Here is a 288,358-nt window from a genome sequence, read left to right on the forward strand (position 1 = left end):
CCTAGCTTCCGCATCAGCATGGTTGTTGCCGATGGCCTCAGGTGTCTTCTTTGGTTGGTGGCCCGGTACATGTATAACTGCTACCGCCTTTGGTTTTTCGATAGCTTCTAGTAGTCTTTGGACTTCTTGTAGATTCCTCAGTTAATTTCCTTCCGCGGAACGGAATCCTCTTTCTCGGTAGATGGCACCGTGGACGTGGACAGTGCCAAAAGCATACCTTCTATCTGTGTAGATGTTGGCCTGCCTTCGGCTCTTTCCAAGGCCTCAGCGAGAGCAATAAGTTCCACCTTCTGTGCTGAGGTGCCAGGGGGCAGAGCTGCGCTCCAGACAACTTCCCCTTCGTGGGTCACTACCACTGCCCTTGTTCTCCTGACCCCTTCCTGCACAAAGCTTCTCCCATCTGTGTACCAATTTAGCTCACAGTTTGGTAATGGTGTGTCTTTCAGGTCTGCTCGCACCTGTATAATTTCAGAAAGGATGTCTCTACAGTCATGGATGTGGGTCAACAGATCTGGGTCCGGCAGAAGGGTGGCAGGAATTAGGGTCACCGAGTCAGAGAAGACAATTCGTGGAGAATCTAGTAGGAGCCCTTGGTAGTGGGTGAGTCTTGTATTCGTCATCCATTTTCTTGGAGGATGCCTGAGGATCCCCTCTACAGTATGTGGGGTTGTTACTCTCAGGTTCTGGCCAAAAGTCAGCTTGTCTGCCTCTTTTACTAGTAGAGCGATGGCTGCTAGGATACGCAGACAAGGTGGCCACCCAGGAGCCACTGGGTCCAGCCGCTTGGACAAATAGGCCACAGGTCTCTTCCATGGGCCCAGCTGCTGAGCCAGGACTCCTTTAGCCACTCCCTTCTTTTCATCTGCAAACAGGATGAAGGGTTTTTCTGGGTCTGGCAGAGACAGGGCGGGGGCCTGGAGGAGAGCTTCTTTCAGTCTGTCAAAAGCCTCTTGTTGTTCCTGATTCCATTGCCAGCCCGGCCCTTCTTTGTTGCCTCATATAGCAGTCGTGGTATTTCTGCGTATCCTGGAATCCAGAGCCTGCAGAACCCGGCTGAGCCAAGAAATTCCCTCACTCCCTGCGGTGAGGAAGGGATGGGGTAGTCAGGATAGTTTGTTTCATGGCCTGCATTAGCCATCTGTCTCCATTAGATATTTTATACACCAGGTAGACCACTGACCTCTGACAGATGTGGGCTTTCTTGGCACTGGCTCGATATCCCAGTGCGTCTAGTTCAGCCAGCAAGTTCCCCGTGGCTTCTTCGCACTCCTCACGGGTTTCTGTGGCCAGCGACAGGTCATCCACATACTGCAGCAGTGTCACGTGGGGGTGGCTCCTGCGAAAGGGCTCCAGGTCCTGGCTTAGGGCTTCATTGAATAAGGTGGGAGAGTTCTTGAAGCCCTGTGGCTTCCCCCACAGTAATTACCCATATCTTTATATAATGCTTTATACTCATATTTATAATCAACTTTAAAAGAAAAATATGCACAAAATCAGACATGAAAACCATGAGCATATATACTCTGCACCATGCAGGAAGAACGCTAGAAGGTGACTTTTTGGAAAGAAATGGAGAGGAGTCCAGGTAAGTTGCCCATTTCTTCCTTCCCCTGGCTCCTGCCACTCAAAGGCAAACAAAGGCTGACTAACTTAAGAGAGTGGGATACTGAAGAAGGCATCTTTCAGGTCCAGAGTAGTATACCACACATGTGAGAGTGGCAGGTGGCTGAGTAGGGTGGAAGGGTTGGGCACTGTAGGGTGGATGCCTTCTATTCTCTCATTGACCTTTCGCAAATCCTGCACCGTTCTGTAATCCCCACTGCCAGGCTTCCTTACTGGAAGCAGGGGCGTATTCCATGCGGATCGGCAGGGTTTAAGGATTCCTGTCTCCAACAGTCTGTGGATATGGGGTGCTATCCCTTTCCTAGCCTCTTCTGGTATTGGATACTGCCGGACCCGGACGGGTAGGGCCGTGGCTTTGAGTTGAACAACAACCGGGGGCAAATGTTTGGCGAGACCGATTCCTCCAGTTTCGGCCCATGTGGAAGGGAACCTCTGCAACCAAAAGTCAATTTCTCCCTGTTCTCTCTGGTCCCCCTCTTCTTGATCCGCCTGAAACAGGCGATGTTCATCGGCCAGGATACTGTCAACACATGTACCGGTTGTAAGGGCTGCCCTTCTTTGTCCATGATCTTTATCCCCACGGGTTCAAAATGGATGCGCTCGCCGACCTTGGTTAGTAAGTCTCTGCCCAGCAATGGTGCGGGTCTCTCGGGTACAACCAGAAATGAGTGAGCGACCTGATGCCTTCCTAGGTCCACTTTTCTGCTAGTAGTGCAGGCACATCTCTTGGACCCTGTCGCTCCTTGGACTATACTTGTGCGTCCCGGGTTTAGGGGACCATGGGCTTGGTTGAGAACTGAATACTGCGCCCCAGTATCTACCATGAACCCAATGGGAGTCCCCTCCATGCACAGGGTTACCCAGGACTCGGGGAGGGGTGCCGAGCCCCGTCCACGTCAATTCTCCTCTCCTACGTGTAGGGACTTAATGGGGTTCCCTCCGCCTTGTTCCCTCCTTTTGGGGCACTCCCTCTTCCAATGCCCATATCTCTTACACAGAGCACATTGATCTCGTCCTAGTCGGGATTGGTTTGGCCCTGTTCTTCGAGGTGATCTAGGGCTCTCCTTCACCCCGGCCAGGAATATCCTAGCCATCTCCTCCCTCTGCTTCTTATTGTCCCTCCTCTGAAATTCTCTGTCTTCTTTCCTATTTTTCTCCTGCATTACCCATTTCTCTTTCCTCAGCCTTGCCTCTCTGTCTTCTGGAGTTTCCCTAGCACTGAAGACCTTCTCTGCTTGCTGCAGCATTTCTCTAATAGATATTTCCCCCAGGTCATCCCGCTTGTGGAGTTTCCTCCGGATATCGGGGGCTGCCTGGTTGATGAATGAAAGGACTACAGCTGATCTATGTTCCTCTGCTTCTGGGTTTATGGGGGTATATTGCCTGTAAGCATTAAACAGCCTTTCCAGATACGCAGCCAGGCTTTCCGTTTCCCCCTGAACAATAGTTTTTACTTTAGCCAGGTTAATGTGCCGCCTGGGGGCCGCCTGGAGACCGGTCATCAGAGTCCGGCGGTAGACCCAGAGACGCTCCCTACCTTCTGCAGTTCCGAAGTCCAAATTCGTTCGTTCAAGTGGGAACGCCTCGTCGATGATGGGCTTTAGGGTAGTGGGTCTTCCATTTTCTCCGAGGACATTTTTCCTGGCCTCATTGAGGATACGCTCTCGCTCTTCCGTTGTGAAGAGGGTGCGGAGCAATTGCTGGCAGTCATCCCATGTGGGACAATGGGTAAACATAATGGACTCCACCAGACCTATAAGACACTTGGGTCCTCCGAGAAGGGAGGGTTCTGAGTCCTCCAATTATAGAGGTCACTAGATGAAAAAGGCCAGTACTGATATTGTTGAGCTCCGTCCGGACTGCCTGCACCGATGGCACGCACAGGCAGGACCGGCACTGCTCCTTCTGAGGTGGAGGAGGGAGCTTCCCCTTCTTGTTCCCTGGCCCCCGAGGCCTTAAATGCATTCCTCCTGCTATCCCTGGCCTCCTGTCCTTTCTTGCTGGAGAGCCTGGAAAAGCTGCGGTCATTCCTCCCGCTCTCCCTGGCCTCCTGTTTTCTTTTGCTGAAGAATCTGGAGAAGCTGTGGCTGCCTGGTCCCCGCTGGGCTCCCCAACCTCGTTTTCTACCCCCCCGGGTGGCTTCACCCCATTTCTCCCTCGGAGCCGCATACGGGGGTGGCCGTTCAATTGGCAGAGGGGGGTATAGGGGAGAACTGTCTGGGAGAATGGGCGGTGCACTTGGGGTTCTGGCCCTGCGATCAGAGGGCTTTAAATCTTCCCCGGCAACTAGGACGGACGTCTTTAGTGGGTCGGTGTGAGGTTTCCCCACCAAAAAGAGCCTCAGCCAGGAAGGGGGATTCTCGGCCAAATTTTCCCAGACAAGAATATAGGGAAGTTGGTCGGGGTGGTCCTCAGGGTCTGGCCGGGAGATAATGGCTTTGACTTTGCCTATAAGGTCCAAGGAAAGAGACCCCTGCATCGGCCAGCCTACTTCAAAAGAAGGCCACTCGGCCGAGCAAAGGGTGTCGAGCTTACCTTTCTTGATGCTAAGACCCATATTTAAGGCCTGTTCCTTGACCTTCAGTAAATGGGAAAGGATCAGACCTTTAGGAGTAGCCTGAGTCTGGCCCATAGTGAGGAAGACAAAGGTGAAGGATAGAGATGCCACTTAAAACAAGATGACTGGTGTATGTGCTTGTGAACGGGTGCCTGTCGTTGCACAGTTTTTTCTTCTGCGGGGGACACGAATTTATCTGGGATTCACGGCTGTGACCCCCTTATCCTGTCACGGGTGTCTTCTAGTGGCGGATGCCCTAATGGCTCTTAATTGCCTGACCCGTGCCCGCGGAGAATGATTTAGTGGCAGAAAGGAGGAACGGAAAGAACAGGAGAACCTCAGAATAGGGAAACTTAAAATTATAAGCGCAGAAAGGATAAACCAAAACACAATAAAACAAGCAGCAATAACACTAAACACACACACCACATTTGATCGCACTCGCTCGGACCAGTCCTTCTCTCACCCTGGTGCGCACCACACTCACCACTTTCAGGATCCTCAAATCTCTCGTGACTCTCCCGAAAGGCGTCCACTCAGACTGCCGCAGGGTGACGAGCTCGATCTTTTCCTCCTTGGGCACCAGGTTCCTGCCGATCGGACTTGCCTTCCCAAGGCCGAGTCACTCGGACCCCAGGGCCAGGATTGGTTACCTGGACTTCACCCAGGGTCACTAACCTGGGGGCCGGGACTACTAACCCGGACTTCCTCACTCGGGGTCACTAACCCGATACCATACACGGGATGGCGACTCCCGCTTTATAATGGGTTTATGCAGACACAAGGGGGCGACCCTCAAATTACACTGCCCCGTCCAGACAATTAGACCTTGCCTCCAGCCATCCTTTGTTCCCAGGGAAGCCGCTCGAATCCCGGACGAGCCCCCAAAATGTTAGGGTCCAGGACTCTGGGGCTTCTCCAGAGAACAAACCACACAGGCACGGAGATGCAAATCCAAGCAAAGTCTTTATTCAGCCAGCTAGCTGGGGCCGACAGCACCTCCCTTGACACGCAGGTCGAGTCCGAGCTGTCGACCCCTAGGCAACTTTAGGTATGGATTATATAGGGTTTTCACAGCCGTTGCACCGAAGCCCGCGCATTTCTACAACCAATAATTTTAAAACACATTCTATATATTCTATATTTTAACCAATGGAGTTGAAACTAGATCGCCCCAGTTACCTAACCGCTTCCCTTAATCTCTAGTTCACACAAGCGTGTCTACGTGACTTATCATGGGTTATGTCCCGAGGCTACTGCCCACCTCTGGTTATCTAACTTAGGGCAGGCATGTTAGCTTCAGGCAGTTTCTACGAAAACTGGGTGGCTCTTGCTCTAGGGTTTAGCTAGGTTTTATTAGTTCTTTTTCCTGATTTTTGCTGCTCTTTGCACTTCTTTACAATAGAAGGGCAGTTCTCAGCCTAGCACAGATTCCCTTACTATCTCCTGAAGCCTGGGTCACATGGCATTCTGTGTTTGCTTGGATCTGCACAGCCTGGGTACTAGCCCTTACCACTACACGATTTTGGGGACCCACAGAACACAGGATGGAGTGAGATTTTGTTCTGAGAACTTCCCAAAGAAAGGAGATTTTCAGGCAGGCTACTAAGAGCAGATCACACAGTGGCAGTTTTGTCCAGGTCACCCAGGTGATGGAACCATGCAGGTCCAAATCTGAGCTCTTAGCGGTCCCTTCCTACATATTAGGAGTAAAGTGGAGACAGAGTGAAAACTTGGAAATAAAATGAAATAGCAAAGAGACAAACTCCAATAATCTGAGCAGTGAGAAAGCTTTATTTGAAAGTATGCCCTTAAAGAAATGAAAGTGTGGACGTCCTCAAAGAGGCACACTGAAAGTTTGGGGATTCTGTCTTTTAAGGCTTTCAAGAATGGGGCAAAGGGCAGAGGGGAGTTTTTGGGCATAGGCTTGACTTGTGGTCCCAAGGTGCTTATCTCTACTGAGAAACACCATGTCTCCTTTCCTTTATTATCACTGCTCCAGCTAATTCTGCTAAATAAACCCAACACAAGGAATTTATTTATCCTGTTCTTTTCCAAGATAATGGTTACCCTTAAGCAGTGGAGACATCGGTTAAGACTGCCTTAAGGTAGGCTGTTGGGTTATTGCCTGATTACTAGAGAATATGTTAGGAATCTTCTCAGCTCTCTGCTTTTTAAAATGGAATCTTAGCCTTAAAAAAGGGTCCCTCCTGTTTTCTTACCATACTGTCCGTATCTCAGCATTTTTCATCATAGGCAGGAAAAGTTAATCATGGTGTTTGTCTCATGTCCCTGCCCTACCTCACTGTTATTTATTATTTTATGTAATATACTATTAAATATAATTAATGTATCATTTAAAATATTTAATACATTAATTAATATATATATATAGAGAGAGAGAGAGAAAATGAAAATGGAAGTTCCATGGCAAGGATCCTCATCTGATATCCATTGTATACATGCAATAATGTACTACTTATCCTACTTCACAGGTGCCTACTTGTATATCCATTGATGATAAGCCATTATTGCCTGTGTTGCTGTATAAATAGCTCTGCCCAGTGCTAGAGCAAAGCCTAAAGCAGAAGCACAGAGCCTGGAAAGCAGAGCACAGCCTGGAGCAGAACAGAGGGAAGCAGGAAAGTGGAGTCTAGACAGGAAAGCAGAGACTGGGAAGAAAAAGAGCAGCACCTGGGGCAGAGGCTGAGCCTGGAGCAGCAAGACTGAGAGTGCAGATGTAATTCTAGTTCTTTACCTGCCACTGTGAGAATAAAGGTAGGTTGATATGAGCCCCTTTTTAACCTCAATTTTCTGTTTTCATTTTTCGGTCTTTTCAAATCCATAGTGAACTTGCCCATGGCTCAAACCCTCAGGCAAGACTATATAACCAGAATCCATTCCAGATTCATTTGGAACACAAATACTAAACTAACTGCTATCTATTTTTACAGACGTAGTAGACTGATATTGTAAAGGATTCTTATATATGTATAATATACCTTAATTTCTGAGTAGAATTTGCAAACACTTCTCATTATAGTTTTGTATAATATGGAGCAATAATGACTAAGATGGTAAAGCAATTCTATTTGTCCCTGTCTGCTTGTAAAACCTCATTCAAAAGGTGGATAATTAATAAAGACTGTTGGGGAGGAAGAAACTTCCCCTACAACTGAGATTCTTCTAACTAGTCTAATAATCAATTTGACATTATATTATGATGCAAATGATGAAATAGCTTAACACTTCTGGCAATGTGGGAAAACAGAAATCTGTATAAAATAGAAACTGAATTAAATAATCTACCTGAGGCTTTTCTTCTTTCAATTCTGTTTCAGGAGTTTCTTACAGTTAAATCATAATTTGTCACAGTCATTTCTGTTAATGACAAAGGAACAAAAGCAGATCCAGAGAAAATGATCGATATAACCAAACATTTGGGAAAATGTCATGTAGAAGAATCTTGTAGTTGATGTGACTTTAAGGAGTGAGCTAGGTTGAAGGTACTCTAATTCAACATATAGAAGTCAACATTGGAATAAACAGAATGGCTTGAATGCATAAATAACTCAGTGGAGATACGATTTTCAAATACTGTAGGGAAGTTGGACTATGACTTGTAAATTCCCTTCTGACCCAGAAAGTCTATAGCTGTGTCAATAACAATATAAGAAGAATTTGGTTAAATATAAAAAATAACTTCTTGAAAATAAAATTTGTGACAGAATATTTAAATAAAGGATACAATAAAGTAGTCAACTGTATTCATTTCCTAGGGGTGCCATAACAAATTACCACATATTTGATTATTTAAAACAACAGAAATTTATTCTTTCAGTCATGGAGACCAGAAGTCTGAAATCAATGTGTCAGTGAGGTAATACTTTTTCTGGAGGCAGAGGAAGGAAGTCTATTCCATACCCTTTTTAAGTTTCTAGTGGCTGCTAGAACACCTTGGTATCCCTTGACTTGTGGTCACATCCTTGTCATCTCTGCCTCCATTTTCATATCTCCTCCTCTGTGTATGTCTCAGTCAAACCTTCCTCTGTCTTTTTCTAAGGATACATGTGATGGCATTGCTGGGGAGGAATAATTTTCCTCTATGCTTCAAGGTTCTTCTAGCTGATCTAGGCATCAAATTGAAATGAGATGATATAGCTACAGACCAAAGGGGGTTTCAGCTCCTGGCAAGTTCACTCTGGATTCAGTGAATCCAAAAAAATGACAATGGAACGTTGAGGGTAAAAAGGGGCTTATACCAAGGTTTATTCTCATGGTGGCAGGTCAAGTGCTAGAATCCCATCTGTCTCTGCTCCAGGCTCTTCTCTTCTCCTAGCACAAGGCAAAACTTTTTTACAGCAACATAGGCAATAAGGGCTTATCACTGAGGGGTATGCAAGCATGTGCCTGAGCAGTAGGCTTAGAATTACATCGTTGCTCATACACAGTAGGTGAGGAGGTTAGGATTAGGTGAGGATCCTGGCCATGGAACTTACATTTTTCTTACACTCCATCCCTCCAGAATTCTCACCTCACAATCTATGTGCCCTCAACTTTCCATGATGGTCTCTGTGCAAGAAAGCTAGAGCATGTTAACCCACATGCTCTACTTCCCACAATAACAAGAGAGGCTACAACAACACACAGATAACAACAAAAATTATAATAGTAATAGTTGTCCTCAAGCCTGAGGAGATCAGTTGGCACCAAGTGGTCATTCCAGCCATATACAAACCAGTTCTACTCAGATGAGTCCATGACTTGCACTTCCCATGAGAGGCCAGTAGTGGGACCAGTAGGGAACTCCATGCACACACAGCAAGCAGCCATTTTTGCTAGGGTGTATGTCTAGTCTACAAAGACCTTAGAAGAGATGAACCTTAAGGGTGATAAGATACATATTTTAATGACACTAACATAGGCAAATCTTGTCCATTAGGTAGGATGCATGCAAAAAGGGGGTCCCATCTGGATCTAGTATACCATACTTCTACCCCTCTCCCTGTGGGGGTTAGCAAGGGGTCTATGTATAGTGTTACCATAGGTGCATGCACTGACCATAAGATAAAATAAAACTCATTAGTAAGATGCTCTTACCTTTCAGCCTTTTAGGGTACACTACAATGATCTGTGAGGGCCACTCTGCTGTTACTCCAGGAATACACAGGAGGCCAGTCTCCAGGCCTTGTCCAAAAGGTGTCAGGAGGGCCAGCCATTGCTGGTCCACGTGTTGAAATGTCCTAGGCCATAGCCACTGAACAGAATCTCCAGGGTTTAGTGCAGTTGGTGCTGGCAGCCTGAAATAATTCTGGTGGCTGAACATTAGTTTCAACAATTCCTCCTTGGTTTGTACTTGGCAGTTGTATATGGGAGGCAACAATGTGTGTTAGCACATCTACGGGGCTCAATGCCCCTTTCCAGGGCTTCTCATTCAAACACCATAGCATTGTCCATAAAGCAGACTGATCATCCCCATAGATTATTGGCGTCTAACTTCAGGCCAGATTTTAACAAACCATTGCACCTCTCTATCATGCCTGCCACAGTAGGATTATATGGTATATGAAACTTCCACTTTATCCCTAATTGTTGCACCCATTCTTGTAGTGCACATCCAGTAAAATGGGTGCCCTGATCAATTTCAATTACCTTCAGTCAGCCACAGGCTGAAAATGTAGTAGGCCTCCTTTGGTCATTTGCTGGTCTGTACAACATACAGGAAAATCATTCAGAAGTCCAGTAACTGTCCACACCACTTATGCTATATCAATATCCTTAGGACACCAGCAGAGGTCCAATATAGACTGTCTGCCACCTGATGAGGGGTATCAGCCCCTTAGCTGTCATCCCAAGTCACTGTGAGACTTGGTGTAAGTCCCTTTCAGAGCATACAATGCACTCTTGTTGGGCTAGGCTGAATTCTTCAAAGGTTAATGGCAGTCCCCACCAATAGACTACAGCCTACATTGTCTTCTGCCCTACATGTAACAAACATTGATCATTGATGTAACCACTGGGACACATCAGAGGCAGGTTTTCCTTCTAGCCAACATATCTGGGACAATTCATCTGCTTCATCATTTCCTAGGGGTGCCATTGGCAAATGGCCTTTCACACGATATACTGTAACTGTTTTAGTCTGATCAGAGTTCCATAGGTCTTGCCAAAACTCTCGTCCCCAAAGATGTCAGTGACCAAACAACCTGTTGGCCTGGAACCATATCTGTAGCCACAGGGTCAAGCCTTGATAGATGGCTCAATTCTCCATACAAACAACAAGTAAGAGGACTCCTAGGTGATCATAAGCCATACTGTCCACAACTTTACCCATTGACTGCTCTTCCCTTCACCATCTTCCATCCATATTGTCTCAGTCTTAGGATGAAAAGTTATGGCCCTCCATTTCATGGGCTGCCCATGGCTGGAGCCATCTGTGTACCATGCATCTTCAGGTATAGGGGCCCTTTCTTCCTGAAAAGAGCTCTGCTACTAATGGCTCTAAAGCAAATTCTTCCTACCTTTCACTGGTATATCACTGGCTGCTATAAGCATTGGGGTTCTCCACTTAAGGGGCTAGTAGAGAGGGTACTATGCTGCTATAGTTATGTGCCCCATTTTGCCAGTGTAGGTATCTGTGCCATGCCACTCCATGGCTTTTGGGTCAGTCTCATACCCACCTCACAATGGGATAGGTGGCTTTTACCTTTGTTGGGGTCATTCCAGTGATGGGCTTTATAGCTAGCAAGGCATAGAACACAGCAGCCAATTGTTTCTCTTTCAAGGTATGCTATGCTCCTTTCCAGAGTTGTGACCAGAGTCCCATAGGTTGGCAAGTTCATTCAGGTTGCTACCAGAGACCAAGCCATAACCTTCTTCAGTCACATGAGATTCCAGCTCACAGGGCCTTGATGGGTTTATCACATTCAGTGATGCATGGCCTTGAGTACCTGATTTGCAGTGGCAAAGGCAAATACAAATGTATCATCCCAGTCCCCCCTGACACCCTTTCATACCAAAAGGTATAAAGGCTTCAGAATTTGGGCCATGTGAGTGATAAACACTCTCCAGTAGCCTAAGAGACCCAAAACCTCTTGCAATAGTATAACAGTCATGAGAGAAGAAAAAGCCTGAACTTTATCTGTCACTCCTTCTGGTATAACTTTAGTCTTACCCAGCAAATAATCCCCAAGAATTTGACTGAGAAACCATGTCCTTGAACCTTGGTGCTGTTCATGGCTCATCCTTTCTCCTATAGATATTGCAGCAGTCTAGGTACTGCACCTTCTAGATCTGAAAGAGAATCAGATGTGAGCATAATGTTATCAATATAATGCTGCCAAGTCCTGGGCTACAAGTATGTGACAGATGGTGAGAATGTGGAGGTATCTCTGTGGAAGGACAGTGAATGTCCACTGCCACCCTTCTCATGTAAAGGGAAAATGTTCCTGACTTTCCAGTTCTATTTCAATGGAAAAGAAGGCAATAACAAGATCTATAACATAATGATATGTACCTAGTTCATGACTGAGGGTGTACATAAGGGCTGCTATAGAGGGAACAGCAGCAGGCAGAGGCAGTATGACTTTTCTCAGTTCTCTGAAATCCATGGCCATACACCAGAAGCCATCTGGCTTTTTTACTGGCCACACCAGGGAATTAAAATGGCTATGAGTGGGCTTTATAATACCCACCTTCTTCATCTCCTGGAGGGTTTCTCCAATTTCTTTATGCCTTCCAGGTAATATGCATTGCTTAGTATTAGTCACCCACTGAGGCACAGATAATTTACTGGCAGGTGCTTAGCATATCCCCTCAAAGCTGCCTTCACCACACATATCTTCAGTCTGGGCTCACCTGCAGTGGTCTGCAACCATAGACCCTGCAGGATATCTATCCCCAAAATATGTTCAGGGATGGGAGATATATACACAGTATACTATTTGGGGGATAGATGCCCTATTCCTGGGGGATTCAGGCTTGTTTTACTCTGCTAGCCTTACCCCAGAATCCAACTATAATGGTAGGGTCCTGGGAAACTGTTGGGTTGCCATAAATCAGTGAGCCTTCAGCTTCTGTGTCTACCAGAGCCAGGACACTTTGTACATTCACTGGGGACCAATGAATTGATATTGCAACCTGTGGCTTCTGGTCCCCACCTGGTCCTCCAAGTTGGGAGAATTGACCCTCCTCACAGTCAAGTTGCATAGTCGAACCATCTTCCTTTGAGAGTCCAGGCAAGGTGGTCTCACTCCCTAGCAGAAAGTTCTGCAGGCACATGTTCTGGACCTGTGGCTTTGTCCATTTCTTGGTCCTTGTTTTAGCCAATGGCCAAAACTGCTGGTCCAGCTTCAAATGTTGCCACAGCTCCAGTAAGATTTTATTGACTTCTCATCCAATTTCTCTTTGTCTGCTCCTGCCTTTGTCAAATCAGCCTATATCTGGGCCCTTGTGACCTTCACAGGGTCCTTTAAACTCTTCTCAGTAGCAGACCACACTCCCTTCCATGTCTGCATCACTTCAGCTTCTCCCAAATATGCCACAATATACATAACCTCATTTATGGGCTGCCCTAAGTGAGGGGTAAGAATGGCCACTAGTGCCCCAAAGAGGGGAGGCGGAGCCATTTGCAGCACCATATCCTTCTTTCCCATGTAAACAGCTACTCATCAGGGCCATGATACACTGGGTTATAAATGGCTTTTTTCATGCCCCACTCCCATAACATCTGTTATAGCTCAACATGCATGTGTCATCTAGTGGGGGAAGCTGGTAAGTCACTCTGATTGGGCCATGCATTGTGAAGGGCAGCACCGAGCCATTTAAAAAGTGCATGATTCCCTGGGGTCTGATGTGCATTCTACAGTCACTGTCCCAAGACAGGATGAGTAGTCAGGAAAGCAAGCTTTCCTATCTCTGATCCAGACAGGAGGGTACTTCCCATCCCAAAGGCACAAAAGCCAGATTATATGGACTCCAGCAGTTTCTTCCAAAACCAGTAGCTCAAATCTTCCAGCTCTGCCTGTGTATAGGGGAGGAACATGGAGTGCTCCATGAACTGGCTTCCCATCTCCCAGTGTCTTTTATTTTCTTAACTACTACCTGGCAGGATTTCAATAGAGGAAGGGCTGGTGCCTCCAGCACTACCCCTACATCCTTGTCTCTCTTTGATGTATCCTCTAACCTTCTGGAGCTGATGGCAGCTCACTCACTGCTCTACCAAGTGCCTCTTCTGCTACACCTTTTACCTTTTCCACAGTGCCTCACAGCAATGCTATCTCAGTCTTCAACAGCTCTCTTATATTCTCCTCAATACCTTGCTGCTGGCATTCTCATCCTTCTCTGTAGGGGCATGTCCTCCACCTTCATGGCCTTTACATTTTCCTCAGGACTTTGTAGTGATGACTTCTCATTCTCCAACAAATCTTTTTCCTCTTCCACAGAACCTCACAGCTTGCATTCTCATGCTGCCTCTTCTCATGCTACTCACAGGAGTTCATTCTTCTCCCTTATGGCTTTTTTTAATACTGTGAGAAATAGCCAGTCCATAGTTCTTACTGCCTTGCAGACACTCAGTTCCTCTAAGGATTTCCCAATATCAAGGAGGCATGCTCAGGTGTCACCTCCACTTCCCCCCACTCCAGAGGAGGGACCTACTCCCTTAGGAAGAAAGCCACCTTGGTCCACATGCCCACTGGGAGACACCTAAATTCCTCTTTATCCATAAGGGGTTCCTGCAGTATTTCCCATCATAAGAGGAGCCCGTAGAAGTACCCCCTTGTTCTTTTCATTTTTTGGTCTGCAGTGAATACTGCTGAATTTGCCAAAATGTAACTCCAGGCTGAAGGGGTTTCAGCTTCATGCAAGTTCACTATGGATTTGGTGTGACTGAAAAATGACAACAGAACATTGGGGGTAAAAAGGCCCTTATACCAAGCTTTATTCTCATGTTGTTAGGTCAGGCTCTAGAATCCCATCTACCTCTATTCCAGGTGCTGTCTCTGCTCCAGGCTTTGCTTTCCTCCTAGCACTGGAAAGAACTCTTTTTATAGCAACACAGGAAATAAGGGCTTATTGCCAACTGATATGCACCTATGTGCCTGTGCAGTAGGCTAAGTATTACATCACTTCACCTACACAGTGGGCAAGTAGATTAGATTCAGATGAGGATCCTGGCCATGGAACTTCTATTTTCCCTACAGATGGGTTAACAGGAGGAAAATAAACCAAAACTTAATTATGTACATATGGGAAATCCATAGATATGAGATTCCAAAGACAGGCAGGGACAATGAGGTATATATATCATCCTGTGAAGGGGCATGGAAGGAAGGCAATTAACATAAATATGAAAGAGTACATGATTGGTAGACAAATGTTTGCTGGTCAATGCAGAAACAATGGGACACAGACAGGAAATGTAATACTTTGCCACATTTCCTTCCTGTCTACCACCCCTAATTCATATTATAAAGTAGTTACCTATGGTGACAGTGCTCCTCCTGGAGCAGTTCCTCTATCTAAATCCTTTTCATGAAATTAGGAAGGGGGAGGTCATCTTCTGAGTCTTTTGACCTTGATTATTTTTAGCTATGATATAACCTACATACATAAATAGCACATCTTGGAGTGGCCTGCTCTTGGTCCCTGTGTGTATAACTACATGTATTTCTGGATGTGTGTAAAATTGAAATATTTCCAGAATATCTTGCCTTGCTTTGGCACATATGCATATCAACAGGCACTGAAAAGTGGAGAGAAGTATGGCTTTAGTGCATTTGCATCATTCCTCAGGGGTGGAGAGAAGTTCATCTCCACATCAGTGGGTAATTTCCTGGGCAACGGAGGGCTTACCTATACCTGAGAGGTGAGAGGGAGGGCTGGTTTTGCTGCTGCTGGAGCAGGAAAGAGAGAAGGCACCAGACTGCAGTTTGTAAGCAATAAACGGATTTTAAACTTTATTTCTCCTTTTGACTGATTTCGGTTTTTAGAGGTATTCTGCCCCAGGGTTTCCCTTCCTGGACTTACACTGGAGAAAGCATTAATTTTCATCAGATGGCACCAAAATACTCATTCGTTCATTTACTTAGGGCCAATCCCTTATAACTACTCTTTAGGATGAGGTTGGATTTTTCTGATTTTTAAGTTACCACTTTTGTCAGAGCCAGCTTCAACCATCTTTGATAACTGACATTGAAATATACTATCTCTTTCTATCTATGTCCTTCACAGATATGTCCAATCACTCATACATTTACATATCAATTTAGGAGTATGCACTCTCACAGATCTGAAACTTGAGTGCCATAACTGGAAATTGGACTGGTCAAGAAGTTGTCTGAGATGCTTCATTATGCAGAAGAGTTGGTGATCAAGTTAAAAAATGTCAGCTGAAATATACGGAGAAAAAATAATATATAACATATACAGTATAAAAAAAATTCAACCAAGTAAACTTGAAAATTCAGTTGGTTTTATTAAGTGACTAATGAATGGGTGTTGGTAAAATTGTACCATTTCCAGAGTATCTCGCTTGGCTGTAGTGCATTTGCATAACCTCAGGGGTGGAGAGTTCATTTCCATGTCAGTGGATAATTACCTGGGCAATGGAGGGTGTGTCTGAACCTGCGAGTTTAAGGGGAGGGGCTGGCCTGCTGACTTGCTTCCTTCCAGAGCAGGGTCGAGAGAGAAGGCACTGGATTGCAGTTTGTAAGCAATAAATGTGTTTTAAACTTTATCTTTCCCTTTGACTGATTTCAGTTTTTAGAGGTATTTTGCCCTGGGATAACCTTTTTCTGGGCTTACACCTGGCGGCATTTGGCAGGGTGCCTCTCATCCCGAAATCTGTCATAATGGGTGCGACCTTTGTGAGGGCTGCTCCTGTGGATGGCGGGGAGACCCCACTGGATGCAGCAGCAGAGGGTGCCACTTCACCTGTTATTATCCCCCCAGTTGTGGGGCTTCTAAACTGGGAACCCCTAGTGGGGAATTGGTCTAGGTTAAAGAACATCTTAGAGCGGTAGGACCTTCTCCAGAACTGGGGAAGGGTGGAAACACCGGAAGCTTCAGAATTAGCCCCCCTGTGAGTTGGAATACTGCTTAGAGACTTAAGGGAGTCGTGCAGCAGCTGGCATTGTAGGTTCTCTTTTCATTCAGATAGTGGAAAATGTTATACAGGAGAAAGAGAGGATTATCGAGAGGGTTAGAGAGTAGAGAGCGACTTAGGCAGGAGAGAGACACACTTCAGCTTTGCTTGGAGGAGGTGGGTGATAACCTATGGGATGCTGTTAAAGAAGAGACACAGTTACTGAAAAGAAAGGTCATGCTACTACAAGATTCCTGAGCAGCAGCAAGGGGGGATACAGGAGGAAAAGCAGCATTGCAGAAGGCCGTGGGGGAGGGGGAGAAAGAGTAGTGCCTTCAGTACCAGAAATGGTGGAGGAGGAGCAGATGGTGCAGAAGACCTAGGGAGAAGGGGAGGAGGTAGGGCCACAGTCTGATCTGCTACCCAGGCCACCACTGGAGGTACCATCTTCTGTTTTAAAGGCCCACCCAGCTGTAATTAAGGAAATAAAAATGAAACAACTGCTCTTTTCTCAGGGAGGAGCAGCCCCCTCCCCAGGTTGTGAAGCACTTGTTCATCCACCTCTATACCCAGGATGAGCTGGTTGGACATGAGCATCCAGTATAGGCAGAAGCCACTGGACTCTCTGCCTACATGGCTTTTACATCTCTGGGATATGAGGGTGGAAAGTATTGTTCTTTTGGGTACTGAGATGAGTAGAATGACTTCCTTGACTACTCACCCTTCCCTGTGTCAGTGGCTACAACAGGCCCACCACACCTCAGGAAATCAGACACTCTTAGAATGGCTGACAGCTGCCATCAGTATAGTTTGGCCTAATCAGGGTGATTTACCATATTTTCCAAGTAGTTGCAAAACATATGTAGAGCTCCAACAGGTATTGCAGGAATTGAGCATGAAGAAAAATATCATCTATAGTATGGAACCCCAGGGCACTGATGAGGAGGTGTTCACTATAGGAATGAGAAATCTGGTGCTGCATATAGCTCCCACATCTCTCTTTGGGTCCCTAGTGAATACTCTTGAACTGCACCTAGGGCAACCCATAAGTGAGGCTACTCATACTTTCACAGTTCTGGAGGAGGTTGAAACAATAAGTGTAGGGGACGGCCTTTGTCTTCTTCTCACATGTCTGAAGGCAGAATGGGAAAGCACCTTCCCCCAGGTCTGAACACAGCACGGGAAAGCACCAGCTTGAGAACAACCGGTGCCGTCCTTGGAAGTTATCTGCCCACAAAAACATATCCTGTCCTCAAAGACGAGCCAAGATGCCTCAGTCTGAAAATAGGGAAACCTTGAGGATGTGTGAAAACACCGCCCCTGCTTACCAGGCAGCTTCTAAGAAAATCAACAAGGTGCTCTGGCCTGCCCCCACGGAGAAGGGAAAGATGAGTATAGCACTTGGCTGAGGTCCGAGAGAGGCAGTATAAAAATAAAGGTGCTGCACCACATCAGGGCTGTAGCCATTGTCTGTCTGTGTTGTCTGTGTTTTTGTTCCCTCATTTCACCCAAAGAAAACGTGCAGCATGCTACAATAAGGGCATGGAAAGAAGTATGGGCCAGGACTGAAAGAAGTGCAGTAGGCCTCATGAAGGTTTCGAGGACCCAGATGCAGGTTGATTTGATAAATGCCAGGGTAGTGATAGAAAAACTCAATGGGCAGCCCAATGTAATCTTCTTAGAAGTGTGACACCAATTAAAGCCAGAGCAGCAGTTCCAGCCACTGAGGTCCAGGACATGGAAACCAGAGTCAAGGCCTCATGCCCAGCCTGTGTCCCTGCAAAACTTCATGGGAGACAGTACTCAGGATTCGCCTGAGCCCTCACCCCCACAGGAGGATGACTGCGCATCATGGTTTGACTAAGGGAGGGTCAAGGTCCCCATCTTGGGTGACATGGTGGACACCAGAGGCCACATGTAGATTAGCAATTCATTTGTCTCCTGTGAATGTACAACATGTTCTGGCACTGGTGGACCAGGAGCTGAGTGTTCTCTGAATCATGGCAACCCTGAGCATTTTCCCAGGACCCCTGCTGTGATAGACGGCTGTGGGGGTAAGGCAATTAGAGTGAAGAAAACCCAAATCTCATTGGGTATAGGGCGTTTACACCCAAAGGAATATACTGTGTACATTTATCCCATCCCTGAATATATTTTGGGGGTAGATATCCTGCAGTAACTGTGGTTACAGACAACTGCAGGTGAGTTCAGATTGAGGGTATGTGTGGTAAAGGCAATTCTGAGAGAACATGCTAAGCACCCACCTGTAGCTCTGCCTGTACCTCAGCGGGTGACAAATACTAAGCAGTATAAATTGCTTTATACAAGGAAATTGGAGAAACTCTACAGGACTTGGAGATGGTGGGCATCATAAAGCCCACTCCTAGTTCTTTTAATTCCCCAGTGTGGCCAGTGAGAAAGCCAGATGGCTCCTGGCGTATGACTGTAGAATACAGGGAATTTAATAAAGTCACACCCCGTTTGAATGCTGCTTCCCCTCTATAGCAAACATTCTGGACACCCTCAGCCATGAACTGGGAAAGTATCATTATGTAGTAGGCCTGCTAATGCTTTTTTCTCTACTGACATAGCACAGGAAAACCAGGAACACTTTACCTTCACATGGCAAGGCCAGCAGTGTATATTCACTGTTCTTCCACAGGGATACCTCCACAGTCTGATCATCTGTCATGGGCTTGTAGCCCAGGACTTGGCCACATGCAAGAAACCACAAACAGTGTAGTTGTATCACTACATTGATGGTATTATGCTCACATCTGATTCTCTTTCATAATTAGAAAGGGCAGTTCCTAGACTGTTGCAACATCTAGAGGATAAAGGATGGGCTGTGAACAGCACCAAGGTTCAGGGACCCGGTTTGTCCGTGAAATACTTGGGGCTTCTCTGTTGGGTTAAATGTAAGTTGTTCCTCAAGCAGTTATAGACAAGGTCCAGGCTATCACCACCCCTACCACTGTGGCAGCATTAGATGCACTTTTGGGTCCTTGGGGCTACTGGAAAGTGTTTCTCCTGCACTTGGCACAAATTCCAAAGATGTTACACTGGTTGGTATGAAAGGGTATCAGGTGGGACTTGGATGAGACATGTGCAGATGCTTTTGATGCTGCCAAGCAGGCAGTCAAGGCCATCGAGGCCTTGAATGTAATGGACTCATCAAGGCCCTATGAACTAGATGTTCATGTAACTGAAGATGATTATGGATGGGGTCTTTGGCAGTGGCTTGAAATGACAAGCCAACCGATTGGATTCTGGTCACAACAATGGAAAGGAGCAGAGGTCTGGTTACACCTTGATAGAGAAGCAACTGGTTGCTGTGTACAATGCCTTGCTGGCTACTGAACCCATTCCCAGAACAGCTACAACCAAGAAAATAACCACCTATCCCATTGCAGAGTGGGTGCAAAACTGGAACCAAAGGCCACGGAGTGGTATGGCACAGATACCTACACTGGCCAAATGGGTGCATATTTACAGCAGTACAGTGCCCTCTCTCCTAGTCCCTTAAGTGGAGAACTCCAGCACTTATTGGGGCCAGTGACTTATACCAGTGGAAAGCATGAAGAACTTGCTTTTGAGCCATTGGTAGCTGAGAGTCTTTATAAGGAAGGAAAAGCCCCTATAACTAAAGATGCTTATTACATAGATGGCTCTAGCCATTGGCAGTCCCCAAAGTGCAGGGCTGTGGCTTTCCATTCTAAAACATATGGATGGAGGATGGAGAGGTGAAAAGCAGTCAATGGGCTGCAGTGTGGGCAGTATGGCTCATGATCACCCACGAGCCTTCCCATATAGTATGGCTACTGACATAATATTGTGCATGCCAACTGGATGGTTGGTAACCAGCCCTTTTGGGGGCAAAAGTTGTGGCAAGACCTGTGGGACTCTGGTCTAAGACTGTTACTGTATATCATGTGACTGGCCATTTGTCTTTGGCATCCCCATGGAATGATGAAGCAGGCACATTGGCCCAGGGGCACTGGCTAGAAGGAAAGCCTGCCTCTGGTGTGACCCAATGGCTATACCAGCATTTGCTGCATGCAAGGCAAAAGACAATGTGGGCTCTAGCCTATTGGTGGGGCTTGCCATTGACCTCTGAAGAAGTTAGCAGAGCCTGGAAGGAGGGCTTTGTGTGCTCTGAGAGACTTATACTGAGTCCCACAGCAACATGGACAATAGTAAGGGGGACAATACCCCTTGTCAGGTGGCAAATAGACTATATTGGGCCTCTGCCCATATCAGAAAGATATTGGTATGCCATGACTTGTGTGGACACAGCTACTGGACTATTGGTTGCTTTTCCTGCACATTGTGCAGATCAACAAACCACCAAAAGGGTTCTGGAGCATCTCTTTGCAGCCTAAAGCTGGCCACAGGTGACTGAGAGTGATTAAGGCACCCACTTTACTAGACATGCATTACAAGGATGGATGCAGCAATTAGGAATAAAGTGGAAATTTCATGTACCATATAACCCTACCAAGCAGGCATGATAGAGGGGTACAATGGTTTGTTGAAATGTGGCCTGAATTCAGACACCAATAGTCTATGGGGCAGGTTAGTTTGCTTATGGATAATGCTATCGCGTTTGAATGAGAAGCCCTAAAAAAGGAGACTTAAGCCATGTGGGCATGCTACCACATACTGCTGCCTCTCCTATTCAACTGAATGTGCAAAACGAAGAGGAGTTATTGAAGCCAGGATATGGCCAGCAGAGCAATATCCTGCTGCCAACCCCAACTGTGTTAAACCCTGGAGACTCTGTTGAGTGGCCCCAGACATTTTGACACATAGACCAGTGATGGCTGGACCTTCCTGCACCTTGGGGGAAAGGCCTAGAGGCTGGACACAGCAGAGTGACCCCAAAGATCACAGTAGTATACCCAAAATGTCCAGGAGATAAGAGCATCTTACAGGGAAGTTTTGTTTTATCTTTATGGCCAGTGCATGTACCTCCCATAGCCATATATATTGACACTTCTGTAACTTCCACAGGGAGGGCAGTGAAAGTCAGGTATACTAGACCAGGACAAGATCCCATTCCTGCCATTGTGCTATCACAAGACCACTCTCTTGCATGTATCCTACCTGATGGACAAGATTTGCCTAGGCTGTTGTCACTAAAACATGTATCTTATTGCCCATACAGTTATTTTCTTCTATAGTCCCTGTGGCCTGGATGTGCCCCCTGGCTGCAGCTGCCATGTGATGACTGCTCTGAACTCCCTATCCTTTCAGCTACTGACTGCCTGTGGAATGGGTGAGCTATAGACTTAGTCTGTATTGGACATTGAATTTAGCTTAATCCTCCAGCTTGAGGATCATCGTGATTTTATTGCTGTTGTTATTGCATGTTAATAGTCTGGTTACAGTGCTCCAGTTTTGTTGCACAGGGGCCATTGCAGAAGATGGGGAGTGAGTATATTGTGAAGTGAGATTTCTGGAGGGGTGGTCTGTTGGTAAAATTGCAACATTTCCAGAATCTCTTGCCTGGCCTTAGTGTTTCTCCATATCATTAGGTGTTTCCATGAGGTGGAGAGAAGTAGTCAATCTCCACATCAATAGGTAATTACAAGGGGGAACAAGGGCATATCTGGGCCAAAGAGGTTGGGTGGGTCCCTTTTTATAGCCAGATCATGAGAGACATGGGTGAGCAGAAGTGGACAACTGCTTGTAAGCCATAAATGGTTTTCTACCACTTAATTTCTCCCTTTGACTGATTTCAGTTTCAAAGGTAGTTTGCCCCAGGATTTTCCCCCCCAGGGTTACAAACAGACTTTGCTAAATTTCTTCCTGTCTACCACAGCTAGGTCACATTATTCTGTAAATGTCTGTGTTTGTCCTTCCTGGAGCAAATCCTCCATCTAAATTCTTTTAGGCAGTTAGGGGTTAAGTCAAAGTTTTTTCTGAGCTTCTGTTTCTTAAAAATAATCAGCCTAAAATAATTGCATGCCAAGGAGGCACATTTTGCAGTGGGAAATGTTGCTCCCCTACATGGCCATGAGAATCCAAGCCAACATCCATGTACTTACGGAGGTAAAATCTGTGTGTGTGTTCTGAAGAGGGGAGAATGACAAAAATAAACAAACAAAAATGATAAATAAGTGGAAAGTAAATAAAACCAGGAGAAAGTATAAGGATATAGTGCCAATTTTTTCAGGCATTCCTCAGAGTATGACACTTCATCTATAACCTAAGGCCATGGGGCAGTGAGCCATGTAGATTTGGTGGGGAGAGGGATTGGTCTAGGCAAAGGGTAAGTGCCCAGAGGCTGGAGTATGTTTGGTGTGAAGAGGAGCAGTTTGCCACCTCAGAATTTGCCTCTTTGGCATAAGGATTATCTTGAACTAGTTATTTTTAAGAAACTGCAGACACAGGATGTGGGGACAAGTACTGTCCACTTGTAACCTTTTGTACCAGAGTAAACATGTGTGCAAATAGCCCCATTCTTTGGCCATTGTGCTAAGTATATAGTATGTTGATGGCCTGAGACTGGCCAAATCCAGGCCTACATTATCTATGGAAACATTTTATTGGAAAGGAGACCAATGTTTTGTTCCTTCAGGTGCTGGTCACACAAGAATGATCCCTTCTTGCAAAGCAAGTTGACTCTATTTTATTTTATTTTATTTATTTTATTTTATTTTTGAGAGGGCATCTCTCATATTTATTGATCAAATGGTTGTTAACAGTTAACAACAATAAAATTCTGTACAGGGGACTCAATGCACAATCATTAATCCACCCCAAGCCTAATTCTCATCAGTCTCCGATCTTCTGAAGCACAACGAACAAGTTCTTACATGGTGAACAAATTCTTACATAGTGAATAAGTTCTTACATGGTGAACAGTACAAGGGCAGTCATCACAGAAACTTTCGGTTTTGATCAAAGCAAGTTATCTTTGTCCCCTCGCCCCTGGCACACATGTAGTCTTTGTCTCCTCATCCAATATAAGCAGTTTCCTCTCTGTCCATCTTACCGTAGTGCAACCTCATCCAGCCAGCTGTGCCTGGACTCCCTGTAGGTAAGTCCTAATAAACTGTCATGTCTCATACACTATCTTTGAGTGTTTTCTTCAGTCTCTCAGTTTTTCCATTTCAACTTTTCCACTTGGGCATGCAATCAATAGTAGAACTTGTGATCTGAAAAACAAGTAAATGTTATGCTTTTGTAAGAGACACTTACTTTTATAAGGGAAATCGCCATTTATAAGTATGTCCCCCTTTCGGTGCCTAGAAGTGAAGGGTAACTCTAAATGTCTAAAAACTCTTATCAGTGGAGAAGGCAGAGACTTGAATCTGTGCAATACCATACCTTTGTTTACTGTGCTTTGCTTGAAAAACTTCCATAACTGGCTCTCCAACCCCCCAAAATTTTTCTTTTGTCTTTGTTGTAGAGGGTATTTAAGGTTGTGACTTGAGCCATTTGGGGGAGTTACTCAGTTTTCTTGTTCTTTTCTACAAATACAGGAGTTATACATGTTATTAAACTTATTGTTTTTCTTTTGTTAATCTCTTTTATTACAAGGGGGTCTCAGCCAAGAACAATGAACAATAGAGGGAAAATAATTTTTTCCCTCTACAGAGTCTTTCTCAGTAGGGATAGAGACAAAATCAAAGCAATAACAATGCAGTATGTTTTCCATCATCTGTTCATTCATACCTGAGAAGGAAAGTTCCATCATCATTCAGCAATTCCATGGATGGTCCCTAAATCTTCCATGCTTTTATGGTTTAGAGAACCTCTAACTAGACATTTACTGTACAAGGAGTAACTCAGATTTTTCTTCCCCAACTTGCCAAAATTTAATTTTCATTAAACATTAGATATTTTATGGAATTTTCCTATTGTTTGAGAATTCACTTCTGAAAATATAGGTGGTTCTGCCAGGTGATGATATAAAAGAGATGTTGTTGGGAACCTAAGAATCTTTGGCATGTAGTAGTTCATTCAGTTTTAGCTAATTTCCATTCTTTTGATACTTGAGATATACTAGACTTCCAATTAGTCATTTTAGTTTCATCAATACCATAACTTAAGCACTGTGTGTTAGTGTTGTGTGTGTTTGCTTGTTTTTGGCTGCTTGTAGCAGAAACCCTAACTTTATAAAACAGAGTTTAGGGATGAGTGTGGCTTATTCTTTGGTTTTGCAGCTCATGCTTGTCATCATTCCAGTTTTTCCCTCTGTGATTTTCGACTATGGACATTCCAGGAACCATCAAAGTTACCTGTGATGGTGTGATATAATGAGTTATAAGAAATACACATGTGGTCATTCATATGACCAAATACATATTTCCCAGGTATATTTCATCTTCATCCACAGTTCCTGAAAACACTGCAGAATCTTAAAGGTGAAATGGGTGTTTTGTCATGTTAATGAGAGATTCTTGGAACCCCACCCAAGGGCAGGGTAAGACATCGGATCAGCCAGTGGCCAATAATTTAGTCAATCATGACTATGCACTGAAGCCTTCACCAAACCCTAGAGAGCTAACTCACTCTGCTCTGCTCAGTGGCATCCTGCTTCTCAGTCAGAGACAGCTTCTATGCTTTGGGGAACCAGAACACCCCCTCATGCCACCGAGCCAGGCCCCAAGCTCCACAAGGATAGAAGCTCCTTTACTTGGGACCTTGCTCTATGTCTCTCTTCATCTGGCTGTTAACTTATATCCGTTATGGTATCCTTTATTAAATTGGTAAACAAAAGTGTTTTTCTGAGTTCAGTGAGCCTCTCTAGCAAATTAATCTAACCTAAGGGGGAGGTAGTGGGAACATCCCATCTGTAGCTGGTAGGTCAGAAGCACAGGGAATTTCCTGGGGCTTGTGACTGGGGTCTGGAGTAGGGGATGGAGGGCAGTCTGTTATGCCCAAATCACAGAGTCCCTAGAACCACCTGAGTACTCAGACAGCATGTAAAAACAAAGAGCCTTTATTAAAGCAGAACAAGCTCGAGCTTGGGCACCCAACCAGCCCCAAGCAGACGGACTTAGTTCGGGAGCCTCTGTGAATGTTGTTAGGCTGAAGAAAGGAAAAACAAGGACATGCAAACAGAACAGACAGATGCCATAGGGGGAGAACAGACCAGACCCCAAAGTCTGTGCCGTATATGGAAAGGGGACAGCTCTCCCTGAATTCCATCCTGATGTGCCAACTGGGTCCCGGATGTCAGACTCCTCCCTCTTGGAAGGAAAAAAATTTTCTAGTTGACTATTATGTCACCTTTAGCCAATCATACCTCTCAACGCCCCTTAGGATAGTTTCCCCACTCCTCCCCCTCCTAATCCCTTATAAGCTCCCCACCTCCCTAACTGGGCGTGACTTCTCTGGCCTCCGGCAAGAAGGCCATAGAACCTCACGGGGGGGGGGGGGGGGGGGGTATTTAAATAAAGTACCTGGCCCTTTGTTGCCTCTCTTTGCCTGCTTATTTTGACTAGAATTTATCTTACAAATGTTACAACAGGATTTTTATGCATTCAAGAAAGGCAGTTAGGGGGTTTCCTCTCAGGCAGAACTGGGATTGGTTGACCTTTAACTTGTTCTAAGCTGATTGGATTGTTAAGGTAAGTTCTCTTTTTCTGTTTTTGTAATGCTCCTAGGGTTCTTTCCAGCCTGAGTCTGATTGGTTGAAGTGGGACGTGGTTTTTCTTAGTAGCTGATTCTTGGTACAGTTATGGGGTAAGAGTATAGTCATGGGGTAAGAGTACAGTCATAGGGCAAGGGTACAGTCATGGGGTAAGAGTTCAGTCATGGGTTAAGAGTATTTTAACTTCTCTAAGATGGAGTCTCCTTGATCAATCTTAAATTTTGCTTGGTTCTCTCAAGTCTTGTTGGACAGAGCCCTTAACCTGGGAAGATTGGTGCTGTCTCTGGGCAGATAGCATCAGAATTGAGTTGAGTTCTCCAACACCCTGCTGGTGTTTGAAAATTGGTATATGTGTGGTAAGACACCTTCCCACATATTTACACACATTGGAATCAGTCCAGGAACCTGAAAGGAGTTATAGTACTATTACTGCTGTGTATAATATTGTTACTGTTTGTAAGTCCAGGGAGAGGAAATCCAGGGGCAAAATACCTTTAAAAAACCAAAATCAGTCAAAGGGAAAATTAAAGTTTAAAATAAATTTATTGCTTACAGACTGCAGTCCAGGTCCTTCTCTCTTTCCTGCTCCAGCAGAGACACCAGTCCTCCCCCTCACCTCTCAGGTATAGATAAGCCCTCCATTGCCCAGGTAATTACCCATTGTTATGGAGATGAACTTCTCTCCACCCCTGAGGAATGATGCAAATTCACTAAAGCCATACTTATTTCCACCTCTGAACACCTATTGATAAACAGATGCACTTAAGCCAGGCGAGATTTTCTGGAACTATTACAGTTTTACCCACACTGTCATACATGTTAGGCTGGAAGAAGGAAAAACAAGGACATGCAAACAGAACAGAGAGATACCATAAAAGGAGAACAGACCAGACCTCAAGGTCCATGCCTTATATGGAAAGGAGACAGCTCTTCCTGAATTCCATCCTTCTGATGTGCCAACTAGGACCTGGATGTCAGCCTCCTCCCTCTTGGAAGGAAAAAAGTTTCTAGTTGTCTATTATGTCACCTTTAGCCAATCATACCTCTCCACAACCCCTAGGATAGCTTGCCCAGCCCTCCCCCTCCTAACCCCTTATAAGCCCCCACCTCCCTGACTGGGTGTGACTTCCCCTGCCTGTGATAGCCAGACTGCAGAACATCACCCCGGAATTTGCATTCAAATAAACTACCTGGCCCTTTGTTGCCTCTTTTCGCCTGCTTATTTCAGCTAGAATTTATCTTACAATACATATATTAGGGAAAAAATACCCCATTGCATTTGGTGTTGGAAGAGTGGGAATTACAGATGGGAAGCAGAATAGGCCACCCCCAAACATGTTATTTTGGCATATTGATTATGAAGGGGTTTAGAACAAGCTTCTCCAATATGTGCCACTTGGCATGTGGATTATTTTGAGCTGAAGGCAATCAAGACCCAGACGATTCTGGAAAAACTTTTACCTCTCCCTTAACTACTTAAAGGAATGTAGAAAGGGGCCCTGTACCAGAAAAAGAGCTATTATCAGAGATAACTTTGGAATCCAAAATCTCTACCTGCATGGTGGGGCAAACATCTAATTACCAAACGTCTGCTCTTCTTATCTCATGGGTCACCTTCCTCCCTTTGGAAGCACCCCTACTCCATTTCTTAGCTTAAGGTGACATATAAGCCTCAACTACCTGACATGCCCTTGAGTCTCATCTCTTTGTGGGCTAAAATGTTGGGAGCCCAATCTAAATTATCTGTGCACTAGGTGAGACCTAATCCAGGGAGAGTTCTTGACTCTAATCAAGAAAGAATTCAGGAGCAGGTCAAGCAAGTACAAGCAAAGAGTAGTTTAAGAAAACAAAAGTACACAGTCCAGGGAGGAGTGTGTATATGCTTGATAGTTGAACAGCAGAATAGTTTAGTAAAGCCTAGTATACACTCAAAGAGGGAGTGTGGACATGCTCCAGATGTAAGCATCACCATGAGGGTCAGGTTGGGTGGTCTTATAGCTGGAATTTAAACAGAGGGTAAAATATTCATCAGGATAGGTGCGTTTTCTTGGAATAGGGAAAGGATTTCTGAGAAATAGGATGATGCCCTCTTTTTGTCTTGATATGGTCAGCCTCAGAACTGTCATGGCACCAAGGGATGTGATTTTTAGTATACTAAAAAGCATATTATAAACCTTGGGGAAAGTGTAGGTGTAAGTCTGGGGAAAGGAAATCCCAGGACAAAATACCTCTAAAAGCCAAAATCAGTCAAAGGGAGAAATAAAGTTTAAAATCCATTTATTACTCACAAACTGCAGTCCTGGGCAGTCTCTCTATGCTGCTCCAGCAGCAGCAAAACTGGCCCTACCCCTCACCTCTCAGGTACAGATAAGCCCTTCTTGCCCGGATAAATTACCTGTTGATAAGGAGATGAACTTCTCTCCACCCCTGGAGGAATGATGCAAATGCACTAAAGCCATATTTCTTTCCACCTCTGAACGCCTATTGATATGTAGATATACTAAAGCCAGGTGAGATTTTCTGGAAATATTACAGTTTTACTCACAGTAGGTTACCTTTGTTCCCCATCCTGATTCCAGTTGGCTTGAACTGGCTAGAAACCACACATTTTCCTAGAATCTAGCTAGTTTGTTTTCGCTTTTCTGCCAGCTGGCTACACTAACTGGCCTCAAGCTTTTCTTGTCTCACCCAGGGCCTGGCTCTTTTCCTGAACTATACTGCCTATTTCACATATGTAATTATATGTTATTTTCCTGTTAATCTGTCTTATGTCATTTTTATTGCTAGACCAGTCACAGGACATAGTGTAAGAATGAGAATAAGTTAGCATAAGAGTAGCCATCTTAAGGGCCTAGAAGCAGTTTTCTGAAGTTGTGACTTAAAAGAGAAAAAAAACTGGAACTGAGTAAGGCCTTGGAAAACAAGTTAATCATGAACACTGGGATGGGGGCAGCTGTGGCCTTCGGTCAGCTAACCTTGGTCAGTTAATCCTACATACCAAGCTTATCGTGCAGAACCTCCCTAACAATTGAAGAGTGGTCTTATCTTGCTCTCGCTTAACCCCAGGATGTATGTCTTGCAAAGATAATGTGCAGCTGTGGAAAATTACTAAGAGTTAAGTGTTTTGAAAATGCCATATAAACCCTTGGTTTAGAGTGCTCGGGGTCCTTGTTGAGACCTGCTGCGTCGAGCTAACTTGGACCCCAGCTAGCTGGTTCCTAAATAAATTCCTCTTGCTTGTTGCATCAAGAGACGCCTTTCGTGAGTGATTTGGGGCGGCGTCCTCCTCTGGGAGAATCCAACATTTGGGGGCTCGTCCGGGATCTGCGCTCACCCCGCTTCACTCCCGAAGTCGCTCTTGGAGGAAGAGGTGAGATTAGTGGCGCCTTGGGTTGTCTGTGTTCTGTTTTCTGTTTTTCAGTGAGACCAGTCAGAATTCTGAAAGGGTACCCATGGTCTGGCAGCTGTCTCAATCCCGTAAAGGGGTCGAGACTGCGGTCGGTAGACGTAGTAGGAGCACCGCAGGCTGCAACCCTGGGGGACGCCTCGGGGAGGTTGGGGGGCCAGGGACGCCTGGTAGCCTCCCGTCTGTTTTTCCGGCAAAGTGAACCCGATGAAATAGGATTGATTTTTGGGCGCCGAGAGTATCAACCCTCTGATTCCTTTTGGTTTCTGTTTGAGACTCTGAGGAGAACTAAACGCGGCCACTGTGTGTCTAATTTGTGTGTGTCTTTGTTTTTTGTGTCTTTTACGTGTCTAATTATTGTTATACTGACAATGGGACAGGCAGTGACGACCCCCCTTAGCCTGACGTTAGATCATTGGACGGAAGTCAGGGCGAGGGCACCTAACTTGTCAGTAGAAGTGAAAAAGGGACTTTTGATCTCCCCACTTTATTAGCAGTAAAAGCTGTTATCTTCCAGGATTCGTCTCAAGGACACCCGGATCAGCAACCCTACATTGTAGTCTGGCAAGAGTTGGTGGAGAACCCCTCACCCTGGGTAAAGCCCTGGGTACAAAAGAAAATGGGCCCTCGAGTTTTAACTGCCCAGACTCAACCTCAGAAAAAGGAAAAAGAAACTACCAAAGTTTACCCCGATACTCAAGATTTGCTTATGGTTGATGATCCCCCTCCCCCTCCTTACCCTCCCGCCCCTACAGCAGCCCCGGCACTCCCAGCACCACCAGCCCTGGCACCCTCAGTCCCTGATGCTGAGGCAGTGGGGCCGGCTCCAGGACCTGCCCAGGGAACTCGGCGCCGCCGAGGGGCCACCTTGGACCCACCGGGTATTTTTCCTCTCCGGTCTTATGGAGTTCCCATCCTTGGGGAAGAAGGGGACCCGCCTTTCCAACCTCTGCAATATTGTCCCTTCTCCTCTGCTGATTTGTATAATTGGAAAGCTAACCACCCGCCCTTTTCAGATGAACCGCAGAAACTAACTAGTCTGGTAGAGTCCCTGATGTTTTCCCACCAGCCCACCTGGGATAACTGTCAGCAGCCTTTGCAGGTGCTCTTCACCACGGAAGAGAGAGAGAGGATTCTCCTGGAGGCACGAAGGAATGTGCCTGGAACCGACGGGCGACCTTCGCAACTCCCTCACGACATAGAGAGGGGGTTCCCGTTGACTAGACCCAACTGGGACTTTAATTCTCCAGAAGGTAGGGAGCGACTAACCATCTATCGTCAGGCTCTGGTGGCAGGACTCCGTGGGGCTGCAAGATGCCCCACCAATTTGGCCAAGGTACGAGAGGTCAGCCAGGGAGCCACTGAAGCACCCACAGTATTCTTAGAGCGCCTGATAGAAGCCTTCAGGTGGTATACTCCCTTTGATCCCACTTCTGAGGGGCATAGTGCTTCAGTGGCCCTTGCTTTTATCGGACAGTCGGCACCCGACATTAGAAAAAAACTTCAGAGATTGGAAGGCTTACAGGATTTGTCGCTGAGAGATTTAGTTAAAGAAGCAGAGAAAGTTTATCATAAGAGAGAGACTGAGGAAGAGAAGGAGTTAAGGAAAGAAAAGGAAAGGGAAAGTAAAGAAGAAAAGAGGGATAAGAAGTATGAGAGAAATTTAACAAAGATCTTGGCCGCAGTAGTAGAAAGTAAGGGACGCCCGCCCTCTAGTGGTAGAACTAGTAAGGCAGGGTCCCTGGGTAACCGACCTCCTTTGGATAAAGATCAGTGTGCGTACTGCAAGGAGAAGGGGCATTGGGTGAAAGAATGCCCTAAGAAACCACCGCGGGGACCTCCGAAGAAAGTGTTGTCTCTGCTAGAAGATGAGGATTAGGGAAGATGGGGCTCGGAGCCCCTCCCCGAGACTAGGGTAACTCTGAAGGTGGAGGGGCAACCCGTTGAGTTTCTGGTAGATACCGGTGCTCAACATTCAGTACTGACCCAAGCTAGAGGCCCCCTTTCTAGCAAAAAGTCTTGGGTGTTCGGGGCCACGGGTCAGAGACAATATGCATGGACTACCCAAAGAACAGTGGACTTAAGAGTGAGACAAGTAAACCACTCATTCCTTGTTATACCGGAATGCCCTACACCCTTGTTAAGAAGAGACATCTTGACCAAAGTCGGGGCCCAAATATCCTTTCAGGTTGAAGATACCCGAGTGACTGATAGAGAGAAGAAACCTTTGGGCCTAAGTATTCTGTCCATAAAATTAGAAGACGAGTACCGCCTTTTTAAAGAACCAGAACCCTCCCGAGTTAATCAAAGGTGGCTCAACCAGTTTTCAGGGGCCTGGGCGGAAACGGCAGGTATGGGGCTTGCTGTAAATCAGCCCCCGGTAGTCATAGAATTGAAAGCCTCAGCCTCACCAGTAACTGTGAGACAATATCCAATGAGTAAAGAAGCCAGAGATGGAATTAGGCCCCATATCCAGAGGCTCATAGAGCAGGGGATATTAGTAAAATGTAAATCCCCATGGAACACTCCCTTGCTGCCTGTAAAGAAAGCGGGAACAGGAGATTATCGACCAGTGCAAGATTTAAGAGAAGTTAATAAGAGAACACAGGACATTCATCCCACTGTGCCGAATCCTTATAACCTGCTAAGCTCTCTGGCCCCAGAAAACACTTAGTATACAGTCTTAGATTTAAAAGACGCCTTCTTTTGTTTGCGCCTGCTCCAGAGTAGCCAACCGCTGTTTGCTTTTGAGTGGAAGGACCCGTCCACAGGAACTACTGGACAATTGACCTGGACTCGCTTGCCACAAGGATTCAAGAATTCACCTACCCTCTTCGACAAGGCTTTACACCAGGACTTGGCCTTTTACCAAGCCTCCAACCCACAGGTAACCTTGTTACAATATGTTGATGACTTGCTGATAGCCACCCCTACACAAGAAGTCTGCCAAGAGGCCACTGAAGACCTTTTGACTGAACTTGCTAAGCTGGGGTATAGAGCATCTGCCAAAAAGGCACAGATCTGCCAACAACAAGTGACTTATTTAGGGTATTCCCTGAGAGAAGAGAAAAGGTGGCTACTGAAGCCCGGAAGCAGACTGTGATGCAGATCCCGGTCCCTACTACTCCACGCCAAGTCCGTGAATTTCTGAGAACAGCAAAGTTCTGTAGATTATAGATACCCGGATATGCCACCTTAGCTGCCCCCCTGTACCCCCTAACCAAAGGGGCAGCCCCGTTTGTTTGGGGACCTGAACAGCAACAGGCCTTTGATGAGATCAAGAAGGCCCTCCTGTCGGCACCCGCTCTGGCCTTGCCAGACGTGACTAAGCCGTTCATCCTTTTTGTAGATGAACGGAGTGGAGTGGCTCGGGGAGTGTTGACCCAGCAATGGGGACCTTGGAAGAGACCTGTCCCCTATTTGTCAAAAAAATTAGACCCAGTAAGTAGCGGATGGCCTGCCTGTTTGAGAGTAGTGGCGGCCATGGCCCTCCTAGTTAAAGATTCTGACAAACTGACACTGGGACAGAAACCTACTGTAGTTGCTCCGCATGCATTGGAGAGTGTAATTCGGCAGCCACCCGAGAGATGGATGTCGAATGCCAGAATGACTCACTACCAAACCTTACTCCTGAATCGTAATCGTGTAGAATTTGTCCCCCCTGCCATTCTAAACCCGGCCACTCTGCTTCCAGATTCGGGGAAGGAAGTGCTTCATACCTGCCAGGAAATCCTGGCTGAGGAGACAGGCACCCGCCAGGACTTGCAAGATCAGCCCTTAAGAGGACCGGGACTCCTGACTTGGTATACGGATGGGAGCAGTTACATCATGGATGGTAAGAGAATAGCTGGAGCTGCAGTAGTAGATGATGACCAGATTATATGGGCCAGTGGACTCCCAACGGGCACCTCTGCACAGCGAGCAGAACTCATCGCCCTGACTCAGGCCCTAAGGATGGCAGAAAGTAAGAGACTTAACGTCTACACTGACAGCAGATACGCCTTTGCCACTGCTCATATACACGGGGCTATTTATAGACAGAGAGAGCTGTTAACTTCTGCCGGGAAAGATGTTAAAAACAAACAAGAGATTTTAGATTTGCTAGAAGCCATCCATAGGCCTAAAGAAGTAGCAATAATACATTGCCCTGGACATCAGAAAGATGACTCTCCAATAGCTCGAGGAAACCGGAGGGCAGACCAAGCCGCAAAGCAAGCGGCTCAGGGAATGAACATTTTGCCCCTCCAAGTGTGTCCGGAAGCCACCCACATTAAGAGCTTCCAGTATACACCTGAAGATCTCGTTTGTATAAACAAATTAGAGTTCAAAAATTTCTCGCCCCAAGAGATATACAAGTCTGAAGAAGGGAAAGTTGTCCTGCCCCAGAGAGAAGCAGAAGAATACTTAAGGCAATTACGTCAATTGACACATCTGAGAGCAAAAAATCTAAAAACCTTAGTTCGAGACTCCCCTTATCATGTTATTAGATTAGGAAAATTGGCTGACGAGGTTGTAAAAAATTGTGTACCCTGTCAATTAGTAAACGTGAGCAAAAATCAAGCAATATCTGGAAAAAGACTTCGAGGAGATCACCCAAGAGCTTATTGGGAAGTTGACTTCACTGAAATTAAGCCTGCTAAGTATAGATATAAGTACCTTCTAGTTTTCCTAGACAAATTTTCAGGATAGACAGAGGCGTTCCCCACAAAAACTGAGACAGCCCAGACGGTGTCTAAAAAAATCCTTGAAGAGATATTTCCCAGATTTGGGATCCCAAAGGTAATCGGCTCCGACAACGGCCCTGCCTTTGTTGCCCAGGTAAGTCAGGGATTGGCCAAGATCCTGGGGACGGATTAGAAATTGCATTGTGCATACAGGCCCCAGAGCTCAGGACAGGTAGAAAAGATGAACAGAACTCTAAAAGAGACCTTGACTAAATTGTCCATAGAGACTGGCTTATGTGATTGGTTGGTCCTCCTTCCCTTTGCCCTGTTTAGAGTCAGGAACACTCCTGGCTGCTTTAGACTAACGCCTTTTGAAATAATGTTTGGGGCCCCGGCCCCGCTTCAGTCAGCACATCTTCATACATTCCCTGAGTGTGCAACTAATAAGTTTTTGCTTGAAAGGTTACGAGCCTTGGAGGCTGTGCAGAAAGAGGTGTGGGCCTCCATCAAGGAAGCCTATCGGCCAGAAGACCTCTCAGTGCCTCACCAGTTCCAGGTGGGAGACCCCGTCTACGTGAGAAAGCACCGGACAGGAAACCTCGAGCCACGGTGGAAGGGACCTTTCATCGTCCTCCTGACTACTCCCACAGCTGTGAAAGTAGACGGCCTCTCTTCCTGGATACACGCTTCACATCTAAAGAAGGCACCCCTGTCTTACTCAGACTGGCGAGTAACTCGGACTGATAATCCTCTTAAGCTTCGCTTGTGTAAAAAGAACTATGTTGTTAGTAATTCTAATGCTCCTGCTGTTTCCAACCCCTCAGAGCCTTAATCCTCATGTCCCTTATCTGCTTACCTGGAAAGTAAGAAATGGGCAGACCCAAGAAGAATCTCTGATTTCCCTTTCTGAAGTCGTCTTGCAGAATAGACGGGGGCTGAATCTGCTGTTCCTAAAAGAAAGAGGACTGTGTGCAGCTTTAAGAGAAGAATGCTGCTTTTATGCAGACCACTCCGGAATAGTAAGATATTCAATGTCAAAGCTTAGGGAAAGGCTAGACCAGAGAAAGAGAGAGCGAGAGGCTGGCCAGGGTCTATTTGAGTCCTGGTTCACTAAGTCCCCATGGCTGACAACTCTGATATCCACTTTAGCTGGACCCTTGCTCATTCTTGTTCTGCTTCTTACTTTTAGTCCCTGTGTTTTGAACCGGCTAATATCTTTTGTTAGAGAGAGAGGAAGTGCTGTTCAAGTACTAATGCTAAGACAACAGTATCACTCGCTCACACATCGAGAAGAAACAAACATTCCATGATTGGAATGCCCCAAAAAGAGAAGTGGGGAATGTAAGAATGAGAATAAGTTAGCATAAGAGTAGCCATCTTAAGGGCCTAGAAGCAGTTTTCTGAAGTTGTGACTTAGAAAAAAAAACTGGAACTGAGTAAGGCCTTGGAAAACAAGTTAATCATGAACACTGGGATGGGGGCAGCTGTGGCCTTCGGTCAGCTAACCTTGGTCAGTTAATCCTACATACCAAGCTTATCGTGCAGAACCTCCCTAACAATTGAAGAGTGGTCTTATCTTGCTCTCGCTTAACCCCAGGATGTATGTCTTGCAAAGATAATGTGCAGCTGTGGAAAATTACTAAGAGTTAAGTGTTTTGAAAATGCCATATAAACCCTTGGTTTTGAGTGCTCGGGGTCCTTGTTGAGACCTGCTGCGTCGGGCTAACTTGGACCCCAGCTAGCTGGTTCCTAAATAAATTCCTCTTGCTTGTTGAATCAAGAGACACCTTTCGTGAGTGATTTGGGGCAGCGTCCTCCTCTAGGAGAATCCAACACTAGAAGGATAGAAGGACAAATTTTCCTCTCTTACAATAATTTAGAACTGGTTACTTAAGAAACACCTGGTGCAAAAAGGATACATTGACCTTCCTTTGTCCCATTGAAAGCTGGAGATAAATCTCCCATGTGAAGGGTAACACCTGTATAAAGAGGGTAGAAGGCATCCTTATCAACAGAGACAGGGAGTTTAGGGCCCAGAAGCCTATATAAACAAACCTTGTTACCTCTTCACTAATTACTACCTCAATCTCAAACTCCTTTATTTTGTCAATTCTTTACAAATGTATTGTTCCTTTGTCTAAAAGGTATAAAAGCCACCTGTCTTAGTCTTATATTTTTATGGGGCTCCTGTAAATATGAAATTAAATTTGCTCTTCTGTTAATTTGTTGTAGATGCCAATGGGTAGGCCACTCCAAGATGTGCCACTTTAGCCTGCAGATTATGCTTGAAAAGTTTAAGCCTGAATTTCTAACCCAATCACTGCTAAGAGGTAAGAGAGTGCCCCAGATGTGGTTTTCTAAGTGACGCCTCTCCTGAGAATTTGTTACAAATGCAAACTCTTGCGCCCCAGAGTTTGTGGCCTAGAAGTCTGTGTGTAATAAGCCCTCTAGGTGATTCTGACACATGCTGAAGTTTGAGAACCACTAGTTTGAGCTAACTGGAAGATCCTGAGATTGGAGAAGTTGTCAACTCGAAGAGGCAAAAGATGAATGCTTAGGAGTCAACCAACAGTGTGCCCCCTCAAGGGTGTACCATGTTGACAACACCACACTAAGGGGTACAAACTTTCACTCTACTGATATATAATGAGCATCTAGTAGTGGCCTACATGGTTTCAAAAGTTGTAGAAATAGCAGAAAACAAAACACACCAAAATCTCTTTCTGTATAGATCATTGTGGGTAAAATTGCAATATTTCCAGAATCTCTCACTTGGCCTTAGTGCATCTCCATATCAATAGGTGTTTCCAAGGGGTGGAGAGAAGTAGTCTGAAGGCAAATTCTGGGGTGCTAAGACCCCCACCCCTTAAGATCCAATCACCACCAACCAGATGGTCACCCCCCCTTAAGATCCAATCACCAATGCAGAACACACCCTACCCCTACTCCTTAAAAATGCACTTCCTCACTCACAAGCTGCTGCTCCCTCTCTCTGGGGGCAGCCATTTTCTCTTTCAGATAATAATAACTCTTGTGTGGGCCTGTGTCTCCTGAGTCGTTCTGGGGTAAGGAGGGTCATGGTGAGATACCCTTTCATTGGTGCCGGGACTTCGGATGAGGTTCTCTCATTGAGTTTGCTCTTCCTCCGGGAACCTGAGCTGCTTTGGGAACCCTCACTGCCTGATCCTCCTCCACGGGCTCACCATCCATTTCCCTGGTCGCTCAATCTCTCACCCAACACCGGCCTCTGATTTGGTAAGTTTCCCTTTGGGGTTGACTTAAACACCCCTGTGGAACCTGGGAAATGACCATTGAGTGTCCGGCACCCTTGTGGTCTCCTCTGGGGCAGGGGAACTCCCAGCCACAGCCTTCATGGCCATGGTTGATCCACATAGTCGACTCTTTTCTGTCTCCCCATGGTGAGAATCTTCATTCACTGAGGCCTGGTCTCCATTTATCTACTCGCAAACTCCTGGTACTAGGTACCAAGCCTCCTCAGGGTTTTTCACCTTGACCACCAGGTTAGAGGTAGTGACGACCCCCTAGCTGTGTTCGATCTTCTCCTCAACCTTTCTTTATCACTCTCGGATGCCTTTGTGATCTGTGAACACTCTCATTATCACCATGGGTGCTGGCCTTCCACCCCTGTGGACTCACCATTGGGATGTTTACTTGGTAATCTCAAACCCCTCCGCCTTACTCCCGACCTCACACCTTTCAAACTTATTCATTACTGTAATGAGGTCTGGCCACAATATTCTCTAGATAATCAGTCCAAGTGGCCACCCAATGGCTCTTTAGGTCCTAAAAGTCTCCATGACTTATACAACTACTGAGAGTGCATGGGCAAATGGAAAGAGATCCCATATATCCAGGCTTTCTCCTACCTCTGAACCAAGACCATTCTCTGTCTCCCTTGCAATCCTAAACATCTTCTTCTTGCTCTAAAAAACTTCATCCCACCACCCACCAATTCCCACCATGTCCTCTGACTTTGACCCTGCTGATGAATCTCTCCCTACTGATCTCAAAACCCTACAGCTCCCCCTGAACCACCAGTTTCTCTCCCCCCACAACCTCCTTATTTGCAAGATCAAAATCCCAACCCTCCCAGCTCCTTGGGTACTGTTGCAGGAGCCACAGCACCTCCTCCTCCTCCACAACCAGTTCCCCTTCCCTCACCCAGTCCTGCACCAAGCCCCCCAGTCACTCACTCTCGAACCCAGATCCTAGCCCCACTACAGGAAGTAGCCAGTACAGAGGGCATCGTCCAGGTCCATGTCCTTTTCTCTCTCTCCGACCTATCTCTAACTGAGAAAAGATTAGGCTCTTTCACCTCCAACCTACCTACTTACATAAAAGAGTTCCAGTACTTAACTCAGTCATATGATCTTACCTTTCATGGTATTCACATGATACTATTCAACACACTTTTGCCTGAGGAGCATAGGCAATTCTGGGAACAGGCTAGAACTCATGCCAATGAGATTCACCAAACTACTCCAGCTCATCCAATTGGTGCTGAGGCAGTTCCTGACCGAGACCCTAATTGGTACTATAATACGGCAGGGGGAGTCAATAGTTGAGATCACTTCACCACTTGCCTCATGACGGGCCTCAGTATGTCAGCCAATAAAGCCATTAACTATGAAAATCTCCAAGAGGTTATTCAGGATAAAAATGAGAATCCCTCTATGTTCCTAGACCACCTCACCAAAGCTCTTTTACAATATACAAACCTAGACCCTGAGACCTCAGATGGGAGACAATTATTAGTGACCTACTTCTTCATCCAGAGTTTCCCCAACATTATAAAACTTAGATGTCCAGAGAAGAGATCCTTAACTCCTCAGACAGAAGTCCTGGCAGTGGCCTTCAAAGTATATAATGAAGAGATGAAAAGTCCTGTAAACAAAAATATCAAATGCTGGCTAAGGCCTTTCAACCTATCCCAACCACTGGTGCTCAGGTATCCTCACTTCCTAAGAAGCAGCCAGGAGGACCTCCTGGTCCATGCTTCAAATGTGGTCCAATGCGTCATTGGGCTAGAGCCTACCCAAATCCCCAGAAGTCCCCCAGTCCATGCCCTAAGTGCCATCAGGAGGAACACTGGGCTGTTGACTGTCCTCGCACACCAAGAGGTGCCAGGTCTTCCAGCTCTAACACTCCACTCATAGACCTTCTGGGTCTGGCAACTGATGATTGAGGTGGACCAGGACTCCTCCACCCGGCCACTACCATCACTGTACAGGAGCCCAGGGTAACCATTGTGGTAGCTGGTAGGCCCATCTCTTTCCTTTTGGACACTGGGGCCACCTACTCAGTCCTGAAGGAGATTTGGGGACCTACCTCTCTCTCACAGTCCTCTATAGTTGGGGTTGAAGGCACACCTTATCAACCTTTACAAACTCCCATGCTTCACTGACTCTCTCTCATTCCTTTTTAGTGATTCCCCGTTGTCTGGTTCCCCTTATGGGAAGATACATTTTAACCAAGCTAGGGTCTTTTATCTCCTTTACCTTTGGCCCATGCCTCAAACCTGACTCACCTTCTATCCCTTTTCTACTTGCTCTCCAAACCATTCCAGACCCACCTCCCTCCCCTTTTCCCTTATCCCTTTGCCAAGTAAACCCCGCAGTCTGGGACACCTCTACCTCCTCTATCGCCACCTGCCCATCCGTAACCATCAAACTCAAATACCCTACCTCCTTCCCCTCACAATCTCAATACCCCTTCTACAAAAAGGCCTTTTGAGACCAGCCAATTCCCCTTACAACACCCTGGTACTGGCTATCAAAAAACCTAATGGCTCTTATAGGCTAGTTCAAGATTTAAGAATTATCAGTGCAGCTGTTATTCTAATCCACCCAGTAGTCCTTAACCCCTATACTTTATTATCCACTATTCCCACCTCCTCTACTTACTTCTCTGTCCTTGACCTCAAAAATGCATTATTCATGATTCTCCTCCAACCCAATGGGACCACTTAACACCTTCAACTCCACAGACTACAAATCCTCCAGTCATCTACTCTACAACCCAAATAGTACCTCCTTACAGCTGCATAAGGCGGCATATGTGCCCTACTCCAAGAACAATGCTGCTTCTACACCAACAAATCCGGTCTCATCCGGGATGGCGCAAAACACCTCCATGAACAAGCCTCCAAACTCCTAGAAAACTCCCCTAACAATCTGTTCCCTTACCCCTTCAATTGGCTCCTGCCCCTCATAGCCCCTATTATCTTTATTCTTCTTCTTCTCCTTTTCCTTCCCTGCTTAATTAACCTATTCCAAAAATTCATTCAAAATCAAATTTTGAAAATTTCTAACCATACTGTCAACCAGTTACTCCTCCACGGCTATCAAGGCCTTCTCATGAAGAAAAACAAAACCAGCTAGATGACATCATGAATCATCTCAAGATGCCCACCCTTCCCCAACTCTACAGCAATAGCCTCACTAACCCCAGAATCTGCACCCCCTTCCAACAGGAAGTAGCTAGAGAATGAGATTCTATGCCCAGTTCCCCAGAGGCCCAATTATGAAAAGAAAAAATGGGAATGAAGGCAAATTCTGGCATGCTAAGACCCCCACCCCTTAAGATTCAATCACCAACACAGAACACACCCTACCCCTACTCCTTAAAAATGTGCTTCCTCACCCATGAGCTGCTGCTCCCTCTCTCTGGGGGCAGCCATTTTTTCTTTAAGATAATAAAATCTCTTGTGTGGTCCCATGTCTCCTGAGTCGTTCTGGGGTAAGGAGGGTCTCAGCGAGATACCCTTTCATTGTCCATCTCCAAATCACTTACGTGGTTGAGGGGGGTGAGTAGCAAGGACATATCTGGATTAGAGAGGTTTGTTGGAGTCCCTTTTTTCAGGCAGGTCACAAGAGACATAGGTGAGCAGAAGTGGATGACTGCTTGTAAGCAATAAATAGGTTTCTCACACTTTATGTCTCCTTTTGACTGATTTCAGCTTAAAAGGTTATTTGCCTTCAGGCTCAGAACATATTCTCCCCCTGGAGTTACAAACATATAATCTGGTAAGTGTACAGAAAACAAAGGAAAATTTACAGCATGTCAGAAGGAACTAACTGCTGTGAAGAAAAAGCAAAAAAGAGGGGCAGGCTGTGTATGTTTTTCTGAGGTAGGGTGTTGCTTTATTAACTAAAGTATTCAGAAAAGACCTCAGTGATAAGATAATATATAATTGATGAATGAAGGACACTCAAAAGGAGAGAGACTGAAGGAAATGAGAAATCTTAGTGATTACCAGGGGGAAGAGCTTTATGGGCACAGGGAAAAGGCAACATTAAAGCTTGCTCTGGCCTTATGCTTGCAAGGTTCTGAAGAAGTGCATGGCTCATTATAGTTGGACTGCGTGAAAAAGCCTGGAGTATTGGGAGATCGGGTGTGTGTGAGGGGAGGCAGGCATGCAGGGCCTTGCTCATGGCTTCAAGGAATGCAGGTTGATCTATACCTAGTTACACATTATCTGTCCATCCCCTGATCCCCCAGTCTAAACTGAGCTCCCAAGTGGGGCCTTCACAAAGGGTAGGGGTGGAAATGAATAAATGAGCAATCTAGGAGGATGGTATCTAATGAAGATGACGTTCCAGGGTAAAAAAGGGAGAGCACAGACCCCAGAACTACTAGAGAAGGGACTCATACTAGGCCCCACAGAATGTGAATGAGACAGGGACCATGGGCTTAGACAGAATAGGGTGAAGACCTCCGGAAAAAGCAAGGCAGAGTATTTGTAGTCAGAGCAATGTAACTACATGCAAGTAAACCCCGCTACTAAACTCTATGTTAAACTTTAAGCTCTAGAGTCATTCTTTAGTGAGATCAGTTAATTTTCCCCAGATAAAGAAGAGTAGCACGTTTTTATTATGCTAATCATTTGTAATCATGTGTAAGATTCACTTTAGCATGCTAAAAGGCCCAGGTCTATGTGCTGTCTTTTCTCCTTCAGACCTGATGAGGTGATTTTGCAAACTGGGCAACTAATTAAGCATGCAGACCCAGCTGTAAACAACATAGTAAAAGGCAGGAAGGATTCCTCCTTAAAGATAAGATTGCATTTTAACACCCGGGAAGTTTAAGAAGATTCTTAACTTACTCTTTAGCAAACAGACAATACCTCAGCCCACCTTGGGGGCTGGTCAGGTGGCCTTTTGATATGCTCCTAGACCAAGATACCAGTATCCCAGGGAGATATCAGAGTACTAAATTTCTTGTGTTAATTTTTAATATCCAGGGACCACTTAACAAGCCTTTTATCTGTTTCCCCAAAGTCCTCACCTGCCTATAAAATCCCTAGAAAACACACCTCTATGGGCTCTTTTGTCCCCTCCTGGCATGAGCCAGGAGCTCTGTCCTCTCACTGTATCTCTCAATAACAGTCTCCCTGGCTCTCCTACCTTGGGTGTTTACTAAGTTCATTCTTCAACTCTGCAAACAAGAACCCCCGCACCATGAATACATGTGTGTATGCGCAGCCTTCTAGGGAGTGTCTGGATCTTTCATCCCATTCTTAACAGGCATCTGTGAACCCACATGTTAAGAACCCCCAACCCTAGACTTTAGGGGAAGATGGTTAGGAACAGCAGACCAGTGTCCTTGGCTTTCAGCAACAGCAAGCTTTTAAAGGTGTGTTTAAGTTCTGAGTTTGGCCCTTTGTACTCAGAGTTGGCAGTATCTCCCTGAAAAAGAAAAGGATTGTAAGGAAAATTTGTGCTTCAATGGAAAATTACAGCACACCCTTCTGTGTCATCTGATTCTGAATCTTTGCGAGCTTTTTTCGAACTCTGTAATTTGTAGATACTGATAGCAATAGAAAATAATCGTATCTATAGACATACAAGTTAATTCTGTCTGGTGGCGGGACATTTTCTCCCTCTCCAGCCACTCCCCCACCATCCCACTGCAGGAAAGCCAGTTTTGACCTTGTTAACACATTCATTTCAATATTCCTGATCTATAAAAAGCACCTATTCTTTGAGTTCTCCTTTGGACTGGTAGTAATACCTCACCAACTTCATTACTGAGTTAACTTAAATCTTTTAAAAGGGTTTCTTTTTATATTTGTTTGAGAATTATGACTGCACCGTTAAAAAAAATTACCCTTTAATGAGACCGCGCTCGTTTGATTGGAAGGATTTTTTTGTGCCACCTCCCCATAACCATGGCAACTAAAGCCTAAAGCAAACCTTAAAATTCCTAAATCCCTCACTGCTTTGCTCTTCTTTGGGGTGACCACTAAAGAGCGTCACTAGGCTCGTTTCCCTTCCCCTTCGCTTTTGTTCCTCTCCTCCCTTGCTTTTGCTTACCCTCCTCCTTCCTCTTCCCGGCTTCTCTTTGTTCTCGAACCTCTCCTCCTTTCCTTCTCTGTTCCCGCTCCATCCTCCTTCTCTTCTACTCCCCTTCTTTTCACGGCCTGCCGGGACACAAAATATCCCCCTCTTCCCAAGCAGGTTAGGAATTAGGCACACAAGGCTTCCGGGGCCTTGGAGCACTGCGTTTAGATACCCAGGGCCGCGCAGCAGTGGCGGGAAAGATGCCGAAGCAAGCATGCACTGGCGAGGCGCTAGCACCCGCCCGGTGGCCTAACGGCGCCGCAGAGTCGCACTCGCGCCAGCCTCCATCGTGGGCTGGGGCGCTCTGAAGTTGCAGAGGGAGGGTTCCTGAAAAGAAAGGAGGAAGGAACATGGCGAGGTTCTAGTCAGTTAGAGCAAAGAACAATCTAAGCATCTTTTTGAAAATGAAATATAAGTTAGGAATGAGGTAAAAATAATACGTAAAAATCATTTCTAGAGTTAGCATTGCACCCACTCCACCCTCCTCCACGGAAGCATTGGTGGTTCAGTGGTCGAATTGACTTCTGCCAAGCGGGTAAACCTGAGTTCGATCTCCGGCTAGTGCAACCCCATATATTTTTGTTTTCATTTTGAAAACTCTCGAGTGGAAATGGGTATCTTCCACATTCGAAACCAACATATTTGTATATTCTGCGACTATGAAACCTGGAGTCGTTACTGCTAGGTGAAAAGGGCAGGCTGGCGACGAGCTGTTTTCCTGCCTGCAAGGTCGGATATTTTCAGGATGTTGGGAATCAAGGTACTTTTGGATTTATTATTTTATTTGAAGCCTGGGTAGGACCTATGACTGACCCTTAGAGAAAAAAGGAAAAATTTCGACATACAAAAGTAACGGCAAGGGAATTTAATAGAATATTACATAAAAGCCTTGTTTCATCCGCGTAGCAGAGTGGCGCAGCGGAAGCGTGCTGGGCCCATAACCCAGAGGTCGATGGATCGAAACCATCCTCTGCTATTCTTATTTTCCGAAAGCCTTAATGGAGGCGTCTGGAATATGATTTTAGTAATCTTCATTTCTGTATCTATCGGAAGCTTGGGCAACCTCAGGGAAAGTATTTCTATCCCAGGAAAACTTGGAAATGAAAATAATTCACAAAACAAAAATGGTCTGATGAAGAAGTGTCAGATGTCTCCTGTTGTAAAGCAGAGAGTTAATACTAATCCCACAAGTATAGAAGGTCTCCATCTTTAACCTACTGACATATTATTTTTTAACATCAATTTACTTTACAGATTCAGTAGAAGAGACTTGAGAGTATTTAAAATAACTCTTTCAACAATCTTTCCCCCCGGCCTGTTTTCCTCATTAGCACTTACTATTATATAACATATATTTTATTTATTCATTTAGTTAATTCACAATAACAGTTTTTTCTGTTTTGTCACTATGGTTGCTGCAGTATCTAGAACACAGACTGACACATCTTAGTCACTGGTGATTTGGTAAATATGTGAAGGGCCACAATTTTTAATATACCAAACACGAGTATATGACATTTTTCTTCACCTTCTAAAAAGTGACAGAAGAGTACAAAAAAATAACCACACAGAACTGATCTACTATTTAACATCATGACATATTTGTGACAAATCTCTCTTATATTTAAAAGAAAAAAACTCACATAAAATGAAAGCACTTCAACTGCATTCCTAATACTAATATTCCTCTTTCCAGGGCAACTTTATCATGAACTTGATGTACATATCTCCCATTCCATTTTTTATTTTATTTTATTGATTGATTGATTGAGGAATAATTTTTATTTGTGAAGAGCCTGGGAACAGCTCACATTAAAGCTTTCATATAAATAACACAACACTTTATTTTATAAGCATTTACCTTATTAATATCCTCGTGAAAGGCTTTCTGTGCATTAATCTGTGACCAAGCAGAGCTAATGTTTACACAGATGTTTGGAATAGGAGGCTGAAGGGCTCTATTTGATGTTCAGTTGGTTCCTAAGTAGAGGCAACATTTTATAAACCTGGCCAATAGAGGTTTTAGAAATCCTGTCTTAACAGTTCTTTTATTGACTCTATTTAATATTTTTTCCACATGGAATTCCCATCATAATAAAGAACCACAGTATTCAGTTGAGGTGCCAGGTGAGATCCAATCCATGTTCACTCTTGCCTATATGTATGTGCATGTGTACGTGTATATATATATATATATATATATATATCCATGATAAATACAATTTCCATCTGAGTTGAATTTTAAAACACTTCCAGACCACCAGAGGCACATGTGATTAATCTGAAAGAAAAAAAATGCCAAAAAAAAAAAACTTTATTGGATATTTTCTCCTGGATCCTAATTAAGAAACAGATTTTTTGTTTGTTCTTGGATATTGTAACCATAGGTTGGGCACCTTCTCAAAGTGGTAAATTCAGTTCACCTAATCTTTGTCAATGCACTAGTTCTGCTCTCTGTTTGGAGAGTTTCTTATCAATGAGCAAAAAAATGAAAAGTGAGCAGCTATAGTAGAATAGTCATGTTGAAAAGAACCTGAGATTGTGGGGCCTGAAAGCACATTCTCATTGTATATAGTACTCCTTTTTACAAAATTAAAACATAGCTTTTCATATGTTACATTTGTTAGCAAAGGCTTCAAGTGACTTGCCTGAAGGAGATTTATTTTTAGAAACAGATTATTTGTGCTGGGAGCAACATCAGAGATCACTTTTAGTTGAGGAACAGGAAACCAGGAAGTTGAGAAAATCCATTAAATTACCACTCAGTGGCAATCGGGTGGGAGATGGATAGAACTCAAGCCTTCTGATTCCTCAAAGTATTTGTCTTCACTTACAGCACTCACTTTATAGCTTTAGATACTGACTATACTGGAGATTTCCAAACCTCCGAATTTCCTAGAGTGGCCTAGAAACTCCTTGTATGGGACAATATTCCTGTGGCAGAGAGCAGAGTGTCTATCTGATGAGGTTTGGAGTAGGAAAATAAGACTGAGACCAGTTTACCTCTGACCCCCCATCTTCCTTTCCACACTCATTACCTAGAATCCTTTGCATTTTATTAATATCTACAATTTACATTCTACCTCTATTTGAACTGTAAAATAGCCTGATTATTCAAAGGCAATAAAAGAGGTGCACTCCCATGATCAGATAATCCTGGAGGTTCTGCCACAGGACACCACAGTGCACCACTGAATAGACATCCTTGAATGCCTTCATCCACTTCCAAGTCCTTGGTAATTTATTCTGACAGCTTACTCACCTTTTGTTAATAACCTTCTTTTGCCTTTTTACTTTTCCATGCCAAGTTTTCATTATCAGGCCTGCTTTTATCACTAGGTACTCACTAGTGGAATTCCAGCACTAGCCTTGTAAATACAGACTGTTTTCAGTGCTGGAGATAGAAATCCCCTTCTTCGGAGCTCCAGAGTATAAGGTAAAATAGAGCCAAAATGACCAGGTGAGGAGGCAACAAAGGAGCCAAAAGTTTCATAGGGCGCAATCCCGGGTGATGTTCACTGGTCTGGTTAGTCACAGGCTGGAGAAGTCATGCCCAGCAGGGCAGGCAGTGAGTTTACAAAGAAGTTAGGGGGAGGGAGAGCATAGGTCTACAGTGGCACAAGTATTGGCTAGCCTAAGGCACGTGTCATTGGCCTTTACAGTAGACAAAGGACTGGAAAGTTACTACTCCTTTTCCAGGTTGGGAGGGGGCAGCACCTGGGGATTTTGGCACGTCATCAGGCTGGAATCTGTTGGTCTCTTTCCCTTACTAGGCTGTGGTTGGGGGCTTTGCTGTCCCCTTTCCTTATTTGGTGAGGGCTGAGCTCTTCTGACATGCTTACCCCTCCCTCTGGTGCCTCCAGCCTTATATTCCAGCCTTTTGGTTATAATGAGCGCCGACTCAATCTGGCTACTTCCGGCTGAGGAGGGGCAGCGTGGGCAGGGTTAAGGCTGCTGGGAGGTTGGAGGAGGCTTGGAAGGAAGGGGCAAGTACTGATGTACCAGCATTTGGTTTACTACGACACGAGATAGTTCAGCCAGGCATTGTTGTAGGAACTTAAAAATACAAGGAGCTGCTGACAGAAGAATAAATATAAATTAGTGGGGTTATAACAGGAAGGAGCCAAGGTAGGAGTTGAGACTGCCACCATCCCGAGAAAGGGTTTTTACTTAGGTCTTCTCTGCGTTTTTCAAGGTTTTCTTGTAGTTGTTTGATGCTGTCTTTGACTATGCTTGACCTCTTGGCATAAAAGCAACACTCTTCTTTTAGGAACAGGCATATCCCCCTTCTCCAGCTGTTAGTAAATCTAGGCCTCTCTGACTTTGGAGGACCATGTTGGCAAGGGAGTCTAGTTGTGTCTGTAAATCTAAGACCATGTCTGCCACTTGTTGTATGTCCTCTATTAGTTGTGATGATAGTTGTTTATAAAAATGAAGCGAGGACCCTAGTCCCGCTGCCCCATCCCTACTGCCACAGTGATGCCTAGGCCAACCATTAACAGTATGACTTCGATTGCCCTCTTTGCCCCTGTAATAGAGGAAACAATCAGGAGGATGGGCAGGCTCTGATTTCTGGGTGCTATTGAGATGGAAGGAAGTAGAATCAACAGGGTACAGGATCCAGACCATCCCGGGGGCAATGATGGGGAAATGGTGGCTCCACACTGTAAGGCCATCCCATTCAATGGAGGGCAGAGGGTCTGAGTACTGGAAATCACCAGAGTCCTGGAACAGGCCTGTGGAGGGACCCAACCTACCCCTAGGGAGTCATTTCGTGTGATGCATTGGGCTGCAGGTGAGTCAGAGGGTAAAGAAATGGCAGGATGGGGGGACAGTAAGCATTGTGTAGGCTGTGTAGGAGGCATCCAATTCCCGGTAATGGGAACTGCTGAGATCCAAGTGGGACCGGATCTCAAACACAGCCAGCAGTCTTTGGCTAGACTGGGGTTTGTGGAATTAAGTAGAGAGTGGGTTTTATTGAGGACTGAGAGAAGCCCTGGGTCTGCCTGGTAAGGGCCTTGAGGTTTGGGAAGATGGGGTCTTACTACTACTGGCCTACTAAATTGTTGGATTAGTTTTTCTATGACCTATTGAGTATTTTGTTTTTCTGCATAGTCTTTTGCGCCTCCAATGTCCGACCTCCCTATCAGTGGCTGGAGGTTCCAGCAAATTTGTTGTGCTCATCTCCCAGGACAGACATATCCAGCATGATCACCCAGGCTTTCCCCCATCCAGTACTGTTGTCCAGAAGATGAGAGAGGCAGACCGAGGTTCATTCACAGCAGGCAGCATGGATGAAGGAATGGAAAGATGAGCATCAGGCTGGACAAGGCGGTATCTTTCCTTGGGGATTTGGTGGAGGGTCTTGTACCCAGAAAATGGCCTTGCCAACTCCTCCTGGGCAGCCAGTTTGGAAATCTCTTAACATTATAGCGGCCCAGTACAATTTGTCTCCCTACTGACAAGGTATCTTTTGAAAGTAGCATGTCCGGGGGACCAGTTGGTGTAGTTGGAGCATACCTGATATGACATACTGGTTACCGACCCAGTTTGCCAGAGCCGGATGGGTCGTTGTGGCCAGCACCAGTGTGAGTAAGGCACAAACGGAGGGGCCCTGTCTCTCTAGACCTCCACATATCATGACTGGGTGCTCGTTTGAGCCTGGAGATGTGGTACCACGGGGAGTGTCCGAATAGCTTGGCAGCCATGGTAGTGGTAAGGATCACCGTGTAAGGCCCTGTCCACCATGGTTGGAGTGAGCGAGGTTGGAGTTCTTTAAGGACTTTGTCTCCCTGCTGTAGAACCTCCGTGATTCCTGGATCTGTGAGGGAGGTGGGTTGAGGCAGGAACTGGTCTGCGTATTCCCTGAGGAGATGTCTTAGGAGTGAGAAGTAAGGTAGGTAGGAGGCTAGAGGGTGTGGAGTTGTAGGCAGGCCTGTGTTTAGAAGAAAGGGTCTATCATACATTAACTCAAAGGCACTTAGTCTGGTGGTTCCCCTAGGGGCTGCTCACAATCAGGTGAGAGCAATTGGGAGTAGGTCTGGCCAGGAGATCTTTACGTCTAAGGAGAGTTTAGTAAGTTGATCTTGGAGAAGGCCATTGGCCCTATCCACCTTACCTGAGGATTGAGGGTGATAGAGTATGTGTAGTTTCCAGGAGATATTTAGAGAGTCAGCCACCGGCTGTTTGACCTTTGAGGTGAAAGCTAGTCTGTTGTCAGACTGGAGCAATGTTGGGAGGCCAAAACGAGGGATGATGTGTTCCACCAACGTCTTTGCCACCACCAATGCAGTCTCTTGGCAGGTAGGAAAGGCCTTGATCTAACCTGAAAATGTATCAATTATGACCAGTAAATATCTGAGCTTTTTGTGTCTAGGTATGTGGGTAAAATCAATCTGCCAATCTTGTCCAGGTAGCACTCCTTGCAGCTGGTGGAGGGACACACAGCATTTGAGGGCGCCTTGAGAAGAAACATGATGACAGGTGGTGCAAACCATATGTACCTGGTTAATGGTCTTTCGAAGCCCAGGTGGGGCAAATATAGGGAAGAGAAACCTGTATGTAGCCTCTGGACCAATATGGAGGAATTGGTGAACTGTAGATACAATTTCTCTGTCCTGGGCCTGGGGAAGGGCTATCCTGTCCTTAAGATGTATCCATTCCTGTTGTCCAGCCATCCCACCCTGGTCTAAAAGTTGTTGTTTTTCCTCTTTGGAATAATTAAGAGTTATAGAAGGGGAGAGAAACAATACTGGCGAATAATCAGGACCTGAGGCTAGTTGTCGGGCAGTAGCATCGGCTAGAGCCCTCCCTTTAGTGACCAGGTCGGTACCTGTCTGGTGTCCTAGCAATGAACAATAGCCACTTCCTTGGGTTCCTGTAAGGCCTGGAGTAGGTGATGAATTGTTTTACCATTTATAATCAGGGTCCCTCAGGTAGTAAGGAATTCCCTTTCTTTCCAGATCGCTACATGGCTGTGTGCAGTTAGGAAAGCATACTTTGAGTCGGTGTAAATGGTTACCCTAAGACCCGCCACCAACTGTAAGGCTTGGGTGAGGGCTACTAGTTCTGCCTTTTGAGAGGTGGTTCCCATTGGAAGGGGAACCGCTCCACTATTTCTGATGAGGAGGAAACTACCATGTAGGCCACCTGCCTGCACCCATTTGAATCCCTGACTGAGCTTCCATCCACGAGTAGAGTTAAGTCTGGGTCAGTGAGAGGTGTGTCCTGGAGACCTTCGAGTGGGAGTTGAAGGGTTTCCACCAGCTCCATGCAGGAGTCGCTGGGCATGGCAGATGAACCGGCAGGAAGAAAGAGGGTGGTTGGGTGTAATGACGGTGACACCTGTAAAGTTAACTGGGGGTGTTCAATAAATAGGAGGTGATATTCCTGCACTCATGGAGGATTTGTGGCCCAGAAGGTCCTGTAAATGATGAGAAGAGTATATGGTTATCACCTGTAGGAGGGTTAGTTTCAGAGCTTCTTTGGTGAGGCACGCTGCCACTGCCAGGGTTCTAAGGCAGGGTTGCCACCCCTTAGCAGTGGGATCTAGTGGTTTTGACAGGAAAGCGACTGGTCAGTGTCTGGGTCCTACTGGCTGGACCAGCACCCCAGTTGCTATTCCCGTCTTTTCTGTAGTATATAAGAGAAAAGATTTGTTAGGGTGAGGCAGCATAAGCGGGGGTGAGGAGAGAAGGGCATTTTGCAGTTCTTCAAAAGCATGGGCCACTGCTGTAAGAGAGGTGAGTAGCCCAGAGGGTGTTTCTTTGGCAGCAGCATACAGCGGCTTAGCTAATAAAGCAAAGATAGGGACCCAGTGTCGGAAAAACCCTACCGGTCTGAGAAATGACAAGATCTCAGCTCATGAGGTGGGTGGTAGAAGAGCTCTAATGGAGGCTGTTTGGTTCACCGTGAGTGCCCTGGAAGAGGGAGTTAGGGCCACTCTGAGGTATGTAACTTGTGGGGTGGATAACTGAGCTTTTGATGGAGACTCTATATCTCCACTGAGCCAGGAAGTTTAGGAGGGAAGCCATGTCTTGAACAGAGGCCTCTTTTCTGGGGCTACATAGAAGGAGATCATTGATATACTGGAGGACAGTGCTGACTCCCATGTCATGATGGGACAGATCTTCCATCAGCGCCTCTCCAAAAAGGTGAGGACCATCCCAGAAGCCTTGAGGGAGGACTGTCCAAATTAGTTGTCTAGTTCAGCGGGTGTCTGGGTCCTCCCAGGTAAAGGCAAACAGTAACTGGGAATTGGGGTGTAGAGGGATGGTGAAGAATGCATCCTTAAGGTCTAAAACTGTAAAGTGGGAGGTGTTTGGGGGAACCTGAGACAAGAGAGTATAAGGGTTAGGGAAGACCGGGTGAAGAGGGACTACAGCCTCGTTGATTACCCAGGGGTCTTGAACAAGCTGGTAGGCCCCCGATGGCTTCTTGACTGGAAGGATGTGCGTGTTTACAGGGAGAATTAGTTGGTACTAGAAGCCCTTGGGAAAGAAGATCGTTGATGATAGGTTGGATGCCCTTGTGATGGGCTTGGGAAATAGGAAATTGGGGCCTAGAAGGAAAGGAGGACTGGCCCTTGAGGCAGATGAGGACCAGAGCATGATGGCTCACCACTACAGGAGTAGAGATGTCCCAGACCATCAGGTTAATGTCAGTTGATGGTTCAGGAGGGTCCATGGAGGCCTCAGGGTCACAGCTTATAATGGCTAGGGTGATGAGTGAACTCAGTTGGGGATGACTAAGTGGCAGGGAGATCAAGTCACCAAGCTTGGATAGATCCTTCCCTAACAAAGGGATGAGATAGGATGGGATGACTAGAAATGAGTGGGTAAGAGGATGGCCCTCAAATGTGCAGGTTACCAGACCTGTCTCCAGAGGCTTAGAGTGGATTCCTGTGACACCCACGACCAAGACCTGGGAAGGATGTAAACACCCATGAAAGGAAGGTAAAACAGAGTAGGTAGCCCCCATGTCCACCAAAAAGGAGACAGACTTACCTGCTACCCACAGAGTGGCCCTGGGCTCGGCAAGGGTGATAAGAGTGTTCAAGTCCAGGCATCTTCAGTCTTCAAGTAGGCCCAGCAGGTCTGGAGGGGAGTGCCTCAGGCGGTCCTGCCTCTTATGAGACTCTGTCACGGGGTAGCGACCTTCCCCAGCCAGGCACTCTACCTTCCAATGACCTCTTTTACCGCAAAGAGGGCAGGGTTTAGTCAGCTTATTGGTTGGGTTTGGGCACCTCTTTGCCCAGTGGCATTCCTGGCCACACTGGAAGCAAGATCCCAGAGACTCACAAGCTCCAGACCAGTCTTTGGTGTGATGAGACCCCTGTTCTGCTGGTTGTAGGGCTGCCGTGAAGGCTCAGGTCTGGGATGCTGTTCTCCTCTCATGTACCTCTCATGGGTATTAAAGATTTTAAAGGCCATGGTTACCAGGTCATAGAGTGGAGTCTGGGGCCCCTCCTCTGCCTTTTTTAACTTACCTCTTATGTCTGGGGCTGACTGGGTAATAAAATGAGTAGCTAACACTGTGGACCCCAATGATGAGTTGGGTCAAGGTGTCAAGGTGGGTATGTATGGAAAGAGCCTCGGTAAGCTGGTTAAGAAAACAGGCTGGGTTCTCATCAGGTCTCTGAGTAATCTCTCTCAGCTTATCATATTTAGTAGCCTTTTGAGCCATCTTATTCATACCTGCCAGTAAATACTGGAGCATTCGGTCCCGCTGAGTTCCCCCGTCTTGGATATTATAGTCCCATAGGGGGACTGTGAGAGGAACCACCTCCATCCCAATTGGCTTGGCCTGATCCATGTTATGTGCCTTGTTTGTGCAATGTCAGGTGGCAGAGGAAACACAGTCATATTCCTCAGAGTTAAGAGTGGAAGTTAGGATAACATGCATATCATGCCAGGTAAGTTTGTAGGCCCGAGTTAGGTAGTCAAACTCTTTGGTATAAACTGTGGGGTTAGAGGAAAAAGTGCCTAGGCAGTTCTCAATCTGGGATAAGTCCCCTAGGGAAAAAGGGGCGTGAACCCAGACAACCCCTTCTGCCCCCACAACCTCTCAGAGAGGGGCTACTAATTGGGCCTTTGTTTGGGGTGGCCACTGGGCCTTGGATATGGTGACCGGAGGACTAGACCAACTGGGTGCTAAGGGCGGCATGGGCATGGGCAGGGATGGGAACAGGAAGTGAAGGACAAGATGGTGGTGCCACCAGAAGAGGAGGATACAAATGAGGAATGGGGGGTGTGGGGAGGGGTGTAGGGTTGGGAGAAAAAGGAGGCGGGTCTGAGCTGGGAGGAGTCTTGTCTGTGGCTTCCAGAACCAGAGGGTGGTAGGAGCCTGTTCTGGTGGGGAAAGAGGGTGGTGAAGGCAGAAGGGAAAGGGGGAGGGGGTGGCATGGACACTGGAAGAGGAGAGGAGCAGGGAGATGGTGTGGCTGAGAATGAAGGACCTAAAGATGGTGGCGACGCATGTGAGCACAAAGGACCAAAAATGGCAGCGATGCGTGTGAGGACAAAGGACCTAAAGATGGTGGCAACTGTGGGGGAGGTGATTGCAGGCTGAGGGAGGTGGGCAACTGAGGTCATCTGGCATATCTGAAAAGGAGGAAGGACTAGGCAGAGTAAGAGGCTGGCATTCCTTAACTGGAGATCAGTCCAGGAGAACCTGGGTCGTTGAACACTTAAAGTAAAGGTCAGGGCAGGAGTGCAATGTCCAAAAGGCGTGGACATACAGGACTTCAGACCACTTCCCAGTTTGGTGACAGAAGTTAGGTTGGTGAGGAGGCTAAAATCAAAAGTTCCCTCTGGCAGCCAGTGAAACTGATTGTCCAGCGGATACTGGGGCCAAGTCTGAGAACAGAGTTGGACCAGTTTCCATTTACGGATCTCCTCCACTATATCTAGGGTCGCCAGATTGGATATGAGACACCACAGAGGGATCTGAGACTTCAATTTAGAGGACTGGTTCCCCCTGTCTGTTACCCGTTTCCTGGAGCACCTAAACTGGCAAGCCCAGTGTCCCAAACTCACTCAGGTTAGGAGGAGACAGGTAAGTATTGTACTCTTCCCTGGAGATCTGGGAGCCCAGATGAGGACATCTCCTCTATCTCGGTACCAGGACAGGTGTAATGCCCGGAGAACCTGGATGTAGCTATGATTTTAAAATTAACCGAACCAGGTGGAGACAGGTCTGGAAAACAGACCAGGGGAAAGGAGGGACTCACCAAATCGCAGTCCTAGGGGCTGGGAGTAGGCGGAGATCCCAGATCAGGGAAGGAGGGGTGGGAGCTACCAGTGGCTGGCAGGAGCCATGCACACTATCTCCTTCCCAGGTTTCGGCACCAGATGCAAGGTAAAATTGAGCAGAAATGACCAGGCAAGGAGGCAACAAAGGAGCCAAAAGTTTCATAGGGCGCAATCCCGGCTGATGTTCACTGTCTGGTTAGTCACAGGCCGGAGAAGTTGCACCCAGCAGGGCAGGCAGTGAGTTTATAAAGAAGTTAGGGGGAGGGAGAGCATAGGTCTACAGTGGCACAAGGATTGGCTAGCCTAAGGCACATGTCATTGGCCTTTACAGTAGACAAAGGACTAGAAAGTTACAACTCCTTTTCCAGATTGGGTGGGGGCAGCAGCCAGGGATTTTGGCACATCGTCAGGCTGAAACCTGTTGGTGTCTTTCCCTTACTAGGCTGCGGTTGGGGGCTTTGCTGCCCCCTTTCCTTATTTGGTGAAGGTTGAGCTTGTCTGTCATGCTCACCTCTCCCTATGGTGCCTCCAGCCTTACACAGCGGAACAAATCCTCTAGGACCTCATAAAACGGACCTAGCATTTCTAATGAAGGCACTGGTATTTCTGGTGAAATATTGTCAGACATAAATCTCAGAGATTGTTACTATGACCTATCAAAGTAACATTTAACTTCCAAGTCTGTAAATTATTGTCTTTCTCTTTAAAAATGTGTCATGCTGATGCCGGGGTTCTTGTTTTGCAGAATTGAAGAATGAATTTTACAGACACGCAAGGTAGGAGAGCCAGGGAGAGGCTTTTATTGAGAGATACAGTGGTAGGACAGAGCTCCTGGCTCACACCAGGCCAGGGGGGCATAAGAGAGCCCGTAGTGGTGTGCTGTTTAGGGGCTTTCAAGACAGTTGAGGATTTTTAGAAACCAGATAAAGGCTTAGGGGTGTGGACTTGTTAAGTGGTCCCTGAATTAATTTAACAGAAGCAACTTCCTTCTCTGATGATTTCTCCCTGTGATACCATTGTCTTGGTCTGGGAGCAAATCAAACAAGGCTGCCTGCCCCACCCTCATGGTGGGCTGAGGTATTGTTTGCTAAAGCGTAAGTAAAGAATTTCTAACTTCTTAACTTCCTGGGTATTAAAAGGCAATCTTATCTTTAAGGTGGAATCCTTCTGGCCTTTTACTATGTTGCTTACAGCTGGGTCTTCATGTTAAATTAGTTGCTTAGTTTGCAAATCACCTCATCAGGTCTGAAGGAGGAAAGACAGCACATAGGCCTGGGCCTTTTAGCATGCTAAAGTGAATCTTACACATGATTGCAAATGATTAGCATAGTAAAAGCATGTGGTACTCTTCTTTATCTGGAGAATATTAACTGATCTCACTGAAGAATGACTCTAGAGATTAATGTTTAACAGAGTTTTGGTAGGGGGTTTCCTTTCATGTAGTTACACTGCTCTGACTGTAATTATCATTATCCTGCCTTGCTTTTTCCGGAGGCCCTCACCATATTCTGCCTAAGCTCATGGTCTCTGTCTCAATGCTAGTAATAAGACGTTAACTGGCATCTCCTCTTTGCCTCGAGATCTTTATTTTTGGTGATATTTCTTTGTTGAAATAGAGGACAATTAGTTCTTCTTCTCCCTTATGCATGGAAGTACAGTAAAAACTAAAATCGGTGATTTACCAGAAAGCTGATTTAAACAGAATTTGAGAGTCTGTGTCTCATTTAAATAGACAATTGGAAATAATGGACTTGAAGAGAGAGAAAGAGACAAGATGGGTTCAGAGAACAAGTGTGGGTCATTCGCAGAAGGGAGTCACACTAGGAAGGGAAGAGGCAGAGCTTCAGTTTAAGACCCTGGTAGCCTCTATCTTCCTCTTTCTTTTTATTCATTGCAAGACAGGAGAGATGAGAACCATCATCAGTAAAGAAAAGGGAGGAAATTTTGAGACAGGACCAAAGAAAACTAGGTAGAGAAGAATATATGAGAATAAGAAAAATGTACCACAATTACAAACAATGGGTTTACTTATCCTGGTAAATATTAAATCCACAATAAAGAACTCCAAACTCCTTTCACCACTTTTACCTCATTGCTGGTAGTGAGCCTAAATAAATAAAATTGTTTCTTGTTGTGGGTAAAATTGTAACATTTCCAGAATATCTCGCCTGGCTTTAGTGCATCTGCATATCAATAGGTGTTCAGTGGTGGAAAGAAATATGGCTTTAGTGCATTTGCGTCATTCCTCAGGGGTGGAGAGATGTTCATTTCCATATCAATGGGTAATTACCTGGGCAACCGAAGGCTTATCTGCACCTGAGAGGAGAGGGGGAGGGCTGGTTTTTGGCTTCGGCTGGGAGCAAGTAAGAGAAAGGGCCCCAGACTGCAGTTTGTGAGCAATAAATGGATTTTAAACTTTATTTCTCCCTTTGACTGATTTCGGTTTTTAGAAATATTTTGCCTGGGATTTCCTCTACCCGGACTTACACTTGTAGTTTTTTCTTTATTCATTTACTTAAATGGCAAAAAATAGTTCTTGAATGTCTGCTGTGTGCAAGACTCTTGTGGTCTGGCCAGAGCTGCCAAGTGAGAGATTCTTTTCAGTTGAGAATTTAGAAAGCTGGGAATATCTGGGCATTTCATCTGTTCTTTGGGGGCAGGAATAGTATACTAGACAGCTTGTCATGGGGACAGAAATCTTTGTTAATGTCCAGAGAACTTCAGTTATGACATGAAGGATTTGATGGAGCTTTCAGACCTGTTTCGTTTAATCTGTGCCATGCTATAAATTTTTTAATAGTTGTCCATATTGAAAGTATTGAGCATTCCATGTTAAATGCTTATTTCATATTAAAATGCACACTGTCCCTGGGCCTGTAACCCCAAAGAGCAATAATTAAGCGAAACCCCATGTAAGTCCCAGAAGAGGAAATCCCAGGGCAAAATACCTCAAAACTGAAATCCACAGGCCACCCCTCCAGAAATCTCACCTTACAATCTACTCATTCCCCCTCTTCCAACCAATTTAATAACATACAATAGCAACAGCAATAAAATCTTGATAATCCTTAAACCAGAGGATTCAGCCTCTGCAGATTAAATAAATGTACTTAACAGCACAATCTAAGCACAAAATATGTTTCTACACTTGTTTACTCATTCCTGACAACCATGCTAGATGGCTCACAAAACTTTTACCAAACATTAGACAAAGTCAAGCCTCTCTTTAAGCAGTTTTTTCTTGACAACAGCAACACAATCATGATAAATCTCAAGCCAGAGGGTTCAGCTGGATTCAAAGTTCCATGCAGATTAAGTCCAAACCTCATCCATTCCAGCCATGGCAGCTGCAGCCAGAGGGTGCATCCAGGACACAAGGACTATAGAAACAACCGTGATTGTGGGGGATCACTTTGCTGTTATTCCAGGAATACACAGGAGGCCAGCTTCAAGGCCTTTTCCCCAAGGTACCAGAAGAACGAGCCATTGCCAATCAATGTGTTGAAATGTCCAGGGCCATGTCCATTTTACTCCTAATTGCTGCACCCATCCTTGCAACGCTTGTCCAGTAAAGTGGGCTTGATCGCTCTCAATCACCAGTGAATGGCCATAGGCTGCAAAGAGACACTCTAGGTCCCTCTTGGTGATTTGCTGATCTGCACAGCATGCAGGGCACTCCTTCAGGGCTCGGCTGACTTCTTCAAAGGTCAATGGCAAGCCCCACCGAAGGGCCCACATTGTCTTTTACCCTGCATGCAATAAAAGCTGATGTAGCCATTGGGACACATCAGAGGCAGGCTTTCCTTCTAGTCAGCAAACTTGGGCCAATGTGTCTGCTTCACCGTTCCCTGGGGATGCCAAAGGCAAATGACCAGTCACATGATATACGGTTGGTATCTGTGCCACACAACTCTATGGCCTTTGGGTCCTGTCTCTCACCCACCCCACGATAGGATAATGGTTATTATCTTGGTTGGAGCTTTTCCAGCGATGGGCTCTGTAGCCAACAAGGTGTGGTACACAGCAACCAGTCGCTTCTCTATTAAGATGTACTGGACCTCTGCTCCTTTCTATAGTTGTGACCGGGCTTCAGCCAGCAGCAGCAGCAGCAGCGGCAGAAACAGTAGCCTCAGGCTCTGGCTACAGGCCAGGTTTGGCGTGGCCGGCAGCGGTGGTGGTTGCCTCCATAACCACATGAATGTAGACACACGTCCCTCAGCGGGAGTGCCACTTCTCCCCATCATTTCTTGGGGTGGCCCTCACAAAGGTCACACCCATTATGACAGATTTCGGGTTCAGAGGACTCCTACCAACTGTGCCAGATGCAAAATACCTATAAAAACCAAAATCAAAGGAGAAATAAAGTTTAAAATCCGTTTATTGCTCACAAACTGCAGTCTGGGGTGGTTTCTCTCCTTTCTGCTCCAGCAGAAGCCAAAACTGGCCCTCCCCTCACTTCTCAGGTACAGATAAGCCCTCCTTGCCCAGGTAACTATCCAATGATATGGAGATGAACTTCTCTCCACCCCTGAGGAATGATGCAAATGCACTAAAATCATACTTCTTTCCACCTCTGAACACCTATTGATATGCAGATGTACTAAAGCCAGGCGAGATATTCTGGAAACGTTACAATTTTACCCACACCCCACCATACAGGCTTTGTATGCTTCCCATTAGTCCCCTTAGTGTCCACATGTTAGACAGCAGATATTAACATTCTTGTGATGTGGTTGTTATAGCAGTGTTAAGAGAACAGTGAACATGCATGTTATTAAACCTTGGAACATGAAATTTAGTGTCAGAAGTCTGTTTGCTTTAAGGAAAATAGCACAGAGCCAAAGTGTGAAGGTGAAACATAGTTTCTAATGCCCAGCCAGGTTTGCTGTTACCTGCTGGGCCCTTGTGAGCAGTTGATTTTTAACCCCTGGCTTAGGAAATGTCACAATTGCCTCTTTTGCTGAAGTTTAAGCTAAATGTAGATGCTTTATGAAAGACAATTTAGAATAGAAGGTTCGGGTCAAAGCACGGAAATGGCTGTTATGGACTAAACTGTGTCCCCTCAAAATTCATGTTTGAGTCATCAGCCTAATGTGACTGTATTTGGTGAGAGGGCCTTTGAGTTAAACAAGGTCATAAGGGTGGAGCCCTAATCCAACAGGACTACTTGAACTTTTGTTGTGGGGAAATCCAGTCTGGGGAGGCCTCCCTGTGTGCTAGGTGACATCTCAACTTGGGAAAGGATTCTTGACTCTGATGGAGAAAGAATTCACCAGCAGGTTGTGCAGGTACAAGCAAAGAGTAGTTTAATAAAGAAAAGGTACACACACTCAAGAAGGGGCTGCTCAATAGGTGAGCAGTGTGATTAAAATGGGTTGGGTGGAATATTCATTGGAATAGGTAGGTTTTTCTTGGAAGAGAGTATGCCCTCTTTTTGTCCTGATGTGGTCAGCCTCAGAACTGTGAAGGTGCCAAGAGGTGTGATTTTTAGTATGCTAATGAGCTTTAGGGTAACTGAGTTATTTTTGTTCCCATCTTGAACCTAGTTGGTTTGAACTGGTTAGAAATCACATTCTATTCTGCCATTAATTATTTTCCTAGAATCTAGCTGGTTTGTTTTTGCTTAATCAGTTCTGCCAACTAGCCACATGAAGTGGCCTTCAAGCTTTTCTTGGTTTGCTCAGTGCCTGGCTCTTTTCCTGAACTACACTTACTATGTCATTTATAAGATGAAGAGACACAAGAGGTGTGCACACGCAGTAAAAAGTCCACGTGAGAACAGAGCAAGACAGCTAGCTGCAAGCCAAGGGGGAGAACCAATCTTGCCAACACCTTAATCTTGGACTTCTCTGACTTGTGCCCCAGTATTCCTTCCTAACTGTGAACTCTCAAATCCCAGCCTGAGAACTCTCTCCCTACCCGAGTCTGAGCATTCCTCTCTCCCAAGGCTTCCTTTTTTAAAACATTGTAAGAACGCGGCTTTCCCAAGTTGCTGGGTTCCTTGTTCAACATTTATTCTTAAGAAGCTTTCCTGACTTTAATGTCCCCATTGCTCTTTGACATTTATCATTTAACTCACCCTAGGATCTCCGTAGGGTAGGCAGGGCTGGTATTACAGTGACTATTTGGTGGTGTCTGGGAAATGGACAAGAAAGCTAACCTCGCCCAGGACTCTTTGGTTCCAGAGCACGGAGCTTTCAGGCAGATAAGGAAGAAATGATAATTTTACTATCAAGATAGTCTAACGGAAAAGCACAACCCGTCAAAATACTAGCTGGCAAATTGCAGCCTATGGCGGGCTTCTTATGTACAACCGCTGCCCAATCAGAATTGGGGTGTTATTTGCTTTGATACAGTATAACCAAAAGCCAAACTGTGGCTATTGTAGGAGGGTGAAACAAAGCCTTTTTTCCTACTGGTGTCAAAAAACTCACAGTAAAACTCATGAAACTCTGCCTTCTAAATGATTACCCAAGAACGACTGCTCGGGGGAATTTTTTAGTATTTTACCCTTTGCATATTATCTTCCATTACCAAGTCAGCCCCGAACACTTTTAAGAGAAACTAGAGTACAAGAAAAATGCTCCAGCTATTTCTCTGAAAGGATGGGTGGCTCTGAAAAGAGCCATTGGATTAACACAATTACGGGACCAAGTTTACTTGGAGCTGGTGTACTTGGTGACGGCTTTGGTGCCCTCGGACACAGCGTGCTTGGCCAGCTCCCCGGGCAGCAGCAGGCGCACGGCCGTCTGGATCTCCCTGGAGGTGATGGTCGAGCGCTTGTTATAATGCGCCAGGCGCGACGCCTCGCCCGCGATGCGCTCGAAGATGTCGTTGACGAACGAGTTCATGATGCCCATGGCCTTGGACGAGATGCCGGTGTCGGGGTGGACCTGCTTGAGCACCTTGTACACGTACACCGAGTAGCTCTCCTTGCGGCTGCGCTTGCGCTTCTTACCGTCCTTTTTCTGCGCTTTGGTCACCGCCTTCTTGGAACCCTTCTTGGGTGCCGGAGCGGATTTAGTAGGTTCGGGCATAGTAGAAAGAGATCATAAAGTCCTTGAGAAAGAAAACAACGCTGGAGGAGTACTGCGTCTCCTTTCTAAAATTTATAAGTATATGCAAATTAGATACAGTGAAGTCTTATGTCTGATTGGTGGTTATTCGGATGACGTTAATGTCAATATTGTCCAATCAGAAGAGGCATTTTAAGGTACTGTGTTTGTATTGTTTAAAATGGAACTACAAGTATAGCCAATGACAAAGCTTCCTTTTCGCGCCCAGTTGACGCTATGAGAAGTACAAGTTTGTACTTTCTACCATTCTTTGCGTCGGTCGCAGATCATTGTCATGTCTGGACGCGGCAAGGCTCGCGCCAAGGCCAAGATCCAGTCGTCGTGAGCCGGTCTGCAGTTCCCCGTGGGCCGCGTGCACCGCCTGCTCCGCAAGGGCAACTACGCCGAGCGGGTTGGGGCCGGCGAGCCCGTGTACCTGACGGCGGTGCTGGCTGACGGCCGAGATCCTAGAGCTGGCGGGCAACGCGACAAGACGCGCATCATTCCCTGCCATCTACAGCTGGCCATCCGCAACGACGAGGAGCTTAATAAGCTGCTGGGCAAAGTTACCGTCGCGCAGGGCGGTGTCCTACCCAACATCTAGGCGTGCTGCTGCCCAAGAAGACCGAGAGCCACCACAAGGCCAAGGGCAAATAAGGTCTGAATTCATACTTAAGTCTTTAAGACTAAAGGTTCTTTTCAGAGCCACCCATGGTCTCTGTGGAAGGACTGAACACTACGTCAAACCTATCACACTGGCTAACCTTAAAGAGCATGAAACATAGTCTCCCTATTGATTTCACTAAGTTAACACATCCGGTAAAACTCAGATAGTTTGGTCAACTAAAAGACCATGAAGCAAGTCTTGCCTTACTGATCCCTCCCCACCATTCTGGGTACTTAAGCAATTTTCTGGTCATTATTTGCGTCATCAAGTAGATAAGTCGTTTTGTTTGAGTCTTAATAGAATCTTTGTTCACTGGTCCACTAAAACAGTCCTAGCCCAAACTCTTCAGAGTTAGTACTCTTTCCAGGAAAAACTAATTACTGATCAATGTAAACATCGTCACTCCGCACTGTTGATTAAGGCCACAATTTACATATTAAATGGTCCGATACGCCATTTGATTGTATCAACATCAGTTAATTAAGGTGTCAGATAACCACTGACCGGTATTTAGTCAACCCCTTATCAAGGCCCCCTTCCCAACCCAAACTGGGCCAACTAAAGTCCTTGCAGGGACTGTGTGCCAATAAGTCTTTCTGAAAACTTTTCTAGGTCTTCGTACAGTCATAAAAAAGCAGGTCGGTTTTAAGGATGCAGTTTTGAAACGGAACCACTTTTTTGAGATCCTAACCTGCTATATTCTTCAGTAATTTCCATATTATCTGAAGAGGGAAAAGGTCTCCAATAAAAATTCAATTCTTTAAGAACAATGTAGGGGCTGACTTCACAATTACAGATCAGATTCCCTTTTCATCGATGGAATCTTAATGTTTCGGTCGAAAACAGTAAGCTCAGATATGACAGAGTACAGTAATAATTCTACATGTTAAAATAGAAAATAAAAGCAATAGCAAGGAAAACAAAACCGTTTCAGAGGAACCAAATGAAGATAGGATTAAAAACCAATCAGGTTACTCCTGCAACAGTTCTGGCCAATCAGGGTCGGATCATCAGTATAAAGTCTGGTCCCAGCCCCACTTTCCTAGTTTTTGCAGCAGAGGTGACCCAGCAATGGCCCGAACGAAGCAGACAGCTCGCAAGTCTACTGGCGGTAAGGCCCCGCGTAAGCAGTTGGCCACCAAGGCGGCGTTAAAAAACCCCACCGCTACCGGCCGGGCACGGTGGCGCTGCGCGAGATCCGCCGCTACCAAAAGTCCGCTGAGCTGCTGATCCGCAAGCTGCCGTTCCAGCGTTTAGTGCGCGAGATTGCGCAGGATTTCAAGACCGACCTGCGCTTCCAGAGCTCGGCCGTGATGGCGCTGCAGGAGACTTGCGAGGCGTACCTGGTGGGGCTCTTCGAGGACACCAACCTGTGTGCCATCCACGCCAAGCGTGTCACCATCATGCCCAAAGATATCCAGCTCGCTCGCCACATCCGTGGAGAGCGGGCATAGACTAGCCCAGTTTGAGCGTCTTATCCTCGCAAAGGCTCTTTTCAGAGCCACTTTTGCTTTCACTGAGAGTAACTTATACTACGTTGCACACTGAATCTGGGGGCACAGTTGGAAAAAGGGAAGGGACATTGGGGTTTAACCCAAACTGATTTTTCTCACGTAAAATAAGCATACTTTATACAGCCACACGTGATCTCATTACACATTAGATAATTACAGAGGTGAAGTTACTAGACAGCTAGCTTAAAAGAACAGTATCTGAAACCAGTTGGACTTGAGAAACTTTGCCAATGCCAAGCTAAAACCAGGTTCAGAGCATAGATACTGGCACTTCCCTCTTCCCCTTGGGATATTTAAACAGGCTGATCAGAGTTCTGGTTCACTTTGCCTTCAAGGTATCCAGAGTGCATGGTAGAGCACCTTGCAGGCTGCTATTCTCACGAGCTGGCTGGTTTGAACTGCAGGTCCCCAGAGGGTGGGAGCTCTAGGTTAAGTAAGCTGACAAATGTTGGTGTCCTGCCTAGAACCTGGCAATAGCAGGCTGACTTCAAGTTTTCTGAACTGATCTTCAGTTTCTTCTCTACAACTCCAAAAAGAACAAAAAATGAATTTTGTTGAAACTAGCTCTGTTTACCCAAGAAAGCACTAGTGTTCACACAGCATTTTCATTCTTATGATGAATGGGTTTCTGTTTACCAGTAAAACCTGCTGTCTAGGATAAAGCTCTGAAATGTTCACTCATATCAATTCCAAGATTTGATATAAACTTTGCAAATTAGCTCTGGTTTTTATTTGCCAGCTTCTTCCAAAAGCCTGGTAATGCAAACATGTGCATGAGAAGTAATATACAGGTACTATGCCATCTGATTGCCAAGCCCAGAAGGCCAAGCACCTGACATATTGGTGACTTCACTGAGGTACAGAGGCCACAGTGAGACCCTTTGGAGCAGTAATACCCTCCATCCCACCTGAGGGATTCCCTGTGACTCATCCCTTACATGATAATCCCTCATTGACACTCACATGTATGAAACTAGTTCCAGGAGAGTGTTCCTCTCAACCCTGTGAGCCTGTTTTAAAAGTCAAATTTTGCCCCATTTTCCTACCCATAAATGTGTCATAAAGCCAAAGATCTTTTCACTCTGTTCCCTGTTGCATCCCTAGAATAGAAAAAGCCTGGCACATCACATTAAATTTTAGTTGAATGAATGTATTGCTATTTTGCTATCTTTTAGACACAAGATACCTCAACCTCACCGAGTCACTGAGTGCTTCCCACCACCTGCATTACACATTTCATCCCAGATGGTTTGCCACCATTTTGATTCCCATGATGAGTAGCTATAATACCGACAACAATTATAAAGCTTTAGTTTCCAAAGTATGTTCATGTATCTTTTTGTGTGTGAACTTGACAATAGTTTTCATGGTTTAAAGAGGACATCTCAGATTAGAAGGATTCTTTCAACAAACCCTAGAAAGGATGGAGATCTGGGTTAGCCTGCAATGGCACAGTAAATAGTTAAAAAAAAATTAAGAGGCATAAATGCCTGTTTTCTTTAAAGTGGAAAGGCAGCAGTTAGATTGTTCCAATGTCTTCCAACTTCTCAGCAAGGACATTTGCTGGGATTTGGGAGTTTATAGATCAGTGAGGACATATTCTATTTGAAGCCTAAATTTGGGCATAGAAAAGTTAGTTTTAGGAAATGTTCAAATTCTCTCCTCTTCAGTAAGTGCTAGATTTAGAGACTGGCTTCCAGGGAATAGAATAAAGCAAGTGGCATGAAATCAAAGTGATGGTGAGCTACTCTGGAGACAGGTCATAGAATGTACTCTGCTTCCTGCTTGCTCTCTCTCAGGTCACTTGCTCTGGGGGACCCGGACTGCCATGTTGAGAGGGCTCTTAGGCAGCCCTAAGGAGAGGCCTTCATGATGAGAAACTGGTGTCTTCTCTAATAGCCATGTGAGTAAGCCATTTCCAGTCCTAATCAAGCCTCAGGTGACTTGACCCATCACTTCTTGAGAGACCCTGAACACCCAGCTAAACCATTCTCTGATTCCTGACCTTCAGAAACTGTATGAGATAATAAATTTGGTGTTTTAAGCTGCTAAGATTTTGTGTAATTCATTACACAACAATATATAACTGGGGCAATAGGGCAATAGGGGAAGAAAATGGTTAGAAGTCATCCAGTAAGACTCCACTAGTCTAGATGAGAGGCTCACATTTCCCAGCTCTGCACTTCCTCACAGGGAAGCCTGAGCTCACAGAAACTTGACTTGGTCATTTCCCAGTAATCAGAAGGATTTTCTTTTGCTCCTATCCGGAGAGGTTGGAGATCAGAGTTTAATGCTGCTAAGGATTTAGAAAGAGGAAATCTATTGTCTGCTCAGGTAGGCCTGGTTTGCAGGTATGCACCTGATGTGGCCATCTCTAGTTGTCAACTTCAGAGTGGAAAAAATCCTCACTAGCAATGAGTAAGACCCTAAGGAGTCCCTTTCCCTGTGATCAGACATTGACTTACAAATCATTACTCCATTAAAAAATAGTATATTTTTTTACCATTTCCCAGAAGAATAGTTAACAAATAACACATGTCCTTCACTTTATTTATAAAGTTTTAAAATAATTATTGTCAAATTTGATTGTTAAAAGAAAATTGTGAGGTACCTTGGAAGTGGGAAACCTAATTAGGGCCCAGCTATTTCACAAACAGGAATTCTTGGCATGGGAAGTTTGGTATTAATGCAGGCTGGGCTAGAAATTGGAGCTGAAATCTTCTTGCTCTCAATAGCCCTCTCTTTTTTTTGGAAAACTTGTCAAAGGTATCATTCCTAATGGTCAGATATATTTGTTCAAAAAGCCATTGCAAATCGTTTTTTCTGTGGCTCCTTATTTCAGAGCCCACACAGATAGAAACTAGCAAACAATTTATTTATAGGTTATTTTAGATGCGATTTTCCTTAACTATGAAATGAGTTCTTTATTTCCTCAAGAGATTGTTTTAAAGGTTAAGTGCAGAAATATATGAAATTGTATAGGACAGTGCCTCAGAGAACACTGGGTGCACAATAAGTACTCACTGAAGTTAATTTCTTCTCAGAATCTTAGTTTGGTGTACCTCTCATAAATTGGGGAAATATACCCAAATCCTCTGATAAGATTAGGTTGAGGAGTCACTCTCATCATTGACTGAGATTTTGGAAACAATCCAATTTGATCAATAATATATAAGCAAGTCATTTTAATGATGTCACTTCTGCTAAAAGCCAATCTTTGAAGATTTTTGTTAATTTCTATCTAACAAGGTAAAATTTCCCAAACTTATATTCCAGTTTGGGACACTGATGCTTTCAGAACTGCTTCCTCCATTCCCTCTAAAAGGGTTGAAGGTTCTAAGAAGGTATCAAACAGGACAGCAAGCAAAAGCACCAAGAATTCATTGTAAGTGAAGCTTAGGAGGATATTCACTCTTCAATCAGATATGCTGTCAAAAGTCTTTCCCACTGATGTGGTTCTCATTATGAAAGAGGTTCTTAAATGTAAAACATGGTTTAAAAAATATATATCTCTGAAAAACTGGTAGAAGGTGTATTTAAATTTTTTCAACTATGTAAATCCTGAATGTGGGTTTACAAGAATGATAGTTCTGTGTAAGAAAATATGCCTTGAGTGTATTAGTTGATTATCTATCTTGAAGAAAATAAATCTCAGATTTTACATGGAGACAACTGAAAGACTAGCAATTATATGAAGAATTTAAAAAATTTCACTTGCAATCAGGTAAATGCAAATTCAAACAATGAAATAGTGCCTAACAGATTGGCAGATTGGCAAACTCAGAAAGCTGGGTATAACCAAGTGTTGCATAGATGGTTAGAGAAACTTACTTTCAACTGGTGGTTTACTGATGGTCATTTTAGACAAGATATTTTGAAGAACTGTTTAGTTTACTTAGTAGAACTGTGTGTGCCCAGGCCTATGCCCCAAGGAAATTCTCCTACAGACCCATAAGAGGACATATTAAGAATATTCATCAAAGAGCTATTTGTGATATCAAACAGGTAGACATGATTTAAGGGAATTAATAAATAAAATATAATGGATACAGTGTAAGAAATGGTTTCTCTCTTTTAAGGTCAAGAAAAAAGTAAATGGCAATAAAAGAGCCAAACCCAAGTCTCAGTGAACCTTACTATGGTTATTCAGTTCATACCTGGACATCTGCCAGGATTTCAACAGAATTTTCTAGCTTTACCTTCAAATAACCTAGAGTAACCACCAAAACCAAAGACACCAAATCTGAGTACTTTTCAGGCATGATTAGCAGAACACCAGTGCTAGTCTGCTCAGGCTGCTATAACAGAATACCATAGATAAGGTAGCTTATAAATAACAGAAGCTTATTTCTCACAGTTCTGGAGGCCGGGAAGCCCAAAGAGATCAAGTCTCTGTCAGATTCAGCGTCTAATGAGAGCCTGCTTTCTGGTTCACAGACAGCCATCTCCTACTGTGTCCTCGTAGGCTGTAAGAGATGATGCATTGATGGATCTGTTACAGAGGCACTGATCCCATTCATGAAGGCTCCGAGGTTACGACCTAAACACCACCCAAAAGCCCCACCTCCAAATACCACATTAGGGATTAGGTTTCAACATGTGAATTTCAGTAAGACACAACATTTAGTCTACAGCAACCAGTCCATTTTCAAAGAATAGAAGCTTAGGAACTGTGTTCTTAGCCTCTCTCTTGTTCTGAAGCCAGGAGGGAAAGGCAGCAGGGAATCAAACATCAGGGACCCTCTCCTTCACCTTCATTCTTATTCTTTCAATATGCAGCCTTGGAGGTATTGGTAGGGTAAGGTGAATAAAAGAGAATCAGTTTCTTGTAACTATAGTTAATGTATTTCAGGCATGAAACTGAGCTAAATTGAGACATTTTGAAGGGTCACATGATAGTAAGAAATTGCAGAAACAAGGTAAGACATCAGTAAAACAAGGAGGGAGAACCAGGCATAAAAGGTTTTGCGTATTAGAGAATACATTTAGGTCTTGAGAGAGTTTTAGAAGGTAAGGGATTCCTCTGATAGAAGTTTTGCAGATCATTTTCAAGTTACAGTGAACCTCAGAAAAGAGGGTATGGTTAAAAAGAAGAGAGGAAGAGGCCAGTGAGGGCAGTGGATTCTGAATGTTCAGATTTATTTATGTGGTTTTAATAGTACATTAAGGCATTAGAAGTTTAAGGAGGCTCTAAGGATGAGAGCAAGGATGGTGATTGCTTAAGGTTGGGCCACGGATGAAGGGAACTCCATGCTTCCATGTCTCATATTTAAAGTTCTGATCTGGTAAAAGGCCAATATATGTGGAAGGGCAAGACACTGTGGAATGGAGGGAAAGATTTGGAAGGATAAGTTCATAGAGTAGGAGAGACTCCAAAGGGCTAGAGGTATTTTGGATTAGTGTATATGGGTATGTTTATGTGTGAGTGTGCATGTGTTTTGAGGACAGGAGAAATAAAAATTAGATGCCGATTATCAGTAAGTAAACTGATTTTCATTTGAAGGACAATGAAAGAAAAGTAAAAAAAAACAATCTACCAGCCAATTTCAAAGCCTTAACCAAAACAAATGAAACAAAATCAGGTGTTAAGGAAATAAATACATAGACATCAAATTGAAAATGTAACAATATTGAAAAGAATTGAGCTTGACACTTCGAACTAAGAAGATCAACAAATTGTCATCTACACAAATATGGATCACTAAGCAGCCCTCAAAGACTTGGACAGGCAACTATAATTCATTTATTCATCTAACTTGGGGTGAGGAGGGAATTATATGGAATTTAAAACACTCCCAACATTTATCTTGGAAAAGAATATCTCTCCTAAAGTGAGAGAAAAAAACAAGTATTTATCTCAATTTGAACTCGTATTTATTGGGCAACTCTTGTCAATTGGCATCATTTCCTGAGAAAGACAAAAAGGAAGCATTTTAATAGTACTTAATTTAAATGAAATGAGATTCTGAAATTCTTTTTAAGCTAAGAAATCTGCAGAGCCAATTTATTTCCTCCATGCTGGTGGTAGAAGAGAATTAACAAACTATCTAATTTAACAAAAAGAATTACACATTTGGGAAACAATGTAAATATCATTTCCAGGGCAAATTATTGTCAATACAAAACAAATTACAGATTTTTCAGTCTGTTACCTTCAGATAAAGGAGCACTCATATTTCAAGACTTTGTCTTACAAACATGAGCTTTAAAATAACATAGTCAAGAACAGCTGCTGTATAATAGAATGCTCCTCTGTTTTCTATAGGTGCAAGGGAAGGATTGCTGAGATTATCCCTCCAGCCAATACAGGGTTTACACCTTCAAGATTAAGTGCTCAGAGTCTATTATTAAACAGGGATAGAAAAAAAGGCCTGTCTAGCTCAGTAAGAAATTGATTAATTAATAGAACATGTAATGTTTTACACTTAGAGTCATTATAGAAGAGTTTATAATAAACTTGTGACTAACTCCTAGAATAAAATATTTCTTCACACACATCTGAAATAGAAAGAGTAAACATTACTGATGCTTGAGGAAAGAGAAGGGACTGTGGGTAGGTGGGAGAAGGCAGTTTCCTGGGGGAAATGGAATCTGATACCTGGAAGGCAAGCCATGGCCAGAGGGAGGTCATTCCTAACAGTCAGAGTCCTGGCCACCCACTACTCTGCCTTTGAAAGAGTTACATTTTCCTGGAATAAAGTCGTTCCTGGTCTCTACATTCTGCACATCATTTGTAAATTAAAGGCACAAAGTTTCTGGGTCATAGTTGATTTCCTGGTTCAACAAAGGAGAGGAGGGAGCTCTGAGAGCTATTTTCATCTGCTCAGGGGCCCTCCAAGGAAATGGCAGGATAAGCTGACCTTTCCCAACTTTGGAAACAATATGGTTCTAACATAGATGAAGAAAATACGGCAGCAAGGGAGGGATGGGAAAGGAAGGTGATAGGGTGAGTAAAAAGTAAGATAAGGAGCAGGAAATCAAAGTTGAGAATAATGAGAAAGTCCACCTTGAAGCTATCTTATACTCGGGTGTCATTAGTTTCAGTGTAACTCCGGGAAAGGAAATCCTGGAGCAAATTACCTAGCTGAAACCAAAACCAGTCAAAAGGAGAAATAAAGTTTAAAACCCATTTATTGCTTATAGATTGCAATCCAGGAGCCCTCTCTCCTGCTCCAGCAAAAGCAACCAAAGCCTCCCCACTACCTCTCAGATTCAGATAAGCCCCAGATTCAGATAAGCCCTCCTGTCATCCAGGTAATTATCCATTGATGTGGAGATGAACTACTCCTCTCCACCCCGTAGGAATGCCCGTTCTAGGGCGATGCACTAAAGCCAGGCAAGAGATTCTGGAATATTACAATTTTACCCACAGGCCACACCTCCAGAAATCTCGCTTTAAAATCTAACTCATTCCCCCTCTTCTGCAATGATCCCTGGGTAAGAAAAGTGGAGAATTGTGACCAGATTAATGACATACAACATCAACAGCAATAAAATCATGATAATCCTCAAGGTGGAGGATTCAGCTAGGTTTAAAGTCCTATGCAGATTAAATCCAAAGAGCTCATCCATTCCAGCAGGCAGTAGCTGAAGAGGTAGAGGTGAGAGCAATCATCACATGGCAGCTGCACCCAGGGGGTGCATCCAGGCCACAGGACTGTAAAGGAAAATAACCTTAAGTGTGATAAGATACATGCTTTAATGACACCAGCATAGGCAAATCTTGTCCATCAGATAGGATACATGCAAATGAGTGTTCCTGTGATAGAACAATGGCAGGAATGAGATTTTGCCCTGCTCCAGTATACCAGACATTCACGGCCTCTCTATGGGAGTTACTGATGGGTCAATATATAGGACTACCGGAGGTACACGCACTGACCATAAAGATAAAACAAAACTTCCCCATAAGATGCTCTGGACGTTTTGGATATGCTATCATGATCTTTAGGAGCCGCTCTGCTGTTACTCCAGGAATACACATGAGGCCAGCTTCCAGGCCTTGTCCCCAAGATGCCAGAGGGCCTATCTCTGGTCCATGTATTGAAATGTCCAGGGTCATGTCCACTCAACAGTGTCTCCAGGGTTTAATGCAGTAGGGGCTGGCAGCAAGCAGGATGTTGCTCTGCTGGCCATATCCTCACTTTAGGAACTCTTCTTTGGTTTGCACATACAGCTGTATAGGAGAGGTAGCAATGTGTGTTAGCATATCCACAGGGTTCAAAGCTCCCTTTTGGGACTTCTCATTCAAATGCCATAGCACTGTCCATAAGCAAACTGACTAGCACCCCCAGACTATTGGTGTCCAAATTCAGGCCAGATTTCAACAAACCGTTGTACCCCTCTATCATGCCTGACCTGGTAGGGTTGTATGATACATGAAACTCCAATTTATTCCTAATTGCTGCACCTACTCTTGTAACACATGTCCAGTAAAGTGGGTGCATTGATCCCTCTCAATTACCTTTAGCTGACCATGGGCTGCAAAGAGATGCTCCAGGCCCCTCTTGGTGGTTTGCTGATCTGCACCACATGCAGGAAAAGTAACCAATAGTCCAGTAGCCATGTCCACACATGTCATGGCATACCAATATCCTTCTGATATGGGCAGAGGCCAATATACTCTACTGCCACCTGACAAGGGGTATCAGTGCCTTTACTATTGTCCTATGTTGCTGTGGGACTCGATGTAAGTCCCTCTTAGAGCACACAAGGCACTCCTTCCAGGCTCTGCTGACTTCCTCAAAGGTCAGTGGAGAGAACTGATGGGCTACAGCCCACACTGTCTTTTGCCCCGTGTGCAACAAACACTGGTGTAGCCACTGGGCCACATCAGAGGCAGGCTTTCCTTCTAGCCAGTGTGCCTGGGATAATGTGTCTGCTTCATCATTAGCCCAGGCTGGGGATGCCAAAGGCAAATGGCCAATCATATGATATACAGTAACAGTCTTAGTCTGACCAGAGGCTCATAGGTCTTGCCACAAATCTTGCCCCCAAAGGGGCTGGTGACTAACCATCCAACTGGCATGGTATCATGTCAGTAGCCACAGGGTCAAGCTATGATAGATGGCCAGCTGTCAGTGCAGACAACCTGGGTGATCACGAGACATACTGCCCACAACTCAACACATTGGCTGCTCTTCCCAACTCCATCCTCTATCCATATTATCTGTCTTAGAATGCAAAGCCAAAGCCCACCACTTCAGGGGCTGCCCATGACTAGAGTCGTTTGTATACAAAGCATCTTCAGGTGTAGGGGCTTTTCCCTCCTGATAAGGACTCTCGACTACCAACGGCTCAAAAGCAAGTTCTTCCTTGCTTTCCACTGGTATAGGTCACTGGCCCCAAAAAGCGCTGGAGTTTTTCACTTAAGGAGCTCGGAGAGAGGGCGCTACACTGCTGTAAATATGTGCCCCATTTGGCCAGTTGAGGTGTCTGAGCCACACCACTCTGAGCCTTGGAATCCAGTCTTGCACCCACCCCATGACTGGATAGGTGGTTATTACCTTGATCAGATCTGTTCTAGCGAGGGGCTCTGTAGCCAGCAATGCGTGGTGCACAGCAGCCAGTTACTTCTCTATCAAGGTGTACTAGACCTCTGCTCCTTTCCATAGTTGTGACCAGAATCCAATAGGTTGGTGTTTCCTTTCAAGCCTCTGCCAAAGGCCCCATCTATAACCATCTTTGGTTACAACATCTAGAAACATCTAGCTCACAGGGCCTTGATGAGTCCATTACATTCAAGGCCTACACAGCCTTGACTACTCTCTTGGTATCAGTAAAAGCAGGTGCACATGTCTCATCTCAGTCCCACCTGATGCCCTTTTGTACCAACCAGTATAAAGTCTTCAGAATTTGTGCCAAGTGCGAGATTAACACTCTCTAGTAGCTCAAAAGACCCAAAAACTCTTGTGATACTGCTACAGTACTAAGGGTGGGGAAAGCCTGGACCTTGTCTATGAATGCTTCAGGTATAACTTTAGTTTTACCCTACCAGACAACCCCCAATAATTTCACAGACAAACCAGGTCCGTGAACCTTGGTGCTGTTCATAGCCCATCCTTTCTCCTGCAGAAGTTGCAGCAGTCTAGGAACTGCCACTTCTAAATCTGCAAGAGAATCAGATGTGAGCACAATATCATTAATGAAGTAATACAATCACACCACTTGCAGTTTCTTGCATGTGGCCAAGTCCTGGGCTACAAGCCCATGACAGATGGTGGGACTGTGGAAGGACAGTGAATGTCCACTGCTGGCCTTCCCACCAGGAACAGGCAAACTGTTCCTGGCTTTCCTGTGCTATGTCAGTGGAGAAGTAAGCATTAGCAAGGTCTTCAACATAATACTTTCCCAGATCATGGCTGAGAATGTCCGGAATGGCTGCTATAGAGGGGATGGCAGCATGCAAAGGGCATGTGACTTTATTCAATTCCCTATAGTCCATGGTCATACACCAGGAGCTGTCTGGCCTATTCACTGGCCACACTGGGGAATTAAAAGGACTATGCATGGTCTTTATGAAGTTCACCTTCTCCTACTCCTATAGAGTTTCTCCAATTTCCTTGTGCCCCTCCTCAGACAATTTATATTGCTTAGTATTTGTCACCCGCTGAGGTACAGGCAGAGCTACAGGTGGGTGCTTCGCATATCCCCTCAGAATTGCCTTTTACCACATGTACCCTCAGTCTGCACTCACCTGCAGTGGTGTGTAACCACAGGCCCTGCAGGACATCTACCCCCAAAATATACTTAAGGATGGGAGAAATGTACATAGTATATTCCTTTGGGGGTAAACGCCCTATCCCAAAGGGGATTTGGGTTTTCTTCACTCTAATTGCTTTACCCCCATAGCCATCTCTCACAGAAGGGGTCCCAGGGAAATGCTAAGGGTTTCCATGAATCAGAGAACACTCACCTCCTGTGTCCACCAGTGCCAGGACACGTTGTACATTCACAGGGACCCAATGAATTGCTAATTCTACATGTGGCCTCTGGTCCCCACCATGTCCCCCAAGGTAGAGACCTTGACTCCATCCCCTCAGTCAAACCGCGATGCCCAATCCTCCTCCTGTGGGAGTGAGGGCTCAGGCAAATCCTGAGTACTGTCCTCAAGGAAGTTTTTCAGGGACACAGGCCAGGCCTGAGGCCTTGACTCCAGTTTCCGTGTCCTGGACCTCAGTGGCTGGAACTGCTGCTCTGGCTTTAATTGGTGCCACAGTTCTAACAAGATTCTATCGGGCTGCCCATCGAGTTTTTCTTTCACTACTCTGGCCTTTATCTAATCAACCCACATCTGGGTCCTCAAGACCTTCCCGAGTCCTTTTGCACCTCTCCTTTTGGTCGTAGCCCATACTTCCCTCCGTGCCCTTACTGTTTCAACCTCCCCCAGATCTGCTAGAGTACGAGTAGCCTCACTTATGGGTTGCCCTAGGTGGGGGGCAAGAGTATTCACTAGGGACCCAAAGAGAGATGTGGGAGCTGTATGCAGCACCAGATTTCTCATTCTTATAGTGAACACCTCCTCATTGGGGCCCTCAGGGTCCATATTGTAGATGATATTTTTCATACCCAATTCCCACTGTACCTGTTGGAGCTCTACAAACGTTTTCCAGCTAGTGGGTAAATGTGATTAATCACCTTGATTAGGCCAAACTATCCTGATGGCAGCTGTCAGCCATTTCAGGAGTGTCTGATTCCCTGAGGCATGATGGGCATTTTGCAACTGCTGCCAGAGGGAAGGGTGAGTTGTCAGGGAAGCCAATCTACTCATTTCAGTACCCAATAAAACAATGTTTTCCACCCCCATATCCCAGAGACATAAGAGACATGTAGGCAGAGATTCCGAAGGCTTCTGCCTGTAATGGAAGCTCATGTCCACCAGCTCATCCTGGGTATAAGAACCGAGCATGGTGTGTTCCACAACCTGGGGAAGGGGTGGCTCCTCCACTATTTCCTGGGCTGAAGGCACCACTCTTTCCTCCCCCTCCCCACGGCCTCCTGCAATGCTGCTTTTCCTGCCGCCTCCCCCCTCACAGCTGCTAAGGAATCTTCCAGGATCGTGACCTGTCTTTTCAGTAACTGTCTTCCTTAATCGCATCCCATGGGTTATCATCCAGCTCCTCCAAGCGATGCTGAAGTGTGTCTCTCTCCTGCCTAAGTCCCTGTCTCTCCTGGCTAACCCTCTCAATAATCCTCTTTCTCCTCCATAGCCCTCTCTCTCTCCTGGATAACATTTTCTACTATCTTGAGACCCTACAATAACAGCTGCTACATGACCACTCAGAGCTTCTAAGCAGCCTTCTATCTCACGGAGGGCTAATTCTGCAGCTTTCAGCGTCTCCACCCTTCCCCACTTCCGGGGAAGGCCCCACCCCTCTAGGAGGTGCTTTACCCTAGAGCAGTTCCCCACTAGGGGCTCCCAATTGGAAGCCCCACAGATAGGGGGGCAATAACAGGTGAAGCTGCACCCTCTGCTGCTGCATCCACTGAGGCCTCCCGACCATCCACAGGGGGCTTCCGGGCATCTCCACATCATCTCTAGGGTCAGCCTCACAAAGGTCACACCCATTATGACAGATTTATTAGAGTTCAGAGGTGCTGCCGACCGCCAGATGTAACTGTGGTGGAAGGAAATCCCGGTGCAAAATACCCAGCTGAAACTGAAATCAGTCAAAAGGAGAAATGAAGTTTAAGTCCCGTTTATTGCTTACAGACCGCGGTCCTAGAGGTTTCTCTCTGCTGCTCAAGAAGATGCAAAGAAAAAAACCTCCCCAAACCTCTCAGGTTCAGATAAGCCCTCGGTTGCCCATTGATACGGAGATGACTACTTCACCTCTTTGGAACGCCTGTTCATGTGGAGATGTGCTAAAGCCAGGCCAGAGATTCTGGAATATTACAATTTCATCCACATTCAGTCAACAATTTCTCAGGCCGATTAAACTGAGATTATGCAAAAGGCACTTTGCACACAAGAAGGTTTCCGAAGGGCCCCAAATGATTGCAGTCACTGCTGTTGGGTAGGGCTAACTTGACTCCAGCAGTCATAAATCTAGTGCGACGGCTGCTACAGCAAAGGCGATAGAAAAAAAAAACAGCTAGGCCTGACCTAGACAAAGGAACGGCCTCCCAATGGGGGGGGGGCATGCGCAAAACGGTAAAAGTAGGACAGGAATTTTAGATCTGGAGTCATTTTAACCCAAGGAGTTTAAGTACCGCCCTTTCCATTTTTCTTGAAATCCTGGGCAGGGGTTCTGGTGGAGGCACTCACTGGGAGGATACAGCTGGCCAGAAGGAGTTCCCAAACTGGTCCGACAAACTACTATATAAACACTGCTTCAAAGTCCTGTAAATAGGTGCTTCACATTATAAACATGTCGGGACGTGGAAGGGCGGGAAGGGTAGGAAGGGCGGGGAGGGCCTGGGCAAAGGCGGCGCCAAGCGCCACTGCCAAGTGCTGCGGGACAACATCCAGGGCATCACCAAGCCCGCCAACCGGCGCCCTGCCCGGCGCGGAGGGGTCAAGCGCATCCCCAGCCCCATCTACGAGGAAACCCGCGGGGTACTGATGGTGTTCCTGGAGAACGTGATCCTGGACACCGTCACCTATACCGAGCGCGCCAAGCGCAAGACCGTCACGGCCGTGGACGTTGTCTACGCGCTCAAGCGCCAGGGCCGCACCCTCTACGGCTTCGGCGGTTGAGTTATTGTAAATATCCCAAACCCCAAAGGCCCTTTTTAGGGCCGCCCACGGAATCTATTAAAACCTGTAGGTGTATTTCCAAGGTGTTTTTTAGACTGTTTGGTATTCGGGGAACACCGTGTAACTTGAGAATTTTAAGTGGAATTTTGCCCCTTTACCTCAACTCTTCCTGCAGATCCATCACCCTGCAGGTAAGATGGCAAAACCCTCCATGATTAATTATATGCTTGTTTTGACTGGAAGCCAGTCTGTTGACTGATTTACCCCATGAAGGCTATCGCAGTACCACTGTTAAGACGAAGGTTGTTAGAACAGCATGGCCAGCAATTCCCCAAACTATTACGACCTTCCATAGAAAAAGTTTGCCGACCCTTACGTTATCGAGCTCTTCAGTGTTTAAGCAAGCTCAAGTTTGAAACTATTGGGTGTAGCACAATAGGTAGAATTTCAAATCACGTCCACTTAATAAATGCCTCTACTTCACTTTGTTCCTTATCAAGTGTTACTTTTTATCAATCAAATCGTGACACTTTTCATTACTATAGTAAGAGGCACTTTCTCGAGACATTTTCTTTAGAATTTCAATGCTTTTTAGAGGTTTTTTTTTAAGAAAGTACGATAGCAATATAGAAACCGAAGTTGAGGCTGGAAAATGCTTCCTTAGAGGATGAAACCAAAACCAAGTCTGTGGATCGGGCAGGGCGGTACAGGAGGATACTATCCAATCAGAAAGCGAAGATCGCTATAAATACTGGGAGGACAGTTTCTTCTCGTCAAGTAGTTCCCTTTACTTGACAGTGGCCCGCATGAAGCAGACGGAGGGCTCGCAAGTCCACCGGCGGCAAGGCCCCGCGCAAGCAACTGGCCACCAAGGCGGCCCGCAAGAGCGCGCCGGCCACGGGCGGCGTTAAAAAGCCCCACCGTTACCGGCCCGGCCCGGTGGCGCTGCGCGAGATCCGCCGCTACCAAAAGCCCACCGAGCTGCTGATACGCACGCTGCCGTTCCAGCGCCTAGTGTGCGAGATCGCGCGGGACTTCGAGACTGACCTGCGCATCCAGAGGTCGGCCGTGATGGCACTGCAAGAAGGCGTGCGAGGCGTACCTGGTGGGGCTCTTCGAGGACGCCAACCTGTGCGCCATCCACGCCAAGCATGTCACCATCATGCCCAAGGATATCCAGCTCGCCCGCCGCATCCGCGGGGAAAGAGCTTAAGACGTTCAGTGTTTCTAATGTATCCCCAAAGGCTCTTTTCAGAGCCCTTCAGTTGTCAGCAGAAAGGAGCTGTTGTTTCAGGAGAACATGTGCTGCTATCCGTATGGAGAAAATGCAAGATGTTCCCATGAGACAATTTCTACCTCAGTTGTGTGCTGGGCACTTTTTAGGGTTATGCTTTAAATTGGGGAGATTAATGTTTTGTATATTTAATCCACAGACCCTACTGATACTCCAGTGACGGGCCGTTTCTGCATAAGCATTAAAAATGAAGCAACCGTTTTAGAGATCGAAACATTTTGAAATATGAGAAATTAACCCATTGTCAAAAGGAAGTCGTTTGCAGGAAATAGTCCTAGTTTTAGGAAAGTTTTGTTCAAGGTCCTGGGAATTGAATGGCAAAAGCAGTTTAATTTTGCCAAAGTATTCCAGAACTTAGACCTGCCTGTTTGCTTACATTTGTCCACGTGTTTAAATGTGCCTGGGAAGGTGTGAGGTTGGATTTTCATTATTTTAAAGAATTGGATTGGTAATTAATTTTGAGGTGTCATTTAAAGTTCTTGGTTCCCAAACTTCTGTGTTTTCTAACTGGCTTTGGCTCTTTATTAATATCTTCTGATACTTTAAGCTTTCACAAGGTTTCACATGTTCTTCATGTATGACTAATTGCCTAAGTAATGGTGTTCAACTTTTTAGGTACATATCCAAACTCCAAGAGGTAGCTGTTAATGTAAAAGCTATTTTTCTCCTGAGTGTTCTCAGGCGGGTCAGCTATCTGGGCCTTCCATTCTTTCTCCTGTTTGGATTTGCCCTTTCAGAGGCTTATATCCCAACCACTGGCTCCAAAATTTTGGGGGAAGTGTGGGAGTTGATTCAGCAGAGTTCTAAGCAATGGGACCAGAAGCCTCTTCCTGTAGATCAGTTTAGAGCTCGTTAGTGGCTATTAGATGTAGAGACTTAATGCTGCTGCTTCTTCCAAACTTCAGATTCTCTCCCCATCCCTTCTAGAGTTTTCTCATATAGCATGAGGCCAGGTGGTCTAGGTCAGAGCTGTGGATTACTAACTTTATTATGACCTTAGTTTTACAGTTACTCATCCTCTGGGCTTCAGCTTATATTGCTGTAAAATGTGGCAAATGAATTAAAACTATAGAGCATATTTAGATTAGTTCCTGGCACTTAGTTAATGCTCAGTGAATGTTAGCTCTTATTTTTATACCTCTCTCTTGACCCTTAAGATTGACAGATTTTTTTCCTCCGGGGTCTTCTGAAAGTTTGCGATGGAAAGAGTGGAAAATTCTTGGTTAGAACATTTTCTGGTAAAAACTTTCTTTTCATTAAATCTTGATTTGCATTGTTCTGAAAGAGGTAGGCCTGTAGCTATATACCATGATCTCTGTCTGTGGAGGAGTTCAAAACATAGTGAAAGGGCCAGATGGTAACTATTTCAGGTTTTGCAGGCCGCATACGGTCTCCATCACATTTTTTCTAACCCAACCTAACGATATGAAAATCACTCTTAAAAATGACACCAAAGCAGGCCACTGTTCAGGTTTGGCCATAGTTGGCTGTATTTTCAAATACAGTACAGGAGCTCCTGGAAAGAAGTGTGTTGGCTACTTTAAACTTCCCTACAAAGTTTTTTCACAGGGAAGAACTATTAATTGCATTACAGATTCTAGTTATCATTCCATCTCCTTTATCCAGGCTAGGCACAAAATCTCCATTCCTCATCTCATCCTCTCTCCAAATAAACAGCAAACTTTTCCATCCTACATCCCAACTTCATGGTCATTACCTCAGTTCCCTTGGATATTAGAATTTTCTTGAATTCTTCTGAACTTCTATAACCTCTAGTCCCTCAGTCCCTATCTATCCTTCTCGTAGTCTCAATAGCCAATTATTTTTCTAAAATACAGGTCTATCGTTGCTTAAATACACAATAATGCCCACATGTTGATGAAGATAAAGAATTTGAATAGGAGCACTGGGAACAGCACCTTAAAAACCCAAAAAGCCCGATGTCACCTATACAGTTTGGACTTTGGAGGGTTCCTGGAAAGACCTTGAATAATTTTTTTAGAGGTTTCAGTTTTTGTAAAATACATTATTTGGGCTAAGCATTTTTTTTTTTGGCCTTATTTTAATGGATTTTTATAGGAATTAAAGAGAAAGTATCTCAATCAAAAGTATACCCAATTTAAGTTTGAATTTGAATTCAGGTTGTTGGATCCTGAAGCCAAAGCAATTTCTTTTCCTCCTGCTGTAAGGTGGAAATCGCTCTGGCAACTGAACTTTTCCAACCTGCAGGATACCATTCTCTAAAGACATTGGCATGTGCAAACTCCAAGGAAGTAGGACCAATTTTTAAAGAAAGGTTTATGTGGTTAATGTGGGGCTGTAGGTACCTAGCTGCTCTGCGCCTGTGTTACTTGCTACAGTTAGAAACAAAGTTTGCGCCCAAACCAAAGAACCTACTGTCTTTCCTTTTGCAGAAATTAAGTGCCAAAACTAGAGACAAAGCCTATGCAAAAACGTTTACTTGCTATATCCATGAAATTTATTGCAACCTTCAACTAAGCAGCGCGATGCCCTAAACCCAGAGAATTCATCAGAAAAGCTGAAGGGATTTTTAAAAAAGTCTTTTACCAAGTGCGCTAGATTCATGAAAACAGAAAGTATGTGAACCTGGAGGCTATTTTCCTCCTTTGGAGCTTCAAAGGGTCACATTCTGAACCACCGATTTTAGCTTTTAATCAAATCTTGGGGACTAACAAACACAAATAGGAGTCCAACCGCGAGAGACGCCGGCCTGAGGGCGGTGGATTGGGCGCTCCACCAATCACAGGGCAGCACCGGCTTATATAAACTCCGGGCCCGAGTAAGAAAGCATTGGAAAACTTGCGCTTTGGATTTTAAACTCTTTTCCTCTAGCAGTTACTCCTTTCGCCATGTCGGAAACCGCTCCTGCTGAGACGGCTACTCCGGCCCCAGTGGAAAAATCTCCTGCCAAAAAGAAGACAACTAAGAAGTCGGCTGGCGGTGGTGTGGCCAAGCGTAAGGCTACCGGGCCTCCAGTCTCTGAGCTGATCACTAAGGCTGTGGCTGCCTCTAAGGAGCGCAATGGTCTCTCTTTGGCTGCACTCAAGAAGGCTCTGGCAGCTGGGGGATACGATGTCGAGAAGAACAACAGCCGTATTAAACTGGGCCTCAAGAGCCTGGTGAGCAAGGGTACACTAGTGCAGACCAAGGGCACCGGCGCTTCCGGCTCTTTCAAGCTGAACAAGAAGGCGGCCTCTGGGGAAACTAAGCCCAAGGCTAAGAAGGCGGGCGTCGCTAAGGCTAAGAAGCCGGCAGGAATCACTCCGAGAAAGCCTAAGAAGGCTGCGGGAGCCAAGAAAGCTGTGAAGAAGACTCCCAAAAAAGCTAAGAAGCCTGCTGCGACTGGTGTCAAAAAGGTAACCAAGAGTCCTAAGAAGGCGAAAGGAGCGGCAAAACCAAAGAAGGCTGCCAAGAGCCCCGCAAAGCCGAAGGCAGTGAAGCCCAAAGCTGCCAAGCCCAAGGCCACTAAACCTAAGGCAGCGAAACCCAAAGCTGCAAAAGCGAAGAAGGCGGCTCCGAAAAAGAAGTAAGCTGCTTTTTAATGAGAAGGCAACAAACCCCAAAGGCTCTTTTCAGAGCCACTCAGGTCTTTGGAAAATGGCTGTGCACGAACCTGCTTACTGCTTGCTGTAGGACAAGAGTAGGTTTTAAAGTTCCGCGCCAAATTCCCCCCTCAAAAGCGTTTATGGGACGGCTAGCCTCGTTGGCGCCACCTAGGTAGGGCTGCTGCAAGGAGGCCAGCCAGCAGCTGAGTCGGTTCATTAAATACACACCGTCCTCTCAACATGACTAAACTGAATGTTAAAGCAACTCTGAGTAGAAATTTTGAGGGGCTCTGAAAAGAGCCTTTGGTTTGAAAGTTGTTACTAATGATCACTTTCACTTCCCCTTGGCCTTGTGGTGGCTCTCGGTCTTCTTGGGCAGCAGCACGGCCTGGATGTTGGGGAGGACACCGCCCTGCGCGATGGTGACTTTGCCCAGCAGCTTGTTGAGCTCCTCGTCGTTGCGGATGGCCAGCTGCAGGTGGCGCGGGATGATGCGCGTCTTCTTGTTGTCGCGGGCCGCGTTGCCCGCCAGCTCCAGGATCTCGGCCGTCAGGTACTCCAGCACCGCCGCCAGGTACACGGGCGCGCCGGCCCCGACCCGCTCGGCGTAGTTGCCCTTGCGGAGCAGGCGGTGCACGCGGCCCACGGGGAACTGCAGCCCGGCCCGCGACGACCGGGTCTTGGCCTTGGCGCGAGCCTTGCCGCCCTGCTTGCCGCGTCCAGACATCGTACAAATAAAGCCACTGGTTTGGCTGGAATGGGAACTGAATTGGCTAGAACTAATCGGCTTATAGTCTTTACTGGGCGCGAAAACGAAGGTATACCATTGGCTACAGCTACAGTTTCACTTACACCAATGGCGTCATGGTTTTGAAGTACACTTGTTTTGATTGGACAAAATTAATTTCTGACGTTTCCATACTTCACCACCAATCAGACACACAAGTTTATTCACTGCTGCCTTTAAGAAGCTGTGAAGGTAGAGGATACTTACAGCCTCATACTTGTTCTTCCTCTTACTTTTCGAATTTTATGGCACTTACTCCCGATCATGCCTGAACCTGCCAAGTCCGCTCCGGCGCCCAAGAAGGGTTCCAAGAAGGCAGTGACCAAGGCGCAGAAGAAGGACGGCAAGAAGCGCAAGCGCAGCCGCAAGGAGAGCTACTCGGTGTACGTGTACAAGGTGCTCAAGCAGGTCCACCCCGACACTGGCATCTCGTCCAAGGCCATGGGCATCATGAACTCGTTCGTCAAAGACATCTTCGAGCGCATCGCGGGCGAGGCGTCGCGCCTGGCGCATTACAACAAGCGCTCGACCATCACCTCCAGGGAGATCCAGACGGCCGTGCGCCTGCTGCTGCCCGGGGAGTTGGCCAAGCACGCCGTGTCCGAGGGCACCAAGGCCGTCACCAAGTACACCAGCTCCAAGTGAGCCTGCCCGCACCGAAACTCGGTAAGGCTTGCTCCACACCCCAAAGGCTCTTTTCAGAGCCACTCTGCTCTAAGGAGAACTGGCACTAACTTTTTACAGCGGGTATTTATTTGCTGCAATGAAACAATTTTCTCGCTTCCTTATTTTGATCTTGTTCGAAATTAACTTCAGTACAAAACATGCAGCAGCATCGCTCAGGGTATTTCTACATGGCTTTTTTTCAAGAGGGTTTAGGTTTATCAGGCAAAAGTAGTCAAGAAAAAATATCCCTTGTCTTAATACGAAAATGTATGGTTTTAGGTCTTTAATTTTACCGTGTGCCTTACTAATGAGTCAGCTGGCACACGAAGAAAACTAAACAGCCTTACTTAACTTCTTTTTTTTTTTTTTTTTTTTTTTTGGCGGGGGTGAGGTTAGTGGCTGGGGGTGCTGGCTCTTCTCTGAGTTTGGATTTGTCAAAAAAATATTAAAAGGGCAGAGGAAAAAATAAAAGTGAGAACACAATTCAAGTTGCTGTACACCTCAACCTGGTGCCAACGCTGGCGTCAACAGCCAGTCCAGGCGCTGCGCGAACAGTTAAGTTAAACACCGGTTTCCCTTTGTCAGTCTATCCTAAGGGAGAATTCTGGGCAGTACAGCTTTATGGGAGAATTCTGCTGTTGTACTCCCTTTCTCTGAGTGAAATTCCTCTGTGTGGGAGGGATTAGGTTCTATTCTCTACCTCGTCTGTAAGAATCTGCTCCAGATTTTCTCTCTGTGTCACTTATATTTACTGCTAATTATTTGTAAGTCATTTAAAAGGAAAATTAGTAAGAGCAAAAGGGCTGGTTCCCACCAGCAGTTCAGGAAGTCCAATTCCATCTCATTTTAAGCCCTTAGGAATGACCTGTTTAAAACTATTATGTGGTTTGCTGGGCGTCATCGTGGACACACTTTCACACCAAATTGTAGTTGCTGAAGGTTTTGATGATACCCTTTATCCAATTACGGAACTCCAATGACTTACGGTTACTCGTAGGTGTTTATATAAGAACATTCTGCATACCTGCAGCAGGGGACATAGAAGAAGGGAGCAGTGCTATTCTTAACAGCAACCACATATTCATGCCCCAAAGAAAAACACTGAAGCACATTCACGCAATGGCATTCCATATAGCAGACCAAATGATTGAAATACACAGTACTTGATGGAATTTCAGAAATTTCAGAAGGTTCATATATAATACCATTTTATAAAGCATATACGGAAGAATGTGTATGTGATTTTAAAACAACTTTCTAAGAGACGGCTAAGTGAATATATATGCCTTTTAAAATATCAGGCAGTGGATACTTCAGTGATAGAAGATGGGAAAAAGCACAGAGATACATAAGTTGTTGCCAGCATTCTAGATTTGAGGTTATGTCATGGGTGCTTGATATAATTTGCTTTCTACTTTACGTACATGTTCCCCTTATGTGTCAAATACTGTACTGATAAATACAAGAAAAAGTAACCTTGTGTAAAAACAAGTTCTAAACATCATCTACATCTAGTTTGTCATAAAGGAAATCCTATAAATGAGAATCCCAAATCTAACAGTGTTTCTCTAGATAGTATTACTTTAAGAGAGCAGGAGAAAAAGAAGACCGACAGGCCACTGAAAAGGCCTGTTCATTTAGAAAACTCAAGATTTGGGCTACAGTTAAGTCAGCTGCCAATCTCCAGCTCTTTTCAAACTTCCTGTCTACTTAGCTTCCAACAAAATCTCTGTGGTAGCTCTCTGGCCTGGATGTGTGTGTGTATGTACATGAGTGCATGTGTATATTTTGTATATACTTTATGTATATGTATGTGTGTATATCCCTCCTTCAATTCTGTTAGAAGACAAATTATTTTTTTTTTCATTTGTGTATCTCATTACCATCTTTCAAGGTATTTGAGGATAATAATTTCATCATTCTTTTGGGGTTTTTATGCACCTTTGGTTCTGTCCATTTATCCATTAATGAAGATAGTCAACAGCAAATTCTGGTATTGTTTTGTTTCATAGAATGAAAGACTCAGCAGAGAAAATGGGGAGAGGATTTAGAGGGATTAAGTTATGTAAACACGTATATATTTGGGCCTGGGGAAAGTGTGTGTGTGTGTGTGCACACTCAAATGCACATGGATATGTTTCAGCTATCAGAAACTGCTTAAATGATTTGGATTGTCAGGGAAGAAGAAGCCTACAAGAATATGGAAGAGAAAGGTGGCTAAAATCTGCAAAAGGAATTTGTGGCCCCTCTACACAACATTCATATATCAGGTCCATTATACTGCAGTATTTAGAAAGTTAAAATTCTTGAAACAGAAAAAGAACTCAAAGCTAGATTTTATGGATCATTTGCGCTATGGTGAGCCAGGGTGCCTAAGCTTTTTATTCAAAGTATCTTGATTAATTTATGCCATTGCTGATCAGCCTTGGGAAACTGATTTGAGCTAATCCAAACCAGGATGTCACTTTGCTGTTTTACACTGGAATGTATAGCTAGTAACATCAGTAATTCACATGATTATCTCCAAATAGTTTTTTGGCAATATTTGTTCCCTAAAGAATAATTTATAGAACAGGAAAGAACAGATTGATGCACAGAAATGATGAAAGAATCTTATCCTAAAGGACAGTTTTTCCAACTTATGTCACCTGAAAATGGCCTTTGTCCAGCCTAGAGAAATTTGTGTTCCTCACTGGAAGCAGAGCACTACCTCCCATGGAGATTGTACAAAACATACTGACAAAGCTTATCTGTTTTTTTTACTCCTTTCTAGATTTCATGCAGTATACCATCTTTCAGTTATGACATTGTACCAGGTACATTTATTTTATCACAACATTTCTTACTTACATTTTAGATTTCTTGATGTAGAAAACATCTACATATCATCATCCATAAATGTCCAAACCATCTCAAATCTATATTACTTCTGCAGGCTACTGACTAGAATATCCATTTCCTAATACAATAATTTTAGCTTGTACTGCAGAGGCTTGCCTTTCTGATAGCATTGCCAAGTTATAAAAATAGTGCTACTAGGAGACTTCATGAGGTAAAGCAAATGTGTGGTATTAAAAAACAAAACAAATTAACAACAACAACAACAACAAAAAAGGAAATTTTCCCATACTTGAGTAAGGATAAAAAATTTCTACCAACTCCTACAGAGTTGAACATACATACATGTAAGTATTCCTCAGGGTCAATGAATCTGACTGATTCAACTCAACATGAGTTTATTGAGGGCCTGAAAGGTGCAAAGAACAATGCTAGGAACTGGGTGGGGATAGACTGAGGACAAATGACCCCATATCCTGCAGGTATATAAGACTCCCCACTGATAATAGGGGAGAATAAGTCCCTCAGCCAAATGCCTGTGTTTACATTACAAATAAGCAATTATTTTTTATGGAAAAATTATGAAAAGCTATAAGGGAATGCTGGAATCCCAAGGAAAATAATTTGGAGAGAATCTTAAATTTCAAAGAACAGGGCAGAGGCTCAAGGTGAGTCTCAGTGCAGCCATTTGGAGTAGCACTGTGGCTTGTGACCTGTGTTTACTGGCATCATGTGAGGTCAATGCTTACATAGCTTAATAGGTCACATTTCTTGAGGTCACAGTGGAGAATTTCTGAAAAGAAGTGGTTATTCTGTCATCCCCAAGGCTCCCTTTGTATATCTAATATTTCAGTAGCCCTTTCTCTAGCCTGAAATTAAATTCACAGGTAATAACATTTAACTTAAATGCATGCATATTTTTTAAAGCACTAAAATACCTTGCCATTAAATATAAACTAAATAAGAGATTTATCTTAATAATAAAGGAGATGATCTCAACATGTAAATGCTTAGGTCCTACACTAGAAAGCATAAAGTAGTTAGGTATTTGTAACTGTGTTAGAGTTCCCTGGAGAAACAGAACCAACAGAATATGTGTGTGCATGTGTAAATATAGTATGAGATTTATTACAAAGGATTGGCTCATGTGATTATGAAGGTTGACAAGGCCCAAGATCTGCAGAGTAAGTTTGCAAAATGAAGACCCAGGAGAACCAAGCAGCTCTAGCCTGAATGCCAACAGGTTTGAGATCCAGAAAGAGCCCATATTTCAGTTTGAGTCCAAACACAGGAAAAGCCAATATCCCAGTCCAAAAGCAGTCACACAGGGGTAATTCTTTCTTATTCAGAGGATGAACAGCCTTTTCTATGTCTGATTTCAACTGATTGAATAAGGCCCACCCACATTAGGTAGAACAATCTGTTTTACAAATTAAGTCTACCAATTTAAATGTTAAACTCATCTAAAAATACCCTCACAGGAACACCCAGAATAATGTCTGACTAACTCTCTGGAACACGTGTCCCAGTCAACTCAACACATACAATTAACCATCAGAGAACCTATATGTAGAATCAGCCGGGGGGCCAACAATTCTTGGTTGACGTGAAAAGAACAAAATACAATCTTTATAAAGTGATTGTATTCTTGGAAAATTCAGTGCATACTAAATTGCAAGCACACACACACTTCCTGTTTATTTGTAAAGTGCTTAGGTTCTAGGATCAGATAAACAGATTTTTTACCTTCAGATCTACTTTGAGACACTTTGAAGTCAGGCATAACATGATTCAGTTCTTCAAGGACATCTAGCATCCCTTGTCTTTTCCTAATTGTCAGTAGTACACCTTTCCCCTAAACACTGGAACAACCAAAAAACAATCTGCCTGATTTCTGTAATTCTCCCTAAGGGCCTAGGAGCCAGTATTGTTCTGTGAGAAGGTGGACACTGATTACATCCCTTGCAGAAGGTACATAGTGGTCATTTCAAAGCTGGGAATAGCTGGAATGCATTCCAAGAAGGCTGGATTCTCCCCAGAAATAGTCTGCTGTGCTGATATATCAGTTGGAGAAGAGCCTGAGAGGCATCTGCACTGGGTAAGCCAATTGGTCTGTGTGCCTGGTTGAATAGTTTCAAACTCTTCTTACCAGAAGCTTACCTGTAGAACTATGAATACTAAATCAGGAGCTTTAATGCCAAGAAGAGGTGGACCACACTTGATGGCAAAGGGTCACTATCCCAGAAGTCTTCTCCATTTGCTATCACTCAGACCAGCTTATCCTTTACTAAAGCTTTGTATCTAGATATACCACTTCACTGGCCCTGAACTAAGGCAGCGACTGTGAGGTTCACATTCAGCTTTAGCCTTTTGAACAGAAAAAGCAAAGCAAGACATTGAAATAGAAGTAGTTGGCCCCCTCTTTAGAGTCCACTGTGATACTAGAGCACCTATTTGTACCCTAGACCTTAAGAACATATGGGAACTCAATTCTCTTCAATATACAATACAGAGATGTGGTGATCCCAAAGAGGGAATGAACCCACAGCCACCTCCTGGGGCAGCTTTTGCAACACTCACCTTGCTGCATATGCCTCAGAAACCTCCTTCCCCTGGCCACCAGCTCCACCTGATGCATAAATATGTCCTTTCTCTTCTTTAAAATCAGTCAGAGATGTCGAAGAATTCCCCTTCCTAGAACTTTATAGCTGGACCTGGAACAAGAACATGTTCTGGGGAAGATAAGGCTCACTGCAACTGCTTGTCCTGGGACAGCTGTCCCCAAACCTCAGAATTTACTTTCCATTTTCCTGTCCTTTCCTGACATGTTGTACAGACTGAAAGGAGAGAAATGAAAATAAATGGTTTGTGGGGTGGGGAAATAGAGAAAGGGAATTATCACTGAGTGTACCCTTGGAGAAACAGGCAATAACAAAAGAACATGGTCACTGTCCCAAAGGACATACATCATAAAATACAACAATTAAAGGAACTCTATATATGATGTATATGATGAACATAGCAAGACTTAGAGTGGTATGTCCTAAGGCAGATGGAAAAGAATGGGCAAATTCTTCAAAACAGATATCAGCACTTAGGGCTCGGGAAACACTAGCACCAAGGGAGACTAGTTTGGATTTATTTATGAGGAAAGGGAAACATTGTTTTGAAAGGGGTTTTTAGCAAGGAAGTGAGATTTTTTTAAATTTTGGTATCATTAATCTACAATTACATGAGGAATATTTTGTTTACTAGACTCTTCCCATCACCAAGTCCCCCCTACAAACCCCATTACAGTCACTGTCCATCAGCATAGTAAGATGCTGTAGAATCACTGCTTGTCTTCTCTGTGTTGCACAGCCCCCCCTGTGCCACCCTCCACATTATACATGCTAATCATAATGCCCCCTTTCTTCCCACCCTCCAACTTATCCCTCCCTTCCCACCCATCCTCCCCAGTCCCTTTCCCTCTGGTAACTGTTGGTCCATTCTTAGGTTCTGTGATTCTGCTTCTGTTTTATTCCTTCAGTTTTTTCTTTGTTCTTATACTCCACATATGAGTGAAATCACTTGGTAATTGTCTTTCTCTGCCTGGCTTATTTCACCAAGCATAATACCCTCTAGCTCCATCCATGTTGTTGCAAATGGTAGAATTTTTTTCTTCTTATGGCTGAATAATATTTCATTGGGTATATGTATCACATCTTCTTTATCCATTCATCTACTGATGGGCACTTAGGTTGCTTCCATTTCTTGGCTATTGTAAATAGTGCTGCGATAAACATACAGGTGCATCTGTCTTTTTCAAACTGGGCTGCTGCATTCTTAGGGTAAATTCCTAGGAGTGGAATTCCTGGGTCAAATGGTAAGTTTATTTTGAGCTTTTTGAGGAACCTCCATACTGCTTGCCACAATGGTTGAGCTAATTTACATTCCCACCAGCAGTATAGGAGGGTTTCTCCACAACCTCGCCAACATTCGTTGTTGTCTTTTGAATGGTGGCCATCCTTACTGGTGTTAGGTGATATCTCATTGTGGTTTTAATTTGCATTTCTCTGATGACTAGTGATGTGGAGCATCTTTTCATGTGTCTGCTGGCCATCTGAATTTCTTCTTTGGAGAACTGTCTGTTCAGCTCCTCTGCCCATTTCTTAATTGGATTATTTGCTTTTTGTTTGTTGAGGTGCATGAGCTCTTTATATATTTTGGATGTCAACCCTTTATCAGATCTGTCATTTATGAATATATTCTCCCATACTGTAGGGTACCTTTTTGTTCTTCTGATGGTGTCCTTTACTGTACAGAAGCTTTTCAGCTTGATATAGTCCCACTTGTTCATTTTTGCTTTCCTTTGCCGGGGGAGATATGTTCAAGAAGAAGTCGCTCATGTTTATGTCCAAGAGATTTTTGCCTGTGTTTTCGAAGTGACATTTTAAAGACATTTTAACTGTAAATAAGGGTAGGGTTTAACAAAGTGAGCTTTAAGTTTCCTTCCAGCATTTAGGGTTTTATCAGTGATTTCTTTACTTCTATGCTCCAAGGTTTCTTTGTCCTGTGGCTTACCCTTAGCCTATCAAACACATTTCAACAAAATCAAAACACTTCTGTTTTAATTGTCATCATTGTCAGGAGGATCACTGCTAACATTGCAAAGCAGAGGAGACTTTCTTTCTTACAGAATATAATTGAATTTTGCATTAAGGGATCTGGAAAAGGAGAAAGGTTAAAACTTAAGGTGATATAAAGTCAAAACAATGACACATTTATAGACAAATATATGAAACTTTCCAGAACTCTCTTTTTAACCATTTGAAAAGCTAACCTTCTTGTGAAAGGAATAAATAACAAGTAACATTATAGATTGTCATCACTATAAAATAAAAGATTAAAAGATAAAGATAATACCACTACACACCTATTAGAAAGACTAAAATCTGGAACAATGGCAACACCAAATGCTGACAAGGACAAGGTGCAATAAGAACCCTTGCTCATTGCTTGTGGAAATGCAAAATAGTTCAGCCACTTTGACAGTTTTTATAGAACGACATACTCTTCCCATATGATCCCACAATCATGTTTTTTACCCAAAGGAGTAGAAAACTTATGCACATGCAAATCCTGTATGTTTACAGTAGCTTTATTCATAATTGCCAAAACTGGGAAGCAACCAAGATGTCCTTCAGTAGGTGAATGGATAAATTGTGTTATATCCAGGCAATAGAATATCATTCTGGGCTAAAAAGCAATGAGACATCATGCCATGAAAAGACATGGAGAAACCTTAAGTGCATGTTACCAAGTGAAAAAGTCAATCTGAAAGGCTACATACTATATGATTCCAACTATGTGACATTCTGGAAAGGGCAAAACTATGGAGATAGTGAAAAGATAGGGGTTAAGAGTAAGGGAGGGATGAATTGGTGTATCATAGTTTTTAGGGCAGTGAAAATACTCTACATGATACTATAATGATGGATACATGTCATTATATATTTATCCAAACCCATAAAATGTTCAACACCAACAGTGAACTTAGATTTGGGAGATCATGAAGTGTCAATATAAGTTAATCGATTGTAACAAATTTACCTCTCTGGTGAGAGATGTTGATAAGGGGGAAAGCAATGTATGTAAGTATATGGGAAATCTCTATAACTTCCTCTTAATTTTTCTGTGAACCTAATACTGATCTAAAATATAAAGTCTTAAAAGAAAAAGAAAGAGATAAAGAAACATATGGTTGTTTATGTATTTCTTAAGTATTTAGCCGGTAAATTTCTGAACTACCTTATCACTCAAGAACAAAAAATGCCATTTTATCAATTGACCACTTGATGCAAAATTTTGCATTCGTTCAATTGCTTGTGAAAATATATAAGTGATTGTGGGTAAAATTACAATATTTCCAGAATCTCTCACCTGGTGTTAGTGCATCTCCATATGGATAGGTAATTACAAGGGGGAATGAGGGCATATCTGGACCTGAGAGATTGAGTGGGTCCCCTTCTTCTGCAGCTGGGTCATGAAGAGACCCTTCTGCAGTCATGAAGAGACACAGGCAAGCAGAAGTGGATGACTGCTTGTAAGCAATTAATGGGTTTCTCCCACTTTATTTCTCCCTTTGACTGATTTCAGTTTCAAAGGTATTTTACCCCAGGATTTCCCCCCCTGAGTTACAGTGACTTCATATGCTTAATTTGCAATATGCCAAGACAAATAACTAGATAGTGAAAAATCTCATGAAAAGTCTATCAAAACTAGGATCTTGAGATAGGGGATGGGGAGGCTACCTTGAATCATATTCAAAGTTGAATAAGTATTTACTACATCTTTCAGGAAACTGTATTACATTATTTTCTTCTCAGTGATCTGTAATTATAAATTTCTGAAATTTTATATTAGATATGACCTTAAAAGAATAATTTTGTGTGTGTTATAATAAAACAGAGAGACAAAATATTTCTCAGAATTAAAAAAAAAAATCCATTAACAATTTAAGGGTTTTTTTGGTGTGTTTTAACTATTTAAGAATGACCTCGTAATGTCTACTTTAACTGTTAAAACAATACAGATTATAAAAATCGAGAGTGTAAGCATGGCATATCCATGCAAATATTCAAGTTTTGCATAAAAACACTTACATAAAAAACTTTGATAATGATCACTGTCTTAAATCTTTCACTTGTCTTATAAAAAACAAAACTATGAAGTTATACCTCAGTGAAAACTAAGAATATGTATGTGATATGAATTTGGAGTTGCACCTAAAATATATTATAATCCAAAACAGTATTGTTTATTATTAGTTGGTTGTTATTATTAGTTGGTTGTTGTCAAACAGTGTTTTGAGAATGTGGAACTGTCTCTAATTCTTCCACTCAAATTTGAGAGGTAACATTGTAACACTGGACGTTTAAAAGTAATTCTTGATATTAATTTGATTGCATAGGAGCTTCATCTTAATTTACTTATTTTTTCCAACATTTTAAATAGATGTTTTGAAACTAAATTAGTAGAACATTAAGATATTGTGTACATAATAATGTGTTTGTATCTGTCTATTTTCTTTCCAAATAAGTGCTGTACAGATGATAATAACTGGTAAAATCATTTGGAACTATACTTGCAAAAAGAACGCATAGAAACAGCATCCTTGTGTTTATTAGCTGTGGACAATATTTTTCCAAAAGCTCTAAGTGGAATATTAAAATTACTAATTTTAATGAATTATGAGTATTCTTTTAACACACACCTGGGTAAGAGTTCATTGTGTGCTTTCTGAAATTATTATTATTTTTTAAACATAGATTGGCAACCCCAAATCTAGTAAATTATCTTTGGTAAGGTGATGTCTTATATGGCAGAGAAAAACTAAGCTATTAGCTCATGAAGAAAAATGAGTTAAAGATACATATAACTATCTAAAATCCTGGCACTTGTCTTATAAAAAAACAAAACTATAAAGTTATACCTCAGTTAATTTAAGAATATGTATGTGACTTGAATTTGTAATTGCACCTAAAATATGTTATAATCTAATATATATATACAAATTATGCTAGAATAAGACAAAGGACTTTCAGTGGACAGAGTAATATGCACTTAGCCTTTAAAAACAGGGTTTTTGATTTGTCACTAAAGTGGGTTTGAAATCTCCCGAGTCAGCCAGGTGTATCACTGTTCATGGAGAGCAATCTAACATACATTCCAGTATCTGGATTTTGGACCCTATTTAAGAACTGAAGGTACTTGAGGCAAAGGAAATCCTGATGAGTCTAGAATATCATGCTGGCTGAAAGTAAGGGTTGATAGTGTAAGAACAAGAAGAGTTAGGGTAGGAAAGAGACAAGAAAACTTCAAAAGGGACCCCACCTCATAAGCAGTACTAATTTGAGAATTAAAATTAAACAGAAGAGTTTAGTTTTTAACTGGAATAGATTCAACATGTAGAAAGCCATAAATCCATAATGATAACCAGTTGGAACAAATACTATGATGAGCTGAATAAGAAGTTGACACCGTGTGTCTCATGATTCATCTTTTCCCAGTTCATTGTGTCTGACATTGCTGAAGTCAGCATCATGTTCCCCAGAAAGCTTCCATCCTTGCACTCTTAAAGTTCAGTTGCACTAACATTAGTGAAAGCTCCATCTCCAGCAGTGTTATAGATCAAAAAAGAGCTCCCTGAGAAACTCACTCATACTTTGTTCACTGAAATTTCATTTCAGGAGAGCAAATGTTATTCTAATGACTGCCATTGTTGGAAATCCAAACTAATTCCCAGAGCATTCTCAGATTATCCTGTATATCAGTGCTGCCACAGCCATCCCCAGCAGTACCACCAGCAGTGTGGTTATTAAATAAATAATTCACTGTTTCCTTTAATTTTGTTCTAAAGACAGTGATTCTCAAATTTTGGTCTGGCGACTCCTCGGGACCTTTCTGGAGAGTCTGTGAGGCTCAATTTATTTTCTTAGTAATCCTAAATTTATTTTTCTTTCCCACTGTCTTTCACTTGACAATTGGGTTGCAACAGATTAAATGCAGAAACAAATACAAGAATCCAGCTGTCTTCTATTAAACCAGATAATAAAGATATTTGTAAAATGTTAAACAATGACACTTTCCTAATTTTTTTATTATTTTGCAGAATATAGCTACTTTTCATAAAATATGTATGCTGACATAAAATGGGTTCATTAATATAGTTTTAAAATTAATTTGTAAAATAAATACCTTTTTCAGGTTTAACTTCTAATAAGGTGAGTATCAGCAGTTATTGTAAGGCTGGAGGCACCAGGGGAAGGGGTGAGCCTGTTGGACAAGCTCAGGCCTCACCAAACAAGGCGAAGAGACCAACAGGTTCCAGTCTGACAACATTCCAGAAACTGATCAGATAACATTCCTAACTAGAGCTCTCCCCCAAGCTAGAAGAGTAGTGGTAACTTTCCAATACCTGGCTAAAGGCCAATGAGAGACCCCCCACGTACCCTAGGCTAGCCAATCCTCACGCCACTGTATACTTTTCTCTCCTTCCCCCTGCCTTCTTAAAAAACTTGCTGCCTACCCTGTTGGGTGCGACTTCCCCAGCCTCCATTTCTGTAGACTGGGAAACCTTGCCCGGGAATTGTATTCAAATAAACTGCCTGGCCCTTTGTTGCCTCTCTTCGCCTGCTTATTTTGGCTAGAATTTATCTTACAGTTATAACCCATGGAAATACAAACTCTTTGGACCTTCAGTACTTCTTTAAGAGGGCAAATGGCCATGAGGCCAGAAAGTTTGAGAACTACTGCCTTAGATTATGTCACACCAGGAATGTTCAAATTACTCATTTTCAAGTATTTGGAATACTCTTTCCTGGGTAGTTATGCTACTATTTTGATACACTGATCCATTTGCTTCATTTTGCTGTTTATGTTTGGGGTTTGGCTTTTGAAAATTTGGTTTTATCATAACATAAAATATTTTTACATAGCTCCAAGGTCAAATCAAGGCTTATTTAAAGAGGTTATCTTCCTTTATCTTGTAGCCTCTCTCTCACCTTATAGGTAACAATGTTTAATGTTATGATTTATCTTTCCATTGTTTGTTAATTATAAGCATATGTGTATGTATTCTTAGCACCCCTCTGATATTTATTAGTTCTGCTAAATTGGGAACTTTGAGTTGTACAGGGAGATGAGCAAGAAAAATACATGAATTAAGAATAAGAAACTTAAAATAGGAAAGTTGGATGGGGTACACTGGATGTTATATAGATCATGTACCATTAGAAGAAATATAAGAGATTTTGCTCTCTTGGCTTGAGACCAGGGTGCAAATAAAGCCAGAAAAATTTAAAGAAATGTCAAAAAGTTTGAGATTCAGAATGGAAACATGGATCAAATGGTGGGCAAGGCTTTAAGTGTTTGAAAAATAGTCTTATATGGCACAGGCCCTTGTTTGTGTGGTCCCTGGTGACCCCAGCTGGAAGCAGATTCAAAATTGGTGATTCTCCCTTAGGAATTTGCTCATTTCAGGGGCTGTGGAGAAGGAGACTATTCTGGAGCAAAAAGTAACTGTTGGGAGCAAAATGTCTGAAGTTCCTGTATCTATAAAGAAGGGTCTGGCACTTCTCTGGGATCCCTGATGCCTTGACTCTGCCTGGGAATCCTCTTTCCCTCAAACCTCTCTGGGAGGTTTTGGCAAGTAAAAAGATACTTGCATACAGATAGAGCTTCTTGTATATTGTCCCTTTGAAGTCCAAGTTCAGGGTTTGAGATGAATCACAGATAATTACCCAAAACTCCCAGCTCTCTGAAGCCACTAAGAATTTGAAATGTGTGACAGTAAAATACAGAACCATTATACCATTCTACATATTGTGGAAAGCCCCCTCTCCACTTCTGTTAACCTACTTTCCTCCTTGTTCCTTCAGTTGCAGCCACATGGCCACCTTCCAATCCCTGACTAATTCTCCTTCCCATTCCCCACAACATGTACACCTTAAGTCCTCTTTACTTATTCCTTATGCCTAGAAAATTCTTCCCCAATGGCCCATTCCCTCATTTCCTCACATTTGTTAAAATCACCTTCTTGTTGAGAATTCTCTGATTATCTGATTTAAAGTGGAAAACAAAAACACACTCTCTACTTCCTTTTGCTTTGTTGTCCTCCCAAACATTTATTATCTTGACACTCTTTTTCATGTGTTATATGTCTGTTACTGTGTTAACATTTTAGAAGAAAAAAACTCTGAGTGCATGACTCTTGTTTAGTTCACTGCTATACTTCTGGCACCTAAAAGAGTTACTGGGACATAATGTGTGCTGAACAAATATTCATTAAAAAAGAACATGAACTAGGAAAGAATTATAGTGTGAACACTATAGGCTAAACTTTGAGGCTCAGTTTGGTGAGTTAGTGAGGATGTCTGTAACTTCAGGGGGAAAACCTACACACTAAGGTCAGGTGACATAGTCTACAAACATGGCAATTTCACCCACAATATCCTAATCATTTCAAGTGTGAAATAAGTGCATAAGATTCGTCTTTAATATATAAAAATGCATACATCCATAATAATCTGCAATTCATAAAACATTCACAAATGATTCTCAAAGACCCTCACTGTAAGGCTGAAGGCACCAGGGGAAGGGGTGAGCCTGCTGGACAAGTTCAGGCCTCACCAAACAAGGCAAAGAGACCAACAGGTTCCGGTCTTACAACATTCCAGAAACTGATCAGATAACATTCCTAAGTAGAGAAGAATAGTGATAACTGTCCAGTACCTGGCTAAAAGCCAATGAGAGACCCCCACGTACCCTAGGCGAGCCAATCCTCATGCCACTGTATACCTTTGCTCTCCCTCTCCCTTCCTTCTTTAAAAACTTGCTGCTTGCCCTGCTGGGTGCAACTTCCCCAGCCTCCATTTCTGTAGACTGGGAAACCTCACCCAGGAACTGTGCTCAAATAAACTACCTGGCCTTTTGTTGCCTCTCTTTGCCTGCTTATTTCATCTAGAATTTATCTTACATTTGGTGCCAAAATCCAGGGAAAGAACGTGAGCGCACGGCCCCGACCGGCCACTGGCGGCCCTGCCCCATCCTTCCCCGACCCAGGACCTCAGCCTACTCTCCGTTCCGTGGACTATTTTCTGGTGAGTCCTTCAGTTTCCCCTGGTCTGTCTCCCTTCCTAACTCCGTTTCACCTGGTCCATTCAAAATCGTAGCTACGTCCCGGTTAGGGCATTTGGCCCACCCCCTGCAGGAATCTGGCCTGCCCCTGGCCCTGCGGTGGGGGAGACGTCCCTGACCCAGGCCCCCAGAATGTCTCCCCTGACTTGGTGTGCTTGGGACGCTGGGCGCTCCTCTCAGTGGGATTAGTTGGGGGGGATGATGCAGACATGGGGAACCAGCCCTCGAAAGTAGAGGCTCAGACCCCACTGTGGTGTCTCATTTCTAATTTGGCTACTCTATATTTGTCCCAGGAAGTTCACAAATAGAAGCTAGTCTTTCTTTGCTCTGAGGCCAGGCCTCAGTATCCCTTGGACAATCAGTCTCACTGGTGCCCTGAGGGAACTTTCGATTTTAGCCTCCTCACTGACTTGACTAATTATTGCCACTGGAGCAGAGAGTGGGGTGAAATCTCATATGTGCAGGCTTTTTGGACTTTGTGCTCCCACCCAGACCTTTATGCTAAGTGTTCAATGACTCAAGTTCTCCTGGCCCGATCTCCAGTTAAAGATTGTCAGCCTCTTACTCTGCCCAGTCCTTCTTCCTTTTCAGATCCGCTGGAGAACCTTAGTCTCCCACCTCTCTCAGCTCGCTACCCACACCCCTCTCCACCACCATCTCTAAGTTTTGTCCTCCCTGTGTTGCTGCCATCTTAAAGTCCTACAATCTCAACCATGCTGTCATCCTGCTCCTCTCCTCTTCTGGTAGCTGCACCACCCCCTCCCCCTCTCCTTCAGCCTTTACCGCCCTCTTCCCCCACCAGAACACGCTCCTCCTGCCCTCTGGTTCCAGAAGCCATGGATAAGAAGCTAAAAAGAAAGAAAGCGATTAAATATCAGTAACTCAAATCTTTATATCTCTCTGTCTGTGTATATGTTTTTATATGAAAAGTGTTGCTAACTGTAGTTGTTATGTCTCAATTTATATGTTTGTGTGTATGTGAAATGAAAAAGTGTGTAAATGAAAAAGTATGTAAGTGAAAAAGATTTTTCTACCTATGGATGTTATTAATAGAATTGACTTAAAGACAAGCACTTGTGAAAATTGGGCATTCTAAAACTTCCAGAAAATTCTAATAGAAAATATTAAGCATTAATGCTAATTTAAGTTGAACTGAAATGGACATGCCCTTATGGTATCAGCTGCCTAAGTTTACCTAAAGTCATTTAAGTTGATGTTATCTGCTAAATCTTTCAAGAATAAAATGCTTAGAGGCTTGACTTTGTCTAATATTCAGTAAAAGTTTTGTAAGTAATCTAGCATAGTTGTTAGGAATGAGTGAACTAAAAAAGTGTGGCAAGTGAACACCATAATAATTGTGTGTTACAGTGTGTATACCTACCTACAGCCTGAGAATCTTTGTAGTAACCTGAAACCTTAAAGTTTTGCTAAGTTAAGAAGGTATATTTTGTGCTTAGTGAGAGATTGTGCTGTAAAGCTGATGGTTACAGAAATTATAAAATGTGTTCATAAATTTGTCAATCTAAAGAATGTTAGTTTAACAGTTTACAATAGCCTACTTCTCAGTGTTTGCTGAAAATTAAAGTTCCTAATAGTTTTAAGGTCTAATTAAAACTACTTAAAGAAGAAAACATCTCTACTTGCAAAAAAAAAAAGATGTGTGTTTTAATAAGAGAAAGTATAAAGAATGGAAATCCGTTCTGTTAAGGGTAAAAGAAGGTAATTTTTCTAAAGTACACATATTTATTTAAAGAGAGAGAACACTGAATGTAAAAGGAAAGTTGTAGAAAGCTTGTGGAAAAATTAATATAGTCATGCTATGTGAAATTAAAGCAAATGAGACGATGTCAAGTACACAGCAAAATTAGAATTTTGTTTTCAGTTAGAAAAACAAATTTTTCTTAAATTGTTAGTCTTCTCTTAATGTTGAAAGATTGCGAAAGATTTTCTAAGTGTTTTATCAAAGCAGTTTCTCATGCTTAAAGTCTCAATGAGTTGTCCGAGTATTTAAGAAAACGAGATCTTAATATTACAAGGACTAAAAGCTAAACTATGCTAACAACTGTGTAACCTCCTTTATTTGCCTTTGAGGTATTTTGTTGTCGTTCTGGTTAAAATAGATAAGTATTGTTTCATAGTGACATATAATTCTATTTAGGCTATTTAAGCAAGTGCCTTAAAACTTTTAACAGCTTCCCAAAATCAAATTCAAAAAGGTACTTTTACATCTAGTTAACTCTGATATTTTCCAGAGAGCCCCTGGAACATGTCAGAGGAACTTTTTCTCATTGGAGAAAGCATTTGGCTAATATAGCATATTTATCTGATATATAATTACCTGCTTAATTACCTGGAAAGCACTGTCAAAAAGAATAATGCTAAACTTTGTTACTGAACGTTTTGTGTTACAGAAATATCAGAATTTCTTTATGTCAACTGTCTTACAGTAGGCTCTCATGAGATCTTTAACCATTGTCATTTGTAAGTCTTTTGTCACTTATAGTCACTGTTTTATTACTCTTAAGCTAGTAAATAATTAGATTTCAGCAGAACAGGTATTAGTTACATAAGATTCAGTAAACTAAAGAAGATGATTTTGTGGCTTTTTGTTTCAAATGTTGCTGATAAAGTGTTTTTAAGCTTTTTCTCTTAAGCTGACAACAGTTTAGTAAATGACTGCCTTTATAAGCAGAATTGAAACTTTATCTTTCTACCTGATCCCTCCAGAATTTATAAACTCTCAGTGACTATTTTTATATTTCATGGCAGTATGTTTATTTGCACAAGTTCAATAAGAATCTACTTTCCTTGTAAATGGACTAATTAAAAACACTAGTTATATTACCAAAGCTTTGACTGGAATGTCATACCTGAGAGACACATGTGTAAACTCAGATATGAACAGCTTTAAGGAACTAAGGTTGGCTTTATAAAGCCAACGAAGCCCCTTGAAAGAACTGGCCTGGTACCTTGCTTATGAAGTTCCCAGCAGCCTTACCAGGTGAGTAAGGAAGGTCATTTCCTGGCTGGTTCAGGAACCTCAAGATGTCTTGGGGACCTCAAGAAGAGAAGAATTCACCCAAATCTAGAGGTACTGCAGGCAAAATATGATGGCAGGTCTAGCTTGGCTGTCTAGCCTCGAGAAGGCTTTAAAAGTTCAATCTGAAATTCCTTACAAAACGTTCCAGCAAAGCACATTTTAAAAAGCCTATGTAATCAATTGCTCTTCTTGCTGCACTTATGCAAATAATAAAGCCAAATGTTACTTATTTTCTTAACCTGATTACTTCTAATAAAAATGAAGGTGATTTTAGAGAAAAGTATTGTTTTAATAATGCAGTCTTATCTATACTAAATCCTAATACTAGTCATTGAGATGTAAGCTCCACCCAGAATTCTAGTTTCCCCATGACACCTGGCTATGATTCTCAATTAGACTCTTCATATTTCTAGTTCTCATATTAAGCCATGCATTCTTAATCTCATCAAGTTTGTCCTTCCAGAATATAAGCGCAAACCTTCTGAGGCCCTCTCAACTGACCAGTGATGGAAACCTAGCTGCACCCTTTACTGCGCCCCCTCTCAGCATGAAGCAGCCAGAGCAGTCATCGCCCCTTTTCCCTAGCAGCAGCTAGAGTCTCTACCTATAGAGAGAAAAATGAGACAAGGACCATAAGCTTAGACAGAGTAAAGTGAGAGCCTCTAGAGAAAGCAAGGCAGGATATTTGCAGTCAGAGCAATGTAAATACATGCTAGGAATCCCGCCCCCATGACACCCCTTGTCTGCTGGAAGTAACCAGATCAAGTTCGCACCCATTATGACCAAAAGGCTAGAATGAAAGGCTGGAGTCACCAGGGGAAGGGGTGAGCCTGCTGGACAAGCTCAGGCCTCACCAAACAAGGCAAAGAGACCAACAGGTTCGGGCCTGACAACATTCCAGAAACTGATCAGATAACATTCCTAACTAGAGCCCTCCCCAGGCTAGAAGAATAGTGATAACTGTCCAGTACCTGGCTAAAAGCCAATGAGAGACCCCCACGTACCTTAGGCGAGCCAATCCTCATGCCACTGTATACCTTTGCTCTCCCTTCCCCTTCCTTCTTTAAAAACTTGCTGCCTGCCCTGCTGGGGGCGACTTCCCCAGCCTCCATTTCTGTAGACTGGGAAACCTTGCTGGGAACTGCGCTCAAATAAACTACCTGGCCCTTTGTTGCCTCTCTTAGCCTGCTTATTTTGGCCAGAATTTACCTTACACTCACAATATTCATGTGACTCTGAATTACTGTGTAAGTCTGGGGAGAGGAAATCCTGGGACAAAATACCTCTAAAAACCAAAAACAGTCAAAGGTAGAAATAAAGCTTAAAACCCGTTTATTGCTTACAAACTGCAGTCCAGTGCCTTCTCTCTCCTCTGCTCTGGAAGCAGCAAGCAAGAAAGCAAGCCCCTCCCTTCACCCCTCAGACTCAGACACACCCTCAGTTGCCCAGGTAATTATCCATTAACATGGAGATGAACTTCTCTCCGTCCCTGAGGATATGCAAATGAACCAAAGCCAGGTGAAGTATTTTGCAAATGTTACAATTTTACCCGCAGGGCACACCTCCAAAAATCTCGTTTTACAGTCTACTCATTCCCCTCTTCCACAGTGGTCCCTGGGCAAGAAACTGGAGCATTATCACCAGACTACTAATGACAAAAAATAGTAACAGCAATAAAATCATGACAATCCTCAAGCTGAGGGATTCAGCTAGGTCTGAGGTCTTATGCAGATTAAGTCCTTAGCTCTTTCATTCCATAGGCAGGCAGTAGCTGAGGGTTCAGAGCAATCATGCGGCAACTGCAGCCAGGGGACACATTCAGGCCACAAACACTGTAGGGGAAAATAACCTTAAGGGTGATAAGATACATATTTTAATGACACCAGCATCGGCAAATCTCATCCATCAGGTAGGATACATGCAAGAGAGTGGTCTTGTGATAAAACGGTGGCAGAAATGGGATCTTGTCCTGGTCTAGTATACCAGACTTTCAACACCCTCCCTGTGAGAGTTATAGATGGGTCAATATATAGAGCTATGGGAGGTATGTGCACTGGCCATAAAGACAAAACAAAATGTCCCTGCAAGATGCTCTTACCTCCTGTACGTTTTGGGTACACTACTGTGACCCTTGGGGGTCATTCAGCTGTTATTCTAGGAATACACAGGAGGCCAGCTTCCAGGCCTTTCATGTGAGGTACCAGAAGGACTAGCCATCATTGGTCCAAGTGTAGAAATGTCCAGGGCCAGGTCCATTCAACAGTGTCTCCAGGGCTTAAGGCAGTAGGGGCTGGCCACAGGATGCTGGTCTTCTGGCAATTTCCTGGCTCAATAACTCTGGTTTGGATGTACAATTGTATAGGAGGCAGCAAGGTGTGTGAGCATATCCACAGGGCTCAAAGCTCCTTTATGTGGCTTCTTATTCAAATGCCACAGCACTGTCCATAGGCAAACTGATTAACCCCATAGAAAATTGGTGTCTGAGGTCAGGACAGATTTTTTTTTTTATTAAGGTATGACTGATATACACTCTTATGAAGGTTTCACGTGAAAAAACAATGTGGTTACTACATTTACCCATATTATCAAGTCCCCACCCATACTCCAATGCAGTCACTGTCATCAGTGTAGTAAGATGCAGTAGATCCACGATATGCCTTCTCTGTGCTATGCTGTTCTCCCTGTAATCCCCCACACCACATGTACTAAACATAATAGCTCTCAATCCCCTTCCCCCTCCCTCCCCACCTGCCCTCCCACACTCCTCCCCTTTGGTAACCACTAGTTCATTCTTGGAGTCTCTGAGTCTGCTGCCATTTTGTTCCTTCAGTTTTGTTTCATCGTTTTACTCCACAAATGAGGGAAATTATTTGGCATTTGTCTTTCTCCACCTGGCTTATTTCACTGAGCATAATGTCCTCCAGCGCTCCATCCATGTTGTTGCAAATGGTAGGATTTGTTTCTTTCTTATGGCTGAATAGTATTCCATTGTGTATATGTACTACTTCTTCTTTATCCACTCATCTACAGATGGACACTTAGGTTGCTTCCATATCTTGGCTATAGTAAAAAGTGCTGCAATAAACATAGGGGTGCATATGTCTTTTTGAATCTGATAAATTGTATTCTTTGGGTAAATACCAAGGAGTGGGATTCCAGGGTCAAATGGTATTTCTATTTTGAATTTTTTGATGAACCTCCATATTGCTTTCCACAATGGTTAAACTAGCTTACATTCCCACCAGCAGTGTAGGAGGGTTCCCCTTTCTCTGCATCCTCACCAGCATTTGTTGTTCTTAGTCTTTTTGATGATGGCCATCCTTACTGGTGTGAGGTGATATCTCATTGTGGTTTTAATTTGCATTTCTCTGATGATTAGTGATGTGCAGCATCTTTTCATGTTTCTGTTGGCCATCTGAATTTCTTCTTTGGAGAACTGTCTCTTCATATACTCTGCCCATTTGTTAATTAGGATATTTGCTTTTTGGGTGTTAAGGCATGTAAGTTCTTTATATATTTTGGATGTTAACCCCTTGTCAGATATGTCATTTACAAATATATTCTCCCATACTGTAGGATGCCTTTTTGTTCTGTTGATGGTGTCCTTTGCCGTACAGAAATTTTTTAGTTTGATGTAGTCCCATGAGTTCATCTTTGCTTTTGTTTCCCTTTCTCGAGGAGATGCATTCAGGAAGAAGCTGCTCATACATTTATTCAGGAGATGTTTGCCTATGTTGTCTTCTGAGAGTTTTATGCTTTCATGACTTACATTCAAGTCTTTAATCCATTTCAAGTTTATTTTGTGTATGGGGTTAAACAATAATCCATTTTCATTCTCTTGCATGTAGCTGTCCAGTTTGCAAACACCAGCTGTTGAAGAGGCTGTCATTTCCCCATTGTATGTCCATGGCTCCTTTATTATATTGACTATATATGGTTGGGTTTAAATCAGGGCTCTCTAGTCTGTTTCATTGGCCTATGGGTCTGTTCTTGTGCCAGTACCAAATTGTCTTGTTTACTGTGGCTTTGTAGTAGAGCTTGAACTTGGGGAGTGTAATAACCCTGCTTTGTTCTTCCTTTTCAGGAGTGCTTTGGCTATTTGAGGTCTTTTGTGATTCCATATGAATTTTAGGATGATTTTCTCTAGTTCATTGAAGAATACTGTTGGTATTTTGATAGGAATTGCATTGAATCTACAGATTGCTTCAGGCAGTATGGTCATTTTGACAATATTAATTCTTCCTATCCATGAGCATGGACTGTGTTTCCATTTATTGATATCTTCTTTAATTTCTCTCATGAGTGTCTTGCAGTTTTCACAGTATAGGTCTTTCACTCCCTTGGTTAGGTTTATTCTTAGGTATTTTATTCTTTTTGATGCACTTGTATGCAACAAAAAGTATTAAGTGGAATTGTTTTCCTGATTTCTCTCCTTGCTAGTTCATTGTTAGTATATATGAATGCCACAGATTTCTGTGTATTAATTTTGTATCCTGCAACTTTGCTGAATTCAGATATTAGATCTAGTAGTTTTGGACTGGATTCTTTAGGGTTTTCAAAGTACAATACATGTCATCTGCAAACAGGGAGAGTTTAACTTCTTCCTTGCCAGTCTGGATGCCACTTATTCCTTTGTGTTGTCTGATTTTCAAGGCTAGGACCTCCAGTAGTATGTTGAATAGAAGTGGGGAAAGTGGACATCCTTGTCTTGTTTCCGATCTTAAAGGAAAGCTTTCAGCTTCTCACTGTTAAGTATAATGTTGGCTGTGGGTTTGTCATATATGGCATTTACTATGTTGAGGTACTTGCCCTCTATACACATTTTGTTGAGAGTATTTATCATGAAAGGATTTTGAATTTTGTCAAATGCTTTTTCAGTATCAATGGAGATGATCCTGTGGTTTTTGTTCTTCTTTTTTTTGATGTGGTGGATGATGTTGACGGATTTTCGAATGTTGTACCATCCTTGCATCCCTGGAATAAATTGTACTTGATCATGATGGATGATATTTTTGATGTATTTTTGAATTTGGTTTGCTAATATTTTGTTGAGTATTTTTGCATCTTTGTTCATCAGGGATATTGGTGTGTAATTTTCTTTTTTTGTGGTGTCTTTGCCTGGTTTTGATATTAGAGTGATGCTGGCCTCATAGAATTAGTTTGGAAGTATTGCCTCCTGTTCTATTTTTTGGAAAACTTTAAGGAGAATGGGTATTAGGTATTCACTGAATGTTTGGTAAAATTCAGTGCTGAAGCCATTTGGTCAAGGGACATTGTTCTTAGGTAGGTTTTTGATTACCAGTTCAATTTCACTGTTGGTAATTTGTCTGTTCATATTTTCTGTTTTTTCCTAGATCAGCCTTGGAAGGTTGTATTTTTCTAGAAAGTTGTCCATTTCTTCTAGGTTATCCAGTTTGTTAGTATGTAATTTTCCATAGTATTCTCTAATAATTCTTTGTATTTTTGTGGTGTCCATAGTGATTTTTCCTTTCTCATTTCTGATTCTGTTTATATGAGTAGACTCTCTTTTTTTCTTGATAAGTCTGGCTAGGGGTTTATGTATTTTGTTTATTTTCTTGAAGAACCAGCTCTTGCTTTCATTTATTCTTTCTATTGTTTTATTTTTCTCAATTTTATTTATTTATATTCTAATCTTTATTATATCCCTCCTTCTACTAACTTTGGGCCTGATTTGTTGTTCTTTTTCTAGTTTCCTTATTGTAAGTTCAGACTGCTTATATGGGATTGTTCTTTCTTGAGGTAGGCCTGTATTGCAATATACTTTCCTCTTGGCAATGTCTTGGCTGCGTCCCACAGATTTTGCAGTGTTGAATTATTGCTGTTATTTGTCTCCATATATTGCCTGATCTCTGTTTTTATTTGTTCATTGATCTATTGGTTGTTTAGGAGCATGTTGTGAAGCCTTCATGTGCTTGTGGGATTTTTCATTTTCTTTGCATGATTTATTTCTTGTTTCATACCTCTGTGGTCTGAGAAACTGGTTGGTACAATTTCAAACTTTTTGAATTTACTGTCTCTTTTTGTAGCTTCGTATATGATGTATTCTTGAAAATGTTCCATGTGCACTTGAGAAGAATGTCTATTCTGTTGTTTTTGGGTGTAGAGTTCTTTGGTGTCTGTTAGGTCCATCTGTTCTAGTGTGGTGTTCAGTGCCTCTCTCTCCTTACTTACCTTCTGTCTGGTTGATCTGTCCTTCAGAGTGAGTGGAGTGTTGAAGTCTCCTAGAATGAATGCATTGCATTCTATTTCCCCTTTTAATTCTGTTACTATTTGTTTCACATATGTGGGTGCTCCTGTGTTGGGAGCATAGATATTTGTAATGGTTATGTCTTCTTGTTGGATTGACCCCTTTATCATTATGTAATGTCCTTCTTTGTCTCTTGTGACTTTCTTTGTTTTGAAGTCTATTTTGTCCAATACAAGTACTGCAACTCCTGCTTTTTTCTCTCTGTTAGTTGCATGAAATATCTTTCTCCATCCCTTCACTTTTAGTCTGTGTATGTCTTTGAGTTTAAAGTCAGTCCCTTGAAGGCAGCATATAGAAAGGTCTTGTTTTTTTTATCCATTCAGTGACTCTATGTCTTTTGATTGGCGCATTCAGTCCATTTACATTTATGGTGATTATCGATAGGTATGTACTTATTGACATTGCAGGCTTTAGATTCGTGGTTACCAAAGGTTCAAGTTTAACTTCCTTACTATCTAAGAGTCTAACTTAATTCACTTAATATGCTGTTACAAACACAATCTAAAGGTTTTGTTTTTTTCCTCCTTTTTCTTCCTCCATTCTTAATATATTAGGTACCATATTCTGTATTCTTTGTCTATCCCTTGATTGACTTTGGGGACAGTTAATATAATTTTGCGTTTGCTTGGTAATTAGCTGTTCTACTTTCTTTACTGTGGTTTTATTACCTCTGGTGCCAGCTATTAAACCTTAGGAACACTTCCATCTATAGCAGTCCCTCCAAAATAGACTGTAGAGATGGTTTGTGGGAGGTAAATTCTCTCAGCTTTTGCTTATCTGGAAATTGTTTAATCCCTCCTTCAAATTTAAATGATAATCTTGCCGGATAAGGTAATATTGGTTCCAGGGCCTTCTGCTTCATTGCATTAAATATATCATGCCACTCCCTCCTGGCCTGTAAGGTTTCTGCTGAGAAGTCTGATGTTAACCTGATGGGCTTTCTTTTGTATGTGATCTTATTTCTCTCTCTGGCTGCTTTTAATAGTCTGTCCTTATCCTTGATCTTTACCAATTTTATTACTATATGTCTTGGTGTTGTCTTCTTTAGGTCCCTTGTGTTGGGAGATCTGTGGATCTCCATGGCCTGAGAGACTATTTCCTTCCCCAGATTGGAGAAGTTTTTAGCAATTACCTCCTCAAAGACACTTTCTATCCCCTTTCCTCTCTCTTCTTCTTCTTCTGGTACCCCTATAATGTGAATATGGTTCCATTTGGATTGGTCACACCGTTCTGTCAATATTCTTTCATTCTTAGAGATCCTTTTTTCTCTCTGTGCCTCAGCTTCTTTGTATTCCTCTTCTCTAGTTTCTATTTCATTTATCGTGTCCTCCACTGAATCCAACCTCCTTTTAATACCCTCCATTGTGTTCTTCAATGATTGGATCTCTGACTGGAATTCATTCCTGAGTTCTTGGAAATCTTTCTGTACCTCCATTAGCATGTTGATAATTTTTATTTTGAACTTACTTTCAGGAAGAGTCATAAGATCCATGTCATTTAACTCTTTCTCTGGAGTTATATTAATTTTACTCTGGACCAGGTTCCTTTGACATTTCATATTTGTATATGGGGCCCTCTAGTTTTCAGACACTCTGCTCTCTGGAGCTGCTCAGCCCCTGAAGCAATGTCAGGGGTTTGCAGGGGAGTGGTATTGGTGCATGGGGGGAGGAAAGAGCTGTTTCCTGCTTCCTGGCTGCTATGCCTGTTTCTGCTGCCTGAATCAGTGGGCTGGACACACAGGTATATGCTTTTGTCCCAGAGCAGCTGGATATGGATCCCTGCTTTCCAGAAGTGGCTGGATTCTCAGTTTCTCCGGAAATTTTGCCTGTCTTAGCTTTCCAACCCCATAATCATGTGAGTATCATGAAAGCACCATGACATGTAGGTATGTGCTCCCACAGCAGATCTCCAGATTTAGGTGTTCAGCAGTTCCAGACCTCCACTCCCTTCCTGCTCCATTTCTCTTCCTCTCACAAGTGAGCTGGGTTAGGGAAAGGGCTTGGGTCCCACTGGGCCACAGCTTTGGTACGTTACCATGTTCTGTGATGTCTATTTTCTCCAGGTGTGTGCACTCTGGTGCAGTCCTCTTTCCTGTTGCTGTCTCAGGATTAGTTGCATCAAATCTATTTTCAAATTGTATGCGGTTTTAGGAGGAAGCCTCTGTCTCACCTCTCATGATGCCATCTTTAATCCCATTCAGGCCAGATTTTAACAAACTGTTGTACCTCTATATTATGCCTGCCCTGGTAGGATTATAGGGTACATGAAATTTCCACTGCCGGAGTCCAGCTCCAGCGAGTCCAGGAGTTCCTGAAGAATGGACGATGTTGGTGACTGACTGAAATGAATGAGGACACAGACACTAGCAAAAGTTGAGCCTGGCCTTTAATTTGAAGTAGCAGCTTGATTATATGTTCTTTGATTACATGAAGTACAGATATTAATCATTTAATTGACACATAGCATGGTTACATGAGTTTGGAGAATGAGATTAAATCATTTGGCAGGTCTTAGCAGTTAAATTGTTCCTAAGTAAGCTTTGTTTTTAGTTATTACAGCCAGAAAATCTTACAAAGGTTAGGTAGGTGCCAGATTCTTGGTTTCTTTACAGATGACTCTGTAAAGTTCACTATTTTATCATTTTTATGTAGGGCCCTCATTCTTTCTTAGTTATACTCCCATTCTTCATCTCCAGTAAGAAAACAAGAGGCTCTCTCTAAAAGAACACAATGACCTTTTGGCAGGCAAGGACAAGTTTTTTGGACTGTGCCTCGGACCTATTTTCAATAAGACTTACAATGGGGATTGTAGCCACAGAATATCACTTGTTCTCTGAACCCACCTGTTGCCATTAATCATTGAGTATGTTATTTGGAGGCCACGTAGGGGCGGGGGAAGGAACCATGACACAGGTAAATTTTCCATATCTTTTTCCCATAAACTTGGGTCCAATGCTCATGGGGTCTCACTTTCTGACCATCGGGGGTAATCACAAGGAGAGTGGTGCTTTTTTCCAATTTCCTTTAGGGCAAGTACCCAAAATTTTCAAGAAGAATTGGATATGGCCTCTTTCCTGAAAGGGCAGCTTGAATTGAAACTGAAATAAGCAAATTTATTAGGAGTGGCATTTTGAGCAGGAGGTATATCAGGGTTGTTCCTCTGGGAAGGCCGCTGTGCAGTCCCTTCCATCCGACTGTCCAGACTGTGTCATCAGGCTGGCAGTTCAGACCGGCTCGACATTCCACTTTATTCCTAATTGCTGCATCCATCCCTGTAACGCATGTCCAGTAAAGTGGGTGCCTTGATCGCTCTCAATCACCTGAGCCCAGCAATTGGCTGCAAAGAGATGCTCCAGGCCCCTCTTGGTGGTTTGCTGATCTGCACGACATGCAGGAAAGCAACCAATAGTCCAGTAGCTGTGTCCACATAAGTCATGCCACACCAATGTAATTATGATATGGGAAGAGGCCCAATATAGTCTATTTGCCACCTGACAAGGAGTATTGGCCCCCTTACTATTGTCCCATGTTTCTATGGGACTTGATGTTAAGCCCCTTTTAGAGCACATAAAGCACTCCTTCAGTGCTCTGAGGACTTCTTCAAAGGTCAGTGGCAAGCCCCACCTACAGGCTGCAGCCCACATTTGTTTTTGCCCTGAGTGCAACAAATGCTGGTGTAGCCATTGGGCCACATCACACAGGCAGGCCTTCCAACTACCCAGACCACCTGGGCCAATGTATCTGTTTCATCATTCCTGGGGATGCCAAAGGCAAATGGCCAGTCACATGATATACAGTAACAGTCTTAGTCTGACCAAAGGCCCATAGGTCTTGCCACAACTCTTGTCCCCAAAGGGGCCAGTGACCAACAATCCAGTTGGCATGCACCATACCATGTCAGTAGCCACAGGGTCAAGCCCCGATAGATGGCACAGCTGTCAATGCAGACAACTATAAGGGAATACTCCTGGTTGATCATGAGCCATACTGCCAGCAACTCAGCCCATTGATTGCGCTTCCCCTCTCCATCCTCCATCCATACTGTCTCTGTCTTAGGATGGAAAGCCACAGCCCTCCACTTTGGGGGCTGCCAAGGACTGGAGCCATCTGTGTACCAAGCATCTGCAGGTACAGGGGCTTTTCCCTCTTGATAAGAACTCTTGGCTGCGGAAGTCCAGCTCCAGCCTAGGGGTGGGATGCCCGAAGGTGTAGGACGGAGTCGGTGTATGGAGAGACAGGACACAGAGTCAGATGGAGGTAGTCTCTCGACAAAGTGTCGATGACAGCTTTATTTATACCATTTTGCACAAGGATATGATTATTTTTTATTGTTCTGATGATTCATTAGTATAGGCAGTTGGTTAATAAGTATAGGGAAGCTTTTTTCTTTCTTTTCCTTTTTAATCTATTCATGGTTGGTCAAGTGTTAGACAGGTGATTGTTTTTCTGTTCTTTGACTGAAACTTTTCTTATTAACATGTACTCTATTGTGTTTTATGTTTCTATGCAACGCACTATCTAAGAAGTGCATGTGACTGTAGAAGCGTGCAGTATGTAGCAGCGACTATGGAGTCTGTCAGCTCAGGGTGAAATACAGGTCACCTAGTGCCACAGTTAGCTAGGATTCTTTCCCACAAAAATATTCTTAGAAGCTTTAATAAATTTATGATCAATCTAAAATAATAAACTCATATCTTCACCTTATACCCCTTTATAGGGCACAGTAGGCAGCAAACTAAATTTCCCCTTCTTATCTACATTTCTCTTTCTTCTGTGTGGATACTAAAATCTCTCTGACACAGGTCTCTATGACTCCACTACTGCAGGAACTAAACAAGTTCTTACATGATGAACAATGCAAGGGCATTCATATCATGGAAACTGTTTCTGTTTTAACTACAAACTTTAAACTATAAACAATCACGTCAAATATAATGTATGATTATTCATTTGATTTTTATAGTTTATATGTGAATCTAATAAAATGTTAATGCAGTAGGTAAATGCAAGATATAGATAGAAAGCATGATTTAGAACTGTAAGAAGGCAGGTGTAGATGATCAAGTTTGTGCTTACAGACCAGGTTTTAATCCAAGCTGAACAAGGGCAACAAAACATCCACAGGTGTAGAATATTTCTCTCAAAACTGGGGGAGTGAGGTTCTAAGCCTCACCTCTGTTGGCCCCCTTTTCTTCACCCGATGGCCCCCCTGCAACTGTGCCTGTCTTAGGTTGTTCCTCTTTTGAGGAATCTTACCCGTCTCTGGCTAACCAGCCATTTTATGGGGCCATACAGGGAGATGTAAAGCTGGTAAGTGAGAGAGAAGTAATATTCTTTGAAAAGGTTAGTTTTTCACTTCTTTGCAGATTTATACTCCATGGCTTCTATGCCCAGCACTTGTTTTGAGGTATCTTTACTTCCTGGAAAATCATGGTGCTTGGTAATTTCACGTATGAGGCACAAATTCTAGTAAAGGGCTGTAATTAAGAAAGAAGAAAAAAACTATAGAAGTGGTAGAGGGAAGAAAACATGAAATGATTAATTAAGCGTCAACAGGGTTATTCTATTCAATATTTTCTCATGACTCTATTTCTATAAAACTTTCCATCACTAGTTTCACTAGCAAACCAAGGGGGGCATTCTCAGTGGAAATGGGGGTGGTCAATGTTTGACTAACCAACAGCAGGTTTCGGTACTTTATGCTAAGATCACCATTTGGCCCCTGTGTGTTCTATTCTTCAGGAGCACTGTCCTGAAAAGCTCCTGGGAAGTTTATGTTCTCATCCTTTCCAGACTGCTTAGCAAAGGTTAGCTTAGCTCTTGGCAATACTACAAGCAAAAAACAAAACCAACAGTATAATGGAGAAAAACAAAATCAAGGTGTGATAGAGGGAGCCAGCTGCAAAGGTCCCTGCCTTATGGGGGTCTTCTTCCAGCCTGAGCTTTGCTACACAGCTTGAGTAGCATGGCTCCCAGCACTTGGCTACCAGTGGCTCAAAAGCAAGTTCTTCCTGCTTTCCACTGGTATAGGTCACTGGCCCTTGATGAGGACTCTTGGCTACCAATGGCTCAAAAGCAAGTTCTTCCTTCTTTCCACTGGTATAGGTCACTGGACCCAATAAGTGTTGGAGTTCTCCACTTAAGGGGCTAGGAGAGAGGGCACTGCATTGATGTAAACATGCACCCCATTTGGCCAGTGTAGGTGTCTCTGCCAAGCCACTCTGTGGCCTTTGGGTCCAGTCTTACACCCACCTCGCAATGGGATAGGTGGTTATTACCTTGGTTGGAGCTCCATAGCCAGTGAGGTGTGGTACACAGTAGCCAGTTGCTTCTCTATCAAGGTATACTGGACCTCTGCTCCTTTCCATAGTTGGGACCAGAATCCAATAGGTTGGGGTGTCCTTTCAAGCCACTGCCAAAGAACCCATCTATAATCATCTTCAGTTACGTGAACATTCAGCTCACAGGGCCTTGATGAGTCCATTACATTCAAGGCCTGTACAGCCTTGGTTGCCCATTTGGCAGCAGTAAAAACAGCTGCACATGTCTCATCCCAGTCCCCCCTGATGGCCTTTCATACCAACTGGCATACTGGCTTCAGAATTTGTGCCAAGTGTGAGATAAACACTCTCCAGTAGCCCAAAAGATTCAAAAACTCTGTAATACTGCCATAGAGGTAGTGGTGGGGAAAGCCTGGACTTGGAATATTACTGCTTCAGGAACAACTTTAGTTTTACCTGACCAGACAACCCCCAAGAATTTCAAAGACAAACCAGGTCCCTGAACCTTAGTGCTGTTCACAGCTCATCCTTTTTCCTGTAGATGTTGCAACAGTCTAGGAACTGCATCTTCTAAATCTGAAAGAGAATCAGATGTGAGCATAATGTCATCAATGTAGTCATACAACCAGCTTGCGGATTCCTCCATGTGGATGAGTCCTGAGCTAAAAGTCCATGACAGATGGTGGGACTGTGGAGGTATCCCTGTGGAAGGACAGTGAATGTCCACTGCCTGCCTTCCCATGTGAAGGCAAACTGTTCCTGGTCTTCTGTGCTATGTCAATAGAGAATAAAGCATTAGCAAGGCCTACTACATAATGATACATTCCCAGTTCATGGCTGAGGGTGTCCAGAATGTCTGCTATAGAAGGGACAGTAGCATGCAAAGGGAGTGTGACTTTATTCAATTACCTGTAGTCTGCAGTCATATCCCAGGAGCCGTCTGGCTTTCTCACTGGCCACACTGAGAAATTAAAAGCACTACACATAGACTTTAGGATGCCTACCCTCTACAATTCCTGTAGAGTTTCTCCAATTTCTTTGTGCCCCCCAGGCAATTGATACTGCTTAGTATTTGTCACTCGCTGAGGTACAGGCAGAGCTACAGGTGGCTGCTTAGCATGTCCCCTCAGAACTGCCTTTACCACAGGTACACTCAGACGGAACTCACCTGCAGTGGTCTGTAACCACAGGCCCTGCAGGATATCTAGCCCAAAAATATATTCTGGAATGGGAGAAATGTACACACTATACACCTTTGGAGGTAAACGTCCTATCCCCATAAGACTTGGGCTTTCTTCACTCAAATTGCCTTACCCCCATAGCCATCTATCACAGCAGGGATCTCAGGAAAATGCTCAGGGTTGCCATGAATCAGAGAACACTCACCTCCTGTGTCCACCAGCACCAGGACACATTGTACATGCATGGGGGACCAATGAATTGGCACTTCTACATGTGGCCTCTGGTCTTCACCGTGTCCCCAAAGTGGGGACTTTGACCCCCACCTCCATCAAACAGTGATGTCCAATCATCCTCCTGTGGGGTGAGGGCTCAGGCCAATCCTGAATACTGTCTCCCATGAACTTTTGCAGGGGCCCAGGCTGGGCTTGAGGGCTTGACTCTGGTTTCTGTGTCCTGGGCCAGCTGGAACTGCTGCACTGGCTTTAATTGATGCCATAGTTCTAACAATATTCTGTTGGGCTGCCCATAGTTTTTCTTTTCACTACCTTGGCCTTTATCAAATCAACCAACATCTGGGTCCTTGAGACTTTCACGGGGCCTTTTGCCCTGCTCCTTTCAGTCGTGGCCTGTACTTCCCTCCATGCCCTTATTGTTTCAACTGCTCCCAGTTCTTCTGAAGTATGAGTAGCCTCACTTTTGGGTTGCCATAGGTCGGGGGCAAGAGTATTCATTAGGGACCCAAAGAGAATGTGGGAGCCGTATGCAGCACCAGATTTCTCATTCTGACAGTGAATACCTCCTCATCAGGGCCATGGGCATCCATATTATAGATGATGCTTTTCATACCCAATTCCCACAGTACCTATTGGAGCTCTGCATACATTTTTCCAACTACTGGGAAAATATGGTAAATCACCCTGATTAGGCCAACCTATCCTCACGGCAGCTGTCAGCCATTCCAGGAGTATCTGATTCCTTGAGGAGTGATGGGCATTTTGCAACTACTGCTGGAGGGAAGGGTGAGTCATCAGGGAAGCCATTCTATTCCTCTCAGTACCCAACACAATAATATTTTCCACCCCCATATCCCAGAGATGTAAAAACCATGTTGGCAGAGATTCCAATGGCCTCTGCCTATACCAGATGCTCATGTCCACCAGCTCACTCTGGGTATAGGGGCAGAGCATAGAGTGCTCCACAACTTGGGGAGGGGGCTGCTCCTCCCCCTGAGGAGCCCATAGTTTTTTCATTTTTATTTTCTTAATTACAGTTGGGTGGGCTTTTAAAACAGGAGAAGATGGTAGCTCCAGTGGTGGCCTGGGTAGCAGATTCACCAATGGCCCCATCTCCTCCTCTTCTCCCTCAGGCTCCTCCACCAACAGCTCCCTCTCCACCATTTCTGGGCTGAAGGCACTACTCTTTCCTCCCCCTCCCCCATGGCATCCTGCAATGCAGCTTTTCCTGTTATCTTCCCCCTGGTCGCTGTAAGGAATCTTCTAGGAGCGTGACCTGCCTTTTCTGTTCCTGTCTTTTTCCTTTAACAGCATCCCACACTTTATTTCCCAGCTCCTCCAAGCAATGCTGAAGTGTTTCTCTCTCCTGCCTAAGTCCTTCTCTACTCGCTAACCCTCTCGATAATCCTCTTTCCCCTGTATAACATTTTCCAGTATCTCATGTAAGACCCAACGGCCTTATTCCTGTCTGCGCTTCCCCCCCAGTGAGGAGACAAGGCCACGGCAGATCGATGCAACAAGCAAGAGGTTTATTGTTATTCTAGCTAGCTGGGGTCCAAGTGTCTGCCCGACACAGCGGGTTTCAACAAGGACCCCGAGCATTCGAAACCAAGGGTTTATATATCATTTTCAAAGCACTTAACTCATAGTAATTTCCTACAGCTATACATTATTCTTGCAAGACATATATACTACATCCTGGGGTTAGGCAGGATAAAACCATTCTTCAATTGTCAGGGCGGACATACATCCTGGGGTTAAGCAAGAGGTCAGGGTAAGACCATCCCTCAATTTTGTCGGGGTGGTTCCGCACGATAAGCTTGGTATGTAGGTTTTACTGACCAAGGCTAACGGACCAAGGGTCACCGTTGCCTTATTCCAGTGCTCATGATTGATTATCTTGTTTTTCCCAGCCTTACCCAGTTTCAGTTCACACACTCAGGAAATGGCTTTTAGGCCCTAAAGATGGCTACTCTTATGCTAACCCATTTCTATTCTTACATTCCCCTCTTCTTCTTGTATCTATTTCAATCATGAAACTAGAGGTCATCTGTTTGGTCAACACTCTGATAGTTCTGTCTCAACACCATGATTTGCACGGTGCTAACGCGTTCTTTAATAAAAGTAACTAGACAGTTTAGGATGCAGGGGCCAAAGGTTAGAATTAATACTAAGATTATTAAAGGCCCTACTAGCGTAGAGATGAGGGTAGTTAACCAAGGTGAGGAGTTGAACCAGGACTCAAACCACCCTTGGTTTTGTTCTTTTTCTCTTCTCCTCTTAGCTAACCCTTCTCTGACTTTTGCCATGGAGTCTTTTACTACTCCTGAATGATCTACGTAGAAACAATATTCTTCTTTAAGGGCAGCACACAGTCCGCCTTGTTGGAGGAATAACATGTCTAACCCCCTTCTATTTTGCAGGACTACTTCTGATAAAGAAGTTAAAGAGTCTTGCAGAGTGGATATGGATTTCTCTATTTCTTCTAAATCCGCATCTATAGCTTCTCTGAGACTGTGGTAATGCTGGTTCTGGAGAACTAGTGAGGATGCTCCTGTGGCTGCCCCTGCTGCCCCCAGGCCGAGGCCCAGTAAGAGGGAGATAGTCAGACTCACGGGTTCTCGTTTGACTCGGGGCGAGGACTGGCTTAGCTGGGACAGGACTTCGTCATAAGGATGGTAAATAAGGCGGGGTATTAATTGTACTAGAACACAAAAGTCAGACGTTTCTCTTAACTTCTGGGAATGAACGCATGGAGTGACTCCGGTTTGGCAAGCCCACCACCCGTTAGGGGGGGGAATATAGTAAGTTGGGGTGGTGCTTATTACCTCTGTCTTGTTGCAGAGGGAGGTGTAAGTTTTAGGAACTTTCCCAATGCAGGTTCCTTGCCCACTTACAGAGGATAAAGTGAGTCTCGGTCCTTTCTGCTGCCATCTACACTGGGAGGGGTCAGAAGACTGACTGAGAGCATTAACAAACGCTATACCTTCGTAGTACGGGGGAGCAACATCATAGCATAACCAGCAGGAGTGAGTTAGCTCGGGACGGGTATTGTTGACAACTTGGAAAGCGCCTCTGATCAGACTAAGAAGCCGGGATGGCTGGCTTGCTGTAGCGGGGGCTGGTGTCCAAGCTGGGCTCAGGCTCTGGGGAAAGGACTTAGGGGGCTGTGTCACTTTAAGGGGCTGTCTAGGGGTTTTCGGTGCTTCGGGTCTCAATAATTTATTTGGACCCAAGGTTATCTCAACTACAGGCTCAACTTTTAATTTGACTCGGATAAGGGTTCCAAAAGGAGGGGTCTGGTAAAGATATATGCCCCAGACTAACCCCGTCTGCCATCGGGTGTCTTTTTTCCCTTGCTCTGTGAACTGGAGCTTGAGCAGATTACAGTCTGGGCTATACCTAGTTCGGGTGCACGGTTTAACAAACAAGAGAGTGACGAGCTGGGGAGTTACTTGCCACTTCCACTCCCCGTCATTGGTGGTAACACAACTCCAGCGTGCACAGTATCGGGACTCGGCCCCTCCGCACTGCTGCCTCTCTGGCCCCATTCGAAACCCCGGGCACGCATAAAACCCATTTCGACTCACAGAGACTCGGCGCTGCTTCTCTCGCCAGTCTCCCCCTCCCATTCCAACTGGACAGAACTGAAGGGCGCAGGGAAGAGGGGGGCCTGAATGCTGGCTCCTGCCCTTCCCGCCTCTCTTTTCTAAATCTGCTACTCTGTCTAGGTTAAAGTACAGGTTAGGGAACCACGTGCCTAAGGGGGTGGTGTGGGAAGTGCGGTTGTAGATTTCATGAGTTTCCCAGTTCTCTATTTCCCAGGTGAGCTGATAAGGAACATGGGGGTTAGGGTTACTGAGTGCAATGGGGGAAAGGCACAAAATATATAAGATGAGCGGCACAGTCTTAGCTTTTGTAAATTGTCTTTGTCCAGCTGACGTGATCATCTTGGAGCAGAGTTTTTGGGTACGGTGCATGGGTCAGCTGAACGGCGCTGGTGTCTCCAGACGTGCACCTGGTCACTTTAGGGGTCTTCTGGTGATTTTAAGCCGGAGAGGATTCTCAGTAGATTGGGCTCTCCACGTGAGATGATTGTCAGCTGTCTCGGCTGAGGTAACGGGTTTCACATGAGATGCGTGGATCCAGGCGACAATCCCGTCGACTTTGACTGCTGTTGGGGTGGTCAGCAACACTAAGTAAGGTCCTTTCCACCGTGGCTCGAGGGTCTGTGCTCGGTGCCGCCTTACAAACACAAAGTCTCCTACTTGGAACGGGTGGGCTGCTTCTGGAGTGCCAGGCTCGTAGACTGCTTTTAGTTGGGTCCACACTTCTTTTTGGACTGCCTGGAGAGCTTTCAACCTATTATATAAATCGCGATTGTCAGTCTGGGTAACGGGGAGGGGGTCATGCAGGCAAGTAAGCGGGGCGGGGGAGCCATACAAAATTTCAAAGGGGGTGAGGTTGAGATGAGTAGGGGTGTTCCGAGCTCGAAACAAGGCCAGGGGAAGGAGCACCACCCAGTCTGAGCCAGTCTCTATGGTCAATTTAGTTAAGGTCTCTTTTAGGGTTCGATTCATCCTTTCTACTTGCCCTGAACTCTGGGGTCTGTACATGCAATGTAATTTCCAATCAGTCCCCAAATACTTAGCAACTCCCTGACTCACCCGGGCGATGAAAGCAGGTCCGTTGTCAGATCCTATTACCTTAGGTATCCCGAACCGAGGAAATATTTCTTCTAATATTTTCTTTATTACCACTGCAGCCGTTTCCTGCCTTGTCGGAAAGGCTTCAACCCAACCTGAAAAGGTATCTACAAACACTAGAAGATATTTAAATTTATACTTTCCTGGTTTAATTTCAGTAAAATCTACTTCCCAAAACTGTCCGGGCCGTTTCCCCCTTGCCCGTTTCCCAGTCCATTTCTTCTTCCCGGGCGAGTTTGTTTCTTGACAAGGAATGCATGGCTTAATTACAGATTCAGCTATCTGCTGCAGGTTCGGCGCATACCATCCAGAATTTAAAACAGTCTGGACAAGTTTGTGCGCTCCTAAGTGTGTCCACTGGTGCATTTGTTTAATTACGGCTTTGGCAGTTGCTCGGGGCAGGATGATTTTTTTATCTTGGGTGCACCAGGCTCTCTTCTGTTCATCAAAATAGTGAGTACGATCTTTGGAGATTAATTCCAAGTCTGCTGGGCTATATTGATAGGGTGGCAGGCTCGGCTCAGGCTGGGTTTCAGAGAGGAAGATTTTTACAGTCTTTGCTGCCACTTCTCGGGCAGCTTGATCAGCCATATTATTGCCTACGGCGATGTAAGACCTCCCGTGTTGGTGAGCGGAGCAATGAATTATACTTACTTTGGCTGGCTTGTGCAGAGCTTCTAAGAGTGCCATGATTTCTGGCTTATTTTTTATTTCTCTTCCTTCAGAGGTGAGGAGTCCTCTTTGTTGGTAAATGGCTCCATGCACGTGTGCCGTCGCAAAGGCGTACCTGCTATCTGTATAGATGTTAATTTTCTTTCCGGACCCCAGTTCTAGCGCTCTCGTAAGAGCAATGAGCTCAGCTTTCTGTGCCGAGGTTCCCTCGGGGAGGGGCTGAGCCCACACTAACTTTTCTCCATCTACTACAGCCGCTCCTGCCTTACGCTTTCCTTGATCTAGGTAGCTGCTTCCATCTGTGAACCAGGTGGCTTCAGCATCTGGTAAAGGCAGGTCAGTCAAATCTTTACGCCACCCATGGACTTCGGCTAATACTTGCTGACAGTCATGCACTGGGGGTTCAAGATCAGGGTCTGGCAGCAAAGTGGCCGGATTGAGGCTGGTCGGCGGGGAGAATGTCACCCGGTCAGAGTTGAGCAACAGGGCTTGATAGTGAGTTATCCGAGCATTTGTAAGCCACCGGTGCAGGGGCTGCCGGATTATGCTTTCTAGCGCGTGCGGAGCAGTCACGGTTAGATTTTGCCCTAGGGTCAATTTGTCCGCATCTTTGACTAACAATGCTGCTGCCGCGATTACTTTCAAACATGCAGGCCAGCCAGCAGCTACTGGATCTAGTTTTTTAGACAGGTATGCTACAGGCCGTTTCCACAGTCCGAGCTTCTGAGTTAGCACTCCTTTAGCTATCCCCTTGTTCTCTGCCACAAACAGATGGAAGGGTTTTGTCACATCGGGGAGTCCCAGAGCTGGGGCGGACATCAATGCCAACTTAATGGCATCAAACGCCTTCTGTTCTTTCTCTCCCCAAGAGAACGGTCCAGCTTTGGTGAGGGGGTAAAGGGGGGCTGCCATCTCTGCGAACCCGGGGATCCATAGCCTGCAAAATCCTGCGGTCCCCAGGAATTCTCTGACTTGCTTAGGGGTCTCAGGCGGGGGGATATGGAGAACAGTCTCTTTCCTTGCATCTGACAGCCACCTCTTCCCTTCTCTTAACACATAGCCCAGGTAGCTTACCTGTTGTTTACAGATTTGTGCTTTCTTGGCTGACGCCCGATATCCTAGAGTTCCTAATTCTGCCAGAAGTTTCTCCGTCCCCTTCAGGCAATCTTCTCTCGTTTCGACTGCAAGCAAAAGGTCATCAACATATTGCAACAAGGTTACCTGGGGGTTCGCTTCTCGATATAGCGCCAGGTCCTGGTTGAGAGCTTCATCGAAGAGGGTGGGGGAGTTTTTGAATCCCTGAGGGAGCCGGGTCCATGTGAGCTGCCCCGTCACTCCTCCGTCTGGGTCTCTCCATTCAAACGCAAAAAGCTCTTGACTCTTCGGCGCAAGTTGGAGGCAGAAGAAGGCGTCTTTTAAATCTAAAACAGTATACCAGCCTCGGAGAGGTGGCAGGGAACTCAAAAGATTATAAGGATTAGGAACCGTGGGATGAATGTCTATTACCTGCTTGTTAACTTCTCGCAGGTCTTGGACTGGGCGGTATTCGTTTGTGCCTGGCTTCTTGACAGGAAGAAGGGGGGTGTTCCAGGCAGACTGATATCTGCGCAATATCCCCAACTGGAGTAATCGGGTGATCTGTGGCCGGATTCCCTCTCTGGCTTCTCTCGGCATAGGGTACTGGCGAACGGCTACGGGAGTGGCCTGTGGTTTTAGTTCAACATAGACGGGTGGCCTATGTTTAGCCTCCCCGATTCCTGCTGTCTCTGCCCACGCCTGGGGGAACTTTATTAGCCACAGGTTAAGGTCTCCCATGCCTGGGTTCTCTTTTTCGAATTCAAAGAGTCTATACTCATCTTCTAACATCACAGTCAATATCTGGATGGGATTCTCTGTGGGCCTTTTAAGCTGTGGCCCCTCTGGCAGGAAATGGATCTGGGCTTTCATTTTTGTGAGCAAGTCCCTTCCCAATAAAGGGTATGGGCAATCCGGGATCACGAGAAAAGAATGAGACACTAATCCTGTTCCCAGGTCCACCGTCCGTGCGGTGGTCCAAGAGTACAATTTATTTCCCGTGGCTCCCTGGACCCACGACTTCCGATTTGAAAGTCGTCCGTCAGTTTGTTGCAATACTGAGTGCTGTGCCCCGGTGTCTACTAAGAATTGAGTAGGTTTCCCCTCCACAGTTAAGGTTACCCTAGGTTCGGGGAGGGGCTCCGAACCCCGTCCCCCCTAGTCACTGTCTCCGTGCATGGTTAGAATTTTGGGGTGGGCAATGGGTTTCTCCCACTGCGGAAGTTTCTTTTTCCTGTTTGGGCATTCTCTGGCCCAATGTCCCTTTTCTTTACAGTATGCACACTGATCTTTATCCAGCTGTTGCCTCCTGCCGCCTGGCCCTGGCTTAGGTTCTCTGGTTTCTCTCACAACAGTGGTGAGGATTTTATGGAGGTTGCGTTCTTGCCGTTTTTCTTTCCTCAGCTCTCTTTCTTCAGTCTCCCGCAGCTTTCTACCCTCTTTCTCCTCTTCTGTCTCTCTATTATGATACACTTTCTCTGCCACCTGTACTAAGTCTCGCAGGGTTTTGTCCTGTAGTCCTTCTAGCTTTTGCAATTTCCTCCTGATGTCTTTACTAGACTGATCTATAAAAGCCACAGTAACTGTGGCTTTATGTTCTTCACCGACTGGATCATACGGAGTGTACTGCCGAAAAGCCTCCATTAGCCTCTCTAAAAATGCTGAGGGGGATTCATCAGGTCCTTGAAGGACTCCCCTTACCTTAGCCAAATTAGTGGGGCGCCTCGCCGCTCCCCGGAGACCTGCCATCAGAGCCTGGCGAAAGACTTTCAGGTGTTCCTTACCTTCCGGGGTGTTGAAGTCCCAATCAGGTCTAGTCAGAGGGAACCCCTCTTCTATAATAGCTGGGTTCTGAGTGGGTCGCCCATTGACTCCCGGCACATTTTTCCGGGCTTCTAGGAGGATCCGGTCTTTTTCTTCTGTTGTAAACAGGACCTGTAACAACTGGTTGCAGTCATCCCAAGTGGGCTGATGGGTGAAAAGCAAAGATTCAATCAGATTGGTCAGCCCTCTGGGATTTTCTGAAAAAGGGGGATTTTGGGTCTTCCAGTTGTAGAGGTCTGAGGAAGAGAAAGGCCAATACTGTAGGAGTTGCTGGCCATCCTCAGAGGGGGCGCCGAGGGCTCGAAGGGGAAGCGTCACAGCGGCCCCTGGTGAGGGGGCCCGGCGGCTCCTAGTCCCTCCGGCGGGGCCGACGTTCTGCCCTCCACTGGCCTGAGGGGTCGGAGGAGGTGGGGGAATAACGGGAACAGGAGGGACAGGAGGAACAGGAGAGAGAGGGGGGGAAGTAATAGGGACCGGGGGAGCGGCAGGTTGGGGGAAAGCGGTAGGAGGGTATGGAGGGGGAGAATCGAGGAGGAGGAGATCTGTGTCGGGGGCGGGAGGCAGAACTTTCTTAGGCTCCTTCAGGCCGTTGTGGACCGCAAAAACCTGTGAAGATGGGTGGGGTAAGAAGGGCTGAACCCAAGAGGGGTGTTCTGTGACTAAGTTTTCCCAGACAAGAATGTAAGGAATCTGGTCCCGGCGTGCATGGGATCCGGTACCGAAAACTTTCTTCTTGACTGCCTGTATAAGGGGAAGAGAGAAAGTTCCTTTGGGAGGCCAGCCAACCTGAAAACCAGGCCAATCGGCTGAGGCCAGAGTGCTCCATTTATCTTTTTTAACAACAGACAGATTGTGTGCTCTACTCTTTATGTCTCCCCAATGTCTTAAAGTCAAGTCTAATGGAGTCGTCTGCGTCTGCCCCATTTCTTCCGTCAGCAACAAAGCTAAGATAAACACAACGAATAACAGACTGGCGCCTACAGAGAAAAGTCTGCCGCGGCCGCGAAGACAAACCTGAAAGTACGTTGAGGGCCTGTCGGACTGCAGCGGCAGCCGACTTTCCTCACAGATGAGGACTTCGTCCTCCAGGCGGGGGCAAGGGACGTCTCCCAAGACCCCTGGTCGGCGACCTGCCAGCGCGTCCGCCTAAGTCTATGCCGACCCAGAAACAGATTGGAGCTCCCACAGGTTGAGGGCCTGTCGGACTGCAGTGGCAGCCGATTTCCCTCACAGATGAGGACTTCGTCCTCCAGGCGGGGGCAAGGGACGTCTCCCAAGACCCCTGGTCGGCGACCTGCCAGCGCGTCCGCCTAAGTCTATGCCGACCCAGAAACAGATTGGAGCTCCCACAGGCTTGTACAGGTTTCAGGTTTGTTCGCGAACAAAACAGTGAGTGCGCTCACCAGCCGGCAAGGCACTTTCTGATTAAACACAGAACGTTCTTACAGATTTGACAAAAGACAGACACGGATACAAACACAGTAATACCTGGCCAGGGCAAGCCTCCGATCCTTGGCTTGTCGTCCCTCCGGGGGGGGCACGCAATCCCGGACGAGCCCCCAAATGTAAGACCCAACGGCCTTATTCCTGTCTGCGCTTCCCCCCCAGTGAGGAGACAAGGCCACGGCAGATCGATGCAACAAGCAAGAGGTTTATTGTTATTCCAGCTAGCTGGGGTCCAAGTGTCTGCCCGACACAGCGGGTTTCAACAAGGACCCCGAGCATTCGAAACCAAGGGTTTATATATCATTTTCAAAGCACTTAACTCATAGTAATTTCCTACAGCTATACATTATTCTTGCAAGACATATATACTACATCCTGGGGTTAGGCAGGATAAAACCATTCTTCAATTGTCAGGGCGGACATACATCCTGGGGTTAAGCAAGAGGTCAGGGTAAGACCATCCCTCAATTTTGTCGGGGTGGTTCCGCACGATAAGCTTGGTATGTAGGTTTTACTGACCAAGGCTAACGGACCAAGGGTCACCGTTGCCTTATTCCAGTGCTCATGATTGATTATCTTGTTTTTCCCAGCCTTACCCAGTTTCAGTTCACACACTCAGGAAATGGCTTTTAGGCCCTAAAGATGGCTACTCTTATGCTAACCCATTTCTATTCTTACACTCAATGAAAAGAGACACTACAATACCAGCCGCTACATGGCCCCCAAAGGTCTTCAAACAGTCTTCCAACTCTCATAGGGCTAATTCTGCAGCTTCTGGTGTTTCCATCCTTCCCCAGTTCTGGGAAAGGCCCTACCCCTCTAGGAGCTACCTTACCCTAGACCAGTTCCCCACTAGTAGTTCCCAAATTGGAACCCACACTGTTGGGAGGATAATAACAGGTGAAGCACCACCCTCTGCCACTGTATCCACTGGTGCCTCCCCACCATCCACAGGGGCAGATCCCCCAAAGGTTGCACCCATTATGACAGATTTTGGGTTCAGAGAAATCTCGCCCACTATGCCAGAATGTAAGCCCAGAGAGAGGAAGTCCTGGGGCAAAATACATCTAAAAAACGAAATCAGTTGAAGAGAGAAATGAAGTTTAAATCCTGTTTATTGCTTACAAACTGAATTTTCATTTTGCAGTCCAGAATTTTCTCTCTTCCCTGCTCCAGAGGAAGGAAGCAAGCAAGCAAGCCCCTCCCCTTAACCTTTCAGGTTCAAACATGCCCTCAGTTGCCCAGGTAATTAACTACTGACATGGAGGTGAACTTCTCTGCACCCTTGAGGATATGCAAATGCACCAAAGCCAGGGAAGATATTCTGCAAATTTTACAATTTTACCCATACCTGTTACCCTGAATTTATTGAAATGGAAACTGAGTTTCAGAGAAGCCAGTCTTGGCCTTTTGAAGTAAGTTGGCAAATGTTTTAGGGATTGGTCTTATGATTTCAAAGCTGGGGGCCAGTGTAGTCCCCATAAGCCAACCATAACAAAGGAGATAGGTGATGTTGGTTAAATATGGATAAAACAAAAATATTAAATACTAGAAGAAGATTATTGAGAAACAAATTACACTCCTGAGATTCTTAGGTCTATCAGAGATGAAAGTGTAAAAGGATAGGTATGACAGGGATATCCCAGTTTGCACATCGGCAGGGTGTATGTGTGTGGGAGAGGTTGAAACAGGAAAGAAAAACTATGGAGAAGTTTCAAGAAGGGAAAACAATGCAAGCTGGAGTATTCAGAGAAGGTTTCAAAGGAGATGAGATTTGGGACTGGCATTGAAGGAAAGACAGGATTTGGTTGGTAGGCTCTGGGTAAAATTGCAATATTTCCAGAATCTCCCAACTAGCCTTAGTGCATCTCCATATCAATAGGTGTTTCCAAGGAGTGGGGAGAAGTAGCCTCTCCATATCAGTAGATAATTACATGGGCCACGGAGGGCTTACCTGGACTGGGCAAGGTTGGGTGGAGCTCAAAGTTCTGCACCTGGGTCAAGACAGATGCGGGAAGACTGCTTGTAAGAAATAAATGCGTTTCTCCCACTTTATTTCTCACTTTTACTGATTTTGGTTTCAAAGCTACTTTACTCCAGGATTTTCCCCCAGTTACATGTGGCAGTGAGACAGGAACTGTGGGTGTAGGGCAGAATATTTACAGTGAGAGCAATGTAACAATGGATAAAGAAGTTCCCATTGAAACTCTGTTGAGCATTATGCAAAGACAAGGTCACACAAATTCTCTAGGGAAAGATACCTAAGAATATAGATATCTTCAGTGAGATCAGTTAAAGGTCAAAAGGCCAGGAGCAACTTGGCCTGGGATGTTTGAGTGTTCTGCAAGGGTATCAGCATAATCCGTGACTCCTCTGTCAGCCATAGTGTTAGGGTCCAGGACTCCGGGGTTTCCCCAGAGAACAAACCACTCGGACACGGAGATGTAAATCCAAGCAAAGCCTTTATTCAGCCAGCTAGCTGGGGCCGACAGCACCTCCCCTGACACGCAGGCCGAGTCTGAGCTGCCGAACCCCCAAGCAACTTTAGGTATAGATTATATAGGATTTCCACAGCCATTGCACCAAAGCCCACACATTACCACAACCAATGAATTTGAAACACATCCCATACTTTAACCAATAAAGTTGAAATGGGGACCCGCCGCTTGCCTGACCTTTGCACGAGCATTCCTTAACGTCTTGTCACGAGTTTCGTCCCCCTTAGGGTATGGAAACTGGGTGGCTCTCGCTCTAGGGTGTTTCCTGCATTCCTTTACACTAGCAATCAGACTGTGACCCAGACCACCTTGAGGACAGGGCAGATGATGCAAGTCCACACCCCTAAGCTTTTTTCATGTTCTCGAAAAATCCTCAGCTGCCTATAAAACCCCCTAGACAACGCACCAACGACAGACTATCTTGTCCCCTCCTGGTTAGCCAGGAGCTCTGTCCTTTCACTTTATCTCTAAATAAAAGCCTGTACCTTGGCTCTCCTACCTTGACTGTTTGTGAAGCTCATTCTTTGGCTCCGCAAACAAGAACCCCGGCATCAGCTGTACTCAGCAGGACCTCTGAACCTGAAATCTGTCTACATGGGTATGACTCTTGGGTGCGCTGCCCCTAGAGATAGTGGGGAGGTGCCTGGAACCGCCACTGTGGATGGTAGTGTCTGAGATGATACAGCTTCACCCCAGAGCCCCCTATCTGTGGGGATTCCAACTGCAGAGCCCCTAGTGGGGAATTTGTCTATGGCAAAGCACCTCTTAGAGGGGTTGGGGTCCCTCCTCAGAATTGGGGAAGGGTGGCATAAATCCAGTGAAAGGAAATCCCAGGCAAAATACTTCTAAAAACCGAAATCAGTCCAAGGGAGAAATAAAGTTTAAAATCCATTTATTGTTCACAAACTGCAGTCCCCGGCTGCCTCTCTTTCCCTGCTCCAGCAGAAACAAAACTAGCCCTCCCCCTCACCTCTCAGGAACATATAAGCCGTCTTTGCCCAGGTAATTACCCATTGATAGGGAGATGAACTCTCCACCCCTGAGGAATGATGCTAAAGCCATGTACTAAAGCCATACTTCTTTTCACCTCTGAACGCCTATTGATATGCATGAAAGGGTATTTCGTCGCGACCCTCCTTACCTAGGACGACTCAGGAGACAGGGGCTCACGCAAGAGATTTTATTATCTGAAAGAGAGAGTGGCTGCCCCAGAGGGAGGGGGGAGGAGGGAAAGGGGGAGAGAGAGAGAGAGAGAGGGAGACAGCAGGGAGAGCAGGGGTCAGACAGAGACAGAGGGCAGCAGCGTGGTGCAGAGCATTGTGCCTTTTTATTGTGGCAGATCCGCTAGGCCTGTTGCCTTGGGGGAGGGTCTGGATGTTTAGAGATAAGGTGGGGTAAGCCCAGTCATAATTATCACCGCCTTATGTGCTTGGCACCATGGGGCAAGTGGAGAATAAATTACTATATTCTTACAATGCAGATATACTAAAGCCAGGCGAGATATTCTGGAAATATTACAATTTTACCCACAGGTGGGGACACCAGAAGCAGCAGAATTATCCCTCTGAGAGATAGAAGACTGCTTAGAGGCAAGGAGTGATGGGTTGCACTACTGGAAGATATGTTAGCAGCAAGGGAGGAGGCAGACAGAGAAACCACGTTGCAGGAAGCCATGGGGAAAGGGGAGGAAAAAGCAGTGCCTTCAGCCCAAGAGATGGTAGAGGAAATGTTGGGAGAGTATGAGAGGGTAGGCCCAAGGGCTGATGTGTTGCCCTGGCCACTGCCCAACACACCTGCTTCTCCTGTATTAAATGCCCTCACAGTTGCAATAAAGAAAATAAAAATGTAACAATCCTGGGTTCATCATGGGGAGGAGCCTCTGCCTCCCCAGATTGTGGAGCATCCCATGTTCTACCCCTATACCCAGGATGAGCTGGAGGACCTGAGCATCTGATTTTGGCAGAAGCTGATGGACCCTCTGCCTACATTGCTTTTGCGTCTCTGTGATATGGTGGTGGAAAATACTGTTATTCCGGGTCCTTAAATGGGTAGACTGGTTTCCCTGATGACACACCCTTCCCTCCAGCAGCGGTTACAAAATGCCTATCACACCTCAGAGAATAAAACACTTCTGGATTGGCTGACAACAATCATCAGGACAGTATGGCATAAACACGGTGATTTACCATACTTACCCAATAGCTGCAAAACATATGCAGAGCTCCAGTAGGTGTTACAGGAGCTGGGCATGAAAAATATCATGTATAATATCGACCCCCAGGGCCCTGAGGAGTTTTTCACTGTAGGAATGAGAAATCTGGGGCTGCATACAGCTCCCCCTTCTCTCTTGGGGTCCCTAGTCACTATTCTTGCCCCCCACATAGGGCAACCCATAAGTGAGACTACTCATACTTTAGCAGATCTAGGGAGGTTAAAATAATAAGAGCATGGAAGGAACTATGGGCTAAGACAGAAAGGAAAGGTGCAAAGGGCCCCGTGAAGGTCTTGAGAACCCAGATATGGGTTGATATGATAAAGGCTGGAGTAGTGAAAAACTTGATGAGCAGCCCAATAGGATCTTGTTAGAACTGTGGCACCAATTAAAGCCAGAGTAGCAGTTCCAGCCACTGAGGTCCGGGACATGGAAACCAGAGTCAAGGCCTCATGCCTGGCTTTTTTCCATGCAAAACTTCCTTGGGGACAGTACTCAGGATTCGCCTGGGCCCTCACCCCCACAGGACCATTTGGCATCACAGTTCGACTGGGAGGGTCAAGGGCCCCACCTTGGGGATGTGGTGGGGACTGTAAGGTTGAAGACACTGGAGAGAGGGGTGAGCACTTAAGACACTGATGACATGCCAAAGTCCCCAGCTGCTGCCCCCTCCCAACCTGAAAAATGTGTCTTAGGCTAACCAATCCTCGCACAGATGTAAATCTAAGCTCTGCTTCCCCCTACCTTCTTTAAAAACTGGCTGCCTGCCCTGATGAGTGTGACTTCCCCAGCCTGTGATAGCCAGATGGGGGAATATCACCCGGGAATTTGCATTCAAATAAACTACCTGGCCCTTTGTTGCCTCTCTTCACCTGCTTATTTCAGCTAGAATTTATCTTACAGGGACCAGAGGCCACATGTAGAATTAGCAATTCATTGGGCCCCTGTGAATGTACAACATGTATTGTGCTGGTGGACACAGGATCTGAGTGTTCTTTGATTCATGGCAACCTTGAGTGTTTTCCCAGGACCCCTGCTGTGATAGATGGCTATGAGGATAAAGCAATTAGAGAGAAGAAAGCCTGAATCTCATTGTAGACATGGCATTGACCCCAGAGGAGTATACCATGTACATTTCTCCCAACCCTGAATATATTTTGGGGGTAGATATCCTGCAGGGCCTGTGATTACAGACCCCTGCAGGTAAATTCAGATTGAGGGTATGTGTGGTAAAGGCAATTCTGAGGGGACATGCTAAGCACTCATCTGTAGCTCTGCCCCACCTCGGTGGGTGACAAATATTAAGCAGTATAAATTGCCTAGGGGTACAAGGAAACTGGAGAATCTCTACAGGAGTTGGAAAGGGTGGGCATGATAAGGCCCACTCATAGTCCTTTCAATTTCCCAGTGTGGCCAGTGAAAGAGCCAGATGGCTCCTGACTTATGACTGTGAACTATAGGGAATTGAATAATGTCACACTTCCCTTTGCATGCTGTCATCCCTTCTATAGCAGACATTCTAGACACCCTCAGCCATAAGCTTGGAATGTATCAGTATGTTGAAGACATTGCTAATGCTTTCTTTTCTATTGACATACCACAGGAAAATATGGAACAGTTTACCTTCACATGGGAAGGCTGGCAGTGGGCATTCACTGTCCTTCCACAGGGCTACCTCCACAGTCCCACCATCTGTCATGGGCTTGTAGCCCAGGACTAGGCCACATGGAAGAAACCACAAACAGTGCTGTGATATCACTACATTGATGATATGCTCATGTCTGATTCTCTTTCAGATTTAGGAGGGGCAGTTCCTAGACTGTTGCAACATCTACAGGAAAAAGGATGGGCTGTGAACAGCAGCAAGTTTCAGGGACCTGGTTTTTCTGTAGTAGTCATGGGGGTTGTCTAGTCAGGAAAAAGTAAAGTTATTCCTGAAGAAGTCACAGAAAAGTTCCAGGCTTTCCCCACCCCCTACTACTGTGGCAGTATTACAGAGTTTTTGGGTCTTTTGACTACTGGAGAGTGATTATCTTCCACTTGGCACAAATTCTTAAGCCACTATACTGGTTGGTACAAAAGGGCATGAGGAGGGACTGGGATGAGACATGTGCATCTGCTTTTACTGCTGCCAAGCGTGCAGTCAAGGCTGTGCAGGCCTTGAATGCATTGGACTTATCAAGACCTTGTGAGCTAGATGTTCATGTAACTGAAGATGGTTATAGATGAGGCCTTTGGCAGAGGCTTGAACAGACATGCCAACCTATTGGATTCTGGTCACAACTATGAAAAGGAGCAGAGGTCCAGTACACCTTGACAGAGAAGCAACTGGCTGCTGTGTACCATGCCTTGCTGGCTATGGAGTCAATTGCCAGAACAGCTCTGACCAAGGTAATAACTACGTATCCGATTGCAGGGTACATGCGAGACTGGACCCAAAGGCCACAGAGTGATGTGGCTCAGATACATACACTGGCCAGATTGGGTACATATTTGCAGCAGCACAATGCATTCTCTACTAGCCCCTAAGTGGAGAACTCTAGCACTTACTGGGGCCAGTAACCTATAACAGTGGAAAGCAGGAAGAATTTGCTTTTGAGCCATTGGTAGCTGAGACTCCTCAGGAGGGAAAATCCCCTATACCTGAAGATGCTTGGTATACAGACAGCTCTAGTTGTGGGCAGCCCCCGAAGTGGAGGGATGTGGCTTTCCATCGTAAGACAGAGATAATATTGATGGAGGATGGAGAGGGGAAGAGCAGTCAATGGGCTGAGTAGTGGGCAGTATGGCTCATGATCACCCAGGAGCCTTCCCCCATAGTTGTCTGCACTGACATCTGTGCCATCTATATCAGGGCTTGACCCTGTGGCTACCGACATGGTATCATGCCAAATGGATGGTTGGTCACCAGTCCCTTTGGGGGCAAGAGTTGATGAAGCAGACACATTGGTCCAGGTGCACTGGTTAGAAGGAAAGCCTGCCTCTGATGTGTCCCATTGGTTACACTAGCGTTTGTTGCACGGAGGGCAAAAGACAATGTGGGCTGTAGCCTGTAGGCGGGGCTTGCCATTGACCTTTGAAGAAGTCAGCAAAGCCCAGAGGAGTGCTTTGTGTGCCCTAAGAGGGACTTACACCAATTCCCACAGCAACATGGGAGAATAGTAAAGGAGCCGATATCACTTGTCAGGTGGCAGATAGACTCTATTGGGCCTCTCCACATATCAGAAGGAAATAAGTATGCCATGACTTGTGTGGACATGGCTACTAGATTATTGGTTGCTTTTCCTCCATGTCTTGTAGATCCTCAAACCACCAAATGGTTCCTAGAGTGTCTCTTTGTTGCTTATGGCCTGTCACAGGTGATTGAGAGTGATGAAGACACCCACTTTACTGGAAATGAGTTACAAGACTGGGTATATCACTTAGGAATAAAGTACAAATTTCATGTACCTTATAACTGTACCAGGGCAGGCATGATAGAGAGGTGCAATAGGTTGTTGAAATCTGGCCTGAAGTTGGACACCAATAGTCTGTGGGGCTTATATGACTTATGGACAGTGCTATGGTGTTTGAATGAGAAGCCACGTGAAGGAGCTTTGAGCCCTGTGAATATGCTCTCACACCTTTCTGCCTCTCCTATATAACTGTATGTGCAAACCAAAGAAGAGTTATTGAAGCCACGATAAGGCCAGTAGAGCAACATCCTGCTGCCAGCCCCTACTGCATTAAACCCTGGAGACACTGTTGAGTGGACGTGTCCCTGGACATTTTGACACATGGACCAACGATGGCTGGCCTTTCTGGTACCTTGGGGAAAAGGCCTGGAAGCTGGCTTTGTGTGTATTCCTTGAGTAACAGCAAAATAGTTCCCAAAGATCACAGTAGTGTACATAATCGTCCAGGAGGCAAGAGCACCTTACAGGGAAGTTTTGTTTTATCTTTATGTCCGTGCATGTACCTCCCTTAGCCCTATATATAGACCCATCTGTAACTCCCTCGGGCGGGGGAGTGAAAGTCTGGTATACTAGACCAGGACGAGATCCCATTCCTGTGACTGTTTTATCACAGGACTACTCTATTCCATGCATCCTACCTTATAGACATGATTTGTCTATGCTGGTGTCATTAAAACATGTATCTTATCACCGTTGGGTTATTTTCCCCTACAGTCCTTGTGACCTGGATGTGCGCCCTGGCTGCAGCCGCCACGTGATTATTGCTCCAAACTTTACCTATTCAGCTTCTGCCTGCCTATGGAATTGGTGAGCTACAGACTTAGTGACCATAAGACTTCGAACCTAGCTGAGTCCTCTGCCTTGAGGATTATCATGATTTTATTGATGTTGCTACTGTATGTCATTAGTCTGGTCACCGTGCTCCAGTTTTCTTGCCCAGGGAGCATTGCGGAAGAAGGGGAATGAGTAAATTGTAAGGCAAGATTTCTCGAGGTGTGGGCTCTTAGGTAAAATTGTAGTATTTCCAGAATATCTCTCCTGGCTTTAGTGTATCTGCATATCAACAGACGTTCCTAAGGGGTGGAGCGTGTAGTTCTCCATATCAATCAGTAATTTCTTGGGCAAACGAGGGCTTATCTGAACCCTCGTTAGGTTAGGTTAGGAGAAGGTCTTGCTTGCTTCTGCTGGAGCAGGAAAGAGATGGTCCAGGAATGCAGTTTGTAAGCAATAAATGGGTTTAAACTTTATTTCTCCCTTTGACTAATTTCAGTTTTAGAGGTATTTTACCCTGGGATTTCCTCTCTCCAGAGTTACAACCCACATCTGGGTCCTTGAGACCTTCACGGGGCTGTTTGCACTTCTCCTTTCAGTCGTATCCTGTACTTCCTTCCATGCCCTTATTGTTTTAACCTCCCCAGATCTGCTAAAGTATGAGTAACCTCACTTATGGGTAGCCCTATGTTGGGGGTGTTAGGCTGGAGGAAGGAAAAACAAGGGCATACAAACAGAACAGAGAGATGCCATAGGGGGAAAACAGACTAGACCTCAAGGTCCATGCCTTATATGGTAAGGGGACAGCTCTTCCTGAATTCCATCCTTCTGATGTGCCAACTAACACCCGGATGTCAGCCTCCTCTCTCTTGGAAGGAAAAAAAGTTTCTAGTTGTCTATTATGTCACCTTTAGACAATCATACCTCTTCACACCCCCTAGGATAGCTTGTCAACTCCTCCTCCTCCTAATCCCTTATAAACCTCCACCTCCCTGACCGGGTGTGACATCCCCTGCCTGTAGTACCCAGACCACGGAACATCACCCGGGAGTGGCATTCAAATAAACTACCTAGCCCTTTGTTGCCTCTCTTCCCCTGCTTATTTCAGCTAAAATTTATCTTACAGGGGGCAAGAGTAGTCACTAGAGACCCAAAGAGAGGTGTGGGAGCTGTATGCAACACCAGGTTTCTCCTTCCTATAGTGAACACCTTTCATCGGAGCTCTGGGGGTCCATATTATAGATGATATTTTTCATACCCCATCATTGCAGTACCTGTTGGAGCTCTGCATACGTTTTCCAACTACTGCGAAAATATGGCAAATCACCCTGATTAGGCCAAACTACCTGATGGCAGCTGTCAGCCATCCTTGAGGGATGACAGGCATTTTGCAACTGCTGCTGGAGGGAACAGTGAGTCATCAGGGAAGCCATTCTATTCATCTCAGTACCTGACATAACAGTGTTTTCCACCCCTATATGCCAGAGACTTAAAAGCCATGTAGGCAGATTCTGATGGTGTCTGCTCATACCAGACACTTTTGTCTACCAGCTCATCCTGGGTATAGGCACAGAGTATGGAGTGCTCCAAAATCTAGGGAGGGGGCAGCTCCTCCACTGAGGAGCCTGCAATTGTTTTGTTTTTAATTTCTTAATTACAGCCAAGCCTGCCTTTAAAACAGGAGAGCATGGTACCTTGGGCAGTGGCAGATTGGCCCATCGTCCCACCTCCTCCACTTCTCCCCCCACCGATGAACCCCTCCATGCCCATGGCCTCCAGCAATGGGGCTTTTCCTGCCGCCTTCCCCCTCATGGCTGCTAAGGAATCTTCTAGAAGTATGACCTGCCTTTTCAGTTACTGTGCCATTTCTTTAACAGCATCCCACAGGTTATTGCCCAGCTCCTCCAAATGATGCTGAAGTGAGTTTCTCTCTTGCCTAAGTCCCTCTGTCTCCTCGCTAACCCTCTTGATAATTCTCTTTTTCTCCTGTGTAACATTTTCCACCATCTCAATGAAAAGAGACCCTACAATGCCTGTGGCTACATTGCCAGCTAGGGTGTCCAAATAGTCTTCCAAATCACAGAGGGCTAATTCTGCAGCTCCCGGTGTTTCCACCCTTCCTCAGTTCTGGGAAATTCCCACCCTTCTAGGAGGTACTTTACCCTAGATCAATTCCTCCCCAGTGGCTCCCAAATTGGAAGCCCCACAGCTGTGGGGATGTGGGTAAAATTCTAACATTTCCAGAATATCTCGCCTGGCCTTAGTGTATTTGCATATCCTCAGGGGTGGAGAGAAGTTCATCTCCGTATCAGTGAGTAGTTACCTGGGCAACCAAGGGTGTATCTGAACCTGAGAGTTTAAGGGGAGGGGCTGGCTTGCTTGCTTGCTGGCCTCTCTTCTGGAGCAGAGAAGACGACCCGGGATGCAGTTTGTGAGCAATACACTCGTTTTAAACTGTATTTCTCCCTTTGACTGATTTCGGTTTTTAGAGGTATTTTGCCCCGGGATTTCCTCTCCCCGGACTTACAGTTCTCCAAGAAAGGAATCTTGTGAAACTAGATTAGGAAATTTTGGATAGAAATAATCAAGATACCTGCCATACCAAATTATGACCTCTAATACAACTATGATTTAAAAAACATATCAATATATAACAAAAGAATAGAGTAAGTGAGGAAAAATAATTCCCCCTCTACCCTTCTAGGTTCTGTGGCTGAGACATCTCTGTAATTAAAGACAAATTAGCACGGGAAAAATAAATTGAAGTTTAATTACATGTACCTCTCCTGAATACATGGGAGACACCAGGAGAACTGAATAAAACTGGAACTAGCTCAAACAGACAGGGACCGTGGGTGTAAGAGTAGGGTGAGGACCTCCGGAAAAATACCCCTATGAAAACTCCATATTAAACGATTAAGCAAAATCAGAATCACATTAATTCTCTAAAGTAAAATATCTAACTAGGAATATAAGCATTCTTCAGTGAAGATTAGTTAAAACCAAAAAACCAGGAGTAACTTGGCCTGGAATGTTTGAACATCCCCCAGATAAGGAAATGCCTCAGCATAGCCCACGTCTTGTTTGTGTCAATTAAATTGATGCAGGGGTTCTTGTTTACGAAGCTGAAGAATGAACTTTACAAACACTCAAGGTAGGAGAACAAGGTACAGGCTTTTATTTAGAGATAAAGTAAAAGGAGACAGCTCCCGGCTCATGCCAGGAGGGGACCAGAGAGTCTGGAGTGGTGCATTGTTTAGGGGTTTTATAGGCAAATGAGGATTTTTCAAGAACATGAAAAAAAGCTTAGGGGTGTGGACTTATTAAGTGGTCCTAGGACATTTAGAATTAACTTGATACAGGTAACTTCCTGCTCTGTTGATTTCTCCCTGATATCTTGGTCTGGGGCATATGAAACAAGGCCATCTGCTCAGCCCCCAAGGTGGGCTGAGGCATTGTTTGCTAAAGAGTAGGTTAAATGCAATCTTATCTTTAAGGTGGAATACTTCTTGCCTTTTACTGTGTTATGGCTGGTCTTGCATGCTAAATTAGTTTGCCCAGTTTGCAAAATCACTTCGTCAGATCTGGAGGAAAGACAGCACATAGGCCTGGGCCTTTTAGCATGGTAAGGTGAATCTTACAGATGATTATAAATGACTAGCATAATAAAAACATGTGCTACTCTTCTTTGTACATGTTGAAGTTTAATAACATGTACATCTCCTGAACACAGGTACACCAACTGATCTCACTGAACAATAACTCTAGAGCTGAATGTTTAACACAGAGTTTTACTAGGGGATTTCCTTGCATGTAGTTAAATTGCTCTGACTGCAAATACCCTGCCTTGCTTTTTCCGAAGTCCCTCACCCCACTCTGACTACACCCACGGTCCCTGTCTCAAAATGAAGCTATTGTAAAATTTACTCTAGCCTGTTGAAAGGCCCACTTTATTTTGAACTTTACCCAGATGCTGCTTTTCCTCCTCCAGCCCCTAATCAAGTAATATATAACCTGGGAAATTATATAGCAGGAAGGCCCAGCTGTAAACAACATAGTGAAAGGCAGGAAGGATTCCACCTTAAAGATAAGATTGTATTTTAACACCCAGGGTGTTAAGAAATAAGATTCTTAATTTACTATTTAGCAAACAGACAATAACTCAGCCTACCTTGGGAGCAGGACAGGCATCCTTGATTGATATACTCCCAAAACAAGAAACTGCTGTTCTGGGCAAGAATCAAAGCAGTAAATTTCTTATGTTAACTCTGCAAAATAGTCCGGAAAACTGATAAGACACTTAGTGTCTCTTCAAAGATAAACATTTAGAGACCATTTGGTGGTTCTGAGTCCCTAGCTTTTTGTCTTTCAACTGCTTATAAATCCCCTAGACAATGCACCATTTAGGCATGAGCCATAATCTCTATTCTCTCACTGTATCTCTAAATAAAAGCCTCTCCCTGGCTCTCCTACCTTGACAGTTTGCTAAGTTCATTCTTCGACTCTGCAAACAAGAACCCCGGCATCAAAACTACCATTTTAATACTATCTTAAGCTAAAGACAAAATGCTTTGTGGGGTGGGGAGGTGGGGATCCACCTTAAGGTAAGGCTGTTAGGTAAAGTTCAGAGCCTTCACCATTTATAAGTTCTGGCAATTTAGTTATTCTCTTTCTAGTACAGAGATAAATTTACAAATAGAGATTTCTCTGTTAAATGTAAAATTCCCTTTAAGGAGATCAAACTGTATTCTGCTTTTAGAGCTTCTCCTGCTTTTACCCCAAAATAATTAGTTCAAAATAATCCTTGTGGCAAACAGGGATGTTTTGGATTGGCACATTCTGCTGCTCTTCATATATATGTCTATATAGCATAGAGTACCCAAGTACAGTGAAGTAAATTTATTAAGTGCAGAAAAAATAAATCATTAAAAATATAAAAACTGGCTATTAGAGGGTTGGTCAAAACTATATTAAAGAGAACTCATAAGAAGGAATAACAAGCAGACATTAAAAATAAATTTTTCTTGTATCTAGGAAAATTGGTCACAATAAAATCGGTGTAAAGAGGTTTCAAAACACGATATACAGCACCGTGTAAATTTCTTTGGGGGGGAATAAAAGTGCTTTTATCGTTCACCAAAATAATGAATTGCCCACAGTAGCTATCTGTATGGCAGTGAGACAGGGACCATGGGATTAGGCAGAGTAGGGTGAGGGCCATGGGAGAAAAAGCAGAGCAAGATAATTACAGTCAGAACAATGTAACAATATGCAAAGAAGTCCCTGTCAAAACTCTGTGTTAAGCATTATGCAAAGTCAGAGTTGAAGGGCCCCCACCCATAAGACGGCGAACCTCCTGCTTCTCTTCCGGGTCCTCGGTTCCTGCCAGTGCCATCTGAACCCCAATCACCCCTTGCCCCCCTAATCCAAGCACCTAGCCAATAGCCACCAGCCCCGTAGAATTAACACCACAATCACCCCATGCCCCTTCCTATATAACCCAACACCTTTCCCTAATAAAGTGGAATTCTCCAGTGAGTTGCTGCTGTGTGTCGCTCCCTTCCTTTCATTGGTGCCGAAACCCGGGAGACGGGACACCCCAACTGGGCCCCGTCTTCCCCCCGACACCAGCAGCAGCTTGCCCTCGTCCTCTTTTTCTGGCGCTGGCTCATCACACTCACCACTCCTCTTTGGCCTTTGGGTAAGTTTTCCCCTGGAGTGGGCCACTCTTCCCCAAGTTATCGCAGCGCCATTGACCGTGATCGTCCAGCAAGGCCCTGATGCTCGGGGACAAGGACGGAATTCTCCCCGCCTTAGGCCTTCACGGCTGCGGCAGACCCTCAGGCCCCTCCTCCAAAAGCCATAAACGAGGTGACTCCTTTGCGGATGAGAACGCTCCCTTTTCCCCTCCCCTCCTCCTTCCGTTCCTTCCGCCGAAAATTCCTTCCGCCGAAAATTCCTAGTACTAGGTTCCTCGTGATTCCAGCACTCTGCCTTCTTAGAGAAGTCTGGGTGATGACGCACACTTCCTAAGAAACTCCGACTCGTATACGAGTTTCCGCAGACTACCAAGGATCATCGGGGACGTCCTTTGTCTCCTTGCAGTCTGCTCCCAGTCCCAGGATCTGTTTGTCTTCCCCTGTTTGTCTCCTTCTCTGTCCTTTAGCCATGGGAGCCTCCTCATCCCTCCCTGAAAGTTCACCTCTTGAATGCCTGCTCAAGCATCTACCTACCCTCTCCCTGACACCTGATATAAAACCAAAACTTCTCCGTAAATACCGCTCCCAAGATTGGCCGACATACCCCCTAGACAATAACAACCAATGGCCCGCAGGGGGAACTCTTGATCCTAACATCACTCGCGATCTCTTTGACTTCTGCCAGTGCCTGAAAAAATGGAAGGAGATTCCCTATATCGAAGCTTTTGCCTCCTAGCTCAAAATCCCAGCCTCTGCACCACCTGTTCCCTGCCCCAAGTTCTTATAGCCTGCAAGCCATCTCCCTCCCCTCCACACACTCCCAGTCCCTCCTCGATTACCTTTGACCCAGCCGACGAACCTCCGCCATACAGGCATCCCCCTTCAGCCCCTCCCCCTCCTACAACCACTCCACCCTCTTCTGCCGTTGCCGCCACCTCCCCCTCCTCTCCTACAACAACCCTTCCCCCTTCCTCCACCACCATCTCCTCCCCCACCCCCCTTGCAGTTCAAGCCTGAGCCTTTCAGCCCCCCTCTAACTAAGTTCCAGGAGCCTCCTCCGTCTTTGCCCCCATCATCTGTTTCTCCCCCACTGAACTGAGCCTGAAGTTCAGACTGAGCCTGAACCCTTCAGTCCCCCTCAGACTCGGTCCCGAGGGCCTCCCAAAATTATCTCGTCTTTGCCCCCATCACCTGTTTCTCCCCCACAGACTGAGCCAGAACCCTTCAGTCCTCCTCAGACTCACTGCCGAGGGCCTCCCAAAATTATCACCCCCCTCCGGGAGGTAGCAGGATCCAAAGGCATCATGCGCGTTCACGTCCCTTTCTCCTTAGATTTAGCCCAACTTGAGAAACGCCTAGGTTCCTTTTCCACTGATCCCACGACATATATCAGGGAGTTTCAACGGACCCTCCAGTCATACAGCCTCACACATCATGACATTTTCATTCTCCTGGCCAATACCCTCCTTCCTGAAGAGCATAGATGAGTTTGGGACTTTGCCCAAATGCACGCCACCGAAACCCACAGGACTGACCACACCTATCTCCCTGGCCCCACCGCTGTCCCCGAACAAGACCCACACTGGGATTATAACACCGCCATGGGTCTCTGCTCTCGAGATATTTTCGCCTCCTGCTTAATAGCAGGTCTGAAAAAGGCAGCTCGTAAAGTAGTCAATTTTCAAAAGCTCCAAGACATAATTCAAAGGAGGGAGGAAACTCCCTCTGAGATCTTAGACAGACTCACTTAAGCCCTATTACAGTATACCAGCCTAGACCCGGAAACACCTGGCGGGAGACATGTCCTTATGACATACTTCCTAGCTCAAAGCTACCCCGACATTAAAGCTAAACTCAAAAAGTTAGAACAGGGCCTCGCTACCCCATAGACTGAGATCCTAACAGTGGCCTTTAAAGTCTTCCATAACCGGGAGGAGGAGAAAGAACGCCATAAACAAAAGGCTGATCAGGCCAATTTCCAAATGTTGGCCCAGCTGATAAAACCACAACCTGGGCACTCTTCTACAAACAAGCCCCCCGCAGGAGCTTGTTTCAAGTGCGGACAAGAAGGACATTGGTCAAGGGCATGCCCCTCCTACCACCCCATGCCCCAGATGCCACAAAAAGGGCCACTGGGGGTCTGATTGCCCAGCCACCCGAAGGGGAGGCTGGACGAACAACCCCCATCCTAAGCCCGTCGTAGTGGGGCTGGCAGAAGAAGATTGACAGGGCCCGGGGCTTCTCGCCCGACCATTTCCATCACCAAACAGGAGCCCAGGGTTACTTTAATAGTAGACGGTTGCCCTATCTCCTTCCTCCTAGATACAGGAGCCACCTTCTCAGTCTTGCGGGAATACCGGGGCCCTACCACGCCTGCCATTACTCCTATAGTCGGGGTAGGAGGTAAACAGGTTTTCCCATTAAACCCCCCCCCCTTTATGCACAATCCAAGACAATCCCATACCTTTCTCCCACTCCTTCCTGGTTATGCCCCAGTGTCCCATCCCTTTACTAGGACGGGACATCCTTTCTCTCCTCCATGTTTCCATAACTATATCCACTCCCACAGCCCCCAATACTCCCTTTCTAATGGCCCTCATAGCCGACGAACCCCTCTACCCAATGAAAGCTCCAGTTCCGCCCTCATACACGCTGTAAATCCCACCCAAAGTTTGGGACATTACAAGCCCCTCCGTGGCTCTATGTCCTCCTGCTTCTATCAAATTATGTGACCCCTCTCAGTATATCTGTCAGGCCCAATACCCCCTAACCACTTCAGCCCTCATAGGCCTCCAACCCATCGTTCAAGATCTTTTAAACAAAAATTACTTCAGACCCACTCACTCCCCATTTAATACCCCCATATTAGCTGTTAAAAAAACCAACAGATCTTTCCGCCTCGTCCAAGACCTTCACCTCATCAACATGGCCATTGTCCCTATCCATCCCTTAGTCCCAAATCCATACACCCTTTTATCACAGATCCCTGCCTCGGCCTCCCACTTCTCAGTCCTAGATCTCAAGAATGCATTTTTTTCTATCCCTCTGGACCCCTCCTCCCAAGATTTTTTCACCTTTACCTGGACGGACCCATACACAAGACATTCTGAACAACTCACTTGGAGAGTTTTGCCACAAGGCTTCCGAGATAGTCCTCATATTTTTGGACAGGTCCTAGCTCAGGACCTCAAACAGTTTCATTATGATCACTCCGAGTCCACCTTATTACAATACATAGACGGTCTTCTACTCTGCAGTCCCTCGTGGGAACAGTCTCAACTTGACACTGCCTCCCTACTTAACCTTCTAGCTTCCAGAGGTTACCGGGTATCCCCTGTCAAAGCTCAAATCTCTTCCCCTTCTGTCACTTACTTCGGATTACTTCTATCTCAACAAAGAAAGTCCATTACCTTAGACAGAAAATGGCTCCTCTCTGACCTGCCCGTTCCCAAAACCAAGACAGAAATCCTTTCCTATCTAGGCCTGGCTGGGTACTTTAGAGCATGGATCCCTAACTTCTCCCTGTTGACAAGACCCCTATACGACCTCATCAAGGGCCCCCCTGAAGAACCATTATCCTCCTCACCCCGACACTCCTTCATTAAGCTCTGTCGAGCCCTTGTGGAAGCCCCAGCTCTCCATCTTCCTGATTTGTCGAAGTCCTTGTCATTATACATTCATGAGAGGTCCAGTCAAGCTCTAGGAGTCCTAGGCCAATATTATGGCCCATCCTTTGCCCCAGTAGCTTATCTTTCCAAGCAATCAGAGCCCACAGTTCGGGGATGGTCCTCCTGCCTACGGGCATTAGCAGCTGGACAGCTCTTGCAGAAGGAAGCTCATAAACTGACATTCTGGGCGCCCCTTACTATTCTGTCCCCACATCACCTTAAAGACCTCTTAACCTACAAAAGTTTACAGACTCTCCCTCCCTCCAGACTCCTGACCTTACTGTCCTCTTTCCTCCAAAATCCAGACATTTCTTTCCTCCCCTGCCCACCCCTGAATCCGGCCACTCTTCTTCCTCTACCCTACTCTCCTCATACTCCCTCGCATGATTGCCTGGAAGCCCTTCACAACTTCCTTTCGTGCCACTCCACGATCTCCGAAGGAGCCCTCTCACACTCCGACCTCATCTGGTTTACTGATGGGTCCTCCTTTAAACATGAGGGCACCCATTACGCAGGATATGCAGTAGTCTCCCTTGAAGACGTCATCGAGGCACGAGCCCTACCCCCCGGTACAACCAATCACCAGACAGAACTCATTGCAGCCACCAGAGCTTGCACTCTGGCCCGGGACACGTCTCTCACACTGTACACTGACTCCAAATACGTATTCCACATTCTCTTGTCTCACGCGGCAGTATGGAAAGAACGAGGCCTCCTCACCACAAAAGGAAATTCCATCACTAATTCAGCCTTAATTACTAAACTTCTAGAGGCTTCACAACTCCCACACTGACTGGGCATATTCCACTGCAAATCACATCAAAAGGATGACTCCCCCATTACAAGAGGTAACAATAAAGCTGACAGAGTAGCCCGGTCGATTGCCCTATCAGAAGAAGCACCAGACAGCGATCCATCTGCCCCTGCGGTTTTAGCCTTATCACAAGACACCCTCTGTTCCCAGGACAGAGAGTCTCTCTTCCACCTCTTACACGATCTGTTCCATCCTAGCCCCCCAATCCTTAATCCATTTTTTACAATCCTTTTTTCTCTCTCTCCTGAAGACAAAACCCTACTTGACCAGATCACCCGCAGGTGCACCATTTGCCAACGCACTAACCCTAATACCCCCCTCAAGGCCCGACCCTTCCCGGCTCATCAAGCACAGGGTAGTGTCCCTGCCGCAGATTGGCAAATAGACTTCACTAACATGTCCCCTGTACGGCGTACCAGATATCTACTCGTGTTAGTAGATACATTTTCAGGATGGGTCAAGGCTTTCCCCACCACTAACAAATGAGCGTCCGCAGTTGCCTCTACCCTCCTCACCCAGATCTTTCCTAGGTTCGGGATGCCCACTTCCCTCCAATCAGATAACGGCCCTGAGTTCACTGCCCAAATCATTCAGAACCTCTCCAAGTCGCTCTCACTCCCCTGGCATCTACACCGTCCTTATCGACCACAGGCTTCAGGAAAAGTAGAAAGAGCCAATAGGACTCTAAAAGACATCCTGACCAAACTATCTCTAGAACTACACCTTGACTGCGTTCACCTACTTCCCTTAGCTCTACTCCGCATTCGGGCCCTCCCAAAGAAACCTTCCTTCTTGTCAACCTTTGAGATCATGTATGGCCGCCCAATTCTACCCCCAGGGCTCCGTTCCCACAAAGGACTGATTCTTCCCAATATGGCCCTTCCGCTACCCTCTCTCCTCCGCACCGAAATGTGGAAATATCAGGATTGCCTCCTTCCTGATCCATCCGCCTCCCAAAATCCTCCTGTCTTACAGCCCGGCCAACTAGTGTTTTATAAACCGCCAGAGGATCGGCCCTCTCTCACCCCAAAATGGGAAGGTCCACACCCAGTTATTCTCTTCACTCCCTCGGCCGCCAAGCTCTTACTGCCTGATAACTCTGTCACCCCTTGGATTCATATCTCCAGGTTGAAACCAAACACCCAGGACCCACCTTCTCTGGACACTCAAGACCCATCAGTCACAATCCAGAGTCCTTCGGATACAGCCCAAGACGCTGTCTACTCTACCATGCCTCATCCCTCTGATCCCTTGAAACTCGGCATCTCCCGTTCACCCCCTTTGCCATCCATACCGAAATCATGACTTTTTCCTCCTTTACTGCTCTCTCGCTTTTTTCCCTCATTCCTATTGTCTTCCCCGCCACCCCAGCCTCCTTTGTATGGCGATTCAAAGTCAGACAGACTTACACAAAGCATCAAACAAAAGTTACTACCCTCATTGCCACATCAGACTGCCCTCTGAAAGGCTGCTCCTAGCCTTTATACCTCCACTTTCCTCCCTCCACCTTAGTGTTCACTAGCAGCTACCTTTATTCTCCCTACCTCTGCTTCCTCTATGACCAAAAACAAGCCTATTGCAGGCGATGGTCAGACACCTACAGGGGGTGTCCCTACAGGTCTTGCATCATTCACTACATGGGTAACTCCCATTACCCACAGTATTACTCCTCCAACTGTTTCATAAAATATCCCAACAGCTCATTCTCCTTATTAATCCCAGATCCCTGGAACTCTCGATGGGCCACTGGAGTCACAGCCTCAGTTTACTATGGGGGGTTCTCGACCCCCCTCGGTACCCTTCATATCTCTCGAGAGTACGTTCCCTCTCATTCCCAGATCTCTCAAGTTGCATCAGACATCGGACATTCCGAAAAAGTTATTGTCCAAACTCTTGATGGCGCCTCTTCATCTTCTTACCCCCGCTCCTACTCTTGGTTACAGCTCATTCAAGACCCCACCATCTTTCTCAACCACACCCTCAACACCGCCAATTGTTTCCTGTGCGCATCACTACAGCGCCCACTGCTGGCTGCCGTGCCCCTTAATATTTCCAACTACTCCTTCCATGCAGAAGGACAACCCTTCTGTCCCCTGGCAGACATACCCCTACGGGAACCAGAATACGCAGATAATCTCACCATCCACCACTGTGTAGGCCCAATCCCTCCCCCCTCCAGCGCAATTCACTGTCTATCTACACCCCTACCTCTGGCTCTAAGACTTTTACGCAACCAGGTCACTTCTTTTGGTGCAATGGCAGTCTTTTCAATTCACTGCCTCCCAACTCCAATATACCCTGCATTCTTGTCACCCTAATCCCACAGCTTACACTTTACAGCATGGCAGAATTTCTTGAGCTCCAACCTCCCTTGCCCTCGTGCACAAAAAGGGCTGCTTTCCTTCCCATCATGGTCGGTATCTCTTTGACCACCTCAGCCATTGGGCAGGGTTTTCGGGAGGAGCCTTGGGTCACTCTCTATGGGCAATTAAAGATCTCAACGCCAAACCTGAGGGAGCCCTGACATCCACTGCCGATTCCCTGGCCTCTCTCCAAAGACAGGTCACTTTGCTAGCTAAGGTCACCCTTCAAAACCGGCGGGCCTTAGATCTGTTTACAGCCGAAAAGGGCGGCACCTGCGTCTTCTTTCGAGAAGAGTGCTGCTATTACATCAACGAATCCGGCATTGCAGAAACTGACATTACCAAACTCACCGACCTTGCCTCCAGCCTCCACTCTGCTTCCAATTCCAACCCATTCTCTTCAATACTAACAAACCCCTTCCTCACCTGGCTGTGGCCCATTGCAGGCCCTATAATAATCATTCTTCACACCTGTCTCTTCTTAACTTGTATAGTAAAGTTTATCAAATCCCAAGTCGGTAAAATCTCTAATCAAACTTTCAACCAGCTTTTACTCAGGAACTACCAGCTTTTACCCACAGAAGATCCCTCACCCTCACGTAACCTCCTCACCATACGCTGAGATGGACCCCTCTCTCCGCTGGAAACTGTTCCTGGAAACAATGGCCGCAGACGCCTGGCTTCTGACACCCATATCCTCCTGGCACCATTGGGATCAACAAGTCCTCAACCTATGGTTACAGGGAACCTTCACTGATTTCCAACCTGAAGAAGTCCACATCTACTAGTCCTTACTGTGGGGAGTCCTATCAACCCTTTCCTCCCAGTCCTCAGGCCCTCACTCCCTTCTCCGCCCCCGTTCAACAGGAAGCAGTCAGAGAGAAAGCAACGTCCACAACCCCATAGAGGAGAAAGGGGGGAGTGAAGGGCCCCCATTCATAAGATGGTAAATCTCCTGCTTCTCTTCCGGGTCCTCGGTTCCCGCCAGCGCTATCTGAACCCCAATCACCCCTCACCCCCCCTAATCCCAGCACCTAGCCAATAGCCACCAGCCCCGTAGAAGAAACACCACAATCATCCCATGCCCCTTCCTATATAACCCAGCACCTTTCCCTAATAAAGCGGAATTCTCCGGTGAATTGCTGCTGTGTGTCGCTCCCTTCCTTTCAAGTCACACTAATTCTCTAGGGTAAAGATTTGTATACATGACTAGGAATATAGACATTCTTCAGTAAAATCACTTAAAGCTCAAAAGACCAGGATCAACTTGGCCTGGAATGTTTGAGTGTTCTGCAGATAAAGAAGGGTATCTCAGCACAAACCATCACTTTATTGTATCAATTACAGCATGACAATGTAAAATTTACCTTATCCTGCTAAAAGGCCCAGTTTATTTTAATTGTGACTATGTGCTATTTTCCCTTCTCTAATCGTAATCTGCAACCTAGGCAAAAGACTACTCTAGTAAGCAATCTCAACTATAAACAACCCAAGCAAACAGACAACAGACCAGCCCACCTTGAGGGCAGGGCAGGCGGTTTTACAAGTCTGCACTCCTAACTCTTTACCCTCATTCCTGAAAATCCTCAACCGCCCATAAAACCCCTAGACAATGAGCCAACCACGGACTCTCTTGTCCCTCCTGGCCTGAGCCGGGAGCTCTATCCTCTCACTTTATCTCTAAATAAAAGCATGTACCCTGCTCTCCTACCTTGACTGTGAAGCTCATTCTTCCGCTTCGTGAATAAGAACCTCGGCATCAGCGGGACAAAGCGCTGTGGTTTGTTATTGTTTGCTACAACATTTATGTTTGGCGTTCACATTCAAAAACAAATTTTAAAGCTTTAAACATGGTAACAACACTGTTATACTGCTGTGGTACAAAGCAGGACAAAAGAACACAAGAAAGCCACTTGGTGAGATTGTGCCCTCTCCCCCACGTCCCGGCGGGGACGGGACTTCCTGCCTCCTTTCTTCGGTTCTCAGTTCGGTCCGCCAGCGGACGTATAAAGCCCTGCGTCGGCCGCGTTGGTGACAAAGCGCTGCATTGTCTCGTGTGTCGTTATGTCTGGGCGCGGGAAGGGCGGGAAGGGTTTAGGTAAAGGCGGCGCAAAGCGCCATCGCAAGGTGCTGCGGGACAACATCCAGGGTATCACCAAGCCTGCCATCCGCCGCCTTGCCCGGCGCGGCGGAGTCAAACGCATCTCTGGCCTCATCTACGAGGAGACCCGTGGGGTGCTGAAGGTGTTCCTGGAGAACGTGATCCGGGACGCCGTCACCTACACCGAGCATGCCAAGCGCAAGACGGTCACAGCCATGGATGTGGTCTACGCCCTTAAGCGCCAGGGCCGCACCCTCTACGGATTTGGTGGTTGAGTTGTCCTAAATATCCCAAAACCCAAAGGCCCTTTTCAGGGCCCCCTAGTTTTCCACCTGAGGAGCCGTTGCGCTGGTTTGTAAGTTCTGAGTTTCAGTCACACTTAACCTAACCTTTTTCTGGGCTTTGTTAAGACTCGTTTGCTACTGACTTACTGTGATCTAATAGGCAATCATATAGTTTTAACATTCTTTTCTGTGTGGTATTCCTACTCGAGTATTCCACTGTCAACAAAACTTGGCGAAACCGTCAAGATTTTTTGGCAGAACAAAACATTAGCTCAGCAGTAAGCATGTGTTAAAGAAAACCTGGTGTCTGGGCACTAATTGGTGAGATGTGATACATTTAGGTATACATGAGGCCTTCTAACTTGATAATAGTTTGGTGACAACCTATTCTGGCACTTTGTTCTGTGCTCAAGAAACAAAGTTCATGACTGTTAGGTGTTAAAAACAGGACGAGTCATTCTTAACGTCTCCTTTCTGATAGACCGCCTGGTTAGAACTCAGTACTGAAGGCCAGGAGAGTACTCAAGGTCTAAGTAATATGTCAGAACAGTTTAGGGTGTGCTGCAATTAAAAGGCATTTAGACTAAATTATAAGGGAAATGAGGTAACATTGTTACGGATTGATTTCCTTCTCGGTCCTTGTCCCCACAGCATCAGAGTTGAAAGCTGAGACAATAGAAGAGCAGAGTGAAAGTTTTATTTGAATACACCCCACGGGAGGAGCTGGCCAGTGTGGAGGTAGACAAAGGATTCCATCTGTTAGGTGGGCGTCCTGATAATGAATTCTTGCTAGGAAGTGCCTCCTTGATTGACAAGGTGGGGTTATTTGATTGATGGGTCCACCTGTATAGGTAAGACAGGGACCATTGGGGGTAGTCAGAGTAGGGTAAAGGCCTCTGGAAAAAGCAAGGCAGGGTATTTGCAGTCAGAGCAATTTAACTACATGCAAGGAAACCACCTACTAAAACTCTGTTAAACATTCAGCTCTAGAGTCATTCTTCAGTGAGATCAATTGGTGTACCCCAGATAAAGAAGAGTAGCACATGTATTTATTTTGCTAATCATTTATAATCATATGTAAGCTTCACTTTAACATGCTAAAAGGCACAGGCCTTTGTGCTGTCTTTCGTCCTTCAGATCTGATGAAGTGATTTTGAAAACTGGGCAAACTAATTCAGCATGCAGGCCCAGCCATAAACAACACAGTTAAAGGCAAGAAGGATTCGACCTTAAAGATAAGATTACATTTTAATACCCAAGAAGTTAAGACGTTAGAAATTCTTCACTTACTCTTTAGCAAACAATACCTCAGCCCACTTTGGGTGCTGAGCAGGTGGCCTTGTTTCATATGCCCCCAGACCAACATGCTGGTATCTCAGGGAGACATCATCAGAGGAAGTTGCTTGTGTTAAGTTAATTTTAAATATTCAGGGACCACTTAATAAGTCCACACCCATAAGCTTTTTTTCATGCTCTTAAAAATCCTCAACTGCCTATAAAACCCTTAGACAATGCACCACTACAGACTCTCTTGTTCCCTCCTAGTGTGAGCCAGGAGCTCTTGTCCTTTCACTTTATCTCTAAATAAAAGTTTGTACCTTGCTCTCCTACCTTGAGAGTGAAGCTCATTCTTCGGTTTCGTGAACAAGAACCCTGGCATCATAGATAGCCATCCTCCTCAGTGGGCATGTTCCTTCCTTGGATAAGGCGTGTTTTGGGCAGTCCTTAGTTTTGTTTTATTGTGCCCACATTGGAATCACGTTGAGACCAGCCTGATAGGTCCTGATAGGCAAAGAAGTTATTTCCCTGGAAAGGTTTTCTCTTCTCCCTGCCTGGGCAGTTTGGGCAGTTGTTCCTTGAACTTTATCTTCCCCTTCCCCTAGCTGCTCACGTGTATCTTTCTACCTAACATTACAGAGATATTCTCTATGGTGAAAAAAATAACAAGGCAGCTCTTTAATGCATAAGGATTACTAAAAAGAAATCCTTGGTACAGAATGGAAAAGAACTAAAGAGATTAGGAAATTCAAACCTAAATTCATAGGAGCTGTTAGTATGCCCCTGAGAAGGTCTTAGAATCTATAGAAAGAAACCCAAAGCCAAAGGTGAAAAGTTGGGTGTTTATGGAAAACTTGACTGCTGCAGATACATGAAGTAGCATTTGGCCACTTGTACATAAAAAGAAAACAATGACCGGATTTACATGTCTTAAAACTACCCCTCTAAAAGTTAATCTTTGTAAAATCAAATGGTAAATATGCATCTAGCCTGTCTCCCAACTCAGAGCTTTCCTCAAGAACCCTAGAACCATCTCTGAAATGCAGTCATTAAGATACTTGTATTTCCTAGTTTGCTGGGAAGACATGGTCCTAACTTTAGTTATCATATGACTTCAAATTGTAAAACCTTCCTAATGTTTTAAATGTGTTGTATCCACTTAGTTATATAAAAGTGAGATTTCTTTCTATGTTTGTTATTCCTGTAGCGGATTGCCTGTAATATGCATCACATTCTGGTTTTCATGCTTATTCAATAACTTTTCTATTTTTACTACCTTTGTGGAGAAGTTTCCTGGATTGAGAAATTTTGTTTTAAATTATATTTCCCCAACACCTTCAGAGGGTCTGTATCTATTTGTGGCTTTCCATTGATTCCATGAATAATTTTGACAAAGCCTCTCAGGTCTTAAATACCAAACAATCAACCAAAAATATCCCCAAGTATTTTGTGCATAATTCTGTATTTATAGTTAATATTTTAGTATTTGTCTTTAGAAATCTATGACAGTATTCATATCCTGATGTAATGAGACATTTGAAACTTTTTGATATTATGTTTCCTAAATGCATGCCCAAATTTTGAATAATGAAACTGTATTTATTATCTAAACTATTTTTGTAGTTTCCCAAATGGCCACTAGGCCACACATACTTGTTCTCTCATTGATGTCAGGGTTCTTGTTTGCAGAGTCAAAGAATGAATTTAGCAAACACTAAAGGTAGGAGAGCCAGGGGGAGGCTTTTATTTAGAGATAAAGTGAGAAGACAGAGCTCCTGGCGTGGACTAGAGAGCCCCTGGCTGTGCACTGTCTAGGGGTTTTATAATGTGATAAAGGTGTAGGGGTGTGGACCTGTTAAGTGGTCAAAATGTTCATCCTTGAAAAGATATTAGGTCTTTTTAAATCAGTTTTCCAGCTTGCCATTATTAATTTTCCAGATTGCAAATCACCTCATCAGGTCTAAAGGAGGAAAAACAGCACATAGGCCTGGGGCTTTCAGTATGCTAAAGTGAATCTTACACACGATTACAAATGACTAGCATAATAGAAGCATGGGCTGTGCTGAGATACTTTCCTTTATTTGTGGAATATTAACTGATCTCACTGAAGAATGACTCTAGAGTTTAATGCTTAATCTGCAGTTTTGGTAGGGGGTTTCTTTGCATATTGTTACACTGTTCTGACTGTAATTACTTTGCCTTTCCTTTTCCAGAGGCCCTCACCCTACTTTGATTACACCCATGGTCCCTGTCTCATCATTTTATGAGAAAGTATACTTTACATTTGTAATTAGCCATACATAATTGAGAACTGCTGTGTTATATGTTGTGCAATATGAAAAAAGAGAGCCAATCCAAAAAAACTTCCAAACCTAAGGTAGCCAGATAAAGTATTAATATAAATGCTTAACAATTTATATTTTTCAAAATGGATAGAACTTACTTACATTAATATAAAAGACTCATGCCAAGCTGTCAACAGATTTTGTTCCTAAGTGTAAAAGCCCTTCTCATTTGGTGGCCCTAATAGCAAATACTTTATGGATTACATCAGAAGGCCCTTGGATGTTTGTTAATGTCCTCACAATTCATGGTATCATGCCTAAATAGGATTCTATCGTATTATTTATTGACAACATTGATTAATATAATGAATTAAGACATGTTCTCTGATCACCAACATGTTACTGTTTTTCCATACACTTATCTCTAAAGGCCCTGCTATAAAATATAAATATGAAATTCAGTTTTCCAGAAGCATCAAAAAAAATAATACATAACCGACTGGATACCTGTCAGACTCTACCACAGGACTAACTTATTTTCCAAGCTGTATTAGAAGCAGGCCACTTAACCTTGGATCAACAAAGCAAGAAATAATCACTTAGAGCTGAATGAACTGACCTGATTGATCCTTTACTAAGCACTTCTTATACTTGCACCCTTATCCTACATCTTAATGTATCTGGGTCTTTTCCCTTTGTCTCAGGCTATGTGTTTAAATTGGTTTTAAAAACCATCCATCCCCAGCATTTAAATTTGGTCTGAGTCTTTTAGTGACATGGGAAAGCTTGCCTGGTAGTGTATTTGGAGGCTACCAGACAGAGCATAAGGGTAATTTACCACAAGACAGTAGGGAATCAAAAGTAGAAGCAGGGAAAACATAAGGAGACCCTAAGTCCGGGGAGAGAAAATCCCGGGGCAAAATTTCTCTAAAAACTAAAATCAGTCAAAGGGAGAAATAAAGTTTAAAACCCATTTATTGCTTACAAAACTGCAGTCATGCTCTTCTCTCCTGCTCCAACAGCAATAAAACCCACCCTCCCCCCTCACCTCTCTGGTACAGGTAAGCCCTCCTTGCTCAGGGAATTAACCATTGATATGGAGATAAACTTCTCTCCACCCCCAAGGAATGATGCAAATGCACTAAAGCCATACTTCTTTCCACCTCTGAATGCCTATTGATACTAAATCCAGGCGAGATATTCTGGAAATATTACAGTTTTACCCACAGGCCACCCCTCCAGAAATCTTGCCTTACAATTTCCTCGTTCCCCCTCTTCTGACCAATCTAGTAACATACAAAAGCAAAAGCAATAAAATCTTGATAATCCTCAAGACAGAGGATTCGGCCTATGCAGATTAAGTAAATGTACTTTACAGCACAATCTCTAAGCACAAAATATGTTTCTACACTTGTTCACTCATTCCTAACAACCATGCTAGATTGCTCACAAAACTTTTACCAAAGTCAAGCTTCTCTTTAAGCAGTTTTTTCTTGACAACAGCAACACAATCATGATCATTCTCAAGCCAGATGATTCAGCAAGGTTCAAAGTACCATGCAGATTAAGTCCAAAGCTCGTCCATTCCAGCCTTCACGTGGCAGCTGCAGCCAGGGAACACATCCAGGACACAAGGACAGTAGAAGGAAACAACCATGATTATGGGGGGCCTCAGGAAGCCAGCTTCCAGGCTTTTTCCCCATGGTGCCAGAAGAGCTAGCCATCGCGGGTCCATGTGTTGTAATGTCCAGGGCCACATCCATTTTACTCCTAATTGCTGCATGCATCCTTGCAACACACGTCCAGTAAGGTGGGTGCCTTGATCTCTCTCAATCACCAGCCACTGGCCATAGGCTGCAAGGTGACAGTCTAGGCCCCTCTTGGTGGTTTGATGAACTGCACAATGTGCAGGGCACTCCTTCCAGGCTCAGCTGACTTCTTCAAAGGTCAATGGCAAGACCCACTGATGGGCTACAGCCCACATTGTCTTTTGCCCCACATGCAACAAATGCTAATGTAGTCATTGGGCCACATTAGAGGCAGACTTTCCTTCTAGCCAGCACACCTGGGCCAATGCATCTTCTTCAATATTCCCTGGGGATGCCAAAGGCAAATGGCCTGTTACATGGTATATGGTAGGTGTCTGTGCCACACCACTCTGTGGCCTTTGGGTCCAGTCTCTCACACACCCCATGATGGCATAGTTGGTTATTAGCTTGGTCAGAGCTTTTCCGGCGATTGGCTCCATAGCCAGCAAGGCATGTTAAACAGCAGCCAGTTGCTTCTCTATCAAGATGTACCAGACCTTTGCTCCTTTCCGTAGTTGTGACCAGGCTCCAGCCGGCAGCAGAAGCAGCAGCAGTGGTAGAAGCAGTAGCCTTAGGGTCAGACCACAGGCTGGGGTCAGTGTGGCCAGCAGCGGTGGTGGTGCCTCCACGACGACGTGAGTGTAGACACATGTCCCTTGGCATGAGCACCACTTCTCCCCATCATTTCTAGGGGCGACCCTCCCAAAGGTCGCATCCATTATGAAAGATTTCAGGTTCACAGGAATCCTGCCAAGCATGCCAGAATGTATGCCTGGGAGAGGAAATCCTGGGGTAAGATACCTCTAAAAACTGAAATCAGTCAAAGGGAGAAATAAAGTTTAAAATCCATTTATTGCTTTAAAAATTGCAGTCCGGCCAACCTCTTCTGCTCCAACAGCAGCAAAACCTGCCCTCCCCCTCACCTCTCAGGTACAGATAAACTCTCCACTGCACCTGGAAGAAGCCAGCAAGGAAGCAAGTCAGCCCCCTCCCCTTAACCTCTCAGGTTCAGACATGCCCTTGGTTTCCCAGGTAATTACCCATTGACATGGAGTTGAACTTCTCTCCACCCCCCAGGAATGATGCAAATACACTAAAGCCATACTTCTTTCCACCTCTGAATTCCTATTGACATACAGATATACCAAGGCCAGGTGAGACATTCTGGAAATGTTACAATTTTACCCACAGAGACTGAAGCCAATAACCCAGGGGAGAGATAATAGTCCTCACACCAGGGTCGTAGCATAGTGGTATTGAGAACTGGTCAGTTTCCATTTATATTTGAAGGCAAAACCAAGAGAATTTCTGGAAGAATTGAATATAAGTATAAGAAAAGGACAATGATGAAGTTATTTTTAACTAATGGGGGAGTCCTTAATAAACGATTTTTGGGGAGAAGGGGGATAACCAATGTCCTATTTTGAGCATATTAACCTTAAGATGTCATTAAATATCCATGTGAAGAAAGAAAATAGGGAGTTGGTGTAAGGCTGGACTCACCAGGGTAAGGGGTGAGCCTGCGGGACAAGCTCAGGCCTCACCAAACAAGGTGAAGAGACCAACAGGTTCTGGTCTGACAACATTCCAGAGACTGATCAGATAACATTCCTAAGTAGAGCCCTCCCCAGGCTAGAAGAATAGTGGTAACTGTCCAGTACCTGTCTAAAAGCCAATGAGAGAACCCCACATACCCTAGGTGAGCCAATCCTTGTGCCACTGTATACGTTTGCTCTCCCTCCCCCTGCCTTCTTTAAAAACTTGCTGCCTCCCATGCTGGGCGCGACTTCCCCAGCCTCCATTTCCGTAGACTGGGAAACCTTGCCCGGGAATTGCGTTCAAATAAACTATCTGGCCCTTTGTTGCCTCTCTTTGCCTGCTTATTTCGGCTAGAATTTATCTTACAGTTGGGTATATGTCTATCTGGACTCTGACAAAGATGCCTGGGTTGGAGATATAAAATTGGAAGTAATTGATGTACCATTGGTATTTAAATCCTGAGCCTGGTGAGAACTCCAAGGGTGTGAATATAGGTAGAGACAGAAGTAGTAAATACTTAGTCCTGTCTTCCTTAACATAAAGGGTTTGGGAATAAGGGATGAACTAGCAATAGAAACAGAGCCTCTGGTAAGATAGAACCAAGTGAAGAAAGTATATCAAAGAGAAATTGTAGTGTCAACTATGTCAATGTTTCCAATAGGTCAAATAGAATGAATACTAATAATTTGCCACTAGGTGTATAGCAAAGTGATTTTTCTGTTAGTTTATATTTTCTCTCTTTCCCTAGCAAAAGTAATACAGAAAGGCAGGAATGTTTTTCTTTACTACTTCACCAGTGCCAAAAAAATGTGCCTGAAGCATAACAGTCAATCATTCAGTAGTATTTAGTGAATAAATGAATGAATTAATGTTCCTGATGCTATTAGTTGAAACCTCTTCTGACTGACTATACTAGGGTATACTCAGTAGGGTATAGTCCTAAACAAGTGACAAAACTGCCAAATCTGTGTTAAGTAAACATTCTAATTCTCAGGGCATTTAGTCATGATACATTTTCCTACATGTTAAAAATTTAAAGATTATGGTTTCTTTTTAGAGGTAGTTTTCCCAGTATAGTTGAAAGGAAAGACAAGCAGTTGTTCTAGGTTTCTGAAGTCTTGACTCAAACTTACCAAACGTAGTTTTTAGAGGTATTTTGCCCCAAGATTTCCTCTCCCCAGACTTAGAGTATCCCCTTGCTTCTGGGGAGTCCACCAGGAATCCCAAGATGTTTCCAGTGAGAGAGGTCCAACTAGGATAAGGGGAAATTTGTTAATGCTCCCCTCACGGGTACTGAGGTGAGAAATTTTAAGCATTGTTAGAAGATCCCCTTGGCCTAGTGGACCAACTAGATAAATTCCTGGGACCTAATATATATATACTTAGATCAAACTGATGTCTATCATGAATATCTTATTACCTGGTGATGAGAGGGGGATGATCAGGAGAGCTGCCCTGTCCGTTTGGGAACAAGAACACCCACTAGGCCAGGGTGTCCATTCAGCGGAATAAAAGTTTCCAAATGTAGATCCTAGATGGGATAATAATAATGTAGGGGATAGAACTAAAATGCAGGATCTTTGAGGGCTAATTATAAAGGGAATTAGGGAATCAGCCCCAAGATCTCAAAATGTTTTTAAGGTGTTTGAAGTCCAATGGGAAAAGGAAGAAACTCCAACTGCATTTTCATAGAGATTCAGGGACCAGATGAGAAAGTATTCAGGACTTGACCTGGAAGCTCAGGTAGGACAGGGTCTTTTAAAAGTCAATTTTGTGACCAAAAGTTGGCAAGATATTGCTAAGAAGTTACAGAATTTAGATTGTTGGAATGAGAAACCTATAGATGAATTACTGAGAGAAGCTCAAAAAGTGTTTGTTAGAAGAGAGGCTAGAAGCCTGTATTTCAAATTGTTAGGAGAGCCAGACCCTCTCCAATGGACCCCAGGGGAACTGCAAATTCTAGAGGAATTGAAAGCAATTCTTAGTCACCACCCCAGTCCTGGCACTCCCATCTTTAGAGAAGCCATTTCACTAGTTTGTTACTGTTGAACAAGGTTCCCTGTAGGAACCTTGACCCAAGCCTGGGGAGGAAAGAAACAACCAGTGGCCTTTATGTCAAAATTATTGGATCCTGTCTCTTGAGGATGGACTGAATACGTTCAGGCCGTCGCAGCCACGACCTTACTGGTGGAAGAGAGCAGGAAATTAACTTAGAGGAACCCTCACGGTCAGTAATCCTCACCAGGTTCGAGTCATACTTAATCAGTGGGCTGGGCAATGCCTAATAGATTCCACTTGAAAAAGATTACCTGATCTTAACCACAGACACCTGTCTCAATCCAACCAGCTGCTTATGTGCAGGGGAAGCTGAAGGCCAATCAGAGTTGAGCCATAGTTACATAGACCTCAGAATATCAGACTTGGAGTAGTCCATACCTTTGGAAAAATTTGGACAGAAAGAGGCCTCATACACAGAAAAGGAAAGGAATTAATTCATGGGGAATAATTAAGGAGGTTCTGGAAAATCTTGTACTTCCAGCTGAGATTTCTATAACGCATGTGAATGGTCATCAGAAAGGAAGTTCTTATGAAGCAATGGGTAACAGGATTGCTGATATCGCTGCTAAAGATGAAATCTGAAGATGAAATTAGATTTTTGAACCTCACTCCAAATTTCCCTAAAATCTCATTGATCCCAAAGTTTTCCGAGGAGATTAAGAAGCTACAGGAGGCGAGGGCATCTCGAGATGAGAAAGGAAGTTGGACTTTACCAGATGGGAGAGAAATGATTGGCCAGCCTATTATGAGAGAGCTGATGAACATGTTACATAGAGGGAGCCATTGGGGTCCTCAAGCGATGTGTGATACTTTACTAAAGATTTATGAGTGTATTAGCATTTACACCATTGCTAAGCTACCATACCTGGGAAGGGCAATAGACTTGCCCACTGTGGAAACAAAAGATCGATTTTTAAGGGAATATGTGCTGGCCATGTCTTCTAACTTATCTTCTCTTAAGCTGAAAGGAGTCCTCGCCCAGACTTCCCCGCTTGAGTTCTTCGCTCACTGCTTCCAGGCTAGAGACCTGGTGTTAGTAAAATCCTGGAAAGAAGATCGACTCCAGCCCAGCTGGGAAGGCTACTACCAAGTGCTCCTGATCATGGAGACTGCAGTGAGGACGGCTGAAAAGAGTTGGACACATTACACCAGTGTAAAGAAACTGACTGGGGAATCTGGGGACAAAACAGAATTGGCAGGTGTCCCAGGTGGCTAACCAACCCTTAAGGCTGAAACTAAAAAGAATCTAAAAATGTTAACTTTTATCCTTCTAACTGTATTTCACAGGCAAGTCGCAGGAAGCCCTAGAATGGGAAGGAACTCCTGGTTATCCTGTCAAACTGGTAATCAATATTACTAAAACATCAAGCCCCAAACCATTAGGTTTGATGCTTGTCAGGTTCTCTCTTGTGGTGACCTAAATGACCAGAAACAGCTTTCTGGAGATAATAAGTATCTCTGTCCTGAATGGACAAATCTTAATAGAATAAAAAAAGGCAAGTAGGCCCCATGTCCAAGGTGGAGCAGTGTTTGGTGGACTACCCAGTTTCAAGAGTGGACAGCCCCTCATGCAGTAGAAAATTCTTTAAAAAGAAAGCTCCACTTAGCTAAAGGAATTCCTCCTGACAAATGCCAGGATAGACAGTGTAACCCCCTTTTATTAGCTATACATAAACCTCAAGATGGACTTGGTGCAAATGTCACTGGAGTAGATCCTGTGGGAAGGTTTGGTCTTAATTTAATCAAAGGCAAGACTTCACCCACAGTGGCCACCCCCAATCCTGAGGGAAATAATGAGCCAGAGCTTCCCCAAAATGACCCTAGACTAGTTACTTTAACAGAGATAAAATATCTAAAACAGACTCTTAAAATAGAAATAGGTTATGGAGACACCAATGCCTGGGTAGAGTGGGTTAAATTTTCAGTACTCGCTTTGAATAAAAGCGATTGTTACGCATGTGCTGCTGGATGGCCACAGGTGCAGGTGGTCCCTTTCCCTCTTTGCTGGGACACAGACCCCACTGGGATGAACTGCATTTTGGCCCTGTACCAGGACAAGGACGCTTGGGAAAATGAGACTTGCAAGGCTTGTCTCTACTCTTTCATGCACTAAAGAAGTCAGACCCAAGGGCAATCCCCTCTTTTTTCTATAGGGAAGATGAATCACTCCTCATGCCTCTCTAGGCAAGGGGAAGGTTTCAGAACTCCTGTGGGGAACTTACTAACTTGTACCCATGTCCTAAATGTCTCTAAAGAGGGCAACTTCTCGAAATTATGCATCCCCCTAGCGGATGTTTGGTGGTACTGTAGAAAGGGGAACCTGCACTACTCATTGCCACCCACCTGGACTGGGATTTGTGCTTTAGTCCAATTGGCCATTCCATTTACCCTGGCATTTCTCTCCACACCCAGTGAAAAAATGTTCATAGAAGTCAAATGTATACATTGACTCAATAGGAGTCCCCAGGGGAGTCCCTGATGAATATAAAGCTATAAATCAAATAGCTGCAAGATTTGAGTCAGCACTATTTTGGTGGTCCACCATCAACAAAAAGATAGATTAGATCATTAACTATACCAGGGATGCTCTTCAAGGAGTAGCTAGTCAACTAGATGCTACCAGCAGGATGGCCTGAGAAAACAGAATAGCATATGTTAGCAGAAAAAGGAGTCTGTTATGTTAGGAGGAAAATATTGTACTTTTATCCCAAATAATACTGCCCCTGATGGTACTATTACTAAAGCCCTACAGGGACTCACCACTTTAGCTAATGAATTAGCTGAAAACTCTGGCATCAGCGACCCTTTTACAGACTGGTTGGAAAGAGAGTTTAAAAAAATGGTATGGTTGCCTCTGTTTTAACATCCCTTGTTACAGTTGCGAGAGTTTTAACTGTGTAGATGCTCTATCATCCCTTGTGAGAGGCTTGACTCAAAAGCTTATAGAGGCAGCCATAAACAAGATTAGAAAAATTTGAGAATGGACCAAGCATAAATTAAAATACATTACTGGGAATAAAATCAAATTCTTAAATAAAAAGAGGGGAACTGTTAGGAAAGAGTATAAAACCTAAATGTGATTTATTCCCACTAGGATGTTTATACATTTTAACAGTAATGTGTAACAAAGGGCCACGTGGTGGAAGCTGCTCGGGCTGAGAGTGGGAGTGGGGGAATTGATAAGGGCCTGGCAATACCTGTTTTTTAAGCCTACGAATAAAATTAAGACATGTAAAGGAAAGATATAACTGGCTTAGGCAATGTCCGGGAAAGAATGTGAACCCTGTAGTACTCAGCCAATGAGAGACCAGGGGAGGGACTCGCGTACTAGGAGATAAATTATTGGAGCCAAACTCCCCAGGTGTGCCTGTCCACTAGACACCCGATCTTGCAAGATCGTCATTAAAGCCTTGCTCTGCTGTTCTCTTTGTCTCCATGCCCACTTATTGAATTTGGACCAGTGATTGTGTTTCTCACACATGGGCTTTGACCTAAATCTTTTCTTGGGAGAAATGTAAAAACTTGAATTCGTGGACTGTACTAAGTAGCCTCTCATCACAACAAAGAATTATTCTTTATCCCCTAATGTTGGTCAGAGCTTTGGGGCTGAAGAGTTATCTTAATGATACATATTTATAATATGATATTGAGACAGGGACCATAGATGTAGTCAGAGTAGGGTGAGGGCCTCCGGAGGGGGCATGGCGGGATATTTGCAGTCAGAACAATGTAACTACATACAAGGAAAGCCCCCTACTAAAATTCTATGTTAAATATTAAGCTCTAGAATCATTCTTCAGTGACATCAGTTAATGTTCCCCAGATAAAGAGTAGCACATGTTTTATTATGCTAATCATTTGTAACCATGTGTAAGATTCACGTTAGCACAGTAAAAGGCCCAGGCCTATGTGCTGTCTTTCCTCCTTCAGATCTGACAAGTAATTCTGCAATCTGAGCAACTAACTTAGCATGCAGACCCAGCTGTAGACGACATGGTAAAAGGCAGGAAGAATTCCATCTTAAACATAAGATTGCATTTTAACACCCAGGAAGTTCAAGAGGCAAGATTCTTTAGCAAGTAGACAAATACCTCAGCCCACCTTGGGGGCTGGGCAGGCAGCCTTTTCATATACTCCCAGACCAAGGCACCGGTGTCCCAGAGAGAAATCAAGGCAGGAAATTCCTTACAGTTAATTTTTAATATTCAGGGACCACTTAACAAGTCCACACCCCTAAGTTTTTTCATGTTCTCGAAAAATCCTCAACTGCCTAAAAAACCTCCTAGACAATGCACCACTACGGACACTCTTGTCCCCTCCTGGTGTGAGCTGGGAGCTCTGTCCTTTCACTTTATCTCTAAATAAAAGCCTGTACCTTGCTCTCCTACCTTGACTGTTTGTGAAGCTCATTCTTCGGCTCAGCAAACAAGAACCCCGGCATCACTATTATTTAATATGATTAATATAATATATAATATAACATAAGTGTTCTCTTGAAGTTGAAATTGATGACATGCTATTAAAACACTGAGATTTTCCCCTGAATTTGAAAGGACTATAGGATCAGTATCAATGAGAATTGCTAATGAGTCACATTTGAGATTACCCAAGCCCAGGGAATTTTATCTAATTGGTCCAGGGTAACCACTTAATCATATTTATTTATTTATTTATTTATTTATTTTTGACCTTGGGTTTGGCAATAAGTTTTTTTTTTTTTTTTTAAATAATTATTTTTTATTGAAGGGTAGTTGACACACAGTATTACATTACATGAGTTTCAAGTGTACAACACAGTGGTAGAACATTTATATACATAATTCTAGGTTCCAGCTATCACCCTACCAGGCTGTTACAATATCTTGACTATATTCCTTATGCTATACATTACATCCCGGTTACTAATTTATTTTACCATTGGAAGTCTGTCCTTTTTTTTTTTTTTTTTGTGAGGGCATCTCTCATATTTATTGATCAAATGGTTGTTAATGACAATAAAATTCTGTATAGGGGAGTCAATGCTCAATGCACAATCATTAATCCACCCCAAGCCTAATTTTTGTCAGTCTCCAATCTTCTGAGGCATAACAAACAAGTTTTTACATGTAGAACAAATTCTTACATAATGAATAAGTTACATAGTGAACAGTACAAGGGCAGTCATCACAGAAACTTTCGGTTTTGCTCATGCATTATGAACTCTAAACAGTCAGTTCAAATATGAATACTCATTTGGTTTTTATACTTGATTTATATGTGGATACCACATTTCTCTCTTTATTATTATTATTTTTAATAAAATGCTGAAGTGGTAGGTAGATACAAGATAAAGGTAGAAAACATAGTTTAGTGTTGTAAGAGAGCAAATGTAGATGATCAGGTGTGTGCCTGTAGACTATGTGTTAATCCAAGCTAGACCAGGGCAATAAAACATCCACGTATGCAGAAGATTTCTCTCAGAACGGGGGGGGTGAGGTTCTAAGCCTCACCTCTGTTGATCCCCAATTTCTCACCTGATGGCCCCCCTGCGACTGTGCCTGTCTTAGGTTGTTCCTCCCTTGAGGAATCTTACCCGTCTCTGGCTAACCAGTCATCTTCCGGGGCCATACAGGGAAATGTGAAGTTGGTAAGTGAGAGAGAAGCCTTATTGTTTGAAAAAGTTAGCTTTTTACTTCTTTGCATATTTATGCCCTGTGGCTTCTATGCCCAGCATTTGTCTTGAGGTATCTTTACCACTTGGAAGAATTATGATACTCGGTAAATTTGATATGAGGCACGAATTCTATTTAAGGGTTGTAATTAGGAAGGAAGAAGAAAAGCTATAGAAGTAGCAGGCGGAAGAAAACATGGGAAGATTGATTATTTCTTTGATATATCTTCTTGTAGAGTAACTTCAGCATGTACAGGTTTTAAGCTACTACTTAAATTGCACACACACATTAACATAATAGGAGTATAGTTACATAACCAAAGCATATCTGTAATTACCAGCCGTCTGCAGTGAAACCAAGAAAACCAGTTAGGCACCTTACGCATTTGTGAAAACTTATCTATGATATGGTGGATATTGTCCAACTGAACTTGAACAGTCTGAGAGAAATCAGACAAATTAAAACAACCCATTCCTGGGGACTGTTCACATGCCATATGTTCTTTTAACAGTAAATAGTTTGTAGTTGTAAGACTTTGGAGTGCTACAATTTGCACTTCTCCAAATTCTTGGTTGAGTTCCAACAGTATAGATCCAGTCCAATTTTGTTGTTTTACTGTATGCACAGGCCAGCTTAGATATCTCCTTCCTCATTCCCATGGCAAGTCCAGGAACTGGTGGGATGAGTGCATCTACAGCTGTAGCAGTGCGTGGATCTTTGTTGCGGTTTTTTGATGATCATCTTCTGGCATGAGTCTTCCAGAGAGTGCTGATGTTGGAAGTTCTCTTTCATATCGTAACACTTAATCATATTTAAACAACAAATCTTCTGCATGATTCTTAACGTGCTGCCACATAAAAGATGTCTGGCCTACATGATGTCTAGGTTCCTTATTGGAAGTTAAATTCTATTCAGAAAACTGAGAGATTAATGGAAAGCTAGTGAAAATGTGGAGTTAGAGAAAAACAAAAATCACATCCCCTATCCAGTCATGCTGTAGTCATATTTCATAGGCAAAAGAATTCTCCTCTTACCCTTCATTTACCAACCAGAAAGTGAGTACAGAGGAATAGGTATATGACATTGTAGGAATAACCAAGATAATATTTCAATTTACAAAAATTGTTTGAAAAACTGTACTGACGAGGTATTTCCCATTGCTCCATAAGACTAGAATTATCTCCTAATATAATCATGCAACGGTTATGTTTATCTCCACTGGAATATGGTTGTTAAAAGTTGCTCACACACAGCAGTAACACCATCAGATGCAATTAGGGGCAAGGCATAGAGTAGTAAGCGCTTCACATCACAACCTGCCAGGTACAGGTGTTTAAAACACTTTCCATTTATGAGCTCAGTAGTCCTTGAAACAAACCTTTGAATGAGGTCCTGTTACTATCATCATCATACAATTGTATAAATGAGGAGATTGAGACCCAGAAAGCAAAATGTCACTCAACATGTTCTCACAACTAGAAATGATTATATATAGGTTCGATCCCGAGCCATCTGCTTCTAATGATTGTGCTTAAACATTTCACCATATTTCATCACTTCCGTAGTAAATCTGTAAACAGGACATTTACTTCTTAACTTTTAAAGTATCTTTTATTCTTCACATCATAAACAAATTATTTTTTATGTCTAAAGTATATGTGGTTCCGCTTAGCGGTGCCAAATTGAGACAGGGACCGTAGACGTAGTCAGAGTAGAGTGAGGGCCTCCGTAGGGGGCAGGGCGGGATATTTGCAGTCGGAGCAATGTAACTACATGCAAGGAAACCCGCCTACTAAACATAAGCTCTAGGACCATTCTTCAGTGAGATCAGTTAATGTCCCCCAGATAAAGAAGAGTAGTAATATTTTATTATGCTAACCATTTATAACCATGTGTAAGATTCACTTTAGCGTAACAAAAGGGCCAGGCCTATTGTTCTGTCTTTCCTCCAGATCTGATGAAGTGATTTTGCAAAGTGGCCAACTAATTTAGCAAGTAAGCCCAGGCATAAACAACACAGTAAAGATTTCACCTTATAGAAAAGATTGCATTTGATGTTAGAAATTCTTAATTTACTCTTTAGCAAACAATACGTCAGCCCACCTTGGGGGCTGAGCAGGTGGCCTTATTTCATATGCTCCCAGACCAAGATGCTGGTATCTCAGAGAGAAATCAACAGAGGAAGTTACTTGTGTTAAGTTAATTCTAAATATTCAGGGACCACTTAACAAGTCCACACCCCTAAGTTTTTTCCATGTTCTCGAAAAATCCTCAACTGCCTATAAAACCCCTAGACAACGCACCACTACGGGCTCTCTTGACCCCTCCTGGCAGGAGCCAGGAGCTCTATTCTCTCACTTTATTTCTAAACAAAAGCCTGTACCTTGCTCTCCTACCTTGAGTATTTGTGAAGCTCATTCTTCGGCTTCGTAAACAACAACCTCGGTGTCAAAATCTGACAATTATTCATGAGTTAAAAATAGGAACATTTATCATGTAACATGCTTACATCAGTGACAAACTCATTCTAAATAAAACACATGCACTTCATACATGGACCAGTAATTCTGTGCTTTTGCTGTATCTGAATCAATTACTATCTATACCTGTCTCTTCCCAGGTTTTATCACTAACGATGGGTTCATCTTTTCACCAATGTCATAAATTAACACCTGAGTGCAGATTAAGACTCATCCTTAAAAAGTAAAAAACACCTTTAACTCACTTGATTCTATTAATGCAATTTAAAGGTCCTCTCTACCCTTTGTGGTAAATGCTCAAAACTATGAAGAGCTTAACTGCTCTTCTAGACCTACAGAGCATGTGGCCTTCTGACTTGACAAGATACAGCTATTACTTGTAGAGGGGAAGAGATGTTAATTATCATTGCCTTATAAAAAATGATCATTTCTTCCTAATGACAAGGTCCCAAGATGTAAGACTGAAGACACTGAAAATAAATTTAACATTGCCAGACATGCCCGATTTAATTATCTTCCCTGTGGCACGGTATTGACACCTTCATTATGTTCATAAGATGTCATACCCAAGTTAGAGTGCAACTTCGAAAGTTTTCCCCCCACAGCTTACGTACCTTGAGCAAATTACTTAGCTCATATTGACCCACTACGTAAAAGATTCTTGACTCAATAATACAGGTAGTAGCGAATCTAATCGAACACTGTGGTAAGGAAGGCATGCGCGGCGACGCTAGCACAAAACGGCCCCTCAGCAGACCACTAAGTAGCTCGGCAAATAACGGGTGCATGCCGTGAACCCCAGTATTTCCACGCGCCGTGTGGGTGCCACCCACCAGCCTCACAGCTGCTCAGAAAAGATCTCAGGGGCTCTGAAAAGGACCTTTTGTTGATAAAGCAAAAACCGCACACTCAGCCCCCGAAGCTGTAGAGGGTACGGCCCTGGCGCTTGAGCGCCTAGACCACGTCCACGGCCGTGACTGTCTTGCGCTTGGCGTGCTCGGTGTAGGTGACGGCGTCCCGGATCACGTTCTCCTTCAGCACTCCGCGGGTCTCCTCGTAGATGAGGCCGGAGATGCGCTTGACCCCGCCGCACCGGACAAGGCGGCGGATGGAGGGCTTGGTGATGCCCTGGATGTTGTCCCGCAGCACCTTGCGGTGGCGCTTGGCGCCATCTTTGCCCAGGCCCTTCTCGCCCTTCCCGCGTCCATACATAGTGACACACGAGAGATTGCAGCGTCTCGTCACCAACGCGGCCGACGCAGGCCTTCATACGTCTGCTGGCGGACCATACTGAGAACCGAAGAAAGGAGGCGGGAAGTCCCGCCCCGGCCGGGACGTGTGGGGAGGGCACAACCTCACCAAGAGGCTTTCTTGTGTTCTTTTGTCTTGTTTTGTACCATAGCAGTGTAACAGTCTTGTTACCATGTTTAAGGCTTAAAAATTTGTTTTTGAATGCGAGCGCCAAACATAAGTATTGTAGCAAACAATAACCACAGCGCTTTGTCCCACCACACAGATAGCTACTGCTGGCAATTCGCTATTTTGGTGAACGATAAAAGCACTTTTTTTTTCCCCATAGAAAATTACACGGTGCTGTATATGGTGTTTTGAAACCCCTTTACACTGATTTTATTGTAACCAATTTTCCTAGATAAAAAAAAAATATTTTTAATGTCTGCTTGTTATTCTTTTTTAACAGTTCTCCATAGTACAGTTATAACTAAATCCCTAGCAATTCTTTAACCAGCCAGAGGTTTAAAATAATTATTTTCCGCAATGATGAAGTACCATCTTTACCACTATACTTGGAACTATTACTAAAATTGTATTTCATGTTAATCAGTTTCCTTTGTTAAAGGAAATCATCAGTTACAAATTTAGAAAATTCACATTAGGAAAAAATTACCTCTATAATGTTCTATCATAAGCATTTTTATCATACATTTTTAACAAAATATTTAACAATAATGTGTTATTTTTTTTATTTTAAAGTACTTCTACATAATTTATTTCCTGAGGATAGCCTAGGACTGAAACGCTTTGTTAGAAAGGATGCAGATTTTAGGGTATTTGATTCATATTACGTTTTCTACAAAATTTTTACCACATTCGTGCATGCCAACAGTAACTGTTGTGTATTTAAGTTTACCATGAGCGGATTTTTATTGTTTTAAAAATCTTTTTGTTACCATCAACTAAGTTTTGGTTAGATGACTGAATTTTTATCTTTGCTGAATCAACAACAGTCACCATGATGCAGGGGTTCTTGTTTGCTGAGCCAAAGAATGAACTTCTCAAACACTCAAGGTAGGAGAGCCAGGGAGAGGCTTTTATTTAGAGATAAAGCGAAAGGACAGATCTCCTGGCTCATGCCAGGAAGGGACAAGAGAGCCCGTGGTTGGCTCATTGTCTAGGGGTTTTATTCGCTATCGAGGATTTTCAGGAATGGGAGTAAAGGGCTAGGGGTACAGACTTGAGTGGTCCCAGAATGCTCATTTTTGGAGTAACAGATGAAATTTGCTGCTCTGATTCTTTCTCAGGATAGCAGTTTTCTTCTGGGAGCATGTCAATTAAGACCACCTGCGCTGACCTGTAGAGGTAGGCTGGGTTTTGCCTGTTTGCTAAAGTGTGTTAAGAATCTTACTTCTTAAGTTCTTGGGCTGTTTACAGTTGGGCTTGCTTACTAAATTAATCTTTTTCCTAGGTTGCAGATTACTTGATTAGGGTTAGAGAATGAAACACATCACATAGGTACAGTTAAAAATAAGCTGGGCCTTTTAGCAGGCTAAGGTAAATTTTACAGTGTCATGATCTAATTGATACAGTGAAGTCACAGGTTATGCTGAGATACTTTTCTTTATCTGCAGAACATGCAAACATTCCAGGCCAAGTTGCTCCTGGCCTTTTGAGCTTTAACTGATTTCACTGAAGAATGTCTATATTCCTAGTCTGGTATCTTTACCCTAGAGAGTTAGTGTGACTGATTTTGCATAATGCTTAACACAAGAGTTTTGACAGGGACTTCTCTGCACATTGTTACATTGTTCTGACTGTAATTATCTTGCTCTGCTTTTTCTCCGGAGGCCCTCATCCTACTCTACCTAAACCCACAGTCCCTGTCTCAACCAGGCAAGATTTACTGATTTACTTCCCAGTGATAAAGTATCATCTTTAATATAATTAACTTCTTTGCTGTTCTGGGAACAATTGTCCCTTCTGTTTCCTTTGAGATGTGTTTTAAACTGTGGGGGAGGGAAAATAATTTTCCCTTTATTCTTGAGTTCTTGGCTGATACTCCCCTTTAGTAACAAGATTAACTGGAGAAAAAAAATTATGTACATACCTTCATATGTATGGGTGTCCCACATAGATATGACTCAATAGGTGGCCAGACTATTATTATTTTATATTGGCATATTATATGCCATCTTGACCTAAGGAAAGAAATAGGGATCTGGGATCTGGGGCTTCAAGGGGAGAAAGGCACAGGAAGGTCAGAAGAGGAAATGTTTGGTGAACAAAAAAGTTTCCTAGTCAGGCAGGTAGTGTCTTAGCTGAAAAAGTTATCTGGTAATAGCTTTCTTCCTGGCACAGGTACACTTTCTAGTGTACATTTCCTTTATAAATGCATATTTCACTACAAAAATGTAACTCTTACTGTTTTCAGAGCTTTCCAGTGTGTTCAGCTTCTTAAAAATAATAAGCTCCAAATAACCATTAGGGCAGGGCCATGTTTTGAGAGAGAAATTTCTGCTTCCTTCATCCCTTAAATTCCCTTCACCTCCTCCTTCTGTCCCTGCCTTTGCCTTGGTTCTGACTCACCACCTGGTAACATTTTCAAACTTTTGATGTCGGATTTCACCCACTTCGTCACCTTTCAATTGAGTTATCAGAATAATAAATCTGAATCATACATTTTACAAGATTTTAAACTTCTATATTGATCCCATTTGTCCTTGTAGATAAACCTTATACCTCCTTTCAAGGTGTGCAAAGCCCCTCAGCATCATAAGGTCCTCCTCCTTACTTTTGCACATTTATCTTCAGCCATTCCAGGCTCAGCAACTCTAAAGGATTAGTCCAGTTTACTCGGCTCAGACCCTCAGTGTAGAGCCCTCTTCCCCTCCCCCACTGCAGGATATTAACAAATGAGGCAGGTTCCATTTTGGCCCCTCTCAGTTTCTATGCAGAGTACTTAACTGTTTCATCTGAGGCTGCAGAGTATTTAATTGTTTCATCTGACGTATTTCCCATTGGAGGGACATTTCTTAGCACATACTAGGCACTCCAAACCCATTTGCTGAGTAATTCTGAAAGAAAGAGGAATGGTGGATGCATGGAATAAGCAAACTTCAAGGTTTGCCTTAATGTTAAGTCCAGGGAGAGGAAATCCTCAGGCAAAATACCTCTAAAAACCGAAATCAGTCAAAGGGAGAAATAAAGTTTAAAACCCGTTTATTGCTCACAAACTGCAGTCATGCCCATCTCTCTCTCCTCCTTAAACAGCAGCCCAAAACCGACCCTCCCCCTCACCTCTCAGGTACAGATAAGCCCTTCGATGCCCAGGAATTATCCACTGATACGGAGATGAACTTCTCCACCCCTGAGGAAAGATGTAAATGCACTAAAGCCATACTTCTTTCCACCTCTGAACGCCTGTTGATATGCAGATGTACCAAAGCCCGGCGAGATATTCTGGAAATGTTACAATTTTTCCCACACTATGATTTTTACACCACGACTAAAAGCCATTAATTCCCTTGTCAATGTTTATACCCTTATACTTGGGGATGGGAAGTGGTGAACCAGGGTGTGGACACCTGGGTGGAGTAAATTGTGTGGACTTAACTAGATGAGAAACAATATCAATCTAAATTATGTTGTCTCACGACTTCAACTCTTCAGTCAACACTGTTATCCTTAAAATTACCTTAACTTCCGATACGGGTTCTTGTTCACGTAGTCAAAGAATGAACTTCACATACACTCCAGGTAGGCAAGCAGAAGAAAAGGTTAATTCAGAGAAAGGAAAGTACAGAACTCCCAGCGCGTGCCTGAAGGGGACAAGAGTGCCCTTGTCTGGGCTTTTTCTAGGGGTTTATATCTCAGATTTAACTGAGTTGTCTTAATTCTGTTGATTCCCTCCTGAATACTGTCCATTGTTTCAACCTTTCTCCCTGAAGGTTGTCTATATTTTTTAAAGCCGGCATCATTTAAATCAAAATGTTTGCATGATTTTAACTATCAGTCAAACGTTTGCTTAATAGTTTCCTAAGAACTTCGTTGTACGTCGTTACATTGTTCCAACTCCAGGTATCCTGTTTTTGTCCTTTCCTGAGGCCCTTATCCTGCTCTAACTAGACAGTGACTGCCCAGTCTTTTCCCATTCTCACAATTATACATCTTTAGGTTTGAAAAGATGCAGATTGTGGGCCTGCTGCAGTTTGGGCAGCAAGTACTCCACCCTCTGAGGAATTCTGCCACTTATCAACTGAGATCTACAACTTCCGGCGGATGGTGCTCGAATTCCTTTACTCTACTGCCATAGTCCTTAGTGTATGCCTATCTAGAAATAGCCTGTAAGACCCCAGGAACAATTGCTACGTTCTAACCGCAGTACACTGATTTTCAAATACTTAAGCAACTGAAAAGTACAGAAATGCTATTTACATTAGTTCTCCATGAACTACAGGAAAATTGTTATTAAAAATGTCAACCATGAAAAAACATAGGTAAGGAAAGTCCTAAAAGTTACTTTGGAATTTGCACTTTATCTACTCATACCTACATTCAATTAATGATGAAAATGGTCACATACTTTAAGCAGACAAGTAGGGTTAACCGTGAATAATCTCTTTCTTGGAACGCATGGATGGCTCCAAAAGGTGGGGTGTGGGCCTGGAGTGACCCATCGCTCTGCAGCCAGTAGCTCGCTTGGAGCTGATGTACTTGATAACGGCCTCGGTGCCCTCGGACATGGCGTGCGTGGCCGCCTCCGCGGGTAGCAGCAGGCGCGCGGCCGTCTGGATCTCCCTGGAGGTGACGATCGAGCGCTTGCTGTAATGTGCCAGGCGCGACGCCTCGCCCGCCAAGGTGTCGTTGAGAACGAGTTCACGATACCCATAGCCTTGGGCGAGATGCCGGTGTCGGGGTGGATCTGCTTGCTTGAGCCCCTTGTACACGTAAAGCGAGTAAGTAGCAGCTCTCCTTGCGGCTGCGCCTTTGGCCACCGCCTTCTCGGAGCCCTTCTCCGGCGCTCAGGCAAACTCGGAGGGCTCTCCGGTCAATAGAAATAGAAATCCAAACAGGACCTCTTTAAGGTGCAACGCCTTATGCAAATGAATGGGGTAAAAGTCTGTGGTGAATTGTGGTTATTCGTGGTGAGGCCATATTCCAGTTTTGCCCATTCAGGATATGCATTCCACATAGTCGCGTTTCCATTGGTCTAAATGAAAATGAAACTAACCAGTCGTACAGCTTCATTTTCGCGCCTAGCAGGGACTATAAATTCTGCGCTCGCGTACTGAAATTTTAGAAGTTCTCAGCAAGGGCTGTCCGCGGTTTTAGCTATGTCTGGACGTGGCAAGCAGGGCGGCAAGGCTCGCGCCAAGGCCAAGACCCGGTCGTCGCGGGCCGGGCTGCAGTTCCCCGTGGGCCGCGTGCACCGCCTGCTCCGCAAGGGCAACTACGCCGAGCGGGTCGGGGCCGGCGCGCCCGTGTACCTGGCGGCGGTGCTGGAGTACCTGACGGCCGAGATCCTGGAGCTGGCGGGCAACGCGGCCCGCGACAACAAGAAGACGCGCATCATCCCGCGCCACCTGCAGCTGGCCATCCGCAACGACGAGGAGCTCAACAAGCTGCTGGGCAAAGTCACCATCGCGCAGGGCGGTGTCCTCCCCAACATCCAGGCCGTGCTGCTGCCCAAGAAGACCGAGAGCCACCACAAGACCAAATAAAGACCAAGTTTGGAGGCATCTGAAAAACAAAGGCTCTTTTCAGAGCCACTTAAATAGTCGTAAAAAAGGTAACACTACTTTGCGTTTTTAATTGGTTTAAGCAATTTGTGAAAATGCTGACGCTTTTAAGTTCGGCTTTAGCCCCCGCTAAACTTCACCTCACTTGACACGTTTCAGAACAGGTGTTTAGCAGCCTTTAACAGTTTGCATTGTTTTATACGAACTAGTTTCAAGGTTACTTGTATTGAATCTACACGAACATTGAATTTTCCCAATACTTATATCCACATCTCGCAATTGTTTTTAGGTAACTGATTTTACTATCAAGTCAGTTCTTGGAGACGGCAGGAGCAGTTTATATATACAATCTACAGAAATCCATGGAGATGTCAGAGATAGTATCTTGCATTTTAAAAAGTTACCTCCAAAGGAATTTTTTGATATGCTTACTAAAAGTAGTGAAGTGTAATTTGTATATCAGTATTACTTGACATATATATTACCACTGCCAAATTAGTAATGCAAACTCGATTGTAACAAGGATGATACTTGGATGCTAAATTGCTTTCCAAGAGCACTAATGGATACCTAGTTTGAAAAAGACTTTTCTGAAAGGGCAAAGGTTTTCTGAATAGTGAGGTCCAAGATTTTATATTTGTATATGGGCAAAAGAAGCTCCATTTACTCTAAGCCTTGTAAGGAATTGAAATATTTATGTACTTAATTTTGCTGCTCAGTAGCTTCTCAAGAAATGCAAGCATAAAGACTTGTGTTTCCATCTTTTATTAAATCCTTATGTAGTTGTACTTCCAACGTACATTTTTTTTTTAACACTTAGGTAGTATGCACTAAGGATACAACAGTAAAGAAACTGCCTGCCCTTGATCTAATGGGGAGAAACACAAAAATAAAGCACAACATAGCAAGAGAAGTAAGCACAAGATACTAGAAAATAGAGTAAGACCTATGAAAGGTAATATTTAATCTGAGGGTTAAAGGAAAGAGAACTGGAGGAAAGTTTTATACGAACTAGTTCCATGGGGATTCCAGCAGAGAATGAGCACCAGCAGGCTTGTGATTCAGGCAAATGACGAGTTTGATATTGGCAGTAAAGCACAAGTCATGATACAGGAAGGAGCCAGATGGGATCTTTAGGCAACTCCCTTGGTTTTGAATATTTTTACATATTAATGATACCTAAATGTTTTATGTCCATCCCAGGTTTATCTCCTGAATTCAGACATACATATTCATTTACTTCCTATAATTCTTGTAGATTTCCAGGACTCGAAATGCATATCCCAGGCTGATCATTATCAGTACTTCCCCAGAGATCTTTCCTAAGTGGATGTTACCATCTACCCATTAGTATGAGCCAAATGGTCTGGTGTCACCGAGTATTCATCTTTGTGTGCCATTATAGTACTGCAGCAAAAGTCAGTTCTTTAAATTAAATGGGGTAATGAAAACATGTTCAAAGTCCAGAAAAGCTTAGGTAAAAGGCCACCAGCCTACTAGCTCAGAGTGTTTTGAGAAACATGAAATATTCATGTCCACATAGCTAGAACTATTCAGTCCCTGAATAAATCTTCATATAATCAGAACTGAAAGATAAAATTGGAGTATATTGACTGCATTACTCCAGGAGGGTGTCCTACAATATTGATCAGTGTAGAAAGGTCTCTCTTGGGCCATTCCTGACTTAATAGCTGTTTCCCAACTGAGGGAAAGAAAACAGTTTACACACTCCAAAATACCAATCTGTTTTAGAAATTGGCTTTAGGTTAGACCAGCAGGGCACTCCGAGTTTGGGAGGCAAGGCAGGCTTTCCTCCAATTATATCTTCCTTTCCAGAGGAACGCTGATTATTGAGAGTAAACAATACTGTGTTCATTCAAACTAAAGGTACCACACCATATAAAATTGGTAGAATATTGGCAGCATCTTAAATTCCAGATATGTAAATTGTAACTTAATACTTCCCACGAACCAACTGGCACAAGGTAATGAACAGGTTCTTGAGCAGATGATCTAAAGGTTGCAATGGTCATCTCATTACCTATTTTCAAAAAAGACAATGTATCAGATTCTTCTGTCTCACAAGCAAAATTGAGGGACTGAGATGACATATATAACCCAATTTGCAGGTATACTCCTCTAATGCTAGTATGACAGCTTTCCCTTTTCTTTTAAAAGGTAATGCACACCAGCAGTGAAAAGTTGACAGGAAGTATAAATTAGGGCACTAACCTGTCAAAACAAACAAGGCAGAAGCAATTGTAAACAACTTAATGGCCAGACCAAGAATGGACAGCCTTAAAAAAAAAAAGATTTTTAAATGTTTAGGAATGGAGCCCATCTGCCAGATAAAACACCAGCTACTGTAAGGACCATCGTTTTTCATAATGCCATGTGGGCGGCTCCGAAAGGAGCCTTTGGGATTGAGTGGGAAACCTTGAGATTTAGGCCCTTCCGCCGCAGATGTAACAGGCAAGATGGATGTCCTTGGATATAATGGTGACACGCTTGGCGTGGATGGCACACGAACCCCACCAAGGGGTCTCGCATACCTCCTGCAGCGCCATGACCGCCGAGGTCTGGCAGCGCAGGTCGTTCTTGAAATTCTGCGCGACCTCACGCACTAGGCGCTGGAACGGCACCTTGCGGATCAGCACCTCGGTGTACTTCTGGTAGCAGCTAATCTCACGCAGCGCCACCTTGCCAGGCCAGTAGTAGTGGGCCTTCACGTCACGCGTGGTCGGCGCGCTCTTGCGGGACGGGCCGCCTAGGTAGCCAGCGGCTTGCTCGGGGCCTTACCACCGGTGGCCTTGCGAGGCGCTTGCTTGCTGAGCGCCATGATTGGAACATTTAACTCCAGTAAATGGATGCTGCCCGTAACATTTATAGTAAGAGTCAGGAGCTGATTGGACAAAAGGAAAACAAGGACTACTCAGCAGGTAACCCCATTGGTTAAACTTTGTTGTATCCCAAATCCTGTTCTTAGTTTACGGCCTCTGTTTTTTCTATTTCTCCTTTAAAGTTGCTCGCTCTATACCAGTGAATTGCAGTAGAAATAGATTGAGAGCCACATAAATGTAAAAATTGTCTAGACCCACATTAGAACAAAAACATTTTAATCATTTTATCCCAAAATATTCATTTCAACGTTATCAGTATAGTTGATATTTCATTTTTTAATTTTGCACTAATTCTTTGAAAACCAGTGTGTTTTACACAGAACTTCTTAATTCAGAGTAGCCCCAGTTCCAGTGATCATTAAGTCACGTTTGGCTAAGTGGCTACCACACTGGAAGGCACAATGTGCACCCACTTCTTTCCATTTTCTACCCTTTATAAACACTTAAATATTATGAACTTCTTTTAATCTTCAGGAAAAAAATCTCACCTACGTTAGGAAGTCAAGGGCTAATACCTTCATAGAGAAACTTCTTTACAAGAACCTTTAATTCTCAAATATAAAGCAATTCTACTAGAGCGTAATTTTTCTATTCTAAAAATTCAAGACTGTAACTGGCAAGATTATAACAAAAATCTACTTCTTTTCTTGTACCGTTTCACTAATTTAGGGAGAGGGTGCTGGTCTTGCCATGGCCATGATAAAGTGTCTAATTTAATGGGATTACTTATACAGCATTTCTCTTAATCTAATCCCCCCCACCAGTTAACCTGTTTAGGACAAACTAAACAACCCCTTGGTTTCAATCTGTAACCAATGGTTCTAATTAGTAACTGGTAAAACCATAGTACACCTTGCCTTGGAATCAGTGATCCTCACAATCCTAGGCTTATAAATTCCAAGGCAAACTTTTTCTGAAAAATAATTCCATCAGTGTATCAGATCTTTAAATCACAAAAATAACATTTTAAGAAAGTAACTTATTCCGAAACAAATGAATTATTTTATTAGGCATCAGTTACCTTCTCCAATTAAAAAAAGGCTGCTTAAAAATTGTTTCCTTAATCACCAACATGAAAAGTTTTAGTTTTGTGAGATTGGATTTCTCAGAAATAGCCTTAGGCCCAATATTTTGGAATTATCCCTGCATCAAGATGACTATTTGAATCGCTCAAACTCAGCAATCAAAATGCCTTAAGCTGCCACTGACACCCCAAACGCAAACAGATTCATCACTAGAACTTCTTGTAAGATCTTGGGTAGGGATAAGGGCAGCAAAATTAGAAAACCAGACTCAACATAACCCAACCTGTCTAATACTTCTGAGATTTGAAATACTAAACGTGTAGACACATGATTAATGAAACAGACCTGAGAAAAGGAAATAAAAAATGCAACTACCTGAACCGTTGAAGCTAATAGTGAGCTTTTGAAGGCTTTTACAAAGACGAGTGTTAAGATTTAAGACCAAGTGTTCAGATCTCCTAAAAACTTCGGTGGCTCTGAAAAGAGCCTTTGGTTTGATGAGTGTAGGAAATTTATTCAGACTCCTACTTGCCCTTGGCCTTGTGGTGGCTCTCGGTCTTCTTGGGCAGCAGCACGGCCTGGATGTTGGGGAGGACACCGCCCTGCGCGATGGTGACTTTGCCCAGCAGCTTGTTGAGCTCCTCGTCGTTGCGGATGGCCAGCTGCAGGTGGCGCGGGATGATGCGCGTCTTCTTGTTGTCGCGGGCCGCGTTGCCCGCCAGCTCCAGGATCTCGGCCGTCAGGTACTCCAGCACCGCCGCCAGGTACACGGGCGCGCCGGCCCCGACCCGCTCGGCGTAGTTGCCCTTGCGGAGCAGGCGGTGCACGCGGCCCACGGGGAACTGCAGCCCGGCCCGCGACGACCGGGTCTTGGCCTTGGCGCGAGCCTTGCCGCCCTGCTTGCCACGTCCAGACATAGCTAAAACCGCGGACAGCCCTTGCTGAGAACTTCTAAAATTTCAGTACGCGAGCGCAGAATTTATAGTCCCTGCTAGGCGCGAAAATGAAGCTGTACGACTGGTTAGTTTCATTTTCATTTAGACCAATGGAAACGCGACTATGTGGAATGCATATCCTGAATGGGCAAAACTGGAATATGGCCTCACCACGAATAACCACAATTCACCACAGACTTTTACCCCATTCATTTGCATAAGGCGTTGCACCTTAAAGAGGTCCTGTTTGGATTTCTATTTCTATTGACCGGAGAGCCCTCCGAGTTTGCCTGAGCGCCGGAGAAGGGCTCCGAGAAGGCGGTGGCCAAAGGCGCAGCCGCAAGGAGAGCTGCTACTTACTCGCTTTACGTGTACAAGGGGCTCAAGCAAGCAGATCCACCCCGACACCGGCATCTCGCCCAAGGCTATGGGTATCGTGAACTCGTTCTCAACGACACCTTGGCGGGCGAGGCGTCGCGCCTGGCACATTACAGCAAGCGCTCGATCGTCACCTCCAGGGAGATCCAGACGGCCGCGCGCCTGCTGCTACCCGCGGAGGCGGCCACGCACGCCATGTCCGAGGGCACCGAGGCCGTTATCAAGTACATCAGCTCCAAGCGAGCTACTGGCTGCAGAGCGATGGGTCACTCCAGGCCCACACCCCACCTTTTGGAGCCATCCATGCGTTCCAAGAAAGAGATTATTCACGGTTAACCCTACTTGTCTGCTTAAAGTATGTGACCATTTTCATCATTAATTGAATGTAGGTATAACTAGGTAAACTAATGAAGGCCCTCTCGAACTCAGAGGTTATTTTCAGAACCACTTAGAAAATAAAAGCTGATGTGCTTATCAGTTCAAAAAAGGGATGTATCTTTTGGAAGGACTACGTGATAGCTGAAAAAATCTAAAAACAAATCAGTCAAAGGGAGAAATAAAGCTTAAAATCCGTTTATTGCTTACAAGGTACAGCCTGGGCCCATTTCTCTCCTCCAGCGGAAGCCAGAAACCGGCCCTCCCCCTCACCTGTCCTGTACAGATAAGCCCTTCTTGCCCGGGTAAATTTGCCATTGATATGGAGATGAACTTCTCCACCCCTGAGGAATGATTCAAATGCACTAAAGCCATACTTCTTTCCACTTCTGAATGCCTGTTGATATGCAGATGTACTAAAGCCAGGCGAGATATTCTGGAAAGGTTACGGTATATACCGGTAATTTTTAAAAACCTCGAGGTCAGCGGACTGTGGTTTTCTAGTGTTTTCGATACCAGTGTAAACTTGCAACTAGGTGATCCAGACCCAGAATTTTGCATTCTGCAAAATAAACCTGTGGGCATTTATGGTCTTCCCAATGTGATTGCAAATAATTTTAAGTTTACAGGAGCTCCATATTCTTTCCCTATGCGTACGCAGCTCTGCTTGCGGCAGTTCTCAAAAGCCATACACAAGGGCAGGAACTGAGCAAGGCATTCAGTTCTAAAAGGTAGCTGACCCTGAAGAGTGACTTTTACAAGTAGGAATAGGACAACATACAATGCAATCAGCAGGCAAAGCTGTAGAAAGTAGATCGCTAACGCTTGAGACCACAGATAACGTCCATGGCCCTGACCAGTTCGTTTGGTATGCACTGAAGATTACAGTATCATATTCTTCTCAAGGCCTTTCCTTCAGCACCCCGCGGGTCTCGTAGATGAGGCTAGGGGAGTTTGATAGGACTGCGCCGGGCCAGGCGCCGGAGGGCGGACCTGCTGATGGTCTAGCAACTTACTGTGACACCTAACACCAACATTTTCGTTGTTCCTTTCCATCTTTGCAAATGCCAGACACGTCAACAGTACCAAGCTTAAAGAACAGAATCACAGCACTGGGCACAAAGAGTGGGGGGAAAAAAAAGAAAGGCCAAACTTTATTTGGGTCTATAGGACCAAATTGAAAACTAAAGAAACAGGCGGGAAAGCCTCGCAGTTCTCTTCAGTCCCCCTCCTTGTTCCAACCAAAGGTCGGGGAGGAGCTACCGGCCGAGGCTGCTGCCCTGACGCTGAGACCATCTTGGATAAAGGTGAGGTAGGCAATGCGGTAACACTCGGAGTGGAGAATGTAGATTTAGAGATTCGTGAATATATTAAGGCAGGAAAAGGATTATCCAGAGTGTGGGTCTCCACTTTCTTCTTGCAAAACTGAAAACGTAGGCGTAGGGTATAATGAAGCTCACAGCCCAAACTGGGTTAGGAATGGAAGGACTGGCTTCTGGCCCCAGGTTCCCCACTTGTGAGAGGGTAGATAAATTTAAACACTTTGAGTACTGATCTGTAGAATGAACATCCTGGCAGCAAAAGCCTCTTGTACCATATGGTCCCCAACGAATTATTAACTTGTTGGAACAGCTCTAAAAGTAGGTATTGTCATCATCCCTTACCTAAACTCACACAGCAAAAAATAGAGTGGAATTTAAGCAGCCAAAAACAGTCCGTGCTCTTAATAGTAGGATCTGTTTGCCTGTTTCAGATCATAATCCCCAACTTTGTGAAAACAGAGTGCAAATGAACCACTAGAACAGGTGTTTGTTTTTATCAGCTCCTCTTACATGGCCATTGTTTATTTATTCAAATTTATTGGACATTAACCATGTTTCTAGCACTGTGTTGGATTCTTAGCACACTTCTTGGCTCTGTCTTGCAGCAAATTACATAATGTATGGATCTCCATGCCTTCTGTAAAATGGTAGCAATCGCAATAATAATGAGAGCTTAGCAGCTCTAAATTTTCTTTTGCCCTTTTATGCTCTTGTATATTTGCATATATCAGAATCATATGAAATAAAGTGTGAAGACATTTTATCACAGTTTAAAACAGTTTAATACAGGAAAGTCAGTTAATCGATGGGAATCTGGCCAAATTTCTATTAATGATCTTCTGCCACCCTGTTGTGTTATGGTATTAAAACTTTAGTAATGCTTTTTTTTATCACCCTTTCCAGCTTCTAAAAGAAACCTCTATAATAGACCACCTTAAAGCTATCAGTAAAAGTTAACTATTTCTACCATGCCTTCTAATCTTCAATGATTTTACTGGGAAAGAAGATGCCAAAGTGGATTTTAAAATGTTTTTTCTGGTAACATCAAAACCCAACTCTAGTTCCTAAACAATTCTAGCGTCCAATTAACTAACACTTTATTCAGCATCTACTGTTCACTGTAGGACAGTCATATGATGGGATAAGAATGGAAAACCCTGAATAAAGACCCCTGCACTTAATTCTCAGTCACTGCTGGTGGTCCTGAAAATTGGTAGAACTTGCATGGATGAAAATTTGGCACTATCTCAAAATTTTAAATGCATGTATCTTCACACACAGGAACCCCACCTCTAGGATTTTACCGTTCTGGAAAATGTGTAAAATGACATATGAACAGGGCTTTGGCAGCATAGTTTGCAGTACAAAAGACTAGGAGCAATCTGAATGATCAACAACTGTAAGAATGGAAATAAGTTAGCATGAGAGTAGCCATCTTAAGGGCCTAGAAGCCATTTTCTGAGTATGTGACTTAGAAAGAAAAACTGGAACTGGATAAGGCTTGAAAAACAAGTTAATCATGAACACCGGGTTGTGGGCAGCTGTGACCCTTGGTCAGCTAACCATGGTCAGCTAATCATACATATCAAGCTTATCGTGCGGAACCGCCCTAACAATTGAGGAGTGGTCCTATCTTGCTCTTGTTTAACCCCAGGATGTATGACTTGCAAAAATAATGTGTAGCTGTGGAAAATTACTATGAGTTAAGTTCTTTGAAAATGCTATATAAACCCTTGGCTTTGAGTGCTTGGGGTCCTTGTTGAAACCCGCTGTGTCGGGCAGACACTTGGACCCCAGCTAGATGGAATAATAAACCTCTTGCTTGTTGCATCGATCTGCCGTGGCCCTCGTTTTCTCACCAGGGGAAATGCTGACCAGAATAAGGCCGGTAGGTCTTACATTTGGGGGCTCGTCCGGGATCGCGTGCTCCCCCCGGAGGAATGACAATCCAAGGATCAGAGGCTTGCCCCGGCCAGGTATTACTGTGTTTTTATCCATGTGTCTCTTGTCAAACCTGTAATAACGTTCTGTGTTTAATCAGAAAGTGCCTTGCCGGCTGGTGAGTGCACTCAGTGTTTTTGTTCGCAAACAAGCCTGTATAAGCCTGTAGGAGCTCCAATCTGTATCTGGGTCGGCATTGACTTAGGCGGACGCGCTGGCAGGTCGCCGACCAGGGGTCTTGGGAGACGTCCCTTGCCCCCGTCTGGAGGACGAGGTCCTCATCTGTGAGGAAAGTCGGCTGCCGCTGCAGTCCAACAGGCCCTCAACTTACTTTCAGTTTTGCCTCCGCAGCCATGGCAGATTCTTCTCTGTAAGCGCCTGTTTGTTAGCTATTGTGTTTATCTTAGTTTTGTTGTTGACAGAAAAAATGGGACAGACGCAGACGACTCCTTTAGACTTGACTTTAAGACACTGGGGAGACGTAAAGAGTAGAGCACATAATCTGTCTGTTCTTGTTAAAAAGGATAAATGGAACACTCTGGCCTCGGCCGATTGGCCAGTTTTTCAGGTTGGCTGGCCTCCCAGGGGATCTTTCTCTCTTCCCCTTATACAGGCAGTTAAGAAGAAAGTTTTCGGTACCGGATCCCACGCACACCAAGACCAGATTCCTTACATTCTTATGTGGGAAAACTTAGTCACAGAACCCCCCTCTTGGGTTCAGCCCTTCTTATCCCATCAATCGTCACAGGTTTTTGCGCTCTGCAGCAACCCAAAAGAACCTAAGAAAGTTCTGCCTTCACCCCCGATGCAGATCTCCCCCTCCTTGATTTTCCCCCTCCATATCCTCCTACCGCTCCCCTCCATCCTGCTGCCCCCCTGGTCCCTATTCCTTCCCCCCTTCCCTCTCCCGTTCCTCCTGTCCGTCCTGTTCCTGTCATTCCCCCACCTCTTCCGACCCCTCAGGCCAGTGGAGGGCAGAATGTTGGCCCAGCCAGAGGAACAAGGAGCCGCCGGGCCCCCTCACCAGGGGCTGCTGTAGCACTTCCCCTTCGAGCCCTAGGCCCCCCCTCCGAGGATGGCCAGCAACTCCTACAGGTTTGGCCTTTCTCTTCCTCAGACCTCTACAACTGGAAGACCCAAAATCCCCCTTTTTCAGAAAATCCCAGAGGGTTGACCAATCTGATTGAATCTTTACTTTTCACCCATCAACCCACTTGGGATGACTGCAACCAGTTGTTACAGGTCCTGTTTACAACAGAAGAAAAAGACCGGATCCTCCTAGAGGCCCGGAAGAATGTACCGGGGGCCGATGGGTGACCCACTGAGAACGCAGCCATTATCGAGGAAGGGTTCCCTCTGACCAGACCTGATTGGGACTTCAACACCCCGGAAGGTAAGGAGCACCTGAAAGTCTTCCACCAGGCTCTGATGGCAGGTCTCCGGGGAGTGGCGAGGTGCCCCACCAATTTGGCTAAGGTAAGGGGAGTCCTTCAATGACCCAACGAATCCCCCTCAGCATTTTTAGAAAGACTCATGGAGGCTCTTCGGCAGTACACTCCATATGATCCAGTCAGTGAAGAACATAAAGCCACAGTTACTGTAGCTTTTATAGGTCCATCTAGTAAAGATATCAGGAGGAAATTGCAAAAGCTAGAAGGACTGCAGGACGAAACCCTGCAAGACTTAGTACAGGTGGCAGAGAAAGTGTATCATAATAGAGAGACAGAAGAAGAAAAAGAGGGTAGGAAGCTGCGAGAGACTAAAGAAAGAGAGCTGAGGAAAGAAAGATGGCAAGAATGCAACCTCCATAAAATCCTCACCACTGTTGTGAGAGAGACCAGAGAACCTAAACCAGGGCCAGGCGGCAGGAGACAACAGCTAGATAAAGATCAGTGCGCGTACTGTAGAGAGAAGGGACATTGGGCCAGATAATGCCCAAACAAGAAAAAGAAACCTCAGCAGTGGGAAAAACCCGTTGCCCACCCCAAAATTTTAACCATGCACAAAGACAGTGATTAGGGGGATGGGGTTCGGAGCCCCTCCCTGAACCTAGGGTAACCTTAACTGTGGAGGGGAAGCCTACTCAATTCCTAGTAGACACCGGGGCACAGCATTCAGTATTGCAACAAGCTGACGGACTGCTCTCAAATCGGAAATCATGGGTCAAGGGAGCAACGGGAAATAAATTGTACTCTTGGACCACCGCACGGATGGTAGACCTGGGAACAGGATTAGTGTCTCACTCTTTCCTCGTGATCCCGGATTGCCCATATCCTTTATTAGGAAAAGACTTGCTCACAAAAATGAAAGCCCAGATACATTTCCTGCCAGAGGGGCCGCAGCTTAAAAGGCCCTCAGAGGACCCCATCCAGATACTGACTGTAATGTCAGAAGATGAGTATAGACTCTTTGAATTCGAAAAAGAGAACCCAGGCTCAGGAGACCTCAGCCTGTGGCTAAGAAAGTTCCCTCAGGCATGGGCAGAGACGGCGGGAATCGGGAAGGCTAAACATAGGCCAGCTGTCTATGTTGAACTAAAACCACAAGCTACCCCTGTAGCAGTTCGTCAGTACCCTATGCCGAGAGAAGCCAAAGAAGGAATCTGGCCCCATATCACCCGATTCCTCCAGTTGGGGATATTGCACAGATGTCAATCTGCTTGGAACACCCCACTCCTTCCTGTCAGGAAACGAGGCACAAATGAATACCGTCCAGTCCAGGACCTGAGAGAAGTTACCAAGTAGGTAATAGACATTCATCCCACAGTTCCTAATCCTTATAATCTTTTAAGTTCCTTGCCACCTCTCCGAGGCTGGTATACCGTTTTAGATTTAAAAGATGCCTTCTTCTGCCTCCAACTTCACCGAAGAGTCAAGAGCTTTTTGCCTTTGGAGAGACCCAGACGGAGGGGTGATGGGGCAACTCATGTGGACTCGGCTCCCGCAAGGATTCAAAAATTCCCCCACCGTCTTCGATGAAGCTCTCAACCAAGACCTGGCACTATATCGAGAAGCTAACCCCCAGGTTGCTGCAATATGTTGATGATCTTCTGCTTGCAGCCAAAACAGAAGAAGATTGTCTGAAAGGGATGGAGAGACTTCTGGCAGAATTAGGAACTCTAGGATATCAGACATCGGCCAAGAAAGCATAAATCTGCAAACGACAGGTAAGCTACCTGGGCTATGTGTTACGAGAAGGGAATAGGTGGCTGTCAGACGCAAGGAAAGATACTGTTCTCCATATCCCTCCACCTGAGACTCCTAAGAAGTCAGAGAATTCCTGGGGACAGCGGGATTTTGCAGGCTATGGATCCCTGGATTTGCAGAGATGGCAGCCCCCCTTTACCCTCTCACCAAAGCCGGACCGTTCTCTTGGGGAGAGAAAGAACAGAAGGCGTTTAATGCCATTAAGCTAGCATTGACATCTGCCCCAGCTCTGGGGCTCCCCGATGTGACAAAACCTTTCCACCTGTTTGTGGCAGAGAACAGGGGGATAGCCAAAGGAGTGCTGACTCAGAAGCTCGGACCATGGATACGGCCCATAGCATACCTGTCTAAGAAACTAGATCCAGTAGCCACCAGCTGGCCTGCATGTTTAAAAATAATCGCCACAGCAGCAGTGCTAGTCAAAGATACGGACAAATTGACTTTAGGGTAAAATCTAACCGTGACTGCTCTGCACGTGCTAGAAAGCATAATCTGGCAGCCCCCGCATTGGTGGCTTACAAATGCCCGGATAACCCACTACCAGGCCCTGTTACTCAATTCCAACTGGGTGACATTCTCTCCACCAACCAGTCTCAATCCGGCCACTTTGCTGCCAGACCCCGATCTTGAACCCCCGGTGCATGACTGTCAGCAAGTATTAGCTGAAGCCCATGGGTGGCGTAAAGACTTGACTGACCTGCCTTTACCAGATGCTGAAGCCACCTGGTTCACAGATGGAAGCAGCTACCTAGACCAAGGAAAGCGTAAGACAGGAGCGGAAGTGATAGATGGAGAAAAAATAGTGTGGGCTCAGCCCCTACCCAAGGGAACCTCTGCACAGAAAGCTGAGCTCATTGCTTTTACGAGAGCGCTAGAACTGGGGGCTGGGAAGAAAATTAACATCTATACAGATAGTAGGTATGTCTTTGCGACGGCACATGTGCATGGAGCCATTTACCAACAAAGAGGACTCCTCACCTCTGAAGGAAGAGAAATAAAAAACAAGCTGGAAATCTCGGCACTCTTAGAAGCTCTGCACAAACCACCCAAAGTAAGTATAATTCCTTGCCCCGGTCACCAACACGGGAAGTCCCACATCGCCATAGGCAATAATATGGCTGATCAGGCTGCCTGAGAAGCAGCCTTAAAGACAGTAGAAATCTTCCTCTGTGAAACCCCGCCTGAGCCAAGCCGCCACCCTATCAATATAGTCCAGCAGATCTAGAACTGATCTCCAAAGACCGTACTCACTATTTTGATGAACAGAAGAGAGCCTGGTGCACCCAAGATGAAAAAATCATCCTACCCCAAGCAACTGCCAAAGCCATAATCAAACAGATGCATCATTGGACACACTTAGGAGCGCACAAACTTACTCACACTGTCTTAAACTCCGGGTGGTATGTGCCAAACCTGCAGCAGATAGCTGAATCAGTAGTTAAGCCGTGCATTCCTTGTCAAGAAACAAACTCGCCCAGGAAGAAGAAATGGACTAGAAAACAGGCAAGGGGGAACCGGCCTGGACAGTTTTGGGAAATAGACTTTACTGAAATTAAACCAGGAGAGTATAAATTTAAGTATCTTCTAGTGTTTGTAGATACCTTTTCAGGATGGGTCGAAGCCTTTCCAACAAGGCAGGAAACGGCTGCAGTAGTAACAAAGAAAATACTAGAAGAAATATTTCCTCAATTCAGGATACCTAAGGTAATAGGATCTGACAATGGACCCGTTTTCATTGCCCGGGTAAGTCAGGGGGTCGCTAAGTATCTGGGGACCGATTGGAAATTACATTGCATGTACAGACCCCAGAGTTCAGGGCAAGTAGAAAGAATGAATCGAACCCTAAAAGAGACCTTAACTAAATTGACCATAGAGACTGGCTCAGACTGGGTGGTGCTCCTTCCCCTCGCCTTGTTCCGAGCTCGGAATACCCCTGCCCGTCTCAATCTAACCCCCTTTGAAATCTTGTACGGCTTCCCTGCCCCGCTTACTTGCCTGCATGACCCCTTCCCCGTTACCCAGACTGATAACCGTGATTTATATAATAGGTTGAAAGCTCTCCAGGCAGTCCAAAGGGAAGTGTGGACCCAACTAAAAGCAGTCTATGAGCCCAGCACTTCAGAAGCAGCCCACCCGTTCCAAGTTGGAGACTTTGTGTTTGTAAGGGAACACCGGGAGCAGACCCTTGAGCCACGGTGGAAAGGACCCTACTTCGTGTTGCTGACCACCCCAACAGCAGTCAAAGTTGACGGGATTTCTGCCTGGATCCACGCATCTCATGTGAAACCCGTTGTCCCAGCTGAGACAGCTGACGACCATCTCGCGTGGAGAGCCCAATCTACTGAGAATCCTCTCTGGCTTAAAATCACCAGAAGACCCCTAAAGTGACCAGGTGTACGTCCGAAGACACCAACACCGTTTAGCTGACCCACGCACCATTCTCAAAAACTCTATTCCAAGATGACCACGTCAGCTGGACAAAGACAATCTTCAAAAGCTAAGACTGTGCCATTCATATTATATATATTGTGCCTTTCCCCTATTGAATTCAGCGACCCTAACCCCCATATCCTGTATCAGCTCACCTGGGAAATAGAGAACTGGGAAACTCATGAAATATACAACAGCACTTCCCACACGACCCCCTTGGGCACATGGTTCCCTGACCTGTACTTTAACCTAGACAGAGTAGCAGACTTAGAAAAGAGGGGTAGTAAGGGCAGGAGTCAGCATTCAGGCCCCCCTCTTCCCTGCGCCCCCCAGCTCTGTCCTGTTGGAATGGGAGGGGGAGACTGGCGAGAAAAACAGCGCTGAGTCTCTGTGAGTCGAAGTGGGTTTTATATGCGTACCCAGGTTTCTAACAGGGCCAGAGAAGCAGCAGTGCGGAGGGTCCGAGTCCCGATACTGTGCACGCTGGAGTTGTGTTACCACCAATGACGGAGAGTGGAAGTGGCAAATAACTCCCCAGCTCATCACTCTCTCATTTGTTAAACCGTGCACCCGAACCAGGTACAATCCAGACTGTAATCTGCTCAGGCTCCAGTTCACAGAACAGGGAAAAAAAGACACCCGATGGCAGTCAGGGTTAACCTGGGGCCTATATCTCTATCAGAGCCCTCCTTTTGGAACCCTTATCCCAGTCAAATTAAAAGTTGAGCCGATGGTCGAGCTAGCCTTAAGTCCAAAAAAATTATTGAAACCTGAAGCACCCGAAACCCCTAGACAGCCCCATAAGGCGACACAGCCCCCTAAGTCCCTTCCCCAGAGCCTGTTGAGCCCAGCTTGGACACCAGCCCCCGCTATAAAAAGCCAGCAATCCCGGCTCCTTAGTTTAATCAGAGGCACTTTCCAAGTTATCAACAGTTCCCATCCCGAGCTAACTTGCTCCTGCTGGTTATGCTATGATGTTGCTCCCCCATACTATGAAGGTATAGCATTTGTTAATGCTCTCAACCAGTCTTCTGACCCCTCCCAGTGTAGATGGCAGCAGAAAGGACCAAGACTCACTTTATCCTCTTTAAGTGGGCAAGGAACCTGCATTGGGAAAGTTCCTAAAACTTACACCTCCCTCTGCAACAGGACAGAAGTAATAAGCACCACCCCAACTTATTATATTACCCCATCTAATGGGTGGTGTGCCTGCCAAACCGGAGTCACTCCATGTGTTCATTCCCAGAAGTTAGACGAAACTTCTGACTTTTGTATTCTAGTACAATTAATACCCCGCCTCATTTACCATTCTTATGATGAAGTCCTGGCCCAAATAGGCCAGTCTCCACCTCGAGTCAAATGAGAACCCTTGAGTCTGACTATCTCCCTCTTACTAGGCCTCGGCCGAGGGGCGGCGGGTGTAGCCACAGGGGCATTCTCACTAGTTCTCCAAAACCAGCATTACCACAGTCTCAGAGAAGCCATAGATGCAGACTTGGAGGAGATAGAAAAATCCATATCCACCCTGCAAGACTCTTTAACTTCTTTGTCAGAAGTAGTCCTACAAAATAGAAGAGGTTTAGACATGTTATTCCTCCAACAAGGCGGACTGTGCGCTGCCCTTAAAGAAGAATGTTGCTTCTATGTAGATCATTCAGGAGTATTAAAAGACTCCATGGCCAAAGTTAGAGAAGGGTTAGCTAAAAGAGAAAGAGAACAAAACCAAGGGTGGTTTGAGTCCTGGTTCAACTCCTCGCCATGGTTCATGATCCTTATCTCTGCTCTAGTAGGGCCACTAATAATCTTAATATTAATTCTAACCATTGGCCCCTGCATCCTAAACCACCTAGTTACCTTTATCAAAGAACGCATTAGCACCATGCAAATCATGGTGTTGAGACAGAACTATCAGAGTATTGACCAAACAGATGACCTCTAGTTTCATGATTGAAATAGTTACAAGAAGAAGAGGGGAATGTAAGAATGGAAATAAGTTAGCATGAGAGTAGCCATCTTAAGGGCCTAGAAGCCATTTTCTGAATATGTGACTTAGAAAGGAAAACTGGAACTGGTAAGGCTTGAAAAGCAAGTTAATCATGAACACCGGCATGTGGGCAGCTGTGACCCTTGCTCAGCTAACCATGGTCAGCTAATCATACATACCAAGCTTATTGTGCAGAACTGCCCTAACAATTGAGGAGTGGTCCTATCTTGCTCTTGCTTAACCCCAGGACGTATGACTTGCAAAAATAATGTGTACCTATGGAAAATTACTATGAGTTAAGTTCTTTGAAAATGCTATATAAACCCTTGGCTTTGAGTGCTTGGGGTCCTTGTTGAAACCCACTGTGTCGGGCAGACACTTAGACCCCAGCTAGCTGGAATAATAAACCTCTTGCTTGTTGCATCGATCTGCCGTGGCCCTTGTTTTCTCACCTGGGGGAAATGCTGACCAGAATAAGGCCAGTCTGTCTTACACAACAAAGCAATAAATTACAGTACTTCATTCTATCCAATGGTAAAAATAAATGACAAGGCTCTTTTGCATAATAATACTAGCTAGTGTTTATTATTATGTGCCAGGTAATGTCCCAAAAAGGTCCTTACATACATTAAATCATTTAATCTTCATAACAACCGTATGAGTTAATATTATGCCTGTTTTACAAACTACAAAATAGGGGTTCAGAGAGGTTGAGTAAAGTTCCTGAGGTTGCACAGCTAATAGTGAGAACAATTAAAAAATAATCTAGTTTCAGAATTCATATTTGTAACCACTGTATACTACAAGGCCTCTCCAAGTATTGATATGTGGTGATCTCCAAGATTTGCTGTCAAGTACAAAAAGTAAGTTACAGTCCTGTAAGAAAAGAAATAGGTTAAATGTAAGAATAGAAATAAGTTAGCATAAGAGTAGCCATCTTAAGGGCGTAAAAGCCATTTCCTGAGTGTGTGTGAACTGGAACTGGGTAAGGCTGAGAAAAACATGATAATCAATCATGAACACCGGAATAAGGCAGTGGTGACCCTTGGTCAGCTAACCTTGGTCAGTTAATCCTACATACCAAGCTTATCGTGCAGAACCTCCCTGACAATTGAAGAAAAGTCTTATCTTGCTCTTGCCTAACCCCAGGATGTATGTCTTGCAAGAATAATGTATAGCTGTGGAAAATTACTATGAGTTAAGTGCTTTGAAAATGCTATATAAACCCTTGGCTCTGAGTGCTCGCGGTCCTTGTTGAAACCCACTGCGCCGGGCAGACACTTGGACCCCAGCTAGCTGGAATAACAATAAACCTCTTGCTTGTTTCATTGATCTTCCGTGGCCTTTGTCTCCTCATTGGGGGGGAAGCACAGACCAGAAAAAGGCCATTGAGTCTTACATCTGGGGGCCTGAACGGGATCGCGTGACCCCCTGCGGAGGAACGACAAGCCAAGGATCGGAGGCTTGCCCTGGCCAGGTATTACTGTGTTTGTGTCCGTGTGTCTCTTGTCAAACCTGTAAGAATGTTCTGTGTTTAATCAGAAAGTGCCTTGCCGGATGGTGAGCGCACCCAGTGTTTTTGTTCGTGAACAAGCCTGAAACCTGTATGAAGCCTGTGGGAGCTCCTATCTGTGTCTGTGTCGGCATTGACTTAGGCGGACGCGCTAGCAGGTCACCGGCCAAGGGTCTTGGGAGACGTCCCTTACCCCTGTCTGGAGGACGAGGTCCTCATCTGTGAGGAAAGTCGGCTGCCGCTGCAGTCTGACAGGCCCTCAACTCAGTTTCAGTTTTGCCTCCGTGGCTGCGGCAGATTCTTCTCTGTAGGCGCCTTTTTGTTGTTTGTCTTAGTCTTGTTGACATAAGAAATGGGACAGACTCAGACGACCCCCGAAGTGTGTAAATGAAAATATCTTTCTACCTCCGGATGCTATTGATGAAATTGATTTAAAGACAAACGCTTGTGAAAATTGGGCATTCTAAAACTTCCAGAGAATCTGATAAAAAAATGTTAAGCATTAATGCTAATTTAGGTTTGGCTGAGGCATGCATGTCCTTATAGTTATCAGCTGCCAAAGTTTACTTAAAAGTCATCTAAGTTGATGTTACCTGTTAAACATTTCAAGAAGATGCTTGAATAAAAGCTTGACTTTGTCTAATGTTTAGTAAAAGCTTTCTAAGTAATCTGGCATAGTTGCTAAAAATAAGTAAACAAGTGTAGCAAATAAACATCTTAATAATAATACTGTATTAATGTATAACAGTGTGTATATATGCAAACAGCCTGAGAATTTTTGTGGTAACCAAAATTTTTAAAGTTTGCTAAGTTATATAGAGATATTTTGTGCCTAATGAGAAATTGTGCTGTAAAGCACATTTCCAAAAATGATAATATATGTTCATAGATGTATCAATCTAAAGAATGCTAGTGTAACAGTTTACAGTGGCCTATTTTTCAGTGTTCACTGAAAGTTAAAGTATCAAATGATTTTAAGTTCTAATGAAAACTACTTAAATAAGGAAAACATTTCTTTATGCTAAAAGATGTATGTTTTAAGAAGAGAAAGTATAAAGAATGGAAACTCGTTTGCATGCTAAAGAATGTGTTTTTTGATAAAAGAAAGTGGCTTTGTTCTAAAGTGCAGCTGGTTGTTTAGAGGGGGACAGAGAGACAGAGACAAAGAGAGAAGCACTGTGGTGCAGCAGTGTGGTGCCTTTTGTTGTAGCGGATCCGCTCAGCCTGTTGCTTTGGGGGTGGGTCAGGATATTTAGAGATAAGGTGAGATAAACCCAGTCAAGCCCCAAGCAAGCCTAGGCATAATTCTCACCGGTTTATGTGCTTGGGACCATGGGGCAAGTAAAGAATAAATTACTATATTCTTACAGATATAGTCGTGCTATGTGAAATTAAAGCAAGTGAGTCTTGATATCAAGTACACAGCAAAATTATAATCTCGTTTCCAGTTTAAAAAAAAAAAGTTTTCTTTAACTGTTAGTCTGCTCTTAATGTTGAAAGATTGCAAAAAGTTCTCTAATTGTTTTATCAAAGCAGTTTCTCATGCTTAAAGTCTCAGTGAGTTGCCAGAATATTTTTTTAAATGAAATCTTAATATTAAAAAGACTAAAAGCTAAAGTTTGTTAACAACTGTGTAACCTTTATTTGCCTTTGAAATATTTTGTTATTGAAAACGATTGCATGGCATGAGAAATTGAATTATTTATTCCTTATATTTTTATAAGTAGAAAAATCTCTCTAACCAACAAATGATTAAAGTTGTTACTGATTATTTGTTTTCTTAATTTATCCTCCTAAGCAGAATGGTAACAAAGCTTTTTTTAGTTGATTAAATGCACTTAGTTAACAAACCAAAATTTATTCTTAAAAATTAAACTGTGTAGAATCTGGACAAGATTATGTTTCTCCCAGAAAAACGGGTTTCACTGTAAAAGTTTAGATAGACAAACGTGTGACCACATTTGAGAAAGATTGTAATAGATTGTTTTGAGAACCACCAGGTCTTCTTGTTTAATTTATATGTTGTGGATATGTTTGTATGTTTAAAAAAACATGGAAGACTCTCCATATTTTTTAATGCAAATGATCTTATAAACTGCTATGCAAATTGTATTAAAAGCTCTATCTACTATTAAAGAGTAAAACATTCTTGAAGCTTTCAGGGAAGACCTGTAGACTTAAGCGCTTTCTCTGTTTTTTTTGTATCTGGTCTTGGACACTTATCTTGAGTTACGTTCTTATTATTTTCACTGTTTGTAAGCTATTGATTGTATATAATATTTAAACCATCCAAATATCCAGCATACATTTCCATGTCACCACAACCCACTATTGACACCATGAATGAAATGGCTGGTTAGAAAGCCAAAGGTCATCATTTCTCAATCCCTAAATGAAGAGGTAAAATGCCTGATCTCTTTCATCTCAAAGCATATTTCTGGTCAGATCTGAATATCTGTGGGAAAGAAAGAGACATTTAAATTTGAGATTCTGCTTAAACTTTTAAGTTGAATTTGACTATAGCCATATTCATTCTTTGTATGTATCTCTAACAGGTCTTTTGTATGCCTGGTAATATTATACTCTGCCTTGAGTTTAGACAGTTCTTTCAGCTAAATGTGAATTCTTATTGTAGCTTTTTTCCCCTCCTGAAGATGAAAGCAGAAGAATCTACCATCTGCTACCATTCTCTCAAGAATGCTTGGTAACCTAGAATTATTTTGACTTTCTATATATTGTCTTTAAAAACTGACAGCAGCAGTCTCCCCTGCTGCCCCACCTTTTTAAGATATCTCATTTACTGTGCTGGATATATAGACAATAAATGTGTAATGATAGACAGTTCTAAAAGAATTAAATGCAAAAAGGTGCTTTTACCTCTAGTTAACTCTGATATTTTCCAGAGGGCCCCTGGAACATGTCAGAAGAATTTTTTCTCATTAGAGAAAGTATTTGACTAATTTGGCTTATATATACTTACCTGTTTAATTACCTGGAAAACACTGTCAAAGAGAATGATGCTAAATTTTGTTACTGAATGTTTTGTATTACAGAAATATCAGAATTTCCTTATGTCAACTGTCTTACAGTAAGCTCTCATCAGATCTTTAACCATTGTCATTTGTAAGTCTTTTGCCATTTATAGTCACTGTTTTATTATTCCTAAACTAGTAAAGAACTAGATTTTAGCAGAACAGGTATTGGTTACATAGGATTAAGTGAACTAAAGAAGATAGTTTTGTGACTTTTTGTTTCAAATGTTGCTGCTGATAAAGTGTTTTAAGCTTTTCCTCTTAAGATGAAAACAGTTTAGTAAATGACTATCTTTATAAGCAGAATTGAAACATCCTTCTCTCTACCTGATCCCTACAGAGTTTAAAAACTTTCAGTGACTATTTTTGTATTCCATGGCAGTATGTTTATTTGCACGAGTTCAATAAGAATCTGCTTTCCTTGTGAGAAGACTAATTAAGAACACTGGTTATACTGCCAGGGCTTTGACTGGAATGTCATACCTGAGAGACATGTGCATGGACTCAGATGTGAACAACTTTAAAGAACTATGACTGACTTTATAAAGCCAACAAAGCCCCTTGGAAGAACTGGCCTGGTACCTTGCTTACAGAGTTCCCAGCAGCCTTACCAGGTGAGTAAGGAAGGTCACTTCCTGGCAGGTGCAGAGACCTTGAGAAGAAAAGAATTCATCCAAATCAACAGGTACTGCAGGCAAAGCCTGATGGCAAGTCTGGCTTGGCTGTCTGGCCTCAAGAGGCCTTTAAAAGTTCAATCTGAAATTCCTTACAAAAAGTTCCAGCAAAGCATATTTAAAAGAGCCTGCGTAATCAATTGCTCTTCTTGCTGCACTTGTGCAAATAATCAAGCCAGCTGTTAATTATTTTCTTAACCTGGTTACTTCTAATAAAAATGAGGGTGATTTTAGAGAAAAGTATTGTTTCAATAACGCAGCCTCCTTCCAGAATGGAAAATCCAACTCCAGATGTTGCTACATAACCTAATAACACAATTTGTTTTATCTTGCCTAGAAGCCACAAAACTGCAAATAGTAATAGAAACGAAACCCAGAATAGAAGCGCCAGCCTTCTGAAGCCCTCTCAACTGACCAGTGATGAGAGACCTAGCTGCACCCTTTACTGCGCCCCCTTTTCAGCACGAAGCAGCCAGAGCGGTCATCGCCCCTTTTCCCTAGCAGCAGCTAGGATCTCTATCTGTAGAGGAGAGAATGAAACAGAGACCATAGGCTTAGACAGAATAAAGTGAGAGCCTCTGAAGAAAGCAAGGCAGGATATTTGCAATCAGAGCAATGTAACTACATGCTAGAAACCCCCCTCCTACTAAAACTATGTTGAACATTAAGCTCTAGAATCATTCTTCAGTGAGATCAGTTAATGTTCCCCAGATAAAGAAGAGTAGCACATGCTTTATTATGAATCGTGTATAAGATTTGCTTTAGCATACTAAAAGCTCAGGTCTATGTGCTGTCTTTCCTCCTGATCTAAATTATTTTGCAAGCTGAGAAACTGACATAGCATGCAGACCCAGCTGTAGATGGCATAGTAAAAGGCAAGATTCTTTAGCAAATATACAATATCTCAGCCCACCTTAGAGGCTGGGCACACAGTCTTTTAATGTGCACCTGGACCAAAGCGCCAGTGTCCCAGAGAGAAATCAAGGCAGGAGATTATCTTTAATTAAGGACCCCTTGCCATCCGTCCCGAGCTAACTCGCTCCTGCTGGTTTTGCTATGATGTTGCTCCCCCTTACTACGAAGGTATAGCATTTGTTAATGCTCTCAACCAGTCTTCTGACCCCTCCCAGTGTAGGTGGCAGCAGAAAAGACCAAGACTCACTTTATCCTCTGTAAGTAGGCAAGGAACCTGCATTGAGAAAGTTGCTAAAACTTACACCTCCTTCTGCAACAGGACAGAAGTAATAAACACACCGCAACTTATTATATTCCCCCATCTAATGGGTGGTAAGCCTGCCAAACCGGAGTCACTCCATGTGTTCATTCCCGGAAGTTAAGTAGTCCTACAAAATAGAAGAAGTTTAGACATGTTATTCCTCCAACAAGACAGACTGTGCGCTGCTCTTAAAGAAGAATGTTGCTTCTATGTAGATCATTCAGGAGTATTAAAAGACTCCATGGCCAAAGTTAGAGAAAAGTTAGCTAAAAGAAAAAGAAAAAGAGAACAAAACCAAGAGTAGTTTGAGTCCTAGTTCAACTCCTCGCCATAGTTCACTACCCTCATCTCTACTCTAGTAAAGCCTCTAATGATCTTAATATTAATTCTAACCTTTAGCCCTTGCATCCTAAACCGCCTAGTTACCTTTATCAAAGAACGCATTAGCACTGTGCAAATCATGGTGTTAAGACAGAACTATCAGAGTGTTGACCAAACAGATGACCCCTAGTTTCATGATTGAAATAGATACAAGAAGAGGGGAATGTAAGAATAGAAATAGATTAAATGTAAGAATAGAAATAAGTTAGCATAAGAGTAGCCATCTTAAGGGCGTAAAAGCCATTTCCTGATTGTGTGTGAACTGGAACTGGGTAAGGCTGAGAAAAACATGATAATCAATCATGAACATCGGAATAAGGCAGCGGTGACCCTTGGTCAGCGAACCTTGGTCAGTTAATCCTACATACCAAGCTTATCGTGCAGAACCTCCCTGACAATTGAAGAATAGTCTTATCTTGCTCTTGCCTAACCCCAGGATGTATGTCTTGCAAGAATAATGTATAGCTGTGGAAAATTACTATGAGTTAAGTGCTTTGAAAATGCTATATAAACCCTTGGCTCTGAGTGCTCGCGGTCCTTGTTGAAACCCACTGCGCCGGGCAGACACTTGGACCCCAGCTAGCTGGAATAACAATAAACCTCTTGCTTGCTGCATCAATCTGCCGTGGCCTTCGTCTCCTCACTGGGGGGGAAGCGCAGACCAGAATAAGGCCTTTGAGTCTAACAGTCCAAGTTTGTGTATATGTTTGCATGAGTGCAAAATATCTCTAGATGGATAATAGTTCAACTGCTAACAGCTGAATGACCTAAGGTCAGGGATAGCTGAAGGATCTTTTCAATTGTAACCCTTTTATGCACTTCGAATTTTGGATCATGTGTATGCATTGCCCATGAATAAACAAATAGTACTAATAACCCCCTGTGGATGAAATTGTAACATTTCCAGAATATCTCCCCTGGCTTTAGTACATATGCTTATCAATAGGCATTCAGAGGTGGAAAGAAGTACGGCTTTTGTGCATTTGCATCATTCCTCAAGAGTGGAGAGAAGTTCATCTCCATATCAATGGGTAATTACCTGGGCAAGCAGAGTTTATCTGTACTGGAGAGGGGAGGGGAGGGGCAGTTTTTTGGCTTCTGCTGGAGCAGGAAAGAGAGAAATGGCCCCAGACTGCAGTTTGTGAGCAATAAACGAATTCTAAACTTTATTTCTCCCTTTGACTGATTTCAGGTTTTAGAGTTATTTTCCCCGGGATTTCCTCACCCTGGACTTACACCCCTCTTCTCAGATAATGTTTTCACATGTAAGATAACAAATACATCAGTAGAGGTTTGCATAGAAAGCCCAAGGAATGTGGAATAAATATTACCAGTGATGGTGGGCAGAGTATGAAACAACATTCTAGGCAGACGGAAGTAAGAAATTTAGTATCACATTTAAGGAATTGGAAATGCTTGGTGGGGCTAAAGTCTACAAGGGTAAGGAGAAGGGAGCAGCCCAACAGGCTGAGCAAGCAGTCAGACTACACCAGTGGCTTTGTTCTGGTGAGATTATCATGAGCTGTCTTCTCAAGATGACAGGACTTCAGGGTGAAGTAATTACGTATGAACTGTGAAGACCTTATCAAATAAGATACTGTTCTTAGGCACAGTTCTAGATGCCATTTTATCATCTAAATGAAGCTGGCTCTCAACTCTTAAATTAGTCCATCAGTCGAAGGATTTTCTTTGTTCTCCTGAGCATGAAGGAGAAAAAGAGAATACTATTAGCCTCATCTGGAACTAGTAGAAGAATCTTACAAGTGTTTATTATCAGTTAAAAAGAGATGTAAAATGCATTTTTACTTTTGCACAATAGGTTCAAATAAGCCAATGGGTCAGGATTGCACACTGCATGCATAGATAGATGCATGTCTAAGGGTTGTGCAACAGTATGTAATGTTCAGACATCCTAGGTGATCTCTTGTGAATCAAGTGAGTCCACCTTTACTAACAGAGAACAACTCTGGCAGTTTCAAGTAGGCACAGAACTCTATTGTACAAGAGAATCTAACAATGCATTAGATCATATTTGAACTACTTTTGTGAAGGAACTAATTGCAGATTCAGGGGATAAGGATCACCTTAGCTTTTATAAGAATCATCTGTTAAATGATTCTAAAGTTAACTATAAACTTTAAGGCTAGATTCCAAAATTTTATTAATCAGTATTATAAGAAAGACCAGGCCTGAATCCATATTTTGCATGAAGAAATAGAAAAAAGCTGAAGAGGATTTTATTTCATACAAAAGAATTTGGGGCATGTAGATAAACAGGGCTGTATCTTCCACCATCCAGGAGGTCCTCTGACACGGACCATAGATGTAGTCACACTAGAGTGAGGGCCTCTAGAGGGGGCAGGGTGGGATATTTGCAGTCAGAGCAAAGTAACTACATGCAAGGAAAGCCCCCTACTAAAACTCTATGTTAAACATTGAGCTCTGGAATCATTCTTCAGTGACATCCGTTAATGTTCCCAGATAAAGAAGAGTAGCACGTTTTATTATGCTAATCATCTGTAACCATGTGTAAGATTCACTTTAGCATGCTAAAAGGCCCAGGCCTATGTACTGTCTTCCTTCAGATCTGACAAAGTGATTTTGCAAACTGAGCAACTAACTTAGCATGCAGACCCAGCTGTAGACGACATGGTAAAAAGCAAGAAAAATTCCATCTTAAAGATAAGATTGTATTTTAACACCCAGGAAGTTCAAAGGGCAAGATTCTTTAGCAAGTAGACAATACCTCGGCCCACCTTGGGGGCTGGGCATGCAGCCTTTTGATGTGCTCCCAGACAAAGGCACCGGTGTCCCAGAGAGAAATCAAGGCAGGAAATTGAAAGGGTATCTCACCGCGATCCTCCTTACCCAGGAATCAGGAGACATAGGCCCACGCAAGAGATTTTATTATCTGAAGGAGAAAGTGGCTGCCCCAGAGAGAGAGGGGAGAGAGCGAGAGAGAGCAGCAGTGTGGTGCAGAGCATTGTGTCTTTTATTGTGGTGGATCCACTCGCTCAGCCTATTGCCCTGGGGGAGGGTCAGGATGTTTAGAGACAAGGCAGGTCAAGCCCAGGCAAAATTCTCACAAGCTTATGTGCTTGGGACCATGGGGCAAATGGAGGACAAATTACTATCTTCTTATATTCCACCCTTTTCTGTTTTATAAATGGTAGAGGATTTGGGAAAGGGTGAAGGTTAGTCTTCAGTAACTGCTTCCTGCTGATTATAGGCGATGAAGTTCATTCTTGTATTGATGGGGGGTGGTCTTCAGATGAGCCCTTGGTCTGCAGTGGCGATGGTGTGTTCCAGGTTTAATAAGGATCATCATCTTTGGAGAGGGGTTGGTAATCCTGTAATATAAGCTGGTTAAAGGTTTGGTTAGAAATTTTTTGCATTTGGGCTGATTGCTATGTTTACATAGGGTGGCTGAATTAATAGCATTTTGTGGGGACATACGTGTAGGCAGCAAAGCAACCTGTAGGGCAAAGGGAATCCTTGATGGTGCAATCTTTTGGACAGTCTGAAAGAGAAGAAAGGGCTGGCATTGGGAAGATAAGTCTGATGAGAGAGTAAGTGTTGAGACCAGGGTTAATAATCCTGAAGCATGACGCATGGCGGTTGTAAGGGAGGTCTTAGGACTCTGTGCTGGTCTAAGAATATAGTAATTTATCCTCCATTTGCCCCATGGTCCCAAGCATATAAACCGGTGAGAATTATGCCTGGGCTTGCCTGGGGCTTGCCCCGCCTTATCTCTAAACATCCTGACCCTCCCCCAAAGCAACAGGCTACTGCCCTCTCTCTGTCTCTCTGCTGCCCTCTATCTCTCTGTCTCTCTGCTGCCTTCTCTGTCTCTTTCTCTGCTCTCTCTGTCCCGCTGCTCTCTCTGCTGCTCCCTCTCTCTCTCTCTCTCTCTCTCTCTCTCTCTCTCTCTCTCTCTCTCTCTCTCTCCCCCAACCCCCATCTGGGGCAGCCACTCTCTCCTTCAGATAATAAAGTCTCTTGCGTGGGCCTGTGTCTCCTGAGTCATTCTGGGTAAAGAGAGTCACGGCGAGATACCATTTCATTGTTGCCATGACTTCGGATGAGGCTCTCCCAATGACTTTGCTCTTCCTCCGGGAACCTGAGCTGCTCTGGGAACCCTCACTGCCCGATCCTCCTCCACGGGCTCACCATCCATTTCCCCGGTCGCTCGTCTTCACGCCCAACACTGGCCTTCGATTTGGCGAGTCTCCCCTTCATGTTGACTTAAATATCCCTTTGGAACCTGGGAAGTGACCGTTGAGGGTCCGGAACACCCAAGGGCTCCTCTGGGACAGGGTCACCCCCAACCATGACTTTCAGAGAAACGGCTAATCGCCATAGTCGACCCTTCTCTGCCTCCCAATGGTGAAAATCCATCCACTGAGTCCCGGTCTCCCTTTATCTATGTTTCTACGAGAATCAAAAACTACTGGTACCAGGTACTGAGCCTTCCCGGCATTTTCACCTTGACCCCACAGGTAGAGGTGGTGATGACACCCGAACTGTGCCTGGTCTTCTCCGAGACCTCAATTGCTTAGGGATGCCTCAGCGACTTCTTAACGGTCTCGTTCTCACCATAGGATCTAGCCCCTCTGTTCCCGCAGATTCGCCGCTAGGGTGCTTACTCAATAATCTGAAGCCCCTCCACCTAACTCCAGACCTCAAACCTGTTCGCTACTGGAATGAGATCTGGCCACAATATCCCTTGGACAATCAGTCTAAATGGTCCCCAAATGGCTCTTTAGATCCCAAAATTCTCTACGACTTATACAACTTCTGTGAGCGTATGGGCAAATGGAAAGAGATCCAATATATCCAGGCTTTCTCCTACCTCCAAACCAAGCTCTCTCTCTAAATCCCCTGCAATCCTAAACACCTACTACTTGCCTTAAAGTCCACACCCCTAAACTTTTTTCATGTTCCCAAATATCCTCAACTGCCTATAAAACTCCTAGGCAATGCACCACCATGGGTTCTCTTGTCCCCTCCTGGCTCATGCCAGGAGCACTGTCTGTCCTCTCACTGTATCATTATGTCTCAATCTGTATGTTGTGTCTAAGTGTGTAAATGAAATATTTTTTTCTACCTCTGGATGGTATTAATAAAAACTGATTTAATGACAAGCGCTCGTAAAAATTTGGCATTCTAAAACTTCCAAAAAATTCTAATAGAAGATATTAAGCATTAATGCTAATTTAAGTTGAACTGAAATAGACATGTCCTTATGGTTATCAGCTGCCTAAGTTTACCTAAAGTCATTTAAGTTGATGGTATCTGTTAAATCTTTCAAAGAAAAATGCTTAAAGTGAAGTGTAGCTTTTTCTAATGTGAGCAACTATATAAGCAAGTGCCTTAAAACTTTTAACAACTTCCCAAAATCAAATGCAAACAGGTTCTTTTACATCTAGTTCAGTCTAATATTTTCCAAAGGGCCCCTGGAACATGTCAGGCAAATTTTTTTCTCATTGGAGAAAATATTTGGCTAATTTGGCTTATTTACCTGCTTAATTACCTGGAAGGCACTATCACAGAGAATGAAGCTAAGCTTTGTTACTGAATGTTTTATGTTACAGAAAGATCTAAATTTCCTTATGACAACTGTCTTATAATAAGCTCTCATCGGATCTTTAGCCACTGTTATTTGTTAAGTTATTGTAATATATACTCACTGTTTTATTTCTCCTAAACTAGTAAAACCTAGATTTCACCAGAACAGGTATTAGTTACATCTGATTAAACTAAGGAAGGTGATTTGGTGACTTTTTGCTTCAAATGTTGCTGACAAAGTGTTTTAAGCTTTTCCTCTTAAGCTGACAACAGTTTAGTAAATGACTGCCTTTATAAGCAGAATTGAAACTTTATCTTTCTACCTGATCCCTCCAGAATTTAAAAACTCTCAGTGACTATTTTTATATTCCATGGCAGTATGTTTATTTGCATAAGTTCAATAATAATCTGCTTTCCTTGTAAGAGGACCAATTAAAAACACTGGTAATATTACCAAGGCTTTGACTGGAACGTCATACCTGAGAGACACGTGTGTAAACTCAGATATGAACAGACAACTTTAAGGAACTAAGATTGACTTTATAAAGCCAACAAAGCCCCTTAGAAGAACTGGTCTGTTATCTTGCTTACAGAGTTTCCAGCAGCCTTACCAAGTGAGTAAGGAAGGTCACTTCCTGGCAAGTGCAGGAACCTCAGGAATGTCTTGGGAACCTCAAGAAGAGAGGAATTCACCCAAATCTACAGGTACTGCAGGCACAACCTGATGGCAAGTCTGGCTTAGCTTTTTGGCCTCCAGAAGCCCTTAAAAGTTCAATCTGAAATTCCTTACAAAAAGTTCCAGCAAAGCACATTTAAAAGATCCCATGTAATCAATTAATCTTCTTGCTGCACTTATGCAAATAATTAAGCCAACTGTTAATTATTTTATTAATCTGACTAGTTCTAATAAAAATGAGGGTGATTTTAAAGAAAAGTATTGTTTCAATAATGCAGTCTTATCTATACCAAACCCTAATACTAGTCCTTGAGATGTAAACTCGATCCAGAATTCTAGTTTCCCCATGATACCTAGCTATGATTCTCAATTAGACTCTTCATATTTCTAGTTCTCATATTCAGCCATACATTCTTAATCACGTCAAGTTTGGACTTCCAGAATGGAAAATCCAACTCCAGATATTGCTACTTAACCTAATAACAATTTGTTCTACACTGCCTAAAAGCCACTGTTGGATTCTCCCAGAGGAGGTCGCTGCCCCAAATCACTCACGGAAGGTGTCTCTTGATGCAACAAGCAAGAGGAATTTATTCAGAGGCCAGCTAGCTGGGGTCCATACGTTAGCCCGACGCAGCGGGTCTCAACAAGGACCCCGAACACACAAAGCCAGAAGTTTTTATAGCATTTTCAAAGGGGCAGTATTTTCTACAGTCACAATACAGTGTTTTTCCATAGACACATAAATTTTCGGCTGACGCCACATCCTGGGGGTCTGGTTAGATAAAATCACTTTCGGTATGTTTAGGGTGGTTCTAGCAAGATAAGCTTAACTGATTGAGGTTAGCTAACTAAAGGTCACTACAATTAACACTGGCTGACTAACTTGTTTTTCAAAGTTCTAGTAATTTTTCTCTTTCTAGTGTAGAACCTGAAGAATCAAAAGTTAGCATAAGCACAGCCATCTTAAAGGCTCAAACACCATTTTCTAACCTAGAAAGAGAAAAATTACTAGAACTTTGAAAAACAAGTTAGTCAGCCAGTGTTAATTGTAGTGACCTTTAGTTAGCTAACCTCAATCAGTTAAGCTTATCTTGCTAGAACCACCCTAAACATACCGAAAGTGATTTTATCTAACCAGACCCCCAGGATGTGGCTTCAGCCGAAAATTTATGTGTCTATGGAAAAACACTGTATTGTGACTGTAGAAAATACTGCCCCTTTGAAAATGCTATAAAAACTTCTGGCTTTGTGTGTTCGGGGTCCTTGTTGAGACCCGCTGCGTCGGGCTAACGCATAGACCCCAGCTAGCTTGCCTCTGAATAAATTCCTCTTGCTTGTTGCTTCAAGAGATGCCTTCCGAAAGTGATTTGAGGCGGCGTCCTCCTCTAGGAGAATCCAACACTAGGTTAGAAAATGGTGTTTGAGCCTTTAAGATGGCTGTGCTTATGCTAACTTTTGATTCTTCAGGTTCTACGCCACAAAACTGCAAATAGTAATAGAAATGAAACCCGGAATAGAACTGCCAACTTTCTGAGGCCCTCTCAACTGACCAGTGATGGAGACCTAGCTGCACCCTTTACTGCGCCCCCTCTCAGCATGAAGCAGCCAGAGCGGTCATCACCCCTTTTCCCTAGTAACAGCTAGAGTCTCTATCTGTAGAGGGGAGAATGATACAGGGACCATAGGCTTAGACAGAATAAGGTGAGAGCCTCTGGAGAAAGCAAAGCAGGATATTTGCAGTCAGAGCAATATAAAATTGCATGCTAGGAAACCCCCTCCCTCCCCTACTAAAACTATGTTGAACATTAAGCTCCAGAATCATTCTTCAGTGAGATCAGTTAATGTTCCTCAGACAAAGAAGAGCAGCACATGTTTTATTATGCTAATCATTTATAATCGTGTATAAGATTCACTTTAGCATACTAAAAAGCCCAGGCCTATGTGCTGTCTTTCCCCTTCAGATCTGAGGAGGTAATTTTGCAAACTGAGCAACTAACTTAGCATGCAGACCCAGCTGTAGATGGCATAGTAAAAGGCAGGATTATTTAGCAAATAGACAATACTTCAGCCCACCTTGGGAGCTGAGCAGGCAGCCTTTTGATATGCTCCCAGACCAAGGCAGGAAATTCCCTATGTTAAGTTAATTTTTAATATTCAGAGAACACTTAACAAGTCCTTCCCCAAGGCTTTAGATATAGTCCCCACCTTTCTGGACAGGCTCTAGCCCAAGACCTCAAACCCTCACTTTCTCAACTCCACCCTCCTTCAATATGTAGATGATCTCTTCCCGTGCAGTCCCTCCCTACAAACCTTTCAACAGGATTTTATTCTCCTTTTAAACTTTTTCTGAGTCACAGCTATCGAGTTTCACCCTCAAAAGTTCAGCTGTCTGCCGCTCAGGTCACATACCTGGGAGTTCAGCTATCCCTGCGCTACGAAGCCATTACAATAGACAGGAAAAAAATTCTCCAAAACCATGCCCATTCCAAACACCAAACAACACTATCCCTAACTCCCAAATGGCAAAGACCATACACAGTAATCCTTTCCATGACAACTGCAGTTAAACTCCGGGGTCTTCCCCACTAGATTACACAACTCCCACCTTAAGCCGTTTGTCTCAGCTTATTCCCCTCACACCAAATCTCCCACAGGTTCCTACTCCACCACTCTTACTCTCTGCATTTCGCAGCACTCAATTCCACTTCCACTCATCAGTGAAGAAGTTTCTGCCAGCATGGAGTCCTAAGACCTCCCTTACAATCGCCATGCCTCATGCCTCAAGATTGTTAACCCTGGTCTCAACACTTACTCTCTCACCAGACCTATCTTCCCAACGCCAGCCCTTTCTTTCAGACTGTCCAAAAGATTGCACCATCAAGGATTCCTTTTGCCCTACAGGTTGCTTTGCTGCCTACACATATGTCCCAAAAAGTGCTATTAACTCAGTCACCCTATGTAAACATAGCAATCAGCCCAAATGCAAAAAATTTCTAACCAAACCTTTAACCAGCTTATATTTCAGGATTACCAACCCCTCTCCAAAGACGATGACCTTATTGAACCTGGAAAATGCCATCGCCACTGCAGACCAAGGGCTCATCTGAGGATCACCCCCCATCAATACAAAAATAAACTTCATCGCCCCTAATCAGCAGGAAGCAGTTAGTGAAGACTAAGTTTCACCCCTTCTCAAATCCTCTACCAATTATAAAACAGAAAAGGGAGGAATGTAAGAATACAGTAAATTTATCCTCCATTTGCCCCATGGACCCAAGCACATAAGCCAGTGAGAATTAGGCCTGGGCTTGCCCGGGACTTACCCCGCCTTATCTCTAAACATCCCGACCCTCCCCCAAAGCAACAGGCCAAGCGGAACTGCAAAAATAAAAGGCACCACGCTGCTGCCCTCTCTGTCTGTCTCTCTCTCTGTCTGTCTCTGTCTCTCTGTCCCCCTGCTCTCTCTCCCTCTCCCTCTCTCTCTGCATCCCACTGCTCTCTCTGCTGTTGCTCTCTCCCCACCCCCATCTGGGGCAGCCACTCTATCCTTCATATAATAAAGTATATTGCACGGGCCCATGTCTCCTGAGTCATTCTGGGTAAGGAGGGTCGCAGCGAGATACCCTTTCAGCTGGCAGAAACTTCAGTGGTGAGTGGAAGTGGAGATGGGCAGCACAAAATGCAGAGAGTAAGAGGTCCCATCAGGGTGGAGTAGAAACCTGTAGGAGATTTGGTGGGAGGGGAATGAGCCAAAGGTGGGAGTTGTGTATCTAATGCGGAAGACCCTGGAGTTTAACTGCAGTTGGCGTGGAAAGGATTACAGTATATGGTCTTTGCCATTTGGGAGTTAGGGATGGTGTTGCTTGGTGTTTGGAGTGGGCATGGTTTGGAGAACTTTTTTCCTGTCTATTGTAATGGCTTCGTAGCGCTGGGAGAGCTGAACTCCCAGGTATGAGACCTGAGCGGCAGACAGCTGAACTTTTGAGGGTGAAACTCGGTATCTGTGTTCTGAGAGAATGTTTAAAAGGAAAATAGTATCCTGTTGAGAGGTTTGTAGGGAGGGACTGCACCAGAGGAGATCATCTACATATTGAAGGAGGGTGGAGCTCAAGAGAGTAAGGGATTTGAGGTCTTGTGCTAGAGCCTGTCCAGAAAGGTGGGGACTATCTCTAAAGCCTTAGGGAAGGACTTGTTAAGTGTTCTCTGAATATTAAAAATTAACTTAACATAGGGAATTTCCTGCCTTGATTTTTCTCTGGGATACCGGCGTCTTGGTCTGAGAGCATATCAAAAGGCTGCCTGCTCAGCTCCCAAGGTGGGCTGAGGTATTGTCTATTTGCTAAATAATCCTGCCTTTTACTATGCCATCTATAGCTGGTTCTGCATGCTAAGTTAGTTGCTCAGTTTTCAAAATTACCTCCTCAGATCTGAAGGAGGAAAGAGCACATAGGCCTGGGCCTTTTTGTATGCTAAAGTGAATCTTATACAGGATTAAAAATGATTAGCATAATAAAACGTGCTACTCTTCTTTGTCTGGGGAACATTAACTGATCTCACTGAAGAATGATTCTAGAGCTTAATGTTCAACATAGTTTTAGTAGGGGGGGTTCCTAGCATGTAGTTTTACATTGCTCTGACTGCAAATATCCTGCCTTGCTTTCTCCAGAGGCTCTCACCTTATTCTGTCTAAGTCTATGGTCCCTGTATCATTCTCCCCTCTACAGATGGAGACTCTAGCTGCTGCTAGGGAAAATGGCCAATTACCGCTCTGGCTGCTTCATGCTGAGAGAGGGCAGAGTAAAGAGTGCAGGTAGGTCTCCATCACTGGTCAGTTGAGAGGGCCTCAGAAGGTTGGTGCTTATATTCTGGGTTTCATTTCTATTACTATTTGCAGTTTTGTGGCTTCTAGGCAAGATAGAACAAATTGTTATTTGGTCAAGTAGCAACATCTGGAGTTAGATTTTCCATTCTGAAAGGACAAACTTGATGAGATTAAGAATGCATGGCTGAATATGAAAACTAGGAATATGAAGAGTCTAATTGAGAATCATAGCCAGGTATCACGGGGAAACTAGAATATTGCATTGAGTTTACATTTCAATGACTAGTATTAGGATTTAGTATAGATAAGACTGCATTATTGAAACAATACTTTTCTCTAAAATCACCCTCTTTTTTATAAGAAGTAGCAGATTAATTAAATAATTAACAGTTGGCTTGATTATTTGCATAAGTGCAGCAAGAAGAGTAATTGATTACATGGGATCTTTTAATTGTGCTTTGCTGGAACTTTTTGTAAGGAATTTCAGATTGAACTTTTAAGGGCTTCTGGAGGCCAAAAAGCTAAGCCAGACTTGCCATCAGGTTGTGCCTGCAGTACCTGTAGGTTTGGGTGAATTCCTCTCCTTGAGGTTCCCAAGACATTCTTGAGGTTCCCGCACCTGCCAGGAAGTGACCTTCCTTACTCACCTGGTAAGGCTGCTGGGAACTCTGTAAGCAAGGTACCAGGCCAGTTCTTCTAAGGGGCTTTGTTGGCTTTATAAAGTCAATCTTAGTTCCTTAAAGTTGTCTGTTCATATCTGAGTTTACACACGTGCCTCTCAGGTATGACCTTCCAGTCAAAGCCTTGGTAATATAACCAGTGTTTTTAATTGGTCCTCTTACAAGGAAAGCAGATTCTTATTGAACTTACGCAAATAAACATACTGCCATGAAATATAAAAATAGTCACTGAGACTTTTTAAATTCTGGAGGGATCAGGTAGAAAGATAAAGTTTCAATTCTGCATATAAAGGCAGTCATTTACTAAACTGTTGTCAGCTTAAGAGAAAAAGCTTAAAACACTTTGTCAGCAACATTTGAAGCAAAAAGTCACCAAATCATCTTCCTTAGTTTACTTAATCCTATATAACTGTCTGTTCTGCTGAAATCTAGTTCTTTGGTTTTTTGTTTTTTTTTTACTAAAGCATTTTTTTAAATCTAAGGTATCATTAATAAAGGATCTTACAAAATTTTCCCAGGAACAACATTGTGGTTTCAGCGATCACCCATCCCCCACTCCCACCCCCACTACTGCCTCACTTATGTATCAGTGTAGTAAGATGCTATAGAGTCACTAGTCTTCTCTATGCTGCATTGCCTTCCCCAGGACCTACATATATTGTTATTGCTAATTATAATGCCCCTTAATTCCCTTCTGCCTTTTGCCCCTTCCCACCCTGTCCACCCCCTTCCCTTGGTTACCACTAGACCCTTCTTGAAGTCCATGTGTCTGCTGCTGTTTGGTTCCTAAGGTTTCGTTTTTTCCTTTGAGAGGGCATCTCTCATATTTATTGATCAAATGGTTGTTAACAACAATAAAATTCTGTATAGGGGACTCAATGCACAATCATTAATCAACCCCAAGCCTAATTCTCAACAGTCTCCAATCTTCTGAAGCATAATGAACAAGTTCTTACATGGTGAACAAATTCTTACATAGTGAGTAAGTTCTTTCATGGAGAGCAGTGCAAGGGCCGTCATCACAGAAACTTTCGGTTTTGATCACGCATTATGAACTATAAACAATCAGGTCAAATATGAATATTCGTTTGATTTTTATACTTGCTTTATATGTGATTCCCACATTTCTCCCTTATTATTATTATTAGTAGTAGTAGTAGTAGTAGTAGTAGTATTTTTAATAAAATGCTGAAGTGGTAGGTAGATGCAAGATAAAGGTAGAAAACATAGTTTAGTGCTGTAAGAGGGCAAATGTAGATGATCAGGTGTGCGCCTATAGACTAAGTATTAATCCAAGCTAGACAAGGGCAACAAAACATCCACGGATGCAGAAGATTTCTCTCAAAGCAGGGGGGGTGAGGTTCTAAGCCTCACGTCTGTTGATCCCCAGTTTCTCACCTGATGGTCCCCCTGCAACTGTGCCTGTCTTAGGTTGTTCCTCCCTTGAGGAATCTTACCTATCTCTGGCTAACCAGTCATCTTCCGGGGCCATACAGGGAAATATAAAGTTGGTAAGTGAGAGAGAAGCAATATTGTTTGAAAAGGTTAGCTTTTTACTTCTTTGCAGATTTATGCCCTGTGGATTCTATGCTCGGCATCTGTCTTGAGGTATCTTTACCACTTGGAAGAATTATGATACTCGGTAATTTCTATGAGGCACGAATTCTACTTAAGGGTTGTAATTAGGAAGGAAGAAGGAAAGCTATAGAAGTAGCAGATGGAAGAAAACATGGGAAGATTGATTGTTTCTTTGATATATCTTCTTGTAGAGTAACTTAAGCATGTATAGGTTTTAAACTACTGATTAAATTGCATACACACATTAACATAATAGGAATACAGCTACATAACCAAAGCAGACCTACAATTACCAGCCATCTCCAGTGAAACCAAAAAAACCTGATATCTAGTTTTTTACTAGTTTAGGATTAATAAAACAGTGAGTATAGATGACAAAAGACTTACAAATGACAATGGTTAAAGATCTGATGAGAGCTTACTGTAAGACAGTTGTCATAAGGAAATTTGGATATTTCTGTAACACAAAACATTCAGTAACAAAGTTTAGCATCATTCCCTGTGACAGTGCCTTCTAGGCAATTAAGCAGGTAAATAAGCCAAATTAGCCGTATATTTCCCTCAATGAGTAAAGATTTATCTGACATGTTCCAGGGGCCCTCTGGAAAATATTAGACTGAACCAGAAGTAAAAAGCACCTTTCTGAATTTGATTTTGGGAAGCTGTTATAAGTTTTAAGGCACTTGCTTAAATAGTTACTCACATTAGACAAAGCTACACTTCACTTTAAGCATTTTTCTTTGAAAGATTTAACAGATACCATCAACTTAAATGACTTTAGGTAAACTTAGGCAGCTGATAAAAATAAGGACATGTCTATTTCAGTTCAACTTAAATTAGCATTAATGCTTAATATCTTCTATTAGAATTTTTTGGAAGTTTTAGAATGCCAAATTTTTACGAGCGCTTGTCGTTAAATCAGTTTTTATTAATAACATCCAGAGGTAGAAAAAAATATTTCATTTACACACTTAGACACAACATACAGATTGAGACATAATGATACAGTGAGAGGACAGACAGTGCTCCTGGCATGAGCCAGGAGGGGACAAGAGAGCCCATGGTGGTGCATTGCCTAGGAGTTTTATAGGCAGTTGAGGATATTTGGGAACATGAAAAAAGTTTAGGGGTGTGGACTTTAAGGCAAGTAGTAGGTGTTTAGGATTGCCGGGGATTTAGAGAGAGAGCTTGGTTCGGAGGTAGGAGAAAGCCTGGATATATGGGATCTCTTTCCATTTGCCCATAAGCTCACAAAAGTTGTATAAGTCATGGAGAATTTTAAGGTCTAAAGAGCCATTTGGAGGCCATTTAGACTGATTGTCTAAGGGATATTGTGGCCAGATCTCATTCCAGTAGCAAACAGGTTTGAGGTCTGGAGTGAGATGGAGGGGCTTCAGATTATTGAATAAGCATCCTAGCAGCGAATCTGTGGGAACAGAGGGGCCAGATCCCATGGTGAGAACGGGACAGTTCAGAAGTCACTGAGGTTTCCCAGAGCGATTGAGAAAGTCACAGAGAACACCAGGCACAGTTAGGGGGTCATCACCACCTCTAACTGCGGGGTCGAGGTGAAAACACCGGGGAGACTGGATACCTGATACCAGGAGTTTTCGAGTCGAGTAGAAACGTAGATAAAGGAGACCGGGCCTCAGTGGATGAGGATTCTTACCATGGGGAGGCAGAGATGCGTCCACTATGGGGATCAACTGTGACTCTGAAAGTCGTTGTTGGGGGTGTACCTGTCCTGGAGGAGCCCTTGGGGGTGCCAGACACTCAGCAGTCACTTCCTAGGTTCCAAAGGGACATTTATGTTGACCATTAAGGGGAGACTCACCAAATCAAAGGCTGGTGTTGGGCAAGAAGATGAGTGACCAGGGAAATAGACGGTGACCCCGTGGAGGAGGATCGGGCAGTGAGGGTTCCCAGAGCAGCTCAGGTTCCCGGAGGAAGAGCAAAGTCAATGGGAGAAACTTATCTGAAGTCACAGCACCAATGAAAGGGTATCTTGCCACGACCCTCCTTATCTGGAATGACTCAGGAGACATGGGCCCAAGCAAGAGATTTTATTATCTGAAGGAGAAAGTGGCTGCACCAGAGGGAGCAGGGGAGAGAGGGAGAGAGAGCAGGGAGAGCAGAGGGACAGAGAGTGAGCAGTGGGAGAGCAGGGAGAGAGAAGGATGTTTAGAGACAAGGTGGGGTAAGCCCAGGCATAATTCTCACTGGCTTATGTGCTTGGGACCATGGGGCAATTGGAGGACAAATTACTATCCTCTTATAGAAATTCCTTATGTTAAGTTAATTTTTAATATTCAGGGACCACTTAACAAGTCCACACCCCAAAGCTTTTTCACATTCTCAAAAAATCCTCAACTGCCTATAAAACCCCCTAGACAATGCACCACTACGGGCTCTCTTGTCCCATCCTGGTGTGAGCCAGGAGCTCTATTCTCTCACTTATTTGTAAATAAAAGCCTGTACCTTACTCTCCTATCTTGACTGTTTGTGAAGCTCATTCTTTGGCTTCGTGAACAAGAATCCCAGCATCACTTCTTTCTAATGTTCATATTAGTTTGTTGTCAGTAATAAGGGTTGTAAGTCTGGGTGATGCCAGGGTTCTTCTTTGCAGAGTCAAAGAATGTGCTTCACAAACACTCAAGGTAGGAGCAAGGTACAGGCTTTTATTTAGGAATAAAGTTAGAGGAAAAAGCTCCTGGCTCAAGCCAGGAGGGGGCAAGAGAGCCGGGGTGGTGCATTGTCTATGGGATATATAGGCAGTTGAGGATTTGGGGGAATTGAGGGCTTAGCATGTGGAATTGTACCACTTGCCCTGCCCTCAAGGTGGGCTGGCTTATTGTTTTTTTTGCTAGCGCTGTTTGCAGTGAATTCACGGGTTATGCTGAGATACCCCTGTGGAACACTCAAACATTCCAGGCCAAGTTGCTCCTAGCCTTTTGACTTTTAACTGATCTCACTGAAGATGTCTATATTCCTGTGGGTCTACCAGGACACCCAGCAAGAAGCTGTGACTTTCTATCACAGGATAAAAGTCAAAATCCTAATAAGGTCTTACACAGGATTGCCAGTTGTCTATGAGATGACTCAGTAGGAGGGTACAATGCTGGGAACAGGGATTTCACTGTTAGAAAAGGCCCTTAAAAAGTTGTGTAGTCCTAAGGATTGTTGTGTAAGGCTGGCCTGAGCACCTCGACTTCAGCATCTCTGATCTTGACCGGTAAAAGCCCATGGTGCCCCTGGCCATCAAGATAACCAAAACACACATTTTCAAAATTCCCCTTTAGGGGGCTGTACAGTTTTGTCAAAAAACAAATATTGCTAAGTTTTAGTAGTTGAACTGGTGCCTCAGGAATGTATCTTTGTCATAAAGGACATTAGCCAGCACTGAGTTAGTGGTCTAATGGTGTGATAGCTAGAACTCTGAACTTTGAGTCAAATGGTCTGAGTTCAAATCTCGGTGGGACCCCTTTTGGTGTTTCTTTGCTTTTCTTCTGGGATCTCGTACTTCAAAACTAACATTTTCCCAAGTAACTCAGCCCACTATTTGTCAAACATAATGAGCAGTAGTATCATTGCTAGTTTTCGGAAGTCGGAGCCCACACGCCAGAGCAGACCACATGTAAAAACCAGCCGTGCAAGAAGCAGCCTCCAGTCCTATAACATGTGCCTAGACCGGGGTGGGGAGGGGCTTATCTCTGCGGTGTCTTCCCTTGGCTTGATTCCTAGAAAGCAATTTGTGTGTGCTTAAAAAAGAACTTCCTGTTTTAAAATGAGTGGCCATGTTACTCTAAGACTGGAAAAGGGCGTTTAAACTGTGAAGTGGTAAATATCTGAAGGTATTTCTGGTAAGACTGAAGTGGTAAATGCGTTTCTGCTCTTCCTCTCTGCTTCTCCATTGAACGCTCTTAGAGGGTGGCATTCAAGCCCACACAAGCAGGGCTAATGAATTATCAGTCCCTGGCCTTAACCATTTTCAAGCTACCTCACCCCATGGTAGCCACAATTTTTTGACATTCTTTCTTAGACTACTTTTAGTAGTGCCTCTGCACTTCCACTAAATTGGTCTGTGTGGTACTGGAGCAAACATAAAGGAGAAGCCCAGGCTGTCACCTTAGAAAATTGTAATATAAGACAAACTTTTCCACTATGCATAGGCAGCTTTCTATATTTTAATAATTGCTGTCCTAAACTACCCACGTCTCCAGCCCCATTTGATACTGTTCTTGCCACACACGTACACCCAAATTAGCTTCTAGTCACCAGCTACAGTAGAGTTATCCCTATTCTTCCTTTTTTTCCCCTCTTTTCTCATTTTCTACCTTTAAAACGTTTTTGCCCTCTCCTTTGCCCTCATCTTATGAAATCCAGTCCTCTACCCATTCCTCAAACATTAATTAACTTAGACCTTTCAGCCCTTCTCACTGAGGCCTGCACTGGCTGCCCTTATCTGGGCTTAAGTGCCCCATCTGTGCTTCCTCAAGATCCTAGAATCCCGTTCTCATACCACCTCATATTTAGTTGCTTGTTTAATAAGCCTCAACTCCTGCCCTTCTAGGGGAGGCACCAGTACTGTGGTCTGGTTCACCTTACAATTATCAGTCCCATAGTTCCTGGCTGGTGTTGGGAGTTCAAAAACACTTTCTGGGTGTATGAACTTTTCATCTAATCTGGGTGATCATCCCAGAACCTAGGATAATTCATGTCCAAGTTTGGCTCCAAAATATTCTGCTCTGCTTCTTCTCAGATTGGTTTTCACTCCTCTTCCTTCAATTATCCGAAATCTACACTCATTCTAAGAACAAGTCTTTGCCCAAGACTGGAGAAGTCTTTCTGGAGGTGAATGTCACCTCTATCTTAAAGAGGCCACTCAGTAACTGAAGGTGGAGGGGAGAGAGAATGTTATTGAACCACTACTTTATGCATGTTTTAGATGAGAATTCACCTCAGGAAAGAAAGGCTCTTTTCATTACTTTCTTGCCCAGTCCTGAAGTCTGTATGTGCCTAGTTTGGGTCACCTGTTGCTTATATGGAGCCCTGCACCTGTCCAGGGCTTAGCCTCTGGAAAGCATGAGGTACATGTTTGTGATGAAATTGAAGATTTTTGAATACTGCAGATGAACAAGGATTAAGGCTGAAAGTGCTCCTGTTTCCTTTTCGAGGTGCAGGAAGAAGACATTAGCCTCTGAACTCTGCACTTCATCTTCCCTACTCATCCCCTACTGTTGCTCTCGTGGCATTTTGCCTGAGAGGGGGAGTCTGGGAGGGCTGAAGAATGAGGCCAGGGAGAAGCACGGATGTATTGTCTCTGAACCCGAAGAGTCTACTGTTCAAGTCACAGGCACCCCATGCATGCGGTGCACTTTTGTTAAATGGGTACCCCGCAGGGTCAAGGCCTTCGGAACTGTTTTTCCCTATGGCGTTGGAAAATGTGATTGAACTAGTGCGTTCATCCTGGCTGGTTATGTCCAGGGACGAGAAATCTACAAGGCTTTCCCCAGGAGGTTATAAAAACATCTCCTTCGTACTGACCCTCTCCTTGTTTCCCCCAGTTTTGACAGTTTGGAGTATCACAAGAGGATTTTTACCCTCTCTTCTGAGGATTTCCTACTCCCTCTGCAAGTCAAGAACCGTCTTTGACCATCCTCGACCTATTCTAAGCTGGAGGAAAACTCCCACCCCAGCTTTCCAGAAAAGACTCGATTTAAAGACTGTCCAATGACAGCTACACTCCAAAAGTCTAGTTAGAAGTGATTCCCCCCAAGAAGCCTGATGTTTACTGGGAGACTTGCAGGACTGTGGAGGACTTTTTTGGTTCGTTCGTTTGTTTAGGGGATTTTGTGGAGGATTTTCGTTTTGTTTGTTGCGCTTTATAGTCTGTGTCCACAGGAGAGCGCGCCGTCCTCGAAATCCGCCTCCAGGGCTTCTTTGCTTAAAATGCGAAATCCTGAAAGGCAACTCCAATCCGCAAGCCAAGAAATTCAATTTACGCTAGTCAGGCTCTCATCCAACAGGCATCAAATCCCGGTAAACTACGTGACGCAGAATTGGACCCTCCTACCACTAAAGAAACTGCCCGGGCTCTCACTCCTACACCAGTGCTGAACGTCGCCGTGCTCCCGGCCAAGCCAAAGCCGGCCCCAGGAGTTTTTGAAGAGACTGGGTTAGGATGCGACTCAGAACGTTCAAGACGCCTCACAGAAACAGATTTGTCCTGTGGGTTTTCATAAGGGGTGGGCCCCTCTGTGAGCGGGGAATGGACATGGCAGGCTGGGTGGGGAATCTTTGTGGCCTTTTGGGAGTCTCCCCTGCGCATACTTTCCTTTGATGACAGGGAAGCAGGGGGATCCCTGAGAGCCCTTTCTTTCCCCCTTCCCTTCCCCGCCCCCTAGCCCGAGTTGCGCTCCGGAGGCAGCTGGTATTCTCTTCCAGCCTTGTCCAAGCAGGTTTATTTCAGTTTTCCGTTAACACCAATGTCTCCTCTGTGACTTCAATCAAATATTTCCATAACGCGTCCCCAAAAGTTCCAGATACCGCCCTAGTAAAAGACGTTTTTTTATGAAAGCAATAGGATGATAGCAGGGTGAAGGATCTCAGGTCTGTGCACAGGTTCCTCACCTGTGAAATAGTGTTAATGGCCCTCATCTCACAGGGCGATTGTGAGCTTTAGGTGAGGTACCAACACAAAACACTTGTCACAAAACCTGAAACACGGTAAGGGCTCAGTCCTACTTGTTTCTCAAGTCCTACTTGGGAAACGACATCACTTGTTTCCCAGTGAAGAAATATATGTCCTGGGGCAGCAAGTTTCTCAGCCGCTTAGGAGGAAATGACGTGGTGGGTTGGCGGAGAGGAGGATTCCTGACATTTGACAGTCACTGTTTTCCATTGAGATCTGGTTAAAGGATGTTGGATGCAGATACGTAGTAGGTAAGTGCCACTGGCTTAATCCTACGAAAAGGGAATGTGCTTATATCTTTTAGGTAAATTGGAGGATTTGGGGAGGAGAAACTATACCGCCAAATGTTTCGACGACAGAGCTCAAAAGTGGGAGCCGCTGTGTAGCGGTTAGCACTCTAAACTCTAAACCCAGTGATGTGAGTTCAAGTCTCAGTGGAATCTAAGACTTCACTCTTCTAGCTCATTTCCCAGCTTCTTTCTACACATTACTGGTTCTTTTGCTATTTCTACCAAACCCTTTCCATTGCAGCCCCTGGAAAATTTCATCGACAGATGTACAAGCTAACTGGGGGGGAAAATTTCTGTCCCTTTCATTGTTTCAATATAAATTTATTTTTCATATACTATATAAGCACTTAACAAAAATACATTTTTGATTGCATGCTACTACTAAATTTAAAAACAAGTCAAACCAGAAGAAAACCCCTTAAAATACAGAGATTTACAAACACTCTACTTACATATATATATATATATATATATGTATGTATTTTTATTTCAGAGTAGTGTGATAGGGTAATCAGTCACAGTCTTTAAGCCTAAAAATGCAACATAGTGGGATAAAATTCCATGGCAAACGTAGAATAAATATCTTTGAAAGAGCAAAACAATTTATGAACATTTTTTTGACTGTTGAATAAGTGTGCCATATATACGCATATTTTTTAAAAATGACAATTGACATAACATTAGTTTCAGGTGTCAAGGTAATGATTCAATATTTGCATATACTGAGAAATGATCATCACAGTAAAACTAGTTAACACTCATTACCATACATAGTTACAATTTTTTTCTGTGAAGAGGATTTTTAAGATCTACTCTCTTAGCAACTTTCAAATACGCAATACAGTGTTTATTATCTAGTCACCATGCTGTACATTACACCACAGGACTTATAACTTGAAACTTGTACCTTTCAACCACCTTTACCCATTTTTCCAACCTCCCTCCTACAGTCACTAGTCTGTTCTCTGTATCTTTGAACTCTTTTTGTTATATTTTAAGACTCCACATGTAAGTGGGATCATACAATATTTATCTTTCTCTGTCTGATTTATTTCATCAAGTATATTTTTAAAAGAATGCTAGTGCATGTCAAATTGTTAGAGTTTTTCAGTTCCATGATTGATTTGATTCATTTAATGCTCAAATGCAAAATCTGCTGGCAATTACATTCTTTGGAATCATTTAAATTTATGAAGAAACATTTTAGAAGACCACTGGATAAACAGTGTGTGAGAGCACAAAAATATTGTGACAATTCCTAAAGACTCTAAGGAATTAAAATAGCCTAAAGACACTGCTCCTGGTTAAAACAATGAAGTGACAGAGCAAAGCAGCCCTTTCCCCATCTTCTCATGCTCAGACTCCTTTATTTCTAATTATCAGGTGGAATTTTTTTCTACTGTGAATTTTCCATTTGTATACCTTTAATTTAAGATGGTTTGATTTAAGAGTGGTTTATTATGATTTTGTAGGCTTTCATTAAAGTGTGTTTTCATCATTTGTTAATCAAATATTTTTAATGGAATAAAGTTGATATGTAATATTACATTGGTTTTAGATATAGTACATAATGACTCAATAATTATATACATTACTAGATGCTTGCCACAGTATGTGTAGTTACTCCATTACCATATCAATATGATTGTTTATAGTCTCTGTGTTGTACTTCCATTTCTATGTCTAACTTATTTTACAATTTGCAGTTTGTACTCTTTATCCCCTTTCCGAATTTATCCATCCCATGAACCAACAGTCTGGTGTTTATATTTGTGGGTCTATTTCTTTTTCATTTGTTTTTTAGATTCCACATAGTATTTGTCTCTCTTCTTCTTGGTTTTTTTCACTTAGCGTGATACTCTCTAGGTCCATCCACTTTGTCACAAATGGCAAGATTTCCTTCTTTTTTATGGCTAAGCAATATTCCAATGTGTATATTCCTGTGTGTATATTCCAATGTGTATATGTATGTACCACATCTTCTTTATCCATTCATCTATTGATGGGTACTTGAGTTGCTTCCATATCTTTGTTATTGCAAATAATGCTGCGATGAACATGAGTATGCATATATCTTTTCAAATTAGTGATTTTGTTTTCAACTCAACCCCCCCAAAAAAAATAATCTGATTAAAAAATGAGGAGAAGACAGAACAGGCATTTTCCAAAGAAGATATACAGATGGCCAACAAGCACGTGAAAATATACTTAACATCACTAATCGTCAGCATAATGCAAATCAAATATTTCCCATGCAATAGTTTCCAAGTATATACTCCTATGAGTTCTATTAATTGAAACTATGTGTTTTATTATTTTATTTTAAAATCACTAATCTATTTGGAACTTTATTTTTTTATACGGTAGAGAGATAAATGTCCATCTTTGTTTCCTCAGTTGCACCATCACAACTTCTTTTAAAATCACCTTTGCCTGCTGAGTTGAAATATTAACTTTATCATATGCCAATTTCCATTTATACTTGTATCCAGTTTTAAATTTATCTTTTTTCCTTTATATATACTTAGGACAATTCTAAGATCTTCTGATTAGATCAGTAAAGTTGAGCCATCCTGGGTTCTGGTTAAAATCAAAACATGGTAAATTATAGGTTATGTTCCCAAAAAGAGTTTAACTCCTATTCTGACCTAGGCACTGTGCTAAGCAGCAGGACCTCTAAGGAGAACAAAGCCTCAGGGTGCACTGGGGAGCTTGCTAGAGCACAGGAGGGAGATATTACTAAATAACCAATTAAAATATGCGGTGGCCTGATAAGGGCAACTTGAGCACTGAGGAAACGTAGATGGGAGCAACTCAGCCCAGATACAGGAAGCCAAAGACACCTCAGTGAGCAGAGATGGAAAGGCTAAGTGGAGATCTGAGGAATGAGTAAAGAAGGGAGGCAAGTGAAGTGAAGGCAGCAGGGAGGGCTAAAGAATGTCACAAGTGAAAAATGAGGAGAAGGAGAACATGGTGCTTGAGGAGAAAAGAATTTTACCAAAGCTGGTGCCTGGGAGGCAAGTGCAGGGACCCAGGAAGGAGATGCAGCAGGCTGGCACAGCAGCATTGAAGTGTCAAGTGCTCCTTGGAGCTTTATTTCCTTATTTACCAGCCTGCACTCAACTTTCTATTTTATGCAAGAGTTCTCCTCTTTCTCCATTAATTAAATATCTGTCATTGATATGGATTCATGGAATCTTACTGTTTCCTCATGGTTTATACTGTACTATTGTCCTTAATTATATTGAAGCTCAAAATAATGTATATTTAACCAGGGGGAGCCCCTTCAAGCTGGCTGCTCAGTCCTGGTAATGTGTCACACAGTCACTTGTCTAAGTACTGTCTTATTTTCAGGAATAACAATTTGTTCCAGGGCCAATTAACATCTACCCTGCCCCAGCCCTAAATCATCATTTCTCAAAGATGCCCTGGTTTCTTTCAGTATTAGAGACTAACCTCTGGAAGTTTAGTGTACTAATTGCTTCTATGACGTCTGCTTCTTGGTCTTTTAATGGAAACATCTAGGAAATGCATGTACATATACATACATGTACCTTATATACACATATCCATATATACTTACACATGCATTCCTATACACACACATGTACATGTTTTAGAAATCATAAGCTCACACCAATACCCCCAACTCCAATCTGTCTCTATAGGATTCTTTCTTGTATTTCCTCATTCTGTATTTGTATTGTCCCTTCTTCCACACTGAAATCCCTAGCTCCAACAATATCGGTATGTTTACTCACTTGCTGTTTGTGCGCCTACTATAATGTCAGAATTGCCTTGGCCTTTCACTACCAAAAACATCTACTAAAAAAAGTTGGAGATTGGTTTGCAGTTTCTCCCACTTCCTTGATCAAGAGTGAAGATGTACCATCAAATGATTTCTTCATTAATTACATTCCTTTCCTTTACATGTGATTATAATAAGGAATAGAACTGAGTTCATTTGCTGAGTCAGTTTTGGCTTTTTTTATCCAACTACTTCCCATCCTTGTTGATATTATATTGATTTTCAAAAAAGAAGAAAATTCACATGCTTTCCAAAGGTAAAGGTACACCAAAAAGTACACTCAGGGGGAGAGTCTCCCCATATTCCTTATACTCCATTTCCCCCACAGCTGTAACTACCCTTTAAGATAACAAGCTTCACTGGTTTATCTTTGCTATGTTTTCTTTTTGGAATGAAAAACATCGATTTTATGTGTATGTTTTCATAACTCCTCTGCTTTCTTGAAAAAAGGTAGCACGCTATAATTCTCACTTGCACAATTTCTTCACTTAACAGTATCTCCTGGATATCACTCCGTACCTTCTTTGAAGCTGCATAGTGCTTCTCCTTTTAGTCTGTATGTCATATTTATTCAATCAATTTCCTGTGCCTGAATGTTTAAAGTTAGTGAAAATGCTTCTTGGGGTAAGCAAGCAAAATAAATTGAAGGTGGTTGATCTTGCCAAACATGAACATCTTCACCAGCAAGGTAAAGGAATAAAATAGATCTACGTCATGCAAAATTTTTAATGTTTTTCCCTTCTGATGTTTTGCTCTGTGAATTCTCATTGTTTAAGAAGAGTTTGTATTTTCTTGTCATACTATAGGCACTCAAAATGTATTTTACTTAGTAATTTTCTCCTGCAAATATATCAGTAAGACTTCTTTTTTTTTTTTCTGAGTTTGTCCATGGAATTCTGGAATTAAGACAAAATGTTTTGTTTTAATGTAATCTAATGGTTTCTACCATTTTCACATTTATTTGCTTCTTGTTTTTCTCATAGCACTCCCATAAATCTAGTTTATGTAAACATGGACAGGGACAGGGTATAAAGATTTATTTCCCATTATTGTACATAGATTGCTTTAGAGAAGAATTCACAGCCATTAACATTAACTTGAAATGAATTTAATAAATCATGCATCAGACTGTTTGCAAAAGAAGCAAGAAATTCCTACCCAAGTGAAAAGACTACAGATTTACAGAAACCAAAGGTTAGGTTGCTTCAGGCAAAAGTAACAACGTTTTCCCTTTAAATGTAAGAACATTGCAAGAAAATATAAATTCTATCTCAGTGTATATTCTATTCACTGGAAGATAGGCTAATTTGTTTGAAGTAAACATTGAATTTGTTACCCTTTACTCTAGAGGTAAGATTTACCTCTTTTTAGATGAACAAGAAGGGAGGGTGCAGTCAGCTGACTCGGTGTTGCGTGACAGGGAGGAAAATACAATACATAACCTCTGGAAATAAGATACAAAGCCAGAGATTAATTTTCTTATATCAAGTACATAGTTATTTTCTTGATATCAGAAGTCTTAGTACGCGAAAATGTTGTAGCAGAGGATGGTTTCGATCCATCGACCTCTGGGTTATGGGCCCAGCACGCTTCCGCTGCGCCACTCTGCTGAACGGCTTGTTTCTGTAGCCTTTCTTGATCATGTGGAAGATTTATCATTGCCAGAATAAATGTTTCATATTTTCTTATTTGCTTTTCCTTTCTCTTCCTTCCTTGTTCTCTTAACTTCTCTAAGACCAGCTTCCACAAAAACCCAATAACCCCAGCAATCCCTTTCTCAATCTGCCAAAGATGCGTCAAGCCCTGACATTTTATCTCCAGAAGTTTCTCTGAGCTCAAAGGAAGAACTCTAAAGCAACTCAAGCCAAACCCTCAGAAGTCCTTCCTTAGGGATACCTGTGCTGAGACAAGAATGAAGTCATACTTACTGTCCTTAGGGAGGAAGTCTATTAACTGGCACACTCAAGAAAATTTATTTGAGGAAACTAGAAACAGTATTTCCACATACTGACTAATTAAACACCATTTGCAGCTTCCCGGCCATCCGGTTTACCTGGGCAATACTCTGCCTTTGAATTCAAGAAAAGGGGCTTTCTATCTCTTTGAGGTCATTCTTCTCTCCATGAGGTCATTCTTGTGAACGATTTTCTCTTGCCCTCAGGGAATGTTGGCTCTCTCTGACTAATGGCCTGGATAGAGACCTCCTGCACCTTTTTATAGGCATTAACAGGTTTTATGTTATCCAAGTCCTTTCCCAGCTTTCCTCTTGCTCTTTTCACTAGGAGTGGCATATTCTGCCACCCTTCACACTCCAGCAATTCCATTTGAGTTTTCTCTTTTCCTTGTCCAATGAACAGACTGAGACACTGGGACCTATATACTGGGGTTAGGAAGATGTTATGGAACAGGGCAATGAGAAAACTGGCAGGAATGATTCATGTGGACAAGATGGATCCTGAGCAAAACAGACCTAGGTCCCACAAGACATTGACCTAGTGTAAGATTAATGGGATTAATACATAAATCAAGCAGAATAGAAACCAAATGTACAAATACATATGACTTGATTATTTTTCCTACAACTCTTGAAGCGTGATCAAAACTAGAATGATTAGAGCCAAAACAGGTCCTGTGACATGACCACCTTCACATGGTTTTGGTATTCTTGAGGAGCATCATTGCCCTAGGGCTAGACTTAAGGTCAGATAATGATTGTATGCTGATTTTGTGTTGAACCCCCTACACAGAATTCTTTAGATGTTTAAGTTCAGTTGCTCAATAAATATGAGGAGTGCCTTCTTGGCATTACTCTTGTGCTGCAACTTCTTGAGTTCCTTGGCTGGTCCTTTCAGATCTTCAGCATCTCATCACACTCCCTCCAAATCTGCAAGTCAGAAGCAGTGGGAGGGGGGCCGACAAGTAACGCCCGAACAGGGTTCTGAAGCTCAGAGCGGGGAAGCTGCTGAAGATCGTCCATCCGGTAAGATTCCTGGGAAAGCGTACGTAGGGACAGGATCGAGACGTCAGGGACACTATAAAGGGCCAAAATGAAACTAAAGCAGATAAACTGGAGGATCACTTAAAATTACTGCATGCCCTTGATGCCGGGGTTCTTGTCTGCAGAGTCAAAGAATGAACTTAGCAAAGAGTCAAGGTAGGAGAGCCAGGGCAGAGGCCTTTATTGAGAGATGAAGTGAGAGGAAAGAGCTCCTGGATCATGTCCGGAGGGGACAAGAGAGCCCAGGGTGGTGCGTTGTCTAGGGAATTTACAAGCAGTTGAGGATTTAGGGGAATTGAGAGCTTAGGGTGTGGACTTGTACCACCTGCCCTGCCCTCAAGGTGGGCTGGGTTGTTGTCTGTTTGCTAGGGCTCTTTACAGTGAAGCCATGCTGAGATACCCTTGTGGAATACTCAAACATTCCAGGCCAAGTTGCTCCTGGCATTTTGACCTTTAACTGATCTCACTGAAGATGTCTATATTCCTAGTCTGGTATCTTTACCCTAGAGAATTAGTGTGACCTTGACTTTGCATAATGCTGAACAGAGTTTCAATAGGGACTTTACACTGTTACATTGCTTTGACTGTAAATATCTTGCCTTGCTTTTTCTGGAGGCCCTCACCTTACTCTGTCTAAGCCCATGGCCCCTGTCTCACCCTCCTAAAGACTTCAGGAGTGAAATTTTCTAAAAAAGGTTTTGCTCAACTTCACAAATATATTAAAAACCACTGTTACTGGTTGCCCCCACAAGGAACCCTCAGACAAGATGATTGGAGTAATGTATTAAGAGATTTCAAAAAAGCTCACAGACAAGGAAACATTATTCCTGTACCTGTTTGGTCATTGTGCAAATTGATTACTCTTGCTTTACAACCCTTACAAACTTCACCATCATCTGAAACTTAGACTGAAACACAGGACCATGAGAAAGAATTATTAGAGGATGTGGCAGAAGTAAGTGTACAATCTTCATCACCACATCCACCTGATTCCTCTTCATCCTCCAAGACTGGCGATGACAGGTTTTTTTGCTTCCTCTCACTGTCAAAGGCCCGCTGCTCCCATTCCTGCTGGGTCTGCTTTCACAGCTGGGATACGGAAGGCCCAGAGAGGTGATTTAGATGCCTATTTGGCACCCTTAGTGGCACAGGTAAATGTTGTTCCTTTTGGGCCCAATGAGGACCCTGAATTTCCCCAAGGGGGTGTCAGAGCACAGTATGCACCCATTCCTTACAAAACATTAAAAGATTTTAAAGAAGCTATTTCTTCCTATGGTACTAATTCTCCATACATTGTGGGTCTTTTGAGGGGTTGGCAGAACAAGAAAGGATGATTCCTTATGACTGGGATCTATTGGATTGCACTTGTCTAGATTCTCCTGAGTTTTTGCAATTTAAGACATGGTGGTATGAAGAAACAAAAGCACATGCTTTAACAAATCAGCATGCTAATCCTCTGATTCTCATAACTACTGAACAACTAGCAGGCCAAGGAGATTGGCTGCAATTAGATAGACAAGCAGGGCACAATGATACAGCTGTAACGTAAATACATTTGTGTTGCCTAAAAGCCTGAGAGAAAATACAAGCAGCTGAAAAGTGTGCCTGACCACTGAACAAACTTAAACAAAGTATTAATGTTGATTTTGTTGTGAAATTATAAGACAATTTGAGAATGACACTAGCATATCCAGATTTCAGAGACCTGTTGTTACAAATATTAGCCTATGATAATGCAAACACAGAGTGTCAAAGAGGTCTTAGAACTTTGAAGGCCATGGGAGCTAGAATGGAAGATTATATTAAAGCCTGTGCAGATGTAGGTTCCTGCCGGAGTCCAGCTCCAGCGGGGAAGGAGGTGAAGCCCAAAAGGATGAGATGGAGTCGGTGCACAGAGAGACAGGACACAGAGTCAGATGGAGGTGGTCTCTCGACAAAGTGCTGATGACAGCTTTATTTATGACATTTTGCACAAGGACATGATTATTTTTTTATTTGTTCTTTTAATTAACAAGCATAGACAAGCTGTTTCTTTCTGTTTCCTTCTAATCTATACATGGTTAGCCAAGTGTTAGGTGATTTTTTTTTCTGTTCCTTGACCTAAACTTTTCTTAGCAACATGGGCTCTATTGTGTTTCTTGTTTCTATGCAAAACGGTTTCTAAGTAATACACATGACCACAGAAACATGCATCATGTAGCAGTGACAATGGAGTCTATCAGCTCAGGGTGAAATACAGGTCACTCACTACTACAGTTAGCTAGGCAGGTATCATCATCTATATTTCTAATGCAATGGGTACATTTTATCTCATAATATTTATTCTATCGTAGGTAGATTCAAGATAAAGATAGAAAGCATGATTTAGTGCTGTAAGAGGGCAAGTGTAGATGATCAGGTCTGTGCCTATAGACTAGGTATTAATCCAAGTTAGACAAGGGCAACAAAACATCCATGGGTGTAGACAGTTTCTCTCAACACTGGGGAGGGGATGAGGTTCTAAGCCTCACCTCTGTTGGCCCCATTTTCTCACCTGATGCCCACCCCTGCGACTGTACCTGTCATACGTTGTTCCTCCCTTGAGGAATCTTACCCATCTCTGGCTAACCAGTCATCTTCCAGGGCCATACAGGGAGATGTAAAGCTGCTACATGAGAGAGAAGTAATGTTCTTTGAAAAGGTTAGTTTTTCACTTCTTTGCAGATTTATGCTCCGTGGCTTCCATGCCCAGCACTTGTCTTGAGGTATCTTTACCACTTGGAAGAATTATGGAGCTTGGTAATTTCACATATGAGGCACAAATTCTAGTAAAGGGCTGTAATTAGGAAGGAAGAAGAAAAACTATAGAAGTAGCAGAGGGAAGAAAAAATGAGAAGATTGATTAAGTGTCAGACAGGGTTATTCTATTCAGTATTCCTCTATAACTCTATTTCTCTAATTTTCCTATAAAACTCTTCATCACTAATTTCACTAGTGATGCCAGGGTTCTTGTATGCGGAGCCGAAGAATGAGCTTCACAAACAGTCAAGGTAGGAGAGCAAGGTACAGGCTTTTATTTAGAGATAAAGTAAAAGGACAGAGCTCCCGGCTCATGCCAGTAGGGGACAAGAAAGTCTGTAGTGGTGCATTGTCTAGGGGGTTTTATAGGCAGTTGAGGATTTTTCGAGAACCTGAAAAAACTTAGGGGTGGTGACTTGTTAAGTGGTCCCTGAATATTAAAAATTAACTTAACTGTAAGGAATTTCCTGCCTTGATTTCTCTCTGGGACACCGGTGCCTTGGTCTAGGAGCATATCAAAAGGCTGCATGCCCAGCCCCCAAGGTGGGCTGAGGTATTGTCTACTTGCTAAAGAATCTTGCCTCTTGCACTTCCTGGGTGTTAAAATGCAATCTTATCTTTAAGATGGAATTCTTCCTGCCTTTACCATGCCATCTACAGCTGGGTCTGTATGCTAAGTTAGTTGCTCACTTTGCAGAATTACCTAGTCAGATCTGAAGGAGGAAAGACAGCACATAGGCCTGGGCCTTTTAGTGTGCTAAAGTGAATCTTACACATGGTTACAAATGATTAGCATAATAAAACATGTGCTACCCTTCTTTATCTGGGGAACATTAACTGATCTCACTGAAGAATGCTTCTAGAGATCAATGTTTAACATAGAGTTTTAGCAGGGGGGTTTCCTTGCATGTAGTTACATTGCTCTGACTGCAAATATCCCACCCTGCCCCCTCAGGAGGCTCTCACCGTACTCTGACTACATCCATGGTCCCTGTCTCATTCCTCCCTCTACAGATAGAGACCCTAGCTGCTGCTAGGGAATGGGGGCGACGACCGCTCTGGCTGCTTCATGCTGAGTAAGGGGTGCTGCTAGGTCTCTGTCAGTGGACGGCTGAGAGGGCCTTGGAAGATGGGCACTTCTATTCCACGTTCCATTTCTATTACTATTTGCATTTTTGTGGCTTCTAGGCAAGACGGAACAAATCATGTTATTAAGTTAAGTAGCAATATCTGGAGTTGGATTTTCCATTCTGGAAGGACAAACTTGATGAGATTAAGAATGCATGGCTGAACATGAGAACTGGAAATAGTAAAACTTTAATTGAAATGATAGGAGAAAACTAAAACCTCTGGGAAATCATAGCCAGATATTTTGAAGAAGCTAGAATTCTGGATCTAGTTTATGTCTCAATGACTAGTACTAGGGTTTAGTATGGACAAGGCTGCATTATTGAAACAATACTTTTCTCCAAAATCACCCTCATTTTTATTAGAAGTAGCCAGATTAAGAAAATAATTAACACTTGGCTTTATTATTTGAATAAGTGCAGCAAGAAGAGCAAATGATTACATAGGCTCTTTTAAATGTGCTTTGCTGGAACTTTTTGTAAGGAATTTCAGATTGAACTTTTAAAGGCCTCGAGGCCAGAAAGCCAAGAAAGACTTGCCATCAGGTTTTGCCTGCAGTACCTATAGATTTGGGTGAATTCTTCTCTTCTTGAGGTTCCCAAGACATCCTGAGGTTCCTGCACCTGCCAGGAAGTGACCTTCTTTACTCACCTGGTAAGGCTGCTGGGAACTCTGTAAGCACTGTACCAAGCCAGTTCTTCCAAGGGGCTTTGTTGGCTTTATAAAGTCAACCTTAGTTCCTTAAAGCTGTTCATATTTGAGTTTTATGCACATGTCTTTCAGGTATGACATTCCAGTCAAAGCCTTGGTAGTATAATCTGTGTTTTTAATTGGTCCTCTTACAAGGAAAGCAGGTTCTTATTGAACTTATGCAAATAAACATACTGCCATTAAATATAAAAATAGTCAATGATAGTTTTTAAATTCTGGAGAGATCAAGTAGAGAGATATAAAGTTTCAATTCTGCTTATAAAGATAGTCATTTACTAAACTGTTGTCAGTTTAAGAGAAAAAGCTTAAAACACTTTATCAGCAACATTTGAAACAAAAACCCACAAAATCATCTTCCTTAGTTTACTTAATCTTATGTAATCAATACCTGTTCTCCTGAAATCTAGTTCTTTACTAGTTTATGAGTAATAAAACAGTGACTATAAAATGACAAAAGACTTACAAATGATAATGGTTAAAGATCTAATGAGAGCTTACTGTAAGACAGTTGACATAAGGAAATTTGGATATTTCTGTAACACAAAACATTCAGTAACAAAGTTTAGCATCATTCCCTTTGACAGTGCTTTCCAGGAAATTAAGCAGGTAATTATATATCAAATAAATAAGCCAATTGGCCAAATACTTTCTCCAATGAGAAAAAATTCCTCTGATATATTCCAGGGGCCCTCTGGGAAATATCAGAGTTAACTATTAGAACTTAAAACTATTAGGTACTTTAATGTTTAGTAAACACCGAGAAGCAGGCTACTGTAAACTGTTACACTAGCATTCTTTAGACTGACAAATTTATGAACATTTTATAATTTCTGTAACCATGAGCTTTACAACACAATTTCTCACTAAGCACAAAGTATATCTTCTTAACTTAGCAAAACTTTAAGGTTTTAGGTTACCACAAAAATTCTCAGGCTATAGGTAGGTATACACACTGTAACACACAATTATTAAGGTGTTCACTTGCCACACTTATTTAGTTCACTCATTTCTAACTATGCTAGATTACTTACAAGACCTTTACTGAATATTAGACAAAGTCAAGCTTTTAAGCATTTTATTCTTAAAAGATTTAGCAGGTAACATCAACTTAAATGACTTTAGGTAAACTTAGGCAGCTGATAAAAATAAGGAAATGTCCGTTTCAGTTCAACTTAAATTAGCATTAATGCTTAATATTTTCCATTAGAATTCTCTGGAAGTTTTAGAATGCCCAATTTTCACAAGCCCTTGTCTTTAAATCAGTTTCATTAATACCATCCGGAGGTAGAAAAATCTTTGACCTACATGCTTAGACACACAAACATACAGACTGAGACATAATGACTACAGTTAGTAACACTCTTCATAAAAAGAACATATACACAGACAGATAACTGACACAGAGACTTGAGTTACTGATATTCAATTGCCTTTCCTTTTAGTTTATTTGACTAAAAGTATCTCAGTTTTCAAGAATACACTCTACAGGTGAGTGGTTTATATAACTGGGTTATGGTTTACATGGCCCCAGAATAACAGGGCTGATGAAGGCTCTGAATTGATAGTTACTGTGTGTCTCCAGGTGGCTGGAAATGAAATGCAAGTACAATTCTAGCTCCAGTCATTTAAATCCAGGCTATATTGCAGAAGATAAATTTCTTCTGTTTCAGGGAGTCTAGTTTAAAAACCTCTCAATTTTTGAAGATAATGAACCCAATAAGTAGAATGGATTTCTACCAAAACAACTTACAAAACTAGTTCCATATTATAGTCTATGGGACTTTTGACTATTTTCTTTCCTTGCATTAAAATAAATTTAGCTGCATAACTTTATTATATTGCATACTTCTCTCAGGGGCCAAGCCTCTCCATCAGAGAGTTTGTATTGAGGCCAGGCTTGTGTGCAGAAGATAAGCACTTTTTCCTTTACAGGGTCTGGGGATCAAAATTGCTCCCAATTCCTCAGAATGCATGCCAGAGGCATGTCTGGCTTTAAACTTGAAGAGGAAGCTCCCACCTGGAAGAGAGAAAGATAGGTGTGCGACATTGCAACACCTGGTCAGCCTTTCTCTGTGAGGTCATCCCCTCTCCTTGGAGCCTGGGTGACAGTGGTCAATCACCTCCTTGCCAGGCCTACTGGATTTAGCCACTCCTTACCAGCGTGGCCTGCACCTTGCCTTGATTCCCCTCTTGCCTTCCCACTAAGCAAGAGTCACCTCGGAGCTCTGGATTTAGTGGGACATTACCAGTGTGCTCCTACTTATGCCTTTTGGGAGTTTCCCTAGTTTTCTCTGCACTAGCTTTCCTTGAGAGCCCCCTGCCTGTCTGATAAGTGCAGGGACTGTGTGACTTCTTGCTGCCAGAGCCCTGATCTAAGTCACAAGCTTGTTTTGCTTTCCCGGGGCTGCAGAAAAGGAAATGCCTAGCCCTAGGATGACTGCCTCTAAGGAAAGGAGGTCAACAGAATAGAGCTATTTACATGTTGGTCTCAGGTTTCAGCTTGATTACTTTACAGACTTCATTTACATTACACAGGAGAAAGTGGCACAGGCCTAAGAGGATTGCTTTGAATGGGGAGCAAGGGAATTTTTTGCTAAAGCCAGAAATAAAATTCAAGGGCTGCCACGGACATTATTGGGGGGGGCTATACTCTCAAACACCAGTTTCTGCCACTGCCTGGAAATTATCTCACCAGTCACCCACTATAACAAATCTCATCACTGAGACAAGAGGTCGGGGGTCATCTGCGAAATAGGCAGCAGCCTAGCTGGAGGTTCACAGCGCTCTCGGAACAATCAGCCAGAGCCGAGATCCAAGGACCACTGTCTACTAGTCCGGTCTGCCCTCAGAGTCCGCAGACTAGGATAGGAAAGTAGGAAATTGGCTCAGCCACTCCCCAACATTCCCGTCTGTCTGGAGGCGGGGGATCAAGGAGCAGCAGACACCGGGAAACATTTCACCCGAGACTTAAGACTGGTAGCCAACGCTAATCACCTTTTAAGTGGCTAACGGGTGCCCAGACACATTTTTATGAGATAAAAAGTATAGCATTTAGTTAGAAATAAGAACGGAGCATGGATCTCCTACCTTGTGGTGCTGAGCATCGGGTTCTGTGAAATTGATGAAGTTAGAAGGGAGTTACGAATGCCCCCTGCCTCACTGAGGCCAGGGCAGCCTGAAGAAGCAGATTGGAAGTCAGAGGCAGAGACAGAGAGGTGCTTCTCACAGATACCCAATTGGGCTGTCGGGGTCTGATTCCAGACACACGGGCCTTTGAGAAGCCACTGAAGTGTAACCTCAGTCTAGACTCTAGCAGTTACCCACAGCTTTCCTCAGTCCCTTGCATCCGAGTAGATGCCTCTGAAAGGGAATCCTGGCCTCCACTCAGCTGACATTACCGGCTCCCAAGGGAGATGGGGATCCACTGAGGGAGATGTAGGGGAACCTGTCGCTTGAGACTTTGAGACCGGCAGCCAGGCTAGTCCCATTTAAGTGGCTGAAAAGCGACCGATTTTGTGTGCCACAGATGGCTTTCTTCTATAAGGACACTGAAAGAAAAGGCAGGCTTGGATCCTGATACTCACCTTCGAAGTTATCCCGGACGAGCCCCCAAAGATGATGCTGGGCTTCTTGCTTGCGGAGCCAAAGAATGAGCTTCACAAACAGTCAAAGTAAGAGAGCAAGGTACAGACTTTTATTTAGAGATAAAGTGAAAGGACAGAGCTCCCGGCTCATGCCAGGAGGGGACAAGAGAGTCTGTCATTGGTGCATTGTTTAGGGGACTTTATAGGCAGTTGAGGATTTTTCGAGAACATGAAAAAACTTAGGGGTGGGGACTTGTTAAGTGGTTCCTGAATATTAAAAATTAACTGTAAGGATTTTCCTTCCTTGATTTCTCTCTGGGACACCGGCACCTTCGTCTGGGAGCTTATTGAGACAGGAACCATGGACACAGACAGAGTAGGGTGAGGGCCTCTGGAGGGGGCAGGGCAGGACATTTGCAGCCAGAGCAATGTAACTACATGCAAGTAAACCCCGCTACTAAACTCTATGTTAAACTTTAAGCTCTTCCGCAGGTAAAGAAGAGTAGCACATGTTTTATTATGCTAATCATTTTGAAACCACGTGTAAGATTCACTTTAGCATACTAAAAGGCCCAGGCCTATGTGCTGTCTTTCCTCCTTCAGATCTGACTAGGTAATTCTGCAAACTGAGCAACTAACTTAGCATGCAGACCCAGCTGTAGACAGCATGGTAAAAGGCAGGAAGAGTTTCATCTTAAAGATAAGATTGCATTTTAACACTCAGGAAGTTCAAGAGGCAAGATTCTTTAGCAAGTAGACAATACCTCAGCCCACCTTGGGAGCTGGGCAGGCAGCCTTTTGATATGCTCCCAGACCAAGGCCCCTGTGTCCCAGAGAGAAATCAAGGCAGGAAATTCCTTACAGTTAAGTTAATTTTTAATATTCAGGAACCACTCATCAAGTCCCCACTCCTAAGTTTTTTCAGGTTCTCAAAAAATCATCAACTGCCTATAAAACCCCCTAGACGATGCACCAACGATGGACTCTCTTGTCCCCTCCTGGCATAATCCAGGAGCTTTGTCCTTTCACTTTATCTCTAAATAAAAGCCTGTACCTTGCTCTCCTACTTGACTGTTTGTTGTTAGGCTTCGGGACTCCGGGGCTTCTCCAGAGAACAAACCACACAGGCATGGAGATGTAAATCCAAGCAGTCTTTATTCAGCCAGCTAGCTGGGGCCGACAGCACCTCCCCTGACACGCAGGTCGAGTCCGAGCTGTCGACCCCCAAGCAACTTTAGGTATAGATTATATTGGATTTTCACAGCCTTTGCACCAAAGCCCACACATTACCACAACCAATGAATTTAAAACACATCCCATACTTTAACCAATAAAGTTGAAACGGGGACCCGCCACTTGCCTGACCTTTGCACAAGCATTCCTTAACGTCTTATCACGAGTTTCATCCCCCTTAGGGTTGCCCACTCATAGTTATCTAGCTTAGGGCAGGGGTCAGAGATGTTAGCCTCGAGTATTTTCTATGGAAACTGGGTGGCTCTCGCTCTAGGGTGTTTCCTGCATTTCTTTACATTCCCCCCTTTTCTTGACTAAACTGAGGAATCTTCCACAGCAGCATCTAGGGCCTGATACCTTTGACGAAGGACTAAAAGTTGGACAGTGTCAATCCTTTCCCGCACAAACCTAACAAGCCTGTTACTTATGCATGGGCCAATCGTAAGCAGCAACAGCAGGATGACCAGTGGCCCTGCAATGGCCAAGAGGAGGGTAGTGAACCAAGGTTTGTATTTGAACCAAGACTCAAACCATCCTTTGCTACTTTCATATTCTCTAGGTCTCTTCTCTAGATCTTTCTTCAGTTTGGCCAGGGAATCTCTTACTGCACCTGTTTTGTCTACATACAAACAACATTTTTCTTTTAAGGCTGCGCACAGCCCACCTTCTCTGAAGAACAAGAGGTCCAGGCCTCTTCAGTTCTGTAGAACCACCTCCGACAAGGAAGTGAGGGATTGCTCCAGGTCTGACATTGTCTGTCGGAGTTGTTCTAGGTCCCTATCAATCGCCAGCCTCAGGGCTGTAAGCCCCTGTTCCCGAGTTACAAGGGCTGCGACCCCAGTGCCTGCCCCTGCTCTCCCTAGGGAGAAGAGGGCCCCAATTGTCAGGGCAGTAACAGGCTCCCTCTTTCTCCGGTGGGGGCTCGGCACTTCTTCCCAAAAAGAAAGGAGGGTTTCATGAGAACGATACATTAGGCGAGGTAGAATGGCCATGAGCACACAAAACTCACTGCTAGCATTGAACACAAGGGTGGATAGGGCCAGGGTGAGGCCTGTCTTTGAACAGAGTCACCAACCTGAGGAGGGTATAATCCACTTTCCCGGCTCCCACGTGGTGTTATTATAGGAGGAGCATAACTGACTCTGGGCCTTAGGGACTGTGCCCACACATGTACCAGCGACTGAGACCTGAGCGATCATAAGTCCCCTCAGTCCCCTGTCCCAAGGAGTGGGATAGGAGTCGTTGATGGTGTAGGAGCCATTTATCCCGACTGCCTCATAGAAGGGGGTGAACCTGGGTAGCATAACCAACAGGGATCAGTGAAGGAGGGAGTGGTGTGGTTCAGAGTTTCTGCTACTGCCTGCACCATCTCCCACAAGGGGTTATCTAACCCAGACGGACCCAAACCCGGTCTTCCTGCGGGTTCTGGAATCAGCTTCACAGATGTGGTTCCCTCGAAAGTCCATATTAAGGCGCTTATCAGCAGGATCCCCTTCATCTTTGGCTTAGGTGTAGTTTTAGAGGATTCGCAGGATGCTGCTGCACCTTCCACTCTTCATCGCGGGCTCCTGGATCCTTATGAAGCAGGACCTTAAGAACGTGGGTGTGATGCACCCAGGGAGTGATACCATCTAACTTGAGGGCAGTGGGGGTGGTAAACAATACAACGTAAAGTCCCTTCCACCTGGGCTAGAGTGTCCTCACTCGGTGTCTCTTGACCCACATCATGTCCCCTGGGACTATGCCATGTTCAGGGCTCAGAATCTTCCCGCCCTCATAATATGCTCTAATCAGGGGCCAGATTTCCTGTTGCATTTTAGCGAGAGCTTGCAACACATTCAGGTAGTCAGGGGCCGGGTCCCCTGCCCCGGAAAGCTGTACTCGCCGAGTTATGGGTGGAGGAGCACCATACATTATCTCAAATGGAGTTAAACCATGTACATAGGAGGAGTTTCAAGCACGGAAGTTGGCTAAGGGAAGGAGGGTCACCCAGTCCCCGCCAGTCTCTAATACTAATTTAGAAAGGGTCTCCTTCAAGGTCTGATTCATTCTCTCTACCTGCCCAGAGCTTTGTGGGTTATAAGCACAATGTAACTTCCAATCTACCCCCAAAGCCTGGGCCAGTCCATGCAGGATCTTGCTAAAGAAAGCCGGGCCGTTATCTGAACCTATGGCTTCAGGGACCCCATATCGGGGGATAATTTCTTCAATTAATCTTTTTGCTACTACCTGGCTTGTCTCATGCTTGGTTGGAAAAGCCTCCACCCACCCTGAGAAGGTATCTACCATAACTAGCAAATACTTGTACCCATACTTCCCTGGTTTTACTTCGGTGAAGTCTATTTCCCAGCTCCTCCTGGGAGTCCTCCCCCTTTCCCGAGTACCTGTTGGGTGGGGCCCTCTTGGGGCTGGTTACAGCATTGCACAGCTGCTGCATTCTCTCGTGATTTGATGAGCTGCCTCATTCTGGTGGGGAAACACCAACTGCGCAGACTGGAAAAGGCTGAGCAGTTTTTTCCAGCCTAGATGGGTGGACTTATGCAGATTAGCAAGCACGTACTGTCCTAATGCTTCTGGCAGGATCAATCTACCTTCTTGGTCCCTACTCCAATTTCTCTCCTCAAACACTTTACCCAAGACTTGTTTCCTAATCCACTCAAGATCCTGAGGGGAATACTCAGGTTTGGGTGGCAAGGCGGGCAATTCAGGTATGGGTACCTCGAGGGCTGCAAGTACAAGGGAGTCCGAGAGGGCCGCCCTCCTAGCTTCCTCATCAGCATGTTTGTTGCCGATGGCCTCAGGCGTCTTTTTCTATTGGTGGCCCGGTACATGTATAACTGCTACTGCCTTCGGTTTTTCGATAGCAGCTAGTAATCTTTGGACTTCTTGTAGATTCCTCAGCTCCTTTCCTTCTGTGAAGCAGAATCCTCTTTCCCGGTAAATGGCACCATGGACATGGACAGGGCCAAAGGCATATCTGCTATCTGTGTAGATATTGGCCCGCTTGCCTTCTGCTCTCTCCAGGGCCTCAGCAAGGGCAATAAGTTCTGCCTTCTGTGCTGAGGTGCCAGGGGGCAGGGCTGCGCTCCAGACTACTTCCCCCTCGTGGGTCACCACCGCTGCCCCTGCTGTCCTGACTCCCTCCTGCACAAAGCTGCTCCCATCTGTGTACCAATTTAGCTCACAGTTTGGTAATGGTGTGTCCTTCAAGTCTGCTCGCATCTGTATAATTCCAGAGAGGATGTCTCTACAGTCGTGGATGGGGGTCTACAGATCTGGGTCCGGCAGAAGGGTGACAGGATTTAAGTTCACAGGGTCGGAGAAGGAAATTCGTGGAGAATCTAGTAGGAGCCTTGGTAGTGGGTGAGTCTTGTATTCGTCATCCATTTTCCCGGAGGATGTCTGAGGATCCCCTCCACAGTATGTGGGGCTGTTACTCTCAAGTTCTGGCCAAAAGTGAGCTTGTCTGCCTCTTTTACCAGTAGAGCAATGGCTGCTAGGATACACAGACAGGGTGGCCATCTGGAGGCCACGGGGTCTAGTCGTTTGGACAAATAGGCCACAGGTCTTTTCCATGGGCCTAGCTGCTGAGCCAAGACTCCTTAACCACTCCTTTCTTTTCATCTACAAACAGGATGAAGGGTTTTTCTGGGTCTGGCAAAGATAAGGTGGGGGCCCGGCGGAGAGCTTCTTTTAGTCTGTCAAAAGCCTCTTGTTGTTCTTGAGTCCATTGCCAGCCCTGCCCTTCTTTGGTCGCCTCATATAGCGGTCGGGCTATTTCTGCGTACCCTGGAATCCAGAGCCTGCAGAACCCGGCTGAGCCAAGAAATTCCCTCACTCCTCGGGGTGATAAAGGGACGGGGATAGTCAGAATAGTTCGTTTCATGGCCGGCGTTATCCACCTGGCTCCATTAGATATTTTGTACCCCAGGTAGATCACTGACCTTTGACAGATGTGGGCTTTCTTGGCGCTGGCTCGATATCCCAGTTCGCCCAGTTCAGCCAACAAGTTCCCTGTGGCCTCTTCGCATTCCTCACGGGTTTCTGTGGCCAGCAAAAAGTCATCCACATACTGCAGCAATGTTACGCGGGGGTGGCTCCTGCGAAAGGGCTCCAGGTCCTGGCTTAGGGCTTCGTTGAATAAAGTGGGAGAGTTTTTGAAACCCTGTGGCAGTCTAGTCCAGGTAAGCTGCCCGTTTCTTCCTCCCCCTGGTTCCTGCCACTCAAAGGCAAACAAAGGCTGACTAACTTCAGAAAGGGGGATACTGAAGAAGGCATCTTTCAGGTCCAGAGTAGTATAATACACATGTGAGGGTGGCCGGTGGCTGAGCAAGGTGTAAGGGTTGGGCACTGTGGGGTGGATGTCCTCAATCCTTTCATTAACCTTTCGCAAGTCTTGCACCGGTCGGTATTCTCTGCCGCCAGGCTTCCTTACTGGAAGCAGGGGCGTATTCCATGCAGATTGGCAGGATTTAAGGACTCCAGCCTCTAACAGTCTGTGGATATGGGGTGCTATCCCTTTCCTAGCCTCTTCCGGTATTGGATACTGCCAGACTCAGATGAGCAGGGCCGTGGCTTTGAGCTGAACAACAACTGGGGACAGATGTTTGGCGAGACCAATTCCTCCGGTTTCGGCCCATGCAGAAGAGAACTTCTGCAACCAAGAGTCTATTTCTCCCTGGCCCCCCTTTTCTTGATCTGCTTGAAACAGGTGGTGCTCGTCGGCTAGGGATAGGGTTAGCACATGCACCGGTTGTAGGGACTGCCCTTCTTTGTCCATGATCTTTATCCCTTTGGGTTCAAAATGAATGCGCGCCCTGACCTTGGTCAATAAGTCTCTGCCCAGTAACGGTGCGGGGCTTTCGGGTACAACCAGGAATGAGTGAGAGACCTGATGTCTTCCTAGGTCCACTTTTCTATTAGTAGTCCAGGCATATTTCTTGGACCCTGTTACTCCCTGGACTACACTGGTGTGTCCTGGGTTTAGGGGACCATGGGCTTGGTTGAGAACTGAATACTGTGCCCCCGTATCTACCATGAACCCAATAGGAGTCCCCTCCACCCACACGGTTACCCAGGACTCAGGGAGGGGTGCCAAGTCCCGTTCCCGTCAATTCTCCTCTCCTAGGTGTAGGGTCTTAACGGGGTTCCCTCCTCCTTGTTCCTTCATTTTGGGGCACTCTCTTTTCCAGTGCCCATATCCCTTACACAGGGCGCACTGATCTCGTCCTAGCTGGGATGGGTGGGGTCCCTTTCTTCGAGGAGATCTAGGGCTCCCCTTTACTCCAGCTAAGAATATCCTAGCCATCTCCTCTCTCTGCTTCTTGTTCTCCCTCTTCTGAAATTCTCTGTCTTCCTTCCTATTTCTCTCCTGCACTTCCCATTTTTCTTTTTTCAGCCTTTCTTCCCTATCTTCTGGAGTCTCTCTAGCATTGAAGACTTTCTCCGCTTGCTGCAGCATTTCTCTAATAGAGATCTCTCCTAAGTCATCCCACTTGTGTAGTTTCCTCCAGATATTGGGGGCTGCCTGGTTGATGAATGAGAGGACTACAGCTCATCTGTGTTCCTCTGCCTCTGGGTTTATGGGGGTATATTGCCTGTAAGCATCAAACAGCCTCTCCAGATACGCGGCCGGGCTTTAATTTTCTCCCTGAACAATAGTTTTTACCTTAGCTAGGTTAGTGGGCCGTCTGGCGGCCGCCTGGAGACCAGTCATCAGAGTCTGGCGGTAGACCCGGAGACGCTCCCTACCTTCTGCAGTCCCGAAGTCCCAGTTTGGGCGTGTAAGTGGAAACGCCTCGTCAATGATGGGCTGGAGGGTAGTAGGTCTTCCATTTTCTCCGAGGACATTTTTCCTGGCTTCATTGAGGATGCGCTCTCACTCTTCCGTTGTGAAGAGGGTGCGGAGCAACTGCTGGCAGTCATCCCATGTTGGACAATGGGTGAACATAATGGACTCTACCAGACCTATAAGACACTTGGGGTCTTCTGAGAAGGGAGGGTTCTGAGTCCTCCAATTATAAAGGTCACTAGATGAAAAGGGCCAATACTAATATTGCTGAGCTCCGCCCGGACCGCCTGCACCGATGGCACGCACGGGCAGAACCGGCACTGCTTCTTCTGAGGTGCAGGAGGGGGCCTCCCTTTCTTGCTCTCTCGCCCCTCGAGGCCTCTACTGCATTCCTCCCGCTCTACCTGGCGCCCAGCGTGGAGCCAGGGTGGGAGAGCGTGAGGAAGCTCTTTCCGGCATCCTGCCTTCTCCTGCTGAAGAGTCTGGAGAAGCTGTGGCCGCCAGATCCCTGCTGGGCTCCCCAACCTCGTTCTCTACCCCTCCAGCAACTTCACCCCCTTCTCCTGCATACAGGGGTGGCCGTTCAATCAGCAGAAGAGGGTAGAGGGGGAAACTGTCAGGGAGAACAGGTGGCGCACTCTGGCGCACAGGGTTTCTGGCCCTATGGTCAGGGGGTCTTAGATCTTCCTGGGCAACTAAGACGGAGGTTTTTAGTGGGTCAGTGTGAAATTTCTCCACCAAAAAAGGCCTCAGCCAGGAAGGGGGATTCTTGGCCAAATTTTCCCAGACAAGAATATAGGGAAGCTGGTCAGGGTGGCCCTCAGGGTCTGGTCGGGAGATGACAGCTTTGACCTTGCCAATAAGGTCCAGGGAAAGAGACCCCTGGGTCGGCCAGACTACTCCAAAGGAGGGCCACTTGGCTGAACAAAAGGTATCAAGCTTACTTTTCTTGATACTAAGACTCATGTTTAGGGCCTGTTCCTTGACCTTCAGAAAGTGGGAAAGGATCAGACCTTTAGGAGTAGCCTGAGTCTGGCCCATAGTAAATAATGCAAGGAAGACAAAAGGCAAAAAGTAGAAGTGCCACTTTGAACAAGATGATGACTGGTGTATGTGCTTGTGGACGGGTGCCTGTCGTTGCACAGTTTTTCTTCTGCGGGGGACACAAATTTATCTGGGATTCACAGCTGTGACCCCCTTATCCTGTCACGGGAGTCTTCCAGTGGCGGGCGCCCTAATGGCTCTTAACTGCCCAACCCTTGCCTGCAGGGGAATGATTTAGTGGCAGAAAGGAGGAACGGAAAGAACAGGAACAGGAGAGCCTCAGAGTAAGAAAAACTTAAAGGGAAAAGCGCAAAAAGAAATATAAACCAATACACAATAAAACAATCAACAATAACACCAAACACACACACCACATTTGATCGCACTCGCTCAGACCGGTCCTTCTCTCACTCTGGTGCGCACCACACTCACCACTTTCAGGATCCTCAAAAACTCTCGTGATTCTCCCGAAAGGCGTCCACTCGGACTGCCGGAGGGTGACGAGCTCGATCCTTTCCTCCTCAGGCGCCAGGTTCCTGCCGCTTGGACTTCCCTTCCTAAGGCCGGATCACTCGGAACTTAGGGCCAGGATTGGTTACCTGGGCTTCACCCAGGGTCACTAACCTAGGGTCCGGGACTACCAACCCGGACTTCCTTACTTGGGATCACTAACCCGAGACCAGACACGGGATGGCGACTCCCGCTTTATACTGGATTTATGCAGACACGAGGGGGCGAACCTAGAATTACACTGCCCCGTCTGGACAATCAGACCTTGCCTCCAGCCGTCCCTTGATCTCCAGGAAGTAGCTCGGATCCCGGACGAGCCCCCAAAATGTTAGGGTTTTGGGACTCCGGGGCTTCTCCAGAGAACAAACCACACAGGCACGGAGATGTAAATCCAAGAAAGTCTTTATTCAGCCAGCTAGCTGGGGCCGACAGCACCTCCCCTGACACGCAGGTCGAGTCCGAGCTGTCGACCCCCCAAGCAACTTTAGGTATAGATTATATAGGATTTTCACAGCCGTTGCACCAAAGCCCACACATTACCACAACCAATGAATTTAAAACACATCCCATACTTTAACCAATAAAGTTGAAACGGGGACCCGCCGCTTGCCTGACCTTTGCACAAGCATTCCTTAACGTCTTATCACGAGTTTCGTCCCCCTTAGGGTTGCCCACTCCAAGTTATCAAGCTTAGGGCAGGGGTCAGGGATGTTAGCCTCGAGTATTTTCTATGGAAACTGGGTGGCTCTCGCTCTAGGGTGTTTCCTGCATTCCTTTACATTTGTGAAGCTCATTCTTCAGCTCCGCAAACAAGAACCCCGGCATCAATATCAAAAGGCTGCCTGCCCAGTCCCCAAGGTGGGCTGAGGTATTTGTCTACTTGCTAAAGAATCTTGCCTCTTGAACTTCCTGAGAAATGAAATCTTATGTTTAAGATGGAACTCTTCCTGCCTTTTACCATGTCGTCTACAACTGGGTCTGCATGCTAAGTTAGTTGCTCAGTTTGCAGAATTACCTTGTCAGATCTGAAGGAGTAAAGACAGCACATAGGCCTCGGCCTTTTAGTATGCTAAAGTGAATCTTACACATGTTTACAAATGATTAGCATAATAAAACATGTGCTACTCTTCTTTATCTGAGGAAGAGCTTAATGTTTAACATAGAGTTTTAGTAGGGGGGTTTCCATGCATGTAGTTACATTTCTCTGACTGAGAATATCCCACCCTGACCCCTCCGGAGTCCCTCACCCTACTCTGACTACATCCATGGTCCCTGTCTCACTAGCATTACACAAAAGGGGGGCATCCCCACTTAGGTGGAGATGGAGTAGTCAATGTTTGACTAACTGACTGCAGGTTTTGGTATTCTATGCCAAGATTGCCATCTGGTCTCTGCATGTTCTTTCATCAGGAGCACTGTCCTGAAAAGCTTCTGGGAAGTTTATGTTCTCCTTTCCATGGTGCTTATCAAAGGTTAGCTTAGTCTTTGGCCAAAATGCAAGGAAAAGCAAAGCCAATAGTATAATGGGGTATAACAAAATCAAGGTGGGTAATAGGGGTAGCCAGCTGCAAAGGCCCTTGATTTGTGGGGGTCTTCCTCCAGCCTGAGCTTTGCTACACAGCTTGAGTAGCATGGATCCCACCACTTTCTTTAAAGAATTCTTTCCTCACTCTGTCCTCTGACATCCCTGAGTCAACAAAAGAAACACTCCCTAACAATTGCATTGAATCTGTAGATTGCTTTAGGCAACATGGCCATTTTGACAATATTAATTCTTCCTATCCATGAGCATGGGATATATTTCCATTTATTGGTGTCTTTTTAAATTTCTCTCATGAGCTTCTTGTAGTTTTCAGGGTATAGGTCTTTCAACTCTTTGGTTAAGTTTATTTCTAGGAATTTTATTCTTTTTGATGCAATTATGAAGGGAATTGTTTTCCCGATTTCTCTTTCTGCTAGTTCATCATTAGCATTTAGGAATGCCACAGATTTCTGTGCATTAATTTTGTATCTTGTGGCTTTGCTGAATTCAGTTATTAGTTCTAGTAGTTTTGGAGTGGATTCTATAGGGTTTTTATTTACAAGATCATATCTGCACATAGGGACAGTTTAATTTCTTCCTTACCAATCTGGATGCTGCTTATTTCTTTGTGTTGTCTGATTGCCATGGCTAGGACCTCCAGTACTATGTTCAATAAAAGTGGGGAGAGTGGGCATCCTTGCCTTGTTCCCAATCTTTGAGGAAAAGCTTTCAGCTTTTTGCTGTTAAGTATGATGTTGGTTGTGGGTTTATCATATATGGCCTTTACTATGTTGAGATACTTGCCCTCTATACCCATTTTGTTGAGAGTTTTTATCATGAGTGGATGTTGAATTTTGTCAAATGTTGTTTCAGCATCTATGGAGATGATCATGTGATGAACTGCTGTAAAAAATAAAGTCTTTAATAAGAAAAAACACAAACACACACAAAAATATTCCCTCCAAATTCACTCAAATGACATCTCTAATATAACAATCAGGTAAATGGTTCAGTCTAGAGTGTGGAGAGGTCATCATGGGAATCAGATTTAGACCTTCCCAGGCTTCTGGGCAGTGGCATCAAGCCCTTTATATACAATCTTCTTCCTTTCAAAAGAACAGGATGATTGTGCTCCCCTCCCAGGTCCCTGGCATTAAACATGAGGTCATAACGGACAAGTGAGGAGACTCACCCACCAGAAATTACAGATTCCATTCCCATAAGGAACCAGCTGAAAACTCTGGCATGCAACTAGGGAAGTTTCCTCTCCCTTCTTTCCCTGCCAGGTGGCTCCTCCCTCATCCATACCTCTCCAGAGACTCTCATCCATACCTCTCCAGAGACTCAAGGTGGTGCACAGGGCCCCTCTCCACCCTGCATCACACAGTCTCAAAAACCAGGAGTTGGGATGCAAAGGGCCCTCATGGGGAAGGAGGGCTTGGGAGGGGGTCTCCCTTCACCAGTTTCACCTCTACAGAAGACCAAACTCCTTCTTTCCCATGTGCCTGGGGTCCTTCTCCAGGAAAGGATTTTCCACCTGAATGGGTATCTCTCCGCGACCCTCCTTACCTAGAATGACTCAGGAGACACAAGGCCCACAAAAGAGATTTTATTATCTGAAGGAGAGAGTGGCTGCCCCAGAGGGTGGTGGGGAGAGAGAGAGGAGAAGCAGAGAGAGCAGTGAGAGAGAGAGACAGCAGAGAGAAAGAGACAGCAGAGAGAGAGAGAGGGACAGAGAGACACAGAGAGAGGGCAGCAAAGAGAGACAGAGCGACAGAGAGACAGAGATGGAGAGAGAGAGAGAGAGGGCAGCAGCATTGTGTCTTTTATTGTGGCGGATCCGCTTGGCCTGTTGCTTTGGGGGAGGGTCAGGATGTTTAGAGATAAGGCGGGGTAAACCCAGTCAAGCCCCAGGCAAGCCCAGGCATAATTCTCACCCGCTTATGTGCTTGGGACAATGGGGCAAATGGAGGATAAATTACTATTTTCTTACACCACCTGAACTTTAAAGATGAGATAGGAAGGAGGGCCCAGTCCTGTCTACAACCAAAAGAGTGCCGGGAGCCATGCTACTCAAGCTGTATAGCAAAACTCAGGCTGGAGGAAGACCCCCACAAATCAAGGGCCTTTGCAGCTGTCTCCCCCTATTACCCACCTTGATTTTGTTATTCTCCATTGTACTATTGGCTTTGCTTTTGCTTGCATTTTTGCCAAAGATTACGCTAACCTTCGATAAGTAGCATGGAAATTAGGAGAACATAAACTTCCCAGAAGCTTTTCAGGACAGTGCTCCCGAAGAATAGAACACACAGAGGCCAGATGGCAATCTTGGCATAGAATACCAAAACCTGCAGTGAGTTAGTCAAAGATTGACTACCTCATCTCCACCTAAGTGGGAATGCCCCCCCTTTTTTAATGCTACTGAAATTAGTGATGAAGTTTTATAAGAAAATTAGAGAAATAGAGTTATAGGGGAGTACTGAATGGAATAAACCTGTCTGACACTTAATCAATGTTCTCATGTTTTCTTCCCTCTGCTACATCTATAGTTTTTCTTTTTCCTTCCTAATTACAGCCCTTTACTAGAATTTGTGCCTATCCGTGAAATTACCAAGTACCATAATTCTTCCAAGTGGTAAAGATACCTCAAGACAAGTGCTGGGCATAGAAGCCATGGAGCATAAATCTGCAAAGAAGTGAAAAACTAACCTTTTCAAAGAACATTACTTCTCTCTCACGTACCAGCTTTACATCTCCCTGTATGGACCTGGAAGATGGCTGGTTAGCCAGAGATGGGTAAGATTCCTCAAGGGAGGAACAATGTATGACAGGTACAGTCACAGGGGTGGGCATCAGGTGAGAAAATGGGGCCAACAGAGGTGAGGCTTAGTACCTCACTGCCCCCCTCAGTGTTGAAAGTAATTGTCTACACCCGTGGATGTTTTGTTGCCCTTGTCTGGCTTGGATTAATACCTAGTCTATAGGCACAGACCTGATCATCTACACTTGCCTTCTTACTGTTCTAAATCATGCTTTCTATCTTTACCTTGCATCTACCTATGATAGAATAAATATTATGGGGGGATAAAATGCACCCATTGCATTAAAAATGTAGATGAAGATACCTGCCTAGCTAACTGTAGTAGTGAGTGACCTGTATTTTACCCTGAGCTGATAGACTCCGTAGTCACTGCTACAAGCTGCACGTTTCTGTGGTCACATGCATTACTTAGAAACTGCTTTGCATAGAAATAAGAAACACAATAGAATCCATGTTGCTAAGAAAAATTTAAGACAAGAAACAGAAAAAAATCACCTGTCTTAACACTTGACTAACAATGTATAGATTAGAAGGAAACAGAAAGAAAAAGCTTGCCTATGCTTGTTAATCAAAAGAACAAATAAAAAATAATCATATCCTTGTGCAAAATGGCATAAATAGGGCGGAGCCAACATGGCGGCGTGAGTAGGACAGTGGGAATCTCCTCCCAAAAACATATATACTTTTGAAAATACAACAAACACAACTAGCCCTAAAAGAGAGACCAGAAGACGCAGGACAGTGGCCAGACTGCAGCTACACCAGCGAGAACCCAGCGACTGGTGAAAGGGGTAAGATACAAGCCCCGGCCAGGCGGGACCCGAGCGCCCCTCCCCCCAGCTCCCAGTGGGAGAAGAATAGGCAGAGCGGGAGGGAGACGGAGCCCAGGACTGCCGAACACCCAGACCCAGCCATCCGGGCCAGAGCGCAGACACAGTACGTGCCCAGGGGGCCCTGGAAACTGGGGAAACAGGGAGTAAGACCTCTGAGCGGGTGCCGAAGCTGATGACCCTGTGACAAAGAAAAGCGGGGGCTTTTTGAAAGTCTTAAAGGGACAGGGACTTAACAGCTTGACGGAAACAACCCAGGTCACAGTACTGCAGCTGGAAATTACAGGGAAAACCGGGTGCACTAACCCCCTGGGCAACAGCTCTGAGATCCCTCAAGGAGGCAAACAGTCAAGCAGCCCCCTCATCCATTACCCCAACGGGCGCTGCGAAAGCAGAGAAGCAGCCTGAGACAAACTCCGCCCACAGAAAGGGAAATTTCTTCCATCCGGCCAGGCAAGACACAAAGACCCACTCTACACGCAATTACCCAACACAAGCCACTAGGGGTCGCAGTTGTCCCAGTAAAGAAAGGCCAGTAGCAAGTGAAAATTTTGGCCCTCCCAGCTGACAGTCAATAGCACCTGACAACATGAAAAGGCAAAAAAATATGATCCAGACAAGACTAACCCAGACAGCTTCGGCATCTGCTACATCTTCCCCTGAGAAGGAATCTGGGGAGATAGATTTAGCCAGTCTTCCTGAAAAAGAATTCAAAACAAAAGTCATAACCATGCTGATGGACTTGCAGAGAAATATGCAAGAACTAAGGAAGGAGAATTCAGAAATAAAACAAGCTCTGGAAGGACTTCAAAACAGAATGGACGAGATGCAAGAGACCATTAATGGACTAGAAAACAGAGAACAGGAACGCAGAGAAGCTGATGCAGAGAGAGATAAAAGGATCTCCAGGAATGAAATAATTTTAAGAGAGCTGAGTGATCAAAGGAAAAGGAACAATATAAGAATCATAGGTATTCCAGAAGAAGTAGAGAGAGAAGAGGGGATAGAAAATGTCTTTGAAGAAATAATTGCTGAAAATTTCCCCCAACTAGGGGAAGAAATGGCCTCTCAGACCACAGAGGTACACAGAACTCCCATGACAAGGGATCCAAGGAGGGCAACACCAAGACACATAATAATTAAAATGGCAAAGATCAAAGACAAGGACAAAGTATTACAGGCAGCCAGAGAGAAAAAAAAAGTTACCTACAAAGGAAAACCCATCAGGCTATCATCAGACTTCTCAAAGAAACCCTACAGGCCAGAAGAGAATGGCATGATATACTTAATGCAATGAAACAGAAGGGCCTCGAACCAAGACTACTGTATCCAGCACGAATATCATTTAAATATGAAGGAGGGATTAAACAATTCCCAGACAAGCAAAAGTTGAGGGAATTTGCCTCCCACAAACCACCTCTACAGGTCATCCTACAGGGATTGCTCTAGATGGGAGCACTCCTAAAAAGAGCACACAACAAAACACCCAACATATGAAGAAGGGAGGAGGAGGAATAAGAAGGGAGAGAAATAAAGAATCATCAGACTGTGTTTATAATAGCTCAACAAGCGAGTTAAGTTAGACAGTAAGATAGTAAAGAAGCTAACCCTAAACCTTTGGTAACCACAAACTTAAAGCCTGCAGTGGCAATAAATTCATACCTTTCAATAATCACCCTAAATGTAAATGGACTGAATGCACCAATCAAAAGACACAGAGTAATAGAATGGATAAAAAAGCAAGATCCATCCATATGCTGCTTACAAGAGACTCACCTCAAACCCAAAGACATGCACAGACTTAAAGTCAAGGGATGGAAAAAGATATTTCAAGCAAACAACAGAGAGAAGAAAGCAGGTGTTGCAATTCTGGTATCAGACAAAACAGACTTCCAAACAAAGAAAGTAACAAAAGACAAAGAAGGACATTACATAATGATCAAGGGCTCAGTCCATCAAGAGGATATAACCATTATAAATATATATGCACCCAATACAGGAGCACCAACATACCTGAAACAAATATTAATAGAATTAAAGGAGGAAATAGAATGCAATGCATTCATTCTAGGAGACTTCAACACACCACTCACTCCAAAGGACAGATCCACCAGACAGAAAATAAGTAAGGACACAGAGGCACTGAACAACACATTAGAACAGAAGGACCTAATAGACATCTACAGAACTCTACATCCAAAAGCAACAGGATACACATTCTTCTCAAGTGCACATGGAACATTCTCCAGAATAGACCACATATTAGGACACAAAAAGAGCCTCAGTAAATTCCAAAAGATTGAAACCCTACCAACCAACTTTTCAGACCACAAAGGCATTAAACTAGAAATAAACTGTTCAAAGAAAGCAAAAAGGCTCACAAACACATGGAGGCTAAACAACACGCTCCTAAATAATCAATGGATCAATGACCAAATCAAAATGGAGATCCAGCAATATATGGAAACAAATAACAACAACAACACTAAGCCCCAACTTCTGTGGGACACAGCAAAAGCAGTCTTAAGAGGAAAGTATATAGCAATCCAAGCATATTTAAAAAAGGAAGAGCAATCCCAAATGAACGGTCTAATGTCACAACTATCGAAATTGGAAAAAGAAGAACAAATGAGGCCTAAGGTCAGCAGAAGGAGGGACATAATAAAGATCAGAGAAGAAATAAATATAATTGAGAAGAATAAAACAATAGCAAAAATCAATAAAACCAAGAGCTGGTTCTTTGAGAAAATAAACAAAATAGATAAGCCTCTAGTCAGACTTATTAAGAGGAAAAGAGAGTCAACACAAATCAACAGTATCAGAAATGAGAAAGGAAAAATCACGACGGACCCCGCAGAAATACAAAGAATTATTAGAGACTACTATGAAAACCTATATGCTAACAAGCTGGGAAACCTAGGAGAAATGGACAACTTCCTAGAAAAATACAGCCTTCCAAGACTGACCCAAAAAGAAACAGAAAATCTAAACAGACCAATTACCAGCAACGAAATTGAAGCGGTAATCAAAAAACTACCAAAGAACAAAACCCCCGGGCCAGATGCATTTACCTCGGAATTTTATCAGACATACAGGGAAGACATAATACCCATTCTCCTTAAAGTTTTCCAAGAAATAGAAGAGGAGGGGATACTCCCAAACTCATTCTATGAAGCTAACATCACCCTAATACCAAAACCAGGCAAAGACATCACCAAAAAAGAAAACTACAGACCAATATCCCTGATGAACGTAGACGCAAAAATACTCAACAAAATTTTAGCAAACCGAATTCAAAAATACATCAAATCCATCGTACACCATGACCAAGTGGGATTCATCCCAGGGATGCAAGGATGGCACAACATTCGAAAGTCCATCAATATCATCCACCACATCAACAAAAAGAAAGACAAAAACCGCATGATCATCTCCATAGATGCTGAAAAAGCATTTGACAAAGTTCAACATCCATTCATGATAAAAACTCTCAGCAAAATGGGAATAGAGGGCAAGTACCTCAACATAATAAAGGCCATCTATGAAAAACCCACAGCCAACATTATATTGAAGAGCGAGAAGCTGAAAGCATTTCCGCTGAGATCGGGAACTAGACAGGGATGCCCACTCTCCCCACTGTTATTTAACATAGTACTGGAGGTCCTAGCCACGGCAATCAGACAAAACAAAAAAATACAAGGAATCCAGATTGGCAAAGAAGAAGTCAAACTGTCACTATTTGCAGATGACATGATACTGTACATAAAAAACCCTAAAGACTCCACCCCAGAACTACTAGAACTGATATCGGAATACAGCAAAGTTGCAGGATACAAAATCAACACACAGAAATCTGTGGCTTTCCTATATACCAACAATGAACCAACAGAAAGAGAAATCAGGAAAACAACTCCATTCACAATTGCATCAAAAAAAATAAAATACCTAGGAATAAACCTAACCAAAGAAGTGAAAGACTTACTTATATTCTGAAAACTACAAGTCACTCTTAAAAGAAATTAAAGGGGACACTAACAGATGGAAACGCATCCCATGCTCATGGCTAGGAAGAATTAATATTGTCAAAATGGCCATCCTGCCCAAAGCAATATACAGATTTGATGCAATCCCTATCAATTTACCAGCAACATTTTCAATGAACTGGAACAAATAATTCAAAAATTCATATGGAAACACCAAAGACCCTGAATAGCCAAAGCAATCCTGAGAAAGAAAAATAAAGTAGGGGAGATCTCAACCCCCAACTTCAAGCTCTACTACAAAGCCATAGTAATCAAGACAAGTTGGTACTGGCACTAGAACAGAGCCACAGACCAGTGGTACAGATTAGAGACTCCAGACATTAACAAAAACATATATGGTCAATTAATATTTGATAAAGGAGCCATGGACATACAATGGGGAAATGACAGTCTCTTCAACAGATGGTGCTGGCAAAACTGGACAGCTACATGTAGGGGAATGAAACTGGACCATTGTCTATCCACATACACAAAAGTAAATTCAAAGTGGATCAAAGTCCTGAATGTAAGTCATGAAACCATAAAACTCTTAGAAAAAAACATAGGCAAAATCCTTTTAGACATAAACATGAGTGACCTCTTCTTGAACATATCTCCCCAGGCAAGGAAAACAACAGCAAAAATGAACAAGTGGGACTATATTAAGCTGAAAAGCTTCTGTACAGCAAAAGACACCATCAATAGAACAAAAAGGAGAATATATTTGAAAATGACAGATCCAATAAAGGTTTGACGTCCAAAATATATAAAGAGCTCACCCACCTCAACAAACAAAAAACAAACAATCCACTTAAAAAATGGGCAGAGGAATGGAACAGACAGTTCTCTAAAATAGAAATACAGATGGCCAAGAGACACATGAAAAGATGTTTCACATCACTAATTATCAGAGAAATGCAAATTAAAACTACAATAAGATATCACCTCACACCAGTAAGGATGGCTACCATCCAAAAAACAAACAATAGCAAATGTTGGCGAGGCTGTGGAGAAAGGTGAACCCTCCTACACTGCTGGTGGGAATGTAAATTAGTTCAGCCATTGTGGAAAGCAATATGGAGGTTCCTCAAAATGCTCAAAATAAACTTACCATTTGACCCAGGAATTTCACTCCTAGGAATTTACCCTAAGAACGCAGCACTCAAGTTTGAAAAAGACAGATACACCCTTATATTTATTGCAGCACTATTTACAATAGCCAAGAATTGGAAGCAACCAAAGTGTCCATCAGTAGGTGATTGGATAAAGAAAATGTGGTACATATACACAATGGAATATTACTCAGCCAAAAGAAGAAAACAAATCATACCATTTGCTGCAACATGGATGGAGCTAGAGGGTATTATGCTCAGTGAAATAAGCCAAGTAGAGAAAGAGAAATACCAAATGATTTCACTCATCTGTGGAGTATAAGAACAAAGGAAAAACTGTAAGAAGAAAACAGCAGGAGAATCACAGAACCGAAGAATGGACTAACAGGTACCAAAGGGAAAGGGACTGCGGAGGATGGGTTGGTAGGGAGGTACAAGGGGGGGGGAAGATGAATGGGGATATTAAGATTAGCATGCATAAAGGGGGTGTGGGAGAAAGGGGAAGGCTGTACAACACAGGGAAGACAAGTAGTGATTCTACAGCATTTTGCTATGCTGATGGACAGTGACTGTAAAGGGTTTATAGCGGGGGGACTTGGTATAGGGGAGAGTCTAGTAAACGTAATATTCTTCATCTAATTGTAAATTAATAACAACAACAACAAAAAAGAAACGGGGATTACTCCCTGATAGGATAAAACTAACTATAAATCAACGATTAATGCATGCTTTAAGTATCCTTAATTTTGATCATTTAAAGGGTGTCAGATGATCAGCTATGGAAGTACATTTTTTCTGATAATATTCCTTTCTCTTAAAAAAAAAAAAAGCAGTTCCTTTGTGGTGACCTCCAATAAGTTCTTCACAATTTTATAAAGGGCATATCAAAGTGTGGGCAAAGGGTCTGTTTGTATTTACACAGAGGATCAAAGCCCAATTTGGCTACCCGGAAAACGAAATAAGATACGATATGAAGAAAAAGTTCCAACATCAACATATTCTGGAAGAGTCATTCCAGAAGATGATCATCAAAAAACTTAAACAAAGTTCCTGGCTCTGTTGCAGTTGTAGCTGCATTCATCCCACTGGTTCCTGGAATTGCCATTGGAATGAATAAGGAGATATCTAAGCTGGCCTGTGCATACAGTAAAACAACAAATTTGACTGGATCTATACTGTTGGAACTCAACCAAGAATTAGGAGAAGTGCAAATTGTAGCACTCCAAAATCTTACAACTACAGACTATTTACTGTTAAAAGAATATAAGGGATGTGAACATTCCCCATGAATGGGTTGTTTTAATTTGTCTGATTTCTCTCAGACTGTTCAAGTTCAGTTGGACAATATCCACCATATCATAGATAAGTTTTCACAAATGCCTAAGGTGCCTAACTGGTTTTCTTGGTTTCACTGGAGATGGCTGGTAATTACAGATATGCTTTGGTTATGTAACTATACTCCTATTATGTTAATGTGTGTGCGCAATTTAAGTAGTAGCTTAAAACCTATACATGCTGAAGTTACTCTACAAGAAGATATGTCAAAGAAATAATCAATCTTCCCATGGTTTCTGCCGCCTGCTACTTCTATAGCTTTTCTTCTTCCTTCCTAATTACAACCCTTAAATAGAATTCGTGCCTCATATCAAATTTACCGACTATCATAATTCTTCCAAGTGGTAAAGATATCTCAAGACAAATGCTGGGCATAGAAGCTACAGGGCATAAATATGCAAGGAAATAAAAAGCTAACCATTTCAAACAATAAGGCTTCTCTCTCACTTACCAACTTTACATTTCCCTGTATGGCCCCGGAAGATGACTGGTTAGCCAGAGACGGGTAAGATTCCTCAAGGGAGGAACAACCTAAGACAGGCACAGTCACAAGGGGGTCATCAGGTGAGAAATTGGGGATCAACAGAGGTGAGGCTTAGAACCTCACCCCCCCCGTTCTGAGAGAAATCTTCTGCATACGTGGATGTTTTATTGCCCTTGTCTAGCTTGGATTAACACATAGTCTACAGGCACACACCTGATCATCTACATTTGCTCTCTTACAACACTAAACTATGTTTTCTATCTTTATCTTGTATCTACCTACCACTTCAGCATTTTATTAAAAATAATAATAATAAAGAGAAAAATGTGGTATCCACATATAAATCAAGTATAAAAACCAAATGAGTATTCATATTTGAACTGACTGTTTAGAGTTCATAATGCATGAGCAAAACCGAAAGTTTCTGTGATGACTGCCCTTGTACTGTTCACTATGTAACTTATTCATTATGTAAGAATTTGTTCTCCATGTAAGAACTTGTTTGTTATGCCTCAGAAGATTGGAGACTGACGAAAATTAGGCTTGGGGTGGATTAATGATTGTGCATTGAGCATTGACTCCCCTATACAGAATTTTATTGTCGTTAACAAACAATTTGATCAATAAATATGAGAGATGCCCTCACAAAAAAAAAAAAAAAAAAAAAAGGACAGACTTCCAATGGTAAAATAAATAAGTAACTGGGATGTAATGTATAGCATAAGGAATATAGTCAAGTTATTGTAACAGCTTGGTAGGGTGATAGCTGGAACCTAGAAGTATGTATATAAATGTTTTATCACTGTGTTGTACACTTGAAACTAATGTAATGTAATACTGTGCGTCAACTACCCTTCAATAAAAAAAATTAATAAAAAAGTAAAATAAAATAAAAAATAAAAAAAAGAACATATGGGATGTGAACAGTTCCCAGGAATGTGTTGTTTTAAATTGTCTGATTTTTCTCAAACTATTCAAATTCAGTTAGACAATATCCATCATTTCATAGATAAGTTTTCACAAATGCTTAGGGTGCCTAACTGGTTTTCTTGGTTTCACTGGAGATGGCTGGTAACTGTAGGTCTGCTTTGGTTATGTAACTGCATTCCTATTATGTTAATGTGTGTGCGCAATTTAATTAGTAGTTTAAAACCTATACATGCTTAAGTTACTCTACAAGAAGATATGTCAAAGAAATAATCAATCTTCCCATGTTTTCTTCCATCTGCTACTTCTATAGCTTTTCTTCTTCCTTCCTAATTACAACCCTTAAATAGAATTCGTGCCTCATATCGAATTTACCGAGTATAATAATTCTTCCAAGTGGTAAAGACACCTCAAGAAAAATGCTGATCATAGAAGCCACAGGGCTTACATCTGCAAAGAAGTAAAAAGCTAAACTTTTCAAACAATATTGCTTCTCTCTCACCTACCAACTTTGCATTTCCCTATATGGCCCCGGAAGATGACCGGTTAGCCAGAGACGGGTAAGATTCCTCAAGGGAGGAACAACCTAAGACAGGCACAGTTGCAGGGGGGCCATCAGGTGAGAAATTGGGGACCAACAGAGGTGAGGCTTAGAACCTCACCCCCCCTGTTTTGAGAGAAACCCATTGTATGTTTTGTTGCCCTTGTCTAGCTTGGATTAATACTTAGCCTATAGGCACAGACCTGATCATCTACATTTGCTTTCTTACAGCACTAAACTATGTTTTCTACCTTTATCTTGCATCTACCTACCACTTCAGCATTTTATTAAAAAAAATAATAATAATAATAAGGAAGAAATGTGGGATTCACATATAAATCAAGTATAAAAATCAAACAAATATTCATATCTGACCTGATTGTTTACAGTTCAAAATGCATGATCAAAACTGAAAGTTTCTGTGATGACTGCCCTTGTACTGTTCACCGTGTAAGAACTTATTTACTATGTAAGAATTTGTTCACCATGTAAGAACTTGTTTGTTATGCTTCAGAAGATCGGAGACTGATGAGAATTAGGCTTGGGGTGGACTAATGATTGTGCGTTGAATCCCCTGTACAGAATTTTATTGTTGTTAACCGTTAACAACCATTTGATCAATAAATATGAGAGATGCCCTCTCAAAAAATTAATTAATTAATTAATTAAATTAAATTTAAAAAAAATTTATTTTCCAAGGGACTGTTGCAATGACTATCATTAAACGAAACCCAGTTAATTATTTGCCTGTATGGTGTCAACCTGAAAATAAAAAGCTATAAAAAGAAGCAAGCGAGTGTTTATTTGAGGTCAGTTTGGGAAGCACAGACTCAAGTAGATAATCAAATAGTGTTTCCACTTGTAAGGTAAAAGCAAGGTTTTATGAGGAAAGGAAGGCAGTGGGTGGGGGTGTGGGGGAAGTTGGTAACTGCATGAGTTAAGAAGAGAAAACAACACTTTTCTATAGGTATTTTAATAAGCTAAGTTAACTCTGGGTTATACATTATTCAATCACTGATTCTATCTTCAGAAAATTCACATCCATCAGACTTGTGATCAGGATGTTCATTTTCCCCATGACTTCTTAGACAATTGCTATCTTGCCCAGTTCAAACAAAGGTGGGGAAAGCTATTTCTCTCCAGTAACCACTCGAACTCCATCCTAAAATTACTCCAGTCATGTCAATTTTCACAATGGGAAGTAGCTTAGAAGCTTAATACAACAATATAATCAGTACTAATAAAGTGAAAAATACCAGAGAGAAAATATATTGTAAATCCAACTGATTTACAGCAATGGATACTTGAGGTAATATTCTAAAATACTTGAATTGTCAGAATCATAGTGATAAGAAATAAATTAATCTTATTTAGATAGCTACAAATTTCAAAAACTGTGGGGGAGGGAAGAGACTTCTTACTTAGATACAAATATTCTGTTGCAACCAAATAACTGATTTTCACAAAGTATTATAAAATTTAATATAATTTATAAGTCTCATTCCAAAAAGGGTAAACTGGAAAAGCATCATTTTCCTGAGGATTTGAGACATAAATAGCTTTTAAATACATACTAAAATGAATAATTCTACTCAGTATAAAATCAATAATGAATGTGAATTTTGAAGTAAGTCCATTTAAATACCATCTGTGAACAATAAGTTCCTTCAAACTCTCCCAGAGCTGCAAACAGAGGCAGCTACAGCCCATCTATCTGAGCCCTTCAGGTGTTGCTGATCCTTTTGTGCTGGGTAGGGCAGTGTAGTTGTCCTGGCAATTCTTGGCAAGCCTGGACAATAAGTCCTACCTGCCACCTTACAGCCACTGTGGCCCCTCTGGATGCTGAGTGCCACCAGTGCTACCCATCTGGGGAGGGTGGCCCAGAATCAGCCTCAGAGAAGATCCTGGTGGGACTAGGAGGTGGTGGCATCTTGTACTCTGTCCTCTGAGTGGGTGAGAGGCTGTAGACCACCTAGCAAGATATGGGGGGACCCATGAGCCCCATGGCCCTGTGTTCAGCAAGCTCTGACTCCAGTCTCCCAGCTGGCTGGTACCGTCAATGTCTATCATGGTTGTGTGGCTCTATCAGCTTCAAAGTTTCTGAGCCTACAGTCCTGAGATCCCTGAACTAACCCTGCACACACACCTCAGAACTCATGTCCTGCTTCACATCCAGATGCTTCTGGGTCCCTGAGCTTAGACCCTTGAGGCCAGTTGCAGCTTAAGCCTGGAGATCCAGCCTCAGCTTGGTTCCAGCTTGTGCAGATTGGTAATCCTGGGCCACATAGCTCCCCAAGAATGGAGTACCTGGGGACTGTGTACCCAGGAGCTGTTCGCCTCATCAAGGGCTGCTCTTTCCATGCCACACTCTGGAGACTATGGAGAAGAGGGCAGAGCCCTGAGCTCATGCCTCACCACCAACTAGTAGCACACACTGGCCAACTGCTGAGGGCCCACATAACCCCTGTGCCCATGGGCTCTGGCTTGATAGGTTTGGGACCCCACAGCATGGAAGTTGCCAGCAACCTGAGACCCATACTCTTGCCTTTGCCTTGTACCTGACACCAACAGTCAGCAGAACACTATGCATTTCACTTCCCACATCAGCAAACAACAGGCACTGGAAGGTCTGGGATCCACAACTCAGCCACACTACCCATGGGTGGCTACCAAGACAAGCCAACCCCTGCTGTCATCCTCAGCCCAGGTTTACACTGGCTTGCCCAAGATGCCTGTGCCCTGCCCAGCTGTCAAGTCCCTGCATAGCAACCACCATATTTAGCTTGTCCACCGGAAGCACCCAGATCTTAATCCTGTTCATCTCACCACCTGTGTGCTCAGTGAGGCTAGTAGGCACATTTAAGAAAATATTTCTGTCTGCTCATAGAGCAGTGTGGAGCCCAGTGACAATAAAGATGAATCCTTCTGAGAAGAGTGACCCCACTCCATATCCCCTCTGCAGGGCTCTACCATCTGAGGAGCCCCAGAGCCCTTGTGCAAAAGTGGCAATGCTGAGGGCCCTCAGAGAGTGTAGGGAAGGAAGAGTGAGGTTGGAAGACCCTACATTCACTAAGAACTCAGGCAGACAGAGAAATAGCCAGGGAACCAGACCATCTGCACTGAAACCCCTAATAGAAAATGGAGAGCTTGCTTCCTTTGTGCCCAGGTCTAAACCCCAGAAGAGAAGTCTCTACTCTAGGAGCTTAGATCACAGTTTGAATAAGAGAAACCATTCATCCTCCATGAGCTACCTGACCAGCTCAGAAAAAACTGCCATTAGAAGTTCTTACAGTTCACCTGGAGATTTCTCAGAGCCATGGAAGAGAAAGAGTTGCAGTACATCACTGCAGCCAGCAAAGAAAGGGACAGATGGGAGCTGATCTTACTGTCTAGCTCCAATGGTATCAGGCAAGAGTTTCTGTCAGCATCTGGCAGTTCTGGGTCACAACATTAGAAGATTCTGCTGTTCCCACCTGTGCCAGGTGCTATGGCTACCCAGGAAACAGTTGACAATTGACCACACTTCCCAGGTTGTAAGAGCTAAAAGTAAAAACTCAGAGGAAAACATAGGTGACATCTTCATGACATTGCATTTGGCAATGATTTCTTGGACATGACAACAAAAGCACAGTCAAAAAAAGAATAGATAAATTGCACTTTGTCAAAATTATAAACTTTTGTGCATCAAAGAACACTGTTATTAACAGAATGAAAAGGCAACCCACCAAACAGAAGAAAATACTTGCAAATCATATATCTGATAAGTGATTAATATCTAGAATATATGAAGAATTCCTATAACTCAATGATGAAAAGACAAAAATTCAATTTTAAAATGGGCAAAAAACTTAGACAGTTCTCCAAAGAAATTAAAAATATGGCCAGCAAGCCATGAGAAGGTGCTTAACATCATTAACCATTAGGGAAATGAAAATCAAAATCATACTGAGATACTACTTCACAGCCATTAGGATGGCTATTATCAAAAACATAAAAAATAAATATCAGGGAACATGTGGAAAATTGACATAACTGTGCATTGCTGGTAGGAATGTAAAATGGAGCAGCCACTGCAGATAACAGTATAGCAGTTCCTCAAAAAACTAAACAGAATTATCAGATGATCCAGCAATCCCACTTTTAGGTATATATCTAAGAGAATTTAAACTAGAGACTATAGCCAAAAAGTAGAAAAAAGTCAAATGTTCATGGACAGATGAGTGAATAAGCAAAATGTGGTGGAAACAAAATAAAATATTATTGAGCCTTAAAATACAATTAAATTCTGATGCATGCTACAATGTGGATAACATTGAGTAAATTATGCTAAATAAAATAAGCCACACAAAAGTACAAATATTATATTATTCCTTTTATATGAGCTATCTAAAATAGTCATATTCATGAAGATAAAGCAGAACAGTTGTTACCAGGGGCTGGGTACTGGAGAGCTGGGAGTTAGTATTTAATGTGTACAGAGTTTCAGTGTGGGATACTTTAAAAGTTCTGAGATGGTTAACTTTGATGGTTAAAATGTCAACGTTTATGTTATGTATAATTCTACTGCAATTTAAAAAAAAGAAAAGACAGAAAATCAGTGTACATACACACACAGACAAGCATTAAACTAGGCCTAATCTGATGAAATGTTCTTCTCCATGCTTATCATGATCAAGGTGTTTCTCTCCATGAGAATGAGTAAGATGAAGACATGAAACTTGAGGTTGTCCTTAAGGTGTATGTACTAGACACCAAGCAGAGTACTGTAGACTAAGGACAAAACGTGCACAGACAGGTGAGGAAAACAGAGCAGGGCCTATTGGGACAATTGCTAAGGAGCCAGGCATGGCTAGGAGGCAGCTGGAGGGGCTGATCATGCACAAGCTTATAAATCAGTGATGCAGTGTGAATAGCAACCTATTTACAGTGGGAACATGGAAAGATTTTTAAGTTAGAAAGGGATGAGTTTGTATTGGGTTTCAATTCCTCTGGCCATCATGTGAGTGTGGAATCAAGTAGAGACAGACTAGAGGCTGTGGGACACTTGAAAGGGACACCAGGAAACATTACTGATGTGAGTTTGAGCCAAAAAAGTTAATAGTGGGCATGGGGAGGCAGTAGGAAGAAAAGAGATTAAGGACCTGGTGACAGATTGTGCAGTTGTGGGTGGAGGGGATTGTCAGAGTGAAATTTCCATGAAAAACTTCTAAAATATTGAGAAATGTAGGAAAAAATGTGAGTTGTATGCTATACCATACTCTTAATTATCTTTCTAATTTTAGAGGAAGATAAAAAGTGTTGTTTCTTCCCCCAAAGGAACTGGATTTGTCTATTGTAAAGGTCCAACAAGCAAAATACACAAATCTTCCTGCATTTTGGGAATGCTGAATCCTCTAGATTCTGGGAAGGTAGTCCACTGGGCCACCTTTACTCATGTTAAATGGTTCCTTGTATGTTATATGGCTCACTAATGAGTCAGGAGAAACAGTATTAATCTTTACATAACCCATGGGAGAGACAGTTTAGCTGTGTTGTGCTGATATTCTCATATGTCCTCCTTTTGGAATAGAAGATGTAGGGGAAAATAGGGGAATTTCTGAATAAATAAAGATTAACTTCAAAGGGAACACTATTTCTCCCTGGGAATTACTTGAGTCTATCAGGGTTCAACTCAAATCAAGAGAAAAAAACCATTTTTCATAACAGAAGGAAAAACATCGTTACAAGAAATACTTCCAAATGTCTCAAGTGCACTTGAAAAGCACCAGGGTAAGCACTTCTTCGTGTTTATTGTGCTTAAACAGAACAACTTCAAATTAGGGTAAGAACAAAAAACTATATTAAATACAAAAGCCATAAAAACAAAAGTTCCCTGCAGCTTATTCAGGGAGCAGCCAAGTATCTCCTTGAGGAATGGACTGCCTGTGGCAGTTGGTGACCACTGAGTATGACAACTGACAAACAGGTGTTTTTCACATCAGAGATTTCTGCAGGAAGGCATTTTGTCAATTTAATTTAATTCAGAATGCCTAAATTTCCCTCATTTCTTTTCTGTGTTAGTCCTTCCATCCAAAAGAAAAAGAGAAAAGGTGGTATCTTAGCAGCATGTAATGCTAAATTCATTTTCAAATTTTAGTTAAAGAAATCAGTGCACACATAGACACAAATAAACACACATACACATCTTTGGGCCTAAATTGGAAATATGTTTTCCTCAAGAGTGAAGGTTTTCTTCTTTAAGATGAGGCAAATTCACCATTATTCAAGTAATAATCTAAATCTTATTTCTCAAAGATTTCCAGCTTCAGAATCACCAGGCAGTTTCTAAGAATGCAAATTCCTGGGCCACACTGGAAACCTTCTGGATTAGAAGGGAATACCCAGGGAGCCTAGGAACCGTCCACACTAAGAACCATCAGCTTACTTTCTGGGCTGCTTGCTCTTTGGGAAGGATCCCAGGCACCTGCAGCCAGCAATTTAGGAAGGGCTGGACTTCACCACTGACCTGAGGGACAGTGGGAGTTCTAGGACTCCCTGGCCCAGCATCTCTCCCACTCTCTAGGGCAACTCAACCAATTTCTTCCTGAGCCACAAAATTAAATGAAGGCACATACCACTAAAATGCCACCAAAAAAAGATGTTGCCTTCAAAACACCTTTAAAAAGGTCTAAAATTGGCTTCAAAATTATCAGGGGCATGGGTGGGAGAGCCTAACTATTGAAATAAGGTCATGGGGATAAGGGAGTCCATGGTATTATTTTCCAAAAGTCACCTTTTAAATAATAAACAGAGTTTAAAAAGCTACTTAGCAAGTACAACAGCGTAGTGATCAAGAATATGAGTTCTGGAGACAAATACAATGGCTGCTGCCCCTTATAGCTAGTATAATCTCAGCACATTGTTATCTCTAAGACTTAAGTTGCTCATATATAAACTCAGAAAAATAAGGAAAGATCTTGGCTAATGAGGCTTGATAAGCTGAAAGTAATGATAAAAATAAAGTAGCAACCACTTCTATGTGTCAGACACTGTCTGAAGCATTTAAGAGAGCTTTTCCACAATTGCATTCATGACAATACTATGAGGTTGACACTATATCCATCTTCATCTTACTCACAGGGACAGAGTCATGGAGAAGCCACATAACTTGCCTGTGGCCATATATCAAAAAGTGGCAGAGGCAAGAATTGAATATACATGGTCTGGCTTCTGGCAGTATCTGCCCACAAGGACTAGGGAGATGCCCCTCCTCTGTGCCCCCATAAGAATGGCCAGCAGTGTGTAGGTCTATTGCTCCACTTTGCAATTTTAGTATAATTTTCTGCTTACATCCCTTGTTCCTCTCCTTGAGGATGAGGACTGTGTTGTCTTGTCCTTCATTCCTTTGTAGCACTGGTGCCAACACAAGGCCTGGCATATGGTGTGTTGCTCAATAACTTATTTTAATAAATGTGGAGAAAATGTTTTCAGAACAGTATTTCTAAAGATTATTGTTGCTGCTAATCTGGGCTTAGAAAAGAAAGGTTCTCACTTGTTAAATGGAAAATACAGTCTTTTTGTCAATTGTTATGCATAACATCCCAACTGTCCATGATTCAGCTGCTACAGACTCACATTATTTCACAGGAGAGAAGTCACTTTTTCTGCCCAACCCCCACCCCCTACACACACACCTATGGAGGAAAGAAATCTGAGGGAGAGGGAAAAGTAAGCACACACTTCTCCAGACTGATCTGGGAAATCCAGCCCCCATTTCTAGGCTGAGCACAGAGAGCATGTGGTATTTATCAGCAAAATGAAGCCATGAGGAGGAATCTTGAGGAAGGCAGCTCAATTTCTAGCCATGCAGGAAAAGTATACAGAGGGAGGAAAGTGAAAAGAAGAAGAAAAACAAAGAAAGGGAAAAAAGCACATTACTCCTCCGTCTACCTGAGGTTTTCTTGTCTGGCATTTGGAGAGAAACTGGTCTATGGTAAAACACTCTGATTGCTATGAGTAATGGAGTTCAGCTGTTGGTTTTAGCATGCTGAAAGTGCAAAGGGAGGAAACACACCACTATAATAACAATTTCCTGACAGAAAGAACAGCTTCAAGGTTATGGAGCCTGGAACATATAGAAAAATTCTATTCTACCCTATAGAGAGGACTTAGCACCAAAGATAAAGGTTCACTGGTGGTGTGGTTATCACATTTGCCCAATATAGGAAGACCTTCAGTTTGAAAGCAAAGGGGAAATTTTTTTTAAATTAGAATTGAACCTTCCTCTCCTCTCTGCTGTTCTGGATTTGAAATCAGATTATCAGTCCCTAGAGGTGCTGAGAATATTGTCCTTTCCCCACCCCCACATGGAGACAGTTCCCTCACCTTCTGTTCAGTTTGCCTGGATTCCAAGGAGACCCCAACTGCTGTTCACAGGAGGAAGCACTGGATTTGTCTGTGCCTTTCTGATGAATGTGGCTGTCATCAGAATCCAGACTCAGAATAGGCAGGTGTTTAGCAAAGAGGCTCCCAGGGATTAATAGAAGGAAAAGAACTCTGCTTCTAAATAGAGAACTACACAGGTGTCATTTAGTCATTAGCCAGTTATACGTGTGTGTGGTTATATACACATATATTTATCACGTGGTTGTGTAGACTGAGAAGTTCTATTATCTGCCATCTACAAGCTGGAAGATGAGGAAAGCTAATAGTGTAATTTGGCCCAAGTCCAAAGGCCTGAGAATGATGGTGGGGGGGGGGTGATGATGTAAGTCCTGATGTGAGCCTAAAAGCCTGAGAACCAGGAGCAGCAATGCACAGATGTGCGATAGCAGAAGACAGGTGTCTCAGCTCAAACACAGAAAATGTAAATTTGGCTTTCAGCTCTTTTGTTCTATTGAGGCCATTAACATATGATGTTAACCTACCTACACTGGGGAAAACCATCTGCTTTATTCAGTTCATCAGTTCAAATGTTAATCTCTTCCAGAAACACCCTCACACGCATACCCAGAAATAATGCTTTACCAGCTATTGCCATAGAACTTAGCCCAGTCAAGCTGACACATACAATTAACCATCACAGGGGTAGTAAAGGGAAAGTGACTTAAGGAAGAATACTACAAGTCCCCAGACCTCAACAGAATTTGTCCAGCTGAAACTACTCAACTGGCCACCCATGTGCCCTTTCCCTCAATCATTTCTTGGACAAACCCCAAGAAAATCCCCCAGGGAATGGGTATGTATTGGGGTTTAACCTACATCTCTTCTGCTTGGGGGCTTTCCAAACAGGCATTGCATGGCCTCACCTTTGAGGAAATCTGGGATCTATAGGGAACTAGAACCTAACCCCCCTCTCCAGGTCCATGCTCCTGGACTACTAGCTTTGGCTCTTTTTGCCTCTGGCCACTTTAGGCTTCCTAGTTCCACAGATGCAACACACAATTATATTTAGAAAAATAAAACTCCAGGAAGGGAACATGGAAGGATGGACCAGGTGGGGCAATTTCAGGAGAGAGAGAGAGAGAGAGAGAGAGAGAGAGAGAGTCACTCACATAAAATGACCCTACTCTTCTGTGCCTTTCAAAGAAATGGAGGGGTACCTGCTCAGTTCAGGTCAAGACCATCCAGACTGAGAGGGGGTCCAATTGTTCTTGAAGGGAGGGTGGCATACTCAAAGACAAAAGTATGAAGGCTCACTGGCTGCTGAGCCCCTGATGTGGGGGGTCCATGACAACCTGACAGGCCTTGGAAAGCATCTGAGTAAGAGGGGTATTGAAATATCCAAGGTAAGTGTTGACCATATTTGGCTTAGCGATTTTTTCCAGTAAGGAAAACTTCTAAAGAATTAACACTTCCATGTGATCTAGAAATTCACTCCTGGGCACTTACCAAAAAAATTGAAACCAGGGCCTCAAAGAGATATTTGCAATCCTGTGTTCACTACAGCACTAGTTACAATAGCTGGGACGTGAAAAAATGTTTATGTCCATTAGCAGATGAATGGATAAAGAAGTTGTGATGCATACATATAATGGAATATTATTCAACCATAAGAAGAAAAAAATCCTACCATTTGCAACAACATGGACGGAGCTAGAGGGTATTATGCTCAGTGAAATAAGCCAGGCAGAGAAAGACAAGTATCAAATGATTTCACTCATCTGTGGAATATAAGAACAAAGAGAAAAGTGAAGGAACAAAACAGCAGCAGATTCACAGAACCCAAAAATGGACTAACAGTTACCAAAGGGAAAGGGAGTTGGGAGGATGGGTGGGAAGGAAAGGAAAATGGAGCATTACAATTAACATACATAATGTAGGGTGGGAGGCACAGGGAAGGCAGTACAACACAGAGAAGACAAGTAATGATTCTATAGCATCTTACTACACTGATAGACAGTGACTGTAATGGGGTGTGTGTAGGGGGGGACTTGATAATATGGGTGAATGTTGTAACCACAATGTTGCTCATGTGAAACCTTCGTAAGAATATGTATCAATGATACCTTAATAAAAAATAATGAAAAAAAAAGATCAGGAAAACTTTTGACTTCCCTTTATGTTTTTTAGCAAAATATGAGACAAAACCAACACTAGTGAGTACTTGCTTGGAATCTCTTCTTTCTCTTTTTACCCAGGTCCATTAATTCTATCCCTGGCTCCATAAACCTAGGGCTCATGGGCACCATTGCAACTCCAATGATATACTGCTCCCTCTTCAAGCTCTGGATCATCTTGACTTTCTAAGCTTACACTTCAGGTTGAACTGGATTTAGAGTCCTGGGGAACTTTCCACTGATCCCACCAAACAGCTCTTGGCAGCAGCTGAGCACCCAACCCGAGGGGTCTTAATACCAGGAGAACCAGTCAGTCTCCAGTACCTTGCGCTGCAGTCAGGGCAGGAAAGACACAGCCCTGCATTGACCTGAAGTGGAACTTCACAAGCAGAAGAGCTTTAGATGAAGCCCAATTAAGTACTAAGGCACTGGATGTCTTTCAGGGCCATGAAGGAAACTGAAAGACCAGGATCGCGAGAGTGAGTTGAAGCAGTTGCCTCTGAAGGGCAACTATTTGTGCAGATCCCGAGGACAGAAATCTTGTCCTTCTTCTCTCTCACTTCTGAAAATACTCCCCATCCATACCTCCTACCCTCTCCCGAGCATACCCCCGCCGCACCCCACCCCCACAAACAACCTGTACAGAAACATTCTGAAAATATTTCTGGCAAGAAAATAAAGATGAAAAAGAGTTGGTGGGGGGCGCTGAAGATGGCAGCATGAGTAGGGCGGTGGAAATCTCCAAAAACCATACATATTTTTGAAAATACAGCAAATACAACTATTCCTAAAAGAGAGACCAGAAGATACAGTACAACAGCCAGGCTACATATACATCTGCAAGAACCCAGCATCTCATGAAAAGGGTAAGATACAAAGTCATGACTCAGCAGGACCTGAGCACTTCCGTAACCCCAGCTCACCAGCAGGAGGAAAAGAATCAGAGTCGGGAGGGAGTGGAAGCACAGGACTGCCAAATAACCAGCCCAGGTTTTTTCTTTTTGCACCAGGAGTACAGACACACATCATATGGTGTACTGGATGTTAGAGAAATGGAAAAGTAATATCCAAGAAGGAGACTGTGGGTGGATCCCCACAGCCAGCTCCACTGGGAAAAAAGAAAAGCCAGTGCTTTAAAAGTCTTAAAGGGACAAGGGATTAACAGGTGGACAAAATCATTCCGGCATGCTCAGCCCAGCAGGCTGGGAATCTTGAGGAACTTCAGGTGCCCTAATCCCCTGGGTGACAATGCAGCTCCAAAGCCCCTCACGGTGATAAAGCAGTCTGCCGTTCATTACCCCCCACTGGTACTTCAAGCAAACCGGCTGACTCACCATTGCTGAGGACCAGCCAGGGAGCAGCCCAGCCCACAGCAACCACACAGAGTCTACTCCCAGTGTGCAACTAACTGGGCCAGACCCAGAGGCTGCTGCCAGTGCAGAGCTGCCCAGCATAGGAAGACGAAACCGGTGCAAGATCTGAAAGGCACAAAGGGGAGCCATTCTCACAGGAGAATACACCCTGTGCATCTGCGACCACCCCACAGTGCCCTAGGCTATACCAAGGGCTGCTCCAAACACAGCAGCTCAGGATATTATCCCAGAGACTGCTCCCTGTGTGCAAGTAACCAGCACAGGCAGCAGAGAAGGAAAAGGCAACCAACAAGCAGGAAGGGACTTTGTTGTTCCAGCTGACACATGTGCCACCTGCTGGCAATTACTTCTATCACCAGGAAAAGGAAGAAGAATCTGGTACAGTCAAAATTCACTCAGACAACCCCAGAGAGAGGGCCTGGTGAGATATATATAAACAATCTTCCTGAAAATGAACTCAAAATAAAGTTATAACCATGCTGATGGACCTGCAGAGAAATAAGCAAGAGCTAAGGGATGAAGTCCGGATGGAGACAGTAGAAATTAAACAATCAATAGAAGGACTTAAGAGCAGACTGGACGAGGAACAAGAGACTGTTAATTGAATAGAAATCAAAGAACAGAAATACAGAGAAGCTGAGGCAGAGAGAGATAAAAGGATGTCTAGGAATGAAAGAATATTAAGAAAACTGTGTGACCAATCCAAATGGAACAATATTTGCATTATAGAGGTACCAGAAGAAGAAGAAGAGAGAGAAAGGAATAGAAAGTGCCTTTGAAGAAATAACTGCTGAAAACTTCCCCAAGCTGGGGAAGGAAATAGTTTCTCAGACCATGGAAGTCCACAGATCTCCCAACACAAGGGACCCAAGGAGGACAACACAAAGACATATAGTAATTAAAATGGAAAAGATCAAAGACAAGGACAGGGTATTAAAGGCAGCCAGAGAGAGAAAAAAGATCACCTATAAAGGAAAACCCATCAGGCTATTATCAGACTTCTCAACAGAAACCTTACAGGCCAGAAGAGAATGGCATGATATATTTAATGCAATGAAACAGAAGGGCCTTGGACCAAGAATTCTGTATCCAGCATCATTACCATTTAAATTTGAAGGAATGAATTAAATAATTTCCAGACAAGCAAAAGTTGAGGGAATTTGCCTCCCACAAACTACCTCTACAGGGTATTTTAAAGGGACTGCCCAAGATGGAAGTACTCCTAAGGCTGAATAGATGTCATCAGAGAAAATAAAATCACAGCAAAGAAAGCAGACCAACCAAGTACTAACTAAAGGCAAAAAATAAAATCAACTACCACAAAAGCAGTTGAAGGAAACACAAAAGAGTACAGAATAAAACACCTAATATATAAAGAGTGGTGGAGGAGGAATAAGAAGGGAGAGAAATAAAGAATAATAACATAATAAGTGAATTAAAGTTAGACAGTTAGATAGTAAAGATGCTACCCTTGAGCCTTTAAAATGATGAATCCAAAGCCTGCAATGGCATTAAGTACATACCTATCGATAATCACACTAAGTGTAAATTGACTGAATGCACCAATCAAAAGATGCACAGTAATAGAATGGATAAAAAAGCAAGACCCAACTATATGCTGCTTACAAGAGACTTACCTCAGACCCAAAGACATACACAGACCAAAAGTGAAGGGATGGAGAAAGATATTTCATGCAAACAATAGGGAAAAAAAAGCAGATGTTGCACTACTTGTATCAGACAAAATAGACTTCAAAACAAAGAAAGAAACAAGAGATAAAGAAGGACGCTACATAATGATTAAGAGCTCAGTCCAACAAGAGGACATAACCATTAAAAATACATATGCACCCAACACAGGAGCACCCACATATGTGAAACCAATACTAACAGAATTAGAGTAGGAAATAGAATGCAATGCATTCATTTCAGGGACTTCAACACACTACTCACTCCAAAGGACAGATCAACCAGACAGAAAATAAGTAAGGACAAAGAGGCACTGAACAACACACTAGAACAGATGGACCTAACAGACATCTACATAACTCTACACTGAAAGCAGCAGGATACACATTCTTCTCAAGTGCACATGGAACATTTCCCAGAATAGATCACATACTAGCCCACAAAAAGAGCCTCAGTAAATCAAAAAAGATTGAAATCCTACCAACCAACTTCTCAGATCACAAAGGTATAAAACTAGAAATAAATTGTACAAAGAAAACAAAAAGGCTCACAAACACATGGAGGCTTAACAACATGCTCCTAAATAATAAATGGATAAATGACAAAATTAAAACAGAGATCAAACAGTATATGGAAACAAATGACAACAGCACAGTGCCCCAACTTCTGTGGGATGCAGCGAAGGCAGGTCTAAGAGGAAAGGATATAGCAATCCAGGCCTATTTAAAGAAGGAAGAAGAATCACAAATGAAGAATCTAAAATCACAATTATTGAAACTGGAGAAAGAAGAACAAATGACGCACAAAGTCAGTAGAAGGAGGGACATAATAAAGATTAGAGGAAAAAAAATAAAACTTAGAAGACTAAAACAATAGAAAAAAATCAATGAAACCAAGAGCTGGTTCTTTGAGAATAAAAGGAAATAAATAAGCCCTTGGCCAGACTTATGAAGAGAAAAAGGGAATCTACACACATAAACAGAATCAGAAATGAGAAAGGAAAAATCACAACAGACAACACAGAAATAAAAAGAATTATTAGAGAATACTATGAAAATCTATATTCTAACGATCTGGATACCCAAGAAGAAATGGACAACATTCCAGACAAATGCAACCTTCCAAGACTGAAAAAGGCAGAAACAGAAAATCTAAACAGACCAATTACCAGCAATGAAAATTGAATTGGTAATAAAAAAACTACCAAAAAACAAATCTTCTGGGACATATGGATTCACCACTGAATTTTATCAGACATATAGAGAAGACATAATACCCATTCTCCTTAAAGTTTTCCAAAAAATAGAAGAGGAAGCAATACTTCCAAACTCATACTATGAAGCCAGCATCACTCTAATACCAAAACCAGGCAAAGACACCACACAGTAAAAGAAAATTACAGACCAATATCCCTGGTGAACATAGATGCAAAAATAGTCAACAAAATATTAGCAAACCGAATTCAAAAATACATCAAAAGGATCATACACCATGTTCAAGTGGGATTCATCCCAGGGATGCAAGGATGGGACAACATTCAAAAATCCATCAACATCATCTACCACATCAACAAAAAGGACAAAAACCACATAATCATCTCCATAGTTACTGAAAAATCATTTTCCAAATTCAACATCCATTCATGATAAAACTCTCAACAAAATGGATATAGAGGGCAAGTACCTCAACATAAGAAAGGCCATATATGATGAACCCACAGCCAATATCATATTTAACAGCAGGAAGATGAAAGTTTTTCACCTAAGATCGTGAACAAGACGATGCTCAGTCTCCCCACTTTTATTCAACATAGTACAGGAGGTCCTAGCTAGGGCAATCAGACAAAACAAAAAATATAAGGCATCCAGATTGATAAAGAAGTCAAACTGTCACTATTTGCAGATGACATGATAGTGTACATAAAAAACTCTAAATACTCCACTCCAAAACTACTAGAACTAACATCTGAATTCACCAAAGTTGCAGGACACAAAATTAATACACAGAAATCTGTTGCTTTTCTATACACTAATGACGAACTAGAAGAAAGAGAAATCAGGAAACCAATTCCATTCACAATTACACCAAAAAGAATAAAATAACTAGGAATAAACCAAACCAAGGAAGTGAAAGACCTATACCCTGAAAACTACAAGACACCCTTAAGATAAATTAAAGAGAACACTAACAAATGAAAATTCATCCCATGCTCTTGGGTAGGAAGAATTAATATTGTCAAAATGGCCATCCTGCCTGAAGCAATCTACAGATTCAATGCAATTTCTATCAAAATATCAACAGCATTCTTCAATGAACTGGAACAAATAGTTCTAAAATTCATATGGAACCACAAAAGACCCTGAATAGACAAAGCAATACTGAGAAGGAAGCATAAAGCAGGGGGGATCTCACTTCCCAAACTCAAGCTCTACTACAAAGCCACAGTAATCAAGACAATTTGGTACTGGCACAAGAACAGATCCACAGACCAGTGGAACAAAATAGAGAGTCCAGATATTAACCCACACATATATGGTCAGTTAATATATGATAAAGGAGCCATGGATATACAATGGGGAAATGACAGCCTCTTCAACAGCTGGTGTTGGCAAAACTGGGCAGCTACATGCAGAGAATGAAACTGGATCATTGTCTAACCCCATACACAAAAGTAAATTCGAAATGGATCAAAGACTTAATGTAAGTCATGAAACCACAAAACTCTTAGAAAAAAAACAGGCAAAAATATCTTGGACATAAACATGAGCAACTTCTTCATGAACATATCTCCCCAAACAAGGGAAATAAAAGTGACAATGAATAAGTGGAACTATATGAAGCTGAAAAGCTTCGTACAGCAAAGGACACCATCAATAGAGCAAAAAGACATCCTACAGTATGGGAGAATATATTCTTAAATGACATATCTGATAAAGGGTTGACATCCAAAATATACACAGAGCTCACACACCTCAACAAACAAAAAGCAAATAATCCAATTACAAAATGGATAGAGGAGCCGAACAGACACTTCTCCAAAGAAGAAATTCAGATGGCCAAAAGACACATGAAAAGATGCTCCACATTGCTAATCATCAGAGAAATGCAAATTAAAACCACAATTAGATATCACCTCACACCAGTTAGTATGGCCACCATCCAAAAGACAAACAACTACAAGTGTTGGCAAGGATTTGGGGAAAGGGGAACCCTCCTACACTGCTGGTGGGAATGTAAATTAGTTCACCCATTATGGAAAGCAGTATGGAGGTTCCTCAAAACACTCCAAATAGAAATACCATTTGACCTGGGAATTCTACTCCTAGGAATTTACCCAAAGAATACTGCAACCCAGTTTGAAAAAGACATATGCATCCCTATGTTTATCACAGCATTATTCACAACAGCCAAGAAGTGGAAGCAACCTAAGTGTCCATCGGTAGATGAATGAAGAAGATGTGGTACATATACACAATGGAATATTATTCAGCCATAAAAAGAAAACAAATCCTACCATTTGCAACAACATGGATGGAGTTAGAGGGAATTATGCTCAGTGAAATAAGCCAGGCAGGGAAAGACAAGTATCAAATGATTTCACTCTTCTGTGGAGTATAAGAACAAAGAGAAAAGTGAAGGAACAAAACAGCAGCAGACTCGCAGAACCCCAAAGTGGACTAACAGTTACCAAAGGGAAAGGGACTGGGGAGGATGGGTGGGATAGGAGGGATAAAGGGGGAAAACGGGCATTACAATTAGCATACATAATGTAGGGTGGAGGGCACTGGGAAGGCTGTATAACATAGAGAAGACAAGTAGTGATTCTATAGCATCTTACTACACTGATGGACGGTGACTGTAATGGGGTCTGTGGTGGGGACTTGATAATGGGGGGAGTCTAGTAACCATAATGTTGCTCATGTAATTGTAGATTAGTGATACAAATTAAAAAAACACTTCAAGGAAGAAAAACAGTTGGTATCTTTAGTCTGGCTGTTCTTGCTGCTCATTAAAACAAACAGCTATCTGTTTAATGAGGTACCACCGTGTGCACTCTGTACTCATTGGTCATTAATGGAAATGCTCATTCAAGTCTTTTTAAGGTGAAAGGTAAATATCTCAGTTACTAAGAGTAAAAAGCATAAAATATCTTTGTGACATTGGGGAGACAAAGATTTCTTAGAGTCGGAACAGAAAGAACTAAACCTTAAGCAAAGTGGACTTCGTGAAAATTGAGAATTTTGGCACAAGAAACCATTAACCTGTTTCCCAGAGCTACAAGAAGATATTCATAATGCAAATATCTGGCAAAGAACTCTTAACTAGCTGATGCACGCTCATCAGAAATAAAAAAAGACAACCCAGTAGAAGGTGCACCGCTGTGATTCAAAAGGGAGCTTCTTTCTTGTCTTAGAAGGAGCCTCACTCTCTGGACTGGGAAGCACACTCAGGCCCACCCGGGCAGGGGGACCAGTATGGCAGGTGGACCACTCAGTCTCCTGATTCCGAGGAAGAATCCCCTGAAGTCCATCCATAGACCATGCTCAGGGCAGAGCAGAGTTGGGGCCTCACCGCAGTACTCCATTTGGCACAATCTCAGCGTTCCCACCCTCGACTGGAGTTGAGCTCTATGAAATTAGAGATTCCCCAAGCTCAAGCAGAGGGAGAAAAAAATAACAGGGGGTGTTTCCACCCAGTTTTCCTACTGAGAAGCTCTCCCTTGGGATGCGACCTTAACAGCCTCCACACAAGCTACATACACTCAAAGTACTTCTGAAATTTTAAACGGACATTTCTTTGAAGTCCCATGTTCAGTATTGCTAAAATGGAGTTTTTTCTTTTAGAACATTTTCATACTTGCAGCATTTTTTCCTCTTCCTTATACCTACCATTTATCAAAACAATATCAAAACTCCATGATCAAGGCCAAGGAAGCCTTTTTTCCAGTGAGCAAAATTATTCACAAATCCAGGCCAGGAAATCTCAGGGTGCATACAGATGAATTTGAATCCCAGAACTTTCTTGGTGCTCTCACGTGCCTGTTTATCTGTCTGGATCATGCATTCCAACATTTAGTTCTTGATTAAAAAGAATGACCTTTTAGAACCAGGATCCCTTGGAGATGCCAGCATTTTGTGTCCAGGAAATGAAAAGCACAGTTGAAGAGAGCCTGCAGCCTGCCCAGATTCATGTGGGATGGGCTGTCCCAGACCAGTTATCTTCTAGGCCAGGATGGGGGACTGCAGTCCCAGGCTTAACCAATAGTCTTCCAACAAGTGGTGAGGGTACCAGTCAGCTAACTTAAGTCTACTTCTCAGCATCTTCACACAATTTGCCACTTTCCTCCAGGGCTGAGTCATTCAGCTGTTGTTTTACCTGTCCGTTTTCTATGTATCTCTGTGATTTTTAACTTTGATACTGTGCTTTTGATCCCAATGTTTTTTTTTTGTTTTACTTGACACTGAACAATTCACTCCTGTTTTCTATGTGTGTATCTGCTTCAAAGTTGTAACTGTTTCATGCTTTAAAGAAGTTTTAGCCACTGTGGTTATCACTCATTCTGTGATGAACATGCAGGTACCTCAATTCTCTGCTACTTCAAATTGCTACAATGCTTCAATCCATGAAGCTACCTGCCTGGCTAAGCTGGAATTTCACTAAGGAACACTCCTAAAAGTCTGATTGCTGGGTACTAGTTAAAGAGGTTCTACAAAAATGAACAATTCTTATGCCAGTGCAGCAAATCTAAGACCCAAACTTTTAAGACTGCACTCTTAAAGATACCATGTTAGAAATTCATACATATAGGAAATTCATACATATGACAATTGGAAACAGAGGAAAGATATCTAGCTCATATTGATCTGAGAAAAAGTCCTACTGGGAAGCTGACCTTTGAGGTAAATCTAAAAATCAGTAAACGAGGTGAAGAAGGAGGTAATTTGAGCAGAGGGAATTTTTAAGTTTAATGAGTTATTTGCTATTAATAAATATTTCTTGCTATTAATGGCCTGAAAATATTTTCACCAATGCCATAACCTTTTATGGGACTGTTCTTTTATGAATTTGAAGTAACATGGGTAAACCCATTTTGTAAAATCTTATAACAGATATTTCTGAACATGGGGAAGATCAGTGATTTTCCCAGTAAGTCTCTGCCCATGAAAAGCACAGTACCCAAGTGTGGATGCTCCATGAACTGAGGTTCTTAGCTTATCAGCATGTCTTCCTCCTTGGCACAGTTTCAAGTGTCCCCCACCTTATGGGAGTCCTGAGTTGAGTCTCTAACCAAGGCACAGGAATTTAAGTTTTGTCTCATGCCTAGAGAAATCTAGGTTGTTCCAGGAAAGAGAGTTTTCATTTTGTTTGTGTAGGTGTGATCTATTTTTTTTTAATTTTTAATTAAGGGATTAATGATATACACTCTTATGGAGGTTATACATGAAAAAACAATGTGGTTACTACATTTACCCATATTATCAAGTCCCCACCCATACCCCAATGCAGTCCCTGTCCATCAGTGTAGTAAGATGCCACAGATTCACTATTTGCCTTCTCTGTGCTACACTGTTTTCCCCATAACCCCCACACCATGTGTACTAAACATAATACCCCTCAATCCCCTTCTCCCTACCTCCCCAACCACTCTCCCACACCCCTCCCCTTTGGTAAATGTTAATCCATTATTGGCTTCTGTGATTCTGCTGCTGTTTTGTTCCTTCCGTTTTCCTTTGTTCTTATACTCCACATATGAGTGAAATCATTTGGTACTTGTCATTTGGTACTTGTCATTTGGTACTTGTCTTTCTCCACCTGGCTTATTTCACTGAGCATAATACCCGCTAACTCCATCCATGTTGTTGCAAGTGGAAGGATTTGTTTCTTTCTTATGGCCGAATAGTATTCCATTGTGTATATGTACCATATCTTCTTTAACCATTCATCTACTGATGGACACTTAGGTTGCTTCCATATCTTGGCTATTGTAAGTAGTGCTGCAGCAAACATAGGGGGGCATATATCTTTTTGAATCTGAGAAGTTGTATTCTTTGTGTAAATTCCACGGAGTGGGATTCCAGGGTCAAATGGTATTCCTATTTTTAGTTTTCTGAGGAACCTCCATACTCCTTTCCACAATGGTTGAGCTAGCTTACATTCCCACCAGCAGTGTAGGAGGTTTCCCCTTTCTCTGATTCCTCACCAGCATTTGTTGTTCTTAGTCTTTTTGATGCTGGCCATCCTTACTGGTGTGAGATGATATCTCATTGTGGTTTTAATTTGCATTTCCCTGATGATTAGTGATGTGGAGCATCTTTCCATGTGTCTGTTGGCCATCTGAATTTCTTCTTTGGAGAACCATCTCTTCATATCCTCTGCCCATTTGTTAATCAGGTTATTTGGTTTTTGGGTGTTGAAGCATATGAGTTCTTTATATATTTTGGATGTTACCCCCTTGTCAGATACGTCATTTACAAATATATCCTCCCATACTGTAGGATGCCTTTTTGTTCTGTTTATGGTGTCCTTTGCTATACAGAAACTTTTACTTTGATGTAGTCCCATAAGTTCATTTTTGCTTTTGTTGCCCTTGCTCGAGGAGATGTGTTCAGGAAGAAGTTGCTCATGCTTATATTCAGGAGATTCTTGCCTATGTTGCATTCTAAGAGTTTTATGGTTTCATGACTTACATTCAGGTCTTTGATGCATTACAAGTTTACTTTTATGTATGGGGTTAAATAATAATCCATTTTAATTCTCCTGCATGTATCTGTCCAGTTTGCAAACACCAACTGTTGAAGAGGCTGTAATTTCCCCATTGTATGTCCATGGCTCCTTTGTTATATTAATTGACTATATATGGTTGGGTTTATATGAGGGCTCTCTAGTCTGTTCCATTGGCCTATGGGTCTGTTCTTGTGCCAATACCAAATTGTCTTGATTACTGTGGCTTTGTAGTAGAGCTTTAAGTTGGGGAACATAATCCCCCTAGCTTTGTTCTTCCTTCTCAGGATTGCTTTTGCTATTTGGGGTCTTTTGTGGTTTGGTATGAATTTTAGAACTATTTTCTCTAGTTTGTTGAAGAATGCTGTTGGTATTTCGATCGGAATTGCATTGAATCTGTAGATTGTTTTAGGCAGGATGACCATTTTGACAATACTAATTCTTCCCAGCTATGAGCATGGGATGTATTTCCATTTATTGGTATCTTCTTTAATTTATCTCATGACTGTCTTGTAGTTTTCAGTATATAGGTCTTTCACTTCCTTGGTTAGTTTTATTTCTAGGTATTTTATTGTTTTTGATGCAACTGTGATGGGAATTGTTTTCCTGATTTATCTTTCTGCAAGTTCATTGTTAGTGTATAGGGTTGCCACAGATTTCTGCATATTAATTTTGTATCCTGCAACTTTGCTGAATTGAAATATTAGCTCTAGTAGTTTTGGAATGGATTATTCAGGGTTTTTTACGTACAATATCATGTCATCTGCAAACAGGGACAGTTTAACTTCTTCCTGGTCAGTCTGGATGCCTTTTATTTCTTTGTGTTGTCTGATTGTCATGGCTAGGACCTCCAGTACTATGTTGAGTAAAAATGGGGAGAGAGGGCATCCTTGTCTTGTTCCAGATCGTAAAGCAAAATTTTCAGCTTCTCACTGTTAAGTATAATGTTGGCTTTGGGTTTGACATATATGGCATTTACTATGTTGAGGTACTTGCCCTCTATACCCATTTTGTTAAGAGTTTTTATCATGAATTGATGTTGAATTTTGTCGAATGCTTTTTCAGCATCTATGGAGGTGATCCTGTTATTTTTGTCCTCCTTTTTGTTGATGTGGTGGATGATGTTCATGGATTTTCGAATGTTGTACCATCCTTACATCCCTGGAATAAATCCTACTTGAACATGATGGATGATCTTTTTCATGTATTTTTGAATTCAGTTTGCTAATATTTTGTTGAGTATTTTTGCACCTATGGTCATCAGGGATATTGGTCTGTAATTTTCTTTTTTTGTAGTGTCTTTGCCTGGTTTTGGTATTAAAGTATTGCTGACCTCATAGAATGAGTTTGGAAGTATTCCCTCTTCTTCTATTTTTTGGAAAACTAAAGAGGACGGATATTAGGTCTTCACGAAGTGTTTGATAAAATTCAGTGGTGAAGCCATCTGGCCAGGAGATTTGTTCTTAGCTAGTTTTTTAATTACCTGTTCAATTTCATTGCTGGGAATTTGTCTGTTCACATTTTCTGTTTCTTTCTCAGTCAGCCTTTGAAGGTTGTATTTTTCTAGAAAGTTGTCCATTTCTTCTTGGTTGTCCAGTTTTTAGCATACAATTTTTCATAATATTCTTTAATAATTCTTTGTATTTCTGTGGTTTCTGTAGTGATTTTTCCTTTCTCATTTCTGATTCTGTTTATGTGAGTAGACTGTCTTTTTTTCTTGATAAGTCTGGCTAGAGGTTTATCCATTTTGTTTATTTTCTTGAAGAACCAGCTCTTGGTTTCATTTGTTCTTTCTATTCTTTAATTCTTCTCAATTATTTTTATTTCTGCTCTAATCTTTATTATGTCTCTCATTCTACTGACATTGGGCCTCATTTATTCTTTTTTTTCTAGTTTCGTTAATTGTGAGTTTAGACTCCTCAAATGGGATTGTTCTTTGTTCCTGAGGTAGGCCTGTATTGCACTATACTTCCCTCTTAGCATGGCCTTCACTGCATCCCACAGATTTTGCAGTGTTGATTTATTGTTGTCATTTGTCTCCATATACTGCTTGATCTCTGTTTTTATTTTGTCATTGATCCATTGGTTATTTAGGAGCTTGCTGTGAAGCCTCCATGTATCTGTGGGATTTTTCATTTTCCTTGTGTTAATTTATTTGTAATTTTATACCTTCGTGGTCTGAGAAACTGGTTGGTACAATTTCAATCTTTTTGAATTTACTGAGGCTCTTTTTGTGGCCTAGTATATGATCTATTCTTGAAAATGTTCCATGTGCACTTGAGAAGAATGTATATTCTCCTGCTTTTGGATGTAGAGTTCTGTAGATGTCTGTTCAGTCTATCTGTTCTAATGTGCTGTTCAGTGCCTCTGTGTCCTTACTTATTTTCTGTCTGGTTTATCTGCCCTTCAGAGTGAGTGGTGTGTTGGAGTCTCCTAGAATGAATGGATTGCATTCTATTTCCCCTTTTAATTCTGTTGCTATTTGTTTCACATATGTAGGTGCTCCTGTTTTGGGCACATAGACATTTATAATGATTATATCTTCTTGTTGGATTGTCCCCTTTATTATTATGTAATGTCCTTGTCTCTTGTTACTTTCTTTGTTTTAAAGTCTATTTTGTCTGATACAAGTACTGCAAATCCTGCATTTTTCTCGCTATTAGTTGCATGAAATAGCTTTTTCCATCCTTTCACTTTTTGTCTGTGCATGTCTTTGAGCTTAAAGAGGATCCCTTGTTGGCAGCATATAGAAGGGTCTTGTTTTTTTATCCATTCAGTGACTCTATGTCTTTTGATTGGTGCATTCAGTCCATTTACATTTAGGGTGATTATCGATAGGTATGTACTTATTGTCATTGCAGGCTTTAGATTCGTGGTTATTAGAGATTGAAGTTTAACTTCCTTTCTACCTAAGAGTCTAACTTAACTCCCTTAATATGCTATTACAAACACAATCTAAAGGTTCTTTTTTTCTCCTCCTTTTTCTTTCTCCTCCATTCTTTATATAGTAGGTATCATATTCTGTTCTCTTTATCTATCCCTTGATTGACTTTGGGGATAGTTGATTTAATTTTGCATTTGCTTAGTAATTAACTGTTATCCTTTCTTTACTCTGGTTTTATTACCTATGGTGCCAGCTATTAAACCTTAGGAACCCATCTATCTGTACCAGTCCCTCCAAAATACACTGTGGAGTTTGTTTTGGGGAGGTAAATTCTCTCAGCTTTTGCTTATCTGGAAATTGTTTAATCCCTCCTTCAAATTTAAATGATAATCTTGCCAGATAAAGTATTCTTGATTCCAGGCCCTTCTGCTTCATTGCATTAAATACATCATGTCACTCCCTTCTGGCCTTTAAGGTTTCTGCTGAGAAGTCTGATGAGAGCCTGTTGGGTTTTCCTTTGTATGTGATCTTATTTCTCTCTCTTGCTGTTGTTAATAGTCTGTCCTTATCCTTGATGTTTGCCATTTTAATTACTATTTGTCTTGGTGTTGTCTTCCTTGGGTACCTTGTGTTGGGAGATCTATGTACCTCCATGGCCTGAGAGACTATTTCCTTCCACAGACTGGTGAAGTTTTCAGCAATTACCTCCTCAAAGACAATTTCTATCCCTTTTTCTCTCTTCTTCTTCTTCTGGTACCCCTATAATGTGAATATTATTCTGTTTGGATTTGTCACACAGTTCTTTCAATATTCTTTCATTCTTAGAGATCCTTTTTTCTCTCTGTGCCTCAGCTTCTTTGTATTCCTCTTCTCTAATTTCTATTTCATTTATCATCTCTTCCAGAGTATTTAATCTGCTTTCAATATCCTCCATTGTGCTCTTCAATGATTGGCTATCTGACCAGAATTCATTTCTCAGTTCCTGAATATTTTTCTGTACCTCCATGAGCATGTTAATGATTTTTATTTTAAAATCCCTTTCAGGAAGATTAATGAGGTCAATGTCATTTGAGTCTTTCTCAGGAGTTGTATTCATAATTTTACTCTGAACCAGGTTCCTTTGGCATTTCATATTTGTATATGGTGCCCTCTCTTGTCCAGAAGTTCTAATCTCTGGATCTACTCAGCCCCTGAATCAATGTTGGGGGTTGCAGTGGAGTGGTATTGGTGCATGGGAGTAGGAAAGAGCTGTTTCCTGCTTTCCAGCTACTATGCCTGTCTCCACTGCCAGAACCAGTGGGCCAAGCACACAGGTTTAAGCCTCTATGCTTTGCATTTGCAGTTGCTGTAGACATGTCTTCCCTCTGGCTGGCCTATCACCAGGGTAGGGTTTGTCAGTTTGCGAGCCAGGTGGGGTGGCTAGGAGAAAGGCCCTGTAGGCTGCATATCATGGAGGGAGTCCTTGGAGCTCTGTAGTCAGTCAGGGAGCTGTAGCACCTGATGATTTAGAAAGCTCCCAACCTGCTGGGTGGAGTACACCCGGACAATTTTGTCTACCTGTGCTTTCTCCTGTGCAGTAAGTATAAGATAAATTTTACCTGAAATAAGCAGGTGAAGAGAGGTAACAAAGGGCCACGTAGTTAATTTGAGCACAATTCCCGGGTGATGCTCCCAGGTCTGAAACAGAGGCTGGGGAAGTCAAACCCAGTCAGTGAGGTGGGGGCTTATAAGGGGTTAGGAGGGGAGGAGTGGGCAAGCTATCCTAGGGAGCATGGGGAGGTATGATTGGCTAAAGGTGACATAATAGACAACTAGAAAATTCTTTCCTTCCAAGAGGGAAGAGGCTGACATCCGGGTCTTAGTTGGCACATCAGAAGGATGGAATTCAGGAAGAGCTGTCCCCTTTCCATATAAGTCACAGACCTTGGGGTCTGGTCTGTTCTCCTTTTATAGTATCTCTCTGTTCTGTTTGCATGTCCTTGTTTTTCCTTCCTCCAGCCTAACATTCCAGCCTTTTCATCATAATGGGTGAAGACTCAATCTGGCTACTTCCAACTGACAAGAGGCATCGTGGGGGTTTGTGGCTGTTATCAGGCTGGAGGGGGTTCAGTGGGAACAGGTGCATAATGGTGAAGTAACATCTGGTTGGTGGCAACCTGGGTCATCTGGGTTAGCCACTGTTGGAGGAACTTGAGGACATAAGGGGTAACTAAGAGTAAACTACAAACTGTTATTAAGGGGCTCAGTAGGGGCATTAGCCAGGCTATTATGGGAGACCAGAATTCTGGATCGAGTTTACATCTCAATGACTAGTATTAGGATTTACTATAATAAGACTGCATTATTGAAACAATACTTTTCTCTAAAATCACCCTTATTTTATTAGAAGTAGCCAGATTAAGAAAATAATTAACAGTTGGCTTGATTATTTGCATAAGTGCAGCAAGAAGAGTAATTGATTACATGAGATCTTTTAAATGTGCTTTGCTGGAACTTTTTTTAAGGAATTTCAGATTGAATTTTTAAGGGCTTCTGGAGGCCAAAAAGCTAAGCCAGACTTGCATTCAGGTTGTGCCTGCAGTACCTGTAGGTTTGGGTGAATTCCTCTCCTTGAGGTTCCCAAGACATTCTTGAGGTTCCCGCACCTGCCAGGAAGTGACCTTCCTTACTCACCTGGTAAGGCTGCTGGGAACTCTGTAAGCAGGGTACCAGGCCAGTTCTTCTAAGGGGCTTTGTTGGCTTTATAAAGTCAATCTTATTTCCTTAAAGTTGTCTGTTCATATCTGAGTTTACACACGTGTCTCTCAGGTATGACGTTCCAGTCAAAGCCTTGGTAATATAACCAGTGTTTTTAATTGGTCCTCTTACAAGGAAAGCAGATTCTTATTGAATTTATGCAAATAAACATACTGCCATGAAATATAAAAATAGTCACTGAGAATTTTTAAATTCTGGAGGGATCAGGTAGAAAGATAAAGTTTCAATTCTACTTATAAAGGCAGTCATTTACTAAACTGTTGTCAGCTTAAGAGAAAAAGCTTAAAACACTTTATCAGCAACATTTGAAACAAAAAGCCACCAAATCATCTTCATTAGTTTACTGAATCCTGTATAACTAATACCTGTTCTGCTGAAATCTAGTTTTTTACTAGTTTAGGATTAATAAAACAGTGAATATAGATGACAAAATACTTACAAATGACAATGGTTAAAGATCTGATGAGAGCTTACTCTAAGACAGTTGTCATAAGGAAATTTGGATATTTCCTTAACACAAAACATTCAGTAACAAAGTTTAGCATCATTCCCTTTGACATTGCTTTTTAGGAAATTAAGGAGGTAATTATATACCAGATAAATAAGCCAAATTACGCAAATACTTTTTCCAATGAGAAAAAAATTCCTCTGACATGTTCCAGGGGTCCTCTGGAAAATATTAGAGTTAACTAGAGGTAAAAGCACTTTTTTGCATTTGATTTTTGTAAGTTGTCAGGAGAAAGTTTATTTGGCACTTGCTTAAATAGGATTACAGGTTGCATTAATACAAATTAGCATTAATGTTTAACATTTTTTATCAGATGTTCTGGAAGTTTTAGAATGCCCAATTTTCACAAGTTCTTGTTTTTAAATTAATTTCTATTAATACCATCCAGAGGTAGGAAAATATTTTTCATCCACACACCTAGACACACAAACATACAAACTGAGACACGACTACAGTCAGCAACACTTCTTACCCTAAAACATATACACAGACAAACTGATATAAAGACTTGTGTCACTGATATCTAATTGCTTTCCCTCTCCTCAGCTTCCTGTCTGTAGTTTCTGGAACCAGAGGGTGGGAGGAGCATGTTCTGGTGGGGGAAGAGGGCGGTGAAGGCGGAAGGAGAGGGTAAGGGGATGGTGCAACCACAGGAAGAGGAGAGCAGGACAACGACATGTTTGAGAATGTAGGACTTCAAGATGTCAGTGACATGTGTAAAGACAAAGGACTTAAAGATGGTGGTAGAGAGAGGGGGAGGGGATTGCGAGCTGAGGGAGGCGGGCGACTGAGGTCTTCTGGCAGATCTGAAAAGGAGGAAGGACTGGGAAGAGTAAGAGGCTGATAATCTTTAACTGGAGATCAGGCTAGGAGAACCTGAGTCATTGAACACTTAATATAAAGGTCTCGGTGGGAGTGCAAAGTCCAAAAAGCCTCCACATATGGGATTTCACTCTATTCTCCACTCCATTGGCAATAATTAATCAACTCAGTGAGGAGGCCAAAATTTAAAGTTCCTTCAGGGGGCCAGCAAGATTGATTGTTCAAGGGATACTGAGGCCTGGCCTCAGAGCAAAGAAAGACTAGCTTCCATTTGCGAACTTCCTGGGACAAATATAGAGTAGCCAAATAAGAAATGAGACACCACAGTGGGGTCTGAGCCTCTGCTTTTGAGGGCTGGTTCCCTATGTCTTCATCACTTTCCAACTAATCCTGCTGAGAGGAGCGCCTAGCATCCCAAGCACGCCAAGTCAGGGGAGATGTCCTGGGAGCCTGGGTTAGGGATGTCTCCCACACCACAGGGCCAGGGGCAGGCCGAATGCCACAGAGGGTTGGCTGGATGCCCAAGGGGCCAGATGCCCCCACCTGGACATAGCTACGATTTCTAATGGACCAGGTGAAATGGAGTTAGGATGGGAAACAGACCAGGGGAAACTGAGGGACTCACTGGAAAATAGTCCACACTGCGGAGAGCATGCTGAGGTCCCGCATCGGGGATGGAGGGGGCAGGGCCACTGATGGCCAGTCGGGACCCCATGCTCACGCTCCTTCCTGGGTTTTGGCACCAAATGTAAGATAAATTTTACCCGAAATAAGCAGGTGAAGAGAGGCAACAAAGGCCAGGTAGTTTATTTGAGAGCAATTCCTGGGTGATGTTCCCAGTTCTGAAACACAGGCCAGGGAAGCCAAATCCAGTCAGGGAGGTGGGGGCTTATAAGGAGTTAGGAGGGGAGGAGTAGGCAAGCTATACTAGGGGGCATGGAGAGATATGATTGGCTAAAGGAGACATAATAGACAACTAGAAACTTTTTTTCCTTCCAAGAGGGAGGAGGCTGACATCTGGGTCTTAGTTGGCACATCAGAAGGATGGAATTCAGGAAGAGCTGTCCCCTTTCCATATAAGGCACAGACCTTGGGGTCTGTTCTGTTCTCCTTTTATGGTATCTCACTTTTCTGTTTGCATGTCCTTGTTTTTCCTTCCTCCAGCCTAACAGTAAGCTCTGTGCAATCCTTGCCCCTTTAGCAGGCCTCTTGCTGTTAGGAAGTCTCTCTGCCTGCCTGCCTTTCTTTTCTCCTAGAGCAGCTGAATATGGATCTGTGCTTTCAACAAGCACCTGGAATTTCAGTCTCTCCAGGAATTCTGCTTGTCTTAGCTTTCCAACCCCCTAATCACAAGAGTACTATGCAAGCATGAAATATAGGTTTGTGCTCCCAGAGCAGATATCCAGAGTTAGGTATTCAGCAGTCCCAGGCCTCCACTCTCTCCCTACTCCCTTTCTCTTCCTCCTGCTGGTAAGCCAGGGTGGGGGAATGGTTTGGGTCCCACCAGGCCACAGCTTTGGTACGTTATCCTCTTTTCTGAGGTTTGTGCTTTTCTCCAGGTGTATGCAGTTTGGCGCAGTCCTCTTTCCTGTTGCTCTTTTAGTATTAGTTGTTTTAATTACATTTTCAGATTATATGCAGTTTTAGGAGGAAGCCTCTGTCTCACCTCTCAAGCCACCATCTTTAATCCTCTACATATGATCTTTTTTTTGTGTGTGTGCATAAAAAAGAATGAATTTTATTATATGTAAATGAAAATATATATATATATTTTTTTATTGAAGGGTAGTTGACAACAGTATTGCATTACATTAGTTTCAGGTGTACAACACAGTGACTCAACATTTATATACATGATAATTCTAGGTACCAGGTATCACCATACCAAGTTGTTACAATATTTTGACTATATTCCTTATGCTCTACATTACATCCCAGTTACTTATTTATTTTACAATTGGAAGTGTGTTTATATATATATATATACATATACATATATTTTGTGAGGGCATCTCTCATATTTATTGATCAAATAGTTGTTAACCACAGTAAATTTCTGTATAGGGGGGTCAACACTCAATGCACAATCATTAATCCACCCCAAGCCTAATTTTTGTCAGTCTCCAATATTCTGATGCATAATGAACAAATTCTTACATGGAGTACAAATTCTTACATAGTGAATAAGTTACATGGTGAACAGTGCAAGGGCAGTCATCACAGAAGCTTTCGGTTTTGTTCATGCATTATGAACTATACACAGTCAGTTCAAATATGAATATTCATTTGATTTTTAAACTTGATTTATATGTGGATACCACATTTCTCTATTATTATTATTTTTAATAAAATGCTGAAGTGGTAGGTAGATACGAGATAAAGGTAGAAAACAGAGTTTAGTGTTGTAAGAGAGCAAATGTAGATGATCAGGTGTGTGCCTGTAGACTATGTGTTAATCCGAGCTAGACGAGGGCAATAAACATCCATGTATGCAGAAGATTTCTCTCAGAACATGAGGGGGGAGGTTCCAAGCCTCACCTCTGCTGCTCCCCATTTTCTCACCAGATGGCCCCCTGCGACTGTGCCTGTCTTAGGTTGTTCCTCCCTTGAGGAATCTTACCCGTCTCTGGCTAACCAGTCATCTTCCGGGGCCATACAGGGAAATGTTAAGTTGGTAAGTGAGAGAGAAGCCTTGTTGTTTGAAAAGGTTAGCTTTTTACTTCTTTGCATATTTATGCCCTGTGGTTTCTATGCCCAGCATTTGTCTTGAGGTGTCTTTACCACTTGGAAGAATTATGTTACTCGGTAAATTCGACATGTGGCACGAGTTCTATTTAAAGGTTGTGATTAGGTAGGAAGAAGAAAAGCTATAGAAGTAGCAGGCAGAAGAAAACCTGGGAAGATTGATTATTTCTTTGACATATCTTCTTGTAGAGTAACTTCAGCATGGATAGGTTTTAAACTACAAATTAAATTGTGCACACACGTTAACATAATAGGAATATAGTTACCTAACCACAGCATACCTGTAATTACCAGCCATCTCCAGTGAAACCAAGAAAACCAGTTAGGCACCTTAGGCATTTGTGAAAACTTATCTATGATATGGTGGATATTGTCCGACTGAACTTAAACAGTCTGAGAGAATTCAGATAAACTAGAACAACCCATTCCTGGGGACTGTTCATATCCCATATGTTCTTTTAACGATAAATAGTCTGTGGTTGTAAGATTTTGGAGTGCTACAATTTGCACTTCTCCTAATTCTTGGTTGAATTCCAACAGTATAGATCCAGTCCAATTTTTGTTTTACTGTATGCACAGGCCAGCTTAGATATCTCCTTCATCATTCCCATGGCAAGTCCAGGAACTGGTGGGATGAGTGCATCTACACCTGTGACAGTGCGTGGATCTTTGTTGGAGTTTTTTTTTTTTTGCTGATCATCTTCTATCATGAGTCTTCCCGAGAGTGCTGATGTTGGAAGTTCTTTTTCATATGGTATCTTAGTTCATTTTCGGGGTAGCCAAATTAGGCTTTGATCCTCTGTATATACACAAACAGACCCTTTGCCTACACTTTTATATGCCCTTTATATCATTGTGTAGAACTCATTAGAGGTCACCACATAGGAAGTGCTTTTTTTTTTTTCATCATTAATCTACACTTACATGACGAATACATTGTTTACTAGGCTCTCCCCTATTCCAGGTCCCCCCTATATACTCCTTTACAGTCACTGTCCATCAGCGTAGCAAGCTGTTGTAGAATCACTACTTGTCTTCTCTGTGTTGTAAGCCCTCCCCTTTCTCCCACCCTGCTATGGATGCTAATCTTAATACCCCTCTTTTTCTGCCCCCCCTTATCCCTCCCTACCCACCCATCCTCCCCAGTCCCTTTCCCTTTGGTACCTGTTAGTCCATTCTTGAGTTCTGTGATTCTGTTGCTGTTTTGTTCCTTCAGTTTTTCCTTTGTTCTTATATTCCACAGATGAGTGAAATCATTTGGTATTTCTCTTTCTCTGCTTGGCTTGTTTCACTGAGCATAATACCATCCAGCTCCATCCATGTTGCTGAAAATGGTTGGATTTGCCCTTTTCTTATGGCTGAGTAATATTCCATTGTGTATATGTACCACATCTTCTTTATCCATTCATCTATTGATGGACATTTAGGTTGCTTCCAATTCTTGGCTATTGTAAATAGTGCTGCGATAAACATAGGGGTACATTGGTCTTTCTCATACTTAATTGCTGCATTCTTAGGGTAAATTCCTTGGAGTGCAATTCCTGGGTCAAATGGTATGTCTGTTTTGAGCATTTTGATGTACCTCCATACTGCTTTCCACAATGGTTGAACAAGTTTACATTCCCACCAGCAGTGTAGGAGGGTTCCCCTTTCTCCACAGCCTCGCCAACATTTATTGTTGTTTGCCTTTTGGATGGCAGCCATCCTTACTGGTGTGAGGTGATACCTCATTGTAGTTTTAATTTGCATTTCTCTGATAATTAGCGATGTGGAGCATCTTTTCATGTGTCTGTTGGCCATCTGTATTTCTTTTTTGGAGAACCGTCTGTTCAGTTCCTTTGCCCATTTTTTAATTGGGTTATTTGTTTATTGTTTGTTGAGGCGTGTGAGCTCTTTATATATTCTGGACGTCAAGCCTTTATCAGATGTGTCATTTTCGAAGATATTCTCCCATACTGTAGGGTTTCTTTTTGTTCTATTGATGGTGTCTTTTGCTGTACAGAAGCTTTTCAGCTTAATATAGTCCCATTTGTTCATTTTTGCTGTTGTTTTCATTGCCCGGGGAGATATGTTCAAGAAGAGGTCACTCATGATTATGTCTAAGAGGTTTGTGCCTATGTTTTCTTCCAAGAGTTTAATGGTTTTGTGACTTACATTCAGGTCTTTGATCCATTTTGGGTTTACTTTTGTATATGGGGTAAGACAATGGTCCAGTTTCATTCTCCTACATGTAGCTGTCCAGTTTTGCCAGCACCATCTGTTGAAGAGACTGTCATTTCTCCATTGTATGTCATTGGCTCCTTTATTAAATATTAATTGACCATATATGTCTGGGTTAATGTCTGGATTCTCTAGTCTGTTCCATTGGTCTGTGGCTCTGTTCTTGTGCCAGTACCAAATTGTCTTGATTACTATGGCTTTATAATAGAGCTTGAAGTTGGGGAGTGAGATCCCCCCTACTTTATTCTTCTTTCTCAGGATTGCTTTGGCTATTCGGGGACTTTGGTGGTTCAATATGAATTTTTGAATTATTTGTTTCAGTTCATTGAAGAATGTTGCTGGTAGTTTCATAGGGATTGCATCAAATCTGTATATTGCTTTGGGTAGGATGGCCATTTTGACGATATTAATTCTTCCTAGCCATGAGCATGGGATGCATTTCCATCTGTTATTGTCCCCTTTAATTTCTTTTAAGAGTGACTTGTAGTTTTCAGAATATAAGTCTTTCACTTCTTTGGTTAGGTATTTTATTTTTTTTGATGCAATTGTGAATGGAGTTGTTTTCCTGATTTCTCTTTCTGTTGGTTCATTGTTGGTATATAGGAAAGCCACAGATTTCTGTGTGTTGATTTTGTATCCTGCAACTTTGCTGTATTCCGATATCAGTTCTAGTAGTTCTGGGGTGGAGTCTTTAGGGTTTTTATGTACAGTATCATGTCATCTGCAAATAGTGACAGTTTGACTTCTTCTTTGCCAATCTGGATTCCTTGTATTTTTTTGTTTTGTCTGATTGCCATGGCTATGACCTCCACTACTATGTTAAATAACAGTGGGGAGAGTGGGCATCCCTGTCTAGTTCCCGATCTCAGCGGAAATGCTTTCAGCTTCTCGCTATTCAATATAATGTTGGCTGTGGGTTTTTCATAGATGGCCTTTATTATGTTGAGGTACTTGCCCTCTATTCCCATTTTGCTGAGAGTTTTTATCATGAATGGATGTTGAACTTTGTCAAATGCTTTTTCAGCATCTATGGAGATGATCATGCGGTTTTTGTCTTTCTTTTTGTTGATGTGGTGGATGATATTGATGGACTTTCGAATGTTGTGCCATCCTTGCATCCCTGGGATGAATCCCACTTGGTCATGGTGTACGATGGTTTTGATGTATTTTTGAATTCGGTTTGCTAAAATTTTGTTGAGTATTTTTGCGTCTACGTTCATCAGGGATATTGGTCTGTAGTTTTCTTTTTTGGTGGTGTCTTTGCCTGGTTTTGGTATTAGGGTGATGTTAGCTTCATAGAATGAGTTTGGGAGTATC

General features: G+C 43.5%; 10 protein-coding genes, 1 long non-coding RNA gene, 2 other non-coding genes and 6 pseudogenes across 18 annotated transcripts; 11 read left to right on the forward strand and 8 right to left on the reverse strand.

The window, feature by feature from the left end:
• Positions 1-29,897: 29,897 nt before the first annotated feature.
• On the forward strand, positions 29,898-31,485 carry LOC130681252 (uncharacterized). Its single transcript, XM_057493883.1, has 2 exons — positions 29,898-30,976; positions 31,467-31,485. The coding sequence occupies exons 1-2, from the start codon at positions 29,898-29,900 to the stop codon at positions 31,483-31,485; spliced, it is 1,098 nt and encodes a 365-aa protein (XP_057349866.1).
• A 12,723-nt stretch (positions 31,486-44,208) lies between these two features.
• TRNAM-CAU (transfer RNA methionine (anticodon CAU)) lies at positions 44,209-44,280 on the forward strand. Its single transcript has one exon. It is a non-coding gene; the product is annotated as a tRNA-Met (tRNA).
• Positions 44,281-61,106: 16,826 nt separating this feature from the next.
• LOC118910773 (histone H2B type 1-M) lies at positions 61,107-61,638 on the reverse strand. The gene has a single exon (XM_057493858.1). The coding sequence runs from the start codon at positions 61,591-61,593 to the stop codon at positions 61,213-61,215; it is 381 nt and encodes a 126-aa protein (XP_057349841.1). The 5' UTR covers positions 61,594-61,638; the 3' UTR covers positions 61,107-61,212.
• A 130-nt stretch (positions 61,639-61,768) lies between these two features.
• Positions 61,769-62,268, forward strand: LOC118910774 (histone H2A type 1-like; annotated as a pseudogene).
• On the forward strand, positions 62,245-63,944 carry LOC118910724 (histone H3.1-like; annotated as a pseudogene).
• Positions 63,945-76,933: 12,989 nt separating this feature from the next.
• LOC130678883 (histone H4-like) lies at positions 76,934-78,643 on the forward strand. The gene is made up of 2 exons (XM_057493884.1): positions 76,934-76,945; positions 77,180-78,643. Exons 1-2 carry the CDS (start codon positions 76,934-76,936, stop codon positions 77,489-77,491), a joined length of 324 nt encoding a protein of 107 aa, XP_057349867.1. The 3' UTR covers positions 77,492-78,643.
• Positions 77,759-79,260, forward strand: LOC118910828 (histone H3.1-like; annotated as a pseudogene).
• Positions 79,261-81,237: 1,977 nt separating this feature from the next.
• H1-5 (H1.5 linker histone, cluster member) lies at positions 81,238-82,427 on the forward strand. The gene has a single exon (XM_036882148.2). The coding sequence runs from the start codon at positions 81,656-81,658 to the stop codon at positions 82,334-82,336; it is 681 nt and encodes a 226-aa protein (XP_036738043.2). The 5' UTR covers positions 81,238-81,655; the 3' UTR covers positions 82,337-82,427.
• Positions 82,428-82,670: 243 nt separating this feature from the next.
• Positions 82,671-83,093, reverse strand: LOC118910748 (histone H2A type 1). The gene has a single exon (XM_036882182.2). It carries the CDS (start codon positions 83,076-83,078, stop codon positions 82,686-82,688), a length of 393 nt encoding a protein of 130 aa, XP_036738077.1. The 5' UTR covers positions 83,079-83,093; the 3' UTR covers positions 82,671-82,685.
• On the forward strand, positions 83,002-147,621 carry LOC118910765 (histone H2B type 1-C/E/F/G/I-like). 6 transcript variants are annotated; one of them, XR_008994318.1, is made up of 3 exons: positions 83,002-83,804; positions 98,149-98,284; positions 98,913-102,531. XR_008994318.1 is itself a non-coding variant. In XM_057493856.1 (2 exons), exon 1 carries the CDS (start codon positions 83,403-83,405, stop codon positions 83,781-83,783), a length of 381 nt encoding a protein of 126 aa, XP_057349839.1. In that variant the 5' UTR covers positions 83,002-83,402; the 3' UTR covers positions 83,784-83,804; positions 147,074-147,621. The 6 variants fall into 6 exon arrangements, 4 of the variants coding, with proteins under 4 accessions (XP_057349839.1, XP_057349837.1, XP_057349840.1 ...); XR_008994319.1 differs by having other exon boundaries at positions 98,180-98,284; XM_057493856.1 differs by lacking the exons at positions 98,149-98,284; positions 98,913-102,531 and adding an exon at positions 147,074-147,621.
• A 719-nt stretch (positions 147,622-148,340) lies between these two features.
• Positions 148,341-148,988, forward strand: LOC118910779 (histone H4). The gene has a single exon (XM_036882241.2). It carries the CDS (start codon positions 148,591-148,593, stop codon positions 148,900-148,902), a length of 312 nt encoding a protein of 103 aa, XP_036738136.1. The 5' UTR covers positions 148,341-148,590; the 3' UTR covers positions 148,903-148,988.
• A 601-nt stretch (positions 148,989-149,589) lies between these two features.
• LOC130681237 (uncharacterized) lies at positions 149,590-150,685 on the reverse strand. The gene is made up of 2 exons (XR_008994320.1): positions 150,523-150,685; positions 149,590-149,754 (listed from the first exon to the last, which is right to left on the reverse strand). It is a non-coding gene; the product is annotated as an uncharacterized LOC130681237 (long non-coding RNA).
• Positions 150,686-165,122: 14,437 nt separating this feature from the next.
• On the reverse strand, positions 165,123-167,451 carry LOC118910793 (histone H4-like). The gene has a single exon (XM_036882262.2). The coding sequence runs from the start codon at positions 167,220-167,222 to the stop codon at positions 166,965-166,967; it is 258 nt and encodes an 85-aa protein (XP_036738157.2). The 5' UTR covers positions 167,223-167,451; the 3' UTR covers positions 165,123-166,964.
• A 4,316-nt stretch (positions 167,452-171,767) lies between these two features.
• LOC130681236 (histone H2B 1/2-like) lies at positions 171,768-172,537 on the reverse strand (annotated as a pseudogene).
• A 12-nt stretch (positions 172,538-172,549) lies between these two features.
• On the forward strand, positions 172,550-172,981 carry LOC118910758 (histone H2A type 1-J). Its single transcript, XM_036882193.2, has one exon. It carries the CDS (start codon positions 172,580-172,582, stop codon positions 172,964-172,966), a length of 387 nt encoding a protein of 128 aa, XP_036738088.1. The 5' UTR covers positions 172,550-172,579; the 3' UTR covers positions 172,967-172,981.
• A 2,347-nt stretch (positions 172,982-175,328) lies between these two features.
• Positions 175,329-176,201, reverse strand: LOC118910728 (histone H3.1-like; annotated as a pseudogene).
• Positions 176,202-177,375: 1,174 nt separating this feature from the next.
• Positions 177,376-177,856, reverse strand: LOC118910739 (histone H2A type 1). Its single transcript, XM_036882173.2, has one exon. It carries the CDS (start codon positions 177,824-177,826, stop codon positions 177,434-177,436), a length of 393 nt encoding a protein of 130 aa, XP_036738068.1. The 5' UTR covers positions 177,827-177,856; the 3' UTR covers positions 177,376-177,433.
• A 19-nt stretch (positions 177,857-177,875) lies between these two features.
• LOC130681235 (histone H2B 1/2-like) lies at positions 177,876-178,722 on the forward strand (annotated as a pseudogene).
• A 43,228-nt stretch (positions 178,723-221,950) lies between these two features.
• On the reverse strand, positions 221,951-222,022 carry TRNAM-CAU (transfer RNA methionine (anticodon CAU)). The gene has a single exon. It is a non-coding gene; the product is annotated as a tRNA-Met (tRNA).
• Positions 222,023-288,358: the final 66,336 nt, after the last annotated feature.

The sequence above is a fragment of the Manis pentadactyla genome, chromosome 16, assembly GCF_030020395.1.
Source record: "Manis pentadactyla isolate mManPen7 chromosome 16, mManPen7.hap1, whole genome shotgun sequence".
NCBI lineage: Eukaryota > Metazoa > Chordata > Mammalia > Pholidota > Manidae > Manis > Manis pentadactyla.

Excerpts from the sequence above, each read along its gene's own strand:
- H1-5 (XM_036882148.2), top strand. The coding sequence starts at position 81,656 with ATGTCGGAAACCGCTCCTGCTGAGACGGCTACTCCGGCCCCAGTGGAA.
- LOC118910765 (XM_057493856.1), top strand. The coding sequence starts at position 83,403 with ATGCCTGAACCTGCCAAGTCCGCTCCGGCGCCCAAGAAGGGTTCCAAG.
- LOC118910739 (XM_036882173.2), bottom strand. The coding sequence starts at position 177,826 with ATGTCTGGACGTGGCAAGCAGGGCGGCAAGGCTCGCGCCAAGGCCAAG.
- LOC130681252 (XM_057493883.1), top strand. The coding sequence starts at position 29,898 with ATGGGCCCTCGAGTTTTAACTGCCCAGACTCAACCTCAGAAAAAGGAA.
- LOC118910779 (XM_036882241.2), top strand. The coding sequence starts at position 148,591 with ATGTCTGGGCGCGGGAAGGGCGGGAAGGGTTTAGGTAAAGGCGGCGCA.
- LOC118910758 (XM_036882193.2), top strand. The coding sequence starts at position 172,580 with ATGTCTGGACGTGGCAAGCAGGGCGGCAAGGCTCGCGCCAAGGCCAAG.
- LOC118910748 (XM_036882182.2), bottom strand. The coding sequence starts at position 83,078 with ATGTCTGGACGCGGCAAGCAGGGCGGCAAGGCTCGCGCCAAGGCCAAG.
- LOC118910773 (XM_057493858.1), bottom strand. The coding sequence starts at position 61,593 with ATGCCCGAACCTACTAAATCCGCTCCGGCACCCAAGAAGGGTTCCAAG.
- LOC118910793 (XM_036882262.2), bottom strand. The coding sequence starts at position 167,222 with ATGTATGGACGCGGGAAGGGCGAGAAGGGCCTGGGCAAAGATGGCGCC.